Source organism: Columba livia, chromosome 7, assembly GCF_036013475.1.
Source record: "Columba livia isolate bColLiv1 breed racing homer chromosome 7, bColLiv1.pat.W.v2, whole genome shotgun sequence".
NCBI classification, from domain to species: domain Eukaryota; kingdom Metazoa; phylum Chordata; class Aves; order Columbiformes; family Columbidae; genus Columba; species Columba livia.
In genome coordinates, this window is record NC_088608.1 from 38,801,667 (window position 1) to 39,088,943 (window position 287,277).

Consider the following 287,277-nt stretch of genomic DNA (forward strand, 5'->3'; position numbering starts at 1 on the left):
GCACGCACCGAGCGGGAAGGCCCTTATGGGCCGCCCCAACCGCGTTGGGGGGAAGCTCCTCTTACCGGCTGCTCCGGCAGCTCCTTGCGCGGCGGAGGACCCGCAGGGGGCCAGGGAGGACCCGCGGTTCCCGCCCCCGGCCCGCCCTGTGGTGACAAGCGGGGAAAGGGGCGGAGCCACCATTGCTGCCCGCGCGCCCGCAAGCCCAATTATAGCCGTGCGCGGGGCTCGCGCGCCGCCGGGCCAATCAGGCGCAAGGCCGCTCCCCCTCCTCGCGCTGTCTCGTGACACTGGCCCCCGCGGGGCGATAGGCGGGGCTGGGGGCGCGGCCGCGCGGCCCGGCCGTTAGGCAGCGCGCGGCGCTGGGCGGGCGGGGCAGCCGGTGAGGAGCGGGGCCGAGATGGCGCGGAGTGGCCGGGCGCTGGGCAGGGCTCTGGCCCGGGGGCTCGCCGCCGCCGCCCCGCCGCGCACCGCCGCTGTCAGGTACGCGGGGCGAGGCGAGGCGGAGTGAGCGCGGGGATGACAGCCGGGAGGCGCGCCGCCGTGTTCCGTCCCGTCGTGGGGCCCCGCCGCCGCACCGCCTCTCAGAGCGTCGGCCGAGCGGCCCCGGGCCCGGGGGCGGGTGAGGGTGAGGCTGCCTGAGGCGCGCGGGTCCTCAGTAGGCTCCAGAGTGAACGCTGCCCGGCGGAAGCTGGTGGCTCTGGGGAAGGGAAGGAAGAAGCTGCTTCTCCGTGAGGGTGCCAGAGCCTGGAACAGGCTGCCCAGGGAGGCTGTCTCCTCTGTAGACATTCCAACCCGCCTGGACACCTTCCTGTGTAACCTCATCTGGGTGTTCCTGCTCCATGGGGGGATTGCACTGGGTGAGCTTTCCAGGTCCTTTCCAACCCCTGACATTCTGGGATGCTGTGAAGGGGAGAGGGACCCTGGGACCCCCAGCTCTGTGTGGCTTGGTGGCTGTTGGCTCCTTCCAACGCGGGGATAGAACTAAACGATTTGTAGATTATAAACTTAGCTCTTCGCTTGAGCCAGTGGTGTAACTTTGAGCAATCCATTAAAGAAGTGAAAAACCAAGTAAAGTGCTCAGATGTTTTCCACTTCAGAAAATGCAACAAGTTGCTTGTCCCCAGATCGCATGTAACAACCTGAAAAACAAAATGTGCCTTGGGAGAAGAGCTGATCTCGTAACTTTAAGAAAATGAACAGGCAGATGAGTGTAATCTGAAAATCTTCAAAGAGGAGGAAAAAAGTTCACCTGTTGCTACTGTTATGGCAGTGGTGCTCTGTTTCTTTGTTAAATTCAAAGCCTCACTATCATCCTCATAAAACCAGTGAAAAGGCAGAATAGAGGTTGGTTCAGGATGTCAAATTTCAAGCAGTGATTTGACATAACTGTTACTGTGCAGTGGTATCATCTGTCATTTCACTTGGGTCACATTTCTTTGTGGTTTAATTTTTAGGATGTGTTTGCAATAGTAAAACAAAATTTTGGTAAAACAAAATAGCTGTTTTTTAAATAGTATGTTAGAGTGCTGAACTGAGGGCAAAAATCAGTTAATGGGAAGGGTGCATGGATAAGGAAACTCATTAAGTAACTGGTTGCAACCTCAGTTTCCAGTGTAAGCTATGAGGATCTCGGCAGCTGGTTTTAGACAAGTGCAAGCTGAATGCAGACGGGTGCCGTGTGATTTGTGGCCATGAGCCGGGTGCGCTTTACCTCTTGCAGTTGTTGTCGGAGCCTTTCCTGTGCCGAGCAGCAGACTTCAAGGACTCGGGTGGTAAACTGGCCTCTTGCGCTTATTCAGACAGAGATGCTAATGAGGACACTTGTTGGCAACACTCGGTTTTGGGGATGTGAACAGGTGTCAACAAAGAATTTGAATGAGATGGGCTCATACAAGTGCCATCAGATATCACCTTATGGAAGTAGCAGCTGGAAATAACAGTAAAAACAATTGCCCTGGTCAGGAGTTGGAGGTCCCTTTTTTAAAAAATAAGTTGATCTTTAGGGTTTGAAAATTGTGTAGCTATTAAAAATAATTACTGAACATGGATCACTTATGTACGTTTGCCATTCACGGGTAAATGCTTCTTTTTGGGGTCACGGCAGTCAAGTGATAGCGCGATCGGTGTCCACATGTTCAGAGGAAGCAGCGAGTGGCAGAATTGAGCGATGCTGTACGAGCAGCAGGGGGGTGGATACAGGGGTGTTGCTGTCAGAGGCTAAACATGGGTGGGTGGCGTGTCTGAATTCTTCTGCAGCCTTGATCAGGGTCACAAAACACGTGTGACGGTCCATTGAAATCTGTTGCTTTTGTGGTTTCTTGAAGAGGTTTGCTTTCCTGAACTGGGACTGAGCCCAGTGTGTTCTCACAGCATCTGTTTTCCTTCAGATAAAATTGGGAGAGAGGTGAAGTCTCACCCTGTTTGTTAGCGTTATAACCTCTCTTAACCTTGTCTTCCTTGGCTGGCAATATAATTGTGAAAAGGACTTCAAGGACATCGTCTTAGAGCAGCTAAAAGATAATAATCTTTAATAATAACCTGCAGAGATTGTTTTTTCAGCCTTGTAGCTGAAACAAGTCTAGATAAAACTGTGTGAGACAATATACCGGCATAGCATGGCAGTAAAAAAAAACAAACCAAGAGAAGGAACCTGATAACTAGTTTGTACTACGTACCACATGTAACCCCAGATGGAGAAACTAAAGTGACTTCACACTCCGGAATGGGGTCTGGTCCAAACATTTGAACACTTTCTATGAATTTGGGTGAGGCAGCTACAATATTACTGGCACGCTTCCAGCGTGTCTGTCAAAGCAATGCTTTTCCTTAAGAGTCTTCTCCAGACTGTGTGGAAAAATACAGACTATGTCCACATCTTTGAGATACAGTTGCAAACATTTGAAGAGCTTGATCTCTTAAGACTTTTAAAGTCAACCTTTTCTTTCTTAATTTCGATACCGTACTTCTGTCCCATCTGCAGTAATTCCTTTTCAGCTGCAGTGACTATAATCTGTGTTGTCAGTCATCTTGCTTATTTATTTTTAAAGTCTGTACAGACAGCTGATGGTGATGAGTATTTTCCTCTAAACTCACTACCAGTTAATTATTTGCCTGTCCCCTGATACAGCAACCATACAAGCTGACATGGTCACTCCTGGGTTATTACTGTGTTTCTTCAGAATTCAAAGTTATGTTGCTTTTTAAAGAACATGTTACTAATAATTTCAATTGTCTGAAATTGGTAACTGTAATTTCTTAGACTACTTTGGTGGTCAGTAAAAAATGCATCTATCTGTTCAGTATGTTTAAAAAAAACCCCAAACAACCCAAACCAACCACCAAACCAGCCTGATGTTGAGTGAGGAAGGTTGCTTCAATTTTTGACTATGTGAATCCAGAAGTATTAATAACAGTCCTGATTGTTTCTTTAGAGAAAGGGCAGAAAAAGACCTTGGCTGCTCTTCAGCTTCTGTTTGTAGAATCACTGACAGCAAATAGCAGCATTTTTAGCTTCCTGGTGTCAAAATTGAAAGCTTTTGAGGTAGCATTTCGCACCTTAACTGAGTTGATCTAGGCAAAAACCAATAATTTAGCAGAACAGAGCTATTAATCACAGTATTGGTTAGATTTTAGTGTAGATGTTGACAGAGAACACTGAGGTGCAATCTTAGAATTACTAACATTTCTTAAAGGTATTTTGTTAAGTTTTAGTTTTGAAAATACTGTGTCCAAGGTTTTGCATGATATTTTCTGGAGGATATTTTGAAATCTGGGCAACCGATGCGCTTTCTGAAAGGACTTTCAAAATGAAACTGTCCTTTGAAGAGAAGGAAGGATGGCAGCAGAGGATTATAGCAGATCCAATTTGGTATCTCCAAGTGGGACCTTCTCGCTGCATATTCCAAAAGGGTAACGTATTGCACACTGTGACTTGATATTGCTGTTAAGAAAGCCTGTTCTGCAAATTAAGTGCATATGAGGCTTGTTCATGAACTCAGGCTGCTGTGAAGCAAATGTTTAACGGGGCCCTTTGTATTTTACTCTGCCAGTTACTTTTCTCGTGACTGGGGCTATTTTTAGTTTCGCCTAAGGGGAAAAAAAAAAGTCCCCCTTGTATTTTTAACACTTCGTATACTGTTACAAGCCTTTGTTTTTCCATCTGACTCTGACATTTTCTGTAACGTTATACAACAGACTCTTCAGCTCACCTGAATGTGCTGTTATTTATTTTGCTGATACAAAACACATGTAAAAGCATTTTCACTGTTGCAGGCACTTGGCTTCCTGTGGTATTCTGATGACCAGAACTTCTCCTTTGCAAGTACCTGTAATGAGCCATACCTTTTCAAGAACTTTCTTCAAGATTGCTGCACCACTAGTCAACAAAAGAAAAGAATATTCTGAAAGAAGAATTATAGGGTTTGTATAGAAGTGTGGAAAGAGACTTTATGTGCTTATCGATTTTGTGTTTGCTGTGATTAACCCAAACCACTAGATGTTCAACGACTAAGCATCCCTGAAGACACATGTCCCTGTGACTCTGCCCAACTGGAGACTACAAAGGAGTTTTGACTTTCAGAATTTGTAGTCATAAGGCTTTTCCAGTCTGAAATTCAGTATTAAAAAAATATAAGAACTCAAACTCCTTGCCCCATAGAAAGTAACAGCAGAAATAACCCTTCTATTCCATGACAAAACAAAAACAACCCTGAAAGGGAAGAATTCACATCCGGTGAAATGGTGAAACCAACAGGAGTGAAAACTGTCACTTTGTTCCCTTCTGCCCCAAATGCATGTTAATGTTTGCACTTATGTTATGTTGTGCTTCTCACTTCTTGAGATTTTCTTCCTTAAGAGAAGGAAAATAATTAGTTGTGTAATGAAGAAAATTAGGCACATAGAAAAAGATTTTGAAATCCTAGTTGCCTTAAAGCTGGTGGGACAATTCCAGGTCATTTAATGAAACTGGGAACTGCCCCCCGTCTCTGGTCCACAATAATACAAACTACTTGTTTTTACTACGCTTAACATTCCTTTATGTTAGTCTCTTCAAAAGAGCCTTTGTCCAATAGCACTCACTGTTGAGTACCATTGACCATATGCTTAATTTTTAACACAGATGGAATGAAGCATGTGCTTCAATCCTTTTCAGAGTCAGAACTAAAAATTAAAAAACATGTTACAATAGAATCAACTAAAATATTGCCACCGTATTCTTTTATATGATTTCAATATCCTGCGTGAGCAGGAGGGCTGCACAAAATGACCTCCAGAGGTCCCTTCCAACATCAGCTGTTCTGTGAGGTTTTTCCAGTGCATGCATTTTTCACTTCATTATTTTTATTTGAGCTACAATAAGGGAAATGGTGTTCCTCTATTTAAACCTTATGAAATACAGTACTTTAGTTCTGATACATCTTTTCTTAGTAGCCATGAAGTGTAGATTATTTATGTGGAATGTCGAAGCTCTACCTAAATGGAGACACAGCTATACTCCAAAACTGTTTTTCCATTTGAAATGTGTGTGTATTTACCTGATATTGTAGAAGGTAGCAGACTGCAGGTTCACTGTTCGCTAACTGTACTACTGGATTTTGTGTGGTGTTTTGCATCTTTATGCAAAGACTTTTCCCAGTTCATGTTTTTCTTTTTTCCCCCCTCTTTTTGATTTCCAGAAACAGCGGTAGTGTTTTTAGGTGACTGTATGTTCACCTTGCAAACTGCCATTTATACCATCTTTGAAACTTTTTAATACCGAATTTGAAGTTAATACCTTGTAAATAATGTTCATGTTTCTCTTCCCAGGTATTCTATGCAGGAAATGTATGAAGTTGTTGCTGTTGTGGAGAATTACAAGCTATTTGTTCCTTGGTGTAAGAAGTCAGATATCTTATCGAAGCGCTCTGGATACTGCAAAGCACAGCTAGAAATAGGATTCCCTCCTGTAGTGGAGAGGTATACGTCAGTTGTTACCCTAGTGAGACCACATTTAGTTAAGGTAACTAATTTTTTCTTAGCTCTAACTTTCTGTAACCTTTTTCTGTTGAAATTCAAATTCATTAGTGCTTCAAAACAAAATTGGTGCTGGAAGTGCTTTGTGAGGCTCACAACTTGTGTTGTGTTTGTTTAAAGACTTGAGTTAACTGGAGAGAATTTCAATGTGCTTTTAAGGCATAAGCTGCCAAATGAGGGAGGAATTACTTTTTAATTTCCCTTTTCTGCAGAAACTAGCAGTCATTAACGAAGGTTCACCATTTTAACTAGCAGCCATTAATGAAGATTCACCATTTTTGTTTGGTTTTGTTAATGTTTTGTCCAAGCCTCTCTAAATGCAGGATTAGTACCGACTTTAAAGTTAATTTTGACAACTGTAGCCTCTGGTGCCTTAGCAAAACTGCTATCAGTCATTACTTTTCTTCTGACAATTTAAACTCGCTAATATGAGGAGTCTTTAACCTAAGTGTAGGATCTGCTGAAGAGCTTGTTATTCAGTGTATTGATAGGATAGAAGGGTAGATTTGAAGTCCATTTTTTAGAATTAATTTGTTCAGAATAGAAGCAGTTGTATTTCTCCTCCTTTTGTCTTTTCAAGAGCAATAATTGAAAACATCAAGGGAGAAATTTTAGATGATGTCTGGATCTTATAAGTAGTTTGCCTTATATATTCAAATGTGTTCTGGTTAGGAACAGATTCCTTAAAGCAAAACTGCCTTTCCCTTCCTGTGGCAGACCTTGACTGGGTTTTGGAATAACTAGTGGAATTACAACAGTCAATTGCCGTTCAAGATAATTGTTTGGATATCCTGTTTCGCTATTCTTTTCTAGGCTCTCTCTTAAGAGACACTGCTCAAAACAGAAACTGGGTTTCTCAGGTTCAGGGGAGATATGAATTGGAAGGGGAGTATGCAAAGTGCCTTTATTCAAAGCACTCAGTGACTCTAGAAAGATAAAAAAAATACTTTTCTCCCTTTATTAAGAAAGTTGAACAGCTACAATGGAAAATCTGCATTTTACATGCCGGCTGCTTTCCCTTTCTACTCTTCCCTGACAAGACAAGCTTTTTTCTTTCACATAGCTGTTAGATTGGCTTACTAACTTCCCCCCCCCGCCCCTCTAATTCACTCAAAAGGATTTCTTGTCTCAGAAAAGACCATGAAAGTAGTGAGGAGAACCATTTCTTTAGATTTCCTTTTCCTTTAGTAGCCTTTTCTCTGTTGGGATTATTATTCCTAGAAGTTGATATTATGCTCATATAATGGTAGGAACATTTCTAGAGAAGCGACAGGAATAACCAGGCAAAGGCAGCTGGTGCACTGCTCCAGCACAGTGTGCTACCGCGGGCTGCAAAATGAGCAAGGTTTGCTCCTTACAGCAGGTGCTTGAGCAATGGAAAAAAATAATCAGGAGCTCTTACCGTAGAGGAAAGCACGGAGTGAGTTTGCTACTTATAAGGCTGGGAGCAAGGGGGACACGCTGGCAGTTTTCCCGTTCTTCTTGCTCTTTTGGCAGCAGCACGGAAAGCAAAGCAAGGCCAGTTCTTCGTGTTCAATCTTCTTTTCGCTCCTCCCCGTCTGTTGTAGAAGTAGCAAGAAACTGTGGCTCATTCCTGGGCAGAAAAATGTCAGTATTTTCTGTGCTGTTGGTTAGCCTTTTGAGATGACTTACCTTAACACCTGTATGTCACAGGTAGTGGTCTTGGAGCAGAGCGGCTTGTGGAACAGTAACAACTTGTAAAAAAAAAAAAAAAGGTAAAAAAACCCAACCAAACAAAAAAGGTACAGAAATTCTCTCTAGAAACTCCAGGCCAATTGAGGTTATATGTTTGGATGATTTTGAATCAAACTTTTTTCTTTTATAGCCACACAAAATTAGCTAAATGTGCTAAAAGCAAAATGAGTGAAAATCAGGACCCTCTTGTCGTGAAAACTATGAAGCCAACTATTGCAAATACTTTATTATTTTAGAGGAGGACTGTATGCGTTAGTGAAATATGGCTTGCCAGTAACTAAAAGCCAGCATTTAGGCTGATTATGAACTTGAACTTGTAGTCTTTTTGGTGGCTCTTGATCACAATAGTATCTTGTGACAGAGAATGTTTGGAGTTTGTCTTAGGTTTGTTTTGATGCTAATGATTCCTATAGCCCAAGGCTACCAGTCTATATATCAGTATATAAAATATTCTGCATGTGTAATGAAAAATAAAATAGACAAACACAGTAAATATCCATATCTTTTGCTTAAAGCAGTGTTGTTCCAAATTCTGGTAAATAGCATTAGCATTATTTTGATATTCTGTGCATCATGCTAGAGGCCTGTTTTATGAACCTCAATACATTTTTTTTTTCCCTCTCCCTTAAAAGGAGTTCAATTATTTTGTCTAAAATGACTCTGTGCAAATGGGATCTCATCCTGGCTGCACTAAAACAGTAACTATGCCGTGACTTCCACTGTCTAACAAAATGCAAATGCAAACTTTAGTAATAGCGATTTGTCACATCTGTAAAAGGCTAATTGTAGCTTGACTTTTTAAACTTTATTTTAGGCCTCTTGCACAGATGGGAAACTATTTAATCACTTGGAAACAGTGTGGCGTTTCAGCCCGGGGATCCCTGGTTATCCAAGGACATGTACATTGGATTTTTCAGTAAGTATTGTAACTAAGAGTTCCACATGTTAGGAACAGGGCATAGAAACGGTGTCCTTTAGAGACAGGAGTTTTCTGTGAGGTGTCTGCACGTCACAGAACAGTCTAAGGATTGTTATTTCTTGCTATACAATTCTGATCGTGCAGAAGTTTTTAGACAGTCAAATACAGAGGGAGAAATAACAAACATACTTTGCCATTATCTCCTTTTATTACAACTTAACTCTTGGTATCAGAAAGCAGGTACTCTCCCATCTGTTCTATTTGGCCTGCAGTTTGATCAGTTTAATTTCCTGGCTTCCAATTTTTCATGTATTTTGAGTCTTACTCCTTCCTTCTATAATAACAGATTTAATAGATTTTTGCTGTCTTATTGATGGGATATCACTGCAGCTCAAGACCACGGCTCTTTAAATGGAGTAGCTGATTTAGTCTGTTACTCCTAGACAAGTTGTTTTCCGCTCAAGTTATTGCTTTTCCATTTTGTCTATTTAGTCTGTCACCACATTTTTTCTTAAATTTTATAGTCTGTAGAGTAGGTGTTGCATTGAGCACATAACTGAGGTTCAGAACAGGCTACAAAAGTACAGAGAAATGGGTTGATCCTGCTGCCATCTACTGGGATACTCTGCCTTAAAAATTATCTTCTGTAACTGTGAAAAATAACTTTTGGATTATTAGTAAACTAGCACATTAATCTCCTTGGGTTAATAAATTTCAGCTTATTACTGTATTGCACTTCGTACAGTTCAACAGTAAAAATGAATCTATAAGCACTCAAAAAAATTACATTTCTCATGGGATTTGCCAACAATGTTTGCACGTTATTTGCATGTGGTGTTTTAATTTCTCCAGGCAAGTAAGTACAGCAGGGAACTTATCTAGGTTGGTTTCAGCTCTTAAATGGTTTTATATATAGACTGAAGCACAGCATTGTTTTTACCATCTGCAAACATCATAAATGTTTATTGTACCTCAGGCTTTTACACAGTTACTGAACAGGATGCCAAACTACATGACAAATCTGAGACTTTCCAAAGGCACGTTAATTTTCCTCGTGCTTGAGGTCAAGCAAATGTAAATGAAGCTACACCTGGCTCATAGTCCAAGTAGCTTAATTACTTGTGTGCTACTGTTTCGCAGTTAATATGCATTGCATAAGCAGCTTCAGAGAAGCTGTATTTACATAAGCAGCTTCAGAGAAGCTGTATTTGCTCCATTTGACATTTAACCTGCTGATACTTCACAAATGAAAAGAATACTTACGTCTCAATCCAAAAGACATGCTATAGCAGAAGCAGTGAATGCACAGAAGACGTGTTGCTTTTCCTACAAACAGCTTCAGTTTACCTGTAAGTCTGCTGTCTTGCCATGCAGGGTTTTCTTCAGACAGCTTTCATCCACAAGTGAATTCTGTGTACAAAGTAAATAAGTTATTTATTTGTCAGTAGTTTTTCATTATCCCAGATATTTTACTTCCATTCTGTGATGCCTCATTTATTAAGTAAATACAGTTCTGAACAAAAGGGAGTCCTCTGACCTTGGAATAAGGCTTTTCTTCACAGGCACACTCACCCATCGTTCAGTTTTAGCTGTTCTTTCTCCCACAGCTGACTTGCAAACTGGAGATCCTTTCATGGAGTCCTCTATTTGTAACAGCATTTTACCACAACAGTACCTACAGGAGAAACAATCATCTCTATTTTCTCGAACAGGTTTCTTTTGAATTTCGCTCACTTCTACACTCAAAACTCGCTACGCTCTTTTTTGATGAAGTGGTAAAGCAGATGGTGGCTGCCTTTGAAAGAAGAGCATCCAAACTGCACGGCCCAGAAACAACCATACCTCGGGAGCTAATGCTTCATGAAGTGCATCAGACGTAAAAGGGATAATTGTAACAGCCTCCATCATAAACTCATTTGTACAAGAGGTGCCACGTCCTCCTTTGGGGCATCTGTTTCATGTCTGAGCTTTGTGTGTGACTTTATACTGTACAAACTCACCTGTTCAGCCAGATGTATATAGAATGTTCAAGCTACAGTCAAGTGCAACTTAAAGTGTTACCAGTAACAGACAATTAGCTACTGTAACACAAGGTATCTCAGGCTGCTGGTTATGAACTTGCCCATCACAGCGGAAGTTTTGCCTTTTTCAAGCTTACAGCTTTTTTTTTTTTTTTTTTTTTTTTTTCAGCATTGTAACATACTAACTTAAGTTATTGGGAGCGTGAATGTAACTTAACAGCATCAACTCAAGCCAGGGAAGCTGACGCTGTCTTTAGGCAGTGCGGAACAGTTTGTGCAGCGTCCAGCAGCAGGTGCTTTTAATCCAAATGAGTGACAAGCATGAGGCTGGAGCCTCCAGCTGCTGCCTTCCGCAAGGAAAAACAACTCAGCCTGAGCACTCCTGAGTTTTCAGGAGTTAGATGTAAGGGCTACACAGCTCACCTAATGCAAATAGTTCCTGTTCCAACAAAGCTTCAAGTCAATAAATGTTACCTCTGGAGTGCTGGGGCACAGATGCACACCCATCTGTCTGTCCTCTGCTGACTGCAGCCTGAGCACACCAGGGACACTTGTCACTAAATCCAACGATACAGCTCAACTTCAGTTCTTAAGAGTTTTTTCAGTACCATACGATCATTTATTTAATTAGCCCATTACAATTGTTCCCCATCTTGATTGTCAGTAGTTCTATTCCTTACATTAACCTTCTCTTTCCAACCTCTGAAGAAATGTAAATGGAACAGATTGTAACTCCTGGCTGGTGCTCCCTTCAGTACATCTTACCAAAACCAGGTGGAGCTTCAGGGCAGGTGCTGAGGCTGGTCCTTGCTCCCAAGTGTCTGCAACCTGCATGGTTACTAAAGAACAGTGTGTTAAATTACACAGGAAGGTATGTTTCAGGTCATTTAGGTCCTTTACCAGAAAGAGCAGCTGAAATTTCACAGGTTGTAGTAGGAAGCTGGGCAAAGTGTCAGCTGGATGAAGAGGTCAGTTTTAAAGCACCGAGAAGTTTGTAAAGCGGTTTTGTTTGTGGAGACAGATTAACATACACAAGTTTGGAAAGCAGGCAGGAAAGACTTTACACATCAATAGCACCAGCTGTGTGAGGTTGAAGAACAGTAGGTGGCAAACAAAGCAGTCATTTTTAAGGTTAAAGTAGCATCTAGGGTAAAATAACTAAAAATAAATCCTGGAGCACATTACCAGAAAACTGGAAGTCTCAAGTCAAGGAGACAAGACACTACACCCAAGCAAGTATTCAAACTCCCCCCAACCCTTTGTTAGCAAAGCCGACCTGTTTGATCCCACAGCACTATGGAAGATGCACACGGAACGAGCACTACAGACCAGCAAATAAAGTCAGTGCACGTGCCTTCTTTTTGTAGCATTGTTTAATATGCCAAAGAACTGCAGTGTCAGTTCAGCTCAGAGATTCCTTAGCAAAACCTAAAAGTCACCTGTATTTCAGAGAAAGACTCTAGGCACAGGAATGTTTCCTGGAGGGAAATGACCCGTCATTTCCAGGCATGTGTCAGATTTCTAGTAAATCTTAGAAGCAAGAGGGGGTCAAGGTTCTCCTGTGACTATGGCTTTGTGTGCAGATGAATAAGGTGATACATTTTGTAACTTTTGAGCAGTTTGTTTTATTACATAAAGGTCACATAACTGTATTGTTGCCTACTTTGTACACAATTGTCTAGTCTCACGCACAGTGGCTTCCAAGTTCTTCCTAGTACTGGCAAGCACCATTGAATTCTGAAACAGAGTATCAAGTGCCTTAATTAAATCAGGACCTTGGGTAGATGGATCTTGCACCCAGTTATCAGGAATGTACAAATGTCTTTATTCAAAAAAATACAAAATAAATTATCTGTAGGCATGGACAATGACTGTAAACAATTACGTGTGTTAAATGAAATCCAGTAACTGACGGTTACAGTGATTCTTTTAAACACCAGCCTCACTTCAGTCACTATCCACCCTCTTGCACTGACAGCTGAAGGTTTTGAAGTCGGAACTGTCAGTCTCACAGCACAGCTCATGATGCGTCCCTGGCCCAGGAATTAGAACATGCCCCCTCCCATCCCTCCACCCATCCCACCCATTCCTCCCATCGCTGCCTCCTTCTCTTCCTTAGGAGTTTCGGTCACCACCGCTTCTGCTGTAGACAAGAGAGACGCAACACCCGCAGCGTCCATCAGAGCGGTTCTCACCACCTAAAAATAGCAAAGAAACAACTTAATGCCTGCTGACTATCACATGAGCTGGGAAGAAGGAAAGCTGAGAATTCAGACTATTTTAGGTTACCTTCGTGGGGTCAATGATTCCTTTTTCTACCATATTTACAAAGTCCCCAAGCATTGCATCGTAGCCAACTTCTGCTGGACTCTGCAGGATTTTTTCAACTATTAATGATCCTTCAACACCTGCATTCTTCGCAATAGTCATTGCTGGGATTTTCAGTGTTCTCTTTATTATTTCAATGCCTGTAAGAAAAGGATGTTTAGAGTTACACATTACATACGGTGTTCCTATTGCCAAGGCATGGAATCGCGCTGGAGATCAATACAAAAAGGGAAAACCCTCTGAGCAAGAACATAAGCTCTTTTTATGAGCCCCAGGGAAAAAATGTTCTCTGCTACTTGCTGTTTGTCAACAAATGAAATCATTGCAGGCCATTCACACTTTTGCAAAAGGTGGTAAGGAGCATTATTACTGTAAGAGCACAAAGCCTGCTCCCGTTTGATGTGCCACGCAATCTCAAGCATTCTTAGATGTCCTGCCTGTCTGCAATGGTTTAACAGTCAGCTCTTCCTCTCGTGGTTGGCGATTCTTCGCAGGGGGCACTGCTGCCTTACGTTTGTTGGTGCTTTCACATCCAAGCAAAAGCTCCTTCCCACTGTAAAGCAGAGACTGTCAGACCCTTGGGATACCAGGTTGTGAAGATTAAGTGGCTAAAAAACGCACTGCAGGCAATCTGTAGTTAAAAGCCTCAGGACAGAAGCAAAGTCTATTTGAGTAATTTACTCACCAATTTTCTGATCTTCATTGGCCGGAGTTAAGGCATCTAATGCTGGAATGCAGCGAAGCAAGGCGCAGCCGCCACCCGGGACGATGCCCTCCTCCACAGCAGCGCGGGTCGCGTTCAGGGCATCCGTCACTCGGTCTTTCTTCTCGTTCACTTCAACGTCACTCGTGCCGCCAACCTACAACAAATCAGACCATGGTCGAGGTCTGCACAGGGAGCCCACGCAAGTGTACTGCTGGCTGTGCAGCGCAAAATTCAACAGCAAACTCAAGGCTAACCCAAAACAGCCAGGAAGCAAAGCTGGGCTCTCTATACCAGCAGTGTTCTTTTGTACCTTTGCACTCGAGAGGCTTAAACGTGGTTTTAGTTGATTATTTCATCAAGTTCTTAATACCAAGGTGTAACACTGCAAGAAGCCAAATTCCTGATCTGAATCAGCTGCTAAGATGATAAGACAACCCCGCGGCAGTAACTCAGATTAGCGATAAAGGACTGATACCGGCCCTTTCCCAAGTTTAACTCCTCACCTTCAACACTGCTACTCCATCAGAGAGCTTGGCCAATCGCTCGTTCAGTTTCTCTTTTTCATAGTCGCTTGTGGTGACTTCGAGCTGCTCAATGATTTCTTGAATGCGTTTCTCGATCTGAGCCTTTTCGCCCTTCCCCTTCAGAAGCATGGTGTCGTCTTTGGTCACAATGACCTCTCCAACTTTGCCGAAGTCATGAGGCTGAATATCTTCCACATTCAGGCTCAAACCCTCTTCTCCAAACACCTACAACAAATCATGTGAGAAGTTGGAATTCTCAGCTTCCCCATATTTGAAGTGTGTATATGAATTTTTGTGTATATGCATTTTTGAAAGAACAAGACCCAGCGTGAACACAGAAAATGCAAGACATGGACTTAAAAACACATATTATTTTCCTTCTTTAATACCATTAGCATTTCTTAGAGCAAAAATCCAATTAAAAATCATTACTTACAACACCACCAGTAGCAATGGCCATGTCCTTAAGCTGGTTTTTCCTGTTGTCACCAAAACCTGGTGCTTTTACAGCAACAACCTGAAGACCAACCTTCAGTCTGAAGAGAAGAAACGAAGAGAGCATCATTCCATGTGTGTTCAGAGAATGAGTCTAATTGCTAAAAACCAGCTATTTCAGTACAGCTCTAACAACCAAACACAGAGACCTTCATGAACCGCACTGGTTTTACTCAAAAAGGTAGGAAACCACTGAAATTCTGTCTGAACTGATGCAACTCTATAAAAGTTGCTGTTCCTTTGGTACTGCTAAGAGGACAATACAGCAAATTCAAATACACGCTTTTGCGTGCATTCCTTTCGAAGGATGAATACACACAAACAAAAAGCAGCCGTTATTTCTTTCCAAGTATGGATTTCGAGCCTCACCTGTTCAAGACTAGAGTGCTGAGAGCTTCTCCATCAACATCTTCAGCAATGATGACCAAAGGTTTGCGGTGAGAATTGGCAATTTCAAGAGCTGGAACTATGGACTGTACACTAGAAATTTTCTTTTCGCTGATTAAAACGTAAGCGTCTTGGAATTCACATTTCTGCCCTGCAGAAACAACGCCTTATCTGAACAACCCGATTGCAACAACATATCAAGCATTCTCTTAAACCCAAGGAACTACTTTGGAGCAACTGTTACCACTTTTCAAGGGCATTAAAAAAAAAAAAGAGACACAAATTGTTTTCTCCAAGACTCCACTTTCAATTGTAGTTTGTAGTGGAGTGTGGCAGAAGCAGCTTGATGGCAGCATGGACACCAAAAAACCCACACAACCAACCCACAAACCTCAAGTTTTTCCTGAGATAAGGACCCGCCGCTCTCCTGTTGTCATCGTATGACAGACTGTGAAACCTTTGCCACAGGTACCATTATTTCTAACTTATACAAGCCAATGTGAGGTATATGACATGAGTTACTGGTAACTCACCTTTGGTTGTATTAATAAAATATGGAGAGATGTAGCCTCTGTCAAATTTCATCCCCTCAATGATTTCCAATTCATCATTTAGAGTTTTTCCATCCTGTTTAGATGCAAGAAAGTCTGCATTAAAGATCCTTGTTTCCTACCAAAAGCACAAGTACATGCTACACACAACAGAATGAAAGGCTCTGAAGCATGTTATCAGTTTTATGCACTTCCTGTCCAAAATAAGAGGATTCTAAGAGGGGACAGCGATCAATCCCTGATCAAAAGGAGCTCTGGAGGGAGGAATCACAGCACGATACTGCATGTGAGCAGCAGCATCACGAAGGCCAGTCCTGGCTGCGGAAGAGCCTCACACCTGGTCTGCGTGTTGGCCAGTTCTTACCTTCACAGTGATTACACCCTTTCGCCCAACTTTCTTCATTGCATCCGAGATTATATTCCCAATTTCTTGATCTCCGTTTGCTGATATCGTGGCAACCTGAAAGAGTGCGCCATTTAATACCATGTCATAACACAAGTGATTTGTTTCCTCACTAGGAAGAAAACCAGAATAACCCCCTCCCATCCAAAACCGCAGCCTTGCTCTTGGCAGGGCTTCACAAGCACATACATTTGTGTCTTAAGACCACATTTCCGAATGAAACTTGAAAACGAGAAGAACCATCTACTTCTGTGCTAACTTCCAGTAGTGCAGCTGAAGGCACAACACTGGGACTTTTAAATAACTTAAGATGAAGAGCATTCAATGAAACATACCCTGAATCTTGATATATACTCAGTATAAATACTCAGGTGTCATACACCTACAATACAGCTCCATTAAGCCTGACTTCCCAAGCCTTCTTCTAAAGAACAGCTATGTAAAGTTGGTTTAATTGTTTTCTAACCTGTGCAATTTCTTCTGGAGTTGTAACAGGTTTCGACAGCTTCTTCAGTTCAGCTATGATAGTATCAACTGCAAGCATCACTCCTAAAGATGAACAGAATACTTGTGAGTGATCGAAGCGAGGTAAACAGCACAGAAAATAACAACAAACCAAACCAACCAGGTTCAGCTTCAAAGCAAAGTCAACACTGCAAAAATGCATCAAGTTTGCACGTTCAAAACCAAGGTCCTGGCATATAAAGCTTTACATGGCTCTTCAAGAGAAGGCAACTTATTCAAGAAGGCTGTCAAATTTGGAGTATGAAAAGACAATAAAATTTGAACATTAAAAAGAAGGTAAAAGCAATTACCCCTCCTGATTTCAACTGGATTAGCTCCTTTGCTGATCTTCTCGAAGCCTTCCTTGGCAATAGCCCGTGCAAGCACCGTCGCCGTGGTGGTACCATCTCCCGCCTCCTCATTTGTGTTGTTGGCAACGTCTTGAACTAACTTGGCGCCGATATTTTTGTATTTGTCCTTTAAATCAATTGCCTTTGCTACTGTCACCCCATCTTTTGTCACTTTGGGACTCCCCCAGCTTTGTTCAATAATAACTGTTCTTCCCTAGGGTGACAAAGAATATTAAGTCAAAGCCACATAATCCACAGCATGTTCCTGTAAAAGTTCAACTGAAGATGAAAACCCTTTTCAGCAGCCACAGCTGAACAGAAACATCCCCCTGCACCCAGCTTGCACCTGGGACCTTACGCCAGCGCACACATCACCGACCTTGCGCAGAACTGGAAAAATGCCTCTGAGCTTTTATATTTTCTTATTATGACAGACTCAGAAGCTGGGGCGGGAGCTTCGGTTACTGATGTTGAACTTGTTGGAGAGCTTACATAATTCTAACTCCGGGCTATAAAACATTTGTGCCAAAGTAATGCATCATCTGACTTCTTACTGCTGCTTCATTTTGACCTGCGCTTCTCCCACATCTAAAAGCAGAGCAAACACTCTCTGGAAAATCCTGCTAGGTTCCTCCTGTAGCCTCTCCTTGTTTTGCCTTATTTTATTCTATATTTTAACATGGTCTGATTCCAAGTGTATGTTTGGACAGCAACACAACAAAATCTTGTTATATCTGATCACATTGAATGTCTTAAACACTTTTTGTCTGCGTTTCTGAAAACACACGTGCATTGGAAATGGGCCTATGTATCAAGAACCCAAGCACCCACATAATCTAGTCCTGACAAAGCAATCACCGCGTTGGCAGCAGCATCAGAAGATTGTGCAAGACCACAAGCCACGTTTCTTTAAATACAGAACAATGCCAGAGGGACATTCCTCACCAGAGTGGCATTTCTTCAAAAAGCTGGGAACAGAGTCAGGTGTCACAGCACAACCCCTACAATTCCACAAAGGCGTGCAGAACAGCACACCAAGTCAGAGCACTGGAACAAAGCCCCCAAGGTTACACTAAGTTGCACGAAGAACCGACCTTTAACCAGCGCATTAGAACTACGCTTAGGCATTCACAAAGTAGCCAGATCCAGGAAAAAAACCGAGAGTTAAATTAACTGACTACAGTTCAACTTTGTTCCTTTATGGAAAGCAGCCACAGCTCGCTCACATCACTTAACCTTCGTTTGCTCAGCTTATGGCACGTTTGCCTTTGACTAGGAGAGCGCAAAAATGTGCAAGAAATACATGAATTAATTTAACAGAGGCCAGGCAGCCTCGAGAAGAACTACCATACGTATGCTGTTATTGTATGGGACAGATATTCCTATGAGCGCAAAGAACAGTGTCGCTCCTTCCAAAGGAAGCTCATTTCAAGCCTTACTGCACGTTGCATGACTGTGCAGAATACACTGAGAACTTCCAGGGCATCATACACTATGTTCTGTCCTATAACCAACACTGCTGAATGGCACTGGGAACATTTACACCAGCCAACTGAAAACTCAACAGGACGCTTGCAATGTTTCTTTCACCTTGTCAATAATAAAATATAAACTGTAATTTGTTAAAAAAAAGAAAAACAACAAACATGCTAATTAACCCACCTCATAACGTAAATAGTTAAATGATGAACTAAGCCACTGTAACCCATTACACACATCCCCTTCACCTTCAAAGTGTTTAAACAAACATTCTGCATCTTTCAGTTTACACGTGCTTATTGTCATGGCTGAGATGACAGAAACAAGAACACGGCTGCTTGCAGCACTGGCCATTACAGATCCGCACACAGCAAACGTGCAGCTCAACCAGGGCAAAAATAACAGCCGGTTCCCGCTGCAAGCAATGAATGTAGTTACCTTTGGCCCCATGGTGACGGCTACAGCATCTGCCAGAAGATCCACTCCTTGCAGCATGAGAGCTCTGGCGTCTGCTCCGAACTTCACATCTTTGGCGTAGGCACGCGTGAGGTGCGGGGCGAGCGCCCTGGACACCGGCCGGACCTGGCGCAGCACTGCGGGCAAACGGAGCATGTCTGCGAGAGGGAGAGAGACACGGGGGTGAAGAGAAGCGTTATGGTCTTGCACAGCTAGCTCTGCGGTCAAAGAGCGGGGAGAGGATTCAGGAGATAAGGCAGGCGATCGGGGACTTCTGCTTCTTCGGCGGGTTGATGTAAATGAGGGAAAGCGGCGGGGCGGCGGAGCGCGGCCCCGCCAACAGCCGCAGCTCGGCTCTCCGGGCGCTGCGGGGCCTGCGGCCGCGTGTCCCCGCCGCAGGACGCGCTCAGCAAGGTCAAGGGCCGCTCGCCCCCTGCCGCCCGCCCCGCCGCGCTGCACCGGGCCCGGCCGCGCCGCCCGGACCGCGGGGCTGCGGGGCTCCCGCCACGCGGGCCGCGCTCCGCGCCGCCGGCCGTTAACCGCGCGCTCCGCACGGGCCCGGCCGCTCCCCGCGCGGGCACCCGCAGCGGTAACGGCGGCCGCGGGGGTCGGGCGGGCCGAGCCGAGCCGAGCTCACCTGCGGGGAGCGGGAGCAGCAGCGGGCGCCTCCGCCGTCCGGACTCGCGGCTGAGCGGGCAGGTCTGCGCGCAGCGGCGGGAAGGCGCTGGGCACTCACCGCCTGGGCCCCGCCCCCGCCCGCCAGCGGCCCATGTGGGGCTCCGCGCCGCCCGGCCCGGGAACCGGCATAGCCGCCCGGCCCCGCCCGCCGCGCCGGGCCGCTGGGCGCGCTGCGCGCATGCGCGGTGAGCTCCAGCATGAACCACTCAGGTTCCGGGGCCCGCCAATTCCAGAACCTTCTGGAACGCTCATGCTCGCCGGAGGTCAAAGTTGAGCCGAGCTCACTTCCGGGCGGTGCCGGGCCCCGGGGGCCGGCGGGCGCTGCGCAGCGCGGGCCGCGGTGCAGGCGGGACCCCCGCACCGCCCGGGCACGGGACGCGACCGGAGAGAAAAAAAAACGCGGCGGAATTAAAGCGGAGCGGCGCCGCGGCGGGGGGCGGGGCTCCGCCCCGGGGCGGGCCGCGCATGCGCAGCCGCTGACCTTCTTCACGTGTGGCGCGGCGGCCCGGGCACTCGGTGGCGGGAGCGAGCGGCGTCATGGTGAGTGTGCGGGGCGCGCTGAGCCCGCCCGCTGGGGGGGCCCCCGCAGGGCCCGGGCGGGCCCGCTCCTCGGCCGCGGGTGGGTTGCAGCCGGGGCCCCTCATCAGCCCGCTGGCGCGCACGGTGTGCCCGTGGGGAGGAGGGCGGGAAGGAGGGAGGGGACGGGACGGGACGGGACGGGCCCGCGGCGGCTCCGCGCTCGGCATCCCCACCGGGGTCGGGAGCGATCGCTCCGTGTCCGCAGCGGTCCGGTTCCGCCGCAAGGTCGCGCAGTCCTTGGGCGCGGGCGGCCGCGGGGGCTCCGCGTTCCGCACGCCGCGGAGCGGGCGCACAAACCGCTCGTGGTGCGGCCGTGACCGCCCGTTGTCCAGACTCTGTCACTGTGCTGCGGGGACCTCACCAGCGGCCGGCAGAGCTGCCCTTGCGCTTGCAGGGACGCTCGCGTACGGTCCTGCGGGCGTGCAGAAATAGCGATTCCTATAACTTACTCTGAAACGCCCCTCTCACAACTCTGTCCGCTTATTTCTGCTGGCCACACAACACCTCTCTAAAACATAATTTAAAAAAAGACGATCAGAGCTGTTACCTTTACAGCATCAAAATGACCGGAATTGGCAGCCGTTTCCTCTTGTTTTCCATCATTGCGGTAGTAACGTTAGTCTGGGGGACACATCTTCCTTACGCTCCGTTGCTGCTGCAGCTTTGCTTTCCCTCAGGTCTGAGTCCGTGCGTATTGGTGGGTGTCGGGAAAGGGCAGGTGGGCGCCAGGCCCGCGTTTCCAGCGGGTTCGGCGAGCGCTGGCTCCATGTGGCTTGGCAGGTGGCCATGGCTGTCCTGGGGAATCAAGGCAGTTCCTGACCTCTGCACCTTGGGATTCTGGCACACGGCAGGTAGACACGCTGCTGGTGCTGAAATGCAGCTAGGAACAGTCAGTAATTGAATTGAAAACACAAAATAAATAGAAAAAACATGCAGAAGACCCCATAACTCTTAAATAGGGTTGAATTAGAGCAGTCAGACAGAAAGGGACCTGTGGGGACTAATGGACAGGAAGCTCAACATGAGCCAACAGTGTGCCCAGGTGGCCAAGAAGGCCAATGGTGTCCTGTCCTGTATCAAAAACAGCGTGGTCAGCAGGACAGCAGTGATCCTTCCCCTGTACTCTGCATTGGGGAGGCCACACTGGAGTATTGTGTTCAGTTCTGGGCCCTCAGTTCAGGAAAGACATTGAAGTGCTGGAGCGGGTCCAGAGAAGAGCAACAAGACTGGTGAAGGGACTTGAACACAAGACATATGGGGAGAGGCTGAGGGAGCTGGGCTTGTTCAGTATGGAGAAGAGGAGGCTTAGAGGTGAGCTCAGCACTCTCTAGAACTACCTGAAGGGCAGTTCTAGCCAGGTGGGGATTGGTCTCTTCTCCCAGGCAGTCAGCAATAGGACAAGGGGGCATGGGCTTCAACTCTGCCAGGGGAAATTTAGGCTGGAGATTAGAAAGAAATTCTTTGCAGAGAGAGTGGTCAGGCATTGGAATGGCTGCCCAGGGAGGTGCTGGACTCACCGGCCCTGGAGGTTTTCCAACTGAGATTGGACATGGCACTTAGTGCCCTGATCTAGTCAATGGACTGGAGTTGGACCAGGGGTTGGACTTGATGATCTCTGAGGTCTTTTCCAACCCAGTTGATTCTGTGATTCTGTGAATTGAAGCAGTCAAGAGAAAAGTAGACCAGCCTCCTTATATTTAGGGATTTAAACCTAAAGTTTCTTATAGAGTCGCAGTCTATAGAAAGCAGCACAAGTAACGGCGTTCTTGCATCAGAGTGCCGGAGCTGCGCATCATGGTGTGAAATGCCAGGGTTCCTGGCCAGGCTGCTGCCGCTTTGCAGCAAAACACTCCACAGATAAAAACACAGCTGTCCCAAGAGGTCCTTGATCATTGCTACATCTGGTTGTGAGCTGCATAATTAAAATAACATATAATCAAAAATTATGTTCGCCGAACTATAGTAATGAAGGGATTGGGATCAGCCAGAGGAGGAGGCTGCTCTGCCTGCTGTTTTAAATCTGTAAGTGCAATCTTGTTGAAATATTCTTCTTGTTACAATGTACAACTCTTTCCACAGGCAGGAAAAGCATTCAGGAAGTTTCTTCCCCTCTTTGACCGCGTTCTGGTGGAACGCTGCGCGGCCGAGACAGTCACCAAAGGAGGCATCATGATTCCAGAGAAAGCCCAAGGGAAGGTGCTCCAGGCGACAGTAGTAGCGGTTGGATCGGGAGCCAGAGGGAAGGTGAATATCCTCAAGCGTTTTGTCTGGGTAGAATTCGTAATGGTGTGGCGGTGGCTGGAATATTTTCATCAGAAAGGGGTGTTTGCGGTGTGAATGTAGCGATAGCTCACAGAAACGGAGGACGGCGATGGCTGAAGCTGGAAGCGCAGGTTCAAAGAGGAGGTGGAAATCTCAGGTTCTCCTGCCTGGCTCTGACCTCAGATTCCGGCATTCTCTCATCATTTGTAAAGTGGAAAATACATGCCATTTAAAAATCTATATCATTTATTGATCTTTATAAGCAGCTTTAAACAGTATTGGCGTGGGGTTTTTTTGTTTGTGGTCTTGGTTGTTGTTTGTTTTTTCAGTTTTAAATACCTAAATAATGTTTGGGGGGATATCTTGTTTCATCACTTAGCCAAAATCTGGAAGGACCATCAGCTTTTTGTGTTAACACAATTACTTGCCTACATTTCTGTGACTTTCACGCCGGGTGTCATCCCAGGTGGTGTCGCTCATTGTCGTGTGCTGTGCAAAATATCATTGTCCATAAGGATTAAGCTTACGGGACAAAAGAAAATGAGGAAAACAGGTTAAATTTCAACTTGGGCATGTTGACTCAGACTTTTTCTTTACCATGAGCCCCTCCATACGTATCATGCTGGTTTGTGTCAGTATCTGCTTCTTAAAGCTTTGTGTTGTGAAATGGTGCTACTATTTGACTAACATGCTGATAATGTATTTATAATACAGAAATATAATTAAGCTTTATCAGGTATCTCTAAACTGATTGGGCAGCAAGAGCGACAATTGATCAAAGTAACCAAGATAGGAAAGTACTTCTAAGTGGCACGTGGAGAAATTAGCCGTGGTTATAGAATGTGGAAATGGAGTTTCCCTCTTCGTTTTAGTTGTATTTACACTTAAAACTAAATGAAAATCAATGATATTCAGAAAACCACTGCAGTTCTACTGCCTAATTATCGCAGGACTCTAATGCTTGAGAATTAGCTGGCGTGCTTCTCTTCCTAGTAAACCTGTATATTCTAGTTTCACTCTACAATGAAAATACAGCGCTGTTTTAAGTTCCTGAATGCTTTATGTGTAGTTTGGAGGACTTTTATTACATCTGTCTAAATTGTGAAAGACTAAGGATTGTTCTTTTTCTTTCAGAATGGTGAGATTCAGCCAGTGAGCGTAAAAGTTGGTGAAAAAGTTTTGCTACCAGAGTACGGTGGCACTAAGATTGTACTAGAAGATAAGGTAGGTTTCCCAACCTTGTGAATGCAAATTAAGCCGGTTCCCAAAATGTCACACTGCCAGTGGTAGATTCTGTAGTTATTTCATTGGGTTCTCAGCATTCAAGAAATGCAGTTGTTGGGATTCGAGTGGGAGCAGCTGCCTTGCTACTTCCACCCCTGCTCCAAAGGGAGTAAACAAGGAAATCTCTGGCCTGACCTTCGCTGGGTGGACAAAGTGGCTCCATGTGCCAAGATAGAGCCCTTGAAAGGCTTTGAAATTCCTGGGGGTACCCTGGCTGTTGACAGGGAGAGTTTGCAGAAGTGTCTTCTAGCAGCTCGTGCACCTCGTACTACTAAACATAGTAACTAGGTAGATTTCCCAAAAGGTATCTTATGAATAAAATAAAAATCAAGGCGTGAAGAAGTAGAGCTCACATTGGTTAGCTCATTTTGATCCTGTACTTTGTGACTGGTAGCCCTGACTTCAGAACAAGACCGTATTTGCAAAACAACTGATGTGACACTACTAATGTTTCTTTTCTTTGCAGGACTACTACCTGTTTAGAGATGGTGACATTCTTGGGAAATACGTGGACTAAACTTGTTGCAGTATCAGTTGTCCATTCCACTAAAATGCTGAAATTTTTCTTTCATCATGTAAATAATGTCCTTTGTTTTATAATAAGCAGGCATTGAGTCTCTGAAATAACTTGCGATCTCACTGTAATGATGGAACACAAATAAAAACATGTACAGTCAGAAATGAGTTGCTCTTGCCTGAGTTCCATTGAACAGTGACATTCAGATGACTGCCAACCAGCCTTAATTATTCCAAACAACATCATTTTATATCCTTCTCTGTACTGAGGTTGTAAAGGTCTTTACAATAAACGTCTAAAACTATTCTGCTTCAGTTTCTGCTGTCGCTCAGTGAAACCGAGTCTCAGTTGTGCCATTAACTAATCTCTGAATCACAATTGAACTGCAGTACGACATCTTCCTTAAGCTTGTATGAAGTTGGGAGATAAGTTCCAAATGTTACCGCACAGATACAGCGGTGAAAGGGACTTCAGCTCGCTCCCTTGTACGTGGAGCTTTATCTTAGGGTCACATGGGTTTCTGAACTTCTGTCTCAGCACAATCTAAGGCACAGGAACACTGCAAGGGGGTGCGCACAGCCCCCCGCCACAACCGGCTGCAAAGAGTGGGGTGCTGGCAACACCTCTGCTACAACCAAATCAGCCAGGTCAGAGATGAAGCAGGTAAGAATGATAATGCTTTTTCTTACTAAAACAAATACCTTCCCTCCAGATGTTTATCAGACAGAATTTATCTTAAAGCAAGTTTGTTTCCTCATTACTATATTATTTTACACCAGATCTCTAGCTTTCCCGAATTCAGTAGAGAGCTGATAAGTCAAATTGTATTTCCTTTATCCTTAATGCAACATTTATAAATAGCGAGGCATTTACTTAAGTAATGCTGAAGCAATCAAATTTGCATATTTCTAATACCCCCAACTTGCCTTGGAAAAGGATTCAAGGTTGTTCGTGTTCCTAATGATGCCTTCAGTTGGCATGCATACATAGATCGAGCGCATACATAGATTTATGCATACATAGATCCAGCACATACATAGATCTATGCATACATAGATCCAGTGCAGTCTAAGAATATGCACTGCCTTAAAATGTTTTGATGTAGACTGATGTGAAATAAACCAGTATATGGCTTATTACTACTGAAACTTTAATAGCAGTGATTAAGCAGTACTTCTTTCTCATTATGTTCAAGCTGTTAGGAAATCAACATTACCAGATACACTAGAGGCCTTATTCTGGGGATATTTTCCAAGGCTTGAGTAGCTGCAGGGGGGGAGGTACTTGAGCTTTGACATACTCTGAAACATATATAGCCTGTATTTTCTGCCAGGGCAGCTGTGGGTCCCTGTGCCCAACAGAAACGTCAGCACAGCGCTGAGCCAGAGCCACTTTCTTCCCTAGATGCCAATTAGCTCTTCCTGACAATCCCGTCTGTAATGGCTCCTGCTCCCCACAGCTGCTGGTTACCACCCGCCTTCTTTGCAGCTGTAGGCAAACCAGCAAAAGTTACACCCTGCAGGTGGTTAAGCTCACACTAACTATTCCTAACAGGGAAGATGCCAAATTAAAATACAGGTTTTAGTTTAGAAGGTCTGCTTCTTGAAAGCCTCCCTATGGTACTTTTACTTTAGGAACTAGGTACAGCAGTGCACTTTACAGCTGAAACTTAAGCTTGTCACAAAACAAGTATCAGAAAAGACAATCGATTGTGCAATGAAACCAACTGATTGACAAGCCTTATCTTGCAGTGGAGCAAGCACGCCTGCATCTTCGGTGATAAGGCAGGTATTGTGGGGTAGGCACATACCAAAGAGGGGAAGGTATTCAACATATTCGCAAGCTACTTAAGGAAACAAGACCACATCTCAAGGAGAAAAGCACGCAGGAGGAATCAGCTCCCAGCATTTCAGCAGTTCTTTCAATAGTATCTTTTAGAAACATTTTACACAGGATCTCCACTCACAGCAAATAATTTCTACAGTGCTCGTTTATGAGGAGCCACTACAGTCCATGGGGGTGCGACCTGAGGGCAGGTGACCCAGCAGCAGCACACACCCCATTACTCTTATACTGCCCCAGCTTGGTATCGTGCTTATTTAATAAAATACTTCCTGTGGCAATATCTACAAGTGTTTACATAACTGATTAAAACCAAAAGTCACATTTTCTTGAAAGCTTTCATGGAAATAAGTAATTTATGGATGGGGGGAAGCATTCCTGGGCACAATCAAATGGAGGACACGCTTGAGCATCTGATGGATCGGCAGACAACATTTTATTCTTGCCCCATGAGGCTATCGCTGCAAGCAAGGACAAGGTGATCCATCTGCTCTTACTGGTTTTAGTCCACAACCACATGCCAAATTCCATAACCCCTAGATGCTATAGGGGAGGACAGAATCACAAATGCTCTTTTATTCTTTCTGTGTGAAATTACTGTTGATCAGATTTTGTTTAACCCCCCTCCCCGCCCTTAAAATCCAATAAAACAAGAATAACGAGCAGCATCCAGGAATACCAAATTAATTATCAAGGGGCAACGTGGGACACCTGCAGACTTCAACATCTTCATCAAGATTTTTGCAGATTTCTGTCCTTTTTCTGCAAACCCGCAACCCAGTTGCATTATGAACTAACAGATGCGGCCTTCTCTGAGAGCCAGATTTATCTACATTTTTCAAGCAAGATGGCCATGAAATACAAGTCAGGGACAAAGGGAAATGTCAAATCCCCAGCTCCTCTGTGCTTGAGATATCAGTTAAACCTTGAAAATGACGACAGAAGAAGAACAAACAAACAAGCTGCTGAATTTTAAAGGACTTCAACAGCTAGAACTGCTTTTATTTTGAGTCTGGCTAATTATAATATCAATCTCATAAAAAATTAATGTTGGATTACAGCTGATCTAACAAAGTAATAGGGCATTAGTACCCTTTGTCTCATGCACCCGTTTCTCCTAATGTTATTAACCTTTTTCACGGTTTCTTACCTTATGCCATAAGTTATCAGTAAGTTTAGATATAAGTTAACCATAAGTTAACCATAAGTTATCACCATGTGACTGGAAGAGCCAACATCTCTGGGGCAGGAATGCTGACCAGCGGTAAAAAAGTAACTAGTGCAAAGTGAACTCAGGTGCCTAAAGTTCGGAATTCCACCTCCGCGTTACAGTGTAACATGAAGGGAGCTGCCCCTGCTGCCACTATAACCTGGTCAGAGGTGACCCCGTTACCTGCTTCTCATCGGTGGCACATTCTCCAGCTTGCAGCTCTAACCTGGCCTGCAGAACAAGGCTGGATCTTGGTCGTGGCGCTACCCAAAGCACCACAAGTATTCAAAATGCACTTTGCTTTCTGATGGGAAAACTCAGAGATTTTTTTCAATACAGAAATGTTTCACATACTCTTAAGTCTCATTGGGTGGAAGGAAGAGGTTTTAAGCACATGTTATTTAGAGCAAACGAACTGAGTGAAGGGGGAACCACACCTAAAATTTGCTGCAGTGCAGTGGAAGTAGGGCCAGCATCAGGTACCAGCGTTCTCCACCTGTCAGGAAACACCACACAACAGCAACCATTTATTTACTGATGGCATAAGGGGAGGTATCTCATCTCCACCATCATTCTTGCTCACCGACAGAAGCAATTCACCTTTCCTTACCTATCAGTACAGATACTCCTTCCTACCACCTGTTCTCTAGAAACAGAGCAGCTTCCAAATGACTTTCTTCTCATTTATCCCGCAGAAGTAACACGAGCCACTCTAGTCTTCCAAAATGGCTGTTTGTTTGTAACACAGACCCATTTTTCAGCCAACTATAGGCTAACAGTGCCTTTTTAATGTGTTCTTCTCAAATACGTGACTCAGTAAACCTTGACGCCCAGGCTAACTGTGTTTTACATTAGCACAGCAGTCTGTGACCTCTGCACACCAAACACGCAAGTTTGTCAGTCCTGCCTTTGAAGACCTAGAACGGCTTCATATTTACCTTGTTTGAAGTATTTAGACCCCCCAATATTTATTTTTTTACAATTCATTCTTCTTAGCATTAACAACTATATATCTTAAATATTGGACTTGAATTTAAATTTATGGTTAACACTGTACCAAATGGTTTACACTGTACAAAATTTCATAGACCCAGTTGTGTTGTACAGAGACTTGTTATGCAGAGCGAGTGAGCACTGACCTCGCAGGAGCGCACACACAGTCCGGTGCTGATGAAACAGGGTGAAATCTGAAGAACACATTTTCTCTACAACCAGTCAGCTCCTTAATCTCTGGAGACTTCACAAAACTGACACCTCAGCAGCTCAAGCTTCCTCAGGCAGGCACTGAGTGACCTGGACAGAGTCACGGAATTGGTTTGGTTGGAAGAGACCCTTGAGATCACCAAATCCCGGAATGTGAGGGGTTGGAAGGGACCTGGAAAGCTCATCCAGTGCAATCTCCCCATGGAGCAGGAACACCCAGATGAGGTTACACAGGAAGGTGTCCAGGCGGGGTGGAATGTCTGCACAGAAGGAGACTCCACAACCTCCCTGGGCAGCCTGGGCCAGGCTCTGCCACCCTCACCAGGAACAAGTTTCTTCTCATATTTAAGTGGAACCTCCTGTGTTCCAGTTTGTACCCATTGCCCCTTGTCCTATCACTGGTTGTCACCAGAAGAGCCTGGCTCCATCCTCCTGACACTCCCCCTTTCCATATTGATCCCCAGGAATGAGTCACCCCTCAGTCTCCTCTTGTCCAGCTCCAGAGCCCCAGCTCCCTCAGCCTTTCCTCACACGGGAGATGCTCCACTCCCTTCAGCATCTTGGTGTCCAAACCATTAACATAAATCTAGCACTGCCCCATGTCCTGAGACCCTCATCTCCGTCTGTCCAGCCCTCCAGGGATGGTGACTCCACCGCTGCCCTGGGCAGCCTGTTCCAATGCCCCACAGCCCTTTGGGGAAGAAATTGTTCCCAATTTCCAACCTCAACCTCCCCTGGCGCAACTTGAGGCTACTGAACGCAGCAGGGACCACCGCTGACACCCTCGGGAGTGTGAGGAGGAGGAGGAGGAGGAGGAGGAGGAGGAGGAGGAGGAGGAGGAGGGAGGGTCCGGCTCACCTCGCCCCTCAGGCCGCCCCCTCACGGCTCCTCTCGCGAGAATTCCCGCCCACCGGCTGTACCCGCCCGGCGCCGCGCAGCCGCCATGGCTGTTCCGCCCAGCGCCGCCCCCTCCCCCCGCCCGCGCCCGTTCCTCCGCCCCGCCCGGCGCCGCCGCATCCGGGTCCTGGCGCCGCTGTCACTATGGTCATGGCGGAGGGGACGGCAGTGCTGCGGCGGAACCGGCCGGGCACCAAGGCCCAGGTGAGGCGCCGGTACCGCGCGGCCCGCGGCCGGATCGCTGGCGGGGACGGGCAGCGCCGCCAACGAGGCGCCGGGCCCGGCTGGCGCTCAGGGCCTCGCCGCGGGGCCCGCCGGGCCTACCGGGGCCCGGAGCTGCGGGCCCGCTCCCGGGGGCGCTTTGTTTCCCGGCCGGGCTGGGCACAGGGGTCGGCGGGAGGCGAGCGGGGCGGGTGCTGCTGTTCCGACACCGAACACACCGAGTGTCTGACACTGTTGTGGGAAAACGCGTCTCTCTCCTCCTTCGTCATAACGTGCTGAGGTAAAATTGTCACACGACCCTTTAAACCAGCTCGTTCTCCACATCTCATCTCTGAAGGAAACGGAACAGAATTCTTTTAACTTTTTCAAGCTTGAGTTCAAGTGGGTTTTCAAGTCTTGGGGTTGTGTACAACTTCCCTGCTTTTTTTCCCCCCTTCCCTCTTCCTTTTTTGTGTCAAAGACTTAATGTTCTGTGATCTTTTAACCAAAGAAACAAGTTTGCACGCTGACAAGTAAAAATATGATTAAATGCACGTAAAACTGAAAGCAAGGCCTTTCGTGACACGGTGTTGTAGGAAAACGCGTCTCTTTCCTCATTCGTCATAACGTGCTGAGGTAAAATTGTGACGCGACCCCGTAAATCAGCTCTTTCATCTGATTTGTGAAGGAAACGGAACAAAATTCCCTTAACTTTTTTCAAGCAACTGGAATTGATGCTCTTCTCAAGAATTAGGGTTTTTTTTTCCCAAGGAATCTTGAATTATTGCATTAATACAAGTAGCCTTAAGGTGCTAAAGTGCCGCCAAGAAAAGCTTCCAAAAAGTAAGCTCAGCCATTGAATAGAATCAAGGCAATCTCTGACTAATACCCTGATATTACTATCCTGATATCTCTGACATGTGGCTGACATCCCACATGTAAGGTTTGGTGTTGTTTTCTGTTGTTGTTTGTTACATAACACCAAAATACGATGAGAATACACGGTAGTTTATGAAAAATATCTTTGAAAAATAATTGTAGACTTATTTCACAATTCCAGTAACGCAGCAATTGTGTCTCATCGTAACACACTGGGGAACAGGCAGTAACAGCCGTTGTGTGCCTGTTGTTCGATACATTTGGGGTATTCTCACAAACAGTAAGCTGGCCGTACACCCAGATTTCTCAAATATTCTAAAGTTCATGCAGGTTTAAGAATTTTGCGTAGAGCGATGCAACCAACATATTTTTTTTGTGGCTGCGTTTAGTTTTTTGGATGACACCACGGTATAGCTACCCAGTATGTAAATACAATTACTTAATGGTGTTTCAACACGGGATATCCACTCCTTTCTCCAGAGATGACTGTTTGCTCAGGAACAGATTGCGAAGCTTTGCAGTGGGAACATTTTCATTGAGTCACCGCGGCTGCTGGGACGGCTGTGGGAGGCTGCTGTGCTCTGGAGAAAAGAGGGAGTAGCACTAAATTTGAGCTGTGAGAAATGCAAAGTAAGGAAGTGCACACGTCTGGGCGAATTGCCGCAGAACCCTGCAGTGCAGCTTCTCAGAGGTGAAACTCCAGGAGGGTTTTACCACCAATAACCAGCACCGATAACCATCCGCTTATGCAGCATCACCCACCACACCGTGGTACCGAGTCCAACCAGCTCCGCGTTACGTTATCTCCGTTCAGAGACGATGTCCTCCGTGGTGTGTTATTACTGGAACATGTTGGGATTTTTAATTTGATAATAATTACATAACGCTGCTTTCTACAGACCTCATTTCATCCCCAGTCTTCCACAGTCCAACAAAATAGGTGTTATAGCGAGATCTTCTACTATTCATTTCAAGATGTTCTACTATTGTGACTTTAGGAGCACAAGTCGCATTTCAGCCTGTTCTGGCCAAGGCTGTGCTGCCTCTGTTAAGATGTAGCTTCCTGGAATTGTATTAACTACCCCTACATCTATTTTCCTGCATGTTCAAGCTTATGGTGGGTTGTGCGTATTTCTTCCTCCCCCTCTATTTTTGTTGAATTGATTTAAATTTGCTTTTTAACAGGATTTCTACAATTGGCCTGATGAGTCCTTTGAAGAAATGGACAGTACGTTGGCTGTTCAGCAGGTATTCTTACTTATGGGAAATGTTGTTAGATGTTCCGTTTCACAACTTGTATTTTGGTAAAAAAGCAGGGAACAGGGTATGCTATTTAATCTGCTTAGAATTATTACTGCAATGGAGTGAGTTTCATAAGTGTACATATACTAAAAAAATAGTAATTTTTAATTGTGCATGTAGAAATAACTAGAATTCCTATGTCTGGTTTAAACAAATCAGATGGCAAGCAAAAATGGTGGGGTTTCATGCAAGGTTTTGAGAAGATGTTGTAAATAAGCTGTAAAACTTACCCATTCTTTCACCTTTTCAAATGGATTAAAGGCATTTTTCAGATCTGGCATTGTTTTTAATACCAGTTTTTAACCCTGCCCATCTACTCTTTAACTTCTTAGTCCCTCAATCACTGCTGAAGTAAAAAGTCCCTCAAAGATGCGATGTCCTAAATATACTTACCGTAATTGCAACGAGATCTAGATTTCTCTTCCCCCCTGTCCTAGTATATTCAGCAAAACATAAGGGCAGACTGTTCCAACATCGACAAGATCCTCGAGCCTCCGGAAGGGCAGGATGAAGGTGTTTGGAAGTATGAACATTTAAGGTAAGAATCCAGTTTTTTGTCAGCACGGTGTCCCAGTTCTAAGTTTTGCTCATTGACAGCTGTAATGAGACATTTTCAATACGACAGATCAAAAGTAACTTAAAAGAAACTTGGTATTTCTACTGTTCAGTGTTGTTATACTTCGGTATTAATGATTTTCGGAATTCCTTGTTCTTTCTACGATGCCCTCTGATCTAGTTTTTGATGGTTTTTAAGAAGATGTTTGTAAAAAAAGTTGTACTGGCAGGTTTTGAACATTAAAATATAGTCATGAATTTCCATAGTGCTTCCTCTAAGTATCGTCAATTCATCTTGGAGCTCATTTTCTAGTTGTAGGGAAAAACACACAACTTTTTGTCCTCTCTTTGTTTCATGTGGTGTAAAAAAGACGTTCAGCCTGGGTAGTTTGTGCCTGACAGCGTTTTTCGGTTGTAGTGTAGGTTTACACCCTGTTAATACATATGTGGTAGTCCTTTTTTTCCGTGGCGTTACTTTCGTATCCTTGTGTCCTGATTTTTTTTCTTATAAGTGTGTTTTATACATGCGCGTAACTTTATCAAATTCAGGAATAAGAGCAGTTTGAAGCTACCCCTAGATTTATGTATCCTGATTTTTTGCCTCCTGTTTTCTTTTTCTCTGCCCTGGTCTGGAATAGTTCAAATAGATACAGAGAATGCTCAAAAGAGCAGAAAATGTATACGTACAATTGCAAAAGATACACTTTAAGAATCATTTAGTTGTTAAGCCTCTACTGTCAAGTAAGAATTAGAATATAATTTGTTTACTGACAGCAGCTGAAATTATTTGATGGTATTCTCTAAGTATGGTTGTTTTCATGTTCTGGTGTATTTTTCCCACTTCACAAGAACCATTTCCAAAACCCCTGCGATCCGTGAAGGTCAGAATGTATAACCTTGTTTTGCATTAGATGTTTCCACTAGGAAAACAAGTTGTTGGTTTTGATGCTGTTGTCTTCCAACTCTTCTAGACAATTCTGCCTGGAGCTCAATGGACTGGCTGTCAAGCTTCAGGTAATCCTTTCCTTGATCTTTTTATGTTGTATCAGGGAAGAGACTTTTTTGTATTGTAAAACGCAGAGTTTTGTAGAACTTCTTCTCAATGTATCCACGTAGCCTTAAGCAGTGGTTTGATGTAAGAGGTTTTTAGGGTTTTAAAGACAGGGAGGATGGGGCGAGAAAGCGATTGGAAAAGATCAGCTCATTTTGGGGTGGTTTCCATAACCAAACAATTGTTTTAACAGAGCGAATGTCACCCAGACACATGTACTCAGATGACAGCAACTGAACAATGGATTTTTCTTTGTGCAGCTCATAAAACTCCCAAAGAGGTAGGGATGGATTTTAGAAAACTGACCCCGTTGACGTGGGGTTTTATTTCACAGTTCATATGTTCACGGGGAGACGATTAATGCTGGGTTCTTAGTCAAACTGAGGGCTTCTGCAGGTTAAGAATATCACTTGAGGTTTCTTTCTTTCCCATTCTGTAGTGGTTTATAAAAGAAGGGGATGAGGTGGGATGGAGCTGCTATTTACTGCGGCATTAAGAGACTTTGCACTTTGGGTTTTTGGATAAGGTGCTAATTTAGGCTGTATAAGAATCTGGCAGCTTGACTATGTGGGAAACAACTGAAGTCTGTGAGGGAATGTTCATCCTTTCAGTGTTCTTCCAGTATGGATTTTATACAGCTTCATTTAAGGACATGAAACTCACTACTTGTGCATAATCACATTTCAGTAGTAACTTTTCTTGAAATATTTTACATCGGTTGTGAAACAGAGAAGAGAAATGGCTCAATTGAGGAAGAAATGTAGTTAGATCTTCAGAGAAGCTGTGTGAAACACATAGGAATAAAAATGACTCCTGAAGCTAAAAGCATCGGGAAACATAATTATAATGTTTGTCTTTAAACAAGTTATCTGACGATGTCACGTATGTACTCGTGCATGTCTGTTTCTGTAGTGTCCTGCTATAGACTACACCAGACACACGCTTGATGGAGCTGCCTGTCTCCTGAATAGCAATAAATATTTCCCCAGCAGGTAAAAATGTTTCCTTTTTGGAGGAGGGAGGGAGGGGGCGGCACCTGAACACTGAACAAAGCACGTGGAAATGCAGGATGCATTTTTCATGGACGACTGTGGGAAACAGCAGAAACACTGCAGCACGTGCCACTTGTTGCTACCAGCTACTTGTCACTTTTAAGCCAAGGAGGAATTCCTCCTTATTCAAATAATTTGGCATTTTCTGGAGCTGACAGTATGCACCAACACTTTGCTTTTCCTTCCAAAAAGCAGCAATTGCAGACACGTACCTGCAACACTTAAGCCTAAATTTCATACGCTGTTATATAGTATGGTTTAACAATCAAAATTCACCTCAACATGTCTCTTGGTGGTTCTTTGGGCAGAGCTGTTTTGTAACCTTTCTCCTGGTGCTTACAGGGTCAGCATAAAGGAATCCTCCGTAGCCAAATTAGGATCAGTGTGCCGAAGGATTTACAGAATATTTTCACATGCTTATTTTCATCACCGGCAGATATTCGATGAATACGAGGTAAGTAGTTTCAGATTCCATCTTGAAAGAAGGGCACTTATTGAAGTTATAGCTGTGAGGTGATTGTATTCCACATTTGCTTGTAGTCCTACCAGAAGTTCTGCCTTCAGGTAAACTATTGATTCGAGTAGATTAGTTTATGAGAAATGCTACATTATACATATGAAAAATAATTTATATAATGAGTTTACCCAGTTATGATGTCCCTGGATTTGGATAAAAGGTCAGAGTTTGTGAGCTTGTGTACAAACAACTCCAGTGCGTCTTGTTTTGAAGATTCCTGAATGTATTCAAGCAGCCGGTGTAGTTAACGCTGCTTACGTACATATGGCCCCTGTTTGTATAGGTTACGCAAGAGTTAAGGTCTAAGACTTGCAAATTTAATGAGGCAATTACATATAAACAGGGTATTTTTTTAGTATGTTCTCCTCAATTGTTTTAAATATTCCTTCTGTATATATTGTTTCCCCCCCGCCCCTCTTTTCATCTCCAGAATGAAACTTTCTTGTGTCACCGGTTCACTAAGTTTGTGATGAAGTATAATCTGATGTCCAAGGATAACCTGATTGTTCCCATTTTGGAAGAAGAGGTGCAGAATTCAGTGTCAGGGGAGAGCGAGGCATGATGGGAACAGCAGTTCTGAATAGAAACAAACATTAATTATGTACTGTATATATCATTTTAGACACTTCAATCACGTATCCTCATAGCTTTGGTTAGTATACTTTTTGTATGCTGTGTGCATTGCCTTTTAATATAGGAAATACTTTAAGTTATTCATGAGCTGTATATTCATCAACGTGGCACTCATGGTTTTTAAATAAAAGTAGTAGTATCTGTTTATAATGCCTGTTAATAAAAGAATTTACAGTTCTCTAAAGTTGCTGCTAAACAATCATTGAATCACAATCCTGAAGGTGTGTCTGATTGGGTGGGCAGATGTGAGATGAAGATTTCACAGCAGTCCATTTTGAAATGCAGTAGCGAGGTGAAATCTCAGCTCAAAGATTCTCACATTCAAGATGGAATGCTGCAGGAAGCTTCTTGCAATGTAGCTTAGTCCTAATTTAGCTTTTATTTTTTTAAGATTTACTTTTGGATGTGCATATTCCTGTATGTGTATATCCAAATACTAACAGCATCTATAGTATTACTAATACCAAAAGGATAATTTCACGATACCATTGAACATATATATTCTCACCATATATCTAACATCCTTTCTAGACTTGTATTTTGTGACCAGCAGAGGTGTGTGGAGCAGGGGACGGGTTCTGTCCTGCTGTTCTCCAGCCCACAGGAACATCAGTGGCTGATACCTGTGCATATTTATGACAACAGCTTATGGATTATACCTCACCTCAATATTCATCTTACACTACATAACGCACTCGCACAGTCTTTGTTGTATTCCTAGTAAAAATATTCTAAGTACTTGAAATTTTGGACCTGATTCATCGCAACAGTTAATCATATTTTCAACATTAGTTTTTCTTCATTCACCTGAATTATAGTCTTTGACAGAAAGATTGGGATTGATGCTTCTGTTCTGTATCAGATGTTTATTTCAGGCTGTGGGTGCAGATTTGCAATAACTGACAATTTCCATGAGTGCTGCTTAATCGTGTTGTGTCTAGAATGATAGAATTCAGTGTTTTAGAGGCGAGTATAGCAGACACACTGCTCAGTGTACGTGAACGCAGGTCTAAAAGGACGAGCAGTGTTCCCGTGTTCAGTTTTGCACAGCTGTTTAAGAAGCTGGCTGCTTGGGTCTCTCTTGAGGTCACCAGGGGCCCTCTTGTATTTCCGTAAGCAGGTCCGAATGGGCTCACTCAGCTCGTTTTTGTAACCTACACTTCATTTTTTAAGTTGGATTTAGATGGAAAGAAGGGAGTCCAGCTATTTTTAATGAGTATTTTTTTCATAATATACTAAACATGCCTTAAATGCTGTTTTTCTTTCTCTGAATCAAGCACACCTCAAAAGCAACTGTACCACCTGTATGCAAGGGGAATTCAAACAATGAGAAAATAAGAGAGTACTTCAACAGCTGTATTCTTCAGCAGCTCGTTTTGTCTCATGTTTATCATTGTATTTAATTGTCAGCAGGGTAATTGCATGAGATGTTGACTTAGTCAAAGTAGCTTTAGTTACCGTCTCTACACTGAGCTGTAACTTGCAGTGTAGAGACCAGGTAACTTGATTTTTACAGACATCTTGAAGTGTGTACTGCAGGTAGGAGGCTGGAGGTAGTACAATGTGTCTAGTTTTGTTCAGGCTGCTGGGCCCAGCTCTGCTGTGTGCTGGGGACAGGCCCGGGGACACACACGCAAACCCACGGAGCTGGTGTTGCTAAGGACGTTTCTTCTGCTAAACTGAAGAAAACGATGTGGTGCTCAGGACTGCGTTAACATTTGAAACCTCTTTTCTTCCTCTTACGCTTTAGGAGTTTCTCTTCAAAACAAAACTGGGGAAGTTTTCATCCTGTCCGTTCTCATTCACACGTGTACTGTAAAGCTGACTTGCTCTACTAAGCTGATTTTCTATAAGACCTACGTGAAAACACTGCTTGTATTTTTCCCTTGCTATTGTTTACGAGTACTGTGTACACACATGTGCCTGAATGGTACCGTCAAACTTCAGTCAGCCTAAGCAAACCATTGATTTGTCTAATAAATATTAACAGGCTTAATTTAGACTCTATATAATAGGGAAATCAAGACTGTCTTTGAATTATATTGTAAAAAAAAAAAAAAAGATATAAAATTAAACTGTTTCTTTATCCATACCGCTATATTTTGGTAAGTGATTCTCATTTTTTTTCTGCCCTCATAAAAATAAACTGAAATAGCACTAAAGGTTTGTACTACTTTTGCTTATCGCATAGTCTGTCCATTATTGCCTATCAAGTTCATCAGCATCACTGTGCACCTTTCTGTCAACGTCTTGCAGTGACTTTCTCAAGCTACTTTTTCATGGACTGGAAGTTCTCTTGCAGGGGTTGAGTGGTTCTTCATTTGCACTCCTGTGTAAACTACGAGTACATCATTATACAAGCTATGTGCTTTTGGGCTACATGTACCCTGATAAAATCCACATAGGTGAAACTATATTACAGGAGCAAGTGTCTGCCTGCAGCCCCGAGGGTTTTTTGTACACACCAAGTCTGAACGCAGCTTAAATTAACAACACTCTAGCACAAGACTTACGTTTCTCCAGGACTTCAATTTATGCAAGGAAAGTGAAAATTACATTGAAACTTAGATAGTTAAATTTTTCCCCCCAGCAATATTTACAACACCCTTAAAGAAATGCAAAACAAGCAAACACACCAAAAACCAACACACACACACACACAGTCCTCCAGCTTGTGGAAAATACTAAACATCCTCATTCCTTTCTCTCTTACACAATTCAAACTGTCGCTGTTCTGCAGCATTTGCTTTCTTGCTTGTCAAAAGCATTAACAAGTTAGCAGAGCACCCAGTCATGTAGTTATTCTATCAAAGAGAGACAGAAAAGCAAATTATTTTGCAGTAGTATTATTACTACAGTAGGATTAACACAAAGAAACAGACAAAAGTACAAAAAGGATCTGTGAAGAGTCATAGGATTATACCAACGCGTTTAAAGTAGTACGATTTAAAACCAAACCGAACGTTTGTGTGAATTATGTACATGTCCATCTGATGCAGTTACTTACTTCATCACATACACGTGACCTGAGTGACTCCATCTTCCTGGTCAAATTGTCCATCATCCAGTTCCCTTAACGCTCCGTCGCTGGTACTGAACCCTGGAAAACCCCCGTAGTGCGAGGATCCCTCCCTGATCCAACACTGTTTGGGAGCAGAGAGGTGAAACTCATCCCCCGGGGGGCCCGTTTCTCCAGGGTGAGAAGCGGCTGTGTCTGATCCGACACCTCTGCTGGACACTTGGCCTCTTTCCTCCCCAAGCACTTGTCTTAAGGATTTCTTCTGAAACACAAGAGGATGTTTACACGTTAGCTTATTTAGGAGGCGTGCATGGGTTTAATGTGAACTGCATTTTAACATAAAGCAGCATTTAACACTCCGGTTTAAACCTGAGAGACCTTGCGCAGGAAGAACTCGGTGTAAGTACAATCTGAGAGCAGCACTGGGATCTCCCGACGTGTTTCTTGCTGAAGTGACGGTTGCCAGCGTCAAAAAGAAAAGACACGGGCCCGAGGAGGAATCCGGGCTCAGCACAGGGCTGTGTTTTGCTGGTGAAGGACATGAGCGCTCTTTGCCCAAATGCAAACACTTCAAACCCCAAACGGTCCCCCACTGGTTTTGCCAGGCTCTGGCTCCCCTCGCTACATTGCTCAGTTCTTTCTCCAGCCCTTTTGAAACAGTAACAATAACAGCCCTGTGGCTAAAGGAAATGTTTGTAGGGAAGCTGCGATGGGAGAGATTGGGAAATTAGATTTAGGGGAACTAGTGTTGCCTCAGGAGAAACAGAATGAAATAAGCTTTGCCCGGATGCCACAGGAAGAGGATGGAGGAGTCTGCCTAAAAAAGAGGAAAAAACCCAAACCAAACAGAAATGAACAAACCAGAAAAACCTCATGCACTCCGTAGTTCAATCTTAGATTGTGATGCCTATTTTTTTAAACCATTTTAGATGTCTTAAGTATTCCCATGTTTCAAAACCATCCCAAGTTATGGACATGAACATTCTTTAAACAGCTTAAATGTAATTTGAACATCACTGAAAAGATACAGAATACAAATGAAAATAAGGATGTCATGCTCAACAATGCAGAATCACAGGAATCAGATGTTTTTATTGAAGTGTTTGCAAGGGTTTGATAGAATTGTTCTGCTCTGTTGCCAATGTGCAGGGGACATTTTAAATCAATGTATTTGCAAAAGGAAATGCTTTCAAATTTCAGTAACTTGTTGTGCACCTGAAATCATCAGTAATGCGAACTCAATGCAAACCTAACATGACATTCCATAGCTGTTACATATTAGTAGCAAATCACTGAATTTAATTTGTAACGAAGGTAACATGCTGTTTGGCAATTCAGACATTTTTGGTAAAAAACCTCACTGAAGTAAAGAGATTTAAAATTTAGGTGAAATAACAACATAATTGGAAAAACAGAAGGACTAGTGTTACTCTGCTGAATGTTTCAGCATCAACCTCAACTACCTATTTATCCCAGGCTAAAATGACCTCAGTGTGCTGAAATTTCCTGCTGGAGCAGTAAAACATTCAGTGGTACTGAAGCAGCATATTTAGATGCTAAGTTTGTTCAGATTTTAAACACGGCAATCCTGATGTAAACAGCTACAAATCAGCTATTTCTTGTTTACTTCCAGTATCTTGCTTAAGCCAAAGGTTTCCCATTACAAAGTGAAACAATGACCACAAACCACCGCACCCCTTTTATTTGTATAAACCAAAGCAGCGAAGCTCATTCAACTGCTGCTCATCTCCCAGCTGGGTGACAATGTAAACTGTGACCATAACGCTTCCTATTTTTAATTTAAAGCACATCTCAAAGATTCAGCAGCTTCTCAGTCGGAATGTTTTAACAGAATCCCAGAATGTGAGGGGTTGGAAGGGACCTGGAAAGCTCATCCAGTGCAATCCCCCCATGGAGCAGGAACACCCAGATGAGGTTACACAGGAAGGTGTCCAGGCGGGTTGGAATGTCTGCACAGAAGGAGACTCCACAACCTCCCTGGGCAGCCTGGGCCAGGCTCTGACACCCTCACCAGGAACAAGTTTCTACTCATATTTAAGTGGAACCTCTTGTGTTCCAGTTTGAACCCATTACTCCTTTTCCTACTGTTGGTTGTCACTGAGAAGAGCCTGGCTCCATCCTCCTGACTCTCACCCTTTATATATCTGTAAACATTAATGAGGTCACCCCTCAGTCTCCTCTTGTCCAGCTCCAGAGCCCCAGCTCCCTCAGCCTTTCCTCACACGGGAGATGCTCCACTCCCTTCAGCATCTTGGTGGCTGCGCTGGACTCTCTCCAGCAGTTCCCTGTCCTGCTGGAACTGAGGGGCCACAACTGGACACAGTATTCCAGGTGTGGTCTCCCCAGGGCAGAGCAGAGGGGCAGGAGAACCTCTCTGACCTACTGACCACCCCCTTCTAACCCACCCCAGGTACCATTGGCCTTCCTGGCCACAAGGGCCCAGTGCTGGCTCATGGTCACCCTGCTGTCCAGTCCATCATGGGATGTTGTTAAGACTTGGTAAAGAAGGGGCCACCAGTTGATCCTTGTGGCCACAGCAGGGTTCCCTATAGTGCTACACAAGTGCAATAACTGGTGTGACCGTGTCGGAGCAGAACACTGTGACTGGCTGTTACTTAATCCTCCAAGTATTTCTGTACAACCGCTACAGCGGGAGTCCCGCTCAAACGGGACAAGGAGCTGCTGAGGTCCGGCTGCAGGAGGTTTAAATCCTGTCTTTCTGCCACACATGTGTTCACGCAGCAACAGCTAAGAGCCCTTCACCCTGCTAACCTCCAGATTACAGCACGGGTGGCACTTGTGTTCTTCTACAAGCGTGGAAATGGATGTTGAGAAGGTCAAAATTAAATGTTCTCCTCTTCATGTGCAACAGGATCCAGGGTTTGAATCAGAACATTAAAGAATAACTGAAGATTTCTAAAGAAATACCTACAGCACAGCCAAGCTCATCCACCTGAGACACGGTGATTTCTTAGCATAAAGCAGGTTTTTAGCATGCCTGTGCTCTTCTCTAGGGCTTAATTTTTAAAAGTATACAGCTGAGAAAAAAATTAGTTCAGCTGCAAAAACCTTCCACAAACCTATTTCGGGTGAAATCCTCTTCCACCTCTTCATTTCACATGAATTTTGAAGTCTAGCTTGTTTCTGTACCTAACCACTATGTGAAGAACTGATCTGTTTGTATTAGTACCATGAACACATTACTCACATCTGGCGTCTGGACAGTGGAATTCCACATAACAGGTCTCTGAAGAAAAACAACCTGCTTTGTGGCCAGGTTTCCTTCACTAAAATGGAAAGAAAATGGTTTCAATATTTTAAAGGCAATAATAGTCACTGTAACATGTTCCTACCTTTCCGAGTCAACTGTAAGTTTTATGTATGTGAGTCCACGAGTGAGGACAGATTACCAAGCATTAACTGCCTTATTATTCATTCCTAAACAGTTCTATAATCACATTGAAAAAAGAAACAGAAGCATAAAGCTGGGTGAAGATAATGCATATTGAAAATTGGCATAAACCAAACATTTTTATTACACAGATAAATGTGAGATAACTGATTCATGTTTCACGCCAGGGCTAGGACTAATAGACTTGATTTATGTTTAACAATAGGGACTTGCTCGAAGAAAAATCAGGGATTACAACTGTTCCTATGAGATCAGGAAAGCTTGTTAACAGCCTGCCCCAGAGGAGCTCTTGGAAAACACCACTATTCCCAGTGTACATCTGATAATGGTCAGGGGTGATGGTTTTGTGATGGTGTTTGGCCCCTCACAATGTTCCTGAACTCAGGTCACAGCACATTTCAGCACGTCGTCCTTGGATGAGAACAGAACCACCTCAAACTCCAGTTTGGGGGAAACGAGGAGGCGGGAGAACAAACTCATTAGTTCCCTCCAGTTATCAGGGCTTCCTGCTCCGAGTGTGCCCGCCTCACTTCTCTGCTTTCATTAAAAGAAAACATGTTACAGCTTTATATCACGACAATGAAATCAGCAATCCTACAACCTTATTCTACTCGGCCAGGTACCTCTCCCTGCCTCAGCTACGTCTGGTTTGATAATATCAGCTGGGAAATCTCCCTAGCAAAGGCCTTGGCATTGGGAAGAGCCTCTGGCTTATTTTGAAACAGTGTCTGCATTCCTCCAGAGAAAAGAAAAGAACCCCAAACATTAAGATACAGCTTGTACAAATTCTACTAGAGCAGAGAAAGGACGCGATGGCGAGCAGACAAAAAGTAAATTAACAACTTTCTAAGTCTGCCCTTATTAAAATGCCACACACGAGAAAGCGGCTACGAGCTTAATTCACAAAGAACTCAATGACAGCGGGATTTCCACAGAATTTAAATGAGGAAAAAGCACTGGGAGCAAAGCGCTCTGTGGCTTCCCTCTCCTCTCCTCGTTCCGCCTGTGCCTCACGAGTCAGGGCGTTTGGAAAACTTCCGTTGAGTAGATTGCCATGATAAATTCCTAACTCCAAAAATCCATGGGTTTGCCCTGTATTTGCTTGCAGGGAGGGGAAATAAAGGTCACCACGGAGAAAAGCCGCTGAAGGCTTTTCCTGGCTCTTCTTCCAAGAGCGATGAGGAGCAACAGAGACTCTATTGTTAAAACACCAGCAATTTCCTTGTCTGTGTCCTCTTATTATACATACATAGTTAATAAGGCCCTCAAAACAACCATCGAGCTGAAAGCTTCTGCCAATGGCTCTGATGTTTACAGGAACATTTTATACACCAAGCCCTTAAAACTCAGGTTAGACCAAGTTTTCTGAAACATGAATAAAAGGAGCAGGGTAATGAATTATTTTTAACCTTTTCTTTTTTTCCTCCCTCCCCAAAATACAGTTTTGCCCTCCTTTGGAACTGCACAGCATGTAGACTTGCAGTTAGGAGACAGACAGCAGCTTCAGGTAAGTCTCCTGGCGTAAAGATTGTGTTTAATGAAATAAAAACATTCAAAATACTTATGAAATTTAGACCAAACACATATGAAATTCTACAAACTCATGATAATGAGTAACTGCAGTAGCACTGACTTACCGACCAAGTATTCTCCAAGGTATTGTTGTTTATCCCCCAATCACCAGATTTAACTCCTAAAAGCACTATTAATTTTATAGCTTCTAAACTTGGCTTCATCACTGTCAAATTCTTACCTTGTTAACATTTACCTAGTTAAGAGTTGTACATAATGCTGAAAGCTCTTTGGGTCACTAATGCTATTTGAGGGTCTTTCTTATATCCATTTTTGCTCAAAAAACATTCTATAGCGACTGCTTGACAACATTTAAATACCCAAGGTATGTATAGTATAGATACAGCAAGGCTTCCATCATAAGCACATTTTTTTCATACCCCTGGAAAAAGAGAATTGCTGACAGAAGAGGGGAACTTCTGTGGGATTTGTACTGTGCTGACCAAAAGAAAACCCCCTAAAAAACCAAAGTGAAAACAACCCCAAACCCCACAGTGACTGAAAAAGGAACATTTCAGTGCACAACAATCATGTCATAGCCCAGAACCTTTTGGTCACACTGTTCCTGTGCAGATACACCATGGGCACAACGACCGGGAACAGATCAGATGGGGCGAAGATTTGCAATAAATTAGGAGAAGAGGAAAACAGAGATTAAGCAAAATATTAAGGTGAATAAAAATGCAGAGCAGGCTGCCCTGCTAGCATCTTTTATTCTTAAATTGCATTTTCTTTACAAACTTTGTCCAAATTATTTTTTAAATAAATACGATGATAGGAACGCGACAGATCATCCTCAAGTTTTGCTCATTTTGTTTGTTCGGTGTTTCTGAAGCCTGTTAATATTCAAGGCTGGGTTTTGAGGTCAGGGTCCCCAGCCTGGGGAAAGAACAGCTGTTGAGCAGCATCGAGTGTCCTCTTTATTGAGCCATTTCACTTGCATTCCTGGGACAACCCACCACTGCGGTCATGGCATCTTTCCCATCAGACACACAGTAACCATCCAGGAATTTCTTCTCCTTAAATACCAACATTGAGGCCTAAAAATAGTATTTGTCATTCACTACTTAGCCTATCAGGATAGAAACACAGTCTTTTTTTTGACTCTTAAGGATTCTTAATTCCTAATTAGGAATTCTTGTTCATCAGCTTTAAAAAAAAATGGAATAGCTGTATATTAGATACATAACAAGCACACAAAACTTGACTCATCCTTTTTCTTCTAAAAGTATCTCATGACCCACATGAGGACAACAAGTATTAGGTAATTCATGCAGAGATCCACCCAGCCCTTCAGCCCAGGGAGCAAATGCTTTTTATCAGTCCGAATTATTCTAGAGTTGATACAAAACGAATCCTATTTTGGATCTGGCCAGGTTACAACCCTGTTTTGCGTGATTACAGCTATTAGTGGGCTGGTTGTGGCACATGCTGCTTCAGACACCCAGTGCAACTTAAATCTCTTGCTGGTATATTCCCTTCTTACTGGTTCGAGGAACAGGTCCAGTTTAATGCAACTGGTTTGGCCTCCCCAGTGCCCAGGACAGGAGATGGTCACTGTCCTGGTCCTGCTGGCCACACTTACACACTTCAACTACTTTCTCTGAAGAAATGAATTAAAGAATAACCATTTTGCTTCATGCTCAAAACTGCTTCCCTCTGGAGCACAAGCTTCACAAGTTCAGAATTTCATAACAAAGCAAAACATACAGAGATCCTTAAAAAAAAAGGCAGAACATGCCATATTGTTTTACCACAATTTCTTCTTCGTGTTCAACCACTTGGGAAAAATCAACTATTGAAAGAAACACAGCTAAAATAAACCACACCACCTATTTCCTGACTAGAAAAACCTTCTTCTCGCATGGGCGAGTTGCTTTAATTATGTCAAATCATTTGAGCAAAATTCCAGTTCCTTGGAGCAGTTCTCTCCCAACCTTTCATTCACTTCCTTGTTCATGCTGTCTTGATTTAATACAGTGAGCTCTGGATCCAAAGATTACTCAAGTTGCCCACACTCTCCCTTGTCCTTAATGAGCCCGTAGCTGCGCCTCAGTACATTTGTTTGCTTTCAAATCTTGGCAATCTAATAGGAGGAGAATCTTATTTTTCTTAAAAAAAATGGAAAAGAGGTGTGTGTATGCTTAATCCAGGGTTTCCTTTGCCTTTTTTAGAGTGAGGTCATGAAGAAAAGCACAATTAGATAAACAACAACCACTGCCCTAACCTGGAACCTTCTAGAGGATCCAGGTCTGCTATTCAGCTCTTCTTACGTATATCTAAATAAATATTGCAATAAGAGAACTGAAATCCAGTATGTTGGTGCTAGATTTGAAATGAAACATAACATCTATGTTAAAGAAGAGAAGAAACGGCCCAATAACTTGCTGGATTAGCACATTCTCCCCCCTAATTTGCAACCAACGTTGCATGACTGTCTTGTGACAACCACTCACCAAGGTCCCAAATTAGAGAAATACTTCAACACCGTGTTCAAACTTGAAGCATACGAGTAACCCACTGCCCGAGACCGGGTGCACAATAAAAAGTTTCCTAAATAACATCTTTAATGTTTAGTTCTATTTTAAATTTAGGATTATTGGTCTAGTTTGAAACTCACTGCAGCCAGCTGTCCTAAAACAGCGTGGTATGAAAAGACTCCACCATAATGCTACCTACATCTCACATTTTTACATGCAGTTAACATTATTAGCATTTTTCTTCCTTTTGCATTAAGTACACAAGTAATCACTTGATAATTCTGAGATGCAACCACCCAAAATGATGTGATGTACAGTCTGGGTACCTGTCATGTCGAACAATCGGTGTGGGCAGGACGCAGGTCAGGAGCCATCCAAACTCAGCCAGCGTGTGCAGTAAAGGTCCGTAATCTGTTTTAATTTCACACCCCTACATTAATAATTATAAAAAAGTAGTAAAGAGACTCTGCACAGATTTTATTTGCATTTCTACACAAGTTATGACGACTCTTCTCTCACTTATAATGAGAGAATCTAATCCTTTGAGACGACAAACTCTTGTTTGGTGGAGATTCACTACTGAAAACAGTTTGAGAATTCAAAACTATGCAAAACTAGGAAAGCAGGCAGAATATACTCATTTTAGGTGAGAGCCCTGATTCAGCAAGACATCCAAAGCACATCTCGCTTGTTAAACTTGTCGTGTTGCTAAATCAACGCCTACAACTTTTTAAACACCATAACAGGTGTCTCACTTGATGTCTTTAGGCTTTTATTTCACCCCTGTATTTACATGGCGTATCTCCAAAGCAAGCCCTTAGCATCCTCCAGCAATGATTATTGGTATGAATTGATGACACCTGAAAGTAATCTTATAACATTAAAAACATGAAATAATTTTATCGCTGCACCAGACTGCAGTAGTGCATGGAACTTTATTAGGAAAAATTAAGTCTTTCATATTTAGCAGTGAAATGTCGCTAAGAATATACATCTGAAAAACATACCCAATTAATGCACTATCATTTTTTTCTTGTTCTGCTTCTAGTTTTTGTTATTTTCTTCTCCTTTTTATTTAAAAATACTTCAGCACATTGTCAGCGGAGCTGCACTTGCTGAAATTGTATCTAAACACATACTTAAAAAACAAAACCAAAACACCACAAGCAAAACAACCCCAGGATAACATTTTCTTTGCTGGTTGTATTTGTTGGTATGAGTATTTTTACCAGGCCAGAATCCCTGCAGCGTATTTCTTTTTTGCACATTGCCCAATGGCCACAGGCCTGACTCCATCTTTACGATTCAAAGCTTTAGTTTAACTTGCACAGGTGGCTTCAAGAAACCATCCAAACACTGGTACCAGCATTCTGAGGAAAAACACAAAGGAAACTAAGTAGGAAATTGCATTGCTAAATAATGAGCAGTTTACCTCGATGACTGTCCATTGTTCAACAACTATTGCATCATTTCCTTTCCTGTTAGAACCTGGAACCCCAGCACCTTCTTCTTCGTAGATGAATAATCCTTCTAAAGATTTGGGCAAATAGTCCCCTGTGAACATAAAGACAAATATGAAGTTTTATGCTGATGTCTTACTGAGATGTACCCACGGGCTTGTTTTTCTCATTGAACAGTCCTTTAAAATGAACTGAGACAGCAAATACCTCAAATTCGTGGTTATGTCCACGTCTAGTTACAACTTGATGAAGCATGCAAGTCAGCTTGTTATTCAAAACCTTCTAATGGAACTTTGAGCCACCTCATTTTCTCAAAGCCATTAGCCACGTCCATGCTCAAATCTGAGTTTCAGTTTCCTGTATTCACCATATCCCTGATGGGCACAAACCCTATTTATTCAATATCGTGTGTCCGACAATAAATGCGGCTTTTGATGCGGTGGGAGAGAGCGTGAAGATGAATGAAGCATGAAGTGCAAAACCTGGCTACTGGGACTTAAATAAAGCCATAAATGGCCACAGGAAGAGCCTGAAACAGAAGTAATTGTAGGAAGATTCCTGCTGGGAAGGAAGTTTCAGAGCACAGCTCCCGATTTACTTGAAGCCCAACAGTATCCGGTTGGCCCAAACTAACGCTCTGCACCAAATATTGCTGCATTTTCTGGTCTTGCTTCTCCTGAGAGTCACTGGGAAGCCTTTTCTGCAGATGTACCACCAAGTTATGATTGTCTAGATACTTGCATATGTATCTCTTCCATGCATTTGTAGAGATGTTGGATATGTTATTATATTTTAGGTTACACATAATGTGATTGTACATGGAACTGATGATATACGTACATGAACATATGTACATATGAATATATGTACATGAACATATTAATATCTGCACAGATCCTAATAATTCATAAATACTCCATTTTATAAATTCATGGACTTCAAGGTTTTTCCAGTGTTTAGACATAATTAAAATGGGCAGTACACCTACAACATGTTAGAATATTTATTTTCCTATAATTTCTCAAACATGCTAGAATAACTCTAAATTTTAAACAGTTATTGACACAAGACACCTCCACTCAGTGGTATTTTGGGACAAACTGATAATTCATGAAGCGTACCATGTCAAAAATCATTGAAAAAGCTACATGTATGGCTAACTGGTTCATCTGCCCCAATTACAAGAGTTTATCTCTGTTAATAACAGAAATTTAAAAAAAATAAGTGCTGCATGATAGATAAAATAAATCAGACAAAGCAAAACTATTGCCACAGCACTTCTTTTAATCTTTGCTGTATCTATGACCAGAAAAGCCTCCAAGGCAGCTGCAAGTGTAGGAAGCACTATAGTGCTAAAAGAGAACCTACCTGGGTTATTTTTATGACTGTATCCTCTTTTGGCAGCGGAACACAGAAGCTGCTAATTATTAAGAATTGTCAATGATTATTTTTTTCCAATTCCCTTTATGTTAAAACTTCCTCCTGCCTTAAATTGGGTATTGCGTTTTGATCCTGGGAGCATCAGAACTGTGCTGGCTCTGCACAACATCCATACAGTCCAAACCCAAGGAGGATTTCTGCAGCTGCCCGACTTGTACCCGGTGGGTTTATATTTATTAAAACAATAGCTAAAATGTGCTCACTTTACTACAGCTGTATAAAAGGACAACTACTGCTAAAGACACCTCATGGTCTGAAAGCAAACAAACATGGGGTGAAAATGACAATTAGATGTACACGCAGACATATGGGATGTAATTCTAGTAGTGAGCCTAAATGCTCGAAGACTTTTTTTCCCCCAATAAGCAATTCAGGTTTCCCTCTGTCAGATGCCAAACTTTTACGTGGTTATAAAACTCTTCAACGCTCACCTCAAGAGCAAATGTTTTAGCTTAAGAACTCAGTAGCTAAATTAATTTCTCGCTGTGGTTACAGACACTCGATCAGCTGCAGAATTCCATCCACGTAGCAAGCTGTGCCTGCAAATAGATCCAGTTTAATTCAGCAGTGTCCCAGCCGCGGGTCTAACACACACATTCCAGTCGAGTGGGGCTGAAGCAGAAGCACCAACTGCTGCAGAACTATAGCCCGGCTATAGAAACTGGGATGGTTATTCCAACAGCTCCAGGGAATGGGAGGACTGCAAAACCAGTGCTGGACAACAGCTGCAAAGATTAATTTCAACAGCTGCCAAAAACACCCCTCAGTGAATTGTAATATAGCTCCTGAGGTATTTTCCAGCTCTAAAAAAATCTGTTCTGAAAAGTCAGAGTCTGATTTCTCACCTCTCCTCCCCTAAGGGAAACTTGGCTTTTGCACTGACTTCAACAGACAGGAATCATTTAAGAGGAAAAAAAGATGGCAAATACAAACGGTGCTGTTAGTTAACGTGCACTAAACCCGCAGTTTGAGAGGGACCGGCCGCCAAATTCCATTTGAGGTAAATACAGTGACGTTGACGTGCTTGTCTTCCTCTGGCGATCACTAAATTTACTTTACTGCAGAGCTACAGAAACACAGAGATTCACACTCAAAACTACACTACTGAGAACAACAAAAACGGAAGAGTTCTCATTATTTTTAGGGCTTGATTTTTGAAGAACCTAGATCATCTAAATTCCAATTATAGCATATGGTAAATATAAAAACTACTCAAAATCCTAGTAATCCCACCCTCCTCGTATAATTCATGTAAGTAGCAGATGTAAAATGATTTATGAGAGCCACTTAAGTAAACTATAGCACTTGACAATCAGCTTTAGTGTCACAAAAGTCATTTAAGATCTCCGAAACCTTCACAAACTTTTTACAAGACTTTTCTCCACTACAGCCCCGTGTTTTGCTCGCTTACACTGAGCTGCCACAAGCAATTCTAAAGGAACAACAACTTAATACAACAGCAAGACATGAAGGCAGGAACTTGGAAAGCTCAGTGGGATCATCTCACCAGAAGAAAAACTGAGCTTGAACTGAAACTGGCAGAATGAAGGAGAAAATCTGATAATCCTGTGGACCCGAAGCAGTGAGCAGCTGAATATGAACAGCAGGGAAACAGGGATCTGATGATATTTTTCCCCCATTATCTTTTCCTTTATTAAAACAACATAATGGAAAAAGAATAATAGTATAAAAGGTTTATTTCATTATAATGCTACATGACTTTCCTGCTTTGGAAGTCGTCGATTTGATGAAACAAAGCAGAAATTTTCATTATTCAGAGCTATGACTACCTAGAAAACAAGTTATTCCCTTTTTGGGTATCAAATTCTATACATTCACAATTATTACATATTACCCTTCACACCAAGAAGCAAAACGTGATCTACTTTTTGAAAATTATGTAGTTCTACATAATCAAGTAAAAGCTTCATGGTATTCTGGGACAGTACTCACCTTTAGAAGTTTCCCAGTGTACAAAAGAATCAATTAAGGACAATCCTTGTTTATAATAAAATGTGGTTAATTCCAGCCAGTCTGCTTCCAGTGTACTAATAACTGGCCCTTTTCTTGCCACTTTCATAGACAAAACTCCTTCCTGGTAGGTCCAGCAGGTAGAATCATCATCAAAAACATTGAAGACTGTAAACAGCTTGTCTAAGAAAAGAAAGAGGAAGAAGAATTAACCTCTGGAAGATAGTGCTCCAAATTAAGTTCCTATTTCAGTATGGTTTTCTAATTTGAAGCAACAGTTTTAAGAATTGTTTCTTGATGTGACCAACCTCGGCTTGAGCCCTAAATACACTCAGGATGAGGTGGGTATGCTGTGAAATATAAGAAAAATTTGAGCATATTATGAGTGGGTTGTTGCTGTACCTTTGAGATAGGTGGGTTTTTGCATAGGGAATATATGCTACAGCTAAGAAAAACCCTGCGGAAACAACCTGCCGACTACAAGTATTTAAAATTACTATAACTGAAGATTAAAGTCAATTTTCTAAATGTTTTATATTCTGAATGCTGTGTACAGTATTGAATTTTACCCGTTATTTTCTGAAGGTTACTTGAGCACCAGTATAATTAGTTGCCCACTGGGGTTTCCCACAAAGCAACCGCTGAGTGAGTTGAGCACGCAAAATCCGCGCGTCCTCAAACGCTTTTATAGGTAACATTCACAGATCCATAGCGTTTTAGGAAAATCACTGGTGAAGAGTTGTCCTAGACTTATAAATGTATTCTACAAACACATGTGTATGTCAGTGCTGGGAGAAATAACAAAGCAGCTGGGGACAAATGCTCTCCCGTTGGCTCACATTGCAACATCAGGTGCTGCATCAGCTGGGGCACATTTGGGACAAAATTTTGAACTCTATCAGTAAGAGGTGACTCTCCTTTCCATACAGGTTTATTTTATCACCTCCACAGTTGACTGCAGGAGCATAAATGTGTTTATGATGTCAAATCTTTCCCATATACTAAGGTGAGATCACCTTTGTATTTGTCGTTTAGGAGAAAGAAAAAAATCAAGTTTCTTGATACAACTATTCGATTCCTCATCCATATCAGAAATTTGCCTCTGCAATGGGTGTATTTGTAGCCAAAATCCAGATATTATGACCCCAAAATCTAGAACTCAGACACAGTTTTGCATCTTTGGAGGAGACCTAACTAGAAATGGCATGCTGAAGCAGCAGTACACACCTTCACCATGTAAGACTGACTTGGAAAAAATACTGATGTGAATTTTCAAAGTGCTGGTTATATACAACATTTGCAAAGAAAGGTGGTGAAGTTTTCCCAAGTTTTGCCCCAGGAACTCCCATAACTTTCCAGACTAGAGCAGAGAAGCCTGACAAATCCCCAGCCAAGCTTTTGGGAGAACTGCCCAAGAACACAGTATGTAGGGATGCACCGATTCCTGCTCACACCAGCCACACAAATGAAGCTCCTTAAAAGAACCAAGAGTTTCCAGCTTTTTACTGACACATACTGGTTCAAGCCGTAAGGAAAGAGTTAAGCTGTAACAGCTCCTGCTATAAAGGCTCAGCATGTTGTACAAGAACCGCTTTAATTCAAGTGTTAAAAATAAGAGGGACATTGATTAACTCAGTGCTCAGTCATTATCCTGACAGTCTACAAACTGGAGAGGGTGCTTAACTCTTCCCAGGAAAGCGAAGAGGTTGCTCTGGAGAGCAATTAAAACACGGCTGGCCCATCAGGGAAAAACCTATTATGTCAAACCCTGACATGAAGGTTTCACGCTGCCCGTTTTCCACACAACCCCACACTGCATTAGTTTTCATGCTTCAGTTTACTCCTTCCTTTTCACCTTTTCCTCCCAGCCAACCAGGAGGCCTTGGTGTTTCGCTATCAGGCTACACCAAGTACCTCAGATTCTTCCATAACTCAGTCTTCTGCCACAGCACCAATGCTTTTCAGCAATACTTTTCCTTCCTGCACCACCTTTTAACGCTTACTTTCCTCTGGTGTCAATTCGCTTTGTAACAATTATCCTCTTTGATTTCATGGTCAACGCATTCATTCAAGTCATCTCTTTCAAGATGCTTCTTGAAGGCACGTTAACCAGAAAGAATCCATTAGGAACGGATTTGTTTGCTGCACGTTATGTGAGTTGGCCAGAAGCACATAAAATTACAGCTCTAGCTGGAAGATCTCTTTGCTGTCAGTTCTGAAACAGGCAGAGCTGGAATCATAACATATTCTTATTAAATTACGAACATGCAATGAATTTCTATTAAGAGTAAGTGAAAACTATATGTATTTAGGAAAAGGTTTTAAAGCAACTGCATCCTTCTAAAACAAAAGGTTTTACATATTTATCATACACATATCACGCAAGAAAGCTGTTTGTTTGCACCGGAACAAAAATCAGAATTACCCTGTGGGTGATTTTTTTTCCCTTTTTCTTTAAATTACAAACTAGAATTTTGACAGTAATATTCTTTTGTAATATTCTATATGAAAACTGAAATATCATTTTAGTATATTATGACAGTTCACACATACACAAAACAGGAGGTAAATATTTCTTCCGTTTCCTCAACTGACGACTTTTTTAGAAATACGTCTGTATTTAAGGAAGTCGCATCTTCAAAAACCAGCATGTGAGACAACAGAACATGCTGCTCTGTTGTTCTATTTTAACATCTTTTTAAAACAGCGTCTCGCTGAAGTAACTTCTTTCTGCAAGGAACAAGCAGCATTTCTTACCATCTCCTTTGTGTGGTTTGCCAGGGCTGACTTCTTTTCCAAAGTGGAAATCCGCCTCCTGGAACAGCCCTTCTCCAGGCAATTCCTCCTCCACGCCGCTCTCAGATGAGTGACCGCTCAACGGCCCTTCGGTCCAGTTTTTATAGTTCTCATCAGAATTTTTTCTTCTGTGTTCTCTGTTTCTTCTGCCCAGCGTCGACTCCAGCTCCGCGCTTCCATCTGCGCTGCTTCCATTGCAGGCTTTAGGTTGAGGAAAATGCTGCATGACAAAGCCCACAAACTTCTTTCCTCTTTTAGCAGCTTCATTAACCTGTATTTACAGAAGAAAATTATCTGCAGAGTTATTTTAGAATTGCCTGTAACTTTTTTTTTCTAAAATAACAACTTCCGCACATACATTCCGTTCAACGACACCGATTTCCAAGGACATGAGGACACAACGCTGTGTTACAGAGGATGGCTCGTCTTTGTACGCTGCCCATATTTCAAAGCAAACGCAGCGTATCTTTGGACTTGGGCCAAGGAAGGTGGTCAACGCTGGTACGGACTTCAGTGTACACAAAATCCTCCATTTAGAACCAATTTGAAGTCATTTTATATTGGGTTACTATCTCAGTGTTTTTAAAACGTCAGGAACATTTAAAAAATAAAGCTATTTTCACATACTAATTCTGTTCCAGATTTGCTTGCAAGAAAATCACTGCTCATTTCAAGTGTATTTTTCGTTTAAACGTCTGCCTGGTATGCGATACAACTAACCTGGCAGTACACATATAGTATAAATGTGTAATCGAATCCCAATTTAAAATTGAAACACCTCAAAATTTCAAAACGAGCCATTTAGAAATTTTAAACAGCCCTGGGATAATTTCAAAGAGCATTAGAGATCTCCATATGCTTTTTCCTCTACTTCTTTCCTTGGCAACCAATGTAAAAGATATCACTCTAACTCTTGTAATAACAATCGTTTCCTGTTTCGCTAAGTCTTCAGTTTTGCAGAGGAAGTTAAGCACAAAAACCCTCTAGAACTCGAGCGGGCAAGTTTACTTTGCTTTGCCTATACAATGTTTTCAAAAGCCCTGCCAAGTAAATCTTTAGTGCAGTTACTATGTATTTTGTTTTTCTGTTAAAGAATAAAAAATAGAAATTAAATATGTTCGTGTTCTTTGGGAATGCTTTGCTTAACCCACAACAACATAAAACTTCAGATTTTTTTCAATATTAATTGCAGAAAAAGCTATTATACAAGCGTTTTATAAAGACTCAGAGTTTGGGCCTGATTCTGCTTTCAGTGACATAAGTGGCCCATCTCCCAACGCCTTATAGGGCTTTGTGTTAAGTCCTAAATTAGAAAAAGCAAGTAATGAAGAAAAACAACTCTCTCGCATCACAAAATGACTTTGTAGCTTCTATAAAATAAACCGCGGTTAAACCTCAAAACTAAAAGACAAACCCAAAACCAAACCAGCACCAATACTGTGTATCACTTACATGGATGGTAGAAATAAAAATCTAAGAGAAGCTTGAAAACCCCCTCAGTTACCTTTTCTAACAGCTCTTTCACCACTTCGTTTGTCAGCGTGTCACACGTTAAGGGACATTCCTCGATCACCAGCCTGGGGTGTCTTTGTGCTCTGGGTGCCGCCTGCTTCTGGCTACAACAAGAAAGAAAGTCTTTGTCAGGAGTCTGTCCTTGCGTATGGAATTCTTCTCTTTTGGAATAGTTATGAATGAAATCCTGGCTGTGCTTCTTTGTACTTTTATTTAGAAGTCAGCGTTTTTTTGGTGTTTTGTTCTGCGTGTTACACAAAGTGGCAGGTACTGTGTGATACAGCGTCAGGGTAAGAATAGGAATATTGAACAGGAATTTCAGCTGAAGATGGCTAATAGTCAGAGCTTTATTGACAAACAGCCCTGCTTTTCTAAGAAATAAACCCCCAAATTCCTGATAATGGAAATAAACCCAAATTTAAGCTGTAAATATAGCAAGGACAAGATAGATTCCATTTCCATTCCATAGGAAACACACTATGACTAGAAATGGTACTTTTCTGCTGTTACCACGCTGCTGTTCAGTTTCTGTAACTAAAGCAGCTATTGTATGAAATACAGGACTGGCAAATACTAGAAACCCAATGTAATGATTACGTCACCCAAAGTGATGTTTAAATCGCTAAGATCTGAGAATCGAACAAAAGGTTATCTTTGCATTCAAAGGAACTAACGGTAACGTTTCTTTGTACGTTTTCTTGATGAACACAGAGTGATCACAACACAGTGAAAATAGGTGTAATAAACACAGCTATGGAGCTGGAACAAACACACTCTTGACTCAACCCACTCAGTGTCAAAAGCAAACTTTTGTACACCCCCCATCACAGAATGATTATGTCCTTTTTATTAAGAAGGAAAAACCAAACTATTTCTCTCTGACAAACTAATGGCACTCTGGAGGTTATTTCCCTGAATAACACTCTTATGGAAAAAAGTAAACACAAAGAAATTCTGAAAACTGATAAGAAAAAACAGACTTAAGAGAACTCAAAGCAGCTTTTTACTCTCCCAGTGTTCTGTTTAATCTTGTACCTGCTGCAGATTCCAAGATAGTTTATTATAAAAATGTACTAAAAGGCTAACCCTAACAAGTTCTCTTCCCACAAATTATGATAAGCAAATTTGGATTTTTGTTTGGACATTTACTAAGGCAAAGTAAACGTCAGCCTATTGTGTGCTTAGCATTAATTAAAAAAACACAATTAAGTCCCTCACCTTTCTAGACAAGGAACAGTTATTTGATTCTTTAAGGTGCTTATTTCAAGCTGGTAATGTATTATGCATGTGGAGCAATCCGCTTACAAATGGCTTAAGTAATGGACTAATGTATTCAAATTACTTCACTATTACCTCAATTTCAAGCGTGACAGCACCACCCGGTACATGTGACTTGCAGAGAAGTTCCTTCTGTGGCCAACGGGCAGGATAACGGGATGAACAGCTCCCACAACATACCCCTTGCTGTAATATTCTTCCACCTTGGATGCGATATCCACCACAGAACCGATCTGGATAACTTCTGGATTTGAGGAAGCTAAAAGCATTGAAAGAAGAGAAGCACGTTATACCTGTATATCCACATACTTCTGAGCGAGTTCCTTTTATATAAACCACACAAAAATCTATCCCGAGGCATTTACTGAAAAGCTACGATTATATTTATACAAGAAAAAGCAGATTCACAGCAGATTCAACAGTATGCAACTAGCTGAAGTACGTATCTTCACGAGACGATATGATCTATTTTTAGTCTATTTGGCAATGTTTCTTTTGGATCGAGCTTTGCCAAGCTAATTTAACAGCTGCATCAACGTCTAAACACACAGCAGGCCTGACCTTAACAAAGCAACTATTTTGCCAGGCCCAAGCCTTCCCAAAGCAGCATCCTTTAACCCTATTTGAGAGGTGAATTCCCATACAACGAATTCAAGCCTAGAACAATTGGTTTGTTTTTCTTAAGCACATTTTCTGGACCCCTTAAAAGTGACCTGTGGATTGTAGGTTGAATTTTGAACGTAGTCTCAACTCCTTTTTTCTAGGGGACTTATGCGAGCCATGTGTTGTCGCTTATTTTGAAGGAGGATCCCCCTGTGTGCAGGCACTTCTGGTAAGAGAAACCAGCTGGGTACTACACAGAAACTAGGGGAAAACAGTTTGGAGAACCTTTTCTGAATGGTCTGATCCACAGGTTTTGCACAGAGAAAAGAAGATTCCTTGCTGGTGACAGATGAAGAAAACAATGTATAAATGCCATCACACACATCTCACTCGGCACTGGATCACCTGGAGTTAATTTTGCGTTCTTACATCTTCTTACCTCCTTACAGTAACTTGTAGTTGGGCAATAGCAAGGAATTTAAAGACTTATCAAAGACAGCATGTCAAAATCTACCTATCCTACTGGTTTAAAGTAGCATAAATCAGACACGCGAGTCTTTAGTTTGCCAAAATCTTCTAGTCTAATAAATTGAATCAGAATTCTGATGGTTCATGAGTGACGTGCTCTGTAAAACTTCCATCTCTATACTATTTTCCACACCATAAAATGGGGATAATACTGATATATTTACATTATGAAGGGCTTTCTTTTTTATAAACAAACACCACTAATGTCTCACAACACTCAAACTCTTTTAAAGACCAACTTTTACTCAAGGGAAAAAGGAACAGAGGCCTACTTCACCTCTTGCTGTAAGAGCCTTAACAGCTCAGAAAAACTATGAAGAAAAACCAGAATAGTGTATACTATGTGAGATGCACACTACCAACAAGCAGCACTAATGTATATACTGACAGTTTATTGCTGATAACTAGAATTTTTTTCATAGACGGATGATATTTTGCCCTATTTAATGACGCCTCCATCCCATAGTTCCACTCCCAGTAAATCCAAGAGACATTAAATCTGTATTGAAGGAGTAACTTCTCTACAGCCCACAAGCCAAAAAAGCAGGAATGCAACGGGATTGTCATTTCATTGATTTGGCAACTGCCTTCACCATTTTTTCATTAAGAAAATGTCCATCCTGATGTGCTGTCAACAGACAGCCAAAATACTGTTACAAATAAAAGCAACTACTAACTCGCTAGTTGAATAGCAAACTTTGGATGCAAAATATTAAAGGTGACACCAAACCAGCTCCTTCACACGTATTCAGACTGTTATTCAGAGTGACAAGAACTTCACGGCATATCATCTTAGTGGGCTGATGTGAAATATCCTTGCATCAATATTCCTTCTTTTCCCTACCAGGAGAGTTATGGAAAAGGCAGAAGCATTATTTAAACTATCCCTGCTTGATGGTTAATCACACCTCAAAGAATAACAGCTGGTTTTGGAACCGAGATGCACCTCAGGATTGAGGCTGTAGAATGTACAATCCTTGACAGGCATTTAACATCACACTTCAGAGGCCACCGCTCCATTTCCTTTGCGCTATTCCATCCCACCAAAATAAAAGACTGGCTGTCATTTTCTTGTTTGGGATTCTCCCGATTCAGAAGAACGTCCATGGAACTCAAAGTCGGTTTTTACAGTAGGGATGGGAGTATTTCGAGGGGCAGGAGGTGAGAAGCCAAGGTACAATACACTCCTGATAATTAGCTGAGATGCACAGGGACTCCAGCTATCCAAGTACATGAACAAGCTGATTGGGGTAGAAGAAATTAAGAAAGCCCAAGATATCCCCCCTAGTACTGTAGCCAATCCCCACAAGCAAACAGAATTCAGAAATGCCTCCAAGACAGCATATACACAGATTTTTTCTGTATTCATGATCTTACCTTAGAGACCTCAAACAGTATTTTAAGGTCAAATAGACACACAGCTAGAATGATTCAACAGAAAGATGCCTGTGTTTACAAATCCACTTGCTTACAGTCAGAAACCCCCAAAAATGTTAAGCAACTACCTAAAAATGATCTCACTGTTATTGAGCATTCACAATTCACAGTAAGTCACTGCAAATAAACACTTTTGAGTATCAGACTAAACAGGAGCAAATGAGTTTACTGCTGTAGTGACATTATTAAAATAATACAGAGACGCACCTTTTATTTGTGCGTGTTTGATGTGCTTTTTCTTAAAGGTCACAACCACCTTTACAACAAATCCTTTACACAGCACTTCTAGAAACCTGTTAGTTTAAAACGGAGCAAAACTATTCAGAACACGGGCTATTTAAGAACACTAAATGCTCTTCAGTCTCAAAAAGTTTTAGCATCCTTTCTATTGTCAGTGAATTAGCAGGCAATTCATGTATGCATCAGGCAACCTCGCTTTATTTCCAGTACATTACCACTACTACTTACTCAACACAGTTTTGTTTCTTCAAAAAGAATAAGCCTGTGAGAAACTCTTTAGATGTGTAAATAAAGAAAACGACAAATACAGCTGGATGTCAAGCGCTATAGAATGTGGCTTCTATCAGTTTTTCAATGAACAGCCTGATACTTTAAGCAAATTATTACTACAGTCCTTTAATTTAGAAGTAAAGCTAAGCAGAGACCAAGTTTTGTTTCTGAAAGAGCTCCTGGAAACACAACAAGACATGCACTTGCACTTTATCAAACCTTCCCAGCTACTGCATTTACTTCAAATCCTTGTTATTGAGAATTTCCTGTCGATTGGGTTGTTATAAAACACAAGTTCCTCCGAAGTGACTGCAAAGCTGTGCTCAGAGGGCAGCCATCTGGGCTGGCTGATGTTTGGAATGTGTGGAACAGGGAGTTGCTGTGTTAGACGGGCCAGCCCGGGGAAGGAAGCGTCCCACGGAGCGCCGGCTGCCTCCGGCCACGCATACAAACCCCCTCTCGTTCCGCTCACCATTTCAAAAGACTATTCAACAACCGCAAGGAAAGCATTTGGAAAAAAAACAGTAAGATGAAATGGTAAGACACTTACTAAAAATATCTACCGAGAGACTGGGGAGGGCAGAAGAGGGGAAACCGCTCCCGGGACACAACGAGACTCGCTTCTGCATAACGTGACAAGGACAATGACAGCCTGTTTACAGAAGCTGAGCGCATTTTTAAAGTTGTTCTACAATTAATGCTCGGGCACACTGTACTTTCTGAAGCGGCACACTGAATTCAGAGCGAGCACAGACAGCAGTGCCTGACTCACAGGAAACGAGGAAAATCTCTACTAGCAGTTTGTAGCCAGCTTCCTTAACAAGGGCAGTCGTGGAGTTTGGAGGGTTTGGTTGTTAAAAATACTTTAGTAGTTTCCATTGTAACTTTATCTATGTGGGGACTTTCGTCATGATTCGTGTTTCAAAATAAAAGTCTAACGTTTTGGCTGGCTCTGATAAAACTAAGATCTACAAAGAAGACAGAACTAAGTTCAACTCTATTCCTTGCTTTCTCACAATAGTAAAGATATAAAAAAAAATACCTTCTAAAGTAAAATCCAGCAATACATATTCATACGCAGAATCTGTCTTTGTTTCAACTTGTGGTCTCTTCAACGTAGAAAAGATTTTTCCAGGGCTGCTATCATCTGGGTCTTCCAGCTTCCTCAGTCCGCACCCCATGGCAAGATCTGCAAACGATTAAATGGCAGGAAAAGGTGTGGGGAGCAGCACGATCTGTCGCTCTCACTACAGCAAAAAAAAGTAACCGGGTAATTCCCTTTGATTTTGTTTTCTATTAGCCAGAAATCCAAACACAGCAAAAGTCCAGTTCCCAAATTAAAAAGCAAAGGTCTTTTCCATTCATTTTTTAAACAGAAACAGTAAGCCCGTGGCGATTTGAAGCTACAAACTCGGGCAGAGCAGCCCGGATTTCGCAGCGGCGTTCGAGCTGCTCCGAACTAGCCGAGATTTTCCATGCCACGTCAATTTACAGCCAGCCCCTATCAGGGCAGAGGACACCAAGAGCGCTTTGTTTGTCCTGCTGGACCGACGGGGAGAGGGGGGCACCGGAGGGGAAAAAGAACGGAAAAAGAAAGTTACAGAGAAACTGGGCTGGAATTACTTACCTCCACAACTTCTACTCAAGCGCGGGAGCCGAGCAAAGGGGAAAAAAGCAACTTAGTCAGAATGAGGGAATGAGAAAAGAGCCTCAACATGGTTGGAGACGAAAATCATTTCCAGAAAGGAAGTCAGCTTCCAGAGGAAATTGCTTCTGGCATCTCAAAGGGCAGAAAAGTACATGCAAAGCAGTTTACTCCGTATTTCAAAGTTTGGTTCCTATTTCCCTTCCGCAGGAACTTTCTTCCAAAGGAAAAAGAAAATGCATAATAATAATAACAACAACAACAATAATATTGTAATAATGTAAAAATATGCAATAAAGAAATTTCTTAACAAGAAAATACTGTGTGATTACAATAAGCATCTACATTGCTAAAATCAACTTATATAATTGGGCTTGGTAAAGACTGAAAAATGACACTGAAATATTCCTCATTTCAAATCAGAAGGCCTTTCAAAGTTATAGATTAATACAGTAACAAGACTTTGTTCCCCATTTTTCGGGGGTAATGAACAAGTGAAATCCTCCTCTGTTAGGATGACCTCACTACACTGTTTCCTACGAATATTTTAAGTCCTGAAAATTTAGTATGATTTTAAGGGCTCTCGTTACTCTTACATTAACTATCGCAAGTCACTGGTAACTGTATTACACCTGATGCAGATTCTGGTAACGCATGAGGAAAGAAAATACATTAATCTTAGAAAAAATGCCCCCATTTTCCATAATCAATCACTGCAAGGTAGGTGTTGACCACTGTGGGTTTTGTCCTGTCCTGCAAGCAAAGTGATCTAGCTTTTATTTAAGCAGCTTACCAAGAATGCTAAGTTTGCAGACTATATCCCCTTTGAAATCCACATTATAAAGTTAGTGAACTTTGGAAGAATTTAAAAATGACTGAGTGCAGACTCTATACAATAATCACAACTTCAGTCCTACAGTCTTTAAAACAAACTCCCAGGTGCTGAAAACAAGAGTAAATCCCTCAGCGTCGTCATCTTGACTAAAACCTAGGAAAACATACCAAATAAGCAAAATGCTTCAGCTCCCTGCATGTCGGCTTACACAGAAATTGCTCCCAAACAAGATGATCTTCCTTGTCTGTGCATGCACAACATCAAAATAAAAGCTAAAAATAATAAATAAAAATACAGGGAAATTGACTATAAGCATTTAATTTTTAATGGATAACGAAAGTCAAGAAAGGTCATAAGCCACTGAACTTGCGATTCAGAGAGCCAGCTATAGAAGGATCCAGAATAAGTATTTCCTTAAAGACATCTCTCTTTCTGATTAAGGGCTAGTGTGTTAAAAGCACGACTCATACTGCTTCAACATTACGTTAACTTCAAAAAGCTTCAAAAGCAGTATTTTAAATTTTAAAATCTATACAAAGGACTTCATAAGAAGGGCTATAAAATTTGATTCCCACTCACTGACGTGACTTCGAACTGGATGAAGCTTCAAGAGGAGAACATCTCATTTTGGCACAAACCCATCGCTGGCTGGACATGTGTGGGCAGGTTATTCACTCCCAACATTTTAACTGATGAGCTTACCTGGAATAATTCACTATCACAAGCTGCAGAGCCTTTAAAGATCCATTCCTGTTCTCAAGGTTAAAGAGCAGTTAGCATCAGAAATACAAATACCTTAAAATCATACCCATTACCTAAAGAACAAATTCTGGCTATTTAGAAAAATTTCAGTAGGACCAAAACTGACTCAACTAACAAGAAACAGAAGGGATAACTCTCAGTTCCTCTGACAAAGTCAAAACATAAAATAATTTGGACCAAACATGTTTCCCACTTGGGGTCATAACCACCCAGGTTTGCAGCTTACAAAGGCATAAAAGAGCACCACTAAATCATAAAAAAATCAAATCAGCTTTATGATCAGCTATAGGTCAATTATCACTGACACAGAACGTTTTTAACAGACATGGAAAGTCAGATCCAACGGGGCAAGTTACAAACAGGCTGAGTTAGTCAGACTTCTCCAGAAGCTGAGTCTATCTGAACAGCCACAGGACACAAACCCAATGCATTAAAAACCCCCTAAATACTCATCACCTCGAATTGCAACACTTTAGAATTTCACAGTTCCTCTCTGAACTTCTTCTTAGGTTTATGTTGTTTACTCAAGGCAAATATAAAGATTTTGCGTGGGACAGGATGACAAAAAAAAAAAATCCATCAGAAAAATTCTGCAATTTGGTTGCAAAATACTTTTCACATCCTCATTGTCTACAACTATTACTTAATTAAAACACTGACATGTAGTTATTTTTTTCTGTAGAATTACTTCATTTAAACTGTTTTGTCCATAGTTTAAAGATTTTATGAAAGTAGCAGTGTTCCATTCTGAAGGCTCCTTGGTTTGCCAAGTTATATTTCATTTTGCCCATTTTTTTTCTCCGTTGAAGGAATAATTTTGTGAACATAACACGAATGCAACATGTTAACTTGAGCAGAAAAAACCAGCTTTTCTGAAATAATACTAACTTCATGTTCCAAAAATAATTAACACAGAGGTGACAACAGTAGTTTAATGATTGCAAAAGCACAGTTTAATGATAAAAGTTCATCAATTCCATTTTTCTAAACCCCCATTTCAACTCCTCAATGCCACACTAAACAAAAGCTACAATCGAAACAGTAGATAAAGACCCATCTGAATTAAACTTTGAGTTACCCACACAGAACATTCCTAGAAGTTACAAACTACATAAACTTTATTATTGCTGGTTTACAGTAGTTTAAACGGAAAGAGCATCCGATTTACAAACTTGGTAGCAGTTCTCTAAAATGAGATCTGCAAATGTATTAAGCTGTTCCCTACGCACATCCACAGTATTGCGCTTATCAAGGCTGCAGGAATCTGTATCTGCGCCACAGCCTCAAAGAACACGGCCGTGTGAGCATCTAAAATCATGCGTTCTAGAATGAAACTGGATGTTCTGGCTTATCTGATTAAAACCCATTGGAAATATGATGACCAGTATTCTGTTCACTTTTCTGTAGACACTTAGGTAGGCAGCAGCTCCACCAACACAGGTACAAAGTGACCATGCGATACCCTCAAAAGTACATCAAGTCTATGAAGGCCTTACCAAAGCTACCCTTCCCTGTTACATCTCAGCTACATTATTAAATGTGGTTAAAATGAGAGCTACCTATTACTGCTCTGCTTCCTGTATTTCTATTTGGATTTTCTGCAGAACAGCTTGTAAGGCTTTGTGTACAGGACTGCACACATCTATCAAGACAACAGCACTGTATTTTGGATCCTTAAAATACTGATGTAAACTGTATTTTTTACATAAATAGGAAACATAAGAAACTTTTACACCAGGTGAACTGAAGCTACTGTAGTACCTCAACATTACAAAGACACAAACCTATTTTATCGCAGAAAACTATTTTACAACCATACCACTCCTCACATTTTAGAACTACGTTAAACGGAGAAACACAGGTCAAGAGACCCATGTGTTCCACTAGATTGTGCTCAGTTACTATTTAGTATTAGCTGTTTTGAAAGATGAGTAGCAGAACGCAAAGAATTGCCAAATCAATATGAAAATGTAAAGTTTTTCAGGGATGACGAATGGACTTGTGATGCTTAAGATTAGAAGTAGCAGGAACCAAAAATTATAGCGAACCGGAACTCTACTTAATGCAAGCAAACAGCCCTTGATCAAACACATAAAAATAAAGGAGATAACTTTAGTAACTTCTCTGCCTGTCTACAGGTTTTTAATCCTGTGTTATCTAATGGAGAATGTTAAAACTAACATTTTGCCATATAAGTATACCATTAAGTAGACAAGGGTTGCTAGAAACACTAACTGCTAGCTCTGTAGAAAATAGAAGATATCAGCAGGGTCTTTAGGTTCTAGAGGGTGGAAGATGGAAAATTAATTTAGTTTGCTAATACATGAACGGGACAAGCAGCACCAAGACAAAGATGATGATTTGCCATTCTATTCTGCTGTGTTCCCTCCTAGCACGCGTGTAAAGCCCCACAACTATCAACAGGAAATTGCAGAAGGTCAAAGAGAACACTCCCCTTCTCCAGCCCCCCAAATCAGAGAGGGATCAGGATCTTAATACCTGCAGGTAACTAAATGGCTTCTCTATAAACACACAGGAATTTGGTATTACAGACATTTAAAGTGGCATGAGAATAATGCTGTGTAGTGCAAGAGATTCAAAGTCATGAATACCAGAATGTCAAGAGAAGGCAATTTTAGGCACTACCTGAGGAAATGACATAGTTCTTTCTCAGAGCATATCATTTGTGTCTCCCTGTAACAGAGTTACAGAAGTTAATTATTGTGCTTCAGCTGTGTCTATGGAAGGATTCAAGTCCTGGAAGATAAAAGGTTCAGTTACTACTGATGGATGTTATGCCGTTGTTCTTGGCAAGCATTCTGAACAAAGATGAGCACATCAACAGTCCTTCAGTATTTCAACAGCAACCTGTGGCCCATGGAGAAAAGCCAACACTCAGAGCTTTGTCTTGGTCTCTTCTAGGTCTCTCAAATCAAAGCAAAGCTTTGTTAAGACCTGGTGATAAAGCCCTAACCAAGAGTAGCTCCAGACTGGAGTTCCAGGCAGCAGAACACCACAGGTGTACTGTGCCCAACGCTAAACATCCTGCCAGACCATCAAGTTCACATCCAAGTAAAGACAATTGTTCTTTGAAGCAAAGACCATGGGATCAGCTCATTAGCAACAATTTCACATCTGTACCAATTAATGTAAAATAAACTACATTTTGTGAGTATCTGGACTAGAGCCACAATCTGATGACACGTAAGTGGCTGCACAGTACTTGTACAGTTCCAAGCAATTCCTTCAAAATACTTCCCTTTAAACACTTTTTTTTTGTTGTTTATTATAGTACTTGCTGTAGAGTTTACTTCTTTGATCTCTAAAGCATTTGGAAAACAGGGAAGTGACATTCGGTAAATTATGAATTGCAAAAAGAAGCACTTAGGAGTAGGTGTCTTGAACCCTGGGTCAAATGTGTGTTTGTTTCATGATACAAGAAATGCGACTCTAACAGAACATACAAACTTTCTTTGGCAACTTCAGAAACATGACTTCATCTTAAAAAGTATTTACTATGTAATAATTCTTCCATGGAAATTGTTGTTACTATGTGCCAAGACTTGAGTAATACATTTATATAGATGAATTCTGAAATCTCAAAATCAAACTGAAGAACAACTGGACAGATGTTTTTAGTGACACAGACTGGTTCACAACCACAACAGTCTCCAGCAGATGTGTATTCCCCAACTCAAAAACAGGCTAAGATCCCAATGTATCCAGCAAGCTATATGTATTTTTTGATAGTTACTGGTAAAACAATCCCCCACAGCACTATGGTAACAAGTTTTTAAACACAGAAACTGTTAAATCCTATTGGTGTAGATTTTTCTACCTAGCAAAAGGTAGAAACTCGTGACCAAGGAAACTTGGAACCAAGATATAATACATGGCATGTCCTTGCAAAACAATTTCAAACCAGCATGAGAACAGAACCAGATTCCACCTCTCCTCCTGTACAACATGAAATAATGCTATTGACTGCTAGAACCAGCCTTAAATACATCTACATATTACGTATCAATTATTTATTGACTATAATGCCCACTCTAAGATCCCTGAATAACTAAACGAAAAAAACCAATCACACACACAAAAATAAAATCCCCACATTACTACAGAGCAAATAAAAAACCTGAAAAGCTGAAGGTTATTTTGCATAAATAAAGACCTCAGTGCTACATAAGCAATAACTTGCACTCCTATTAATTACAGAGGCGGCTGCATTTTAACTTTTGAGGAATCTGACATCTATAAAACATAGAGGGAATCCTATCCAAGGGGAATGCGAAGAGAAGCAAGGAAAGAAAATTGCCTTCCTGCAGTTGAGGAGAAAGTAACATTTCATCTCAGCTCCTCATACTGCCAAGGAGTTCCCAGGTTCTGCACAGACAACAGAAAAGGTCAAAGAAGTAGAAGAGTTCAATGGTCTTGTAATGGTAAGAAGTCAATTCTTGCCTTCTTCTACAGCTAAAAACTTACCATAAAACCAAGTTTATTGCAAGAAAAATGACAGCCTCTTATGAGGATAAGAAATTATTAAATTAAAACCCACATTTTAAAAAGTTATTATTCCCCCACACTAAAATGACACATAAGTAGAACACGTTATGAAAGTAGAGAATACTTATAGCAAAAAAAGGAGAAAAATTCTATTGGAATTGAAACAAAATGCATATAGATTTAAATAACCAGATTTTAAACCACAGTCAGTATGTGGAGGAAATGCCTTTTACTTTGTAATTAATGGATCTTTTAAGTTTGTGTAATCCAGAAACTGAGCATTCAATTTTCCCTCTAATAGAAGTATGCTGGTTTTCAACCCGGTAGTAACCAAAGTTATACAGTAAGCTGTGGATCAGAAACCATCATTTTGTCCTGTAACACTATGTTTTATGAGGCAAGGTAATGCAGGACAAAATAATGGTTTCTGTGCTTTTACCTGTCCAAAAGACAAAATTTCATTGTGTCTCTTTACAAAAGGGAGAGGTATTTTAACTTGAGCATTTTCAAGGAAATGTTAGATGTCAGGAAGAACACCCTCCACATGATAGGTATTGCAACAAAGCAGATAGCTAAAAATCTGTTTTACAGAATCTGTAGAAGAAGGTGCTGTAAGAATTGGATCTTCCATTCTATCATCTTTTCCAGGATGAAAATGGGGACCTCACGTATATCGATGTTTCAGACTCACAGACAAAGGTTGTGAAAAATTTCTTCTCACAGAATGTGACCTCAATTCCTAAAGAGAGGGAAAAATGCCATGATGTTTCCTCTATTTCAAAGTGCATCCCATTTACTACATTAATAATGCTTCAACCAAAAGTCACAGGCCATTTTGATATTGCACTGGCTAGTTCAAGAAGGAAAATCAGATTTCCATTTTGTACATAGGCGAAGTCAATAACGGCAAGATACATCTTCCTTCATTTACAAGAATGGAATCTTGGAATAAGCTCAGAATTAACTTCGAAAAAACCCCAAACTTTTGTTCATTGATCATACAGCCTTAGTAAAGTATGTCAAGTTATTATAGCAATTGTATTATCTTTCTAATTGGGTAGGAAAAATTGTTTTAGAATATGTCACAGTGCAAAACTAGTCAACCAGTTCTATTTTTACTTTTGCATTCTCTGTAATGTAGATTAGAGCAAAGCATTACTATGGGAACTTGTAATAATGCTTGCTTTTTTTTTTTAGCACCTAAAACTCAGATTTTAAAAGCTGGAGCTGAATAACTGACAGCTGTCTTATTTGTAAACTAACAAACAGGCAACGGACTGTGATTAAGTAACTTGTCAATGGAGGCCACTGAGCTGCTGCCAAAAGGACAGCAAGACCCAGAAAACACCATCTGAGGTGCTGCCAAGAGCAGTTTTTAGCATTCTTCTACCATTCAGTTTATTCTTCCTAAGATCCAATTCTCTTACAGCCTCCCTTTGTATCTCAGCTGCTTTGTAGCTCATTTGTGGGACTCCCACCTGTTTTATTCTCTTTATTTAGCCAATCTGAATCCTTTTTTCCCATTCCTACTATGCCATATGACAGACTCAAACTACCTTTGTTTTCTAACCGGATCTTCTCAGCTCAGGCCTTTTCATCACTCTGTTTTGTTAAACTTACTCATCTTTTTCCCTCCCTTCTGGCTCTTTAATGTTGAGATTTCAGTTGCTTTGCATCATCTGCCAGCTCCACATCACGCTGGGCATTGCTTTCCTGAATTTTTAGGTTCCGCAGCCATCTAGCGCCGGTCTCCCTCCCCACTTCGGCTTTCGTTACACCAGCCTCACAGGGCCTTAGTCCCAACATATTTCCTCTACTCTTTGTTTTAACTCCTGGCAAACTTCTAATGTGTTTTTTTTTTTAAATCTGGGTATAAATCACACAGACAAGTCACACTTTGAACTGCAAACCTCTGCAAATCCCACGGCTGTTTAAAGTCTATCAAATAAGAAATGGACACGAACTTTAACATGTGGAAAACACGTATCCTTCCCTAGCTTTGTTTTATTAAAATACTGTTTTTTTAAAGACGTGCAAACAACTAAAAGCAGCACCTTTTTCTCAATAAAAAGCATGGGGAAGCACCTGCCAGAATAAACACAAACCACTGTAAAAATCACACAAAATATGGAGAAAAGAGGAAAAAGTTGAGTTGTCAATAAAGGAATAGAAACAGTTTCAGAAACAAAAAAAATCCCTCCCTGTTGAAGGACAATAATCCAAACACACACAGAACTTTGGAAGTTGAACTAGAAAATAAATAATGATGAAATTAATATACACAGGATTATCCCAGGAATTAATGACGTGGATTGTATGAAGTTTTCTTTTACATAAGAAAATTATTAGAAAAAGTACAGACATGCAGGAAGCAGCTAAGTCCTATTGCAGACTATGCTAAATTCTATCTGAGCACATTTTGTTACCAATTTGTAAGCAGCAAGCGTTGCAATGAAACAACTGACCTCAAGTTTCCCAAGAGGTGGCTGCTGGCTGGTATGGTGAGGATGGATCGCAGTCATATGGAAAGGACTGGACAAGGAAATCAGGACAGGTAGAGTAGAGCCGCCCAAATGGCTTAATAGTGAACGTTCCATAGTGTCTGTCAAGTAAAGAGAGAGAACATACAGATCACGGAAAGCAAAAGAAAACAAAAACACAACAAAACACTGAACTGGAATGAGAACAAACTACAAGAATGGAAAATGAGATTGTAAAGGGAAGATAGAAACAACGCAAGAAAAAAGAACACGCTATCTGCGCTTTACCATGTTAATATCCAATTAACAAATATGGTTTGGGTGGAGTTGTAAAGACCTCTTTTGCAGTGTCCCTGCTACAGCTAGGGACAGGGCCTTGTTATTCACATACGATAACAACCATAAGTTTATATTCCTGTTTCTGAGTCTGACTTTAAATAAAAGGTTTATTTTCTCTCTCAATTTCTCTTCATGGATCAATCAAAAAAATACTTACCTATACTGAAAACAGGTTGTAAGGTTTGTTTTGTTCCAGACAGATTATCATACAACAGCACACAGTACTAGTATAAAATGACTGTACTTTTCCCAAAATGATGACACCAAGACTTCCCCTTATAAAACCCATAGTCTATGCATATATACATGCACTTGTGTATATACAAACATGTACACAATTTTCAAGCAGCAGATACATTTGTTCAGGTATTTTAACAAGACTACACCCTGGAGACGGTATGTTTCCGCAGCTGGGGAGCAGGTGGCAATGACACAGTCACTTGCTCTTCTTTAAAGTCATTGTTGAGTGCTCAGCCACCATGACAGACACACTATAAGCCAATAATATTCATCGCACATGGAATAGAGTTGAAACTTTAACCTGGTATGTGAAAAGGTAAGGTGAAAAGTGGAAAGCAAGAATTACATTCCAGAACTACTAGTTACTACTGAATGAAGCTAACTAATAAATAAAAACCCAAATCTGACAAAAAACTATTTGGCATCATCTTGTAATGAATAAAATTATGAGAATTCAGCAAGTCTTTGTAAGGGCTTAAGTGTACCTGTGAATCTACTAGACACCCGAACAGAGCAGTTTCAATTATGGATAACAAAAGACTTCTAAGAAAACGGGTAAGAATGAGCAAGAATTCCTGTGCAGGAACGGACAGCATTAGCGATTTCATGCTCAGTTTCATCAAGTTTAAATCTGCACTGCTAACACAAGCCTTACTTCCACCATCCTACCCCAAACTTTTTGTATAGGTGCAAGAGTTTGTGCAGTTGCTTGACAAACTGGTCTGAGGAACTAATCTAAGTTTAAGTTGGCTCTTTTGAGGTGGTGGGAGTGGGGCTTCATCTTAACTACATCAGTTCCTGAGCTCCTTTATCGTATTGCCTCCCAAAAACCTCTACCAGCCCAGGAAATGGGTGGTATGGAAAGCAGAATGACTTGCTGGGTTACACCAGCTCTGGCTGTGTGTGAAATCACTAAGGCTATGAAGAAGCCTAGAAAACAATCAGGAGATAAGACAGTCTAAATTTGCAGATTCTTTTCTATGCCACAGCAACCAAACATGTTTTTACCATGCATGCACATATTCTGCTGTAAATGAACACATCACCGCTCAGCACAAGAAGAAACAACTTGATCTCTGCTATAATGCAAAGCATGGTGCTGTGGCAATTACTGCAGAAAATGAAGAGCTTATCGTGCTCTAGATGGACCTTGTAACTTACTTCATGTCAGCCTTGGTCCTAGGAAAGATAATAAAAGTCAAGCTTCAAGGTGAAAAAGCTTGTTTCTCTCTTTGATAAGAGTAAGTATGCGCTTGGTTTTGATTCTGAGACTACTATTACCATTTTTAATCTTTTCATACACTGTCAGAAAACGGAAAATAAACTGGATATTAAGATCACTGTGTTACATCAAGTCCCTTTTAAGTATTTCTTGAATCACTCAGGATTAGTATTCTCAAATTCATGCTCAGCTTCTGTTTTTTTAAAAGGAGCCTTCACATTTTATGCGAAGATGACATTTAATGTTACAGCCCCATCTACTGGAAATATTCAGTAATCTTTTTACACAATAGTCTGGGGAAAAAAAGATCCTTAAAGGAACTGTAAAAAAGATGGAAAAAAATACATGGAAAAGAGCCAATAATGTGGCTTTGATTCATTCACATTTAGCCTGTCAGTTGTAGTTGAGTAAGCACCTTTCACAGAAGAGTAAGTGCTGTAACATCAAGTCAAACTACTGATACCTTTAGTCCTTCGTTACTAGGCAAATCCTGGCTAATTGAGTTTAGACATTATTTCATATGTTAACAACCTTATTAATTTAGGCAAAAGGACCTTAAACTGGGACCTAAAAAGCCCCAATAACTTGGTGACATGGAAGAATTGCATTTTCGAATGGCCATTCAAAACTCAGAACTGGAGAGAAAAAACCATGCAGAGGTGGCAAACCGGGACAGTTTTTCATGGTCCATGTTCCAAAACGCCACGTCCCCACAACATGAGGTGCTTGTCTAAGGCTGCAAGCAATGAATTCAACTTCAAGATCCAGAAAGACAAAGATCCGTAACCACCATTTCAAATAACTGAACAAGGTTCACTGTTTTCTCTCAAAACATATTTTACATTTGCAGTTCTCTTTGTACCTCAAGCTTTAAAATAGCTTTTTTTTTTTAGTATCTCCAAATAGTTCCAAATTAGTAATAATTATTAGCTCTGTAACAAAGCTCGAAGTGAAGAAAAATCAGTTTCTCTGCAATGTTTCTGTGTTCCTTATTTATTAATCCATTAATAGAAGCCTTTTCCATCCCCACCGCTCTTCTCTGACTGTTCCCCCTCAAGAAGGGGACATTAAGGCTCCGGCGCGTATGTGACCTCCTGGTTTCATACTCACAGGTACAGGCATAGCTATGGCATTCTGGGCATAGGGCTGATACGGGGCTTGAACACCATGATCAGAATACAGCTAGGACACAAGAAAACAAGATACAAAAAATGAGCCCAGAAGCTTGTTCCACAGTTTTATGCTTTTGCAAATCCTTCACATGTATTTAGATTAGTTAAAACTTCAAAATATGGGCTGTGTTTATCTAAACTACTTCTTTTTTAACAATCAAATGTCAATATTTAATTCTAGGTTTTCCCTACCGTACCAAAGTTTGGTAAATCAGTTTATCTAGAGCAGTGTCAAAAAGCACTTTCCTTGTCAGAATTAGCATGCTTCTCTATTACAAATCCATTTCACTCAGCTCCAATTGGAAGTGTTTAAATGTATAGATTAGTACATCAAAATGCAATTTCCAGCATTATTGCTCTTACAAGATGTTTACATACAAATAATGCACAGGCTTTACTTTGAGTTTTACATCGCCTGAATTTCCACATACTTAAGTACCTGTGAACTGAGAGCATGTTACATCCCAATATTCCTTAACTAATTTCATGTTTTTTCTTAGTGCCCACAGATTTCAGATTTCACTGTATAAACTGATATGCGATTTATGAAACAAAAAGGGTAAAAGTAACATTTATAATAAGATTTATGACTACACAATAAATACTGAGATTTATGCACTTTAAAAAAATAGAAAAAAGCATTCAACAAGCAAAGATTTGTATTATTTAGAGAAATTGTATTACTCAGCTATGTCAGGATTTCCCACTTGAGATGCCAGAAATCCAAGTTTTGGAACTTTTCTTGTAGCAATAAAATACTCAAAGAATCCCAGAATGTGAGGGATTGGAAGGGACCTGGAAAGCTCATCCAGCGCAATCCCCCCATGGAGCAGGAACACCCAGATGAGGTTACACAGGAAGGTGTCCAGGCGGGTTGGAATGTCTGCAGAGAAGGAGACTCCACAACCCCCCTGGGCAGCCTGGGCCAGGCTCTGTCACCCTCACCAGGAACAAGTTTCTTCTCATATTTAAGTGGAACCTCTCGTGTTCCAGTTTGCAGCCATTGCCCCTTGTCCTGTCACTGGTTGTGACCGAGAAGAGCCTGGCTCCATCCTCCTGACACTCACGCTTTCCATATAGATCACCATTAATGAGGTCACCCCTCAGTCTCCTCTTGTCCAGCTCCAGAGCCCCAGCTCCCTCAGCCTTTCCTCACATGGGAGATGCTCCACTCCCTTCAGCATCTTTGTTGCCCTACGCTGGACTCTCTCCAGCAGTTCCCTGTCCTGCTGGAACTGAGGGGCCACAACTGGACACAATATTCCAGGTGTGGTCTCCCCAGGGCAGAGCAGAGGGGCAGGAGAACCTCTCTGACCATTCAATTTTTCCCCACCCAACTCTCCAGCCTGTCCAGGTCTCTGGATGGCAGCACAGCCTCTGGCGTGTCAGCCACTCCTCCCAGCTTGGTGTCATCAGCAAACTTGCTGACAGTCACTCTATTCCCTTGTCCAAATCATTGATGAATATATTAAATAATACAGGCCCCAGTACTGACCCCTGAGGCACTGCACTAGATCCAGGCCTCAACTGGACTCTGCCCCATTGACCACGACTCTCTGGCTTCTTCCCTTCAGCCAGTTCACAGTCCACCTCACTACCCGGTCATCCAGACCGCACTCCCCTCAGTTTAGCTGTGAGGATGCTGTGGGAGACTGTGTCAAATGCCTTACTCAAGTCAAGGTAGATCACGTCCACTGCTCTGCCATCATCCATCCACCTCGTTATGTCCTCATAAAAGTCAATGAGGTTGGTCAAGCACAACTTCCCCTTGGTGAAGCCATGCTGGCTGCCCCTAATGACCCTCCTATCCTTGATCTGCCTTGAGACGGCGCCAAGGATAAGTCGTTCCAGCAGTTTCCCAGGGATGGAGGTGAGGCTGACCAGTCTATAGTTACCCAGGTCCTCCTTCTTGCCCTTTTTGAAGACTGCAGTGACATTTGCTTTCCTCCAGTCCTCAGGCAACTCTCCCGTTTCCCAAGACTTGGCAAAGATGATGGAGAGTGGCCCAGCAATGACCTCACTCAGCTCCCTCAGCACCCGTGGGTGCATCCCATCCAGACCCATGGATTTAGGGATGTCCAGATTGCTTAACTACTTCCTCTTCAACTTTTGTAAAAATACTTGACTACTGTTCTAATTTTGGCATTCCTGTTAATGAGGAGTGAATTATCAAAGAGGAAAAGTACCAATTAATCCTAACACATTTTCAACGTTATAGTAAGTTTTTCTGTAGCCAATTATTTACTGTGATTTTTAATATCCAATTAAGAAGAAATAGCCTCACTGTACATTCAGAATCTCTTCAGGAACATTAGAAATGCTATTGATACAGAAGCAAAAAAACATAGAGAAAAATCCATTATTTAGTTATTCAACTACTCTTAATTAATTTTGATCTTCAGAATATTTAGGAACCAGCTTCTACTCACACTGAAGGATATCTGCTTCAGGAGACTGTTATGGCTGAGGTAGACTAATCCAGCATTTGAAAGAGTCTGATTCCCATTTTATTTCAATGTTATTTTCAAACCAAACAAACTGACTAGTCTCTATACTCTAAAATATTTCAGAATCAAAGCATCCTCCTAGAAAACTGCAAGAAATACTCTAGCTTGAGGACACCTGAAACAATTTAACAGCATCAGCGTGGGTGCGGGGTTAAGTACAGGCAACAGTTGACATAAGTGCTCTGAGCTGCCTGTGCTTAAACAAAAAGATTATGTTTTTCAATTGCAGACAAACACTTCAGTTTTAAGTAAATTTTTAGGAAAATACCTCAGGAACTGCAGCTTCCACCAGGACAAGAGTAGGTATGCAGCCACTGTCCTGGGTGATCCCTACCGGCTGATAAACGACTTCAGATGGTTGCAGATACAAGAATGAAGGTGAAGAGGCAGGAGACTGAAATAAACCACATTAATGTCATAAATGGTATGATTCATGCACTATGAACACTAAAGCTTATTTTACAGTCTTTGCTACTTATAAACAAAGATAAAGCTTTAAAAGGAAGTGTCAAATTCATCTTTGATAGCCTAAAGAATCTAAGTGAGGGGGTAGTGGGTAGAAAGGTCAGGTAGAAGGATAAAACAAAAATGTCCATTTTTCAGATTTATATATGTTTTGGAGAGCATTATTAGATAAATCCTTTATGAACTTTATGAAACTGACACTCTGAAGATCACAGACACATAACACAGCTTCATTTTCTTGTGCAAGAATGTTACATTAGAAATCGCGTATTTTTGTTTTAAAACAAACCCCACGTATTTCTCTAACTCAGCAGCAGACTGACATCTCTTAATAGAGTGGACCTGACCATAACTGGACAGGGCTGGCTGCTACCAAAGCAATAAGGACACATCATAACAGTTTGAGCTTCAGGTACATTGTCTTCCTTTTAGCTTCAACCTCTTCCAGTGCCTTGAGTGACACCATTTCCATATCAAGGTCCCCTGGTACAGAATCAAACCCAATAGTTTCTACTCCAAATTACTCAGGCATTTCAAATTTTTCCTCCTATTTCAAGGGTCTGGGTCTAACTCCAATGAAACATCACAGTTGGTATCAGTTAATGAACTAGTTAACACTCATTTTAACCATCAGGCAAAACATGGCAGTTTTTACCTGTTTCTGAGAACTTCCTATCTAATTTAATACAAACTTCTTGCCAGAGGAAGAGGGGAGGGCAAGATGCTTTCTTTGCATCAGATTGGCATTTGATGTTTCAGTACATGCTGTTTTATGCCTTCTATTGTATCAGTAAGTGTTGCAAATGCATTGCTAAAATATAGAAATTAATATTTATTTCAACAGTGTTTCAAATAGCGTGAAATTTTGCTGTTAGGTAAGTGCACCATACCTTTAAACTGGATGCAAACTAATGGTAAAGTGCTGCAACTCTGAACTGTATTTACCTGGGGAACAGACCACTGCCACTGGCTTGGAAGTAACTGGGTTGATGCCTAAATTCAAACAAAAAAAGATATTACTTAAGTGATAAAGAACATATGCACACACATACCAGAATTCTCAACATACTATAATCAAAGCCATCTCAAACTGATAATCAATTCTTAATTAAAATGAAGAAATATGATTTTCATATAAAGGGATATAATTATGATTTCAAATACACATTAAAACCACAGACATACTGCAGAAATCCAGTAGTGGGCCACAAGGGAGTGGAGAACAGACACATCAGGATGCTGAGAGAATTGGGTTTGTTCATCCATGAGAAGGATAAAGGTGGGAGGTTATAATTATTGTTGGCTACGACTAAATATGGGGCATAAATATGACTGAGCCATATTCTTGTGAGAGGTGTTCCAAGCACAAGAGTCAATGGACACAGGCTGGAGCACTGAAAATTCTAACTAGTGAAAAGGAAGAAAGTCTCATACCATGAGAAGGCACAAATATGGAAGAAGCTATCCAGAAAAGTTGTGGACTCTCCATCACTGGAGATACTTAGAATTCAACTGGAAAAATTCCTGAGAAGCCTGATCTAGCCAGCCCTGCACTGAGCAGGAGTTTGGCTTAGATTATCAAAGTTAAGGATGGTACCAAGCTAGTTGCCTAGCAACATCAAAGAAAACTGTCATTTATTACATTTCCATGTAGTTACGTAGGCAGAATAAGTCGTATTCTAGTAAAAAGCAAATGTTTGATGAAATTAAAATTTGTTTTATGGTTATTTTGAAGAGTCTTTTTACTTCCTAAGAACAGACATACCTGAGACAGTGCTGCAAGTAAAACTGCATAACTGAAAGGAACATGGACAGTCTGAAGCACAAACAGATACCTGATAGTGGTATGCAGGAGACTGATAAACTGGTTGAGCTACCATCATCGGTGAACTGGAAGCAGAGCGCAACTTGAAAAGAAAAATGGTACAAGTCTTAATGCAGCAATTTCATAAATTGCCACTTCTATTAAGAACAGTTCTAAAGTATTAAAATGCTGAACCACATCCCCTCCCTTTTGAAAATGGGTTTACCAAGTTTTAATACCAATAACTCCTTAGTAAAACTTCTACTGAGGCAGTGCCCACACTGATTATGAACTACAGGGCACATCAAACCAAAAGTCACCTGCAGAAGAACAATAAACTTAAGTAATATGAAAACAAACAAACAAACAACCCCACTGACCAACCACAAAATAAACAGACTAATCTAAGGAAGCTATTTAAACATCAAACACAAGGCACAGCCATAACACTGCACTCACCCTGGTACACAGAAAAGCATGTATACAAAAATAAATTACTTACTGGCAATGACTGTGAAACAGAAGCAACCTCAGGCATATCAAAATAAGCCACTCCATTATGGTAAATGTAAGGATATCCACTTGAAGTAGTTAAGTACATTGTACCAGCTTCTGGTACTACAGCAGAACCTAGAATTAATATTTTAAAGTTTACTTACCAGTAATTTTTTTTAGATGTGTAGGTCATATAGAAAACAAAAGATAACTTTTTAATGCAGTGGACGACCAGGCACATCTTGGTTAAAGACCTACAATCATAATGTCACTTACATAACAGGTAAATGTAAATAAAAATACATACCAGAACTTCGTATATGTTGTTTTCTTATTGCTGGGCCAATATCCAATTTCTTATCCCTATAATTAAGATTTTTAGCCTAGAATGAAGGAAAAAGACATTCAGTACGTTTATTTTCTACACATATCTAGGCACCCAAGAAACAAAAATCAGAAGTAGACAAGGTGCTTGTTTTACTCCCTCCAGCTTTTTATTTACATTGCATCTCAAAACCACCGAAAGCTACACTAATTCCTTTTCTATCCTAACCAGAGCTTCCACATCCACAAAATGAATCATTAGTCATTTCAAATATTACTTATTACCCATGGAACCTCTTGACTAAGAACTGATACCTATATCTGTCAGGAGTTTTTTTTTAGTTTTACTTTTCTCATGTGTTCACTGCTTTTATACTTTGGAAGGATGGGAAGAGGGAGCATTAGTATTTATAGCACATGACCATTCATTTCATACACAAATTATTAAAGCCTATAAACTCTCAGTTAAGATGTTAGAGAAAGACCAAAATGCTACTTGATCTTAAGATGAACATGAGATAGCAGATGCAAGGATGAAAAAGAAAATAGAACTGCAGAACACATAAATTCAAGCACTTCTAGTAGACAAATAATGCACTAGTATCATTGAATGAGACACCAGTAAGACCTCACACAGAGCAGCCTTTCAGCTACACCAGAGGCAAAAATCCTAAGCCAGTTCCCCAACGGTACTCAGTACCACTGATATTCTTCCTAGTTCACAGAAATAGAACAAAAAAATTAGGGTGGAGAAAAATATTTGACTCAAGAAGTTCCTGTCTGCATGCTATTCTGGCACCACATAACCATATTTCTTGAAAATACTCTTGAATTTTAATATATTATTTTCCAACCAACTTTCAGTATTTGATCATTTTAACCAGCTTTATGTTTGGGAGTGGGCAATTTCCAAGTCTTGGGTACTATTTCCTGCGTGGGTTCTGAGTCCCGTTCCCCCCCATTTTCACATGCCTGCAAAGATTCCGACTTCTCCAATACATTCCAACCAGAACATGAAGCACATATTTAAAACCAATACAAAACCACCCAAAGAGCTAACACAGCTGAAGAGGTAACCATGTCTCAAGGGAGGCTCTACAAGAAGCATCAAGAACAGTAATTAGCTAAAAGGAGAAGCAAAAATTACATAACATAAAGCAAGCTTCATTAGTTAAGACTCCAAGTGAATCTAATATTCCCAAAAATAATTACGTCAGCTCTGACAAACATATCAGAATAAAAGACAGCAGTTATCTTTCCCAACTCGCCATAAAATCTTTTTCTAGTAAAGCAAACAAAAGCAATTGTGAAGGATAAAGACTTTAGAGCTCTACATGTACTACAGACCACATATAGACTAGGAAAGTAAAGACTGTATGTCAAAGACAAGAGCTCTACTATGATCTGGAAACTCCCCTTCCCTAGTTCCAGCAGATCTCAGTATAAATCTTATCTTAGATCTCTCTAAGCCATCTTCTTAACTGAAGAGACCAAACTTAACAGATCTTCAAGTGCAAGCTGGCAAATTGAAGAGGACCAGACGACCATGGCTACTTAGTGTCTACTACATAATGAAGTATTTCATTTAAGAGATAATCATAATGGGGACTATCACTTACCTCTTGCAAAATCTTCTGCGCATCTTCTTGGGTTTCAAAAGTAACAAAGCCATACCTAAACAAAAAGAACAGATGCTGAACTTCTGCTATCCATATTTACATGCCTTGTACATTATTACTTGATGTATAGGACAAGTGACACCAAAAGGAAAACTAATGGAAAAAAAATAATAAATTGCAGAAATAAAGACTGTAGTAACAACTAACCTTAATTTAACATCCCTGTTACAGTCTGCTTATTAATATATTTAAGCATATGGTCATGTATTACTGCTCTGTGCAGTGAATGAGTAGCCCACATAGAGAGCTGTGCAAAACTCTCTGTATCGTCCTTGTTACTCAGCACAGCTCTTTAGTTCCTTCACTGCTATTAAACAAGCATTTTGCTTTGAAGCTCTCCTTGCTCATTACAGGTGTCCAAGATAAGACACTTGGGATATTTTTATTATACTGCACAGCACAGCTCCCACATACTTCAGTGACAACTGTGAACGCTCCACGCTTCCACAAGCGCTATCCACGATATTAAATCAAATGCTCAGAAAAAGCAGCAATGCAGAGATAGTGTTTATCTGCAAATTACTCATCATTCCGGAAATTACTAGCATCAAACAAGACTTTCGTGGTGATCAAGGTTGTTCTCATACTTTGTGACACAGTATGCCCCTTTATCCACAACTCCTCTAAATACTCCAACAAATCCAACAGGCTTTCTACACAGATTTATCCCCTATGTTCTTGTTCCAATAATCTTCACACAAAATCTCTGTTATTGCCATGCACTCCAGCACAACCAAGTATATCTCTCCTCTTCTTCCATCCTTAGGCTCCTTTCCACGTTGGCTTTCAGTAGTAGAAATAAATATGTTTAATCTATCTTTTTAGGATTATTATTGTCATAAATTATCATTGACATTAAAAAACCTGAAAGGACTATTGCTTTTTCCCTAGTTGCACACAGCTTCATCTTACAATAACAGAACTAGAGAGTTTGACAGTTATACTAATTACTGAGCCATTTATATGTAGATTCAAGGGCAAGAGCAGATTCTTGTGCACATGGAATAACTGGGAACAATGACATAAAATTAATACTCCAACTCCAAAAATTATAATCAAATTTACTATAGTCAGTCAGCTTTGTTATTTTCACTACCCACAATATGCTTATTCTACTATACCAACCCTTTTGATACTCCAGCTCTGTCATTTACTATCTTCACTTCTTTCACACTGCCATACTGAGCAAAAAACTTCCTCAGATCACTTTCTTTAGTCTAGTATGGTAAATCAAGAGAGGAGACAAGAAAAATTGGTTTTCATAGTTATTCAATGAATATTTACCATAAGACTTTTAATGGATAGTTTGCTACAATCTAATTATAACCCTGGAGAGGAAGAGAGAATGAGCACGTATGAGCCTCACAGCAAGAGAATGGCATCTGTTTAATTGCTGCATTTTCATATTCAGCAATAATGCTAGAAAGCCACTAATCAACATTCAAATTCCTCTTTTAGTGGGATTTGTGTCAGACCACTGAAGCAGGTTTACTAGATTTGAATTTTAGTTTCTGTGAATTACACATTAGAGCACTGTTTGCAATATGAAACATCACTGCAATGTTTTCAGACTTCAAAATGGCAGTTTGTGGGACTTGCACAGGTCAAATATGTAAAAACCTTCCACTAAACTACAAAAACAAGAATTTTGGCCATAAGATTCCCAATAATAAACAATCCAAGACTGACATATATCTCCGATGACCACAAATTTATCAACAGTCATAGGAAATGGAATAGTAGCTCAAGTGTCTACAGAGGTTTTCTCTCTTCTATTTCCTTTCCCAACAAAATCCATCTTTTTTATACTTACAAACACAATCCCTCTGTTGTTGAAATTAAGATTCACAATTTATTTTGACCTACCAGTGACTGAACCAAAGAGTCAAGGGATGCTTCACAAAGAACAATAAGTATGACAATTAACAAGAATACTGGTATGGTATGTTATGCAGAGAAGTGTGTTAAGCTTTGAAACCACAGTGAAGAAAGAACAGCATGAGACAGGTCTTTTTACAGCCCTAGGAATTTGCTTACTACTAATGCAAAAAGCTACTGTGCCTTTTTGCTAAAGCCCAAATATTGAAGATACTGCACAACATCTCCCCAATTATGAACAGCTCCATCCAGATTATCTCAGGCGAATGAGCCAGAAGATGCTGGAATTCCTTGTATTTATTATGCAAAATAGCCTGAGTGAATTGTCCTTCTTCTTCCTCTTCATCTGAGTCAGTGCTCAAGAGGTCCTCAGCCTTGGAGGATTAAGGCAGAAGAGATACTATTGGGAACAAAAACAGCTAAGCAGACCGAGAATGCTTCATGGGAGCCAGTGACTTAACTCATCCTCTAAAGGGGTAAGACAGAAAAATTACACCAAGTGTTATACAAATGAAAAAACCTTCTACATACTTTTCTACCATAAGCTCAGCTGATTACAAAAGTCACCTTCTTAGAAAATTCTGAAGAACCAGTATGGCAAAAGCTTCTAGCAGCCAGGTGTACAAAGAGCCAAGCTTTAATCTCTACTATTGATTTGAACATTATAGTGAAGGACACTTATCACCTAACCAAATGCACACATGATTATATGGCACTGGCATTTTCTTACTGATTTTTATAGGGTTATAAGTCACCATTAGTAGCAAAATGAGGAAGAAATACCTTAAAACCAATTCCTCCTACAAAGATGCGGTTTGGAGTAATTCTTCCAACCCCTGGAACACTGATCAGATTATTTAACGGCACTGGTGACACAGCGTTTGGAGATGAAGATAAAGATTCTGTTTGCATCTGATTTGTGGTCTGCTGATCGAAAGAAAATATTGTCAATATCTTGCATGTTATAAGCTATTAAATGAAAAAAAAAAAAATTCTCAACAGAAAATACATATGGAATTTTTTGGGAGGCTCAGCAAATGCTGAACAACGGAATGTGTACCACATCTTTTTATTCAGAATGCAGTTCAAAATATTTCATCATAAGCTTAGTTTTAAGCCATCCAGTAAGTTACTGAACAGGGAATACACTACGGTCTGAAGTTTGGCTTCTATTTTAATACCTTTCTGAATCAGACATTTGGGGCCTAAGCCCCAAATCATAGTTTTTCTTTTTGGACAGCACCTTACTGCATGCATTCCAAATTATTAATTCTATTTCAGAGCTTAATTTATACCTGTTAGAAGCTCCTTAGTTTAGTCTATATAAAGTACCTTTTCAACTCAACCTGCACTCTCACGCACATCTACAAAACTCTGTGCGACAGCTTCTGCTTGAGTTTCTAAACGCTGAGCACACACCACACAAAATCAACAAGCCCATTTCTTTTAATTCAACACTCCCTTGGCCCACAAACAGAGCACACAGCGATCCTACCAGAAATTCTCTGCAAGACAACCACTAGATCGCTCCTGCCCCAGTAAAGGAGGGGAATGCAGTACAGGGGGAACATCATAGAAACTATTATTTATTATAGCGAAGTCTGCCTGATGTTTTAACTTTTACCATGCTTACACCTGTAAACTGTGAGACAATCCAGGCTTGGATCCCACTAGAAACCCTTTTCAGCCTGGGCTTTTGTGCCCTGACAGTACCACTGAGGAAAGAGCCCCAAGTGAAAGACAAACACCTGCTGCAGGTAACAAAACTAATTGTCAGCAGGGTAGTGAAAACTTTAAGTAGGAAACTCAGCCTCCAACCTTTCATTAAAAAAAAATATGTGTTTTTTCTTACCATTGCACAACCCTTACAATTTACAAGCATATTTTTAAAATAGCTCCTGTATCCGGTAGAAAGTTCTTTCACTTCCTGCGGTATCCGTATCTTCTAGCTTCTCAAAAACTAGAGCAGAAAATTAAGTGCTCTTGAACAGTCCTCCTCAAAGAATCGCCCTTTCATCTACACCATGTGTTTTACATCCTGATTTTGCCTCTCTCTTATCCACAGGATAGTATTCTGTCCACACGGACAGCATTTTCTCATATTGGCCCTTAAGCATTCCCAGGCGAAAACAAATTCCTTATCTTTGGGAGAATACATAAAAATGAAGACTGACAAAGTGCAGTGAGGAATGGAAGATCCATAATGAAGAACATGAGGAGGAAAGCTGTCTTTCTGTTTGCCCTGCAAGCCCTGTTTTGGATACCTTAAAGACAATAAATCTGGCTTAGCCCACGCCTTTTTAGTTTTAAGGAAGACAAAAACCCTCTCCAAATTTACTAAACCATACAGATTTTCGGCTGAAGAAAAACCGAAGCCTTTAACCTGACCTATTGAGGAGAAAGTGTCCATTCCTCCTCCTGGGAACACTACCCTGGAATAGCTGCTAACCTGAAAAAAACCACCAAATGCTCGCAGGCCAAAAACAATCATTATCCCTACAGTCCCATAGACTTGAGGAGGAGGAGAGTTTTCTGCCGAGAACAACTTTTGGAGGCTGATGGAACAGGTTACCTCTTCATCTCTCACAGCAAACAAAATATCCTATTCATATAATCATCTGACCATTGTGTACTGCACTGAAATACCTGAATTTAACTATAAAGTCACCACTAACAGTCGACTCCACAGCCAATATATATTTCTTACCTCAAAGATCTCAAATTTCATTTTCTCCACACAAGTTTAAAGAGTTATTTAAAAGTCTATTTAACAGTCTTATTTAAAAAAAACAAAACAACAACAAAAAACACACCCAAACCCCAACCACCCAAACCCCAAGTGGAATGAGAAACTGAACACACAACTTGTGAACTCACAACATAGTAAACCCCAATAAATTTTAAAACATTGAAATCTGTATTCTGATATCTATCTCAACATTGTTTCCCCTCTTTAATGCGTGTAGCAGTGAGAAAAAGAGTATTTACAAAAACCTCAAAGTATGTGCTAACTGCATGTCACTTGCCTAACCATTTGTGTTTCTACAGGCTTTTAAACTCACTTTTAATCATTTTTCTTTAATGAACAGTATGGATATATATATTCATCAGTATTTTTAATGTGGTATTTACCATGCTTGACAACCGCTCTTTACCACAATTGATGGTTTTTCATCTTTATGGTGAACACATCCACCGCCAACCAACCAAACACTACAAAGGCCTGAGGATTAAGCCCACCTTACAAACAACCAACTTTTTACAGTTCTGCAAGGTCAAAAATGAGTCCCCCCTGTTTCCCAGGGTGATGCGCGGCCGCAGCCCCACGCCCAAGGGAGCGCGTTACCACAGAAAATGGCCGCACCGGGGAGGGGGGCGGGGGGTGAGGCCGCAACCGCCCGCCCGGGCCGCTGCGGCGGGAAGGCCGCGCTCTCCGCGCCGCCGCTCTCCCCGCAGCGACTCCCCGGGAGGCGTCCCGGCCCCCCCCGCGTTCCTCACCGCGCCGTCGGGCTCCGTGTGTCCGTCGCAGCCGGGCTCCATCTGTCCCGTCGCCGCCACCGCCTCAACGCGGGCACGTTGCCGGCACGCGCCCCGCGGCCCCGCCTCACGGCCGGCGGGCACCGGCAACGGCCGGCGGTGCTGAGGGGAGGCGGGCGGGGGTCTGTGCCGGGGCCCGCCCCCGGGAGGCTGGCGGTTCTGCCCCTTCCTCCAACTCTGCCCTCACCGCCTTAAGAGGTAAGGTGGCGAATTCGCGCCGTGGTTTTATCCCCTCAGGCAGGGAGTTAAATCACAGAATCCCAGGATGTCAGGGGTTGGGAGGGACATGGAAAGCTCATCCAGTGCAATCTCCCCATGGAGCAGGAACACCCAGATGAGGTTACACAGGAAGGTGTCCAGGCGGGTTGGAATGTCTGCAGAGAAGGAGACTCCACAACCTCCCTGGGCAGCCTGGGCCAGGCTCTGGCACCCTCACCAAGAACAAGTTTCTTCTCAAATTTAAGTGGAACCTCCTGTGTTCCCGTTTGCACCCATTGCCCCTTGTCCTATCACTGGTTGTCACCGAGAAGAGCCTGGCTCCATCCTCCTGACACTCCCCCTTTCCATATTGATCCCCAGGAATGAGTCACCTCTCAGTCTCTTTCTCTAAATGGGTCCCTGCATGTCACCTGAGCTGTGGCCTTGGTGGGATTTCGATTAGTAAGTACTCTTTGTAGTTTCTCACTACCAACTGTGTGTTATTAGTGATTTTATGTGGAACAGGTCTTTGTCTATTTATGCTTTTATCATAATTTTAGTCAGTGCAGCACTTCAAGTCAACCTGGTACTGAAAACTAATATTCTATGATTTCTACTTCAACCTGAGGAATACTTTTACAACTTTAAGTTTTCTTATATTGATTTTACTCTCTGCTGTCTTAGCTCCACGTTTCTGGCAGTTTGACCAAGCAGATACGTCAGTCAGCATCCACGTGTGTGTCTTATTTTAAAGCCAGAAGTGAGCACTCTGATCTAATTTGTTCATTGCAAATTGAAAAAATAGTACTGATGGCCTTTTGAGCCATCCGATTCATTGGCCACGATAAATCTAAAGAGTACACAACACAGTAAATCCATTATTAATGAGGACTTGTACTAACCTTATCTTATATTTTCATAACGAGGGAAGTTGCTGTGTAACTCCAGACATGGGATAACCTCAAGCAATTAGTCCATGAGCAGAGATGACTAGAAAATATCACTCACTCTTATATGCGCTTCTTAAAATATTCCAGATTTTTTTTCAGCCCTTACTGAACTGGAGGAGATGCACTGAGAGTAACACTTGTTTCGGCTGTACTTCTCTGGTCATTTAATGAACAGCACTACAACCTGTTCCCCTGCTCTGAAAATAATCCTGCTTCAGTTTGCTTTGTGCAAATTATACTGATTCAACCTAAACCCACTTTCCATATGAATTTCACCTCTTAACTCCCCGAGCGCAGGCAGAGCCAGACCTGCTGTCCCCACAGGACCCTGCCCTGCTCTCTTAGTTTCTGGTGTTGCTTGAACATCTACCAACTTCTGCAACATTATTGTTACCACATGGAATTAAACAAACAAACTAACAAAAGACCACAACAACAACAAAACCACAAAAAAAACCCCAGCAAAACTCCCACTCCAAAACAAAAACCAACCCCCCAAACCAACAGAACCCCCCCACAAACCTCAAAGAGACTTTCTAGTAATTCTGTGCTTGTAACAATATAATGCTTAACTCTTAGTAGTGACATATTTTTAGCTGTCTGAGCAAACTGGATAAAAGTAAAGGCGATTTTAGCAGAGCTGATGAGATTTTTAGAAGTAGTTTCTCTTTTTTTGTGAGATTACAGAACTCTGCTGAAATGCATTCACTGACTTTTATGAATATTTATCAGATGACAACAAAGCTTATCCTAAGAACAGCAACACATTTTAATTATATGAAGGACAGAATAGGCCAAGCCTTTCATGCACTTCATATCTTGACGTGGGGAATTTGAAGTCAGAACAGCTGAGAGAATACAGAAACATTGAGAGACATGAAAGTATATTTTACATAGTTTTAATTGCTGGATCTTCTACATTACACCTCCTCTTCAAGTTAAAAAACCTAAATCTGGGACATTTACATTTAAAATAAGGCAGTTATGACAAAAATAGGACTGTTGCAAATAAATGAGAAAGACTGAGCTATTTTTTTATTCTGATAATTTAAAAACTGAAAACCTGAAAAGCCAACACCTCTAGAAATTTGACAAGATTACTAGCATGGCTGGGAAAAAAAATGCTGTGCATTTAGGATTTAAATGTTACAACAAAAATTGCTGTGTGTGGGGTTCATTAAGGGAAGAGTCTCCTGGTGAGGAACTGGCTCTCCTTTCCTTATAGCATCAGAGAAAGTCAGAGGTTAAGTAAGGAAAGATAAACTGGGGAAAAAAAAAAAAGGCAAGAGAGAAAAATGGGGAGAAAAAAGGGTTTGGGAGGAGAAAAGAGGAAAAGAATCCTCCAGGCACAAAAAGACAAGGATGATTTTATGAGCAATATATGGGCCTGGCAACAGACTGCTGATTGATCCCCTGACCTCGGAAAAGGCTTTTTGCTTCTATTACTTATCTGTAGATAATAATGCAGAATAGCCAAGATTCCATGCTTGGTATACTGACCACATTTCCTCCAAAGCCTGCAAAATAAGTATGAGTATGGCTACCAGTGACATTGCTAGCAGTTTTCTTCTGAGGTGGCAAAATTAGGCCGTAACAGTAGCTTTTTAATTGGGATGTTACCAGAATGCTTTCTCTCCTCAGTAAGAACAAATCCTGGTATCATGTAACACTAGTGCTGCTTCCCCACCAGATGCACAGTTCACAATAATCCAAATGTTCCCCCAAAATTGCATGTAAGTGTAAGGGAACCTTGGCACCACATATATTTCTAACACTGAATATATCCATTTATATTTCTAACACTACGCCAGTAAGGATGTGAAAAGCTATAACGTAGTACGCTGGCACGAAATTGTCCCCGTTGATAGATAATGACCAAAGAAAGGAGGAAACAGCATACACCTATTAGATCATCCTGTTCGTAGTAGTTAACGAGTAAGTTCACGTAGCCTGAAAGGCAGCAACAACTACAATTACATGTGTCACAGCCAAAGAAATACTAAAAGCACTGATCAGAAGAGTTAAAAAGAGCTCTGTGGAAAAGACAGTCATTGGTAAATGTTCTCATTAAGTGGAATTACCACCTACCTCAAACAAGAGCCATTATTATTACATTTGAATAAGAGTGGATCTTTAAGACTCCTCCAAATCCTCAAGACAATTTCTGTTATAATGCATAGCACACACCCTCTCTGCCCTCCCAACTTAAGCAACCAGTAACTAAACATTTGGAACTTGAGCAAAATTCACTAGTTGCGTGAATGAATAAACTCTATTTTGCCCAGGTTGTAGCAACACTTCTGGCATTAGCTGTCCATTAAAAACTTTATTTTCAATGATTTGTTAACTTCCCAAGCTTCAATCACTTTGGCCAAAAATTTGAAGGCGGCCAAAAATGTGAATCACAACTCATGTTGTGGTTCTTTGCTTATGTAAGGGAAATGGATTCTTGTCAAACATCTACCCTTGAAAAATCAAAATTGTTTGCAAAAACAAGGCAACACATGGCATTTTACCATCTTCCCATAGAAAAATTCTGATGCACTGGGACCACTAACGTTAATTGTGGTGTTCACTAACTTTGTAGTGATTGCCACATGCACTGATCACCACTTGGAAATCAATACATTCCACTCCAAGGGCTTGGGCGTGTGTCTAGATAGGAAGTAGTGGCTGTGAAATAGGATTAAACACGACCTAGCTGAGGTTCTGATTTTACCCTTTCTCATACTTAATTGGCATATCTATTTGGGCAAACAATGCTGCTAAAATAAAGGATTATCCCTCAGAGCAAAGAATTGGCAAAAAATCTTCCATAACTGTGGTTATTAAAACCACTGGATTAGCCTGAAAGTACTATCAGGTGGTGAAAAGAATTAATTAGTGACTTCAGCTGGAAGAAAAACATCATTAAGACTGAGTCATATCACAGGAGTACATCTTGTTAAGTTAGAGAAGACGAATTGTCCTGGTTTTGGCTGGGATAGAGTTAATTTTATTCCTAGTAGCTGGCATGATGCTGTGTTTGTGATCCAGAATGAGAATAATGTTAATAATATGCTGACATTTTAGTTGTTGCTGGGTAGTGGTCAAGGACTTCTCAGGGTGCACCAAGTGCACAAGGAGCTGGAAGGGGACACAGCCGGGATGGGTGACCCAAACTGGCCAAGGGGACATTCCATCCCATTTGACGTCGTGCTCAGTTTATATTTGGCGGGGAGAAGAAGGAAGGGAGTGATGTTCGTCTTCTCAGTCACCATTATGTGTGATGTATCCCGGCTTTCCTGGAGATGGCTGAGACTGACATGGGGAGCAGGGACTGAATCCCTTGTTGTGCTTTGCTTGTGTGCGTGGCTTTTGCTTTACCTACGAAACTGTCTTTATCTCAACCGATGAGTTTTCTCACTTTCACTCTTCTGATTCTCTCCCCCATCGCACCAGGAAGGACTGAGTGAGCAGCTGCATGGGGCTGAGTTGCCAGCTGGGGTTAAACCACAATGAACAATGATACTACGTAGAAAATAAGTTCTGTTAGTGAGGCTTTTTCAACAAAGTCGGGGGCAAGAGAAAATGAGAATTAACAAAAAAATTCGGAGGCATTGATTCAATTAGTGCAAATATTTTTAAAATCGTACAGAACTTGAAAACATATGCAGTAGGTTTGAAATTAAATATTATGACCTTTTGACTATATTTGCTTCATACTGACTGTAATTTGCCTTTCTTTTATTCTTTCCAGCTTAAAAGCTTAATAATAGTTTTACAGGCAAGATATGACTTGGGGTTGTTTTGCCAAAACCTGAGTGAAGCTTAGCAACAAGTACCGCTTTGTATAAATAAATGATATCATTAATACGCTTTTTGTTTTGTAATATCATATGCAGGATATAAAAGCAAAATGAGACACGGTAACCACTGAGACCTGAAGAATTACCTAGCAATACACTTTCTCATCAATAGCTTTGCATAAACCTCATAAATTCTAAAATGAATTATGATTTGCTATAATTGCGAATGCACACTTGAAGAAATCACAACTCGTTCCCTGTTGCTTTTTCCTGGTCTTGCAAATTAGCTGTTCCCAACACAGGAAAACATGTTGGTTTTTACACTTCATCAGGCACGGTCAGTCGGTGCAGGAGCACCACTCCCAGCACAACACTTGATTTGAAGAGCTTCCCAAAATGCCCCGTCTGGGTGGAAACTAATGGCTTATGTAAGCTATACTCCAGCACGGCTCCAAGACAACTGCATTTTCTGCTGCTTTATTATACAAAATACACCCACTCAGGAACAATTGTGTGCCTCGTGGATGGAGTAAGTTGAGTGTACAAAAAAACACATTAAAATAGACACTGCAGGCACTTGCTGACTCATGTGTTCAGGCAAACACAAATAGATTTTTTTATCTATCATCTTGCCTTTCCTTGACTGTTCTTGAAAATTTGTCTCAAGTAATTGTAGAGGACACTGTGGTGTCTTTGTACAATGGGCTGCATCAGATTGTTTCAAAACCGAATATGGAAACCTGTTAAATGCACTTATCACCAAGCAATCATGATTTTTTTTTTACTTTCTACCCAAGCACTTTTAGTGTAAAACCAGTGGTTAAACTTCATATGATCTCACACAATATATGAATACGCTTCAGTGTATTTCTACATGAAGTAATAATTCCCTCTGATAACATACTGCATGGTAATTACCTTTTCCATTGTCTTTAAACTGGTCATAAGTCAGTCTATGGGACAGTATGCGGATATGTAACCATCAGCTTTGTTTCTTCTTTATTTTTTTCCCCTATTTGTTGCAATGACCTGGTATCGTGTTCTCTCTCTTGTACAACGGGGTTGAGTCCTCCAGTCCCTTTCCAGTCTTTTCTCTCCAGTATTTTTTAAGATAAATGTTTCTTCAATGTGAATGTTTTGCATCTTTTTTAGGGTTACTTATTTTGAGGCCTTTCTCACTGAAAAACAAACAAACAAAACAACTGTTATTACAAGTATTACGACATATTTTTTACATCAAATGTAGATGCAGCCTAATAAAAAAAGTTCAGTGGTATTTAACTCTGTCCCTCAATTAGCAACTTTTTGTGTTGAATGCAATAAATGACATGGTAACCTTGACAGAAGTTTTGTTTTACATGGAATTACAAATATTATATATATTTTGGGTATATATGTGAAGGTTCACGTCTTTTAAGTGGTAAATATGTCCCGTAGCTAGGCATTTGTTAGTAGCTAATGACTGCTTGCCGTAAGATAGTTCTTTCTCACCCTTTCCTCCTTCATCACTGACTACCAAGAGGTGCCCAGCACAATATATTACTTTAGAAATGAGAAAGAAATGATGTTTTCCACTGAGTCTTACTGCCCGTCAAGCCAACAGCTGTAGTTTTTGAGGACTGACATCTCCAGCGTCTAACAGCTGCTCCAGCCTCACCCCACCTATTTTTCACCTTTCTATATAACCTCTTCATCAGCAGCCTGCTTTCTTTTGATTTTTCCCTTCTCCTGAGGTCTCCCGCCGGGGGGGCGAAGCGCGGGAACCGGCGGGAGCGAAGCGCGGGAACCGGCCCTGCCGCCCCGCGCCGCCAGGGGGCGGTGTTGGCTGCGCAGCGGGGGCCGTGCGGGGCGCGGCGGGTGCGGGACGCGCCCCGGGCCGGCGGCCGTCAGGGCAGCGAGCTGAGGGGAGATGGCGGCGAAATCGCAGCCCCGCGTGATTCGGGGGGTTTTGGGCTCATCTTCAAGCGATGCGGGATCCCAGCGTGAGCCTTTGCTGTTTTTTTTTGCGACACACCCCTCACGCCTCGCACCCGCTGAGCTCGCCCGCCCTCAGCATCTGGGGCCTGAGCACGGCGTTCCGTTCACACCGCGGCTGCCGGGGCCGCGCTCCCTCGCTGACCGCAGTCCCTGCCGCTCCTCAGCCGGTGCCTCCGCACAACCGCCGCAGCAGGGAAGGTAACCTGCATCCCCTTTCTTCACACGCGGTTTTTACCCTGACGCGGGAGCAGCCCAAACCTTCCCAAAACACACACGGGGCCGTCTCCACACGCCCCTCACGGACAGAAGAGAGCGTACGGACAGCCCGATCCGCCCCGCTTTGCCGGGTGCTGTTCCACAGCCCTACCTGCCGCCGCGGGCCGCCCAGAGCGCGTATCCAGGCGTCCCGCGAACACGCCCCCCGCCACGCCTATTGGCCGCCGCCGCAGCCCCGGGGGGCAACCGCAGCGCTGAGTGGCCCGGCGCCCTGTCCGTCAACGCCGCCAGTCAAAACACGCCCGGCTCCTGTCACAACACAGCGGTGCCGCGGCGGCACTTCCTGCGCGCTGCCCGCAGCCGCGCCCGCCGGGCGCACGGCCCCGCCGCCCCAGCACTCGGCGCCGCCGCTCTCCCCGTGCCTGCAGCACCGGGGGGCTGCGGAGCCCCGCGCGGGCACGCTCAGCAGCAGCAGCAGCGGCGGCGGTCGGGGATGGCCCCTCCGGGGAAAGTTGGCGCCCCCGCCGCCGTGCCGTGAGGGGAGCGCCGCGGGACGCCGTCCGTGTGTGTGTGTGTGCGCGCCCCGGGGAAGTTGCCACCGCTCGGCGCGGCGATGGCAGAGGCTGCCGGCGGCAGGGAGCCGGCGCCGGCGGGCCGTGCCGCTCCCAGTGCCGAGGAGGAGCCCGAGCCGGCTGCGCTGGACGCCCCGGGCAGAAGGCGGGAGCGCCGCAGCGGCGTCTCGGCCGTCGGTGCCGCCGAGCGCTTGGCCGGCAGCAGCCTGGGAGCCCCCGACCCGGACGCCTGCCTGCTGGAGGCGGCCAAGGCCACCCCGCGGAGGAGCAGCATCATCAAGGTAAGGGCGGGCTGCCCCGCCAGGGAGCTTCCCGCGGGTCCCGCCGCCGCCGGGTTGCCCGGGCTGGAGCCGTTCTCCGGTGCGGGGCGGCTGGGGATGCTCCGGGGTGGGAACCCGCCGGGGAGCGGCAGGTGAAGCAGCTGTGCCGACCAGGGGAACGGGGCTGCGGCGCTGTCCCCCCAGAGCTCCCGGGGCTGCCGAGGGCGCAGAGCGGCCGGTCGGTCCCGGGGGAGCGGGGCTGTGCGGGGATGTCCGGGTCCCCCCCGCGCTCCCGCTTGCCTCGGGGATTTCGCAACTCCCAAGGACTTGTAAAGTTTTTGTGTAGCAGCTCGTGTCTGTGCTTATTTAATATTTATGAAACACCTGGAGGCAGAATAAATAGCTTCTGCAGCGATGGGTTTCTTTGCTCTCGAGTAGCAAAATATGCAGTGTCACAAATTAACAGAAGGCGTGTTTGAAGGCTGGATGTAGTACAGATTGCTACGGAGCAAACCGTGTGTTTAACACCCTCTGTGTGACATTAACAGGTCGAGCGTGACCTTAAAAGCCTCCGTCTTTGTTATAATCTGGTAAGGGAAATAGCCTTATGATTATTTTTACATCCCCTTCTCCCCGCAGTGTAATTTTTAAGAATAAACTAAGTGTTTTCGAATGAAATGGTATCTCCTTGCAAGTGCGTAGGCTCATCGGTAGTTTCTCGGGAGATGATGAATGAAGTCTCCTGGGAAACTTAATTTAGCATATGGTCACACGTGGTCCCCGCGTAGTGATTTGCACTTGGAAGGCATCGGGAAAACGAGATTTCGCTTGTGTAAATGTGCGAAGGCAGCGCTCTGGCTCACGGCAAGGAGCAGGGAACACATGCTCAGCTCTTAGAGCTCGGCGTATCCATTCAAAGGAGGAACGCGTAAACAAGATTATTTGCTTTTTGTTTTGCATTTTAAAGCTTTAACATTCAGAGGAGACCAGTGCAAAAGAGCCTCGAGGATCCTTTGAAATTTGCACCTTGAAATATTAACCCATTAAGGCCGACGAAGCATTGAAGCGTGGTTTTAGTCTTCTAAAGGCATCCACTGGATGTGATGGGAATGCTTCCAATCTGACGTTACATAAATGCTTTACTAAATCGGGACTAAAGTTCTCTAAGTGTTCTGGTATGGAAATGGTATTTTCCCTTGGGATTGTTTGAAGGTTTCAAAAATTGTAAAGACACAATCTTGGATTTAAATTAGAGGACATATCATTGTTTTTACAGACTGTACCAGTGCTGCGTGGTAGTTACGTTTTAATGCCACAAATGGTAGATAAGTGTTGATGAGTGGGTAGCATTTTTACTACAGGTTGATGTTTAGCAATACTATGGGGAGTGATAATGACCCATCCTGAGGTGGTGTTTATCCGCAGAGAGATTTCTGATGGAGATAAGAAAGTATTGATGTTGTTATCTAAGGAACTGGTAAAGCCTCATCTGAAACCACGGGGTGAACTCAGTTTCCTGTGCTTAGGAATGCGGTGTTCAAACTGGAGTGGGTGCAAAGAAAGATAACTAGGGTGGGCTGATAAGGGCAATAGATTGAATACTGTATGAGGGAAAACTTGATTTCTGGTACAGCATCACTTTTAGAACAAATAACTCCTATGCACAGATCCAGTCTGCAAACTAGACAATTATCTCAATCACAATAAGGGTCTGGAATGGTGTTATGGTAGAAATGGAATGAAAAACATACTAAATTTAGTTATTAAGATGGTGAATTAAGTTAGATAACACGGTTGTGTCTGACAGCAAGTACATGAACTTGAGAATTTGTGCATTGTGCATCTCTCAGGCACATTGTCTGGACCCCAGACAGAATATTACATTTATTTTCCCACAAGGTTGTCTCAGTGATGTACAAAAGCGTTTTGAATTTCAGTTTTCCTTTGGCATTATACTAGTGAATGGGTAACACTTTAAACTTGGGATAGGAATTAAAAAAACTATTTGTCTGCAACCTTCAGGAATTTCTGATGTCCTAGGACATGTTCGTCAAGTGGCGAATGCAAATTTTAGATGGAATTAAGATTAAAAAAACCAACATCTTATGCTTTTTGGGGATCTGAGCTTTGCCAGAGAAGTTTCTTACAGGTATTATTCTGCGGTGCAGGCCCAGAGTCGCTCACACATGCTGCTGAGCCTTTTAACATGTACCTCGTGGCCAAGCCAGTCGATTAATAATAGCTGAAGGCTTCTTTCCATTAGATTTCTTGGAATTCTTCATGTTTAATTTAGACCTTCTGTTTCTGATGGTTGGATTTGCCACAGAATACAATAATTTCAATTCCCAGCCATCTCTGCGCTCAACTAAAAAGTTATTTAAGTTAACTTCTGCTCGAGGAGGACTTGGAGCCTTTACACTGACTTGAGTTAATACTTTCAAAAAACCCAAACCTCAACAACCTACATCCAGGGCATATTGTGAATTTGTCTGTTATGCCGACTGCTGACTCTGGAGTCATTTTCTCGTCAGTCCATTCCATATAATGTGACACACGACCGGTGATCTCATTAAACGTGTGGGTAGAGATCGACAATAGCGTTGTGTTTGTGGTGCCTTTCCATGCAGGGCCGTAATAGTCCAGATTATTTGGGTATATCTTCCACCTACAGGTGACCTTTTTCCAGCTGGAGGGACAGTATCTTTTCTGTAGGATGCCAGCGAGTCCAGGGATCTGCAACCAGGGTTCTGGCAGTTGTTTGATAGGTTTTCTAGGTAAGACGTAGGAGCTGTTTTGGTCAGGAATAAGTGATGAACTGGGTGATACTGGTTGATTTGTTTCTCAAGTATGCTATGTGCACTGTTTTGCAGAAGGACATAAATAACGATGAGAAATGATGTTGTGTTGGCGCACTGGTGCTGGTGGGCAGAGCGGCGGTGAGGAATGCTTTCTGCTGCTTTCCAGATATGTTCAGCAGCTGTTAATAAAACCCAGTTTTCCTATCCGTGCAGAGATGCAAACCCTGGTCCTTCTGATAATACGTTATACATTTTGTAGTTCCCATGAGATCAACTCCATCTGTAATAAAAATGGTTGAGTTGAGCTAATGGCATTTTGTTTTTGCGCTGTTCCCCATGGTAGGTGTGAAAATGCAGTTTCTGTAGAACCAATATTGCACCCTCTGTGGTGATGCTCGTAACCCAACCGGTACAGTTTTTGCTTTGCAGGATGCACCTGGTAGGTCTAATTTTTGGTAGTACCTCGTTGATTTTCCTAAGAAATGGGGAATGCTGATTAATATAGCTTTTCATTACACGTGTATTCTAGCTTATTTTTTTTTCTTTTACCCAATATGACTTGGAGGTTTTGACATGCAAAACAGTTTAGGAGCTATTGGGACTTGATTAAAAAGTGAAGTTCTGCAAAAGACTAAGTGACTTTACCAAAGACTAACAAGTTCTGATGACCGGTATCTTTGTACGTATTGATGTAGAAGTGTATTTACAGTCAAAACCTTGTTCTTAAATCTTTCCGTATCATAAACATTTTTGGTTTTGAAGTCTACTTATATGTACAATACTGTCTGCTGGGTGGGGTGTGTTTATGTCAGAAAGTTGCAGTTTTAGTCATTATTGAGCCCCTTTCTGAAGCATGTTTAAATTACTGAGGTTATTCTAATGATTAGTCGTGGTTCATTGTTAACACATGTATTTATTAAGTTGAAAGTCTCCAACCATTGTGTGCAGGTCTTAATTTAAGTAATTAACTGGAATCAAACAGAGATAAGTATTCTAGTTCCAGAGCCACTTACATGAAGAAAATTAACCCTGGGATTATTTTGGGCAGTATTCATCAGGTAGTGCCTATTTAAAGGAGCATCGAGGTATGCAAGGTAACTGACATCACAATATTGTTACTTTGCTACTGTACTGAGAGGACTTTAAAAAATATTCTAGCTGTAAATGTATAGAGTGGAGGTTTGATTCTCCTCCTGAGCTGTATAGTGCTTGTGGTTTGTAGTTTTATGTACCCAAAGCCTGTCAAGCTTGTGTTGAGCTGTGATCCTTCAGCGTAATTTGGATGTAGTTCTGTGTATCGTATCGTGGGTGGGCATCGCCTGGTTTGAGTTCATCAGGCAGTTTTGATGGATTGCTAATCTGGATTGATTGTAAGATGCAAAAAATGTTTATCTTATGTAGCTCTTTCAGGTACTGTTTGGGGAAAACAACAGAAAAGGAGTTGCTTGAATAAAATGCACAGGATTTCCTCCTTAGATGTTTTCAAAATATAGTATAGGCAACTCATGGTACATGTAGATGAGTTCTTGCATTAAATACCTTTACAAGCTGTACTTCTGCTTGGAAGAGCCACGGGATTCTATTTTTTGTTGTTCTTTTAAATTATTTTCATAGCCATTTTCATAAATACCCGATTAGAAGTTGCATTTTGCTCAGCTGAAGTAACTGCTGATCTCTTCAAGCCAGGGCTATCAGGAGAGAGCACCATGAATCACTGCAAGATCTCTTTGCCTTTTCCAAATGAGATTATGTAGGAGCATATCAAATTAATTTAACAAACGTAACAGTTTAATAGAAGAACTCTATTCCATTGAAGTATGACACACCTCCAGGCTACCTCATATAAATACTGCAACAAAAAATTCTGTGAGCGCTGTCTTAAAAAATAGACATTGGAGCTCATTAAATGTCTGAAAAAGGACATTGTGCGGAGGTTTTGTGTTCTGTGGTGATGGAGCCCAGACCCGAGTGTTGGTGCTGGGGTGAGGACAGATTTGTTCTGGGCGATCCGGGTGGATGGACCCTGAAGGGAGTCTCGGCTTCCAGTGTTATGTAAAATCAGTTGTGTGATTTGCAAATGCAAGTCACAGTATATATAGCCTGCAAATTTCTTTCTGCGAGTGTTATGATGCACAGTGGCACTTACTCCCTGAAGCGATGCGGATTTTGAGTGGAAACAAGAATTCTGCAGTCTCCGAAATCAGTGGCAATTTTCCCATTGCCATCGACAGAGGAAGGATTGGGTTGAGCACAAATACCTGATCACTAACCAGTTGTTAATTTAATTATGCTGATCCTACGTTGACCTAGGCGAGGTTTGTTCGTCAAAACTGTATTACGTTAAACCCGAGCAACATTACTGCTGAAGAATGACTTTTAGGGGATTATTTCCAGATAACAGTTGCTCTTATTAGAAACACACCGAAAAAAAAAGTTAAGTTGCTATTAGAGCTGAGAAAAAAGAAGAGATGGCTTAATAAACAGATGCACTTGTTGTGAGCTGCTTGCCTGGCTGTGGGGTCTGTGTGCTGAATGTCACCCATTCTGCTCGTATTCAAGGCTTTTTTGCTCTGTCTTTCTGGATGAGAGGGAGGCACAGGGCCTGACAGAGCCCGACAGGGCCCACCTTCATGTGTGGTGGTGAAATCCATGTCCCTTGGCCTACCTTTCTGAGGGCGAATGCCCCAACTTGCAGTTCAATCCAAGCTGATGTGGGGTGGATGATGCCATTTACCACTTTGTCAAGTAAAAACCCCGGAGCTTAAGAGCACATTCAGACCCTACAGCAGTGTCTTGCCTCCCAAATAGGAGAGGACTGTACGTTTTTCTTGGCTTTCTTAAGAAAACTGGCGTGTAGCTGCTGTCTGGCTTCCACTTAGCCCTCTCTGCAAAGCTGCTTATTTCCCTCAGACCGGCTTTTAACTTTGCCAAAGATGCTCAGCTCTCAGCTGGAATAAATGGAGCTATATCCTATTGCAAGGGCCCTTGGCATCGTTTTTAGAAATGTGAGGATGTGAAAGGAACAGTGTGGGCACCACGTTCCGTTCCCTGGGCAAGGAGAGGAAAGATTTGCTTTCTAACCTGAAATGATTACGGCATTTTCTATGTTCTTTTTGGGCAGTTGTGGGGCAGAAGACACGACCCCGTGCTGGGACGCACCGTTTATGTGGTGCAGGTGTGGTATAATCCAGACATTTCTTATTTCATTTGAAATGTCGTGTAATTTGTTTACCTCTCTGCACACTTACTGAGGGATCACAGAATGTCTCTGGCTTGTGCTGTGATGTATTGCAGCCAGAAGCACATATTGCACTGCTCTCCAAATATCGTTCAAGGAAAACACTGAAGTGTTCACATGTCTGGGTATCTGTGGGCTCTACAGAACATAGTTCCAGTTGCTCAGTTTATTATCTCCCCACCCATCTATCTTTGTATGTATCCTATTCTTTGCATGCTAATAGAAACTCCCAGAACACGTTAAATTGACTTTTTAGGCTAAATTTTGCATTATTACATAATTTGAGCAGCAGAAAATGGTAATGTTGTTTCCTTTAGTGAAGCCGAGAGCTAAACTGGGTAACTATTGTGAAATACAACTTTTTTCCAAAAGCAAAAGAAGACTATTTTAATTCAGCATTGCAGCAGAGATATATGTATAGGAGGAGGGTTTACACTGCCAAATAACTAGCCTATATGGCAAGAACTTTTTTTAGTTACCTCCTACTCTACAAATTTCAATGGTTTATTCAAAAGGATTTCTTTAAAAAGAAGTTGCGTATAGACAAGTCTTGATTTTTTTAAACTGAAAGTCATTGGGAGTTTTAGCTAAAATTAAAGCCGGTACTAGGTTGTCTATGTCAAGATTTGCATTAGTTTTTAATTAAAATAAACTCAAGTGAATGGTGGTTGTAAATGAATGGCATCTTTCCGAGTAGGACTGATAAATGCCGCCTATGGAAACCACTTTCAGTGTCGCGGTCACGTCCAGCCATGCCTGGCTGCCTAATTAATTGACTCGTTAGGATGACGGATTCATGTTTGGTTTTACAGATCAGTATGAGTGCCTCCTTCCCCGAGGACACCACTGGGCGTTCTGCTGGGAGGTGTGAAAAGCAAGAAGGAAGCATTAACTGCCAAGAAACTGCGCCTAGAAACATTCAAAGAGTCAGAGGAGAACATCTAGGAAATAATTCCCTTCTCTTGCTCGCTTTAAAGCCTGTCGTGCAATATCGTGCTTGCAGGGGAAGGGCTGTATGGACAGGAGAGAGAAAGCAGAGCTTGTACAGAGTTAATTGCACAATATACAAATATTCTGCTGGAGAAGGTGCTGCTGGTGTTAATTACTGCAGTGTGTGCTTGGTGCCAAAACACAGCGGGATTCAGGATGGTATCGGAGTGTCTGTTATTGCCGAAACACAGGCAGATACAAGAGGTTATTGGAGTATCTGTTAATATAAACTACAAAGTGATGGACCTACAGAATCCTGCCCTTGGACTGGGGCACGGCGAAGGGGGAAATGTGCCATAAACCCAGGTTGAATTTTTTAATAAAATTTCTCCATTTTTCTATAAGCAAGGATAATTTGTGTGTGAAAGCTTCACCCTGTGTCCATTCTGTGAAGCCAATATCTGGTGCTAAAAGTCGGGAACAGGGGAGACTGGCGTCACAGAACATGGATGTGTGGAGCAGGGGAACGGGGCAGAAAGGTGAGTGGGACTTAACAAGGCCTTGATTAAGAGTTTCTAAACTTTGCCAGAGTCTGATAGCCCCTTAAAAATAGCTGCTTTCCCTCATTTTATGCCCAAACCCGCCTATTTTTTCCATCTTATCTCGTCACTTAAAAATAGAACATTTTGTTTTATCGCAAAGCAAACGGTCATCAGTTAATGGTGAAGATCATTAATTACAATTGTCAAGTTAAAAACCCCATAATCTGCAACCTTTTGTCCACGTAGTAATGTTTTTGCCCAGTATGCTGGAAGTAAATTGGTGCTGCTGTGAACCTATGGGAGCGTGTGCTGGTTTCGGAATGGCTGGTCAAGCCACAGCGGGGTTGATCAACCTGTGAATTTCAACTCAGGCACATGGTTTTTTGATCTGTTATTTTTCAATTTATTATCCATTATAACCCTGCTCCCTGATTTTGGTCTGTGGCCTTGACTACACTGGGAAATTCTTGGGAAACGCAACATGAATTGACTAAAGACGCAAAACCAACACAGAGAAGTCCAGATGAAATCCCACTTGAAGCTGTGTTGTTTTTGTTGCCACAATAATATAGTGGTGATTCTTTAGTTCAAGTGTGTTAGGATAATTTCAGATATGAAACCCCCATGCTTTGTCTTTTTGGGAATGAACACAAGGCATTGGACACAGATGAAATGCTTTGTGTGCATTTAAGATGGATGATACGACACCCCCTAATTTAAACATTTACAAGGGTATTATGCAGCATGACAAAATTTCAGCGCTGCTTTATTTTTCTTATAAGCTTCTTCCCAAAAAACAACATTAGAAGGTTGGAGGAAGAAATGAGAAGGCACAGAAGAGACATATAAGGATGGAGATTATATAGACATTACTCTCCCAACTAACATGGAAACCTGAAGAGCCTCGGATGGTAATCCAAGTATTTGGTATTTGCGTTTTGCTGAACTGTGTCCCAAAGCTATTAAGGTTTCTTATTTTTCCAGATTGATGGAATTGCTTTTGCACCAGAATTTTCCAGTTGTTCTCCATCATCTTACTGGAAAAGTTAATATACATATATATATATATATATATATATATATATATATATATGTTTTTCCAGCCTAGGGAAGCAAAATTACCCATCGTTTCATTCTTTCCTGCTCTGTCCTTTAGAGCTGCACCAAACGTGCGTTTAGTTTTTTTCCCACATTCCCTTTGAAATTTGCTGGCGTTCCATTATTTTGGAAAGAAGCTTCCAAACCGGTTTGTCTTTTATGGGTCCTTGAAATTGTAATTTCCGACCATAAAGAAAAACGCCAGGCTGAAAATATTTTCAGATTTCAATTATCCATATTTTAATGGATGAGGAAAACAACTGAAGGATATAGGTAGCATATGCTGATCAGTTTTATAGAAAATAATGGCAAGAGCCGCAGTGATTGAACAATGTACTGAATTATTGGAAGAATAAGTAAATAATTAGTAAAAAAATTCTCAACCTGCCGTTCTTAGGAAGGGAAATAAACTTTCCCAAGGGGTTTACTTTGGAAACAAATGGAAAGGGATTTCAGAATGATCACTTCTGCAGCCAAGCAAAAATATCATTCCTTAGAGGCTACTGTTAGCAAAAGCCAGTGAGTTATTATTCCACTTAAAATCTGTGTAGTTCTCTTTTATTTTTCAAATATGTCTTGTTTTATAAGGTTACAGCCATGGGAACGGAAATGTACTGTCTATGAAATGGCTATTCCTGCTGTTTTACCAAATACTTTGACATATGGATTTCTACAGAAATAGCAGATTACTTTCTCAACACTCTCAAGACATTCAGGGTGATGAAACCTCCTTCTCCCCCAAGAGAGACCACCAAGAGAAATAACCTTAGTGTTGGGCACCAAACAGCCATTATGCTGGATATTGTATATTATGTATTGGAGAAAAATTTGTATTCTGCCAGAATTGGTAACCTGTTTTATTCTCCAAAGACTCTTTTAGCTATGAGAGGGTCTGATTTACCGTAAAACCTTTATTTTAGTGCATTGTCACATCTAAATAAGTCCAAATTCTCTGTGTTCGTCACCTTTGCAAGTTTATTTTGGGTATTGATAGCCTTCAATAGCGAGTTGTACTCTATATGTACATAGTGGGCAGCACACAGAGATGTTTAAGCTTATATGCACGTGTTCTTTTTTTCCACATAAATCAAAGCCCGGGTCTGGAGGTTAAAGTTGAGCGTGAGAATTGAAAATTCTGCAGTTGAGCCTGGTTTAATCTCTTCCTGACGCTCATTCTGAGTGTATTTTGCATGCAAAAGCTCTCATATCTTTTTTTAAAAGGTGCAGAAATACCAGCTAAAACAACCCCCTCTCTAAAGCGCCCATCCCCTTCTGTTCCAGGGATGACATGGAACTAGTGAAAATAGTTCTTTTTTTCCTTTGAAGAAGCAAATGGCGTAGGTACGAGCTTAGAGCATATTAAAAAAGCTTTAACTGCTACTTTGACAGAGCCGTAACTGTGGCACTTTTTATGAAGACAAGTTATTCATAACTGATTTCCTATTGCTTTCCTTTTGTCACCAGCACCGAGAAATCCTTAAGTCCTATCTGCAATTTCTTGATTCCTGCCCGAAGTGGCTGTTGGAACAATTTGGGTAATCGAGGGGGACGTGTTTCCTGGAGGGTTTCATTTGGGGAGCTGTGTTTTCTCACCTCTAATTACCGCACTAAGGAAAAGCGGTGCAGGGTGGATATTGCATGATCCTCCAGGCAGGGTTTGCTTGCTGGGATCTTAAGTGATCCCCCCCACTCTGATTTTCAGAGGGTGTTTATTCAAAAGCATCATTTCTTATCTTTCTCATGCTAATTTATATCGCACTGGCTTATAATGACCATCCCAGTCGCCTCAATTTTCTTCCCGCTCCAGAGCTGCTGTGTTTATGTACCGAAAAGTCCTTATGCTCCCTGTCCCTCCAGATGCTTCATTTTATGATAGCTATTTTCCCATCAACCCAGCCTTGATATAGTAGACCCTGTAAATATTTTTATTGCCTCTTTGTTAAGCAGTGTGTTGGTGCAGAACATTTCATGGCAGTCTCTCAATTCCACATAAAGGACACTAATGGCGCTTTTCCCTGGGAGCTACAGCACTTCGGGTGTCAAATGCCCTGCAAAGCGGTATCGTAAAGCAATGCGCTGCTTTCCTGGCCAGCGTGACCATTAATTTAATGCAGTGCGATTGTTTAGAACAAACACCATCCCTTGGGTTCGTTTACTGGTAATTCCTTCCCTGTCCGATAGAAACCATTGGGTCAAATTAAGTTTAGATGCCGTTAATAGTTCTCTTACACAGATATAATTTAGGTAAGGTGTATTCTAGCTTAATATTCCATATTAATACATTTTAAAAATCCAATTAACTGGAAACACAAAGGAAATGCTCTATTTCTCAGTTTATCTTGTAAATATCAATGGAAACTGGTTGCTTTTTTCTTTCTCTCTATTTTCAGAGGGGTTGGAGAGGCCAGTTTTCCTGTGCTGGCTGGGACCTTCCTCTAAACACTGTCCCAGTGACTCTTCCAAGGCCTAGAGAGGTCTCAGAGCTGATGGATGGATTATTATTTCCCTTTCCTGTCTTCATTTTGTCAATTTAGTTGTGGAAGTAGGAGGTGGAGATAACTGCAGGCTTGCTTACAAATTAAATCCTCCAGGCTTTTCATGGATTAGATGTTTGTATTAAAATAGTCCTGTTTAGCAAAACCTTGCTTTTGGGCTGTTAACCCAAGGAAGATGTTTAAATGATTAGTTGGGCCTTTTGAGAGTGATTTAACAAAATGTTTATGTATTTTGACCTAAGAGGAATTAGAGATTGAGTCTGAAGGATGGTTTCTTGTGGCATCAGTGAGGGATAACTCCTCCTGCGCTGAAGCATCCTCAGGATCGCTGGCTGCAAAAGATGCTGGATCCACTTGTTGTAATACACTTCTGATTGACTTTTAGTCTCCTCATGGCTCTCTCAACAATAATAATGATGCTAACGATTTTTAAAATGTGTCAAACAAAGCCGTATAAAGTAGCAAAGACCTCAGTGCGCTGGCCCTGCTGTAGTAGCGGTGTCTAGCCTTGGAGAGAAAGCTAAGCCTGGGGTATTAAATTGTGTTGCTATAAAAGTCAGTTTGGACTAGATAAATGTTTTTTGGGGAGGTAAATGTGTTATAAAAAGAAGGTGAAACAATTGTCCCAAATGATGCTTCTCTGCTGCAAAACGTCGATACCACGTAGATCCAGGATTTGTCCCAGCGAAGAAGCAAGCGTTGCCACTGACACACAGAGGTGTTAGTCTGCACATACAAAAATAGCTCATCAATAGTTTTATTTCTACCCAAGCAATTCCTGTAACGTAAACAGAAGCTTAGTATGTTTTGCTGAGGCGTGATGCAGTATGGACTGGAGTACTCTGAGGAATGAGAGGCTTAGCTCTTGGATTACTCATTGTAATCACGGCAATGGACTTTAAAGCACCGCTTTTGTACGTGTGTGTTTGTTCTTTGCTCTCAGCGTCAACGCACAGAATTTGATGTAAATGGCTATGAGACCAAGCCAGATCCTGCTTTCTTTTATCTCTGCGAGCTCCCGGATGGGGCAGTTATTAAAATAAAGAGTGAGACAGAGCATTGAAACCATTTGGGTGCTTAATGTCATATTTAGGTTGCTTCTATCTCAACTGTCAGTTTTACTGGTCAGTTCTAATGTTGGATTAGAAATGTCTTTGGCTCCAGGGTCACGATGGTTCATGTTAAGAGACTCTTCCCTGTGCCCCGGTGGATGATCTTAAAGGTCTTTCCCAACCTAATGATTCTGTGATTCTATTTGGACTTACCTTTGTGAAGCTCGTTTTCTCGGTTGGTCAAAAAAGTGGCTGCACGTGTACAAGTACATGCAGGAAATGCCGTGTAAAGGATGAAAATATACACGATTTCATGCAACTTTATAATCTTGATCTTGCGCACGTTTGGCAAGAAGCCTGTTTTTGTAGAGATGAAATGAACATTATGCGCTCCAGTGAAAACTGATTTGAGTTGGGTGAGTTAATACTCTCAGGATAAAAACCATCGCAGTTTTTGTGAATTTACAGCACACGTTTGGCAGTGAAGCAGTCTTAGCTATTTCCCAGTGTCAGTGATCTTAAGGGTGGAATAGGCTTGGTGAGGAAATTCAGGCCATGAAATGGCAAAGCTTTTAGGAATAAGCGGCAAGTTAGAATTTGAATGAAAGCAAAATCTGAGCTGTTGGGCTCATCTCCATACCAATTGCCGTTAAATGTCCAGTTTTCACACAAACAGCACATTCCTGAGCTGGAAAATCACCTGAAGGACTGACCGCAGTATTGATAATAAGTAATAATTCCAGGCTTTGCCTGCCCGCTTCATGCACATTTGCAAATAATTCACTTCACCAGTATTTGGATGGGCACAGAGATTGTAGGTTTTTAATATAAACACAAGGAGCTTAACAGGTTTTGCGATTATAACAGTGTTAAGTTTGCAATCCATTATTTAATATTTGTTTGCCAATTGTATCGTGTTTCCAGAGCAAAGTGACAATTAAAATTAGAGCTGACACGGTAAACCCCGCTCTGTGACAAGCTTGCAAAATTGCACTCTCCCACTCAGCTGGAGTGAGTAATGAGGTTTGATGGGTATATAATTTATCATTATGGATATTTTTCCCCCTTTTGTATCAGTGGGTTTTCCTGCCTTTCACTAAATATTGCTCTACTGTTAGTTACAATGCTTTGATTAAAGTAGTTGATACACATTGCCAAGGTAGGAGACAGTGTAGGACAGTGATTTAAAGATGCTCTTGTTCCTTTTTGGACTGTGGGAAGTGATTTTTCACCTGGCTTTTACAACACGGAGCTTTTCTTTGAGTGCTGCACGTTACAATGAAGGACACCTCCAGAATGGTCTTTTCCTTATTTCTATTGCACTTACAGGAGATACTAAAGATTAAGTAACAGCAGTAGTAGAATGTTGTTATTCCAACATAATACTGAGCTTTAATGAGGACTTAGGAGGATATTGTGATGATAGAGGCTACAACCGTGATGAAGAGCCCACAGGAAGCTCTTTGATAACATATTCAGCAGTTTGCTGACGGATTAAAGCTCGGTGCAAACTGCCGAGTGAAGCAAGAATGGAAGGGGGATTTGCCATAGAGCCATAAAAACCTTTTACCTTTTTTATTTCAGATCTAGAAGCAAATGTGTCTGCAACAGATTTTATACAAGGGCCCTTGCTGTCGCTAGGGTTTTGTGCAATATTTCCTTTTACATGCGTACGTGCAGACTGTTTTGTTGAACAGCATGGCAAGAGTTTGGGAATCAAGATTTATAGTACAAATTAAATACATTTTGGGAAGCTGACACTTGAAATGGAAATAGTGGAGGAAAATGAACATATTGAGCCACCCACTCATTGCTTACTCATTCTGTTTCTTGCCACGCTCAGCTTCTGCTGGGTTTGCTACAGCACGGGGGTTCGCAGAGCTGATTCTTCACGTCCCTGGCCCTTGCGTTGCTGTTCGTGCTTGGCGAGAACGTAATTTCATAGTGATGATCTTGGGGGGCTGGAGGGAAGGGCAGAAATTGGAGATGGACGCTCTGCTTTGCGTCGTTGGGTTGTGGGTGCATATCAAATGGGTAACATGGATAACCAGGGAGTTCTTCAGCTCTTGGCTATATGCTTAATAAATGTTTTTCCATAGAAACAGGCTCCAGAAAGAAAACACAAATGCTCCAGGCCCTGATCCTTACCAGCTTTCTACAAGCAATCGCCCCACAGTCCACTTCTATGGGAAAAGACAACTTGCAAGAACAGTAGCATGTATTTTCACATTTAAACTGCAAGTTGAGGTGAGCTTACCTGATACACGAGTTCCCATCTGATAGTACGTTACACACAGAAAGCTTTTTCAAATGCACTTTGGGAAAGGTTGCAAAGTCAGGCGCTCAAAGTGCAGGGGCTTATGTGAAATTATGTCTCTTAAACCTTCTCCTGACTGCTCTTCAAATGTTGGCAAGGCAACTTAGTTTTTTCCTAGCTTTGCTTTTGGAACTGCTGAATTATTTCTCCTTCCCCTCTTCTCCTTCCTTCTCCTTCCCCTCTTCTCCTTCCTTCTCCTTCCCCTCTTCTCCTTCCTTCTCCTTCCCCTCTTCTCCTTCCTTCTCCTTCCCCTCTTCTCCTTCCTTCTCCTTCCCCTCTTCTCCTTCCTTCTCCTTCCCCTCTTCTCCTTCCTTCTCCTTCCCCTCTTCTCCTTCCTTCTCCTTCCCCTCTTCTCCTTCCTTCTCCTTCCCCTCTTCTCCTTCCTTCTCCTTCCCCTCTTCTCCTTCCTTCTCCTTCCCCTCTTCTCCTTCCTTCTCCTTCCCCTCTTCTCCTTCCTTTTTTAAAGGCAGGCACCTGACATGGCAAATTTCAGCTGGCAAGTGTATGAGCAACTGCAAAAAGGCAAGCTCTTGAGAGCAAGTAAAATTAGCAGTAGATGGTTTCATCGTCCTGGCCTTCAATGTGCATGACTTCTTAACATAGAGTTCTAAGACAGCTAGAAACATTTCCTCAGCACTCTGTATTTAGTCAGCATTTACCTATCAGCAGTCTAATCCACACAAAAAAATCCTGATGACAGTCTCAAGAAAGCAGTTGTTTGTTTTCTCTCTGTTTGCTCACAACGTGTGTAGGTCAGGCTGATACCCTTGCATTCTCTCTTTTGTGAGCAATGTATTTGCATTAATATTATAAAGCTTTTACATGATGAAAATATGAATTAAAAAGCATCTAAACCCAACTGCAAAAAGCCACTTCATCGTCTCAGCATTAGGGAGTATTTGTGGCTCTGTTAGATCTTATTGTCCCCGCAAAATTCTGGTTTCTACTGAACAGAGTGTCACCCTGTAAATGGAGCTGTCTTCTTAAAGATACAGCTGTTTCTTTTTAATGGTTTGGGTGCAAAAATAGGACTTTTAGATAGCACCTCGTCACAGCATGCCCCAAGGGCAGCGTGTTTTCAGAAGCACGTATTGTTTAGGTGAAATAAAGTTCTTACAGAATTTTCAGAATCCGTAGCAGAGATGACTAACACGGAGACAATAAATCTTACCACTAACACTTAAGCAACACCAGCAAAGCCAAAATACAGAGAACTTTACCCTGTGCTTAAGGTCAGTAGGGAAAATATAATAGTATTTCTACTCTTGTGCTGCTCTTTAGTTTCAAACTGAGTTCTGTGCCCACTTCACCCATTTCCAGGGAGGAGATGCGGTGGCTGCAATCGTCTATTTTGTGATGTTTAAGGAATAAATGTTAATTGTTAAGTCCTGTGTGTCCATCTGCTAAAGGAGGAGAAAAGAGGTGGGTGGTGAAGTGAGCAAAACTCCCAGAAATCTGCATGAAGACAATTTGATTCTTCGTGTGTGTAAGAATCACAATTGCTGAAGAATTTAAACAAAAATGTGCTCTAGTGGGTGAAGCGCTAACAGGACATCAAGCCTGTTTTTTGGTAATGTTCTTTTTGCTGAGTTACTTGTATTGTACACATAGGCAGGAAAGTGATTTAGTCAAGTCCTTTCTGAGTGTCCTTAATGGAAGAAAACCCCAAACATTAAGAGACCTATTTACTTCTGTTATTCTTGTCCTGTCTTATTACATTATCCTTTAAAATGCTGGGATAGAAGGAAATCGGTGTATAGCAACATGTTATCCGGAGTTTCTTTCCTCCTGTCTAGGAAAAAAAAAGAGGTAAAACATCTAAGTTAATCCCTCTGATTTTTTGTGGGTTTTCTTGCAATCGCTTTCTCATTTAAAACTATTATTTTCTGCCTGCAAGCTGTGTGAAAAATCCATATAGAGCAAAGGAAATTGATTAACGCTCCTCAGGGGATTAGTTCTGGCTCTGGAAAATACCTGTTGTCAAATGTAGAATGCAAACAAATTGAAAATATCAGATTTCCACCTGCCTGATGGTTCTTTGTCAGTGAGATCAGAAGGAAAACCTGTGATAATAGCGACGAGACCTGTCCCAAAAGAGGCAGGAGTTCACAGCCAATACGCATTGTCTCCATTAGCAATGCACGAGCATCCTGTCTCTTCTTTTCTTACTTATTATAGATGGGTTGGATGCAGCAGGGCTTTGATCTGGGGATTTATCCCAGCTGCGGAGGCTGAAATATTAGTATTTTGTTTATTTGCAGCCTGGCAGAGGGAGCATGTAAACTGAGGTGTGGTGGTTTAGGACTGGCTCCAAACCTGGGTGCAATAACTATCCTTAATGTTGCTTTTGTGGCTCTGTTCAGGATATCTGAGGTAAAACTGTGGTTCAGCCCAGCAAAGGCCCATAGAAAGCATTTCCAGGTCTATGTTTGTTAAATTAGTTTTGTTCCCTTTCAGTTCTAGTTTTCCTTTTCGTCTTGGGTAAAGGAAATAGGGCTTGTAAACTTTTTGTTCGTTTCATTGAAAGCTATGAACCCCAGGTTCCAGTCTAAGTTGAGGAGTGACCTATTAGAGGGCAGCGTAGGGGAAAGGGACCTGGGGGTCCTGGGGACAGCAGGATGACCATGAGCCAGCACTGGGACCTGGTGGCCAGGAAGGCCAATGGTACCTGGGGTGGATTAGAAGGGGGTGGTCAGTAGGTCAGAGAGGTTCTCCTGCCCCTCTGCTCTGCCCTGGGAAGACCACACCTGGAATATTGTGTCCAGTTGTGGCCCCTCAGTTCCAGCAGGACAGGGAACTGCTGGAGAGAGTCCAGCGCAGCCACCAAGATGCTGAAGGGAGTGGAGCATCTCCCGTGTGAGGAAAGGCTGAGGGAGCTGGGGCTCTGGAGCTGGACAAGAGGAGACTGAGGGGGGACTCATTCATGGGGATCAATATGGAAAGGGTGAGTGTCAGGAGGATGGAGCCAGGCTCTTCTCAGTGACAACCAGTGATAGGACAAGGGGCAGTGGGTGCAAACTGGAACACGGGAGGTTCCACTTAAATATGAGAAGAAACTTGTTCCTGGTGAGGGTGGCAGAGCCTGGCCCAGGCTGCCCAGGGGGGTTGTGGAGTCTCCTTCTGTGCAGACATTCCAACCCGCCTGGACACCTTCCTGTGTAACCTCATCTGGGTGTTCCTGCTCCATGGGGGGATTGCACTGGATGAGCTTTCCAGGTCCCTTCCAACCCCTGACATTCTGGGATTCTGTGATAACAAAGAAATAGCATGGCACTGTCACCTCCATGGTCCTTGTGATTTCATCCCATACGTGCGAAGGACAATATTCAAACCTGGGTTGCTCTATAAGTTATTGTGGGGGCAGCCAGCGGTGCTGATGGAGATGAATGGGAAACTGAGAACCTTTGTGTGGCCACTTTGTTTGCTTCTCAAAATTGGAGGGGCTGTTTGAATCCTGCATGCTTCCTAATTACTTGTTTGGTCCGTGGCGTTTTGCTTGTTTGTTCTGTTTTGTTTTCCTTCCTAGGATTTAAAAATATTTAACTGGACGAAAGAGTTTGGTTTGAATTTTTCCTAAGTGGGGAAGTGCTGATTGTTGGTGAGTTCAAGTGTAAAATTGGTTGTAAGTGCTCGTGGGGGAACAGCGCAATGGAGCTGAACACTAGAAATGTGAGGGCTCTAAATCAAAACACATTTGTTATTTGATCTTCACCGCTGGTTTCCAAGAGTGCAGTTAGAAAACAGTGGATCCCAAGTCAATTCAAGTCAATCAGAAGAATCTTATTGTAATTAATTTGGGCTGGATTTTGAATGAATTCCTTCTCCCAAGGGACTTTACCTTAAATTTCTGTTATAAGGCGTGGATTATTTTTCCTTGGATGTAGGATTGTATAGCGGCTTTATATGGCTCTGGTGAATCAGATATGTATCTTAACCACCAATTACTATAAGCTGTGGGAATCTATAAATGATTTTGCTTCTCAGGAAGGAATGGGTAAACATGGATTCTTTTCTTTGCATTTACAATTGTTTAAAATAACTTTCTTTGAAGCTTTTAAAAAGAGGAATTAAAAGCAACGTTTTGGGAAAGCTAAAAGTAAAGTTAATATTGCTGCTTAGGGCTTCCTTATGCCTGGTGAGGATTACCAGATGCTCAAATTAATTTCATTTATTGCCTGAGCTTTGTCTGACCCCTCTTTCGAGGTGGGGGTTAATCCACTGCAAAAATTACTCTGTTCTGTATTGGATGCCGTTCAGTCTCGCAGAACAGGTTTGGGTTGTTGATGATATTCCATCGTTCCTGTTACGCTAATGGAAGAAAAGCTGTATTTGAGGGCTGTGGTGGAGCTGTCTGATGCTGTGCTGTGCTCCTTGGCCTTGCTTATACCCTGGATTTGTATCTTGTCAATATTTCACAGCACCTCTACCTACGAAACGGTGTTGGATGTGTATTTAGCATCTGTTTTTTGTAACTCTCTGACATTTGGTTTTTTGATCCCTTTATAAGCAGTGAATACAGAAAAAATAAGTAAATTGAAGAGACCACAGATGTCCAGAAAAAGTACAGAAGTCAAAGAAAAGAAAATCTAAAGCATAAATAACCGAGAGGAAGCCACAGGAAAGGGAGTTTTGTTTTTTCAGTACAGTATGCTATGGTCCATCCCATCTCTGAGAAGAAATACAGCGTGTTTCAAAGAGATGGACCCAAAATACCTTGTGTTGCAGGGTTGCTTTATTGCAAATGGCAGTGATCAGTGCTGGTTTTGTGCTGGGAGAGGCATCTGGTGATGATTGGAAACTCCATGTCCCACCCTCCCAGTGGTAGGAGCAGGTGGCAACTGGGCAGACTGGTGGCTTGGGCTGCAGTCTTGAAGTTGGGTCTCCTGGCAGGAGCATTTACAAGGCTTTTTTTGTCCCCAAATGATTTAAGCAGTCCTGCAGCACCTGAATAAAATAGCTTTTCTGACAGATGAAACAGTAAATTAAACATTGGATGTATTAGGTGGCCTTTGAACACCATGAATTTAGATTGGTTGTTCTGCCCCTTCCTGCATGGGTGAGCTCTGTGGTGCTGGAATTGGTGTGTGGATGAAAACTGTTATTGGGATGCAGTCAGGAGCTATTTCACGTGGTGGAAGGGCATGAATTGCCTACCTCTAGATTTCTAAGTCGGCAAAACATAATAGCGTGTTTTGGTTTGGTACTTGAGTTACGCTCCTGCGGCCACTGATCTTGATAAAAAACCAGTTGTACATTACTACTAAGTCCCCACTCCACCCACCCACCCAGTCTCAGGGTTACAGTTCCTTCGTGACCCCTGTTCAACAAAGCAGTTAAATATTAATCTTCAGGATATTGTTATTCAAGAGAAACCTTTTAATATTTTCCTGGTGTTAAACCCCACGAGAACTGGACTTTATCCCCTGTTTGAGCTTTAGCATGTCCTATTCCATTCTGAATACGGATGCTTTTTTAAATTGAAGCCTGATTGGGTGACTGTGTGGGAAAAAAAACATACTTCTTTAAGACCTCATCTGATACTTGGTTGTATAAAGGGGGGGGGGGAAAGGAACCTTTACCAACAAGGCTTTTTGTCCCCCATTTCCCAGTTTTAACTTGTTGTTACATATGATGTTGTTGATGTGCTTTGCCCTTTTAATATTCAAGTCACTGCCTGTTCTGCCTGGTTTTCTGGTTTAAATGGGAGCTCCCTGTGGATTAAGTGGAGACCCTTGGTTTCCAGTGTGGTTCAGGCTGGATTTTTTTCTATGTCCTGTGCTGGGGAGTGGGAAGGATGTTGTTCTGTTGTTACCAACTGGCTCCCAAATAACTGTGTGTTGATTAAGTGGGTTAACAGTTGGTCCCATTGCAAATGTTCTCCAGTCCTTCTAGCTCTTCTGTTTTTCTGACATAAAGATAGAATTTGCAACAATTTTCCTCTTCCCAAGTTACTGTTTATGCAGCAGAGCTGCAGCCTGTTCTGTTATTATCTTTTTTTTCCATAAGAAATAACATACCTCAAGGTTTCTTAATGTGTTGTGCACCCAATTGAGTGAACCGAAACCAAACAATTCTCTTTTCAGGGGGTGGAAAAAACGCAAGATGCATTTGGTTTATCATCTTCAGAGAAGACAGTTGTCAGTGAAGACCTTGATGATGCTCTCACTAGTGTAATAGGAAAACTTTACATTCATCACCCAGGGAATCAGTGCCTGGAGTCTACAACAAATGAGGCTTTTGCTCACTTAAGAGACTACCGAGTCTGTGACAAACTGGCAATTAATGTCATTAATGATGAATGTTTGATTGTGTTAGAAGCTGTGTTTAATGATTAGTAGCAGCATCAATGTATATTTATAAAAGAAGTTCCTGGCTGTAGAACAGCTTTCTGGCTGAGGAGAAAATTGGATGCTTCCTGTTAAATATCAAGTGAGTGCTGCTTTAGTCAGAGATGTATTTATAAATAGGCAGCATTGTTTACTTGTATAGTTAACAGAACTTTGAGAAATTGCCATAAACACATCTCACAAAATTAAAGCTGGATAAATAGAGCTGAAAGAGACCCTGAAATGTTTGTGTTGCATCTCTGAATATCTGTAAGTGAACTTAGGTTTGTCTTAATGTTTTTCTCATCATCGCTCAATGAAAATAAGCATGTAGAAGTTCAGTAAGAGGTTAAACTGCTTTTAAGTCAAACTCTCCCAACCCTGTTGCTGCTCTTTAGTGAAGACAAACTCTGATCTGTGCTTTCTCAGCCCATGCAATCGCACGTCCCTTTCTTTCAAGTAACTTAAACTGCAGATTTGCTGCTCTTAGGTTCTTTATTCACGTGCAGGTTATTCACGTGAGGATTATTCTTTGATTGTGCAATGCAAAGTGAATAAAATCATACGTGATTTTCCCCAGCTGTTACTTCAATATTGGATGGGTGTCCAGGGGATCCCAAGTTTAGTTGACATGAAAATACCTAAGGAGTGCTATTTTTCTTTCATTGCAGCCAAAGTGTTCAGCAAAATTCACCTGTATATACCTGTTGTTTTGGTTACCTCGAACTACCAGTCTGGCAAAATGAATTGAAACAAAAGCTGAAAAATATGAAGTCTGGTTCTCATCTCACAGACAAATGCCGACTGCCTTTTCTACCGGCTCTGTGTTTTATAAATGAATTCACTGGTTACATGAATTAAAAATAAGACCGTCTGCAAGCATAAAGCTTTGTGATGATATTAAAAAACCTTTTAATCTCCATTGCATTTCCTTGATTGTAGTACGAACAGCAGCAGCAGTGAACTGATTTTCATTCTTTAAGTAGCTGAGACTGAAGAGTTAGAAATATGGGGTGGGAATGACATTTATGGAGTTGGCTGTGAAATACTCATGGAAACCCACTTCTTTCATAAATATTAATTTGACACTGGCTTAACATTTAATAAGTGGGATTGCTCAAGATGATAAAGATGCTTTATTACCTCTGGATGGCCTTAGGAAATATTTCTGTCTGCCAATTAAAAAAAATCTATATGAAAAGGTTTTAAGTTATGAACAGTAAAAGAGTGTTGAACATGAAGTGAACTGGGGTTCGGAGTATATAAAGTAGGGCCAAATTCCGCTCTACATTTACATAACAGAGTCAAAGCCCATTCTGGATGAAAAGGAAATGCGACTTGATTTCTTTCTAAGTCAAGGAGTCATTACCCTGAGTAGGAAAGTGACGAAGTAAAGCCCAGGCTTTGTTTTGCTGTGGTGCACAGAAATGTTTGAGCTGCGGGCCCAGCGTGACTCACAGTGACCTTTGGAGTCCTTGGCTGCTTTCAAGGCGAGTTATTTTCTAGTTGCTTTTGGACTCTGTTGGATGCTGCAGCGCACGGTCGAAACTGCTGGTTATTTGTGTTGTTTTAACAGTTCTCATGGCTTCACCAAGGGGAAGTCGTGCTTGACCAACCTCATTGACTTTTATGAGGACATAAGAAGATGGATGGATGATGGCAGAGCAGTGGACATGATCTACCTTGACTTGACTAAGGCATTTGACACAGTCTCCCACAGCATCCTCACAGCTAAACTGAGGGAGTGCGGTCTGGATGACCGGGTAGTGAGGTGGACTGTGAACTGGCTGAAGGGAAGAAGCCAGAGAGTCGTGGTCAATGGGGCAGAGTCCAGTTGAGGCCTGTATCTAGTGCAGTGCCTCAGGGGTCAGTGCTGGGGCCTGTATTATTCAATATATTCATCAATGATTTGGACGAGGGAATAGAGTGACTGTCAGCGAGTTTGCTGATGACACCAAGCTGGGAGGAGTGGCTGACACGCCAGAGGCTGTGCTGCCATCCAGAGACCTGGACAGGCTGGAGAGTTGGGTGGGGAAAACTTAATGCTATATAACAAGGGCAAGTGTAGAGTCTGTCATCTGGGCAGGAACAACCCCAGGTTCCACTGTAAGTTGTGGAATGACCTATTAGAGAGCAGTGTAGGGGAAAGGGACCTGGGGGTCCTGGGGACAGCAGGATGACCATGAGCCAGCACTGGGCCCTTGTGGCCAGGAAGGCCAATGGTACCTGGGGTGGATGAGAAGGGGGTGGTCAGTAGGTCAGAGAGGTTCTCCTGCCCCTCTGCTCTGCCCTGGGGAGACCACATCTGGAATATTGTGTCCAGTTGTGGCCCCTCAGTTCCAGCAGGACAGGGAACTGCTGGAGAGAGTCCAGCGCAGCCACCAAGATGCTGAAGGGAGTGGAGCATCTCCCGTGTGAGGAAAGGCTGAGGGAGCTGGGGCTCTGGAGCTGGACAAGAGGAGACTGAGGGGTGACCCCATTAATGTTTACAGATATATAAAGGGCGAGTGTCATGAGGATGGAGCCAGGCTCTTCTCAGTGACAACCAGTGACAGGACAAGGGGCAATGGGTACAAACTGGAACACAGGAGGTTCCACTTAAAGATGAGAAGAAACTTGTTCCTGGTGAGGGTGGCAGAACACTGGCCCAGGCTGCCCAGGGGGGTTGTGGAGTCTCCTTCTGTGCAGACATTCCAACCCGCCTGGACACCTTCCTGTGTAACCTCATCTGGGTGTTCCTGCTCCATGGGGGGATTGCACTGGATGAGCTTTCCAGGTCCCTTCCAACCCCTGACATCCTGGGATTCTGTGATTCGGTGTGATTCATTACAAGGTAGGCCACAGAGTAAGCCATACTGTCTTGTTAGGCAGTCGCTAGCACTAATGGGCTGCCAAAAAAGGGTATTTAAGCAATGTTATGCTGAGTTCCTTGTGGGCCTTCAATCATTCTTGTGTGCAGAATAACCCCAGTACATGAGTTGTCCCAGCAGCAACGTCTTAGGCCCTGCTGAAGAGCAAAGCCTGGCCTGGGCTGAAATCCTGGGCTACACTTGGGGCCTATAAACTTCATTGAAGTCACTTCATCTTTGTTTCCTTGCAAAGTGGACCTGCAGATTTCCTGAATCGAGTTTCCCAAAAAAGGAGTATTTTCAGGCAGATTAGTACTTCCAGAATTGTTCTCTAGTCTTTGTTGTGTTTCCTTGTGTTGCTTTTTCTTGCCACATTATTTTATGGTATTCTCCAGGTCATAGGTTTGTTGCCATAGTGATGATGCTAATCTTTGTAAAATAATAAAATGATTTAATTTTTCTTGACAGCAGGAAGAGAAAGTAGATCAAGTTGTTGATAGGCAGTATCACAAGCATTCCTCTTGGCAGGAAAATTTACAGCTGAGAGGCCTCCTAACGAAAACCAGACTTTTATCTTCATGGGGAGATTTTAATCAAGTTGTAGATTAGTAAAGGTTAAGACTGTTTAAAGCTGTTGCTTGCTTGTGTATTCTAAAGCCATACCTCCTTTTTTAAGGCACAGGGTACTACATTTCCTTCTTAAAAAAACCCTCAACTAGACAAGAAAACAAACAAACAACCCCACAAAGCAACCAAAGGTTGTGCTTTAGCCGTATGGAGATTTTCTTCTTTTTCCTCTGGACTTTAAGCACTTGGGTTCAGTTTCTTCTTGCTGGGCCAATAACTCAGGCCAAGGATGCTTAAGGAAAGGTTTTATTCCAAGTCCCAACTACAATAGCTCAGTCTTGTGAGGATGCACAAGAGCGGTAACAGAGAAGGATCCACAAAAAGGATCCTTCCAGCTATCTCGGGACATTTGTTGTACGATGGGAGTGCCGGGACGGTTATTCCACAATGAGCTCCTTTGAGCTGCTGAATTTATAACCCTTTGGCTTTGAATAGTTGATTTTCTTTAACACCTTTTAACAAGGTGTCGAGGGTTTAGATTGTGGGGTGACAATCAAACCCCTGCAGATGTATTGTTAACCTCCTCTTCCTCCCACTTCTCCCTTTTGCTGCTCCCTCTCCCCGCTTCCCACTCAGGACAGGCGATCGGGAGGGACAGAAGGACAGAGAGAAGAGAGTTGGAAAAACTAAAAATGTTTTACTAATGCTACTGATAAGAATAGAGAAAATAATACAAACTATACAAAACCAATCTTGAAAGTCCCAGCAACTGCAGAGCCGGCACCCGAAGTCCTGGACTGGACTCTGCAGCCAACCGGAGCTGGATTCAGTCTGTCACTAGGCCTCAGTTCACAGGGACGACTCGCAAGGTCCTCTCCTGATGTCGGCCATAAGCAAAAGGGACGAGATCCTCATGATCTCCCACTTTTATATGAAGTATCATGTCAATGGGATGTTATACTCAGTTGGTCAGTTCCTTGGTCACCTGTTTCTCGTTGCCTCTCTCACGAGATGTCCATCCATGCTTATCAATAACTTCAGATTCCATTACTGTGTTTACCAAAACATGTATCTGGTTCTCCAGGAAAATGCAGCTGATATGAAGCTTTAGCTGACAGGCAAAAATCACTAAAAGATAAACATGTTTTTTAACAAAACCAGGACACAAGGTAAGAAACATGATAGAAACCTCACTGTGAAATCATGACTAAAGGCAAACCGTTTACATCTCCATTGAAGGCAGCTGCTCAGTTAGGCCTGAGCACTCGCCTAACTTAGTTTACCCCAAAATAAAACAAGTGTGTCTTGCCTCCACAAACATCACCTTGCAGGAGTCCTCCTCCTCCTCTCAATTTATATTGGTTTGAAGTGACTTCTCTCCTGTTTGGAAAACAAGTGAAACGGTCTAAGAGTATTTTTGGTACCATTTTCATACGAGCAATGCAGTTCATTTGTAGGTGGTGCTTCAGAGGCAGTAAACAGCGCTGGCTCTTCCTGGCGACAGCAGAACACAGCAGTTTGCCCCGAATTATAACACAGACCGCAGGACTCCATAAGAAGTCGTCGTGCGGGAGCAAGATAAAACCGCATCCTTGGGATTATTCTAAAAATACATTTCAGAAAACGCTGCTTTCATGGCATGGTTTGATTTAACCCGTCCTCAAAGACATCACACCTGTTTTGGCCTGGTGTTGGTTTATCTCGCTTCGCAGATGGCACATGGGGAAAATAAAGCACAGAGATAATGGTCGGTGTCCGACGCTTCAAGCAGCAGTTGCACACTGTGTTTATAACCCCAGGCACTGCCTGATTTTTATATTTATCCCTGCCTGTCAGACCAGGATTCCCACTGGGTATAAGGGCTTGTTTGGGCTCCTTAGGAGCAATAGAGGAAATTATGTTTGGTTTTTTATTTTGGAGCACCTTACTGGAGTTTTGCCTCTGTACCTGCATTCTAGAAATGCAAGTTGGCTCGAAGTGGAGATAATGTTATGAAAACAAACAGCGCTTCAAAATAAACATAGCTTTTGTTTTGCATTTTTTTTAAAGTTTATTAGAATATTTGCTGCTTGGAGCTTGATATATAAAAATGGGCACGAAGTAAGAAAGACTTGCCTTCTTTTCATCATAAATGAAGGTGCAGAGATTGTTGACTCTCTTGTAATCACCATTACGCTCACCCTGTGGAGTCTCGTGTATCTTAAATCTCTTCCAGGGTCTGTGTGTGTGTGAATTTGCTTATAAATGTTGATCCATAACTGAGTATCCATGTAGTCTGGGAGAGGGAGGAGAAATCAACATGTTTGGCTGTGGCTTTATATCTTTGGCACATCTTGTGTATCCAGATTACTTTGTTTTTCTTGAGAAATTAATAATCTTGTTTTTTTAAGAAGTGAATGCCCAAATTCAGCTTAGTATCTGGAATTAAATTACTCTCAGTAGACAGAAGGATTCAGTCCCCTAAATGTGGTTTGTTGTTGCAGTCAGAACCTGAAAGAAGGAGAAAAGCACCAAGAGTTTGTGTTTCTGGAGTGAGTTTGTCATGAAGAAGATGCTGCTTCTGCCTGTGCTGTTGTTGTATCGTTGTCTTTTCAGGGTTTCGTGTACCCAACACCATGAGCTGAAGAATTAGAGACACTTAATGTTTTAGGATGAAACAGTCGGTCTTCCATGAAATGGAAATTAGAGATTAGAGAGATTAGTGGGCAACAATTATCCAAAGCCTTTCTATGAGAGCCACAATGAAATAGAAACAGTCTTTTATGTAATGCTCTGCATCCACGGGGGTTATTGCTTTAAATAAGGAAATGGGGTGTTGCCATCAGCATTTGTCATACTGGTGAGATGTTGTGGATTTGGAGGAGTCCACATGGGTCCAGTCTGTGGTTTGATGTTCCACAGAACTCATGAGAATTCCATAGAACAGGTTTCTAAATGTTGTCCTAGAGCAAACAGTATGTATGAACTGGGTGGAGGTGGAAACAGACCTTTCAAACCTCTCCTTTGATCACCGAGCTGTGCTGTTCTGTTTTCCCCTGAGCAATGGTTCTGTGGCACGTGGACCACAGACATCCCAGTATTTGTGAGGGATCTGCTGAAAGGAATAGCAAGTTTCCTAGTCAAAGACACTTCAGAGCACTTTACTAGAAAAAAATATCAGAGTCTCGGTGTTAAAAAAATGTTGAATCCCTCTGTTTGTACAAAGTTGTTCTGCCCAATGCTTCCCGATCAGCATCCAAACCCCTTTTCTGCTTCAATGGGACGTGTGTCTGTGGGAGGGGAGTGGAGATGCCGTTTCTACGTGTCCCTGCTTCTTGTCATCTGGATAAATCTGTTCCCCTTGCCGAGGGGCTGGTGGGGTCTGTGCCAAGGCGCAATCAGGTTTTGCTTCACTGGAATTAAAGCTCGACCTGACTCAGCGGTTTTGTTTCTAATGATGTTCTCGCTCTCTCCATCCCCAACCCAGGCATCTGGTTTATGCTCTGAGCAATGTGTCGCGTTTAGACTTAATTTCTACGCTACTTAATTTAGCATTTAAGATGTTTTTGGACACCTGTGTCAAGCATTAGATGGTTCCACAGGCTAAGAACGACTGGATTGTGGATGTGGTTGTCGCTGCTGAACACGACAGGTCATTCAAATGCTACAGTGAATGTCAAAAAGAGATCTGAACTTGAATTCCTGGTAGATTTCCCCCTCCCATGCTCTCCACCTTTTGAGATCCCAGTTTTGGTAGAAATCATAATAATTTACAAACCACCTTTATTCACCGTGGGAAGCAGCAGGTGAACTGAGGTCAGAATGTGGCTGCAAAGGCATCTGGAGGTGATAAGCAGTTCTGTCCCTTGGATTTTTTGTTTTATAGAGAAGGATCAAAATTAATATTAATGGTTAGTCTATGGGGCAGCTTGTGGCTTTTACTTCCTACTTATTTATCCAACATCCTCACTGTTTTTCTGGGTTGGTCGTCTCGGTTTTGCAGTCTCACAATACAGTAAGCTAGAGTGAGCCTATTCAATGGTTACTTGGTTATAACAACAGTTTGTCTTTCATTCTAAAACCCCCTTTGTACCATAATATGCAACTGAGTGTCCGCAGAAGAATTAATCATGACAAAAAGGAGGAGAAAAGCAAAATCCCTGGAGTACACAATAGGCCTAATCAATCCATGGTGTGCGGTTTTTTGCTATTTCTTTTTCTATGTTTATTTCCTCTTTCCTTTATTATTTTCTGCTTGTGGTTTGAGAGAAGATGCTGGGATGGGAAGGGTATTATAATTCTGCTATATCATGAATAATGCATCTGACACAGGTTTGTCCAGAGTTGTCTATGGAAGCAATCAAAATACCACATTTCTTCTTAAGAGCTGTTATAGTCTCGTTTAAAAAACAGTACATAGTAATTTGGCATTTCACTGAATTATACGCGATCATGTAGATAAAGCTCTTTCTCTTGCGTGTATTTGCCCCAGCTCTCTGGATTTCTTTCCTTAGAAAATCTGCCTCATTGTTCATTTGCAATTGCAAATAGCTCCACCGCAATAGCACTCAGAGGTGCTTCAATAAAACCAACAGCAGCTTATTAAAAGATGACCATAAATCAGTAGGTCTCCAGAGTAGATTTAGCCGCTTGGATATTTTCCGACTGAAATTAAAATCACAGCATTGCCATTAAGTTTATTAATAAAGTAAGTTGTGGAGATGAGAAGCAAAAAATGGAATAGATAAGACGTGAGAAACTGCTGTTATTAAGACATAAATGCTTTGTATCCTACATTGGAAAGTCATTATTCTCCAAGAAAGAAGTGCCAGAGGCTTCCACGAATGCATCACAAGTACAAAACAGTGAAATTCAGCCTCGTATATAAGTAAGTGTACTGAGTAGAACTAAAGCAGATACTTAACTGGGGCAAGACACCTGCTGAGATACAATGGCAAAGGAGACTTGGGTCAAATGAGACTCTGCTTGTAGGTTACAGACCTGCTTGTAAAGCTCTGGTGCCCGCATTTAACACGCCGTTTTATTTCGGTGCTTTTTCAGTGTCAGAATGACACGGGCTAACTGCAAGGAGTTCAGATAAGACAGCAATAAATAATTAAAACGCTGGAGGGAAGTCTGAAGAAAGCAGCAAGTACAGACTGAATCCGACAAAGTGTAGACTATGGAAAGCTATAAATCTGCACCTCAGCTGCTAGGGGGTGAAACAAGAATAATTCCACTGTTTAGGAATGGCTTAGCTTGGAATTAGGCTAGAGGGAGAATGATAAGATACCAGATATTGAGAAGAATCACGTAGGATTAAAATAAAAAGTAGAAACTGGGAAATGAAGGAGGTGGGTTGTAGTTTTTACTATTCTGCATGGAGACAGTTGTAGGAATGGCCTGTGGTACCATAGGAAATATTACTTGGGGATGTTTTTATGTTGGTGTTTGGTTTTGTTTTTTTGTTTGGTTTTTTTCAAGCTGGAAAATGGACAGAGCGAGATTGAATGTGCAGAGCTGCAATTTCATTACCGAAATGAGCTGTGCTCCTGCAGACTGAATGGGCTTTTTCTTAGGAAAGTAATTAAGGAAAGAAGCAGACTCGAGAAAACAGCGCAGTGATTTAAATCTCCTTTTAAAAACTATTACGCTGCAGTAAATCTAGATTGAAATTAGCAGTTTAAGTAACCTTGACTTGAAAGCTCTTTCTGCTGTGGAGACTGCGAGTCTTGAGGCAGCACGAGAGATTTTCTGTGCTTTGCATCATTTGCCCCTAGGAAGGTTTTTACTTGTTTCCTAACAAAGCAAAGCAGGAAAGAAGTCCAACTCCAGAGAAATACTGTATGACTAACACTGCCTCACCTATAGACTCATGATATATGTGAACCTCGGAGAACTTTCCGCTCGCCTGCTGTCGAGGTGAAGACAACGAGCGGCTCCGGTGATTGAGAACCAGGTCTTATTACTTGGCTGGAACTGAGCTGGTGAGAGCGGGGCTTGAACTGGGTTTTCCTGCCACAGGCACTGACCCTGGGCTGAGCTTATGCAAGATAAGACTGACTCAAAGCCTGACCATTTTTGGAGCAAACCGCGACACCCATCCATTGGTCTGTCCCAGCCTCTGTTGGCATTGATAAAGAATAAAGGAAAGAGAAGAAAAACAAGCGTTTTGGAACAAAAAACAGAGAGAAGCGCTGTACAAATCTGAATAGCCATAGTGAGTACTCAGCTGCACGGCCTGAGATTGTGTGTTATCTGCTGTAAGATATATGTAGAAATAAGACTTCATATTGTATATTTACCAATTCAACTGAAAGTAATGCATTCCACCGCTACCCAGCCTTTTGGGCGGGGAAAAATTGAATGAAATATAACAAGGGCAAGCGTAGAGTCTGTCATCTGGGCAGGAACAACCCCAGGTTCCAGTATAAGTTGGGGAATGACCTATTAGAGAGCAGCGTAGGGGAAAGGGACCTGGGGGTCCTGGGGACAGCAGGATGACCATGAGCCAGCACTGGGCCCTTGTGGTCAGGAAGGCCAATGGTACCTGGGGTGGGTTAGAAGGGGGGTGGTCAGTAGGTCAGAGAGGTTCTCCTGCCCCTCTGCTCTGCCCTGGGGAGACCACACCTGGAATATTGTGTCCAGTTGTGGCCCCTCAGTTCCAGCAGGACAGGGAACTGCTGGAGAGAGTCCAGCGCAGCCACCAAGATGCTGAAGGGAGTGGAGCATCTCCCGTGTGAGGAAAGGCTGAGGGGGCTGGGGCTCTGGAGCTGGAGGAAACTGAGGGGTGACCCCATTAATGTTTACAGATATGTAAAGGGTGAGTGTCAAGAGGATGGAGCCAGGCTCTTCTCGGTGACAACCAATTGTAGGACAAGGGGCAATGGGTACAAACTGGAACACAGGAGGTTCCACTTAAATATGAGAAGAGACTTCTTCTCAGTGAGGGTGGCAGAGCCTGGCCCAGGCTGCCCAGGGGGGTTGTGGAGTCTCCTTCTGTGCAGACATTCCAACCCGCCTGGACACCTTCCTGTGTAACCTCATCTGGGTGTTCCTGCTCCATGGGGGGATTGCACTGGATGAGCTTTCCAGGTCCCTTCCAACCCCTGACATTCTGGGATTCTGTGATTCCTTGGGTGCTTGATTGGGTGAGTGGAAGGAGGAGCAGACAGTGGATTTGAGCATCAATCATCTGTCCCTTTGCTGCAGCTGTGCAAGTTATTCTGGTCTTGTGGGGACCTGACCCACACAAACTGAAGTAGAATTACCACTGAAAAGGTGTCCTTGAGCAAAAACATTGTCGGGATTAATCTGGGGACAGTGTGATTCTTCAAAACTGGTGGTCTGGAGAGGCTTGCACTGAATGTCACAACCCAAAATGAGGATCTGCAAGGTGTTTGGTGGGAAACCACCTCTAGGTAACCCATGGATGAGTCTGCAATGGGTACAACGAGTGACACCTTGGGGACATCAAGACACTGTAAACCTCAAGCACCTCACCGTATTTGTGGAAAGATCGGCGAAACCCGAAGAACGTGGTATTTGGTGTTGCCTTCCAGTTATTGACGAAAGGACCAGCGGTTCTGAGCGAGGCTGGATGGGGTTCTCATGGCTTACAGACAAACTGACAGTGACACAAAGTGCGGATCCCTTAGCCCACACGTTCGCTGGGGTGTTACGTGTCCTCTGTGCACACAGGAGAACTCGCTTGGCCTTTTCCCAAAGCGGTTTGTTTTCCTGACATCCAGAGCTAACGTGTCAGTTCACTTATTTTGAAATAACAGTTGCAGTTGTGATTATGCACGAAGAGATTTGACAACCAGGAGCTTGCAGAACGGCATATCGTTTATGCTGATAAATGATACGTCATTAATAGCGTGGGTTAAAGTAGTTTATGTTGCTAGTTACGGTTGTTTTTTTCCCCTCACATTTCTCAAAACCGGAGCAGTTACGTGACCTCAGGATGCTGTTTCACCCCGACAGACTCTGCGAGACTTTCCAAAATGCGTGTTGCTATTTGGCAAACTCTGACTTATTCAGTGGGTGTAAAAAGTTCAAACTGATGAAACTGCTGAGAACAACCTCAAGATCGCGAACATTTTTGTTTACTACAGCTTCCCGTGGTAGGAGCAGCTTTGTTCACTTTGGTTTGCTGCGTGTTGCCGAGCAGAAATTCAGGCATGTTGGGTTGTGTGAAATGTGTATTTGGAGGGTGCGTGTTCCAGAAGGGCGAGCAATTTATAATAGATGTGTGTATTTTAGAGCAGAAGACGATGAGCGTGCTTTTCATTTGAATACTTGCTTTGGTGGAAGCAAAATAGCAACGGAAGATAATGTTGGCAGAGACCAGAAGTGAAGAGGATTGTATCACATCGAAATTATCCCAAATCTGGATAGGCCGCCTAAACAAATATTTGCAATTAAAAAAGAAAACCAAACTTGTGCCTGTTGGAACAGATGTTTTTTGGATTTGCAAGGTGATTGAGGGAAAGGAGGAAGAAATGGTTTATGTACCCTGTTTTACAGTTTACTCTTATTGGACAGCACAGGGGAAAAAACCTCCGTCCAAAAGCTTAGGAATTTTGCCCAAAGCAAATCCCACAGAAAATATCCCATCTGTGCAGAGGCACAGGCACAGATACTCACACTTAATCCAATAAACTAAGCGTGTGCATGATCTAAAAACTGTTGAGGGGGGTTTAGGATGATTTGTAAGCTGAGGGGATCTGGGGGTTTCTGCAAACATGGAGTATTGAAGGATCCACATGGGGTGCAGCCCACCCACTGCCCTTGGTTTGTGCAGGGGGAAACACAACCCAAATCCTTCATAGGAGGGTGCAGACCCCCCAAAAAGTCTGAGGGAAAGGCTCTCTAATAGGAACAAGCGGTGTTTGCAGGATCCCAGCGTGTTGCTTGTGGGCAGGGCCGGGAATTTGTTAGTTCATATTTTTGAATTTGAATAACTCAGATAAGCCCGGCTTTGAGATAAGCCTGACTCTGTCCGGCTGGCTCCCCATTCACACGGTTAGGGAGCCCTCCCCTCCCTAATGCCCAGTTCTTTTCAGTGTGGGGATGAGGAGTCAAAAGAATAATTAGACTCCATTAATGGCTGAGAGACCTGCTGTCAGCGCGGTTGCTTGCTGGATTAAAAAGCAAGTTCATAAATACAAAAGCGAGGCTGGTGGGATCACCAGATGTATTCTACCCATTTTATCTGACAAATAGAGTCCGAAGTGTTTGTCTAGTTGTTCTTCCTAAGCAGTTATTTATGGCGTCCCGCGTGGTGCCGTAATAAAGGCCAACTCGCTCTTTGTTTCTGTGCTTTATTGGAGCGACCAGACTGCGAGAGCTCATCAGAGCTGGGGGTGTGGAGAAGCGTCTGGCTCCATTTACATGAATCCTGGAACAGAGAGGCCTGAGGAGCAGGGTCTGAGAAGTATTTTGGGGTCTCTTCCTTCCCCCATTTCTGTTTCTACTCCGTGTAACCCCCTGGTCCCCATTTCTGACTCCATTGCCCAGGCTCAGGATGTTACTCTGCTCTCCTTTGGGCGTTTATTATGTAAAACACTGGTAAAGATGCTCACCTGAGTAGGTTGCTGAACAGTGGTTAAAGTGAAATGCCCTGAAGGCAAAACGATCAAGTTTGAAGAAGAAAATCCAGGTCAGCGTATGCACTGAATGCATCACTATGGCAGATGTGGCAGTGACTCCTATGGTGGAACAGGCACTGGAAGATCAGACCATTCATCCAGTGCTGTTTCGGTATTAAAACAAAAAAACCCAATGCTATTGTAGCGCTGTAAATAACTTGGCTTTTCATACAGTCTGCTTTAAAAAAAAAATAAATGTATTCACATTGACAATAGTTAAAGGTGCACTTGAAACTGAGCCTGTTTACATTTTTGTCACACTCTGATTTGTAGTCCTTGCAGGTATTTGTGCTCCCAGTGACTTTGATTTATGCATGGCACTGCAATTAAATACTTATGGTAGCGCTCGCAGAGCTCGGCTCGGAGGAATAGTACAAATATTAGCTCCACTTTATTTGTAAAGGCTTTCAGGATCATTTCTTCTTCAAGTCTAACACGTTGAAAATGGAATGCAGCCATTGAAAAAAAGAGCAATAGTTCCTTCTAGCTGCAAAAATGAGGCATTGATTTGACTGCTTCGCCTTTACCCTACAAATTTTGCTTGTAGATTCCCTAAACAATTATTTATCCACTTGATGTATGGTATTTCATTTCAGTGACATTGTTTAAAAGTGTGAATTCTTGTTTATGGCATATTTCATTCTGACAGCAGTTTATTGAGTCTCCTCTCGATATTTGTCAGGAAATATTGACGTATATCTGTGAAATCGCTTTGGTCAGCAATTCTGTGCTCCGCTGGGTATTATGTGTTGTTCTAATTGCTCTTTGCTTACAAAATCATCATGAGGACTGTGGTGAGGGGTTAATAAGTTAATGGAAAGCTACCCAGGAATTGGGGGACCCTGTTCATTGAGATGGTTTGTGTGATCACCCATTTTCCCAGGTTGGACTCCTGGATTGTGGAACATCTGTCCCAGGGTAGCAGGCAAGTGACCCTCATGGTGGGCAAATGTCAGAATTGAACAGGTTTGCCACTTTTTTGCGGCCCCTAAAGAGAGGATCCCACCTGGTACGTGGGGAGGAGGAGACCCTCTGCTCCAGAAACAGCGCTTTCCATCCGCTGAATTTCCATTGCTCTGCAAACATTTGGCTTTCCAGGAACCACTGGGTGACTTGAGGTGAGAATAAGATGTGTGTCCTGCATTCAGGCTTCTGGAAGTCTTTATTTGTGGAGTAAAACCCTCTCAATACAATTGCTGGGTGGCAAGGTGGTGGCAAACTGTGCTTTGTTACCGTCTGGTGACTCGTTGTGCACATCATGTCATCCTGCAATCATGAGGAGCATCCTCATTTCATTGCTTTGCCTTGGGTGCTGAAATGGGTCTGAGTTCACCTCTGGTAGCCCAAAAGGTTCTCAAAATAAGGGTCCAAAATGTGTCTTTTTTGGGGTGGTGGTGGGAGCAACTCTGTAGCTCTGGATGTGTTTGATAACCGCGATGTGATGATGTGGCTGATTGGGAAAAAGAGAGGGAACAGGTATACAAATGGGGATTTCTGAATTCCACGCGGCTGTGGTTTCAGGGTTCGTGTACCCCTGAAACTGCCACTTCCTCTGATTTCTATATTTTCCAAGAGATGACATCATTTTATAATGCATCTCATTGCCAAATGAAGCAGTTGAGCCTAATGCAACGATTGCATGATGGCATTGAGAAGGTGCTGCAAAATACTCAGAAGACATGCCAGAAGATGAGCAGTCCACCGTGGCTAACTCTTGGAGCAAAATCATTGGTGATTTATAAAAAACACAACAAAACAAACCCACAACAACAACAAAACACAATGAAAAACAACCCACCAAACAACAAAACCTCCAACCCCTGGGGGTGTCAAACTCATTTTCACCAGGGCCACATCAGCCTCGCGGTTGCCTCCAAAGGGCCAAATGTAATTTTAGGACTGTATAAATATAACTCCCTGCCGTGGAACTTTCCTTTGAATTATTAAAAAATAAACACAAAAGAGTATGGAATCCAAACAACTAAAATATTAAATGGCTTTTGATAGCTGTAAAACTCAGGCGGCCTGCGGGAGCGCAGAGTAAGCGATGGTTATAGCTCTGTTTAGAACAGTATGTACAAGATTAGGCTTAAGTCTATTTAAAACCAAACACGTTTGCCATGGGACTGGTTTTGAGGTGCAGAAGCAATTGGATCTTCCTCATCTTGAAGCAGCTCAACTGCAAACACCACACTTGGCTTCTTTGGGAGCTGCTGTTTCCTACCAGAACCCGGATGCTCCTGCGAAGATGGATTTAGATCACATGTCAGCTTGTGTTTGGAAGAGCAGTGGCACCGAGTGTTTCTGGAGCACGACAGAAGGGCAGGACCCGTAAGTGAGGCATCGGTGGAGAAGATGGTTTTGCTCCGCCGCCCCGCGAGTGCTGTGGCTTTGCTTTGTGAGCAAAATTGCCTCGGGCTTGCGGTTGTCAAAGCGGGTTGTATCCTCCAGCAGAGCTGTGGGAAAGTTTAAAGGAGTTCACCGAGTGTTTAAATGGATCGGGGGAAGAGCAGATTGTTGTTAATTGGCTTCATCCGCTCTGTCTGGTAGGAGCTGGGGAGAAGCAGCTTGCAGCTTGTATTGCAGGAGGGTTCTGGCTCCCTGCTCTGGAGGAGCTGCCAGCGCTGCGGAGCCAAGGAAAGGCAAAAAGATGGACAGGTCAAAGAGGCAGAACAGGGAAGGAGTCAAGTTTGAGGAAAAAACAGAAAAAACGAAGACGAAAAAGGTTGAAAACCCTACCGACTTAAACTACTTTGCATGTGGAGTGGTGGAGTCACCATCCCTGGAGGGTTGAACAGACGGAGATGAGGCTCTCAGGACATGGGGTGGGTTGTGGTTGCACTTGATGCTCTTGAGGGTCTCTTCCCACCAAAATGATTCCGTGATTCCGTGTTGCATGCGGCCACACACTTATTTGGAGCAATGCCGATGTTGCTACAGGCACAACAATTGGATTCAAAGGGTTTTTGGCTTGATGCTGTTGTTTATCCCTTGGGGCAAAGGCGTGTGTGTTTGGTTTGGTTCTGTCCTTTCAAAAGCCTGTCGGTGAGCTTGCCTGACAAGATAAACACATAGTAGGTGGGATGAGTTTATGGATGGTTTACTAAGCATCTGAAGAGAGGAGCTAGTCATAAGATCATTAGTAATTAATTATAGCAGCTTTGCTGAAGTCATTCCTTTCCAAGTAACTGCTATCAGCAGGCATAAATTGTTAGATTGAATCTTGTGATTCAGATAAGCGTGGATTAGAAAGCATTAATATTCCAGGAAAAAGATGGCACAGCTGTCATTATATAGAAATTGCAACATTTCATGTGATCCTCTTCACTGTATAAACCGACAAATGTAGTTTTCATACGTTTTTGGAAGAAAATGGCCAGAACAGATGCTGTGAGTGAGCTCTGAGCAATGGAATGCTCAGATTCCATATGATCAATAGAGCCATGCGATAGCGGATGTTTAGGACGTGGGATTCTTTTCAACAGTGATAACACATTTCCTCGTTCTGTTTTGGTGTGATTAATCCAAGGCAATAAACACTAGCCAATAAAATACATAGCACAGCAAATGTGGGAATTTCAGCTGGAGTAAAGCCGCATAGCTCCATTGGTTTGTACTGGGGATGTGGGCAGTAATCTCAGAAACAAAACAGAGCCCCTAAAGATGACTGTTTTGTGAAGAAAATACATATTCTTCACTTATTTTGGTCTCGAAACCACTGAAAATAGCCCAGCTATTTGGTGAAATATTCCAGCTACTATAATAGTTGAATGGTCTGTCCTGACCTTGTTCATCAGGAAAAATAAAAATGTGACGTAGTGTCAAGGGTTTAGATTGCGGGGTGACAATGAAACCCTGGCAGATGTATTGTTAACACCCTCTCCCCCCGCTTTCCCCTTCAGCCCCTCCCACTCCCCTCTTCCCACTCAGGACAGGTGATTGGGAGGGACAGAAGGACAGAGAGAAGAGAGTTGGAAAAATTAAAAATATTTTACTAGTGCTACTAATGAGAATAGAGAAAATAATACAAACTATACAAAACCAATCTTGAAAGTCCCAGCAACTGCAGAGCCGGCACCCGAAGTCCTGGACTGGACTCTGCAGCCAACCGGAGCTGGATTCAGTCTGTCACTAGGCCTCAGTTCGCAGGGACGACTCGCAAGGTCCTCTCCTAATGTCGGCCATAAGGAAAAGGGACGAGATCCTTGTGATCTCCCACTTTTATATGAAGTATTCACGTGAATGGGATGTTATACACAGTTGGTCAGTTCCTTGGTCACTTGTTTCTCGTTGCCCCTCTCACGAGATGTCCATCCATGCTTATCAATAACTTCACATTCCATTGCTGTGTTTACCAAAACATGTATCTGGTTCTCCAGGAAAATGCAGCTGATATGAAGCTTTAGCTGACAGGCAAAAATCACTAAAAGAGAAACTCGTTTTTAACAAAACCAGGACACATAGATATCACACTAACCTGACACTCAAAACGAGCCACACTTAATTAACGCTCAAGCCACGTGAGTATTTTGTGGCATTACTCCTGGAACTGTCCTTTTCAGTGTTTGTAATTTTCTATTGGAAGTTTGACGAAGATCAATGAGCAATAAACAGCATCAGTTCACAGAGGACAAATTCTGCCAGGCAGGTTTGATCAGAATTTCGGATCAAGTGACGCAAGTAGGTGACAAAGTGCTCAGTGTATCTAGGAAAGGATGGCCAGGTTGCCTGTGAGACTCTGGATCACCCTGCCATAAGCCAGACGCTCTCCCAAGATTAGCAAGGAAAGATTATTTTAAAATTCGGATTTCGCATATTTCAAAATATTGTTTTAATGAGCGGGCTGTTGGTAGAAAAATTCCTCCCGGCTCTGTTTAAAAAAAAAACCAAGTTTTGTTTTGATTTGTTTCACTGACAGTGTCCAGGTTGTAGAATCAGAATGTCAGGAATGGCAGAGTCAGGTTTTGCTCTATAACTAGACTGGGGCAACTGAAAATGTTGAGGTCTTAAGGCAACTCCTTGGTGCTGTGGTTGGTGCATGGCGGTCAAACCTGAGCGTGTTTAACTGGTACATCTGAGGAGCTTTGTGGGTCAGGTCTTTAAAAATCAGATACCAATGCATTTGCGAACTATGTAAAGAGCGCTTTTGAAGTTTTCATTTTTATAATAGATCTTATTTCTCTTGGAGAAGCGTCTGGCCTACAGCTTGTTACTGTTTGAGGAGAGGGCCTCAGCTATGTTAAGTAGAGCAAAAAAGCGGATACTACTGGTTTTGCATCCAAATTGCATACTGTGTGGTTAGTGTGAAACAGGCATTTAAATGGAAGCGTGAAGTGGTTAAAAACATAACAAGAGTGAGTCTTCCAAGCTTCTAATTTGAGAGCTGTAGTGGTTCTAAGGAGCAGAGAAGAACACACCCGAAGGGCACGGCCGCAGCCCAGCTGTGATTGCGGATATTCCTTAACTCAGCAGTCACAAGTGTTGCCACTGGGAAGCAGGGAATGGATTCACCGTGCAGGGAAGGGTTATTTTAGCGAACCCAGCCCTCTAATGGACTGTGTCAGTGACTTTACTAGCCCATGTTAGGCAGCCCGTGCATGTGCATTTCCCACATTTGGGAATAGAGGGGGATAGATCATCTGCAGGTTGTTTTTTTATCCCTATTGCTTTCTCACAGGAAAGAATCCATCTCCTGCCCATGATCTGCTTTGGAAATGAAGTGGTTCAGCCCAAGCTATTAGATTTTTAGACACGACAATAAGATATTTTTTTCTTTTTGGGTGGTAAACGTGACTTGGGGAGGCAGGACAGGAAAGTCTATTATCAGTATGAACAGTAATCTCGGTTTAAAACGCCAAAGCGCCAGCTCTGCAATCCAGCAGAGTTCTGAGGAACACGTTCCAGATGCTGTTACTCTCTACTTGCTGCTGAGAAGCTATCAGTGTGATTGAAAGGCATCAATAAATAAAAACAAAGCGTTTCGGATTGGTACTTGTGGTCAAAGAAACTTAATGGTGATGGGCTTGGTGAGTGAAAGGCATTTAGATGAGGTTCTTAGGGATGTGGTTTAGTGACAGTGTTAGGTTATGGTTGGACTTGATGATCCTGAGGGTCTCTTCCAACTGAAATGATTCTGTGATTCTAAACTATATGGAAAATGTTTATAATATTGAGAGGGAGGTTGACAATCCCCATAAGCATGGGAATAATCCTACGCAAGGTAGCTGAACGACTCAAACTCCTGCTAAGGAAGGACTGTAGGAGCTCCTCAGAACATGGAGGAAATACCTCACATTATTCAGGTTTATACTTCTAATAAATAAAAGAGAAAATCCCATACTTATCCTAAAACCCCCGTCTGTGTTTTCCTCCGAACATGTATTACAAGTGATTGTCTTTTGAGGCGAATGTTTTACATCTGTCGTCTAGGGCGGACAGTCTAAATGACGTGAAATGGAAAAAGAATAATTCCCTCTATTGACTCTGAACTGCATTCTATCAGACTCATTGGAACTGAATCCACCATCTGTGCCTTTTTGTTAGAGTAATAGCTTTTCCTAAGCATTTATTTTTTAGAGGGATCTGTTTTCCCTGCAAGGTAAGTGACCTTAATACATAAACATTTCAAACAAAATTATGGGGTAGTTGCTACATTTTTTTAAAAGGCAGGTTTGCATTTTTTTTCTATGTCTGTTTTTGCAAAGTTAAAAACCAGATTTTTTGAATGAGTGACTCTAACCATCTTTTCTTTGCTTCTTTGCCATCTGAGAGAGATTATTCCCAGAGCACCTTGTGCATTGTGAGGCTTTGTTAAATCTAGTAAACCAGAAATGTCACTTGCGAGTTATATTATGGGCTAGAGACATCTTTAATTGGAGCGCCACGTCCCATGTTTGCATGAGAAATAGGATACAGCTCCCTTGTGGGGCGCTAGAAAAGACAATTCAGATTCTGCTGTGTGTGTGAACTTACCCCGCTTGAATTTGGAAGTCTTAAAAAAGGCAGCGGTTGCTTTTGGGCCCTACCAATGTACCTGTCCCCAGTGAGCGCTGGGGGTTAGGAATTAGCTCTAGATGTACTTTTTCCCTCACTACCTCCTTTTAAGCTCTTCTTACTTTAATTTCTTTGCACTTCCCCCTCCTTTTCCCAGTTTCAGGACACCGGTGCTTCTGATGGACTTCAGGAAAAGCAATCTCAGTGCTCACGTTCCTCCTCCCCAGCTCCAGCCAGCTCTGGCTGCTGCTTCTGCTCATTAGAGCAGGGATGCAAACAGCAGCAGATGCCTGTTGGTGGTAATTAGATAAAAGGAATGAGTCCCGAGGATGCTGCAGTGAGAGGGGAGGCGCTCCCCGGCCAGACTGGCCCGGGATTGTTCCCATTGTGAAGGGCTGTGTTTAGACTTCCCATAGCCCTGCTTTTCGGACTGTTTTAATTAAGGCAAATGCACCTCTTGTCCGCCACAAGCACTGGTGAGCCTCAAAATACATCCTCTTCTGCTTTATCCAAATTGACGCCTACCCCGTTGGGGCAGGCTTTAACCCCACGGTATCCCTGTCCCAGGATGAGGTGGGAACATGTTCTTTGCAGACTTTGAACATGGTGCAAACTCCTTTTGTGTTTAGAGAGTGTGCAAATTCCACTCCAGCCGGCTGGCTTTGCGTTTTGCTGTTATTTGCAGTGTGTGATTGCCGTGTCTCGTTACAGCTGTGCCAAGCTCTCCTAATAACCATTTCTGCGTGCTGTTCAATCTGGGTTTTTCTTCTTGTGCCCTTGCCGTACAGGTTGGAAATTCCCCAATTGCTGGCCTTGCCCAGAAGACTTTGACGGTAAGCAGAAATCCACTGCCACTTCGAGTGGCGAGAAGGAAATATAGATGCTTATGAAGTTTAAAGGAGGCAACACTTTTATGAAGGCAGGGATAAACAGAAATTAAAAAGGCTGCGCAGTAATCCTCTTATCTGTATGTTTGGGGTTAGCTCCACAGGCTCCTCGCAGCATGTCTTCCTGGCGGGGGCTTTTATGGGTTTTATTTCCATGCAGAAGATGATGGGGATCTGGGGAGCCTTGGCTCCCTTCTAGGCTTTCAGCTCAGCTGTGGGTCTTTTTCAGATGCAAAACCTTCCCCTGGGAATTCCTTAATCCTTACTTTGATTGGGAATATATTTCGGTGTCCCTCCCAGTAGTTAATTGGCTGCCCTTTTTCACTTTGGGAAATTCTGAAGTCATTTGGATGTGGCTGGATGAGATAACAAAGTGCCCAGATAGTTAAATTGTGTCCGTTCGGGGTTTATCCAAGCAGAAGAGCCCTTCTTAGCAAATGGGGCAGAATGACAATAACTCCTTCTTCCCAGGCTATACAGTGATCCGCTCTTGGAGATTGTTTTAGCATTATGAACCCTGCAGCCCCTATGGACACTTAACCTGCTAATGACATTTTAGGCCATTATTTGACTGGGATGAATGTGAGCAGCTTGCTTTGGGCTCTTAAAAAAAGCACAAATTGGTATATTGAAAAAGAAAAAAGCACAAATTGGTATATTGAAAAAGAAAAAAGCATCTTTGAAGGAGATTAATTTAGGAACGCTGTTGGATAATTGATCGGTCTGATGTATTTGATGTAAGGTTAAATAAAGATGGTGGGTCACGTTGCAGTGGTGGTGATAAACCGGTCCATTGGATTCTCTCTGTGGTCCTAATGTCAGACTCAGTTTGCCTCCACGTTATTTTCTGACTTTTCACAAGAAGCCACGGCGTGCTCGTTATCACAGAGGAGCCAGCCACTTCTTCCCACAAATTGGCTTAGGGGAATGTTTTAATTCCTGCGTGTGTCCTTGACTGTGCGTCCTGATGCTGCGATTGGGAAGCAGCTGACAGCTGCAGAGAAAACACGGGGGTTAATGTGTGATTCACGTGGGAACGGCAGAGGAACCCCTGAGAAATAGTCTCCCTCTTTGGGGAGAAACGTCAGCGTATGCTTTGAGTTTGTCGCTTAATGATCTTCCTTAGTCTCGCAGGTCAGACCCGATGTTAACCAAAGCGACTCAGGATAATTTTGATGGGACGGCTTAAAAGGTCATGCGTAAATTGAGTTTTGTGGTCACGGATGAGTTTCTAATGGATTACAAGCTTTATCATGAAAGCGTCGGCCACAATCAGGTTATACTTACAAGGGGCTCTGGCTAAGACTGATTAGGTGAAATTTAAAAAAGCAGGAAGCCAGGCTGAATTCCTCTTAGTGCTCATCAGGCTTAATTTCTCCTTAAACACAGAGACACCTTCAGCTTGGGGGTTATCCCAAGCCAAATAATCACATTCCATCTAGGGGCATCGGAAACTAGACCGGATGAAGTACAGGAAAAAACCCTGTCAGGAACGATGCAGCACCAGGAGTAGGAAGGACGGAATAACCTCAGATGCTGTGGAAAGGCCACGGTCACCACGGAGTCCTCTTCATTGTGGCATATCGTAATTATTGTGTTCCTGGTGTGCAGAAATACTGCAACACCTCCGACAGCTCCTGGTAATAGCTGATATTTCTGTCCCCTGGACCTCGTATTAATGTGGAGAGAAAACCTGTATTTTTACTAAGATATTCTAGCCAGTTGAACAGCTGGGGTCTTGTTTGCTTTGATCAGAAGACCAGACAATTTTTCATGTTTGAAACCCATCTTTATAGGGATATGCATGAACCTCTTCCTTCTAGTAGAATTAAGAGAAAAGAAGCATTCAGACAGGTGAATGCAGTATTTGGGTGATGTTGTTTATAGAGCCAACAATTTCTTGTCTTTCACTTTTTGGAAAAAAAGACCTAACTCGTGTTCAATTGAAAGTGATTTCCATTTGTTGTTGCAGGTCATGCTGAACAGTGTGTGACAGCATGACTCAAGCTTTTACAAATTATGTCCATATGGTTGGCTTGTTTAGAAAAGCAGTTTGAAAAATAATATGGACCAAAGCATAAGTCTCTACTGCTCCCTTCCCCTTCTTATTATACAAGGGAGAGGGCTTGTTTTTGGAGTGCCTTAAATTGATTGTTATTTAGAATCAAAAGTGCCGAAGGTGGTGTGTTGTTCATGTGCTGTAATTTTTATTTATTGATTTATTATAAATGGGAAGCAGACGTTGTTTCTGTAGAGACTGATCGTGGCTGGTGAGCCTGAATGAAGCACTTATTTGACATCAGTAATTACAGGGTAGTCAGCAAATGTTCCAGTCTTCCCATGGAGGACTTGGAGGTCTGGCTGATGGGTATTTCACAGAATCCCAGAATGTCAGTGTTTGGAAGGGACCTGGAAAGCTCATCCAGTGCAATCCCCCCATGGAGCAGGAACACCCAGATGAGGTTACACAGGAAGGTGTCCAGGCGGGTTGCAATGTCTGCACAGAAGGAGACTCCACAACCTCCCTGGGCAGCCTGGGCCAGGCTCTGCCACCCTCACCAGGAACAAGTTTCTTCTCATATTTAAGTGGAACCTTTTGTGTTCCAGTTTGTACCTGTTGCCCCTTGTCCTACCATTGGTTGTCACCGAGAAGAGCCTGGCTCCATCCTCCTGACACTCACCCTTTACATATCTGTAAACATTAATGGGGTCACCCCTCAGTCTCCTCTTGTCCAGCTCCAGAGCCCCAGCTCCCTCAGCCTTTCCTCACACGGGAGATGCTCCACTCCCTTCAGCATCTTGGTGGCTGCGCTGGACTCTCTCCAGCAGTTCCCTGTCCTGCTAGAACTGAGGGGCCACAACTGGACACAATATTCCAGGTGTGGTCTCCCCAGGGCAGAGCAGAGGGGCAGGAGAACCTCTCTGACCTACTGACCACCCCCTTCTAACCCACCCCAGGTACCATTGGCCTTCCTGGCCACAAGGGCCCAGTGCTGGCTCATGGTCATCCTGCTGTCCCCAGGACCCCCAGGTCCCTTTCCCCTACACTGCTCTCTAATAGGTCATTCCCCAACTTATACTGGAACCTGGGGTTGTTCCTGCCCAGATAGAAGACTCTACACTTGCCCTTGTTATATTTCATTAAATTTTTCCCTGTCCGAATTTTCCACTCTATTTACTTAACGAGTTTGGGATAACAAAGCGTGGTCATAGAATCATAGAACATCCTGAGCTGGAAGGGACCCACAAGGACCATTGAGTCCAGAAGTGTTGTCTGCTGAAGATGCTCCCACCGCCAAAACGCTCTTCTCTCAAATAACTGTTTTCCTTTCATGTTAGAGTATCTACTTCTATTCTTTTTCCTTCTCTAGCTGTGTGGTAGGTTGCACAGATGGCCTAGCATAAGGAAGAAGGAAAATAAGGATGATGCTTTCTGATGGATTTATTTGTATACAAGTCCCAGTGGACCTAAGTATTAAATAGCTTCATTTTTTCTTTTTTTTTTAAGAGTATACAGAAGACTGGGCACACGTCACTAAAGCTGGATTATTTGTTTTTATTCCAGTAGATAAAGTGGATTTTAGTCTTAAAGTGGATTTTCAGTAGATGTAAATGACTGAACTTGAGTTTCTGAAGAGCATAACACATTGTGGGGGGGAAAGCAAATGTTGCTCCAGTAGGAAATAATATTTTAAAAGAAATATTGACGCTGCTGTTGACAGTAGTAGATTCCTCTACCTGTTGCTTTTTACACGCGTTTGCACAGACAGTATGAAGTATGTTGGCTAGAAAACCTGCGAGCAAGTGCTGAAAGCCCATATACCAGAACCCTGGTGGTCAACACCCGCTGAAAGGCGATTTTCCGCTAATCCTCTGTTAAACGCTTTGCCCGTCCGCTGAATGTCGAGAGGGGTCGAAGAGCTCACGGTGCATCCATGTCAGTTGTTACACTGGGATTTTTCATGTCTTTTTCTGTGCCTGTTGGTGTTGACTGCTTAGTTATCGCAAGGGCAGAGGAGGTGTCTTCATCTCTGGGTGCTCACAGCTCTGTTTAAAATGCACCCGCTGTTCGTGTGCTTTCTAATGCAGAAACGTCCTGGCTGAAAACTTTGCTGAAGGTGGAATGTTTGCATGCAAAACACTGGAACCTTTCAACAGAAAGGGCTGGTCTGGTGATTTTTTTAGTTTTGCAATTTTTCTGTATCTGCCCTCACCTACCACTCGATATTCTCACAAGCTTGAGGTTGATGTGGTTTTCGGTTATTTCTGTGTGTCAAGTCGCCCCCATCCCTATTTTACTCTCTTGGTGGTACCAGAGACACCAGCAGTCTCTGCAAGAATCCCAACATTTTTTAATATCTGGAAACTGTCATTTATTAACTCATGTTTTGCAGAAATAAGCAAAAACCACAGCCTTGCTTAAAGGAAGCTTCCCAGGCCCAGGTAATTGAGAAAGTGCTTCTATTCAAGGGGAACTTTCTTGAACATGCAACCTTCGTAGCCCACTTTGTGTCCTTCGTGTATTTTTCAGTGTGAGCAATATTTACAGTTTAGATATTAGAGAGATTTTGGTCGTCTGGTTGAATTCTGGGAGAATGAAGATGCCTTTTGTGAACTATCAATTAAACCCTGCAGGCCACTGAAGGATGGAAAGCTGTTGTAAGGGATGTACTAGGCTTTCCTTAAAATATATATGCAAGAAAGTACATTCTGTTCAAGCCTGAATTTCAAGAGATGCTAATAAAAATGAATTATATATGGCAAATATTTCTACCTGTAACTGAATCTTCTTTTTATTGTGCGTGTGTTTGCACATGTGTGCCTCTCACATACCCGTAAGTATGATCTGTTTGCGTGTACGCCTTATCCTGCTTAACATCACAGCAACAATTGATTTCAAAATAAATATTGAAGATGTGATTTGCTACACAAATAACCCTTTTGTCCTGGTAACTGTGATACTGTTAACTAATATACTTGTTACCAAACATACTGTGTTACATACATATGTTACCAAACATACTGTGATACTGTTAACCTAATGAAATTTAACAAGGGAAAGTGTAGAGTCCTGCATCTGGGCAGGAACAACCCCAGGTTCCAGTATAGGTTGGGGAATGACCTATTAGAGAGCAGTGTAGGGGAAAGGGACCTGGGGGTCCTGGGGACGGCAGGATGACCATGAGCCAGCACTGTGCCCTTGTGGCCAGGAAGGCCAATGGTACCTGGGGTGTATTAGAAGGGGGGTGGCCAGTAGACCGAGAGAGGTTCTCCTGCCCCTCTACTCCGCCCTGGTGAGACCACACCTGGAATATTGTGTCCAGTTGTGGCCCCTCAGTTCCAGAAGGACAGGGAACTGCTGGAGAGAGTCCAGTGTAGGGCAACGAAGATGATTAAGGGAGTGGAGCATCTCCCTTATGAAGAAAGGCTGAGGGAGCTGGGGCTCTTTAGTATGGAGAAGAGGAGACTAAGGGGGGACCTCATTAATGTTTATAAATATATAAAGGGTGAGTGCTATGAGGATGGAGCCAGGCTCTTCTCGGTGGCAAACATTGATAGGACAAGGGGTAATGGGATCAAGAAGGAACACAAGAGGTTCTGCTTAAATTTGAGGAAAATACTTCTTCTCAGTGAGGGTGACAGAGCACTGGAACAGGCTGCCCAGGGAGGTTGTGGAGTCTCCTTCTCTGGAGACATTCAAAACCCACCTGGACATGTTCCTGTGCGACCTCACCTAGGCGTTCCTGCTCCAGCAGGGGGATTGGGCTGGATGATCTTCTGAGGTCCCTTCCAATCCCAAACATACTGTGATACTGGTAACTAAATTTTTCAAGGTGTTTTGTTTTAATAGAGCATGTCAATTCAGAATAGTTGTTTTTCACAGCTAAGGTGTATGTTCAAACCTTGGCTAGTAATGAGCTTTTCTTATTATCAGATAGGAAACTTGCCTGGGGACCCGAGGCACTAAATTGGCATCGTTGCCATGTGATATGGACATAGATATTTGGGTTTCCACAGCTTTGCCTTTCCTCTTGTTGAATATGTATTATTGATCTGTTTCCAAAGAGAGAGAAATCAGACAGTCGGGGGTTCTACAAGCAGATAATAAAAGACTCAGGTCAAAGAGCTTAAAATCTAAATACTGTTCATTTTCATTGAGTGATTACCAGGCTCATGGGGCAGGGAAAGAGGAAGAAGGAATAAGATACTGTATGGAATTGCATTTGTATTTGGTGTTTGCGGTTAAGGCTGCGGCTGCTGTTTTGCTGCGAGATGTCAAGTGGAGCCCCGGTGCAGAAGGCTGTGAAACGATTAAACTTCTCACACGGCGGTTAATATGCTTATCATTGCTATCTTGATGCGAGCTCCCTGGCTGTTAATTGCGGGGGGTTCGTCATGCTGGAGCCGCTGCCTTGGTTGGGAGCAGACGACACAACGGGAAGGGGCAGCGTCTGGAAAACGAGGGACGAGGTGACAATTAAAGAGTCAAACTCTTCATGTAGGCAGGCACAGAGTGAGATTGTAGTCCTGGAAAAAGTCAGGCAGATGTTAAGCATGGCTGTGTGCCAGGCTGTTTCTTTTCTTTGCTTCAATAACCAAGTTGGAAACAAGAGGGAGAGAAATGTTAAGACCTGTGAATAAGGTCGCGTTTTGTCAGTGCTTGTGTAGCCGGTGTTTCCCTTCAGGAATCGGAATGAACGGGTGAATGGTTATTAATATGTAATGAGATCTTATGGGAAACAATAGCGTTGCAAGCAAAGGAAAAGAGGGATTTAGAGAGGGGAATCATTCATGTGAAGGTGTGGCTTACCATGCTGGCATGGCAGTGACCACGGGACAGGCAGGTCTGAAGGCTTGTGCTTTAAAAGCTGGGAATAGCGGGGTGCTTGGCCATGAGAGCAGACACCCTCCTGACATGATGCTGTATCAATTCTGTTGTTCCATGTCCCTTCCTTTTACCACATTTCCTCATTCCACTGTCAAGTGCTTGAGGCTGGGTCGTGCATTTATGGGTCTATAAAGCGCTGCTGCTTGTGAGGGGCGTATTTGATTGGTTGCTGGAGGAACAGGAGCATCAATAACAGTGACCTGTATGCAGAGTTCTTTAAGTCTCTGCAAAGATGCCTTTTTCCCAATCTGTGCGGGAACCTGTAACCCCTGGATTTCTGAAAACGGAAGGTGTAGGCTAGATAAAGGGATTTCTTTTCCAAGTGTTTAGCACCCATGGTCTGTACCGTGATGGAACGTGACCCTGCTGTGCCACATCTGGGCCGTTTGCAGACTCTGTTAAACCTGTTTCCCAGACAACTTTCGTTCATCCATTGTGGACACAAATAGCCAACTAATATACACCTAGGAGAATACGTTAATGGCGCTCTTAATTGCCTCTCGCAGTACATTACTGCATTACTCGTGTGATATCTTTAGTTCTTCCAGCACCTTTGTGTGTGTTTGTCCCATTCCCCATCTACAAGGTGGCGTTTCCATTGCACGCCTGACCCGTGTACGTATGAGAGGGCACGGGGGGCTGAGCAGAGACAAATAGAAATGGTAGAAAACAAGTACAAATGCTCATTAAAAATCAAATCAAATCATTCTTTTAATGCAGCTCTCAGATTTCAGCTGCCCTGCCCTCCATCCATTGCTGTGTTACCTTTCAAGTTTGCACGAGCTTCTAGGGTCAATTCGGCTTCCGAGATCAAAAGGCTTTTCAGAGTTGCACAGGTGAAGCTGTGGTGGATTTCAGGTATTTCAGAAAAGCTTCATGGAGAGGAATTTCAGGAGCTGGATCACACATACAACCGAGTGAAACAGGAATAAAAGTGGTAGGCTGGCTCTTCGTGGTGTTGATGTGTCTTCCACATCCAAAGCAGCAAGAGAAACAGATTCAAGAATTAAAATGCACAATGTATACTCAGAAGCAGAGGAAATATAGATGTGTAGCTTTGTAATGGGGACTGCTGCTTGTAAAGAGTGAGGGCAGAGGTGCTAATTAGGCGTGCAGATTGAATTTGCAAGGGTTTCAGAGCAGGGGAGATATCTGAAAGCAAGCCTAGGTCTTCTAGAGGGTAGCGTGAAGGACTTGCCTTTGTTAGTTAGCAGGATGCCCCTAGGAGTTCAGATTGGGTAGCTTTTGAGGATCATGAGGGGATGCACTGGGAAGAAAGCTACAGGCTCTCAGGCCTTACTGAACAAGCAGATCTGTCCCACACACTCGCTGTTAACGAAAAAAATGAAAAGGGTTTTTTTAAATGGAAATGTAATGATCTGGTGATTGAGAATCTTCTAGCTGTCTTACCCCGGCCAGTGCTTTTCCAGACTGTTGAAGCTGTTTGCTCAGCTGTGAGTTCCACGTGGGAGGCTGCAATCGCGGGCTCTGGCCAGAGGCAGGGATGCTGACACACCTGAGCCGTGCGATAAAGATATCCCAGCATTTAGAACTCGCCGAAGGCAACCGGGAGCCTCGGCCACAGCGATCTGTCACTGTCGTCATCTCCCCGTTGGTACAGAGGAGGTTATTAATCATCCTGCCTCGGGAAATGCAGGCAGAATTACCAGACCTTCCCAACAGCCAGCACGGAGGGCTCTGACACTTGATATTTAGGTTTGAAGCAATGACAAATTCATCAAAGTCCCCCTTTTTTCCTTCCCGTGGAGAAGGCAGCAATGGGTTTCTTGCTGAATCCCCTCCAGGAATGGTGAGCGTGGCACGAGCGGTGGCTTTGGCAAGATGGAGCGCGGGGTGTTTCGGCTTGTGGGAGGTTGGACATTGGGGCAGTGGTGGTGAGGAGAGAGCAGAGGCCACTTTCTTCCCGTATCTTCAAGGAGCTGCCACTGTGCATGGAGATGGAGCTGGGGAGGAACGTGCCAGTTTATCTTCAGCAGAGCTTCTGGTGGCACCAGTGCCTTAAGGCTGGACTTAGGGTTTGGTCAGGTCACGTTTTGAAAACACAAGAGTGAGGCTTTGTGTTTCCTGCTGCGTCTTCCATGGTCTTCAGCCGTGGGATATGGGTTGAATTGGGAAGAAGAGCCATGTTACACTTTGTCAGTGAAGTCAGCCCTGATGAGCGATTTGGGCGTTTATTACATTGACATTCTTGTTAAAAGAGGATGAGCAATTGTAAAAGTAACAGGACCCAGAGCTGTGGCGTGGGCTGGTTTGACTCAGGCAAATGTGCTTTTTATCATTTTTCTTGCAGGTGATAATCACTCGATTATGTCTAACAACATACATTTTTTTGGGTACAGTTTTGGGTGAGAGGACTGTTCAGTTTTTCTCTGAGTCTGATATCTGTCTGGAGCGGGCAAGGAGATGGGTGGCAGCTGCGAATGTCACCTTTGTAAATGGATGGTGGTTGTGTTTTTTATCCCAGACAAAATTCAGAGTTGTGCTTGGGAAGACAAAGGCTTGTGGGGGGGGGATAAGCAGTTCAATATAATTTTGAACCCTACGTGGATCATATTGATAATGTGAACGCCAGTGATGTCAAACACCAACGCTGTGTGTATCATTTTGCGAAGGTATTGGTGATTTAGTTAGGAATTAGCTTCATATTTAATTAAGAGAAAAGGTGTGATAAAAGAAGCGAGGTCAAGTTTGCAATCCTGGAAAAACTGAGAAGATATAAAGTAGTATGAAACAGTAGAAACTGTAATATAAATAAAAGCTTTACAAACTGTAGATTCAAGGTCCCAGAAATGTGGGCAATTAATATTAAAGTTTAGCATATTTATGTTCCGGTCTGCTCTGAATTGTTGATCATATGGCTTGATGTCCATGAAGCTCTATGCTTCGTATAAGCTTTTGCAGTAAATTACTTTGTCATAAACAGTTTTCATTCCTGGCAAATAAGGATACATCTGAAGCTTTCATAAAAACAAATTTATTACTTATCATACTGCTGTATTAGTTTCAAGAGATTAAAAGTGAGTACATGACATGATTAACAATTTAATCGAGTGTAACAGGAAGCCTGATGCTTTCCAGTTTCCAGCCTCATTGCTGCTCGCTCTTGTGCTTTGCAAAGCTTTTTAGTTACTATTGTAAAGAACAAATCATACTTATTGTTTCAGCAATGTCCATTAATTTTGCTTTTATGAAAGCTTTAAACAGTCTTGGAGCCTGAATGAGTGTGTTGAAGTGAATTTGTTGAGGTGGCTTTTAGGCCACTACTGAGAGTTGCAGCATTTCTAGCGCGACACCTCCTCATGGCCGTGAATTTATCCCGTTAGAATTGTTAGATCAGTTTTATCCAGTCAAAATTCAGGGGGAAAACTGAACTGCAGCTGTTCCACCCCACAAACGTCTGTTGCAAAGCCTCAGATGATGGATTTTGGTTGAGTTTTCTTTGCGCCTGCTGGGCCAAACCCTCAGCTGTAGTTTAAATTTTAAAGGCGCTTGTCTAAAACCAGCACCTTTCCTTGCGCTGCCAGCTTTAACTCACTCCAAATGTGCTTCAATATACTCCAAGGTTCATTGGCATTAACGACAGCACATTTATTACCCTGCAAGAGCTATTTTAAAGCTGCTGCCTTGTGCAGGCCGGTGGGCTAGAGAGCTTCCCACTGCTCTCGCTTTTCCTCTGGTTTAATTTATTTCAAGTGCAGATCCTCTCTGGATGTGAGTCATGGTCCTTACAAACAGTTTCTTTCTGTCACGTGGAGGGGTAATTAATATGTGGAGGGATAATTAATATGTGGAGGGGTAATTAATATGTGGAGGCCTACACTGAGCGGCCTTCCAGTAAGAGCAGCCTGTGCGGCAGTGTCCCCGTTTAGAACCCACCACACAACGAGTTAATTTTAATTTTAATTTTAATTTTGCCTTTTTCCAGAGGTGTCTTCTCCCCCCAACAGTGTCACAAAGTAAAACTGACACAAACTCCTGTTGGATTTCATGGGAGAGTGTTGAGGTGACTGAAGTCCTAACGCAGCACTTGTGTCAGTAGGAGTTTCTGCTTGAAATCCAGTGTAAGCATGTTCTTAAAAAACTGCTTTAAAAACCTCCAATATTTGATGAAGAGCTGCTTCTTTCAACCAGTGAATACAGTGTCACAGAGCTGGCTGGCTTAGATTTTCTTTACACTGTTTATTAGAAGGGTTATCATGCACTTTTAAATTCTGCAGGAGTTTTCTGTTGTGGAATGGCTGCAGATTTTGATCTTCATTAAAAGGAAGCGTGTTAGTTAATGGCTTGGAACTGGTCTTGCATTTCCACCGAAATAGAAGGATCTAAATAGCAAGCAACAGAAATAAAAAGCCATGGAAGGACAAATTCAACCAACTGATTTTCCTGAACATATTTGGAAAGCAGAGGGATCTGTGCATTTTTAAATTTGAGGCAATATGAAAAGAACCTTGAACTTGCAATCAAACAGCCATGTAATTCAATTTCTCCCTGCTCCGTAATTTTCTATTGTACCCTTGTTACCTTTTTTGTCATATCTGTTTGCATCTTCACAAATCCAAAATCTCTTAATTTGAAGAAAACAAAAGCCTATTCATGCTCGTGCTATTCATGCGGTTTAATTGGTTTACAAAATACAGCTATTCTTTGGAAGAAGCTGATTTGATTTGGAGAGGCTGGTAGCTGTCCATCAGATGTGGGCCTTCTGCTCACCAAAGACAGAAGAGCAGAACTCGACATAAATGGGCTTAATTCAGCTTGTTTCTGCTCCTGTTTTGGCAGAGCTCTCGCTCTTACCCAAGCGAATACAGTCGGAAAATATTCTTGGGGTTGAAGCTAATGGCGCAGATGAAAATAGTTTTCCACATGCGAAGTTTAAATGGAGAACTGAAAATACTTTTTAAATGCTCCACTTTCCCACTCTAGGTAATGTCAGCGTGATCTTACAGACTGCAATATTCATTATGCTCTTGGAACACCTGGACAGAGTGTATTCTGGTGGTGGATATGAATGTCAGCTGGGGTTAGAATGAGCTTCCAGTTTATTTTGATATTTGCGAGATATTTAAGAGGGAGTTAGTAGCTGGGAAAAGGTAGCATGTTATTGCATTCCAAATTAATTACGTCTAATTAAATTTGAATTGAATTGCAAGGAAAAATTAGTTGATTTCTGATATTTCCTATGGAATAAGCTGTCAAGTAATGATTTGTAAAGGTGGAGCGAGTGGGAGGCCCAGCAGGGATGAAGCGCGGAGCTGCGAGACCACGGGGCAGCAAAGCCGAAGTTTCAAGTCGAAATGGCTAATGGGAACTGAGCTGGAAAATCTGGTCGGATAAAGAACTGCTTGTCCAGGTGTATGTTTCTGCTTTGGAGAATCAGGGTCTTTTGGTACATGTGGATATCATCAGTGCCAACATCTTCAGCGATGTTCTGGAAGCCAGGAGGATGTTCCCCATTGTCTGGCAGGGATTTCTGCACGAGCTTTTCTGCAGGAACAGCCGTCGGTGTCTTTCCATAACAGCTCTTCAAAGGGGCAACTGCGCTTTCTGTCCGACTCTGCTCCCAGCTGAACAGCTTCTTGGGGTGCCTGTTCCCCCCACCTTTCTTATTAAACAGTCAAGTCTCTCTAGCTGTCAATATAACTTACATTTAAGCACAGACTGAAGGGCCATTGCCGTCAAAGCAAATCAAATCACTCTTGGCAACAGGTTGCAAATACTGGAGAGAACTGAGAATGGATGGGCAATGGAGTTACGAAGCGGAGAGAAGCCTCTGAAGGGCACAGAGATCATAAAAATGGAAAATATTGGTCATGGGCAGCAGTAATCTGAACTCGTACTGTGTGACCTCAATGGGAAAGTACTCGCATGTCAGAAGCAAGTTTTGTGCACAGCCCAATGTGATGGTAATAGGGACGAAGAAAAATCTGTTAGCACTGTCAGTTGTTGCTCTGTCTTCATGAGTTCTGTGGCGACTTTAAAGAAAATATTACCACTGCAAATTAATCAGTCAAGCTAATGAATAATTAAAGTCTTTAATTTACCCAAAGCTTCTCAGTTTATGTACTTTGCTGATAGGAAAATACCAGTTTCTTGTGGCGGTCTGAAGTTTTTCAAATCAAACCCCTCAGTTTCTGTGCTGCTAAAATGCACTGGGTTGGGAATTGATGGCAATAGATTAACAACCTGCTGAATAGGCAACATTTACTGTCTAGTGCTTTTGTTGTATGAGAGATTCTTTTGCTGAACCTCATTCGAGGTGTTTATCTGTCAACTTTCACAAAAGAAAAAAGACGTAATAACCGCTATTTTTTTACTTTTTGTTCTGCTTTTATTTGCCACCTAAAGCAGCTTATTTCTCCTTTATACCAAGCAGAAATCAGCCTTGAATACTTGATCAGTATACAGAAGTATTTTCCAGGGACAGAAGTAGAGTTGCTTTATATTTACTGATGGTAGGAAGAGCTGATCGCATCGAGTCACCTGCATGGGTGTAATAAATTTGAATGTAAAAGATCTCCTCCTCACGTCTAGACCTGAAGCTCTGGTACTTTGGATGAGTGTACTTAGCAATTAATGCAATCAAATCCTTCTGTCCCTGGACCGCTTCCACGCCATCTCCTTTGCAGAACAAGGATCTTCCGAGCCAGCTGTGTGGCCAGAGGCTCATCCTGCAAAGGACGGGGACGGCTGGCACCGATGGCATGACTTATGTTTTAAATATTAATCCGGAAGGGTAAATTCTGCTTCTTGCTTTTCCTCCACCTGCTTAGCTCTAGTCCTCTGATGTTATACAGTTGCCATGGAAATAAATGACATCACGGTCTGGGGAGCATGGCTCCGTGTGAGAAATCAATAAACTGGAGCAAATGAATTGTCAGACAGCTATGTTTCCTCTCTGTCTTACTAACATGGAAAAGGGAGGTGGATGGATGAGAAGGTGAGATTTTTTTATCTTTTTTTCTCCAAGGAAATACGTGTTTTTTAAGCCCAATGTGTGTCGTTTCTTTCAGACTTCAGAAGAGTTATCAGTAATCCCCTGAAAGATATACAGGGAATTCAAGTCAGGGAGTCAGTAATTTCCCACTAGTTGCATCATGTGTTCCACTTCTTTCCGTTTCATTTTCTGCATTTGGTTGGTTGTTTGGTTGGGTTTTTTTGTGCCGGTTGGACAGTATAATACCTTTACAAGGACCTGAGAGAGACGCAGTCAACTCCACGAGATAATTGAGACTCCTGCAAATACACCATCACCTCTGCCTCTCAGCCTGTTCCCTTCTCCCCACTGCTGCCCCTGCCTTATGTGGGGAATTCCAGCTATCCTGGTGATTACCCATGTAAAGTGTCTCTTCCCAGGAATGTAAAGCCAACCCTGATCCTGGGGTGAGTATAGGTGGGATGCTGGAGATGTATGAGAGTGGATCAAATCAGCGCTGCAGTGCTAGTGCAGTCGTGCTCGGGATGAACACAGCGGAGTGAAGGTTCTGAGGCAAAGTTTGTATCCTGAACAGCTGTTTCTGGGAATAGAGTGCACTATCAGCAGGTTTGCTGATGACACCAAGCTGGGAGGAGTGGCTGGCACGCCAGAGGCTGTGCTGCCATCCAGAGACCTGGACAGGCTGGAGAGTTGGGCGGGGAAAAATTTAATGAAATATAACAAGGGCAAGTGTAGAGTCTGTCATCTGGGCAGGAAGAACCCCAGGTTCCAGTATAAGTTGGGGAATGACCTATTGGAGAGCAGTGTAGGGGAGAGGGACCTGGGGGTCCTGGTGGACAGCAGGATGACCATGAGCCAGCACTGGGCCCTTGTGGCCAGGAAGGCCAATGGTACCTGGGGTGGATTAGAAGGGGGTGGTCAGTAGGTCAGAGAGGTTCTCCTGCCCCTCTGCTCTGCCCTGGGGAGACCACACCTGGAATATTGTGTCCAGTTGTGGCCCCTCAGTTCCAGCAGGACAGGGAACTGCTGGAGAGAGTCCAGCGCAGCCACCAAGATGCTGAAGGGAGTGGAGCATCTCCCGTGTGAGGAAAGGCTGAGGGAGCTGGGGCTCTGGAGCTGGACAAGAGGAGACTGAGGGGTGACTCATTCATGGGGATCAATATGGAAAGGGGGAGTGTCAGGAGGAAGGAGCCAGGCTCTTCTGTGTGACAATCAGTGATAGGACAAGGGGCAATGGGTGCAAACTGGAACACAGGAGGTTCCACTTGAATTTGAGAAGAAACTTGTTCCTGGTGAGGGTGGCAGAGCCTGGCCCAGGCTGCCCAGGGGGGTTGTGGAGTCTCCTTCTGTGCAGACATTCCAACCCGCCTGGACACCTTCCTGTGTAACCTCATCTGGGTGTTCCTGCTCCATGGGGGGATTGCACTGGATGAGCTTTCCAGGTCCCTTCCAACCCCTGACATCCTGGGATTCTGTGATTCTGTGAGTTCATAAATTAAGGAAATTGAATTGCAAGTGCTTAACTACCAGAAAAAAACCCTCTAGAGTAAAAGCTAAATTCTGTAGTTAAAGTAAAACTGTTTAAAAACCTAGGTAAGTCCAAGTCTATTTTGTGTGTCATGTGTGTGGAGACAGCAGTTATCATCAGAAATAAAGTAAGTAACATTTTGCAGATGACAACATTTTTCATTGTAATGGCACTGGTACTTACTGGCCAACAAGTAGTGGACAGTTTTTGAAAGATTAGCAGCAAAGTGTCGAGCAGAATAGCTCCCGAAGTGTAAGTTTTTCATGAAATTTCAATTATTTATGAATTGTGGTGTCTTTTTTTTCTTCCTGTAGCATCAGGTTAGTCCAGATGAGGAGCTCTCATGCAAATATGATCAGTGAGTTCAGAGAAACTGCCTAGATAAATAAAATAGACACAGTTTTGATTATTAAATACAGCCTGTTTTTCAGCTTTACCCCAGCACCTCAGGGAGCCTGAGTGTGCTCCTTCAAGTGAGAGGAAGGAAAATAATAGATGAGGGTGGAAAGTGAGGAGTATCAGGAGGCACAGATTTAGTTAATGATAGCTGTATGTGCAGGCTGCTTTGCCTTCTTGGACATGACAAATATCCCTGTGTTTGTAGGTGAGAGCAGAGATGTAGAAAGTTTGTGCTGCAACTTTTTACATTTAATTGTATACCCCTTGCTATTCTGGAGCGTGGAAGGGAGACTGGAAGTTTTCTGGAATGAGGAAGGAGTCTGGTTGCTTACACAATGCAAAATACGGGTCTGAAATATGATAGATAATTTACTATATTTATTCCTCTGTGAAACTAACATAAGGGCATCTGTCGCCGTTCTAGCTGCCTTTAAAATTTTTTGGGGCCACAAATGACCATTAAAGGCATGAGGCAACATCATCTGTGCGCATATGCAGCAGTAGCTCGTGCAAAGGGAGGAGGCACGATGAGCTTGAAATAGTTGAGCTTAGCTGGGCAAGGTCCCCTGTCCCCTGGGGACATCAGTGTCCAGCCCTGCATGGGGTCACCTCTGCTCGCTGACACCCCAGCTCAGCGCCTGCTTGATATTATTTATATTCTGGTAATTTCCAGAAGCCCCGCTCAGGATGCAAAGTGCTTTATGCTAAATATGTTTATGAAGTCCTTCAAAGCAGGCCCTTGTTTGAGGAGCGCTGGGTTAATCTCATATGTGAGAAACCACAATTGCCTGTTGATATATTCACTCGCAGATTTACGTGCCTGCACAAGGAGGTGATGTGCCAGTGCACAAGTAGCTGCATCTGTGAGGTAGTATTTATAAAAATGACTTATTCAAAACTGTTTTGTTGTCTGTGAAGACAAGATGGAGATGGGGATTTGAAACAGGTGACTCAGTCTCGGGAGAGAACAGGCTAAATGGCACTTTCCAGAGAGCTAATTAACGCGTAAGGGGCGATGCTTGGTATAATTACAGACGCAGCAGCAGCAGAGATGCTCAGGGGTTATTTCTCTTGAGACGAAGGGCAGGATGGCTGCAGCTCTCTCTGAAATAATCACCTTCATTTTTAACAAATCTTGGGGAACTGGGGAAATTCCAAAGGCCTGTGGCACTCTCAGACCCTTCCAGTGTTTAAAATGGGCCCTAAAGTGTAACCCTGGTTAGTAGGGCAGGTTGATTTGATGGTGGCTACAGCCTAACAGGACGGTTTGTTTAGGACTCTGTATTAATTTAATACTCCAAAGTATTAAAGGCTAAAAATATAATTCCTACTTAGTATGTTTTAACCAGTGGTAGATTTGTCAGCTTGCTTTTTGTTTTGATAGGGTTATATGCTTTCATGATTAAAAACCACTGGTTATGTAATACACTCAGATTTCTCTAAATTGCTTGAACTAGTAATATGCGTCTTTTTGATTAAAAGCAAAATCCGAAAAACTCCCACTGTATTGAATTAACCTGCCAAGTGGATTTAAAACCCGAGATTTTGACGTTAATTTGCTAACATGTACTTACGAACAATGAGCCCTGTTCCTGTCTTCTCGTACGTATTGTTGGTTGAGTTTGCATATGGAAGTGCAAGCAAAGACTTTCTCCTCCTGGATGTGCGCTGTCATTAGAGCAGAACGTACTTGATTTGCTTGTGTGGGCCTACGTGCATATGGAAAATGAGATTTATGCTGAGACATAAGCATCCTGCCCTTGGGAGGAAGGAAGCATCCTTCTCTTTTGTAAGGCCTCCCACTGACTGCAGCGAGATGATAATCTTGGCTAATGAATTAAAAGCAAACTGGGCAATGCACAGATATTGGAAATTGAAGGGGGTGCATCTGAACATGTTCTTGTTTTTGCCTTGCGAGCTGGATTAGTACAAATGCTTTGGTCGATACAGGTGGCACGAAGAAAGACCCTAATTCTGGGAGGTGAGCATTTTTAGGTCATTGAAGGAAGAAAACAGCGTGACACAAGAGAAACTTGGTACGGCAGTTCCTTTTTTAATATCAACTGTTTTCTGGCTGCATAGTTTATTAGCAGGGAATATTTTCTCCCCCGTTGTGGAGCTGTGTTAGTTTTTCAACAAAAGGCACAAGGAGCCTGACAACAGACAGATAAAATCACACTGAGCTGTGCTTCCTGGAATGCGGCGCATCAAACGGGGCTTTGTTGGTGGTTAAAGAGCCTGTGTAGTTCGGATGCTATTTTCACAAAACACATTGTTTTCCGAGGCCCTGGGAATGATGCCCATGAAATGCGTTCAGCGGTTACATTTGTGAGGCTGCGGGTGTTGTCTGGGGACCTTTAAAGGCCAGACATGAAATCAGTGCTGTAATCCTCAGGCTGAATCACATCTATTTATTATTATCTAAGCCGTGTACAGTTGTACAGCACAACATAAATATTGTGGTTTTATGTATGTTGAAGGTAACGCTCCAGGCCCTTGGGCCCTTCACCCGCCTCCGCTGAAGTGAGGGCCGCAGTCCGAGTGCTGCGCAGGACTTCTCTTATTATACCTCATACTAATTCCTGAAAGATGGCAATAACGATTTCTGACAGCTTCAGGGAGGGACTGCCACATAGCAGTGTAGGGGAAAGGGACCTGGGGGTCCTGGGGAGAGCAGGATGACCATGAGCCAGCACTGGGCCCTTGTGGCCAGGAAGGCCAATGGTACCTGGGGTGGGTTAGAAGGGGGTGGTCAGTAGGTCAGAGAGGTTCTCCTGCCCCTCTGCTCTGCCCTGGGGAGACCACACCTGGAATATTGTGTCCAGTTGTGGCCCCTCAGTTCCAGCAGGACAGGGAACTGCTGGAGAGAGTCCAGCGCAGCCACCAAGATGCTGAAGGGAGTGGAGCATCTCCCGTGTGAGGAAAGGCTGAGGGAGCTGGGGCTCTGGAGCTGGACAAGAGGAGACTGAGGAGACTCATTCCTGGGGATCAATATGGAAAGGGGGAGTGTCAGGAGGATGGAGCCAGGCTCTTCTCGGTGACAACCAACGGTAGAACAAGGGGCAATGGGTGCAAACTGGAACACAGGAGGTTCCACTTAAACATGAGAAGAAACTTGTTCATGGTGAGGGTGGCAGAGCCTGGCCCAGGCTGCCCAGGGGGGTTGTGGAGTCTCCTTCTCTGCAGACATTCCAACCCGCCTGGACACCTTCCTGTGTAACCTCATCTGGGTGTTCCTGCTCCATGGGGGGATTGCACTGGATGAGCTTTCCAGGGCCCTTCCAACCCCTGACATTCTGGGATTCTGTAATCTGTTGATAAATATTGGCAATGCGTTTTTGTGAGTGTTAATAACTGGGAAGATAAGGTACCAACAGGTGAACCATTCCTGAAACTCCTAAAGAAATTCTGTTGGTTTTGTGAGCTAAAGTGTTTCCTGGACCTCAGGGTTGTTGCTGATTCTTACGTACAAGTTTGCACCATCAATAATTATATATATTTTAGCACACACTAAGCTGCCAAAGCTGAGCTTTACCGTGTTGCTATAGGGTTGGCGCTCGCCTGGGTTAGGAGTGAAATGGAAAACTGGCAGCATGTGCTGATGGATTTCTGACAACATTTGCACTCTATGTTTCCCTCATCTCTCTGCGTTTGTGCAGTCTGCCCGCCTGATTTGATTTAAATTCATGTTTTCCTCCTTATATTTCTTTTTCCAAACGAGTTGGTCGGGGTTGGAAGATGAGCGTTAGGTGCACAGGGGCTTTGGCACAGAATCACGGGATCATTGAGGCTGGAAAAAAGCTTTAAGATCATCCAGCTCAGCTGTAAAGCTAACACTGCCAAAATGGAAAGTTTCCCAACACAATTGAATTTACTGTCAGTTTGAGCTATTCCACTCCTATTTGCTGAGATACTAAAATAGTCCTGGAAAGACTTTTTGGGTTTGTTTCTTTTAAGATTAGGATTCAAAAATGCATATAGAAAAAAACCCAAACAACACATTAAAAACTCTTATTTGAAAATGTAGTAGTCTTTAAAATATTTGGACTAAAAATGACTGATTATGTCATTTTAATAATAACTTGTATTCCTTCTCTAGAAATTAATCAGGTAGCTTATAGCCATTTTGCCTCCCATGTTAAAGAAAAGCCCAAAAACAACGTGGGAACAAATGCTGCATATAACCACAGTTTGAAGATAATATGTTGTCAGAACTGTACTGTGTGAAGAAGGTAAATAAAGCAAAACACTGTTTTATTATGTTAAGAAACACAGGAGCCAGAACTGCTCCTTCGCAGTGGCAAGTTTAGACTAAAATTCAGCTAATCACATTTGTTCTCTCTTTGAACAATCAAGATCAGCAGAAATTTTCTTCACAGGAAGAAAATAAGTTCTTACCTTCATATTTACTTTATCAAAAAGTGCATTAGGTCTTGGAGCTGCCCAGAGCTTGCCGAGTATTAATATATCGAGTATTAATATGTTGACCACCGGAGCTGTATTGGGCCAAGGAGATTAAAAGTCAGGTGAATAACTTGCTTTCCGGAGGACCTCACTTGCAGAATTCTTGCTTACACAGTGTTGTTGTTTCAGCACCGTACTCAAATTTAGCGTTGCTTCACGTTAAGTGTGTAATTTTAGATCTTCTCAGCTGTTTGTCGTGTCCTTGTGGCTAATAGAAACAAAATGAATCATCTTTATCTGTGTTAGTAATGCTTTCTCTATCTTAGCTGAGGAGATTTCCGGGTAGATCATTCTTGAATTAGTTAGCGGTGTTTACAAACCACAGAGCTGGGTTGGAAACCTGAGAAGATAATGAAAGGAAAAGGGGGAAAAAACCATGTACTGACAGATAAACAGCTCAGTGTGTTTTGCAACGCACGCATAAAATGGTTTGGAAAAATGTTGGCGTTGCACAGCAAAGCGTCCTATGGATAAGGACAGCCTGTGTAAATAGAATTCACTGCCCCTGCAGTTATACATTACGGTACTGTTGTTCATCACATAATTATACTCTTTTTTTTCAGTAGGAATCTCAGTTTTTTCTACCTTATAGTTTTGTGTTGATTCCTGTCGCTTTAGTACTTTCCTGTCGCTTTAGTGCTTTCCTGTCTGCTGCGGTACTAACGATGGTACAAGAGGTGATTTGCTGACTTTAGATAAACAAATTCATTTATCTGGCTCAGCTGCTTTATCTATAAGAGAAGCTAATAATATTTCTCGGTGACGTGATGCAGTTCACTTGGAAGAGCTCCCTCCCAACAGTATCACTGTGAGCTCACTGTCACCTGTGGGTGGGACGGGGACACCTGGAGTGGCATGAGCCACCAACCTGGGCACAAACTCTACTGGGTTTGCGGAAGAGAAGCGAGGGGTGAACCACAGTCTGATCCGCTTTGCCGGAGGAACTTAAATTGCATAAGGAGATGGTGACGCCTTGTGCCTGGCTACAAGAGACTTTTAAAATTAAAAGTAGAATCTATTAGCACAGGGATGCCAGGAGAAAACAAAGTTATTTTTAAAGCTTCCCTTCACTCAGAAGCTATTTTTGAAATGCTAATGGTGGTATATTTGCCTTGTGCTGCTGTATCGTAAGCAAAATTTGCAAATGTTTAAACGCTATCCTATTTTGACACTTGGCAACTGCAGCTCAAATTCTGCTGACATGTTTTTGCAGCTTGTTACTACAGGCGTTGAAGCTCCAGCCTGGATAGACACCGAGCATCGTGAATGCACAGGCGGTGAGTAGGTGAAGTGTCTCTTTAGAACCCACTTGTCACCAGTGCAGGATGCCTGTGATCTTTTAGCAGAGAGCGTTGGACTGTGCCCTGCAGTGATTTTTCTGAGAGCAATTAAAAGGCCTGATGTTCAGTTGTAGCCTGGAAGAAGTAGTGATTGTTTTAAGAGGGTTTTTGGTCTCTATGGAGCTGAGCAAACAGGAGATTTGCCTCCCATTCGCTCTGGAAGTTGGAGGCTGTTTCTGGAGAAGCACTGATTTTTAAGAGAGCAGGCAGCCCGCTGCATTGTGAGATGCTGAGTGCACAAGTATTTTACTGAGTAACGACTTAAAGAGCCCCGACTTGGAAGCCGAGGTACATTGACTCTCTTATCTCCAGTTGCTGCACTCTGCTGATTTGGAATTTGCACAGCTGAGGCTTCCGTTTGAATGGCAAGAAAATTGCAAGAGCTTTCACCATCCTATCAGCCTCTGAACACCGGCACAGAAATGTGGCTCATCTGTTGGACTGCCCTGTGCTGGGTCCCTGGTAATTTTTATGACAGAAGCACCAGAATTTAAGCCTTTCTCACCAGAAGGGCGTACAGACAGATGTGTCATAAGGCATATCATGTTCTCCCAGCTCTCATGGCCTTCTCTTCCACTGGGGAGCTGAAGTCCTGGGAAGAGGATAAGCCGAAGTGTAGCTAAAAACAATGACCACAGCAAGTCAATCATAGAGTCGTAGAATGCTAGGGATTGGAAGGGCCCTGGAAAGCTCATCCAGTGCAATCCCCCCATGGAGCAGGAACACCCAGATGAGGTTACACAGGAAGGTGTCCAGGCGGGTTGGAATGTCTGCACAGAAGGAGACTCCACAACCCCCCTGGGCAGCCTGGGCCAGTGTTCTGTTACACTCACTGAGAAGAAGTTTCTTCTCAAATTTAAGTGGAACCTCTTGTGTTCCAGCTTAAACCCATTACCCCTTGTCCTACCATTGTTTGTCACCAAGAAGAGCCTGGCTCCATCCTCATGACACTCACCCTTTGTATATTTGTAAACATTAATATACAGTCTCTAGTTCAATTCCATTTTGCAGTTCAGAGTTACCCTAAGGAAGAATTTGGCCTAATCTAACATCAACAGGAAGCTTTTCCTGTCAAGGACCGTTATATAAAAACCTCTCAAGCCCTTGTTGAGATGGAGATGGTGTCACTCTGTGGAGAGCCACAGGTTTCTTATCTCTTCCTTGGTTAAAACATGCCGTTCCTGCAGGGAGCAGCAGAAAAAAGGAGCAAACATTTCTCTAGTGTCTGCCTGTTCTGAAAAGCTTTGCCTGCCCACATGCTCAATATAAAAATAGCTCCCTCGTCTATGGAGCACGGTAGCGTCTGCCTGCCGCAGATAGTGCCAGCGTCCAAATTATTGTCAGCGCCCGTTTGTTGGGCTGGAAGAATAGTTTAAAATGTTCTTAATGTACATAATGTAAATACGGAGGAACATCTGAGGATGATCAGGACTGCTGGGGATGACAGTTTGAAAAATGTGGCTTTGTTGGGGGGGTTTCACTGAGGTTCTGGAGCCAAGCTCTGTTTATAATACACTGCGAAGTGAAAAGCTCAGGCAAGGATGAACGTGAAGCGTTTAGCATCAGGATGCCTTGTCAGTGATTAATGGAGCTTGGCCGCTTTTGCTGCTTGGCAGCTTTACCTCTGCGCGGTGCCTGGTGCCCTGTGGACCATCCACACTCACGCTCTCTGTAGCACAAACCAGGATGGAGCAAAGAATTCTGGTGTCCCGGTGCTTGGGCAGCTTTTTAATCAAGTACATATTCGCTGTGACAAAGCAGCAGACATTTTCTGGGCTTTTTATGGCTTAAAAAGATGTCATTTTGGAGGTACAACATCCTTTTGGACTCATAGTACTCACTGTCATGATCTGGCCTTGCCAGTCATGACTGTTAAGCACGGATGATGCTTTTGCCATCGTTTCTTGACAAACTTTTCTAGGTCTTAAATCGCTCTTTTCTCAGGATTTCTGTGTCCATCTTACTTGCCTGGCAGCTACATTTTGTGTTCTCCTTATTCGACATGCATAATGACAGGGTTTAAACAGCATATCAGATAATTAGCTCTGAATGCATGATATGACTCCACTGCTGTGAGTGTGGGAAAGTGCCTTGCCCTTGCTTAATGTGATAGGTGAAAGGCAACGTGTTAAACTCAGCGTGGTGAAATAGTAATAAATGTCTTTGTCTCGGTTCGGGTTCATACGGATGTTCCTCTGCTGTCACCTGCTAGTTTGTACCAAACTGGTTATGATGGATTTTGCTACAAAGGTACAGATGGAACAGCAGATCAAAGTCCCATGGAGGGCTTGGTGGCTCCAGTTGGTGCCTGTAGCTGTCTGAATGGCAATGGATCTATCAGGATGCATCAGTTACAAAGAGCCATATGCAATATTGAATGTACCAGCACTGGTGTAGTGCCAGGAGTAGGGGCTGTGTCTGTGCCTGAGGAGCCCAAATATGGATTGGACTCAATGGCCTTTGAAGGTCCTGGATTATTTGATCATTCTGTGAAGCTCCCGACTCCACCAACAGACTGAGGAGCTGCCTGGGGATATTTTCCTCCCATTGCCCTGCTGACTCCATAGTTTCCTGTGGCATCATTTGTTTTCAGGATGAAGAGTGTTACTGTTTGTTTGGTGATGCAAGGTGGTGAGGAAATATTCCTGTGGTTTGTTTCTGATTACAAAGGTGGGGGAGAGGTTATTCCCTGCCGGTTTGGGCAGTTCCAGAACTAACCGTGGCTATTACAGAACATCGTGCTTCCCTCCTGTTTTTTCAGTGCAGATTGCTTTATTTTTGCTCCTAAAGCTCCGGACGCAATGGTTGCTCTGGACTGGTCCAGCAGCTCAGAGGCACCAGTGTTTAATTTGCGTCCCTTAAGCTGTCCCGGCCTCAGTGAGCAGAGGATCCTGTTCTTTGCAGCTTTGCACTTCGGTGGGATCAATACCCAACGCTGGGGCCCTTCCAGACCGCAGGAATCCCATCACTTTGTGAATGAACAACAGCCCGACTCTTTGATTCAAGGCCAGGGTAGCTGAAATAGCACTTACTGTATTTACAAATGAGCTCTGCTGCCTTCATCAGCCACAACAAGTTACCTTTTACTGCTCGAGGCAGCAATTTTCTCATTATGTGTTTTAATGAATACAGAAAGGTTTAAATTTATTCCTCTTTCCAGCATTCTTGCGGTAAACGCAGCTCCCAGATATACAGGAACCATGGCTTCTAGAGCAGGTTTTGGTTTTGAATGCAGGCTGCAGTAATGAGTGTAGGAATTACTATACCAGACTCATCAGTTGAACTAAAATACCATGTAGACCAAATGGAAAAGGTCTTTATTTCTAAAGCTTCTTTGACAACAACAACAACAAAATTCTGTAGCAAAGAGATATCAGGGGGATTTGTGGTTAAGGGAGTGATTACAATGTCAGAACAGACTTGGCAGCTGCTCTGTTGCTTCCCAGTGTCTGTGGGAGGCATCTTTTGGGGACGTGCTTTGGTCACAGGGAAAACCTCCTCCTATTGTTGTTTTCACTAATCAAGCACCTTTTCATCTTAATTTAAATTTAATGACGGGTTTTCCCTGTGTCTCATATTTCTTTTTTAAAATCCTTCCTTCCTTTCCATATTCAGTCTTTCCCTATCTTCCGTGTTGGAGTTGGAACCAGAGGAGGAATTTTTGTGGGGCGAATTAATGGAAATCCCATAGATGTTGAGATCTTCTGAAGGATGAATCACAGTCTTGCAGCCCCTCGGTGTTTTCCAGCTCTGCTGTGGGACAAGCTGAGTTGGGTGTTCAGCCTGGAGAAGAGAAGCTCCGGGGAGACCTTAGTGTGGCCTTTCCATACTTCAACTCTTAAAATTATATGTGCTTTTTAAACGGAAGGGAACCTTTCATTTCAAGGTGTACGCGCAGACTTTGTGTGGACAGTTAAATAATCCGAAGACACTTGGGATTCCTTTCCTAGTGACATCTCCACGTTTTAGAGGAAAATGATGTGTTGCTTGCAGGTGAACAATCTCTTTCCACTGCCATTAAATTCTTTGTGGAGGTGTGAATACATATCATTAGAGACTTGGGGACAGGCTGTGAAACAGAAAATGACAGACGAAAGACTTCTCCATTTCTGAAACCATCTCAGTGTCACCTGCTAATTACAGTGACCTTCTTGTCCGTGGGCTGTTTTGCAGCTGGGTGGCACCGCAGCAGCTCCAGGTATATATATATATATATATATATCTATATATAAAGTATAATAAGTATATTAATAACACTATAGCTCTTCCCAGAATGTGCGGCCAATGGTGAAGTGCGTGGCAGAAGACAAAGGCGTTGGGCAGAAATTAGGTTAAAACAGCCCATTTTTGTCGCAGGGCGAGGCCAAACCTATTGTGTCACACCTGTGCAGTTCCACAACAAAACTGTCTTTGTCCACAAACTGTATTACTCTTCCTTTTAAACCATCAGCAATATGCCTAACTGACTAAATATAACATGAATGGCCACTTGACAGCTGAGAAAGCCACCTCTGTTGTGGTTTTAATTGTTCACACGGATTCCCGCTGCGAGCTGATTCTTTCTCTTACGCACAATGTTGAAATAAATTGTAGTAATCTGACCTCAGGGCTCGGATGTTGTGCTTAACCGTCATGTTGTAGAAGCTTGAATCAGATGGAGAGATGAAAGTTTCTCCACAGGGAACAAGGTTCAAAATTATGATCTGTCAAGAACTTGGAGTAACTGCAAACACAGGTGTGAGTATGTGGAGGCACCACACAGGGGTATGGTGAGCAGCACTTCCAATAGAGATGCTGCAGAAGTGAGAATGTGGGTTCTTTATCTTCCTGTTTCCTTGAGACCTGTGGTACAGTTAACAGAAACCTCAGACTACAAGGAGTAGGGCAGCTAAAGGGAGTAGGGGTTCTTGGGGATTACACAGCAAATATTTTCAGTGCATTAAAGGTATTTAACCTATCAGTTGTTGAGCTTGGATAAACAAACTGAATACTATCGAAGAGAACCCTGTTATGCGCTGTTTTTCATTATTATGTTGTGTTTCCCTACAAATGCCAACCAACCCACACAAAACCTTGATTGAGTAGCTGGTTAGTCAGGGTGCTGCTGGTTTTGTCCTGCTGCGTTTCGGTACCTGGTATGAAGTACAGGACAGACGTTGGGCACGTGGATGAGGGAGCGGGTGTGTTTGTTCCTTTGCAGGTCTCCATCTTTCCAAACCGTTTGTGCAGACCCGTACCCGAGGCTTGCTCGGTGGATTTGGTAGGTGGTCAAGTGCTTTTTGTCGATTGAGATATTACTTGGGTGGTGTTCTATGAATTTCAGGGAAAATCATAGCCAACATGGACTTCATGTACAGTCAGTAATTGCATGGCTGCTGTATGATAATGTTTTGTCACTTCTTTTTTTCTCTTTTATCCATTCTAATGGAGATGTTTAAGGGACACTGAGCTTTGGGGAGCCAGCCTTGCCCTTCTTGGGGAAGACGGGAATGCTGACATGACAGATGACATCCCTGAAGCTTGGCTAGGGCATGGCTAGTGCCGTGGAAAAGATTGTTTAGTTATATGACAGCTGAATGCTTTTAAAATTCCTTTTTATGAAGCCTCTTTTATACCTGTGTTCCCAAAGAAACAGCCCGGTGCCCAGGGGGGACGCGGGGCCGTTCTGGACGTGGCTCTGCCATGTCCCCACCTGCGCACCCTGGTGTCTCCCCACCAGGGTCAATTTACAGCCCCCTCCCTTGAGCGGAGGAAGGCAGAGATTAATCGGGAGGGGAAATTGTTCTGCCTGAGTGGGCAAACAGAAGGAAACTGTCTCACTGACTGTGTTGCCTTAATCTCTTTTTATGAGCTACCTGGAGCGCACTGCTCTTTATCCGACCCGCCGTCAGGGCTGGCGGGGGCCCAGCAGGATCTCTGCTGGCTTGAGCTGAAGGATTTACTGGCTTTTGCCAGCTGCCCTCCCCTTGGCACCGCTCCCCGGCAGCAGAGCCCAGGGCAGGGTGTCTCACTGTGTGCGGCTGGACGCAGCCCCGGGAGACCCAGCAGCAGATGCTGCAGAGCGGTGGGGCCGGGCTGTGGATTCTGCCAGGCTGTGGCTTAATGAAGTATAACAAGGGCAAGTGTAGAGTCTGTCATCTGGGCAGGAACAACCCCAGGTTCCAGTATAAGTTGGGGAATGACCTATTAGAGAGCAGTGTAGGGGAAAGGGACCTGGGGGTCCTGGGGACAGTAGGATGACCATGAGCCAGCACTGGGCCCTTGTGGCCAGGAAGGCCAATGGTACCTGGGGTGGATTAGAAGGGGGTGGTCAGTAGGTCAGAGAGGTTCTCCTGCCCCTCTGCTCTGCCCTGGGGAGACCACACCTGGAATATTGTGTCCAGTTGTGGCCCCTCAGTTCCAGCAGGACAGGGAACTGCTGGAGAGAGTCCAGCGCAGCCACCAAGATGCTGAAGGGAGTGGAGCATCTCCCGTGTGAGGAAAGGCTGAGGGAGCTGGGGCTCTGGAGCTGGACAAGAGGAGACTGAGGGGTGACTCATTCATGGGGATCAGTATGGAAAGGGTGAGTGTCAGGAGGATGGAGCCAGGCTCTTCTGGGTGACAACCAGTGACAGGACAAGGGGTAATGGGTGCAAACTGGAACACAGGAGGTTCCACTTAAATGTGAGAAGAATCTTCTTCCTGGTGAGGGTGGCAGAGCCTGGCCCAGGCTGCCCAGGGAGGTTGTGGAGTCTCCTTCTCTGCAGACATTCCAACCCGCCTGGACACCTTCCTGTGTAACCTCATCTGGGTGTTCCTGCTCCATGGGGGGATTGCACTGGATGAGCTTTCCTGGTCCCTTCCAACCCCTGACATTCTGGGATTCTGTGATTCTCCTCCTGCTTCTCAAAGTACCTGTGCACCCATGGCACATGGGCAGGAGCAATGCCTGCGTTTCTCGCAGGTACCATCAGCGCAGCCTGGTGAACTCCATGTTCTGCATGGGTTGCGTTTAACCCCGTAGGGAGGGAAACGGCGTGTCCTTGTCTGCCTCTCGCCTCTCTTACCCCTCCTGCCGTCGCCCCCATGGCTGTGGAACCGCAGCCCTTGGGTCAGGACTCGCCCTGGGTCCGGCTGGGCTGTTGGTGTTGCAGCGTCACCGGCGAGCAAGATGCTGCCCCAGGTGATGGGCCTCCCGCTCCTGCCCTCGGCTCTTTGAGGCACAGAAAGGGCTTTCATAGCATCATAGAAGAGTATGGGTTGAAGCGCCCTTCCCAGCTCCCCCAGTGCCCCCCCTGCCATGAGCAGGGACATCTTCACCAGCTCAGGTTGCTCAGAGCCCCGTCCAGCCTGGCCTGGGATGTCTCCAGGGATGGTTCATCCACCACCTCTCTGGGTACCTGGGCCAGGCTCTCACCACCCTCACTGTAAAAGATCTCCTCATGTCCAGACCTGAAGCTCCGTGGAGACCTTATTGTGGTCTTTCTGTACTTAAAATGGCCCATAAGAAAGATGGGAACAGACTTTGGAGCAGGGCCTTTTGTGATAGGACAAGGGGTGGTGGTTTAAACTAAAGGAGCGGACATTCAGGCTGGACCCCTGAGGGTGGTGAGAGCCTGGCCCAGGAACCCAGAGAGGTGGGTTTTTTTTTTCCTGCTCCTCCTGTAGCTGCATGTTAGCTAATTTGCACCCGGTGTGCTCTGCAAGGTTGGTTATTTCCCCCGTCCTGTCACTCTGTGGTTAGTGTTGTGCTTCTCAAGGCACAGCTGTACATTCATTTTGAATTAGGCAGCTCTAGTAGACAAAAAACCCACATAGAAATAATGGTCCATAAAGCGATGAAGTGAAGGTGGGGTTTGCATGTGAATGTTAAACACAAATCCTGGGCTGCCACGTCTCTCTTTTTAATCCTTAATATTTTTATGGAAGAGAAGGACTTGCCAGAAATATCTTCCCTGCATAAGAGAACTTGTGCGAAACATCATGTGCTTTCAAATAAGGCATAAAATGTACTTGCCGATCAATTTTCTGTCCTCATTAAGTCTCTCAGAGGTGAGTTCAAGGGAAGAAATAAAGATGGGAAGAGCTTGGAAATGAAGTCTTTTTATTTACAGCGATAAAAAAAGAATAACTGAAAAAGGCTGAAACTCAGTGGCTTGAGTGGTGGAGGACAGACTCAGTTATCTTAATGTGCAGCTGCGCTACCACATGGATTATTTTCACTTTACTATCAGATATTTAGTGTGTGTGGGTAGCCTGTTTTTCTCCTTTTGTTCATTCTAAATAGTTCATATGTGTAATGCAGTATAAGATGTAGTTCCCGGTTGTTAGAACAGAGATTGATAGAGCAAACAAACACCCATCGGTGTTTGTACACTCTACAGATTTAATGCCAAACACAGACGAATGATAGAAAGTTTATTCCTGTAATAAAGTAAAAGGGAAGAAAACATACCTTGAATTTGAAATTACAGTTTAACAAAATCATTTGTTATCCTGTGATGTAGTCCTTGTGAGAAAGAGAAGTACATGAATCTCCAAACTGCATAGAAGAGGGAGGGTGAGGGAAAGCACTGAAATAATTCTGGTTGTCCACAAAGATGCACTGTTCGCTATTTTATTCTTCCCTAGCAATGTTAAATTTAAGGGTACAACCTTTGGAAGAACAGTTGTTAATAGCATCAGCAGTTTCTTATGTTTGCTGGTGTTTCAGAAAACATGTAAGATGATGATAATTGTTTCCCCTGGTTTATTTGTGGCGATGTTTTTTTCTTTGTCAGTCCATGTCAGGGAGGTGAGGGGCAATCGGATTGAAACTGAGGAGTTAGCAGGTTGGCCTGTGGGTTGTTTGCATGCAACTTATACATCAGGAAGCGCACACCAGGAGCCATTTGCGTTGCGAAGACAACCACAGGTTGAACACATTCATTTTTCCATATGCCACATTGTGAATATGCACAGAGTAACACTAACTGCTGCTTTTTGATTACAATAATGTCTTGATGGTTGTTGGAGCTCGAGAACTAAGTGATTTTAAACAGTGGTTAAAATTGCAGGTAGCTGAAGATATTTAATGTATGGATTGTGATCTGGCTCTCCGCAGTCTTTATCTTCTCACCCAGTTTTACCCATTGCAGTGAGGCCAATAAAGGGCTGCTGTTGTGCATTGTGTGCTTTATATCCTGGCCCCGAAGACACTGACTTCCTCCCTTCTATTTCAGGAGATCATTAGGGCTGATGAGATTAGAGGTTTATATCTTTAGGTCCAAGTCATTATTCCTAAATTTAATCAATGTATTTGAAAATGTTTCCTCTAATAAAACTGTAATGACTTTATGTGATTTGTCATGCTTATCAAAACCATGGTTTTAACGTTTTCATGTTTAGAAGCACTGAGCTTCTGGAGAGGAGTATACATTAGTACATCATTGCTGGGCCAATTTCCTGCCTCTCTGTGTCTCTGCCCAGTAAATCAGAATAACCCAGTCGGTGTAATCACGGTGACATGCAGCCAGCGAGGCACTGGAGTCAGCCCTTCGCAAACCGCTTAAAGCCCTGGGAGAGGTCCCTTGCGCCAGCAGCATCGCTTCTCTGCCGCCGCCGTCATCATTCAGCTCCCTGCTTTGCCTCCTTGGGAGACAGACTATTAGCGGGCTGATGATAAAGGAGAAAATAACCATCTGTAATGCAAGGTTTGACTGGAGCAACGGCTTCTACGTTGCAAGGGGAATATGAGATAAATAGCCCCCCACAGCGGGAAGTGAATCACTGTGGCAAGACGAGAGCAGAGCTGGGTGTTTAAATACGATAAATCCAAATGCCTGCTTTTCAGGAACGTTCCTGCAATGGGTTAGGACTACAATCTAACTCAAATTACCTAATTCAAACGAGATAGTAGCCCCATGTTTGAACACGCTGCTGTTTCACATGCTGCTCGCCTTCTGCGGAGGGAGCTTGGGATCTTGCAGGTGATGGGACTGATGCGAGGAGGGAGAATTTGGCTGTGAGCAGCGTGCAGGTGACAACACCAGGAGAGGTTGTTGTCTGCATTGTGGCAGCAGCGCGGCGGCTGGCGGTACGTCAGCATCACTGGCAAATTGCGGTAGGCAGATGGCGGGTCTCACACCGAAAGGGAGGATGTGTAAATGCCCAACGATAGGCTTTAACAGCATTTTTTCAAAGCCAGGAGTTTGTCACTGTACGAGCTCTCAGTCTAAACATCCCTGCGAGATTTCGAGCCTGAAGTCTACTAGCGGTTTATTAAATAGTTTTGGCAATTGAAGCGGATGCTGTGAATCACTGCGGGGTGTCTGGGGCACGTGCTGTCTGTTGAGCTCTAGCCCCCCAAATGTGCCTCTGATTAACGGCCCCACATGGGCAGCAGAACCGAGGTAAAAGTTTTAACCATAAACTAGGAGATCAGGGCTGATGGTTTAAACTAAAGGAGGGAGATTCAGGCTGGACATGAAGAAGAAATTGACCTCTGGTCTCTTTTTTCTGGCTGTTCTGTTTTAGCAGCAAGACTCAGTTAAGGAGAAGAGTATTTCCTGTCCAGTGCAAATTGCCATGTGCAAATATGTAATGAAATTCAGCTCTGTGGAGCTGGCACATCCTGTACAAACAGCAGCACTGGACTGCCCACTAGCAATACCATTTTCTTTTTTCGGCCTTTTGAACACTGCAGAGACATAATTTTCCCTTCCCAGCGCCTGGTAGATACGTTGATCCCTCAGCAGTGAGGGAAGGTTGATAAGTGCAGTCACTGAGAACACAGAGACAGAAAATCAGGCTGAAACCATGAGCAGCTTGAGCAGCAGACACTCATCAAACCAGCAGAAACCCAAAGCTTGCTGTTCACTCTAAGAGTACATTGCAATATGCAACGTTTTATTGTCTCTTTTGTTTAATTTGTAGGCAGTTAAGTTAAGCTATCAAATGGGCTTTATTAGTGGAGTCAGAGAAGGCGTTTGTGCAGCATCAGTAGGGCCTGGCTGCATGTGATGATGGGCTTATCCAAACCAGTGTGAACTCAGATATTCAGGCTGAAGCTGGTGGCCACGAACAAAGTTCTTAACTCTGCCTCCTTTGGACCAAACAGAGCAACCTCTGGAAGCATCTCCATCAGCTTTGGAGAAAAGAAAGAGCTGCTTTGTGCCACTGTAGATTGCACAGGCTGTTGATATAAATACCTGCGAGCTGGATGGTAATCATGGGGCTAAAAGGGCCGTACCCCAGGTGGAGCTCAAGGCTGCGGGTTTGCCCAGTTCTATCTGATGAGTGACATTGGATTTTCCCGAGTCACACATTAGTCACTCACCGCACTGATACGCTGCGCTGAGGAGCGATTTGCTTTTACATTCCCCCGCTATTTCACTTATAGACTTTAGCTGGGTAGTCCCTGATCCTGCAAGAGTGCAAGAGGTGTTTATAGAAAGAAAATACAGGTCCGGGACTTGATTTGGTGGCGCTCGGTCCCTGATGCTGGCTGAGCAGAGAATGCCTTGAAACTCTTGCTCTGAGGTGTTCCCTCTTTTTTTAATTTACATTAGTGGGGAGATAAATCTGTTCAGCAGCATCTGTGCATCACCACTGACATTTTAATTTTCAGTTAAAAGATTTTAATTAAAATCTGACATCATTCGCTGTGACAAATGAGAGCGAATTGAAATTATACACGCGGACTGAACTAGTATCAGTTTATGTATCGGTTTCAAGAAGAGCTCTATCAGTGGTAGCAATGGAAGGGGCTCCGGTTGCTCCGTTTGTATAATTCTGCCATTATTCTAGCAAAGTAATTGTGCTGGTTTTCCCAGTTTCTCTCTGCTGGAGCTCTGGATCACCCTGGCAAAACACAATTGCTCTCTAGGCTTCAAGGAGCTATTTGTGTGGGAGATATTTGCTCTTGGAATGGCCCAGAATATGTTTTTTGATAATTTTACAGGTTTCTCTTGGAAGGGAGGTGGTGAAACGGCTCACGGCCCCGTCTCGGGTGTGTGTCTAACCATGCGAATGCAGCTTTATTCTCCATTCCCTGCGTTATTCACAAACAGAGTATAAACATGTCTAGGACGTGTATTTAAAATACCTTTATTTGCCAGACATTGTCTCTCTGCACAGGCTTAAATAGGAAAACAAGGGAAGATTCTTCCAGGCCTGTAGCATAAACACCTGCATCTCATAAGAGACATTGTCCTTCTCTGAAAATTCTGGTTAAACTATGGGCAGTGTGTCATTTTCTCGGTGACGTTGTGCCTATGGATTGCTTGTGAACTTGGGTTTGCTTTTATTCTGGGCCAGCTCTGCACAAAACTCTGCCAAAATAGGCTTCTTTTCATGTCATAGCTGTTTAAAGCGTATAAAATGGAAAGATTGGAGGTAATGGGCACTTCTGTGGATCTTCTCTGGTGCTGCAGGAACAAGAACCCTCAAACACAAAAAGGAAAAGCAATAACACTGAAGCTTTTAGGTAAGAAACACATTTGGTGTTATTCCAACTGTTTATTGCATCGTGCCTAATTATTGGGGAACTCGTGGTCAAAGGGTCGTAGTTGAGGTGAAGAGGTTTCAAATCTGTTTCTCTTACCTGCCCTTTGTGGTCAGAAATGAAAAGGGTTGTGTTTTGGATATATAGTCTGCTTGTCCTGAAGGTATCCCAAGCAGTCTACTGGAAAAAAACCATTCAGGAATGGTGTGAAGAAATGTGATAAAGATTGTGGCACATCACCGTAGCAAGGCAGTGATTCTTTAAATAAATGGGATGCTTATGATGCCGCAGGTTGCTGTGAAGGCTTCTCAAAGCTCTTGTAACCTACATCGGTCACTCGTGGGTTTGATGAGTCGCGCAAACATCCAGCATCAGCACGGGGAAAAATTTGGAATACGCCTATTTATTAGATTCACATAATGTGATTTAGTGAGGGTGCCACAGCTGTGTTGAATATTTATTTCCTTTGTATTATTGAGGAAATCTGTGTTTTGCTTTTAAAGGAGCCGTTTAATTTGTTCTCCTGTCGCCAAGTAGACCATTGATATCCTTGTTTCACTTTATGTTAGTTTTAGCCCCATCAGCTCTGCTGTCGCTGTGGTGGAGTATTTAATGGTTTGATGCAGTCTGCTCTTATATCAGCAGCGTAATTTATACCTATAACCCAGCTAAGGATATTGAATATATTATATACACTTTATCAGAATTTTTAAAAAATATTCCCATTAAACCAGGCTCATTACCTTGATTTATTGATTTTCATAACCTCATTGCAAAATCTAAGGATTCGGGTTGATCTGAATCAGCATAAGTGTGATTAACGAAGAAATCATTTAAGTTGATTAAAAAGGGCTTAAAATAATGTGATTAGGCTGTGGAGATTTGGGTGGCTTATTGGATTACACGTTTTATTCCTGGAGGATTGTTGTAAGATTCAGAATGAAATTAAATTGGCCACAGTACTTTGGGCCCTGAGTGGCTGGTGATACCAGAGCCCTGATACTACAGCATCTTTTTTCCTGTGGGTTTGTTTGTTTTTTGGTTGGTTGGTTGGTTTGGTATTGTTTCAGATATTGAGAGGATGTATCCCCCGATGGTACCGATCTTTATATAATCATCTGTAATCTATGACAATGTCAGTCTACATCTTGAGTGGCTATGGTGTCCGTAAGGAAACGTAATTTAAAGGATTTTTAAAAAATACATTGATTCACTATTTAATTAAAGTACTCAACTGAAACCATTACATTCTGAATAAAAGTGCCCAGATATGCCTTTACTAGGGCATAAGAATTGTCCCTTGAAGTTATTCCATATATTAATTTGGGCTCCTGCGTTCGCTCTGACCGGACCGCGTGTGTATAGAACAGAAAGAATCCGGATTCTCTTCCTTTAGTGTGTTTTCCAAAATCTTCCTGATTCTTGTGGCTCTTGTGAACTCCCTCCAGTTTTCAAGGTGTTTTCTAAACTGAGGGTATCACTAATATAAAGATATTAAAACTTTTTGATTTTGAGTAGATATTATGCTTATACAACCCAGTATACTGTTGTGATCTTTGTGTTATATTCTGTGCTGATCATCTGTGATGACAAAGTTGGGGTTGGTTCCTCAGTCAGAGTCCTATTACTAAGGCCTGCCTTTGTGTTTCATGTCCTTTTGACTTTTGGTCACTGACCCATAGTATTGGTTATTCATCACTATTCACATCTTGGCTTTATATCATCTCCAGTCTCCATGTATATTGATCTTATGCTTTCTTCCAGGTCACTCTAAAAACGCTAAATAGCATTGGGCTGCGAACGGGTCCCAGCAGGATCCCGTTTGAAGCAGATCCACTCAATGAGCGTTTCGCATTTACTGTTGCATTCGAGACACGTGATTTATCTCGTGTTTGATCCATTTAATGTCTTCTGAGTTTGTTTTTGTTGTTGTATCATCTTCTTAATCAAAATGTAATTCAGTACCAAGTCAAACGCATTGCAGAAACCACAATATATTAGAGTCTGAGTGTATTATGTATTACAGAGTCTAAATATATTATGACTTTATTATGTGTATCAACCAAACTTTTAATCTTATAAAAGAAGGAATATCAGTTTAGTCTGGCAAGCTCTGTTTTCCATAATGTTGGAAACAGTTAATGCTAATCATCTTTTTATTCCTTCTTAATCAAATTGTTTTTTCAGCTTTCCCATTTTTTTTCCCATTTCCTGTCACAGCCCTGGCCCCTACATTGACTTTCTCTGTTCTCTCAGTTTATATAAACCTTCTCTGCTCTGGCTTACTTCATTATAGAAAAATTACACCATTATTTGTCAACTTGCCGCACGGTGCTTTAAGTGCCACAAGTGACTCACTGACTTCATTTAATGTTTAAAGATACGTTTTGGCAAAGCAGTGGATGTGGGCTATCTCGACTTCAGTAAAGCATTTCACACAGTCTCCACAGCATCCTCACAGCTAAACTGAGGGAGTGCGGCCTGGGTGATCGGGTAGTGAGGTGGACTGTGAACTGGCTGAAGGGAAGAAGCCAGAGAGTCGTGGTCAATGGGGCAGAGTCCAGTTGAGGCCTGTATCTAGTGCAGTGCCTCAGGGGTCAGTGCTGGGGCCGGTATTATTTAATATATTCATCAATGATTTGGACGAGGGAATAGAGTGACTGTCAGCAAGTTTGCTGATGACACCAAGCTGGGAGGAGCGGCTGACACGCCAGAGGCTGTGCTGCCATCCAGAGACCTGGACAGGCTGGAGAGTTGGGCGGGGAAAAATTTAATGAAATATAACAAGGGCAAGTGTAGAGTCTGTCATCTGGGCAGGAACAACCCCAGGTTCCAGTATAAGTTGGGGAATGACCTATTAGAGAGCAGCGTAGGGGAAAGGGACCTGGGGGTCCTGGGGACAGCAGGATGACCATGAGCCAGCACTGGGCCCTTGTGGCCAGGAAGGCCAATGGTACCTGGGGTGGATGAGAAGGGGGGTGGTCAGTAGGTCAGAGAGGTTCTCCTGCCCCTCTGCTCTGCCCTGGTGAGACCACACCTGGAATATTGTGTCCAGTTGTGGCCCCTCAGTTCCAGCAGGACAGGGAACTGCTGGAGAGAGTCCAGCGCAGCCACCAAGATGCTGAAGGGAGTGGAGCATCTCCCGTGTGAGGAAAGGCTGAGGGAGCTGGGGCTCTGGAGCTGGACAAGAGGAGACTGAGGGGTGACTCATTCATGGGGATCAATATGGAAAGGGTGAGTGTCAGGAGGATGGAGCCAGGCTCTTCTCGGTGACAACCAATGATAGGACAAGGGGCAATGGGTTCAAACTGGAACACGGGAGGTTCCACTTAAATATGAGAAGAAACTTCTTCCTGGTGAGGGTAACAGAACACTGGCCCACGCTGCCCAGGGAGGTTGTGGAGTCTTCTTCTCTGCAGACATTCCAACCCGCCTGGACACCTTCCTGTGTAACCTCATCTGGGTGTTCCTGCTCCATGGGGGGATTGCACTGGATGAGCTTTCCAGCTCCCTTCTGGTCCCTGATATTCTGGGATTCCGTGGAATTTTCCCACCACGAGCTTCCAGATTTTCAACGACAGGGATACCTTACCCCACAGAGCTCATTAGTTTCTCCTGGAAAAAGAAAAAAACAAACAAACCAACCAGGTAATGGTTTGGCCAATGAAGTGGCTTATGTGGAGTTTCCAGAGCAGATGGCTTTTAGGATGCACCGCTGATCGATTAGTGAGGACAGACTAAGCTGTCTGGTATTGATTTCTTAGCGCCAGGTTCATGGGAAATGGCAAAGATCAGGATAAAGCTCTTTTAGCACGGGTGAAAACGTGAATTGGTTTGTGGGGAAGCAGCTCTTAGCTCTCAGCATTGTTAGAACTTCACCTCCTTTCACAGAAACCGTGCTGCTCTTTAAGGGCTCGTGGTGTTTGGGTAGGTGATGCTTTCTGCCCTCCTCATCCTCCTTAGCAGAATCCTGGGAGAATGTCGATGCTTTAGAGGCCCTTCAGGTAACTTAATTTCAAACAAATAATAATTCACGAGCTTGACCTCTGTGTGCAGGGCTGCTCTACAGCTCTTACAACCGCCCTGCTTCTTAACTTCAGACCAGCGATTTATGTCCTAGACTTTTGACAAAGGGGGTGGGATGAGGTGGAGAGCATGTTTATTCCTATTTTTCTCTTAGTCCCATGTATTTATTTCTGTTAGCTCTTTGATTTAAACAGCAGAAGATGGAGTAGTTAAAGGTCAGGGTGGATGGGGTGGAGTTTTCCCACAGCTGCCGGTGACTTATTGGTCCCACTGTTTCCAAACTCAGTCCCTCTGATGTGTTCAACAGCAGAAATTCTCTTTTAGGAGCGTGCTGAGCCCGGACCTCCCAGTCCCTCCTTTAGAAACCTTTAGAAAACAGGCTCTTCAGGCTGAGAAAGCAGCCCTTGAGCTTCCAGGAGCACATTTGAAGCTTTTGCAATAAATACCTTCTTGGTAATTGTGAATGAAAGCTGTCTCATTACATCTAAATGGGCAGCTCTCAGCTTTGAAAGGCTGAGCGCGTTCCCGTGCCGCAGAGACCGCGAGGGGAGCAGCCGATGCACTAATAGCTCAGCTCTAATAGCAATTGCGGTTTTACGGGGTTTGTGTGTATTGCACGGCAGATTGGGGAGGTTGTTAATATCAGTTAAAATAATCCTATCAATGTCAATAATACTCAAATCTCGTTAATTTTAGGCCATCAGTCCATGAATTAGACTTGGATTTGATTCAGTTGATTGAAAGACATGGGGAAGTCTTACCCAGAGATAAAGAGCTGCTGTTGTATGTATTCTGATGGTCCCTACGCAACAGTACGAAACCAGGAGCAGCCATCTAAATAAAAGCAGGGAAAGAGGACACAGAGGATTCCCTCCAAATCCTTGAGAGATTAAGGCTTAATGTTAAAAAGCAACTTTTGTGGATTCTCCATGAGGCCAATTAGTTTTCTTTTCCACCTGAAAAAACCCTGATTAATTCCGTGGCCTATTTTCATCAAAAAGCACAGATATCTTGGTACTAAAAATAAATGGCTTTTATTTTTCTGCAGAAAAATAATCAGTAACATAACAATTCCCACCTCTCCAGACCTTTCCTCTCCTTGGGACTCCCCTTTTGCTCCACATCCAGGCACCAAAACTCCCTTCAACAGCAGAAGGCAGAGAACTGGAAAAGTGTTGCTGGTGCCCAGGGAAAAAGCAACTTTAACAAGTGTTTGACTATTAATTACAGCTTTGAATGATGTTTTAAAAATGTTTATGGTGTCTGTTGGATGGTTTATACACTAACAGAGTAGACGGAAATCATGCACAGAAAGAAATTATTTGTAGTTTATAATTATTGTGAAATGTTTTGAGTCGCTAATATGTGGGGAAGTATTTCAGTGTGGTTGCTGCACTAAAATTGCAGAAAGCTTCCCAAACAAAACTGTTTGGTGACACAACCAGGTACCAACTCGTCACAACCGTCACTGAGATCTGGAAGGCAGTTTAATAGACGCAAATGTCACTCGTGAAAACTTAGTGTCTCCAACGCTGCAACCAACCAAGGCGCTGTGTATATTTTATAGCTCAGTAAGGAACTGAATTGTGGAAAGGGATAAGATGTTGTGTTTTGAGGTTCAGAAGAACATGGATTATCTTTACATAAATGTATCTTCTCTATTATTTATGCATTTGTGGAATGGCTGAAGAAAACTTATTCATTTTTATTAATTATTCCACAGGATCCTTCAAACCAAAAGTGTGGAAGAAAGAAAACAGTGTCGTTCAGCAGCATGCCGTCAGAGAAGAAAATCAGCAGCGCCAGCGACTGTATCAGCTTCATGCAGGCTGGGTGTGAACTCAAGAAAGTTCGTCCAAATTCCCGGATTTATAACCGTTTTTTCACGCTGGATCCTGACCTGCAAGCTCTTCGTTGGGAGCCTTCCAAGAAGGACCTCGAGAAAGCCAAGCTTGATATTTCTGCTATAAAAGAAATCAGACTAGGGAAGAACACAGAAACGTTCAGGAATAATGGACTTGCAGACCAGATTTCTGAGGACTGTGCACTGTCGATAATCCACGGGGAGAACTACGAGTCGCTTGACTTGGTTGCTAATTCAGCTGATGTGGCCAATATTTGGGTATCAGGATTAAGGTACCTGGTTTCTCGTAGCAAACAGCCCTTGGATTTGATGGAAAGCAGCCATAATACCCCACGGTTTGCCTGGCTGAAAACTGTATTTGAAGCAGCAGATGTTGATGGTAACGGCATCATGTTAGAAGACACATCTGTGGAGCTAATAAAGAAACTTAACCCCACCTTAAAGGAATCAAAGATTAGACTAAAATTTAAGGAAATCCAGAAGAGCAAAGAGAAGCTGACAACGCGAGTCACAGAGGAGGAATTTTGTGAAGCGTTCTGCGAACTTTGCACAAGACCCGAAGTTTATTTCTTGCTCGTGCAGATCTCTAAAAACAAAGAGTATCTAGATGCCAATGACCTCATGCTGTTTTTAGAGGCTGAGCAAGGAGTGACCCACATAACGGAAGAAATGTGTCTAGATATTATACGTAGGTATGAGCTTTCTCAAGAAGGGCGTTTGAAAGGTTTTCTTGCGATTGACGGATTTACTCAATACTTGTTGTCCCCAGAATGTGACATTTTTGACCCGGAGCACAAAAAAATTGTCCAAGACATGACACAGCCTTTGTCACATTACTACATCAATGCGTCCCACAACACGTATCTCATAGAAGACCAGCTCAGAGGACCGGCTGATATCAATGGTTATGTCAGAGCTTTAAAGATGAGTTGTCGGAGTATTGAACTAGACGTCTGCGACGGCCCAGATAATGAACCCATTATTTGTAACCGTAACAACATGACATCGCCGCTTGCCTTTCGAAATGTTATTGAGGTAATAAATAAATTGGCTTTCTTTGCTTCAGAATACCCCCTTATTCTCTGCTTGGGGAACCACTGCTCGGTACAACAGCAGAAGGTCATGGTACAACACATGAAAAGGATCTTTGGAAACAAACTCTACACAGAGGCACCTTTATCCTCAGAAGTCTACCTCCCATCACCTGAGAAACTGAAAATGAAGATCATTGTGAAGGGGAAGAAGCTGCCCTGCGACCAGGATATATTAGAAGGAGAAGTCACAGACGAAGACGAAGAGGCTGAAATATCGCGGAGGCTCTCAGAGGACTTCTCAAGAGAACCGAAGCTGATCTGGCTCTGCAGGGAATTGTCCGACTTGGTGTCCCTGTGCAAATCTGTCCGATACAGAGACTTCAAGACGTCCACAAAAGCTCAAAATTATTGGGAAATGTGCTCCTTCAGTGAGGCGGAAGCCAGTCGGATTGCAAATGAAAACCCTGAAGATTTCGTCAACTACAACAAAAGGTTTCTGTCCAGGGTGTACCCAAGTGCTATGAGGATAGACTCCAGTAACTTAAATCCTCAAGATTTTTGGAATTGTGGTTGCCAGATAGTGGCAATGAACTACCAGACCCCGGGCCCCATGATGGACCTACACACCGGCTGGTTTCTGCAGAACGGGGGATGTGGGTATGTCCTCAGGCCTTCGGTGATGCGTGATGAAGTGTCTTACTTCAGCGCTAACACCAAGGGCATTGTTCCGGGGGTCTCTCCCCAAGTCCTACATGTCAAAATAATTAGTGGACAGAACTTCCCAAAGCCCAAAGGTGCATGTGCAAAAGGGGATGTCATAGACCCCTATGTCTGCATAGAAATACACGGGATTCCTGCAGACTGCACCGAACAAAGAACTAAAACTGTTCAGCAAAACAGTGATAACCCCATTTTTGACGAAAGCTTTGAGTTCCAGATCAATCTGCCGGAGCTGGCCATGATCCGTTTTGTGGTGTTGGATGATGACTACATTGGGGATGAGTTCATAGGGCAGTACACCATCCCACTGGAGTGCTTGCAGCCCGGATACAGGCACATACCGCTGCGGTCTTTTGTCGGCGACATCATGGAACACGTTACCCTCTTTGTTCACATCGCAATAACCAACCGGAGTGGAGGTGGGAAGGCCCAGAAGCGCAGCCTCTCGGTGCGGATAGGAAAGAAAGCACGGGAGTACACCATGCTGAGGAACACCGGCCTCAAGACCATCGATGATATCTTCAAGCTGGCAGTGCATCCGCTACGAGAGGCCACAGACCTGAGGGAAAATATGCAGGTATGTCACTTGGGTTGTGTGCGTTGGTGGAAGCAAAGGTCTTGGGTGAGTTTGGTAGGGCAAGCTTTTTGAAGCAAGTGGAAGCTGGTGAAGCTTCAGGCCCACAGCTGTTGTCAACCTTTAACCTGACTTCAGAAGGCTGATGGTTACAGATGTTAGCCAACAAGAAGAAATGTTTTAAAACTCAATATGAGGGTGGTGGGAGCCTGGCCCAGCTTGGCCAGAGAGGTGGTGGATGAACCATCTCTGGAGACATCCCAGGCCAGGCTGGACGGGGCTCTGAGCAACCTGAGCTGGTGAAGATGTCCCTGCTCATGGCAGGGGGGGCACTGGGCGGGCTGGGTAGGGCCCTTCAACAAAAACCATTCTATGATTTTTATGCTCTTTCTAAAGACGTTTTTCTGGTTGTATTTGCCTGAGAAAGCAGAAGTGAGAGTCCCCAGGCCTCAGGTCTCAAAGACTTCATTTGCCCTCTGGTCCTGGAAAACATCAGCAAGCTTTTGTTTTGCTAACCAAATAAGGCTTATACCCTTGATTTTCCCTGTCTAGGTGAGCAGAGGAACCAGTTAGTGGATGTGTCATTAAAGTCCTGTTCACCCCAGAGAAACACTGTGCACGTTTCCCAGGGCGTGTGTTGCCACTGTTTGCCCAAGGGCCGCACGTGTTCGACCTGTGCACCCAGAACCCCTTGGATTGCGGTTTTCTCCCTGCTAAATGTCAAGGCCCAGGAGCACATCGCTGTCACAGCCGCTCGGTGGTGGGCAGGAGATGAAGAACCAGAACCAGTCCACCCGGCGCAGCTCCGTCCAGAGCTCCAGGCGCTGCCTAGAAACAAAACTGAGTAGCAATAAACAACGACTTCTCTTGAATAAATAGCTGAAATCACCCATAACTATCTCCTTGGTAAAGATACGGAAACAATTCGTTTTTCTTTCTCAAAAACAAGAGAAAAACGCGTAGCACTTCATTGACCCCACTCTTCTGGACAGAGTCTAAGACAAATTAAATGTTGGCAGCTGGAAAAGTTTACAAAGTGACATAAGTTTTAAATCACTCCCAAAGGAATAGTCTAAGCATATTTTTAAGAATGGGAAACTCTTCCCAGCATTTCCTTTCCTGCTAGTTGGAACTGCTGACTCCACCTTCTGTCTAGGTCAGGCTTAAGTATTGAACTATATGAAAGAAAATAGTCCAAATTCTGACTCAGAAACAGCATCAATGTGCCTTCCAAACAGAACTTCAGCACAAGATCTTGTTCTGGGGAATGCTTTTTAAAGACAGAGTCATTAGATTTAGCTGCATGCTAATGTATTATATTGATGATGAAAACCTCTGTTAATTTGCTGGGCATTTTCTGATGGCTGTTTTTTCAGCGAGATGTTGTAGGGGAGCATTCACAAGGTATGGGTTGTTGTAATACTCGCTTACTTACATTTTGTGCATCTTGGTCATTCATTGTATGGCTAGAGAAGCTAAATGATGAAGGCATGTCAGCTGTACATCCACTGACTTGATAAATTAATAAACCCTGGCACGTTAGTTTGGTTTGACCTGTATACCCAGTATTGATTTTCTTATGTGTTACCTGTGAAGGGGAAAGAGTATTTGTGCTTCTTTATGATGTGGTAATGCAAGACTGAAAACAAAGTGGCTTTTTTTCCCTGCTTTCCTTTCCCATGGGAAATATGAGATGTGTCAAGCTTGCTCTTGCTGGAGGATGATGATGACGGGAGAATGAGACGTCAAAACAGCATCAGAAGCGGGTCAGCGCTGCCCCACGTCGCAGGGAGACGCAGGCGCTGACGTGGTCCCTGTGGGCACCGGGGGGACCGGGTGGCGAGCGGCAACGTGACGTGCTCAAAGTATTATTTCTTTTCCCGCAGAATGCCATGGTGTCTGTGAAGGAGCTGTGCGGGCTGCCGCCCATGGCCAGCCTGAAGCAGTGCATCCTCACCCTGTCCTCGCGCCTGGTGGGCAGCGACAACGCGCCCTCTGTCACCCTCTGCATGAAGGACGCCTTTCCGTATCTCGAGCCGCTGGGGACCCTGCCCGACGTGCAGAAAAAGCTCCTGGCCGCCTATGACCTGGTAGGCGCTCAGCACCGCTACCTCTGCCTTCCCACACCCTTGCGCACGCAGCCCTGATGTTTCATTTAAATGAATGAGGCTCTTCAGGTGACTTAGGCCGTGCTAAATTGTCCTTTAATCAAGGATGGACAGGGAGTTAGTTGCAGCTGAGCCCTCCCTGTGCTTTTCCGCAGCACTATAAGTGGTGCCTGTGTCCCTGCCCAGTCAGCGTTGCCATTGGGAAGGGCACTGGGAACTTTAAAATGCTTTTTTTTTTGTTTTGCATGGGGAAAGAGAAGTCAGTATGGTACAGAAACACTTGCCGAAAGGTCCAAAGAGACGAGCTGAAGTCATTCCAGGTGAATGCTGCTGCTCAGCCCGGTATGACAGATGTCACTGCCATGGGTGATGGAGCAACAGCTGCGTGTGGCTTCCAGCAGCAGAAGTTGCTGTCACTTCATGCCCCTTGGGCTACGAGTCTGCCCGTGGCTGCCCCTCCTGTTGTGCAGCAACCCATAGCAAACCCACAGTTTGCAAACCCATAGCAAACTGCACAGTTTGCAAACCCTGGCTTAACTATTACGCTATGGCAACCAGGCTGAGCCGCGATGAACCCTGGGTGCACGGCACTTGTTTCTGCAGCTTGTGTTTGGAAGCAATAAAAAGGTGAAAAAAAGGTGGCCAGGGCTCTGGGCAACCTGAGCTGGTGAAGATGTCCCTGCTCATGGCAGGGCTGGCACTGGGGAGCTTTGAAGGTCCCTTCAACACGAACTATTCTGAGATTGATTCTATGATTTGGGGGTGTGAAATTGCTTCCAGAGACCCTGAAGTGTTACAAAGAGCGATCACGTCTTCAAACAGTTAATCAGTGTGCCAAACACTTGCCTCTTCTCCTTTTTTGCTGTTTTAACACACTTTCTGTGAGAAAATCAGCTTGAGGGGAAGATGGAGGCACTGATGTTGATTAAAAGAGAAATACTAAAAATACTCTGAAATAACCTTTGAGTCCTTTCCAGAGTAATTTATATTACTTGAAGTTGATTAAGTTGCGGTAATAAAATACCAGCTGTAACAATTCCAGAATGACGATTTGTACGTCCTATTGATTGCCATATTTTAGATTGGACATTTCTGGCATAGATTTGATACGTGGTGTGATGTCTGTTGAAAGAGCAAACACATAAATAAGAGATTTTTCTGTCTTTGGGAGCCTGCTCGGTGGAGTTTTACCAAAATGAATGTGTCACCTCTTATCTTTGTAATTATATACTGAGGAGCACACATGGGGTATTTCAAGGCCTCCTCATGCTTTGAGAACAGTTTTTCAATTTTAAAAGGTGAAAGACCGCTTCCCGATGAAGACAAAACCACTTGTATAACTGTTTTAAATAATGTTTGCTCTCACATTTGTCTCTGATGGAGGAAGATGTTCCTCCAACGTCAAGAGACAGCACAAGGAGTTTAAAATCAGAGGGCTGAGAAAAGGGAATTCTTCCCTGCCTATGTAAGGGTTGATTTGAAATGTAATGAGAACATGTTATTTGAATTATTTTTACCCACTTTGGCTGGCTGGGATTGCCCCTTTGCTAAAACAATTTGCTTCTGAAAAGGCAAAAGCCAGCTTTAATAAATGTTTTTGCTGCGTTTTGGATATTTGCCTTTTGAGGCAACTCCAGCAGCAGAATATCAAGATCTGTTTAGAAGCATGAACTCTGCCCATGTGTTTAATGGGTCATGGACAGCACTGACAGTCCGGGCAAGTGGAGGTGTGAGTGCTTGGAGACCTGCCCCATGATCTGGAAAACAATTCACTGTCTGTTCCCCCGCTCACGGGCCCATAGACAAAGCCCGGCTTGTGCGGATTGTTTGGTTTTTTCTAATTAATTTCACCATTATGTTCTGCATTCAATATTTCCTTTCAAGAAAGGCCTTTATAGAATAAAATTTAGTGTGCTTTGTTGAAGGAACCGGAACGATTTTTCAAGACTCTGTTTATTTATTTTATGGTCGCACTGCAGTGGTTTAGTGGAGCTCAACTGTGGCCTTGTCTCGTGGAGCAAGAGGATTCCGTGCGATGTCCTGGGTTGTGCGGGGGTCTCTGCAGAGGAGAGCAGGGAATGGCATTTGCCAAAAACAAGAAAGTAAGGTGAACCATTGAATGATACAGTGACAGTACAGCCAAAAAGGCCACTGGCATCCTGGCTGGTAGCAGCACTGGTGTGGCCAGCAGGCCCAGGGCAGTGACCGTCCCTGTGAGGCCAAACTGCGAATCCCAGGGGAAGTTTTTGGCCCCTCACAAGAAAGGCCTGGAGGTGCTGGAGCGAGTTCAGGGAAGGAACAAGCGCCAGGAGCAGAGGAAACGGCCTCAAGTTGTACCAGGGGAGGTTGAGGTTGGATGTGGGGAACAATTTCTTCCCCAAAGGGCTGTGGGGCATTGGAACAGACTGCCCAGGGCAGTGCTGGAGTCACCATCCCTGGAGGGCTGGACAGACGGACATGAGGTTCTCAGGACATGGGGCAGTGCCAGGGGTGGGTTATGGTTGGACTCGATGGCCTTGAGGATCTCTTCCCGCCAAAATCATTCTATGATTCTATACACAGAACACGTTTGGGAAGTGTGTCAACTACCAGAAATACAGTTTAGAACGGTTTATTTCGACTTAGAGCTTTGGTCAATACCACACAGAGAGTACAATGAATGGATCTCCCTAGTGTTGTTGATTCCCACACGTACACCCCAGGATGGCATGACATGGCGCTCACAGAGCTGCTGTTTGGACATGGCCTTTCCTGGGAAGGTCTGTCCGTCTGTCCCCCTGTCCCTCTGTCCCCCTGCTCGGTGGCCGGCGCTGGGAGATGCTCGCTCAGGTGAGCAGCGCCTTGTAACCCCTCACAATGGTGTCGCTGTTCATTGATCACACCGAAAAAAAGGAGACACTCAATGTGAAGAGAAGGGATGGGGCCCAGCTGGGCCTGACAGATGGTTGAATTATTCACTGCAAACAGTTATCCTGTGAAATTAGATTTTTTTTCTGGTTTTTTTTGGTTGCGAATTGTTCAGAAACAGATTGTGGTTTTGCTGTCTGCACGATATATTAATTTGCTGTTGCAGGCATGTGTGAACCGAGGGACACTTGTACACTTTGCTTCTCGATTATTGGTTCAGCATTATTTTTCCTCCAAGATCAAATGACTGAATCATTTGCAGATCAAAAGCAATAAACAAGTGATAATAAATGTTCTTGGTTTTACCCGGGCTCTTGGCTTGTGTGCATATACGGATTTTTTTCTAGAAAAATAAAAGCAGCTCCCCAAGTATCCTTACATGTTTTGAATCATAACAGATTGGACAGAGTTGTCCCCAAAGGGACGTTTTTCACAATTGTCTGAGCGGCTGAAGACAAGAGATGTTACAGAGCGGAGCATCCTCTGCCAAGGAAGTGTCACCATGCACTGACGTCAACAGCCCAGGACACGGACATTGCCTTGAATTCCTATGTGTTTTAAAGAGTTTTCACCCCAAATCAGGCACAGACTGGGAAAGTGATTCTCCTGTTTCTTTCTCCACGTCTTATAATCCTCTCTCTTATTTACCCACCATTCTATTTTGGTCTCTGAAAGACATGTCCCTTCTAAAACAGGTCAGATTGGAGCTTTTCTTACAGAATGAAGTTCCAGTTGGGTACTTTAGATACTCTGTTTTACCATAAGCCTGTTGAAAGCTCTTAACATTAATTCCCACAAACAGTTACTAGTTGCCGAGCTTTTTCAGTGACCTTTACAATATTTACTTAGTAAATATCCCCTGAGGTGCTAGCTTGTGTGTAAGTGAAAACGTATGATAGGGGAAAACTTTAAAAAAAAAGATCAAGAGTGGGTTTTCAGATCAGTTTATACTCTTATCTGTATGAATCAGTCTCTGGTTCCTCACAGTGAACACTCAGACTTCGTCCTCGCCATAGCACGTTGCTCCTAATGCCGCGGTTAAGGATGGGAACAGGATTTCTGTCTTGAAGAGATACCGGGTCCTGCACGCTGTGTTATCACAGGTGACAAAGACACTATAGACCGGCCAAAATCATCTCTCATGTTTAGCCCAGGGTGTATTATTTATTTCTCCCTGGTCCATTATTTTCTAGAGGAGCCTGTGAGGTAGGATGCTGGCGTAGCGCTAAGGGCATCCCCTAAACCCCATCACCGAGCTGAGGAGCTCGGAATCCACTCTCAGGATCTGGCATGGGACAAAAGCTGCTGATTCTTGTCGAGATTGCTGCCACACAGGAAGACAGGAACAGGTTAAATTCTGCTCTGAGATCGGTTTTAATTATTTGTTCTTGCTGAGCTGAGAGCAGCGAGACTTTGATGTCAGCATCAAAGGAGTGAAGGGCCGCTCTACCCACTCTGCATTAAGGGAAAATTGACATCCTATTGCCACTTTTCTCTTAAAAAATGGATGTGATTCCTTCACGTCTGAGAACCCTGAAGCAGGCGTGCCAGAAACTCGTGACACTGGGGCCAGTGGTTGGATGAAGATGCGGTCAAACGTAGGTTACCAAATGGCACAGTTCTCAAGCTCGCTTTTTTGGTGCGTGGTGGGATAATTTCCCATGGCCATATATATATATGTATATATATTAAAAAAAACCCTGTCCCAAATCAAGTTCTGCCTGGGAGACCTGAGCATCAGGAGCTTTGGACATCCCATCCCATCGGCCCCTTCTGCACAAAACGACCACGTGCTGTGGTACAGAGAAGCCAGAGGATGGGGAGAAATTGTCGTTTCTTTCTTGCTGACAAGCGAAAATACTAAAGAGTCAAAAATCAACATTGTGCCTGAACAAGCAGGTAATAGGAATGAAAGGCAAAGGATGCTATCAAAAGTAATTTCAATCTCAGGCGTATCCACTGGGTATGTTCTCTTGAAAAACAACTTTGCACTGTGCAGATGTAGCAGGCCTTTTTGTTTCTGCCTGTGAAACTGGTAATGCATTTCTTTTCCTAATGCTCTTGTTTATATCAAAGCGAAGGCATAGATATTTTCGTGGAATGAAGCCTGTATGAAGAGGTGTAATTAGAAATGAAGATGGCACGAGATGCACAATCTGGATCTGAATTTCTCCAGAATTTGGAAGTTCAGGTGTGACAACCGCAAGCATCTCTTCTCCCTTGTACCTTATTAAAACAATATGATGCGCTAATTTGCAAGTGTTAGTTTAATACTGTTACATTGTCTTCCACTCAAATCATCGAAACCTGCTGGTTATGTTTTCATATTTAGTGTGATTGAAAGTAGGAAGGCTTTTAGTAGCCGTAGCATTTTGGCAAAGCCTTCAGATGGCGGCTGCTGTAAATTTGGGATGAAACATGAGGCAGGATTCGGTTCGCACCATTTTTAATTGGGATTTGGTTGGGGTTTGCCATGGACGTCCCGGGAGGGCGAGATGATTCTCAGGCACAGGTTGTTACACAGCGTGTTTCTTGCCTTCTGTAGCACGTGTCACCTTTTGCAGTTTCACAGAATGTAGCATAGGAACAATCTGTTTGCTTGCCTTGGTTCCTGAAAGGCTTTGGAAGGTTTGTTACCACCAAAGGAGATGAGCATTTGCAAGATGGGAGGTGCAGGAAATTTGTCACGGAATGACACTTCATCTGCTTGCTCTTAATGGGCTACTCTAGAAGACACATAAATACCAATATCTCTTGAAACTTGTGAGTGGGCTTGTTGACACTGCCTGTCTCTTTTGTCTTTTTTTTCATTTTATTTTATTTTTCTTTTAAACTTGGATGGGAATGTTGCAGATAAGATAGGATTTGGATCTGAATGTCCCCAAAGAAAAGCTATAGCTGTCTGATCCGCCGTGGTGCGTGAAGTTCAGCACAGGCTGAAGTGCCTCTTGAAATCAGCGCTATTCATGACTGGGTAACATTTCTGATAACCACTTATCTCAAGGACTATGCTTGTTTCTCCTTTTGTTTTAAGAAAAGTACTAATTAGAAAGGGCTCGGTTTCACACAGAGTGGATTCTGTTCGTGTGCTAACTCTGCTTTCTTGCGAGATCGTTTCTGTTTCCATCACGTTATTTGCAGTGCTGTCTCACTGATGTAAACCAGCTGTTCTTTGACTTCTGGAGCAAAACATTTTCTAAGGAACCATCACTTAGCTTGATACAGACGTGAAGGAATGATCCAGTCTTTATGGTGTTGCTTGCAGAGGTCTTTCTAATTTTGAACCTTTGTGCTTTTCTCCAGACTAGATGTTGCAGGACACTCTAGTAATGCCGCTTTTTATTTTTCCGTTTATTTTCTGACAGATGATTCAAGAGAGCAGGGTTCTCATCGAGACAGCAGACATCACTCACGACAAGATCGTTCAGTGCCAAAAAGCAGGTAATCCTTTATTGCGCGGTTCTGGGTGGGAGAAGGGAAACAATGTGCCGGAATAGATTGTGACTAATGCAGCATCTCTCACCTGGTGTTCAAGCGAGCATCCCGGTCTTGCCCTGCAGATTCCAGCCTCCTAAAGGCTCAGCCTCCAGCAGTAATGCAGGCATGGGATCAGGGAAAAATCCTCAGCTTTCACCTTAAAAGCTACTTCTCCAGCTGCTCTTCAGCTCTGAAATGTCCGATAGCATTTAAATTAGTCAAATGGACTAGAAAGGCATTCAGCTAAAAAGAGGGAGTGAGAAGGCGTGCTGCCTTTGCTGAGCTCTGTTTTCTACCACAATCATTCCCTTAAACACAGGAGGCAAAAGGCTTTAAAACCCACAGGACCGATCTCCACTGCCTGTCTTTACTTACTTATTGCTGTTTAGGTTTGCTTTACACCTTGGACGCTACACCCATATAATTCCCTTATGTCACAGTGAATCTGTGTGACTGTGCATTATGTACATCAGGTTTATGGGTGCAAACCACCGTAAGTAGGCTTAACATAGATCATATGTTGCTGTTTCCACTGATGCACAGGCATAAGCCCTGCTAGAGAGATAAGGCATTTGGTGGTGGTAATCCTCTACAACTAAATCCGTCAGCTTGTGTGTATTGGAAACCATGCTGAATAAATCCACGCAGTGTGTTTCTATTAGAGGTTTACACTGCAGAACTTAAATCTCTTTTCAGTTCATTTAGTTGTACAGCTGCACCTTTCCTAACCTGCAACAAGCCTTGAAGGTCAGTAATGCCAACACTTGCTACCGCGTTTAATTTGCGTTCTTGGGACCACAACAATCGTAAATAGTTTTGTTTCTGATAGGCGTTTTTGGGTTCGGCAAGTGACACAGTCTCCACCCATTCGCTTCTATTAAATCTAAATAATGAACGAAACGAATGTTTTGTAGCAAATGGGAGCGGAGGGCTGGAGGTGTGTGCCGAGAACACGACGCAGGACCGAGGCACCACGCAGTTCCCCTCTCCTTCCTTCCTTCCCCCAGATTGATTTCTCAAGTTTGTTCTCTTTGCTGCTGTGCCTACTTGTATTTTCATTTGTTTTGCTTTTTTAGCCTTAAAAATACCATTTCTGATTGAGAAGCAGGCTGGAGAGGGATGAAGTGCTCTTCTGAAGCCTCAGGGTTTAGATGGAGGAAAGGAGTAGGAGAGAGAGGATCCTTCACCACGCTCAATTGCCAATCAGTTTGTTGCAAGTATTACCCAGGCAAATTGTTAAATAACGTGGCGAGGTGAAGCACTTAAGAGGTACCTGGATGACTTCTCATTTTATTTCATGTGCAGCCCCGCTCAGCAGCAGCTTGGAGGACCAAAGTGCTAAATGTTTGCCTTGGTGCTCCTACCCTCAGCCTGACAAATGTTCGTGGCTCCCTCTCTCCGGGGCAGAACAGTCTCCAAGTTACAGCTGGGGGCAGCGTAATAACTAAAAGGATGCTGCATAATGTCCACATGGAGCTGAGCAGCATCAGCCTTTGTGGGTTTTTTTAAGACAAAGCCAGTAATTTGAAGGCTTTCTGTCACTTGGGGAAGTGAAATGATTTGTACGTGGCTTGGCACAAGGCGCAGCTGCAGGGGAGTCTGGCTTGGGGTGCAGTTATTCAGAGTGTTTTCCAAGGGAAGCGCTGTTATCCCAGACAGGCAAAACTTGCGAGTGGGCGAAGTTTTGCAAGCTAAACAGCAGAGGGATTTTGCATTGGGCGAGGTCGAACTGCCTCGCTGTTATCGAGCTCCTGGAGCCGGTGCAAGGCAAGAAGAAACCTATTGTTAGTGTGCCAGCCGCCCTGGGCTACCCAAGGACTCCTTCCGCAACCAGCTCAGTAGCCCTCGGCTGTTCTCTCCAGGTGTTCTCTCCATGGGCATTTCTTTGATGTGGTTTCCACGAAGCTCAAATTTACGAGTGACATTTGCCTTAAAACGTTAGGGGAGGGAGAGCTGTGAAACAACTGGAGGTGGAACTTGTTCAGCCAGGATCGGCTTCAGGCGTTTCGGAGCGATTTAGCGCCAATCTGGCCTTTGTAAGGTACAAATGAAGGCAATACAGGCAGCTCGCTCTCTGTTTTGTCTCTTAATCCACAGCAGACTCGGAGAAATGTTTGCATACACTGTGCAAATCTTGCAGAATTGGTGGGTTAAATGGAATTGCTCAGGTTTTTATTCTGCTCCCAGATTTCCTGAATTCTTGTATCTAGCAACAGATTTGCAGGCATTTGCCACAGAAACCGGCAACGAAACGTGACAATTCCCAGGTGTGTGGCTGGAAGTCTCAGTTCTCCAGGCTACAGGAACAGCAATCTTGTGCTTAGCGGTGTGCATTTCTGACATAATTTATCATTGTGCAGTACCAGGGCTTTTCTGTCTGACCCTGATTAAGATTAATGAGGAGCTGTGCGTTTGAGTCTGTATTTGCTATGCTGAACAGGTATCTTTGTCTGTCAAACTGCCTTCCAAGGTACAAAATCATCTTTTGAAGGAGCGTGACGATTTTGTCGCAATATTGCCAGCACTGCACACTGAGTAGAAGCGCTGGAGCTGGGTTTGTGGAAAGGAGAGTTGCATGTGAAGTGAAAGCAGAACCGCAAGGTTGCACGTGGCTTTTTGTTCTGGAAGGTGCTTTCCAGGATGGGGTCATAACATGGAAAGAGGGGGGGAAACACAAGAGGTTGTAGGAAGTACCAGCGGAATGCTCACTGAAGGTTTTATAGGGGAAATGCTGCACTGGGTGATACAAAAATCTGGGTTTTTTTAGGGATGGAATTCCACGAAGAGCTTCATAACCTCGGGACAAAAGAAGGTTTGAAAGGAAGAAAATTAAGCAAAGCCATTGAGAGTTTTGCGTGGAATATCACAGTGCTGAAGGTAAGCACAGAAACCGCCCCCTTGCGTCTCCCATTAGCAAACCTTTGCTCTTTTAGCTCATCTATTTGTACTGCCTTACTAATACTGAAGCAATATTTTGCTTTAGTGGGATGTATAAATTACCCTATATTATTGAGATTCGCTCAATATATCTAATTACTGCTTTGGTTTGGAAGCATAGAATGGAATTTACCTGCGGTAGGTAGAATAAATGCCTCGTGCTCAGAGTCACTCTAAACACAGGGCAACTCTAAACTTTTCCATTTTCAGACGTTTGTCAAATAGAGAAGTTCAGACCTCTGCAGGTGACCTATGATTGATAAAGGTGCAAGTAGAGTATCAGAGAAACCTTTTCCATGGAAAATAATTGCTGCCTGACATATTGTCAACATATTGAAGAGCATTTCAAACAGCTCGTCAAGGTCAAGGAATAATTGACATGTTTCATTTCTAAGCCACAGCTATGTGCAGTAAGAAATTGTTGTTGGCAAAATCATTAAATAGTCACAGAGTGCGAGATTAAAGTGTATTTTATAAAGAGCATTCTTTTGGGTATTCTTGATGTTTAAAAATGCCCTGGGGTACTTTTAGGATGTACCTAATGAGAATGAATCGAAATAATATGTCAATTTCTTCCTTAATTCATAAAAACTTAATTACATATTAGTTATACCCACTAGGAGGACAAACTGTTTGCCAGAACATGAAAACCTTAGTAAGAACAGAGACATTATAACGTGCTGACAGTCAACTTTGACATATATACGTATTTTTAAAATGTCACATCTTCCTATTTGGTCCCACATCATGTAAAATACTGTCAGGCTTGCAGTCAGTAATAGTGAGAGGCACAATGTCAATACAATAGACAGGAGAATCATGTTCTCACAGTGTAATTACAGGAAAGGTTATGATCCAAATTTAGTCTCGTTTTTATTTCCATGCACCACCGCCTCTGTGCCCATTTTCCTTTCTGTATTTAAATGCCAGTGAAATGCAAAGGTAGCAGAAGAAATGTTGCCCATTTTCGCAATGAGTAACTCACCATCCCTGGAGGGGTTTAAAAGATGCAGAGATGAGGTTCTAAAGGATGCGGTTTAGATGTGGATGTGGCAGTGCTGGGTGAATTTGATGATCTCTGAGTGTATCTACTAATTATACCGCATTCAAATTAACGCTGATTAGTTGTATAAAGAGAGAGGTTGCCGAATGCAGAACACGCACAATTATTAAATTGCTAACGCGGTTCTCTCTTTGGGGCAGAAATCCACAATTTTATGGTGTAGTCTTGATCAGCGTTTGCTCTGGTGTAAGTGGTTTTATGCAGCAAAACTGTGCACAAAACGCACTTTTGGAGGGTTGTGTTCACAAGTTCCTTTCTCCCGGTCATTTGTGTGCTGTGATCTGCAGCATCCAGACCTCTCACTGGGGTACCAGAGCCCCAGGTGTGAACTTTGAGGCTCCTCGGAGAGACAAAAGCCAGATTTCTGAAAGATGTACATACAGACAGCTGTATACTTATGTGGCCTTACCTAAACGGAACTGAATTTAGCATCACTACAAGGTATCAGTTTTCTTACAGAAGAAAAGCAATATATCAGACTGTGATTTTTATTCTGAAGCACCTTGTGCGCAATGGCACCTCATGGAGTTGCTGCTGATCCTTGGGAGGTCTAGGTCCACTCCCAGCCTTCATTTAAGGGTTATTATAGTGCACTATATGTTTTCTTTTTTTAACGGATACAGTACAGTACTTTGTACCATCTTGTAAGTAGGATTTATTTGCGTCTTTTCACATCAGTCTCTTTTCCTGTAGTTGGGCAAGAACCACGGCTTCGCTCCCTGGCATTCTACAGAGTAGACAACAGAGCGGCATGGCAGTATCTTGGGGACATTTCATGTCATTAAACACGATGGTGACACTATATCCTACCATATGTCGTATAGTTGCTGCCAAAGGATTTGCACAACAATTTACACTACCTAGATCTTCAGTGAGAGCGCGGTGAATTCATGAGCCCCTGTAAAGCTGCAGCATTCCATGTAACATATATTTCTTTCCCTGTAAGTGAAATAAATCCTGCCCCTCAGTATTCCTCATACCTACATCCCTCCTTTTCTCAGTGTCTCTCTGTGGACACAAGCACATTGATGCTCAATTTGTGAAACAGCAAAAATAGATGAAATATAAGCCATAGTGGCTTAGCAACCAATTCTTGTGATTTGCTGTCATCTTGTGACAGCGCGAGGCCAGCGAGAGCAGCAGCAGGAGCGGTTTGCGTGGCACGGAGGCTCCACGCGTTCCTCTACATGAAGGGTTCCTTGTATTATTCCATGCCTACTTGTTTCCACATCTCCCTAGATAAATGTATTTTGAATGTGGTTACCCCAAAGGCTCTTTTTCCGGAGAGGCTCGATGCTTCTCCTGCTGTCTAATCCCCATGTTTGCATTTGCTTTGCTGATGCAGTGCAGAGGGGTGTTCCTGCCTTTTAAACCTCTCCGGAATTTTTCCCCTTGCTGCTTTTGAAGGGTCTGCTGCCTTCTTCCCAGACCAGCTCAGCTGACAGATTTTACAAACCTGTGAGGAAATGCACAGCTGCTCTAATTATTCATGTAGTTACCTGATGGGTTGGTCTCTGACACGTGAACTGAAGGACAAAAAGGCAAAAAAGACCCAACACAAACCATGTGGCTTTTCTGACAGGGTGCTAAAGAGAAGGTGAAAAGGTCCAACAGGCTCAACATCCTGTAAATACCAATCTTCTTAGCTTGAAGCCGTTTATTTAGAAGCAGAGGGGAAGGTGAGGAAGGAGATGGGTTGAGGTTGTTCCTTAGCATGTGAAGGATCTGGAGGAGCTGGAGCTGTGGGACAGCAAAGCCAGTGCTCCTGGCCCTTGGGCAGTGCTCTGGGGAGCTGTTTCAACATCTTCCTGGGATAAGGGAGATTTAGAGTCCTTTACGTGATACTGAATTACTAGATAAGGAGTGTGATTCACTCGCAAAGCTGTTTGGATCAGCGTGTTTTGTAAGCAGCAGAACCAACCGGTGTAACTATGAGGTAGGTGGGTCCTTGTACCCAGCAGCGTGCTGTTCTCTGATGACTCCGTTCGCAAACTCCTCCGGCTCCCTCGGCTTTGCTTTCCTTGCCCAAGCCCGAAGGCAGGACCCAAAGCTCTATAAAAGACGTTTAATCTCGGTGGATTTTGTCAGTTGTGATGGAAACTTCTCGAGTTGCTTCAGCAGTGTGTATCAGGGTAAAAGGAGTGTGATCCCAGTCTCTTGGGGCAAATTAGAGATGTGTGAGGGCTCAGAGCCCCCAGGTGGCTTGACAAAGAGTGGGGGCTTTGCCCTGTATTAGTGTTTTGTCCAACACTGGCACAGCAGGAACGTTTCAGTGACTGGCAAGAAGCGATTGTCCAGCAGGATCAACCTGAATATTTAGCTGCTGTGAATCCAAGCCCTGCTCAAATCCTTGGCATGGTGCTTGGTGTGAGGCTGAGGTGTTCTCCATGGTGACACCCCGTGTCCGAGCTGGTGACCAGAGTCGTCTGAGCAGAAATGTGGGTCTCTGCCATTTAAATTCCTCCTTCAGCACCAGTCACCAAAGTTCATCCAGAAAACAGGTGCTGTGAGCGGCCTTCCTGTGCTCTAAACCCTTTTTTTTATGTTGTCTTGTTTGGTGTTTTTTAGGCTGCAATCCAAAGTTTGGCATTTCGGATGTAAATATTATTCCTTTGGTTCTACCAGGATGGGTTTGTGTGTGTGCAAACACATGTATGTAGATAGGAGGTGAGACCAGCCCGTCAAATATATATGCAGAACAGTAACTTTGGGACTAAAAGAGCAGATTAGAGAAATGAAAGATGGTGTGAAAAGCCACCTTGTTTAGCCCACGTTCCCTGTGTTTGACTAAAGTAAGCCAGAGGTAGATGCCAAGCAGTCCTGTGATCTGACCTGTTGTTCTGAGTGAAGAGACAAATCAGCACCTATGAGGAGGTTATTTGAAAAACGAGTGGGTGGGATTACAGGTTCCTTGAAGGGACTTGTCCTTTGAGGAAAAAGCTACTCCCGTGCGTGTGGGTGTCTGAGCAGAATTGGGCTGGGAAGCGGGTAGTAGGAAGGGCGTGAGGAGAAGATGACTGAATGGAATAACGTTTATAGATGATTCCCCCCTAAAGGAGGGTTGTTTGGGTGTAAAAACTGGGTCAGTGTCACCTCCCATCCCTTGGAGGAGGAGACAGCAAAGGCAGGAACTGCAAGTGGCGCAGGAACTTCCGCAGCTTCTGCCACCGTCCCCTCCCCTGCGACGGTGACATTTTCATCTGAGACAGGGATATCAAAGACTGCCGTACTGCGGTGGAGTTAATTAACGCAACGTGGAAGTTGGGAATCCTATTTGTGCCAGTCTGACAACATGACCTCATTCAGAGGAATTAAAAGGGCTGTGCTGAAAGGATGAGTTTCAGCAGAAATTCACACATTACTTTGCTTTTCTCTCTCAATGGCTCCACTAACAAAGACAGAAAACGAGCAGCTTTCTGTTATAACCCCAAATGAGCATCCAGTGGGACGGGGTGCTGGGGGTGCCAGAGCCTTTCGTCCCTGCACTTTCCCCACACAGGCCTTGGAGTCAGTATTTATCGTAAAACTGATGGCTTTTTCTTGGACTCAAGGGCTGAATAATGCTTAGGAAACTCCACTTACCTCTTTATACAACTTGGACAATTCCTTAAATAATATCCCTTAAATAGTATATGAGAGGAGAGATTCAATTGCATGGTTGTTATTGAAAAGATACGTTACACTTTTAAATTGTCGTATTTTAATCTCCATGATTTAGCAGATCTGCTTTACAACCTAGAACTGGCCTCTGCTGGGCTCAACTCATCCCTTCCCACTTCTGGCCCACCTGGAGATGACAGTGGTGGTTTGGTCTTCCTTGTATTTTGAACAGTTCACAGAATCACAGAATTGACTGGGTTGGAAAAGACCTCAGAGACCATCAAGTCCAACCCTTGGTCCAACTCCAGTCCATGTTCTCCAATCCAGTTCTTTCAGAAGTGGACTTTTGTGCCGCTGGGGAGCTTTTCCTTTTGGCATTTCCAGCGTGCAAGGGAGCCCGTGTGAGCAAAGGGCTCAATTTCTGGTGGTCCGTGGTGGGACAGAGCAAGAGGGAATTGCTGCCTGAAGCCTCCAGCCACATCATCTTTTCTGCATTTGTGTAGGGCTGTGGAGTACCAGGGAGAGACCGGGGTGCTGATTTGTACACGGGGAGGACATGAAGAGAGGATTGCTTGTACATTGTTTTTTCTCTGACGTTTGCTTATTGTTAAATCTGAATCATGCCATTCTCTGGGAGCTGTAAACTGGTGCTAGCCTGAAGCAGTTGCTTTTAAATGTAAGCTTTGTGCCAAGAGGTTTAACGTCTTCTAAAAATTACCTTTGTGGTGTATTTTGAGCTAGTTACAGCTACTGTCAGCAGATTGCATATGGTTTCCGAGTGCTTATAAATGATGTGAAGTTGATTGCCCCTTTTGTCATGTGGATTACGTGCCAGCATCCACAAAACCGCGCTCCCCGCAGGGGGACGGGTGTCTGATCGAAGCCAATTCCCTGCGGGAGCTCGGGAGGTGATGAAAGCTGCCGGTTGCTCCATCGAAACCTCCTCTCCGCCGTTGCTGAGGTGGTGGTTGGGTTTTCCCCGGCACTGTCAGTATCCTTGGTCAAATCCCTTATGCTTTGTTGAAGCTCAGGGCTCGTGTCTGTGTGTGAAGGCCGGGTCCTTCCCCTCTCCCTCACGTAGACAGGAATCCTTTTGGGATGTGCGTAACGGCCTCAAGTTGTGCCGGGGGACAACCCGGCACATTGGGACAACCATTGTCAACATTGTCAACATTGACATGTCATTGACAACATTGAGACATTGGGACAACCAATGTCTCAACAAGTAATACAGTCCCCGTCCTGCACCACTTTGTACTCGGTTCACTCAGTTTGTTTGGGGTCTCCATTCCCGTCCTTCACGGAGACTTCTCACTTCCAGCCATGCCCGTGTCTGACCCCGCCGAGTTTTCTCCTGCCTGCGCAGTCTCTTTGTTTTGGTGGATCTCTGCCAGCGTGCTGCTCACCGAAATAACCATCTCTGCTCCTCCTTGTCCTCAGTTTCCCTGGGGGGCGGGTGGGATTCCCCAAGGGAAACAGGCTCCATGGAGCATCCTTCATCCTTCACCTGTGGGAAGGCGAGCGGAGGAGGCGGCTCAGCTCTGCTTTTACCAGCAAACCCACCTTTGGCTGACCCGAGTGACAGGGCTGGTCCCTGGACAGGGAATGTTTTGCTCTCTAAGCTTTCAGCTTCCGCACGAAGGCGTTTGCGGTCTGTGCTGCTTGTGAACAGGTTAAACCGATGCCCACAGCACCTGGCATGGAGGGAGAGGAGCAGCCAAGGCCGGGGGGTGTCGTGTCCCATCCTGGGGAGCTGGGGACCTGCACTGCAGACGTTTGCCAGCTTGCCACTGCAGCAGGAGGATTTGCAAAGTGTAGAATTGCGAAGGAGTTAGTGTTGGTGCCAAGCGGTCACTCAGAGGGACGAGAGTGCGAGGAGCTGCACGCAGGAGCAAGCGCCGCCTGAGCGCTCCCTTACCTGCCTCGTCTTCATTAGGTTATTGTGGTTAGCTTTAAGCACAGCTGCAGGTATTATTGTTTAATTATTTTAGCTATTACCCTAAGCAGTGGTCTAAGAAAAGCAGTGAGTATTTGTGCCACGTCTCCTGTAGCACTCCCTGCCCAAGAACAACCCGAACACCAACCAAACAATGAAAAAAAGCCAAGACAGAATCAACTTAGGGATGGCCAGTAAAGCCTTTCCAGCTTCTGACGAAGTACATAGATGTTCTGCTGTCACTGTTTGCGATGAAGGACGTGATTTTGGAGTGAACTGTGTGGCTTGCAGCCTGGGCGGGTGCCAGCTCTTCCCAGACAAGGGTTTTGCTCAGGGCTTGCCTTGCACAGGTGCCAGAGCCTGGCCCAGGCTGCCCAGGGAGGTTGTGGAGTCTCCTTCTGTGCAGACATTCCAACCCGCCTGGACACCTTCCTGTGTAACCTCATCTGGGTGTTCCTGCTCCATGGGGGGATTGCACTGGATGAGCTTTCCAGGTCCCTTCCAACCCCTGACAGTCTGGGTTTATGTCTAAGGAGAGATGGGCAGGAGAACCTGGAGCCATCCGTATGGCTGGTTCATGAAGTAAGAGGAGAAAGGTGAAGTAAGGAGTAATCTGGGTTAGATTCAGCTGCAACACAGACCTTTTCCTGCGGCTGGTCCTTCTACTGAGAAGAAGTCTGCCCTCTCTGCCTTATTTCTCTTCCCCTTGTTTTGTTTTTTGCTGGACTTTACTGGAGCTACCAGCAGGTGCTGGGACATGTGGGGAATCGGGTTTAGTGACCAAAGGAGGACTAAGAAATAAATACCCGGACGTGCAGCTTTGATTTCCATCTCATGGCTGCGTATCAAAAATAAGCAATGCCTCCATTTCTTCAACGGTGCGGGGTTTTGTTAGTACTGATTGTGCACTCCTGGGCTTCCAGCCAACCCTTTGATTGGAGACTTATCACCAGAAGAAAGGCAGGCTCCTGGCGCAGAGGGGTTGACAGCAAGGATCCATACGCTCGCGTCTGTGCTTGCAAACTGTCTGCTCGATGCAGCGCCCGAGAGACACGCGAGCAGCCGAGCCGCTCAGCACATGGCTAACGTCAAATTAATGCCGTTATTCCTGAAAGCAAATTCCTGCTGCAACACGCTTAGACAGTCGATGTTCACATTCATTGCTTTTGACAGCCTGATATAAGGTAATTTAATTTAAATACCCCAGATGAGACCAAAAAAAAAAAAAAAAGGGAAATAGCTTGCTCTTTTTATACACAAAATGCCTACTTGAAGGAATAGATTAGTACAGCGTGATTGATTTGCAAGAGGCCCTGGATTTTGGTGGAGAGCTCTGCTTGCAGATCGATGTGGCTCGCTATGGCCTGAGCGCTTTTGCCACTTGGGCATTTGAGCAAGTGATTGATGTTAATTCCTTCCCATCTTTGGTGTGGGACCAGGCAGGTTTGGGAGGGCGCTTGGCTGTGTTTCAGAGAGCAAACTGGCCACCTGAATCCCTCACCTTTATTTCATTAGGTAAATCCTGTAGGAGAATTACAAATATATTCCTAAGCTGCCGTGCCTGCGCAGGGCAGTGACATACTCGCGCTGGCAAGACCAGCAGCCACAATCAGACGTTTCTCTATTTGCTTTTTTGCTAATTGCATGGCTCGTTTTAACGTTCTCCTTGTGTGGCAGAGGTGCTGTGTTCATTTGCACTTCCCAGGCTGCCTTTGAGGTCTGCGTTTGGCTGTATCGTGCGATTTCAGGAACGTACAAGAGTTGGGATGGTGGATTTGTAAGAACCGGGGAGCGTTGCCCTGTGCGGTAGCGATACGTGCTCTCCTTATCCAGCACAACTGTTTAGGTCCTAGAAAACCAGCCAGGCTGATGCTGGTCACCACTCTCGATCGCCATTGAATCATCCTCTCCAATGCAGACCCAAATGGCAGATGAAATCCGTTCAAAAGTTTTGAGGTTCTCGCAGGGCAGCCCGATGAACAACTGGCAGATTGGTCTGCGTTGGGAGTTTAAATGGGAGTAGTTATTAGATGGAACTGGTTTTCGGGTGTTCTGGGTAGTGTTCTTAGCACAGCACATTTACTTAGTGTCAGCATACCCGTCTGCAGTCACAAAACCATCGGGAAAAATTTAATTAAATATAACAAGGGCAAGTGTAGAGTCTGTCATCTAGGCAGGAACAACCCCAGGTTCCAGTATAAGCTGGGGAATGACCTATTAGAGAGCAGCGTAAGGAAAGGGACCTGGGGGTCCTGGGGACAGCAGGGTGACCATGAGCCAGCACTGGGCCCTTGTGGCCAGGAAGGCCAATGGTACCTGGGGTGGGTTAGAAGGGGATGGTCAGTAGGTCAGAGAGGTTCTCCTGCCCCTCTGCTCTGCCCTGGTGAGACCACACCTGTAATATTGTGTCCAGTTGTGGCCCCTCAGTTCCAGCAGGACAGGGAACTGCTGGAGAGAGTCCAGCGCAGCCACCAAGATGCTGAAGGGAGTGGAGCATCTCCCGTGTGAGGAAAGGCTGAGGGAGCTGGGGCTCTGGAGCTGGACAAGAGGAGACTGAGGGGGGACTCATTCATGGGGATCAATATGGAAAGGGGGAGTGTCAGGAGGATGGAGCCAGGCTCTTCTTGGTGACAACCAGTGGCAGGACAAGGGGCAATGGGTACAAACTGGAACACGGGAGGTTGTGGAGTCTCCTTCTGTGCAGACATTCCAACCCGCCTGGACACCTTCCTGTGTAACCTCATCTGGGCGTTCCTGCTCCATGGGGGGATTGCACTGGATGAGCTTTCCAGGGCCCTTCCAACCCCTGACATTCTGGGATTCTGTGTAAGGAGAGACAGGCAGGAGAACCTGGAGCCATCCGTATGGCTGGTTCATGAAGTAAGCGGAGAAAGGGTGAAGTAAGGAGTAATCTGGGTTAGATACAGAAGTATTAGGAGATTGTTCCTGTTCACTTCTTCCTCATCCTTGCTGTCCTACGTGTCCGCGCTGCTGGCTACGGTGTGTTGGGCACATCAGCCCTGGGGCTTCTGACCTTCCATGGAGCAATCTTTGATTCCATTCCAACACGCACCTTGAAAGCTCTTGTTCGCCTTGTTTTTATCACGTAACGTTGTTTCGAAGCTGCACGACCATCTATTCCACAATAGTTTCTGTTTCCTGCTCTTGCTTACAGAGATTTAACACTTTGTGTGATGGTCAGTGCTGCTCCCTGGGGGGATATTTTGTTTTTCAGACATCTCAGATCTGTTCTCCATGTGTATATGAAATTCTGCTATGCAAGGGTTTAAAATAGTTTGGCAAGTAAGGTTTGATTTTCCTGTGGGGTAACTCATTTTTGCAGCCCTTTATTTTTCGGTGTGCATGAAGTGGTTATATGCTTTGTGTGTAATCTTTGTGTACAGCAATTTTTCATGCCAACATGTGCACTATGATCCCTATCACGGAGAATAAAGCAAAGCTCTTGACAAACTGTATGCAGTCATAATGAAAAGGGCGGGTTTTAAAAGGCTGCATTGATACAGAAATCCACTGTTTGTTTTTCCAGTGCTCTGTTCTGAAATGTGGATGTATCATAATCAAATCCATATCAATCGTTCCCACACTTAACTTTGGAGGAGGCATGAAAAAATATCTGCCTTTTGTTTAACATAACAGTCCAATCACTTCATTAATGCTTTCCTCCTCGGGATTACATTTTCAAAGCCATGTGCTATCGTTTAATCGTGTGCCTCCTTATTAATATTAAACACAATTAAAGTCGCACTATGACACTTTGAAATGCCACCTCCTAACAGCGTATCCCAATATCCCAGCAGCTCTCCAGCTTTTGTGCTTTCCCAGTCCCTTGGCACAGACCTTGGTGCCGTTTCCTTCCCCGCGTTACCCCCAAAATGGGGAGTGATGTGGTGCTCCTTGTTTTATTTGGCTGCGTCTGGCTTTTTCAGCATCTGGAGATCTTACTTTGTGATGAAATAATAATATATTATACATACCCGTATATTTATGTCGAAAGATACGTGCAACAGATTAAAAAGATATATATATTTTGGAGTTGACCACAGAGTGATACCAGTTGCCTAAGCTGCCTTCTCATTGCATTTCCCCAACTTCAGCACCTGGGTTGTTGTTGGGTATAATGAACTGTCATCTTGACTCTTAAAAACTTAGGAGCTTGATTTGGAAAAAGGAACAAACACCAAATCAAACCAGCATTCAGAATTCATCCCATCTGTGGCCATTGTCATTGCCTGTCTAGAGCTCCTTACGCTTCTTAAAGACTTTCAGGGGTCGTTGCTGCAACTGAGCAATATTTAAAGTCGTGTCAGAATATCCCTGTTTTCTAAGTGGTATTAGCCCATCAAGGTAAAGACTTATCATCTTAGACTTGCTTGGCTAGCTGTGTTATTTGCACTGTAATGTCAATTTGTGCTGAGGCTCCGTGGTTAGTTGTAGTTTGGTGTGTGAAACTTGACATTTAACATTCCCTAAGTCTAAATAAAAATGGGCCCCTTGATCAGTTTTTCAAGTAGAACACTCAATGAATCTCTTCTGGCTTAATTGAGTGTCCTGTCAACTGCTGAGTTTAGCCTTTTTTACAAGTATTTATTTCCAGGAGGGCTGATGCCATCGATAGCAGGAGGGAGAGAGATGGAGAGATGCTGAGATGGGTCATCATCATCTCTTTGTGTGGAAGAGAGATGCTTTGTAAGGGCAAAGAGGATTGTTCTGCGCACAGAGATCATCACAATGGCTGATTTAGGAAGGTTGGTTCAATGCAGTCGTACTTTTAAAGTTTACTCCAGTGTAGTTTGTTAAGGTATTGCCACAATTCTGCTGACTTTTTTTTTTCAAAGTGGATTACGCTCACAGCCAGTTTTTTAAATCAAACAGATGGCTTTTCAAACAGAGCATGCCCACAGATTGTTGTGTTTGATGGTGTCTCTAGAACTATGACAGCTCTGTCAGAGGGGGCTGCTTTGTTGTTAATTTTCGTGTGACAGATGATTCAAAATCATTTTTCCTCCTTCAGCTTGCTCAAATGAACCAGCTGTTTAAAAATAAAAAATACAGCGAGACTAAGACATAAATCAACTGGTCTGTACATGAATGGAATTGCACTATTTTAATAAATCCATTTCTGGTTTTAGATCACTGTAAAATAAGAATGCCTTCAAAATATCAGAGGTGTGCTCAGGAGGAGCGTTTTTCTTCTTGGAACCCGAAGGTGTGTCTTGCATTGCCTTATGAAACCCACAATCTGGATTGCCTGTGAGATCAGAATATGTATAAGGGAGAGCATCACCATCATTACCACTTTACCTCTCTGTGGCGCTGGCTGTCCCAGGTTTTGGGCGCAGCTCTTCTTGGTGGTGCAGAGATGTCTATTTTGAGTGGTTTCTTGCGGCGAGGGGATTGTTCTGCTCTTGTGCGTGAATACGCAGCGCCGCGTTTTGTCTTAGAGAAGTTCAGGCCGCGGAGCATCATCACAGTGATTTTGTCGGCATGTTGGTGCAGCCTTTGGTGTCTTCAGCCCCGTGTGTGTGATAAGGAAAAGCTGCAGCTGGCTGTTTCATCCGGAAACCTAATCGTTTAAAACTGCGTTTGTGTCGAGAAGAACCTTCCGCCCCTTTTGATAACATTATTGTGTTGTTCATGATGCTGCTGTTGGGTGCCTTTTGCAAACGGGGAGGGGGACTGGGTGCTCCTGGCGTCTTCCTGCCACCTCTAACTGCTATGGCAATAAATCCTGGATAAATCATGCCTGTTTTTTTCAAACTATGTCTGTTTGCTGGATCCTGAGTTATTTGTGTGTGTATTCCCGTAAGCGTCACGCTGCCGAGATACAAACCTCTTCAAAAGAGCTTCGTACCAAACAGCACAGAGCCGCTCACGCACTCTTTGTTTTCCTGGCGCTGTGCTGGCTCCCCAGCATCTGGGCAGGGGTTGGCATTGTTTGGCAGGGACAGATCCGGTCACCGGGCGATGAGGCAGCCCCGTTCTGGCTGACGCGCTTCCCCACGTGGTGTTTACCAGGGAAGCGGCACTTACAAGCCATTATTGTTTCTTCGTGCAGTCGTTATTTACGGGGTCTCAGGCGGTGCGACGGTGCCAGGCGCTGGCAAAAAGGGCACCATGCCCATGGGTGTGGGATCAATCCTTCCTGGGAGCTCTGGGGAGCGGGGAGATGCTCTTTGGGGCAGGGATGCGAGCGTGACATTGCGGTCAGCAGAGGTTTTGCTTGGGAATATGTGTGTGACCCTGAGGGGGTGCTTCAGGCTGTCCTTGGGGTGACATTAGCAGAAGAGCAGCTCAGGTTCTTAGTGATACTGAATTTCAATAACGAGGTGCATCTCCTGGCTTTTATTTATGTATCCTCCAGCACCAGAATCTTGAAATATCAATACTGCATAAATATTCATTTTGGCATTTCTGAACACGAGCCCCCTGATACAAACTTAATGCAACACATTTTTCCTGATAGTTACAGACTGGATTGACAACCTGCTTGTCGCCTCACCTTTCAGTGCTCTGAGAAGCTAGATACAGAAGCAGGACTTCGCTTGTGAAGTCTCGCGTTCCCATTCTCCAAGTTCCCTCCCCAGGGGTGACCAGTGCAGAGAGGATTTGGGAGAGGGCCTGGGACCCATCCCGCAGCAGAGACACCGGAGCGGCGTTGTGTCCCAAGCGGTGCGTGCGATCCTGACTCTGTCTGTGCATCCTCAGGGCCAAGGGGATCTCCTGAAGAACGCCAAGAGCCAAGCCCTGGAGAACATGAAGCAGATCCAGCTGGCGTGCCTGTCCTGTGGGCTGAGCAAGGGCGGGCAGACGGACGCCAAGTCGAAACGGGGCCTGGAGGCGATCCAGGAGAAGGACACCGGCGACGAGAACGGGAGGCTGTGAGGGCAGGCAGAGCCCTCACGGTTGTCACAGATTCCAATAACTCCAAACTATTTTTTTAAAGCGTTTAAAAATTCACACAGGAATGCCCTCTACAGGGTGTCGATAGTATTAAAATCCTCACAACATCAGTATTTTAATGCGGTTAATTTACCTAAGTTCAACTCTGGTAGCGAGATCTCTGTCGAGGCCGAGCTGTCGGTGTGCAAGTGCGCGTGTGTGCGCACATGCAGATCCCCTAGACGCCCTTTTGTGCATTGCATTAGCCATTTGCTAATTTATTCCTTTGTCATCTCTGAATAGGCCTGTTCATTCTGAAGATCAAAACAAATAGAGAGTACTGGTATCAGTTTTGTGCTTTATTTTGCTCTCCAGCTTTTACCATTTAACTTACAGGCTACATTACGCTGCTAAAATACAACAAATGTCACTGACAGCTGTTTTTGTGAGGGCAAAACCAGCAGTTTACTGCAGATCCTGAACGTGATTTTTAATGAACAATTCAAACCAAGTAAACGTGATATTAAATGGCCAGAGTTGCTGGATAGATTATGATTAAATTTGAGGTGTACATTTCACTGAACTTTAGCAATCTGCTCTTCAGGATACATCCAGATAGCACATCCTAACGTAAGAACTAGCTGATTTATTTCATTCCGGTAAATCTTTGCTACCTGGTAGATCTGCAGGACAGCTCTAGTCTTTGCTGATAGGCATTAACTTGTGTAGTAAGGAGCACAGCGAGTCAACCCCACGGTGACGAGGAGAGCGTGAACATCCTTCGGTGATCACCAGAATCAGAAGGTTTTATAGATCTCCCCAACTCCGAGCTTTACTGCAGGAGCTGCGAGAGGTCAGGTCTTGCTTTCCACCTTCTGCTTAGATGTTGAAGTCGGCTGGATGAAGCAAGCAGGATCTGGCCTTACGTTGTGGCGAAGAATCATGCTCTGCTAGAAGTGTGAAGCGAGGCTGCGGAACTGCCACAGGTGAAAATAGCTTGGGGAAAACAACAGGGTACCAGCGTTTTTTATAGCAGTTACAAATATCCTGACGCATGGCACAGGTTTAGGGTAGTTCTGCGAGTCGGGTGCCTCTTTGTGCTGCTCTTAAGGAGACGGAGAATGTCACGATGCAATGTGGCCTCGTCCCTCCCAGTGTCCAGCTCATGTGTGCTCACAACATTCATTTCAATCGTTTAAGTACTGTGCTTGAGTGTAGTATTTGTGTTACCTTTAACAGGGCTATGTGTTTTATGGTTATAAAAAAAGACTATATTTATTTAAAGCATTGCTTTTATTTTGAAAAGCTACTTTTAAAATTAATTTGATTAACAAATATGCTAATTTTCTGAACTTAACAAAAAGTAATTGCTGAAAGTTTGACCATTGGAGAATCTTATATAGCTATTGTGTTAACTTATTTTTGACTTCTTGATAACACTATTATGTTCATGTTGCACATTACTGAGAGAGTAAAGCTATGAAACAACTTTGACCCATGTTTTTAATGTGATTTAGCACATTGGATAACCAGTGAGACTTGGATAAAGGTGGGTTAGTGCAGGTAAGTTGCTTGAGAGAAGATCCTGCTCTAATAGGAACTGTATTATTGCAAAGGTTATAACTCAGATGCCTTAAATACCATGCCAGTAAAACTTGCCGTACTTGTTCAGACCCAGGCTTAAGTCCTCTATTTATCTCTCCATCTGTTCACCCTTCACTGAGGTCTGGAGAGGGTTGGCCTCGGCGTTTCATGCGAGGCTTAAAGCCCAGATCGGTGGTGAAGTGTGCACGGTCACGTTTTGCCATCCTGATTTCATCACGGGTTGTGTTTATGTGAAAAACAGCAACTGCCCATCAGTATTTACAGTTACAGAGGATGGAAAGTGCTAACCGAGCAGTGTCGATTGTGAAGGATCAGCCTGGGGAAAGCATCTCTCTGGGAAAGGAGAGGTGCCTTCAGGACAGGTGAGTGCTTCATTTAAACCTAGAAATAGCGGGGTTTTCTCAATTTAAAAGGCTCTCTGAATGTCTGTACAGGAACTGCTGGCAAAATACCTTCTGGTCTTCCTTTCCTCTCTGATGTTATAAACAAATGACTGTAAAATTACATAGAGAAGAGCTTGCTTTCTGTGCCTGTTTGGAAAGGGGTACCGCATAGCTCTCACTCCATGTGTATTTGCAGAACCAGAAGATGATGGCTGGACTGAAATCCCATCGCATGCGTACGATCTTCAGCATTTATGCCGCGTCCTATGCCAAGGTCACGCTGCCTGGGTTTCTGTGCCAAAAGATGGAGCAGAAACCTTGGGCAGGAGAGGGCTGGCTGGCAGCAAGAGCTCAGCTTGCCAGCCCTTTGAACACACCAGGAGTGGAAGTGGATGATAAAGCAGCAGTCGGCCTCATAAAAATTAATTCAGCCTTGAAGGAGAACACGTGGAAAAATCATATCCAACATCAACAGCAAGAACACAGGGGTACAACTGCCTGGCCTTTGGGGAAGCGTTTCTTGACGTGCCTGGCTCCTTGCAGTGGCACCAGAACCTTCTCCAGGCCCTGTGCTGGGATGATTTGCCTGGTGTCCCACCTCCCTCTCCTGAGCTCAGCATGAGTTAAAGCACCATGCTGTTCTGCTGCTTTCATTTTTCATACATTTTATTCCCTGTTTTTAAAGGGATAATGTAGCTTTCCAGTGCAAACAAGGTGGGAGTTTTGCATGTTCCTCCCTCTGAGGTTCAGCTCCCAAAATAGATCACTATCAGATAACTGCATGCACGGACTGAGCTTTCCTGTATGATAATCCATCTCTTCCATCTCTCTGTTCAGACTAAAACATTAGGTCGTGGCCTCCTTGGCCTCCGTCCCGTTCCCACAGCGACGCAGAGCAGCCTTGTGAAGGGGACGAACTGGGGAAGCTTCAGAACAGACCAAGGTGAGGGGTTGTGCAGCTATCTCTTCTTGTTTCCACCGCTTGCTGCGGGGCTGAGCGTGGTGGCCACGGCTCGTGTCGCAGCAGCAGCAGCGGGTGATGTGCACACTCAATAAATCCAAGATTTACTTTGTGCAAAGTGCAGCACTTGGCGGGGGAAAGGTGATTGTGAAGGATGAAAACGTCTGGGCATAGTGAATGTGCGCTGGGGAACGGAGCAAACAACGGGCACCCCACCGCCCTCCCTTGTCAGCCCTTCTCACCTCCCTGGGAGGCATGAAAATACAAAGATTTCCATGATATGAACCTGTATGGTTGTGCTGTTTAAATCTGTTCTGGCACGGTCCCTTTGAGTTGCCTTTGCACAGGCTGGGGCTGAAGGGTCTTGCATTTGCTTTGCACAGCCAGTCCCTGAAAAAAAAAGCTTCCTTTTTAAAATAATGTTGACGAATACGTGAGTTCAGTAACCGGGATGTGAGCGACCAGGCCAGGCACGTGGTGCAAGTGCTGTCCCACCAGCTGTTCCTCTGCGTGAACATGCCCCCCATCAAACAGGTCATGTTTTACACGAGCATTTTCTACTCCCTTCCATTATTTGAAACAGTTCATGAATAAATTGTTTTTTGCAGAAAATACTCGTGGAGGAATTTCAAGAAAATGTGCGGAAAACAGAATCTGTGCAGACAGCGCATGAGGAGCGGGAGGCGGTGTTAAGTCTGACAGCTGTTTGCTGTGCACAGTCCACACACAGAATCACAGAATGTTAGGGATTGGAAGGGACCTCGACCACCCTACTCTGGAAATCAGTGATTGAAAAGGCAAGTTTGAGTTAACAGTGGTGATCTTTATTGACCCAGAACGCATCAGTCCTCAAAGTCAACCCAACTGAATGCCTACAGTCTCTGAAGCGTGCTTAATCAAGAGTTTAGAATATGGGAAGAGATTGAATATGCTGGGTGAAGCACTATTTTCAGATGGAAATGCAGCTAAATAAGATACTGAGTATACAACATGGAGATGTGATTAGAAGTAGACAAAGATCAGTATTAATCTGGCTTGTCTGGAAGCGCATATGGGGAGAACGGAGGAATACAGATGAATTATTTGTATGTGTCCTCAGATAGGATCTGGTGGACCATCTACACATAATACAATTAGAAACACGGTACAAATGATGATTCGGGCAGCAGCTGTGATTATTTATGATGCTGATGGATGGAGAAAGGTACCGGCAAAGCGCAGGGCGAGTTTTGCAGGTTTGCGTGCCATGCGTGGAGGAGAAGGCGGGAGGCACTGCTCCTCCATCCCGCACAACGCAAATGGGCCAAAGCGTCGGTCACTGCTGCGTTTCATAGTGAAGAATTAAGAAATAGAGTGTGCTGGAGAGGCAGAAACGGTATTGAAGGATGTGCCCGTTCCATAGATGATAATTTTGTTGTTGTTGTTATGGATTCTGACTTGATATTTTGTAGGAAGGTGATTGCAATAATCTGTAGCTGTGATTCAGTTGGGATCATCTCTCCCAGGTATTGAGGAGACGTGTTATGCGAAAACTGACACCGTGCTCTGTCACACCATGGTCTGTCACGCTCTCTTTGTGCACAGAGGCTGTTGCCAGGGGATTTCTTTTGTTAGTGCTTAAAGGTCATAATTAACATCAACTGAACACGAATGTCCCCAGGAAAAATGTTTCTACCAGGTGTCAAATTAAGGACAGATGGAAGTGTCTGATGTGGAGTAATTTGACAACATTAATGAAGACAGAATGGCACCAGTTTTGATTTCTGCCATTATTTATATGAATTGGAAGTGAAAATTCACTAGTTATTCAGTAACAGCGTGCATGGGAAAGAGCCTTAGGCCTGGTGAACCAGCTTGACCGGCCAAGAGAACCCCCTGTAGCAAACGCCAGACACCTCCGCCCCAAGCAGAGCGGTACTAACATTGCAACCTGGCCTGGTGGGAACATGAAGATGATCTTTAAGAGACTGAAGCAGGCACGGGGACAGTGTCATGCATTTGGAAGGTCAGCATCAGGGGTCCTAGGGTGTCGCTGCTGCTCCCACAGAACAGGTTTCAGCCCTCTCAGTGAGGCAAATTAACCTTTTTGCCGGGACTGGCTGTGCTTTTATAGCACATCATGAATCCCCCGTTTCCTCCTACACTGCAGACAGTCGCACCTTCTCCTGGGAAAGGCAAATGGATTGTAGGGAGCTCAGCGAATGAAAGCTGAGCAGGTGGCTTTCTAGATTATACACTTTTCTTGGCAAGAGCTGCTTCTCTGAGCAATGTGCCTGCCTGCAAGAGAGAAACACAGAGCCCTGTAATTCCCCAGGAACGGGAGCGGCGGCGGCGGGAGAGTGAAGGCTCCGCAGAGCGAAGCTGAAAGGATGAATCTGTTTAACTGCACATCCCATTAAAACAGGCGGCTGGACAGAGAATTGCCTCTAACGTCAGACGGGGATTTAGCGCCGTTGCCCGTGTGGTGATGTCTGCCAGAGAGCCGGGGCCGAGCCGCGGTGGAGGGTCATTATTTTAACACTGTCGCACCCTGCAGTGTTTCCGTGTCCCACATCCATCGGATGAGGCAGCGTGTTCTCACTGCGGGGACGTGGGGACAGAAAGCACAGGGGGTGGGATAATGAGGACCCGGGAAGAGAGGGAACCGAGGTTCTCCCTGGGAATGCAGCGCAGGCCGCTCCTCCCCGTCCTCCAGCAACCACCGCGTCCAAGGAAAACTTTTAACCGATGGTTAATCTGTTCTTTAAGACAGATGAGAGAGATGTGATGAGGGATAAAGTTAATTAGCGACACGGGTCTGCCTTTTGAATGTAGGTTGTTTTGTAACTGATTGAACAGAAAATTTTGAAAGCGGAGTTTAAGCAGGCACAAGATTAGCCAAGATTAGTAAGGATTTCTGCTTGGCAGCCTAAATCTAATGTCTTTCAGTTAGTAATCCTTCTTTCAGGTCAATGAATCTTTTTGTAAGAAGGAAAGTAATACAGGTTATACAAGAGAGGTTGCGGGGTTCACTTGTCATGTGAAGGGGATTTGGAACTGTTTCCAGCACCTGAACCGCTTCCATCGTGTCAGGAGCTGGTGCTGTCCTCTCGGCAGAAGCCACGGACATCTTCCCTCATGCTGTGCTGGTGCTCATATGGAGAGTCGCCCAAAATGCTTCAGTTACAGAATTTTACTTGGTTCTTCCAGCTTCTGGTTTGTATTCTCCCCTCTCCCTTTCTTCTGTTCTCCCAGCAATGAGCACGGTGCGGCTCCCTGGCAGTTGCCATAGAGATATTAGGTTGGTGCAAAAGTGATTGCGGTTTTGGACCGTGGATTTTAGATCATTACAATTACGCTCAAACGCATCTTTATTAATTAAAATAGGAACCATTACGATTAACACGTAAGTCTGTTTATTCCCGTAGTGTAACAATCCGTGCTTCGGGATCCGATGAACTCTTGGAAAGCATTTTCTGCATCCTGCTGGTCGTGGAAGCGTTTTCCCTGCCAAAAGCTGTGGAGGTGCTGGAGGAAGTGGCAGCCGGTTGGCGAGAGGTCGGGTGAATGTGGTGGCCGAGGCAAAACTGCTGGTGACTGGTTGGGAGATGAGCGGTAACTGGTTTTTCTCTCTCAGTCTAATCTCATACCCCCAGGGAGAAGAGATCATGTGGAAACTAAGCAGAGTGCTGAGAGTTACTGTACTCTGCTGACCTCATGAATATGATTATCTGAAAGGATGACCTTCGCGTGGCAGCTTCGTACGTGCTGTTCCAGAGCTATTATCTTGTGCGTTGATTCAAAGTGATCAATGTGCCTTCAAGACGCTCGTCCTAAATCCTTCTGACAAATTATTAATAGAAGTCATTTGAGCAGTCAGACTATTCAGAAAACTTAAGCTTTTTTACTCTTCAAAAGCTTGGCTGCTGAAAATGCGCTATGCAAAATAGTAAGTTTGCTTTACACTTTTCTAAGAAGAATTTCTGACAGACGAGACGCATCGCTCTTTTGAAGCGCAGTAGAAATAGCATCACAACCACTCTGAACTCAAAGACTACATCTGATCTGCAGACAGAGGTACCTGAAGAGCCAGCATTTTCCTCCAGTATTTAAAGACATTCAGGGGAAATGTTGTGTCTCTATATGGCAAAAATGAACAGAACAGCAGAGAACTTTGACAAGTTCAGTGATAAAACCTATCCTGCTTCCACCTAAGCTGGAATAAAGCAGGGAGATGGTGAACTAAGTGATGCTCCTAGGGCGCAGTAACAGTTAGTTGTTGGATGTTACAGAAGATCTTGTGTCTGTCACCTTCAGCGGGGCACAGGGGGTTTGACAGGAGGTGGAATCACAGGGTGCTGGCTGTGTCCTCCCCGCCGAGCCGCAGATGGGAGCGGCTTTGAGAGGGTGAATGGGAGGCAGGACAAAGACCCTGTGATCACAGCTGGTTCCAGTGGGCTTATTTTGATGGGGAAACTGAGCTGAGCGCAGGCTCCGCTAATGACTCAGAGTTGTGTATTGCAATAGAGGGCTTCTAGGTTTTTTTGTTTTCCGTACTGCTGAGATTTCCCGTGCCCTGCTGACACCGCTGCTAAAATGGCAGAAGATCTGAAGAGACGGAGAACAGCCCACTGGTAGTGTTTGCTTTCCCGCTGAGTGGCCACTGGCAGGGCGATTTTACTCATTGCTCAGAACCCACAGAAAATTGTGCTGCAACTTTGTAGTATCTCCCTGTGGTGTTCGAGAGAGGAAGAATTGCCTGGAGGGGAGGTGCTGACTTGGCCCTCTAAAGCCTAAAGCTCAGTTTGAGACCTTCCGAATCCTTGAGCGGCCTGGCTGGTACCTGCAGCACCAGGGCAGGGGGCGATGGCTCTGCCGCACCACATTGCCGGAGCTGAAATAAAACCGCAGAGGCTGAAGCCAGTGGCTCTGCTGGCTGCGTGGAGGGTGTTCCAGCCCTACCGGTCACTGCGTAGTTTCCAGAAATATATCTGCATCTCTTCTCCCGGGGTTGTCTGAAAAAAGCTGCAAGGGACACAGGTGGCCAGCGGCTCCGTCACAGCCCCAGTCCCAAGGGGAAAACTAGTCTAAGCGCATAAAATTCTGTCTGTGTGCATCTGTGTCTGAAGCAGACACTGAATTTTTTGCTTCTTTCTCATGCTGCTGAGCCAGAGCGCGGGGCAGCCTGAGCGCCCGCTTGCCAAGGGCTCCTTTTGGGAGCTCGCGGTGACCTTGGCTTTGCAGGCTGCCTGTGGTGTTTCCATTGCCCCTACCTTCTGCTTCTTATGGATCGGGCCCAGCACCGCTCCCTGTGGTACCATCACCCCAGTGTCGGCGAACAAGGTTCATATGTCCCCTATTAACACATCATCAGTAACCACCTGTACAAAGGAAGAAGATGGTGGCCTTGATGGAGATCATCTGGGTGAAGCCAAAAGTGCTTCTAAATTTCCACTTCTTCTTGCCAAGATATTCTTCAGAAAGAATTCTGCCTTGTTTTAAGGTTGGAGAATCCTTGGGTTTTGTTTGTTTTTTCCTTCTTGCGCTGACTTCCTGGCTGTTCCTGCTGGAAAGCTCTACTGGACAGTGACCGAATCCTCTTGTCTCGCTTGCCAAATAAAGCAGATCATCACAAGCCAAACTTGTTTAAAGGAGCAGTGGCAGATTGCAGGTAAAACCAATTTTCTTCTGTATGTTACAAACAGCTGATTATTTTAATTGAAAAGCTCTTTCTTTTGGTTTTGTTTTGCAGTCTGGTCTAAACGGCCTTGTGTGAAATCTGGCGGTATGTGTTGGATTAGAGCTTGTTCCCACTGAAACCAGTGTAAAGGCTTCACGAGCTTGTCAGCTTTCCAGGATCTAGTCAACTTTGCGAATTTTGTATCAAGCCGATTCACTTTTACAGCAAATAATTGAAGTTATTTCTCAGAAAAGGTAAAATCTGTTAAGAAACCCCATTAAATTCCCTAACAGGTAGCGCTGGCCTCCTAAACACCAAGCGTCAAGCAAAGAACAGTGCGGCGTTTGATTTCATGAATGCTAAGAAACCGGCTAACAACAACAAATATTGTCCCTGTTTGGTTTGAAATGGAGCCATGCACACGCTGGCGCTCCTGCCTTGTCTTTGCAGTTCTGCAGTGTTTTCCCACCATGCTTGCAGCCTTTGTACAGTGTGTGTGTGTATATATATATATATGTATATATTTGGAGTAGAGCTTCCCCTAGGGATTCACACTACTCACCTTCCCCCGACTCCTGATGTAAATACAGATGGGCTGTAGCTCCTTTCTAAGAAAACGTTTGGTTTTACCAGGCATTTAAAGAGTTCTGTTATGTCCAGAAAACATATAAATCTATAGCCTCATATTACTGTTCACATATTATTGCTTATTCATGTGCGCTCCACTTTCTTGCTTTCTCAGAACTTGGTGTGACAGAGCTACATTTCCATCGCTCGGCTTGCCCTCTCTTCCTCAGGCCTAATAAAAGCTCGCTATAAATCAGCTGTGTAGTGTTTTCCCAGTGCTAGGGCACACCAGAGAGGAGGTCTGATGGGCAAATGCAGTTAAATAAAAAGCCAGACTAACTGGAATGAATTCCAAGTTAAACAGTGACCCTTCAATAAATTTCCATTGGGCTCTGAAGAGCTTTAGAGCAGGATGTGTGGAGGGCAAAATCATCTCTTGGCACTCAATGGGAGCAGGAGGCCTATAAACCTTGGAGGATCATTGACATTTCTTGCTCTTTGCATCCCATTTCTGGTGTGAAAATCATCAAGGGCCCAGTCTCCTCAAAGCCTCATTGCTGCAAAAGGATTTTACCCTGACAGCCTCAGCCCCTCTAACCTCTTTGTTCTGTACCTGCCTGCCAGGATCAGCTCAATATAACAAGCCCTTACACTACCTTCATTTTTCTCTTCCATTTCAGGGTCCTCTTCTAAAGCCTTTTTTGGTTTTGCTGTAATATGAGGCTAATTCTATTATAAGTGGAAATGTTGACAGGCGTATGCTTCCCCTGGAGGTTTGGAGTTTGTGGGTGAATAGCATGTCTCTGTGCCACATTTAGCTTTGTGCTTCGCTGGAACAGACTGTTCCAACACGTCGTCTTTTTTTCTTCTAGACCTCACCTTTCTGCCCATATGAAGTGCAAGCTGCTTGCTATTTCGTATCTTGCTCCTGTATAATGAACTAATTATTTTCCTACGCTCTCTTCCTTGTACTGTCACGTCTTTTCTACATTGCATTTCCTTCAAGCAGGAAATGGTTCTCTTCAAGCTGTTCTTGATTGCAGCTGTGTATTTAGGGTAACTGTGACGCTCTGGGGTCGCTGGAGGAGACCATGGAAGGAGATGGTCATGGTTCCCAGGGAACAGAGAGACATTGGATCTACATCCCATGTTTCCATGCCAAACTGCGGTAGGAGATTCTAGACATTTCCTCATGCCTCTGTTTTCTTGTAAGCAGGAGTTGCAGTTGCCATGGATATGTGTTGTGATCTTCAATGAAAGGGGAAGCGGATGGGAAGGCACATGCCGTGGTGCAGCCCGTGCATGTAGACACCCGTAATTCCAGACCGTTAGAGCCAGTGGGACCCAGACTCAGCAAGGTGAAGTCCCGACTTGTCTGCTAAAAGGGCAGAAAGAACCTGAGTAATCAGCAAAGGATGATTTGCTGATTGATGGGATGATGCTGCTGCTGCAGCATCGCCTGGGTGCCTCAGTGTCCCCGTGTCACCCTGTCCCCTTCAGCCTTGCAAAGGCGATGTTGGGGCTGGGCTCATCCCACAGCTGCGTCAGCATCACCACCGCGTTCTAGCGGCAAGGACCTTGGTGTCCGGGAAGGCTGAGCACCCTGGCAATGGGTACGGCTAACCCATGGAGACTCCCAGGACTGAGGATTTGGGGATGCCAGGGGGACCCCAGCATCTGGGGCACCCACCAACCCACAGGAACCCAGGTGTCTAAGAAACCCATTGACATGTGGGGACTCCAGGGGCTCAGTCACCTGAGGCACCCACCCCACCCCTAGAGACCTAATTGTGCAGCTTGTTTTTAACAGTGTGTCTTTTTCTAGAAAAACTTGATGTTGCAAAGATAAAAAGGATATTAGTAAATATTGCATTGAATAATGTTTCTGTGTGATGCATACTGTATAGATTTAAATTTACTGACTGCATTCAGTAACGTGTTTTACCAGCAAATGGACAAAATTGGCTGGACTCAGTGATCCTGAGGGTCTCTTCCAACCAAAATGATTTGATGATTCTATGAAGTCTTTTGTGTGAAATAGTTCATTTCTAATAGTTAAAGATCCACCAGATGAATAGTTATGAAATTAAGTGAGGACATGTGCACTGCACTATTTATTATATAGTGAAACTCTTTTGATGGATATATGAGCTGAGATTAAGGATGCTAATTTAATCAGTGACAGCAGAGTCTCTGCGTATGGAAAATAATGCTTTTGCATTGAAGCTTTCATTGCTGCTGGTTTTTCCATGTGGTTAGTGTACCTGCAGGGATCCAGACAAGGCCATTTTCCTGGAGGCAGAACGAAAACCGCAAAAGCTTTAGAGGCCACTGGGCAAGGAGCCACGGGTCTGAATTTGATGACAGAAAAAAGTGATTTTGGAGGTGAGCGCGTTCTGTTACTTTTTATTGGAAAAATCAGTCAGGTGAAAAACTCTTGATCGGTCGTTGCCTCAACTGGTTCTGACCATCTTATTTCCTGACTCCTGGCATGGGTTTCAGGTGTGTAGGGGAGAACGGTGGTTCCTTGCTGGGAATGGGTGACTGTCGTGGTGCTGCTGGATGCTCCTCCACCCCCAGCATGGTGATGGCTTCTTAAAATTACTGCTGATTTCTCAGGAACGTACTGTATGGTTTTGCATGCGTGCTGCATCTCCTGAATGTTAAATACATTTTGTGCGTACCGGTGTCAGGAGACAGAAAGACTAAATAGTCCCTAAGCAGACAGAAGGCTATATTTAGGTCTAGGCTGAGTATGCCCTCTGCCTGCCAAATGAAAAAACAAAAAATACCCAAAAATGTAACCAAAATGCCTCTTCATTTCCTGCCGGGGAATTGTATGTAATTTTTTCTTCATTGTATTTTAAAACTTTGGAATATGGATACAGCGAAGTGTCAGGCAGCTGCACGGTCCTGCCTCCGTGGTGGCCCCAAGAGCGTGTGACTTCGCTTCCATGCTGCCATAAAAGATCCATCCACAAAAATCTGAGGCTAAAGGGAACACTAAGGACGCGTATGTTTCTTGCTTTATGATTTTTCATCAAAAGCGCCAGACTCCCCTTTAAAGAGGCATTGTGTCTTTCGGGAGTTTGCCTGAGTTGTGGTGGCGTATAGAAGTTCCTGAGCTAGTTTCAAATGAAGTGCGCTGTATATCACAGAGAAATCCAGCCGCAGGATTTGGCACAGGCTGATTTACCCTCCTTCTCTGCACAGGCTGATTTACCCTCCTTCTCCGCACTGCGGCCGTCCTCTGGTTCAGAGGTTTGATAAATGGTCTGCAGGTCTGACAGCTTCAGGCACGGCCTGGCATTAATCCCAGGTTCACATAGGAAGCGAAGAGTGCCAAGAGACACTGGAAAAAGAAAAGGAGCTGCTTGTCGCCAGCACTTAGAGAACTTTAGCCCTTCAAGAGGAGACTCTGAGCTCCTGATGAGAGCAGACTTTCATAAATTGCTTTCCAGTTTTACAATTGTACAGCCAGGCTGGATCTTTTGTTCCCAGCCCTTCTGAAGTTGCTAAAAAAGAATGCCAGTTATTGAAAGCCTATTTTTTTCTCCCCTTTTGCCAAGACTGACTCTCGTAAGTCATGCTGAGCCTGTGCACTCTGCTCTATCGAGAATGAAACCGCAGCATTTCATGAAATGGAGCACCACAGTGTGCACCTTTGTGAGGAAGACAATTGGAGAGGTAGGAGAGCAACTCTTCTTTTCCTCTAAAGCTTTTTTAGCGTAGTCTGTCATCTTAATTTCCTTCTATGTATTGCTCCCTTCCATGTGCAGGCTATGCATAGATATAAGTGGAGAACCACCAACTCCATGAGCGCAAAGTGGTTTGGAACGTGCTTCATGACCTGCCGATTCAGGAAATGATAGTTCTGTTTTAAACCTCCCAGTACATGGTTGTGACTCACAGGGTCATCTGTGTTTTGAATACAGCGGATTCTGTTGTGTGGGTACATATTTATGTGGTGTGTATATTAGTGAGAAAAAGCTCGGGTTGACTGCCTACTTCCACTTCTTATTTCTGTAAACTAGAGATCTTCATAGCTGCTTAACCTGAAGCTAGGAATGCAGTAAGTACTGGATGGTGGGATTAGGAGCTTTCTGCACAACCCATGGGAGGACTAACAGAGTTTCTGCACAAGCAAAGGCTTATTTCTGGTATCCAGCAGAATGCAAGTGTCCTGGCTGAACCTCAAATTCAAAACTGACTGTGAATGACCAAGGGAATGGTAGAATTTCTTTAGCTAGCCGGGTAAAACAGTCAAGTCTTTGATCTCAGTCTGCAGTAAAAATGTTGCTCTGATTCAGTTGTCGCTTAGATGGATATAAATCAGAAGTAGCTCATGTAATTCTTACACCTGTACTTTGCCTCCTGGTAAGTCTCATGAGCTCAGCGGTGATGTGATCTAATTTAAAGTGTCATGGAGGATTTATTCAGATTGGGTTTTACAACAGTGCTCCAGAGCAGTTCTCCATTTGAAAGCAGAAAATATGTTAGAAGAAAGATAAGTTACAAGGAAAAGTCAAGGCAAGAACGCTCAGTGTGAGGGCCTGGTTAAACACGTGGCAATTTAATCCTTACTGTTCCTAATCCTTCAGGACTCAGCTTTTCTGCTCTTGCTCCTGGATGTACTGACTGCTTAGAGGCCAGAGCAGTCCCAATCTCCTCGGTTTGTGTTGGCTTAATAGGAACAGTGTGAAGGACAAAGTGCAGCATATGTTAAAGTATATGTCTGTGGGCTGCATATGTCACGCAGCTGGAAGGCTGCTGCCCTATAAAACTGAGTAACCAGCAAGAATGAAACCAGAGCCTGCTGGTGCCCGGTCAAAAGGCTGAGAGACAAGCATGATGGGCAGCCAAGTGCATAACGCTGCCAGGAGCACCAACTACAGTGCAGCAGTGGGGAAATCCTGATCAAAGCGTCCTAAAGGGGCTGCTTGCCCCTGGCGAGTCGTTTCAGGCTTGTGCATTTTGGCTGTGTTTAGCTGAAGCTGGTTTGTTCTTCCTGGTGTATCTGCAACGCCTCCTATCATACCATCATTTCTTCTTATCGTCACTCTCCTGGGAGCCTTCAGTTCCTCAGCACAACTGCCTGGAAACCTCCCCACATGAAGAATTCAGTCAGCTTAGCAGGAAAGGCTGGAAGCCAACAGGTACAAATAAGCTAAGCTTTATTTCGGTAAAGGGAACACTAAATGCGTCTGCTGCTTCTCTGCTTTTTTTCTTCCTTTCACTTTCTTGTCTTCCTCATCCTCACTGTATGTGAAAGGTGAGGATGAAATCTGCCTCTGTCAGCCACTGGATGCTGGTAAAAATAGACACTTCTAGTAAGATATTTTGGGGTGTGTGTGATAAGGGTTTTTCAAATTATAGTTAAGAATACATTCACGTCAAATTGCTGGCAATCTGATCACAGCTATCACTTCACAATCTTTCGCTCTCCTATTTTTCTTTTTTTTTCCCATTACACGAATACATTGTTGCTCAGAAGATTTATTTCTTATTTTAAATAAACTCTTGGTATAGTAGTAGCAGCAACCTAGAAATACAGCGATTTGTTACCCAAGAGTCAACAACAAATCTATAATAGATTTCATTTCGCTGGTGTTAGAGCTTTATCACAGTAATATTTGAACATTGCAAGAAAAGCCATATCAATACTCTTTAAGATAAAATGGAAAACAGGACTTAATAATGTTGCTGTTTCTACAAAACCATGTCTGCTTCAAAACAGCCGGAGGATCTTGACTGCGTCTCGTTTAGCACATTCATGATGTGCTGATTTTGTCATGGATGCAGCCTTTTGAGGTCTCCAGTTAAGCAAAGTGTTAAATCTACATGAATTTCTTAGCCGGTGACAGCTACAAGACATTCTCCTAATCAGAACAGGCAAATTCAGGATATGGTTGTTATTGCGGCTTCTTTAAACTGCCTTATGGTAATTGTGCCAAATGGTTATTGTGCCAAATGTCACTATTTGAAGAAGGTGGAGGAGCTGGTGAAGTTAAATTCTGAGATTGCTTTGCCATCATAAAAGGGTAAAGAGGGACTGCAAATGTTCTTCATGAAAAACAAATGGAACGCCTGCTTTTCTTCTCCCCGGTTTTGCTTGAGTGAAGTAAATCCGGATACATGGTGGCAGGCATGAGGGCAGGGCAAGACCCCCAGGGAAAATGTATCCCAGCACTTAAAAACGAAATAGCTGAGAGCTGGGTCCTCCTTGCAGAGACCTAAGGCTGGAAGTTGGTGACAATTAGTGGTGAAAGCCACTTTCCCCAGGCAGCAGCACTGCCCTGCTTTACCTTTTGTCTTTACTGATATTTACCTATTTGGGTTTGTCAAGTGTCTCTTCTGGTGTCTGAATGGCACGGCAACAGATAATGCTAATATCTTCTACCCTGTGCAAAAAGCTCTTCGTCTTCCACTCCTGAGGTTTCAGAGTGGAGCTTTTCTAATCTAAGAACACAGAGTTTCAAAGAAATGTGTATATCAATACACACACAAATAGATACATACACACATATAAACACGAACTCATCTTTCATTAATGTTCATGTGTCTGTGAGTGCTGATGATACAGCGAGATGTAATACAACCTTATGAAATCGTTTTTTAGTACATGGTAAAGCACAGGCTCCCATTGCAACTCAGTTGTTACTTGCTAATTAACAAAATTAAGTTTTCCAGACACAACTGGGAATTAGTGAGGTTTAACTGTATTTTGGTTGTTTAAAAATTGCTGTGACTGATCGCTTCATTATAAGTATGAGGTGTTCTGCAAGGTCAGCTTGTGTAACACGGCACTGGGAGCACCTGAACCTGCTCATTGGAGCCCACGACTCCAGGCCCCTGCACATCTTCAGCATCTGCTGCTTTGGAGCACCAGCGGCTTTCATCAGCTAAATGGCTAAAGCCATTTGAAGTGAGAGAGAAAGTATGAATGAGGTTCACGAAAAAGGTCCTTTCTTCTTTGTAGGTCGCTGAAGGATGGAGAGCCTCAACTTGCCTGCCTGTGTGAACTTGGCTCATGATTTATAGAGCCTCAGGACCTGGGCTTCCTTGCAAGGTAAGGGCTTTGAAGCTCTTTAAGCTGTTGAACGCACATGCATGTCCATAGACAAGAGGGTAATTTTATGCCTGATGGAATAATCTCAGTGTCAAGAACTGTGGTGCATGAGAGATGAAAGATGGGAGAGAGGGAGAAGGCAGACAGGCCCATGAACAAGTAACAATGAAGTCTCTTTTGAGGAAACATCTCGGGATGATATGAGGCTCCCAATGGGAACGGTATCACTTCAACCACCGGTATCACTTCAACCACCGCCTGCCTCTTCAGGAACAGATTTCCATTTGTATCGCAGCATTTGGCTTGGCTAATGGGACCTCTTTGGACAGAATAGCTGCTAACATAGCAGGCTATGTTGTGTTGCTATCAATCTTCATACCAGGCACAACGCCTGAAGAAATGCAGTTTGTGCTAGCAAAGCAAAGAGTTAAGTTCTGGATTGCAAAGATAGTGGCACAGCTTACTAAAGAAAAACATAGAAATAGGGAAATTCAAGCTTTAAGTACATCTGGCACTTATCCCTTGGTTTAGTATAGATTTGAAGCATTTCTCAGCTTCAGAAACCTCAAGAGACCAAATCAGAACTTCTCCCAGATGGTATTTTTCAGGGGGCTTCCATCCACTTGTCACCATTATTTGGGATAGGAGCTTTAAAATCTCTCTCATTCAGAACAGTAAAAAGTAATTGAGCTCCAATGTAGAAATACTATTGGCAGCTCTGTGGCCAGCGGAGAACGTATCTGTGTTCTGCACGTTCCACAAATATTGCAGCTGAGAAGGAAGATGGACTCCCTCTTTTCTGCCCCATCTATCAGGCTGTTACCTGTCACATAAAGGTGAAGACAGCACCATTTAATATCTGGGGTTTGATGTTCTAAAAAGCCACAAGACACCAATTACAATTATTACTGGAAATCTTGTAGTTGGCACAAGAAAATATTAAGGGTTGAAGTTTATACTAAAATCACGCAAGAATTCTGCATCACCTTCTGAAGGATAACACTCTTAATTGTCTGAGAATTAAAATCTCCTGTGCTTGGTGGAAGCAGGAAGGATAAACCAGTTGTGGAGTTCTTAGAAAAACAGCTTGTTTTCCCTATACACCATTAGGTATGCCTGTATCATGTTTAAAACATAAAATACACGTATATTTTGTAGATTTTATGCATTGCTTCCACATCTTATGCTACAACTAATATGCCTTAGTCAGCTGTTTAATGTTGCGTGACCTCTTATTCTTGCGTTCCAATGTCACCAGTGTCAGACTGTTAAAGATTAACTTGACAATTATTTTGAACACCACAATCTGACTTCGTTAACCTCTTGCAAGGACACTTGCTGTTAAAATATGCCATTACCTAGTTCTAAACCTAATGTGGTGATGCACTTCATGTTTTATTGCTCTTAATGCTCTGTTAGCAGATACAGTGCACTCTTTCTTATAGTGAATGATATCCTTATATATTTATTTGAATCTTGAGTCTAAGCTCCAGGTGCTTTGATGCTTATTGTAGAGGCTAACAAAACGTTTTGCTGAGCCCTCAAATCCTAATTGCTTTCTGTTTAGCGATGTCCATTAGCCGTGACTGCTGAAAACGCTGAAATACCAACAATGCCTCCATATGGGCACTTCTCCGTGGTTCATGCTGATATTCGGGAGAGCGCTCCTCTCCCATAGAATGTTTTCCTGAATAAATGGTCTCAGCCGCGCAGTTTGGCCTCTTAATGATTTCAAGGGTTATGTGATTTAATAACAGACATGAATAAAATAAGCTTGATAGCAATTTCAGCTTGTACCGTGTACCAGTAGTGAAGGCAATTTCTTTTCTAGCAGTAATATTCTTCCTAGGCATCTTTTCTAGGGAGTGCTGTAGAGTTCATCACTGTGTTCTGAATTCCTCTTATTTGTCTAGGGACTTTGGGGTTTGAGTTGGGGTGGGTTCATTCTTTTGTTTTTCGTTTCACAGAATCACATTAAAAAAAAAGGGAAATAACAGGGGTCTTACCTCTGGAAGTGATTTTACTTTATTAATTGTTGGTGCTGATGGAATCCCAAGCGAACTCATTATTTGGCAAGTTGAGGAGAAGAAGGAAGAGCTAAAGAGGCACCAGCTGGCAGGTGGAGAACCTTTCAAAAACACTTTAGACCAAACTGAAAGGAACAGCCAACGTAGACAAGAACAGTATTTGTTAGTAGGTCCGGCTCCCGTAGTAAAGCCCTGGATGACTTTAAGCTGACACCTGAGCTGGGTTTTGCAGTGCAGTGCGCAGGTGTTTCCTCACCCTAGATCTGTCAGAAATACAAAGCAGGCATAAAACTAGAGAGGCAAGTTATCTCTGTAGAGCGCTGATGAAACTTCTGCAGAAGTTCTGTATCTTCTGGTAGGCTTGTTTTTAGCCTACCTTGAAAAATATTAGAACTCTTTTGTCACTCAGTCCTGGGGAAATATATTTGTCCACCTGCGTCAGGAATTCTTTTATGTACGGAATTCACTTACTTTCTATCTTCTTCAAAGCATCCAGCTGAAGCGTGACAAGGAACTGTGTCAAGGAGGATCTCGCTTTGAAATCATTAGGTAAATCAGATTCATACCACACTGATAATTCTGTAACACACCTGACTTTCTTCCTTTGGCCTCTTCCTCAAAGAGAAATGCCCTGAATTGCAATAAATAGCTTTTTGCTTCATCTGGAAGAGTCAAATGCAGACCTGTTTCTGTTCAGTGTAGTCGTGAGCCATATCTCAGGACTGGAATGCCACTTCCATTGCCTGTATATGCTAGAAAGTGATTGCAGCACATAAACAATAGAATTTTTATAGATGTAATTCTGTGATTATTCCTTTTATCTCCTAGTGTTCAATGATGGGAAAGCATTTTTATTCTCTCATGCATATGCTGTAATGTTTGTAGGTTGTGAAACGAAGTGAAACTTGTAGCGCATTTGTGTGCGTTTGGATTCTCCTGGGAAACACACGTTTTCTAGATGTCGGAAATCGGGGTGTTACACCTGCTCTCTTTGTTTCCCCATTTGCAAACATAGTCCTGTGTGACAGCACTGGGCAGAGTCCCCTGTGGTCCCTGTGGTGTCTGACAGCACCGGCTGTTACCAGGGAAACACACAAACCACTGATCTTGGCAGCGGGGTGTAAAGAAGCAGCACCGTGCTCTTTTAGAGGTCAAAAAGGAAAGCTGCAACAAATTCCAGAGGAGCTGTGAATGTGCATGAAGTTGGGGTAGGTTAATAGTACCCAAGCAAACAATTATAGCTGCTCAAGTGCCAGTGCGGTCCCTATTACATCACTTATAGAAAACAAACACGGGAGATCAAGTGCCAGACCTCTAAACAACTGTTACTGTTGACTTACAGCTCTGACTAGTGGATTTAGCAAGTTGCTTTTGGAGATGTGATACCCTCAGACCGATGGTTTTTTCAAAGTGCTGATAGTTGCTGCTTCTTCAGAGTTTGCTTGCGCTTCGCAGCAAAGAAAGTATGTAGTGTTGAGTTTTGATAAAATTGTGTGCAAATACCATTACTGTTGTGAGGAAATATGTGCTTTTTATAGCTTTCAAGAATGTGGGGTTTTTTTTTGTGAGAACTGATGTCTTTAGAGATGCATTTTGTGGCTTTTAAGTACTTGAGATTTTTGAAGTTATGAAAGTCACATTTTTGTCCTTTAAGTAACAGTAGCTGACAGTTTATTTTATGTTGCATGTTTAAATGAAAAAACTGCTTTTAAATTGATTTTTATTAAAGTATCGAGTAGTCGAGACCCAGCTAATGTTAGCTCTTGCACAGGCCTGTTTGATTTCATTCCCATTGCACGAGAGGTATGTATAGGTTTGGTACGTACTTGAGTTACCCACAAACACATATATCTTTGCTCCAAAGGCATTTATTTGTAGAAAAATATCCCCTTGTCGATAATCTGGTGTCAAATATATCCGTGATGGAGGTTCCTATGTGGACTTTGAGCTACGTTTCTAGCACTGTTCCATAACTGTCTTAAGCAACACATGAACATGTTTAATCTGTGTCCTCCGTATCAAAAAGCAGCCAAGACCTGCTTGCCAAGAAGTCTTCACCCTGTTTTGTTGGTGGCCTTGAATCTTGGGATTTCTCTGCCACAGGAGCAATTTGTGTAGAGCCTGCATCTTGTTATGTGGAACACGGCTCAGCGTTCCCTCTTGTGCCTTGTTCCAGTGGGATAATGACCGTGGAAACTGCTGAGCCATGGCTGGATTGCAGGGACGTGTCGTGAGGAAGCCGGCCGGAGTCATCTGCCCACGTACTGTGATGCTGGCTCACATCTCCAAAGCAAAACTGCAAACAGGGGAGATCATGAGCGCTCCAAAGAACTTAGTTATCTGTGCGAGTTCCTTTTTTTATCCTTTGTAATGAGTCACTTTGAAAGGCTCCTTTTTTGGTCCTCTCTAGTCAGACTGCTGTTTCCTCTTGCTCGCATGTCCAAGCACAGCCCTGAGACTTGTGACTGGGCCACTGGGGACATTGTCATAGTCTTTATCTCTGGAGTGGTGGAAATGTCTTTTCTTTTTTAAGGTTATGAAAGATGCTTCTGAAGAGGAAGGTATTTACTTCTTGGGACAAGTCATGTACAACCAAGACAAATCTACCACACAAACTTCCAGCCTGGAGGTATGCTCTGGAATTCCCATGGGGAGGAGAACGTTTGGATTCGTGTGGTAAATTCACAGTGTTTGCAATTCACAGTTGGCATAGTGTTTTAGAAGCAGGTGCACTCCTGTGGCCTGCCCGTCCATCCCAAATACACTCACCACATGCTGGCTCCTCTGGAGCTCCTCAGGTCCCCACTGTGGCCCTGCGCGAGGCCCAGGCAGTCCTGTAGGAAAATAAAAGAATATGACAAGCGTGCATTAATCAGACCAGTATATGGTATTTATTATTTCATCTACACCCGCACTTGCGAAGTACTACAGAGCACCTTCCCATTTGTGCTGATGCTCTTTCTATATGTGGTGAAGTGGAACAGGAGGGGCAGTTTAATAGGGCATAAAGGGACAGAAAGACAAGGAGCTGCCTTATCATCCTCTCTTGAGCATAAACGTATTGACTTCTGGACTCAGAGAAAGCAGAGTGAAGGGAATTCAGTGAAGTGTATCTTGTCTTTCTCATGTTTCCATCCTTCTTTTTCTCAGGAGGCAAATGCAAAGAATCGTCCACACCTAAACCTGAGAGTCATTCATACTACACAGGGATTTCTCAAGTTCAACTGGATGGCAACACTGTCCCCCGAAAAACACAGCTGGGAAGAGCCAGAAAATAGAACATTACATCTGGTAACTGCATTGGTGTGAGCTGGTATCATGAATGGACACAGTGCCATTCTCTGCATTCCTTCTGCATTGCACTGTGATGGGAGAGATCACAAATACAATTCCTGCTATGCAGATTGCGATTATGATAGATGAAAACCCCTTTCTTGTTCTCTCTCTTGACCTTCTGGCGTATGCTGAATCTAACCGAGTTTTTAAAGGCCCTAATTCATAAATCTAATAACAACACTAAGAGAAGCTGAGGTGTGTTCTCTTAATCATCAATGGAACTGGTATCACATTTTCTTTGTAAAAAAGCTGCAGTAGGGCTGGAAAAAAAGGATCTTGGCTGAGTTTCAGGCTCGACCGTTAGGCAGGAAACCGTCCTGCTGCCACCATAAGGAAAAAAGGGGCACTGTGAGAGAGACTTTTCAGAGCAGCATCTCATCTTCAGCCCTGTGTTGAGGGACTGGGTGACCCACGGCTCTGTATACTTAGTGCTGTCATTGAAAAAGGGGTTGCAGTGGCTATACGCTGACATGGGCCAGTTTTGAGCTGCTGTGCTCCTCAACAGAGACTTTGCCAAAAAAGGAGAAGAATTCATCACCTATTACAACATATTTTGGCTGTGGTATGCAAGCAATTTGGTAGAGTCTCTCTATGTGAGTACTGGCAGTCTTTGAAACAAAAGAAGTGGGCTTGCGTGCGCTGAAGAATTTTTGCTGTTGGCTTCACTGGAGCCATGATTCTTCACCAGATCCACATCCCAAAGGCCTAAAGTGCCCTTAAAAGGGCTGCTGCAAATTGATGATTCGTAATCACAGTCCCCAGTTGACACGACAACCAGCACCACTCCTGCAAACCTTGTAACCCTCTGTCTGTACCACACTCAGTACTCACTCGTGGGACTCTTCTGTCCCTGCCTTTTTCTGCTGGAACTTCTGTTGACAATAAAGTGCATTTTTAAGTGTTTGAAGGCAAATTATACTCCTTGGCACTTAGTGTTTCAGTGTTTGCGCTTCAAACACTCTGGAACGTGCTCATTTGTTTAATAGCTACAGTCCTTACTGGAATGTTTTTAGATTGTATAAACATTCCTACCAGTTTTATGGGTTTCTAAACTTTTTTTTTAATGTGGGTACAAATTCAAGCTGACAGTGTTCTTTCCATTAAATAGGGCCAACTTGCTATTGATAGAGGAATATCTCTGAAATAGCTTTCTGGTGGCTTGAAATGGAAGATTTTTCCTTGACGCTGAATAGAAAAAAACCCATCCCATGTATTTGATCAGTTCTTACTCTGCCCTGGTGTCTGTGAGACTCCTGCTGGTGGAAAGGGGAAGGGAAGAGAGTGAAAAAATCAGGATAACGGAGAAAGGAATATATTTTCATTGTACACTGTGTTTGCCAGTTACTGTTGTCATGCAGCCAGCAAAGATCTCAATGCTTTTAAATTTCTCACTAGTAGGTTCTAGTACGTTGGTGCTTTCCTGACATAACCACATTTTACGTGTGTCAGCACTGCTTTAAAAGATCAGTATAGGAAACTCCTGCAACTACACCATCTGCTTTCAGTTTGCCTTGATTTAGTGTCAGCCAAGCTCCAATAATCCAGATGATTAAAGGGGACAGAGCTAAACCTGCTGCATTTTGAGGATTTAAACCTACCTTTTCCCCCTGTAAATTTTGACCTTTTCAAAATGAAGCTTTTTTTCCCCAGAAAATGGAATATAAAGGGAGTGTTTGCTACTTTAATCAGTGGAGCCAAATTCCAAGCATTCTGGCTGCTTTTCACTGACAGAAAAATTATTCCAAAATAATTAGAGCTCATAAATGAGACTGTAGGTCACTGTAACAGTAACAGCTAACTTGGCCTTTTGCAAAGTATACATTTTCTCAAGAAATGTCCATCTAACAGGCAAAACGCCCATTAATGATGACCTTGGGAAAATACAGCCTGAAGAAAGTAGTGGATGCTTGACTGCTGGCTGGAGCAGTTTCCCTTTGAGGAACATTGTGCTTGGGTTTTTCTCACTTGTCCTGCATTCAGCCTGGTCCTGAAGCCTCTGAAGATGGAACTCTTCCCATCTATATTATGAAAGAAATAGCAGGATAAAAACTTATTTAAAAGTCTTTTAAAATCAAAACCTTTGAGAGCTTAATTGAACGTACTCTGACAAAAATATGTGGTTCACTTACAGCTATTGACTTGAGGTTTATACGTTATTGCCAAGTCATGGAATTAATAAAGCTTTAATGTTGAAATCAGAAACAATTGTTTTGTGTATTTTGGGGGTTGCAGCATTGAGAAAATATATGCCTAGATTCCACATAGATACTAAAAAGGAGGATTTGGATTTCAAGTAATGAAGATGACTTGTTTAAAGCTCTTAAGAGAAATTTTTCAATCAGTCCCTTGAAAATTCCAGAATTTTCCAGGATTGTGTGGGGTGGGCGTGAAGAATGCTTGTTAAATCTGCATTTTGGTTGAAATCCTGAAACACAAGAGTTGAGGTGTTGTCGTTTCAGTCTCACTGCCCTTGTGTTCTGTGGAATACACGCCCAGCCTCGCGACTGGATTCTGCGAGAGGCGGATTGGAGATGCCTTAGCAGAGCTTTGGTTCGTCATCGTGTGCACCTTGTGTCTTATTTATAACCATAGCACACCTGCTTGTCCGCTCATTTTTATCTGCGTACCCTAAAGTGCTCATTCTGAGGAGGAACCCCCCGATCCTTGCACATTGTTAGTGGCCGTTTTTCGCCGTGTTGTAAAACGTTTAGTTTTACAAAGGCACACGGTGTTACCCGCAGGAGCATCACATCTCCAGCAGATCTCCGTGGTACCTCGCAGAAGTTGGGGAGCAGCAGAACTAAGAATTGAGAACGTACAAGGTACTGCAGAGGGACATCGCTCAGAGATGCTGGTATTGCTGCTGCCATGTAGACAGAGAAGGCGTGAAATAGGCGGAAACCAGGAATATTTCAAGAAAGAACTAATGGTAAATCTCTCTGCGCTCTGGGCGGACAGCGGGGAAAAAGGCAGCAGAAGAAAGCTGAGCACTCTAGTTCTGAGATGCGACTTGGAGGACATGACACGAGCTGAAACAGAAGATGTATTATTGTGTGTAACGAGAGAGCCTGGGAAGAAAAGCTGACCCAAGACAGAAAAACATATCCGGAGAGCAGGGCAGACAGAAATCTCCAGGGAGGCCAGCACAAAGACTGACCTCATAGTGGCCTTTGCTAGAACTCAAAGCTGGGAAGATCTGGCAATTTTTTTTAACTCTGTATGGAACTCTGTATTGGTAATGTCAGAACACTTTAAACCAAAATTAATGTTAAATATTGCTTAGATTAACATTGAAAATTATTGCTACTGTGTTTCAGTTTCCCAGGTAATTATTTCTTTGTTTCAGAACACAGTTTTTGGTAACTGTTGATTGTAGGTAGTTATGCACATTCTGGCCAAGCAGTAGGTCCTTAACCCTGTCCTGTGTTAACTTTGTTATAAAGACCGCACATAGAGTCACTACATTTGTGACCTAAGCTTGTTCTTTAGGGACGCACCCATTTGTTCATCGTTAATAAAACACGATGTCTTTAATAAGCACTGAGTTTCTTAGATGCCTTGAATTTTCAACATTAATTTTTCCTATTGCAGAGCTATACCACCAACGGGAGAAAATACACAGCAGTGCTCAGCATCTGTAGCGCTAGTTCCACTTGTCATTATTTGAGAGTAACGAATGAGTAGGTATGTATTTCTGGCATGCTCCCAGCAGCACTTTCTGTGAGTAACCAAACTGGAATCAGCATATTTCTCCTTCTGAAGAAAATATAGTATCTGTCAGCAAGCGTGCCAGTAGTTTGCCCTTCCCAGTTCCTTTTTTTTCTGTGACTGTCTTGGACATCTTAAAAATTTCCAGCAATTTTAAATCTCTAGCAAAGAGATGTGGGCAGCTGTGTTGGGGACAAGCTGACCTCAGAGAGGATGTGACAGCAAGCTGAGCAGACAAGGGCGACGCGAGGAAGAGCTGATCTCTGGCCGTGGGGCCTTGCTGTGGTGAATGTCTTCCCCAAACCTGTCAGATGAAAACTCCTTGGCACATGAGAGCAGAAAGGTCTTCAGAGCTGGAGGGTTAGTGGGTGGGATTGAGGTCTGGCTAGTTAGGACCATCTAAATCTGTGCTGAGCTTAATTTTACAAGGGATACAAAAGCATCAAACAGCTTCTGGTGCCTTTAGGAACCAAGATCAGTGCCTGGGAAAAACATATTTGGTTGGTCTCTGTTGTTTGTTACTATGTACTAGGTCTTCAGCCACTTAATCTTGAAGTTAAACTATTTTAGCTGTTACATTTTCTGCTTGTTTTAAGCCTTGCAATTCATGGTTTGCTGAAGAGGACAGATGACCAGAGAATCTAAACTCCCTGGCTTTCTGTAGGGGACAAAAGAGCCTGTGCTTGCAGAAGTCCATGGGATCATTCAGGCCGTGTTATGCTGAGGCGGCTTTTGGACAAGATCTGACAAGATCTTCCTTTGTAGGCACAAAGGCGTTTGTGTTTCCTTTCTTTTGCTCATTCTCTGCTCCATACAAGAGGCTCTGGAGTCAAGCAACACTGAGCTGTCTTCTGACCTGCTGTAGTGGGGTTCTGTGCACCTCTATTAACATGCTCAGCCCCTTTCACTTCTATTGGCATCTCAGAGAGTTTCAGGTTGTCAGAAATGTTGGGGCCCCATGTCCTCATTTGCAAACAGCGTCTCAGTGTCCATCCCAGTAAGGCAACATGAACGCTGCAGCCATTTGGGTGTTTTTTTTCTGTGGAAAAATCACAGCATCCCAGAATGTGAGGGGTTGGAAGGAACCTCGAAAGCTCATGCAGTGCAATCCCCCCATGGAGCAGGAACACCCAGATGAGGTTACACAGGAAGGTGTCCAGGCGGGTTGGAATGTCTGCACAGAAGGAGACTCCACAACCCCCCTGGGCAGCCTGGGCCAGGCTCTGCCACCCTCACCAGGAAGAAGTTTCTTCTCATATTTAAGTGGAACCTCTTGTGTTCCAGTTTATATCCATTGCCCCTTGTCCTACTGTTGGTTGTCACCGAGAAGAGCCTGGCTCCATCCTCCTGACACTCCCCCTTTCCATACTGATCCCCATTAATGAGTCCCCCCTCAGTCTCCTCTTGTCCAGCTCCAGAGCCCCAGCTCCCTCAGCCTTTCCTCACACGGGAGATGCTCCACTCCCTTCAGCATCTTGGTGGCTGCGCTGGACTCTCTCCAGCAGTTCCCTGTCCTGCTGGAACTGAGGGGCCACAACTGGACACAATATTCCAGGTCTCTGGATGGCAGCACAGCCTCTGGCGTGTCAGCCACTCCTCCCGGTTTGGTGTCATCAGCAAACTTGCTGACAGTCACTCTATTCCCTTGTCCAAGTCATTGATGAATATATTGAATAATACAGGCCCCAGCACTGACCCCTGAGGCACTGCACTAGATACAGGCCTCAACTGGACTCTGCCCCATTGACCACGACTCTCTGGCTTCTTCCCTTCAGCCAGTTCACAGTCCACCTCGCTACCCGGTCATCCAGACCGCACTCCCTCAGTTTAGCTGTGAGGATGCTGTGGAGACTGTGTCAAATGCCTTACTGAAGTCAAGGGAGATCACGTCCACCGCTCTGCCATCCTCCATCCATCTTGTTATGTCCTCATGAAAGTCAATGAGGTTGGTCAAGCACAACTTGGTGAAGCCATGTTGACTGCCCCTAATGACCCTCTTATCCCTGATATGCCTTGAGACAGCACCAAGGATAAGTCGTTCCATCAGTTTCCCAGGGATGGAGGTGAAGCTGACCGGTCTATAGTTACCCGGGTCCTCCTTCTTGCCCTTTTTGAAGCCTCGAGTGACAAAAAAAAATCACGCCGGCCACATGGGCTACCCCTTACCGAGGGGATACAGGCGTGGGAAGCGGGTTTCTGCCCGCCTGGCTCGCTGGGGAGGCAGCGCAGCCTCCACGGAGCCGGTAACCAGCTCCACAGAGCGGGTAACGAACCCCACAGCACCGGTCACGGCCCCACGGAGCCGGTCACGGGAGCCCCGCAGCGCTACCGGCCGCAGCGCGGGGCCGGCAGGGGGCAGCAGAGCCCTTCGCAGCCGCCGCCGTGGGCCGAGCCCGCGCTCCCGCCCCCGGGCGCTCAGGCCCCGCTTTCTGGCTCCTGCCGTGTGCTGCCCGCCCCGGCCTCTCCGTAACGCCGGCCCGCAGGCTCAGCTGCTCCCAGCGAGTGCAGGTAGGGGAGCAAAGCCCCAGCCAGCCCCCCGGCACCCGCAGGCACGGTCTGCCTACTCCTCCGGAAAAGAGGGGCTGCTGTTTTGCTAGCAAGACCCTTATTTGAGAAAGTGTTAGTGCGTGAGCTTTTCTGGCTGGAACATCACCAAAACAGCCACTGGCATCCTGGCCGGTACCAGCACTGGTGTGGCCAGCAGGCCCAGGGCAGTGACCGTCCCTGTGCTGGGCACTGGGGAGGAAAAACCTTGAATCCTGGGGGCAGTTTTGGGCCCCTCACCTCAGGGCTCAAAATGGCGGCCAGAGGGGTGGTGGGATCACCTCATAAGAAAGACCCTGAGGTGCTGGAGCAGGTTGAGAGAAGGGAACGGAGCTGGTGAGGGGCTGGAGCACAAGTGTGATGGGAGCGGCTGAGGGACCTGGGAGTTCAGCTGGAGAACAGGAGCTGAGGGGAGACCTTCTGATCTCTGAACTGCCTGAAAGGAGCTTGGAGCCAGGGGGGGTCGGGCTCTGCTCCCCAGGAACAAGCGCCAGGAGCAGAGGAAACGGCCTCAAGTTGCGCCAGGGGAGGTTGAGGTTGGATGTGGGGAACACTTTCTTGCCCAAAGGGCTGTGGGGCACTGGAACAGGCTGCCCAGGGCAGTGATGGAGTCACCATCCCTGGAGGGTTGGACAGACGGACATGAGGTTCTCAGGACATGGGGCAGTGCCAGGGGTGGGTTATGGTTGGACTCAGAAATATAGACAGAAAAAATACAGAATGTGAGGGGTTGGAAGGGCCCTGGAAAGCTCATCCAGTGCAATCCCCCCATGGAGCAGGAACACCCAGATGAGGTTACACAGGAAGGTGTCCAGGCGGGTTGCAATGTCTGCACAGAAGGAGACTCCACAACCTCCCTGGGCAGCCTGGGCCAGGCTCTGCCACCCTCACCAGGAACAAGTTTCTTCTCATATTTAAGTGGAACCTCCTGTGTTCCAGTTTGCACCCGTTGCCCCTTGTCCTATCACTGGTTGTCACCGAGAAGAGCCTGGCTCCATCCTCCTGACACTCCCCCTTTCCATATTGATCCCCATGAATGAGTCCCCCCTCAGTCTCCTCTTGTCCAGCTCCAGAGCCCCAGCTCCCTCAGCCTTTCCTCACACGGGAGATGCTCCGGTGCTCCCCGGCGCAGTTCCCGGGGCAGCCAGCAGATGGCGGCCCTGCCCGGCACCAGGGCCCCGGTCCGCGTCCGCACCCGCTCCCGTTGCTCCGCTCCGTGTGCCGGCAGCTCCGCCGGGCTCGCACACACGCGGGTTTGCACTGCACACACGTGGGTTTGCACTGCACACACGCGGGTTTGCACTGCACACACGCAGTTTGCACTGCACACACGCGGGTTTGCACTGCACACACGCGGGTTTGCACTGCACCCAGCGCTCGTTGCATTTACCAGCGCAAGGGCTTCGCGAAGATTAAAACTCTGACGCTCATTCTGCTGAAAATCCTTCTTACTGCCGCGCAGTTTTGCACGGCTGTCACCAGTTTGTTAAATGCGCAACAACCAGCTGATATCACGCCCAGTAATTTGACATTTTTGTTTCTTGACAGCCTCCTATATCTTTTTAGTAGGTTTTGTTTTGGACAGAGGTTTTCTCTATATTCACTGTCTCATGTAAACCAAGCGCCATGTGTAATATTCAGACATATTGTGAATAAGCAGGATTTGTTATCTTGTTAAAATGAAATGATTCCTACTTAGCAAAGAGTATCCTGTACTTAGCCTTCTGACGCTCATTTATTGGTAGGCACAACTTTTTACCTTGGACACATGCTTTGGGTGCTGCAAATCAATCTCTGGGGTGAGACGCTGCATTGCTGCTGGCACGGAAACCTTGCTTTTGTAGTAGTAGTGACTAATTTACACGCCTGCCCCCGCTCTCTTTCTAGCTTTCTATTCATAAGCAGCATACCAAGGGTGGCTGAACGCCAGCAGAACAGCCTGTCTTCGGCAGAGATACGAGCTTTTTTTCACCCTTGCTTGACTCTCTACTTGTGCTGGCACAGGCAGACTGTCAGTACAACCTCCATTGTTACCTCATTTCTCCTCGTTTCCTGTCCTCCCCCTCCAGGTCCCTCCAAACCTTTACTTTCCCCCTGATAAATACACTGAGGAAGGTGCTAACAGGAGTTTGTGTGTGTTTTAGTTTGGAAGTCACTTTCTGAGATTGATTTAGAGGAAGCAAAAATCTCTTTGTAACCATCACCTGAATATTTCATACCTGATACAACTGCCTTGTGTGGGTTTTTTATTCCAAGCTGCCCTGTAGCCACTCGAGCTGCTGACTGGAATCACACCCAGCCATCCCTTTCCACGGAGGTCTGCAAGAGTTCATGTTAGTGATGACTCTAAATGCCCGTTTCCCACACATCTTCGCTAGCACAAACAACCAAAATAGTCCACTTGCAGGGAACCTGATTCAGCTTTCCTGCACTCCGCAATAACAGATGGATTGCTAGACTGTTTACTGTTGCTTCCCACAAACTTCCTGTTAGTAAACTCCTGTATTATTTATGAAACAGAAAAATTACAAAGAAGTATCTGAGCTGATTACAGCCTGCTGGTGAACCGCTGCCAGAGAAACTTCTTACACAAATAAGTGCTTGGGAGCAAAGATCATCCCCGTTGCAGTTTTTTGGTGTTATTTTTACAATTGTTTATTTCGCAGGATCCTGTTGCTCTGGCTGGACTCCTGTTGTGCTGCGCTCCTGAGCAGGTATTGCCTGCACCGAATAAGAAATGTCTAACGCCTTTTTGTTCCACAAAGGCGATGACGAATGAGACGTTACTAATGTGATATTAATCTCTGCTGACCCGGTTTAGGAAGCTGGCGATCTTGGTGCTATTGGCAGAGAACAGAGAGAACCGTGTGTGCTGTGTTGATCACCTTCTTGCTGTTTCTGAGATAAGCAGACAGTAAATGTGAAGAGACTCCTCTCAGTCTGCTTGTTAAACTCCACCAAACACGCGAGCTGAGAGGAGCTCTTTGCAGTACATACCATAGGTTAGACCGATTTCTGACTCCCAGTGGGGTGAGAGCAGGCCAGTCTGAAATCTGTTTGTACAATCACATCAACAGAGATAGCAAATTTTTAAAAATAGTCTATAATTTAAAAAAAGAGCAATATGTAATGCGGAAATATGAATCTCGTCTATTACCAAAAGTACTTTTAGTGATATTAAAAATAACACTTGACCTGGCATAGTAATTCTGTTTTTTAAATAGTTGCTATTATATTTTGCTCAGTTTCTATACTATTTATGTATTCTGTATAAACAAATTGGCTGCTCTACCTGATATTTATGATTGGAGACATGCCTTATATATGTAGAAACAGAATGAAAATTTTCCTGATCTAAGACACAGATAAGTCTTCCTTGAGATTTTTTTTATTTGATTCCCTAAACCGAAATCAAAACTCAAACCAGCACTGCAGATTGAACATTTTCCAATATTAGCCCTGCTACCACGGATCATTCATTGCGGAAAGTTTAACCGAAAAAAAGCATTGTAGGCAACGGCAGGGCGCCGATTAAATCATCGTGTACCTTTAAAAGATCTGTATGTGCAAAGAACTGATTTCAGATGAAACGGGGCATTCGCTGATCTTGGGGCAGAGCCTGTTTGTGAGTGTTTCTGTGAGGCAGCATCATGTAACCCATCACTCGTTTCAAGTGATAGCAAGAATATGTCTGAGCAAATCCTCTCTTTTCTGTGCCTCCTGAAATACCCTCACTCTGAGCTCCTGTTGACAGAAAAACAATTCAATATTATATCAAGATCAGCACAGTATCTCCTGATGCTCCAATCCACCAACAAGAATCTCGTGACAGATGTTTCCGCGCTTTATGCAAATAGGAACTTCATGGATCAGTTTTCCTTTCCTCCGTGGAATATAAGCAGCTGGAAAATAGAAATCCAGCTCCACGGCACGGAGCGAAAAAACAAAGAAATGAAACCAAAAACCATGCCACTGACCAAAGAGGCAGCCGAGGGAAAGCAAGGCATAGGTGGGACATCAAAATAATCCAGATATTGCTGTTTCACTTCTGGCATCTTAGTCAAGCAGTGTACACGATGATCTTGTGGTTTTTCTTTGTGAAGATGCTGTCGCACACAAGTTGTTTCTGAAAGGGGGGAAAAAAATACTCTGGGTTGTGTACAATGTTTCTACACTATTTTTAACCATTTTTGATATGCTGTTTTCATCTTACAGTAGTTACGGAGAGCTGTATTAGATATAATACATAAGGGTATTAAAAATAGTGAGGTTGCTTATGCACATGAAGAAAGGATTTCAGCTTATATGTTATAAATGGCTGTAGACATTTCTATAAACTATATGGGTTTAGTTATACGCTCTAGAATATATAATAATATGTTCTTTACAATAGCACAGAAAGCTGGGTATGTGAAAATGGTTGATGAAAAGAGGATTGAAAATTTTCTTCCTGTTTATTAATAGAAAAAAACAACCCCTAAACTTAGTGAATTAGTGCTGGCTTAAAGGAAATACAGTTTTACAAATTATTGCATTGTGTATAGAAGAGTATTTGCATTTAGTAATTTCTATAATATCCTGCAATAAGGACGGGTTGTGGAATCTTACCTTTTATTACCCTAGAAAATAATGAGAGGTAGTAATCCTAAATGCAATTATTTAAACAATGTTATTTTTATTATTATTGTTAAGTAAAAATAATATTGTTATTTTAGGCTGATTTGTCCTGCTTTTAATTTTATATAGTTCTTTTAAGATTTCTCTGCAAGTATTTTTTATCATCAGACATCAGAACAAGTCTCATGAATGGTTAGTCAACATACCTGTACCTTATTTGCTTAGTGAGGTTTTTGTTAATCTTACATATTTTAGGTCATTTAAAATTTATTGTGGATCACCGAAATATCTTTTCAATATTTTAATTTAGAATTTAATTCAAAATTTGTACCTGGTACTCTCTAAGCATTCAGTCAGCAACTATAATAAATGATCTTTACGTACACACGAAGCCTGGGTTTGTATCATGGTGTCGTGTAGAATCTTGTCTCCATTTCATGCCTGGTCAAATGCTGGGAAGAGATCTTTATTCACTTCAATATACTGCATAATTTTGTTCAAAAGTCCCTTTCTGCACCTCTTTTTTTCTAGTTAAATTTATAATCAACATGACTGATTTTATATGGATTTATTTTAATTGAGTTCTTTCAAAACCAAAACCAAAACCACACACCCAACATGAAGTGCCACTACGAGGAAAAGAGGAAAGAAAGGGACTCCAGGTGAAAATGACTATCGTGCTATATGGAATCTGATTTAGATGAATGGTGAATAACTGGCGATATGTTTGCACGTATTATATCACGTCTGCTCGTGCAAGTCCCTGTGCTGCTGGGGATGTTCTGCAGGTAAGGAACACCCAGCTCAGACCTGGGTCCAAAGAGTCAAATGCCATTCTAGAATCAAGTATTAATAGAATAAACTTAATTTTAGTTTTTCGTAAGTGCAGCTGCATTTTCTATTTAATTATAGGTTCCCACAGTAGTAATTTTTCCATGACCTGCTCAATCTCAAAAGTCAGAAAATTGCTTCTTTTTCAAAGCTGACAATAGCACGGTATGTTTCCAAAGGAAAAAGACAAATTACAGCAAATCATTACTTTAAGCATATTTAAATAGCCAGGAAGAAATCCTAATTGAAAAGTTTGCTAAAATGTGAAAAAGTTAGCATTGTTGGTTTGTTGGGTTTTTTTCTTTTTTAAGATTATTCACATGTTTTTTGTAGCTTTTCAAGCTGACGATGATACAATGCTTTCCCTTTCTCTGCTCACCCTCTATCTCCATTCATCTCTGATAAGCTTAGAGGAAACATTTGTAGGAAGCAAAGTTTTTAATTGGAGAGTAATTAATTTGTAGGCGTGTTTAATAATCTAAATAGATTTTTCCTTTTGAAGCTGATGCAAAGGTAATGGGAATCTTTGTATTTCTTTGCATGGGCTTCAGAGCCGTGAGCCTTTCCTTGCCAGCAGTAGCTAGTTTCCTTAGCGTTTTAAAAGAATTTTGTAACCATATAATTATTGTAATATATGTACAGGTGATATAGGAGCATATTTATGTTAAACTTTAACGTGATTCGAGTCAATAATTGACCTAGAAATGAGCAATGTTAGAGCAATCCTGAAATGAGTGTGTGTTTGATGAAGTCTCTGGGTGTGGGGGGGATCTCCCGCGTCCCCACCTGCAGCCTTAGGGGACACAGGGGGGGTTTATGACCCCTCTTTGCAGATGAGTTGGGCGGTGTTGGGTGGAACCCAGCAGGTATCATAAAATAGATGTGACAATCGCTACGTGCACCCCACTCCCCCCACTAAACCTCTGCTCTTCCCCCATCCTCTGGCTCTTTTGGGGGTGCAGGCATGGTGGGAAGACATGGGATGGCCAGCAGGAAGCACCGTTGCCATCTCCTCATGGAAGAGAGAAGAAAAATAAAGCTTTAACTGGGAGACCTTGGGCTTATAGCAAAGATGGGGACAGGGGTTGGACTGAATGGCTTTGGAAGGTCCCTTCCAACCCAAACCCTTCTGTGATTCTATGGTCCCTTCTGCTGCCACAAAATATTGGGAAAAAGAGTTGTCTGCCGAGGAAGGTAGCCATGGTAATGTGTCTTCAGCAGCTTCCCCATGGGAGGAGACAGGACAAGGAGATGCTCTCCTTTATCTGCTGAAGGGCTCAAGCTCCTCCCCATCCCTGTGTTCTCCGTTTCCCATCTCTAAATGATTGCAGGTCTTTCATTGAAGCCCAGGCCACAGTCCTGGGAGAGAAAGCTGCGATTGACATGATCCTTATTACAAAGAAGACAACCGTTAGAGGAGGAATTTGCTGTATTTTTGTCTTATTCTCCATGAACCAGCAGGTCAGGTTTACCCAGGTGGTTCTCTCTATAAGATACACAGAAAGCATTCAGGAGAAAGCATTGTTGTCTCTGCACAAATGCTGGGGGATAAGAACAGTCATAACTCTGGCAAAGCCCATTTGAGCATCTACTCCACAGTGTAATGATCTGACCCAAGCCATTTCTGCATGAGACACTCCAGATATACCTGTTAGTTTTGTGTTTGGGGTTGGTTTTTTAAATTTAATTTTGAAAGTTTAAATCCAAATTTAAACTTCAGTTGTTGTCTCTGGTTAAGCAGGGATCACCTCTCGGTGTGTTCACGTCACAGCGCTGCTCCTCTCCTGGTTTGCACATCAGGAGCTGTGTGCGCAAAAACAATGGGCATCCAAGGCTTGTTTTGGCCAGCAGTGTTTTTCATTTAAAGTCAAATGAAATATGAGCTCAAGTTTGTCATACTTCTTCATTCTGCCACTTGGTTTCTTGTGAAAAAATGGGAGTTTACATATGGCTGGGTGGATCTTTCTTGCCGTGTTGTTGTTGTTTTTCTAATTTTTCAGTCATTTATCAGGCTGTGCTGTTGTGTTTTCTGCCCCACCTGGTCCCAGACCACACTGATCTCCAGTGCTGTTTTCATGAGAGCCGGCTGATCACCAGCACATGGCCGGGACTCAATGGAGGGACCTTGACCCCCGCCAGCATCTCGCAGGGAATTCTCTTTGTTGGGCGCTTTCAGGCCGAGGCGTCCCCCAAAGACGAAGGCGATTTCTGTTTGCCCAAGCGGGGAGACAACAGGAGGAAGAATAAACACGAAAATCTTCTAAGCAGTCAGCTGAACTTGTTCAGACTGATACCAGCCCGTGTTATTCAGACGGCAGCTAAGCCAAGGTTTCCCTAACCTTGGCACAAGTGCGGGAAATAGTTGCAGGAGGATGGAGTGTTCTTGAACTGCTTCTCTGATGTATCAAGCACAAGCAGGCTTTTCTTCGATATTAAGCATGTGCCTCTCTTTTCTTCCCCTTTAAAGAAACTTTTTATTGTAGACTATAAAAGGAAAAGAAAAATCAATCTCTCTCTGTTTGCGGACCCCTGTGCTGCCTCTACACTATCCAAGGACAAAGATGCAAATCAGGACCTTCCTGGTATAATAGCATTTATAAGGCAAATTTCTTGCTAAAGTCTTACAGTAAAAGCAAAAGGTTAAAAGAAAGAGCTGTGCTCAAGTGTCATTTTAAACAAAAAGGAAAAAAAATTAACCACATTCTTAAAAACATCAGCCAGAGCTTCCCTGGAAGCATCAAGAACAGCATTCCAGATAAAAGCAGCATGATGTGAAAAGACCTGATCAGCAACAGATTGATGTCTGGGCTTGGGGACTAATGTAAGAACTTAAAGACTTGGCTAGAGAATGTATCTTGAGAAGCATAAACATATAAGAGGATGCCAAACCATGAAAGGCTTCCTTTGCACTGAGAATTCAGAATTCGGCGTGTTGACAAGCAGGGAAGCCAGTGCTGCAAGCAAAGCACATAGGGTGATGAATAAACTCAGCCTTTGAGGGTCTAGGCTGAGATCTAGAAAGGGGCCAACGTATTTACCCACATTTTTAAGTCTCTACACCCAGTGTTTAGGTGCTGTCAAGCCTCAGAGCTCCCCACCCAGCTGCCGATGCTGATAGTTCAACAAGTAGCCTGGAATATACACATGAAGCAAAACAGCTATGGAAAAGCAGTTATTAGAGAGTTAAGTAGGTCCTAACTGATGTGCAGTCTGATTTTTAATGGATAAACTCAGTTTGAAAGCTATATTCTAAGGAAAACAGACATATATGAAGAAACACAGGATGTGCGTGTTGTAGGAGAGGAAAAAAAAGAAACTCTTTACCTAAAAGAACAACTTGAGAGGGCAATCCACAAGAGAAAATGCCAATGGCTTCATCATTTGCATTTAGCAACCCCCTACCCTGTGCCCATCCAAGCTAAACCCTGCCTTTCTTCAGCTTGGAAGAGATCTTGAAAGTCCTTTAAACTTGTTGACTCTCCACTCTTGCCAGGCCTGCCTGAGCACACGGAGCCCAACGCAATCCCCATCGAGACGCACTCGTCTTGCTGTCAGGTGTCTCCAAGTGCCGCAGGCACCTCTTCTTGCAGCAGAGCCATTAACGCCGTGCAGCTGATGGCTCTCCTTTTTTGGTTGGCAGAGATGGTATCGCTAAACTCCAGCTCACTTGTCACAATGGCAATAGAGTTGGAATTCAATTATCTGCTGGAGAGAAGCCCTGACAGCTGTGGCGTAGGTTTTTCAACGTGGATGTTGCTTGGATCGCAAGAAAAACATCAAGGGCTGGTGAGAACAGCCATGTTCTAAAAGCATCTCTGCCTGGGTTAGACCACTGCCTACCAACGAGGTACGTGCGATTATCTTGAAGCTATTCATTGACAGTTGTGTCAGATTGTGCTTAAAAGTTTATCTCTGCTGAAAGTTGTCCTCAGGAGTCCTCGTACTTCATCAAAAGTAACTTTTTCCTGTTCCAGGGCGTGGGCTGCCAGCGCGGTGTTTGCTCAGCCCTCTGGCTTCTGCCTCCTGGGGAAAGGAGATGGCTCTGTGACTGGTTCCGAAAGAGGCCTGAACCTTAAAGAACATTTTAAACATAAGTACCAAGGCCTCATATTTGTTTGGAAACTGTTCGTTTTCAGGGAATACTGTTTAATTTAATTGTATTGTTCCTAAAACAGAGATGGGCTGGGATGGCCCACTACTGGGCACCACAGCCAGGGCGCTGTGTTGGTTTTGGTATTTTGTTGTTGCCTGGGTTGGTTTGGTATTTTTGGTGGTGTTTGTTTGTTTTGTGTTTTGTTTGTTTGTTTTGTGTTTTGTTTGTTTGTTTTTTAAACTTTTTTTCTTATTGGCAAATAAGTACTCATACCAGTGATGTTACTGTGATGTTACTGACACGCTCTGAGATGCTGTTGGCACGTCTATAAAGATTTCTATTACACACTTGGACAAGTAAAGGACCCATACTGTGAATTAGAAGTTCCCCCCCAGGATTTGGCATTTAGTTGCCCCATGGCCAGCCTGGAGGAGCACAGAGGGTCACGCACCCCAAACGCGGATCGAGATTCACCTCTTGCCTCACATCCCTCGACCCACTTACCCCTGTGCCAGGACAAGCCGAAAAGGGAGGATCCCTCTGGGAGAGAGTTTGGGAAGGACTTTCTTCTCCAGAAACCCTGTGTGTTGTAATCTGTTTATATTACACACTGCCAGCTCTTGCTGACTGCTATTAGGATTAGAAAAAAATCTAGAAATTCTGGAGTTAAAACTCTATAAGTTGCATGAAGATAATACTTAATAAACATGAATACATGGTAGGACTTCTTTTTTTTATTCCACCCTCTTTATATGACTTTTAGACTTATAAGCTTTTATCTTATTTTATGAGGCCATGTGAAATAAATTAAATGTAACACAAGATGCTGTTAAAAAAGATTTTATGACATCAAGAACTGGTTCTATATTAGGACCAGATCCCACATAGACTTATGGATGTGAGTGATTTTGCTCCCAGAGATAAGCTGTTGAATCAGCCATGGCCAACCATGTAACTGTTCAGAATCAGGCCCTGGTTTTGGACGCACTTCTCATTGTTAAGTCAATGTGAAAGTGAAATCTGTCTCCTCTCAAAAGGAAATTGCCAAGACTTTCTATGCTGAGATTTGGGATCTGTAGAAAATGAAGCCTTTTTATTTTTTCTTCCCTCCAATAATCTGTTCAGTGAACAAGCTGTGAAAAATAGTTCTATATTTTTTCCATGTGATGCAGCAGACGGTAAATTTCCATTTAAAAGAATGATCAGAGTAGCTGCTGGCACTGAACTCTGTTGTCTTAGTCAAATCTACTTACAAAGAGTTTACAGCAATACAATAGTTTATTATTTCACTCAACCAGAAATCAGATGAAAAAGGCAAAGGGGAAGCCTGAAGTAGGTTCATGGTCAGAATTCTTTTCTTTCTTAACATCTTGGTTTTTTAAATGCAGGAGTTGAGATCAGTAGTTTTATGTGTAAGGAGGAGGATATTTCTTTTCACCTCTACTTTTGTATGCTGTGAAATAATCAGACTTCACACTTCTATAGTGCCTTTCTTCTGGGGATCTGAAAGCACTTTACAAACATTAATTAAAGTCTCACAACATCCATGTGGAGGTAAAGCAGCATTGTTTGTGTATCTAATGCAGAACGCTTAACCTGATTTTTAAGTACTATACAAGGACTACAGTAAAATAATGGAATAGCCAAGGCAGATTAATCTAATTGAATTGCTAGGAGCGTGTGTATGTGTGTATACATATATATGTGTGCATATGTATGTATGTGTGTGTGCACGCGTGTGTCGATATATTGCTCTATGCCTTAGACTGCACTTAACCATCCTGCCCATTGTGTCGGGTGAGCGATGCTGCTCCCCCTGTGTGGTGCCTCAGCTTCTCTATTCCTCAGACAAGTCGGATGAAATCTGTATTTTTCCGAGGGGTTACAGGATGCCAGTGTTTCCTTTGTTTGGGTCAAAGCCGTGGTGAAATAGCCCGCACGACCACATGAGTTGGAAAAGCAGTTGGCTGGCTTCTGAAAGCAAAACGGGCCCCGAAGCCGCCAGCTTTCCTCAGCCCTGGTCCCATGCTCTGCTACAAATTAAAAATGCTTTTGGGTCACCAGCCTTAGATCCATTTCTTAATCTTCATCATATCTTCCTTCTGCTAACTTTGCTTTTTTTCTTTGTCTGACGTAGGCTGTAAGATCTTCAGTGCAAAGAGAGCATCTTTTATCTCTCTAAAGTGTCATGCAAACTTGGGGTGGCACGTAAATATTTAATAATAATATTAGTGATGGAGATTAGAGTCCTGGAGGAACTTGTCTCTTGCAGATGCAGAACATATAAAGGGTTTTTTGTACTGTTTGATTTCTCTGGTGAGAGTTTCTCTGCTCATCTGTTTTCCAGTTGTCCCTGTTGTCTTCTTGGTAAGGCTATTGGGACACGCTAACCTTGACTGGGAATGGCTCAATTAGAACTGGGCAAATAACTGCTTTCCCCACCCGGGGCTTTGAAAGAAACTCCTCAAAAACACAGGTTTCCCTTTCTTTCTTGTTAGAAAAATGGAAACCCGGGGAAAAGGACATACCTTCTGATATCTGTCTTAGGGTTTTAGCCATCTTTATTCTGAAAAGGAAACAAAACGCCACTAATCTCCAAAACACATTTCAGAATAGGAAACAGAAACTCTTAACTTACAAAACATCAGAAACAAACAAACAAACAAACACGTTGGCTTTTCTGAAATGCTTGGTTTTGCTTCATTTCGTTCCTACCCTTGGCTAGTTGTAGCACCTTAAAACCCCCCCAAGACGGTTCCTGACGCTGGCCCCATGGTGTCCGCAGCCTCTGGGTAAGCTGCTGCACTGGAACAGTCCTTACGTCGCACAAGAGTAGCCTAAATAATTAAAAATCCGGTTGGGCTATATAACTAGATTCATTTTATAGGAGGGGGTTTATGCCATACCTTACTGAAATCTTAAATTTTCTAATTATGGTAGCCAATAGCAATTAATTTAAAATAATTAAGACAAATATACACACCAAATTGCCAAGCACAACATTTTTCTCATTCATTTATGACTTAATAGACTTCAGTGTATATGTTCAGTCTTTACTAATTGCACAGTTGATAATTCTTTATGACTTCGAGGAGTTCAACATTTTCTATCTTTACTTTACTGGCTACATCCTCTTAGCATAATCATAGTCTTAATTTTGTTTAACTTATGCTAAAGCAAAATATGAATCTAAACCACAGGAGGCAAATAAAACACGTCATTGTACAGCTCGCTACGTTTTATAAAACCATTTTACAACATGAGCCATCCACCCGTTCTGTTCAATGGAGTAAATGGGATCTAACCATGCTTTAAGGACTGCGCTCATCTTTAAACTGATTAGTTTCTATCCTTATTACAAAACGCAGGCTTCTATACCAGGTCTAACATCTAATTTTATATACAATTAAACAGGCAAGCCCTGCTGCCTCTAGCATAATCACTTCATCGGCATTATTTACCTTGCGGCTCCCTGGGCAGGATCAGAGCCCCGTGTTGCCCATTGCGGGACAAACCTCAGCTTGGAGGGAGCCCCGATGGTCCCAAGGGGACAGTGACGCTGAGAAGGGCCAAGTTCAGGGCCCAGGGTCAGCGGGAGACCGAGGTGGTGGGGATGGGCTGGGAAGGTGGAGGGAAAGGCTGGTGTGGTGCAAGGTCTGGGATGGAAAACTGGTGATTTCATAGAATTGTAGAATCATCTTGGTTCAAAGACACCCTCAAGATCATTGAGTCCAACCGTTCCCCCACCCCTGGCACTGCCCCATGTCCTGAGAACCTCATGTCCGTCTGTCCAGCCCTCCAGGGATGGTGACTCCAGCACTGCCCTGGGCAGCCTGTTCCAATGCCCCACAGCCCTTTGGGGAAGAAACTGTTCCCCACATCCAACCTCAACCTCCCCTGGCGCAACTTGAGGCCGTTTCCTCTGCTCCTGGCGCTTGTTCCTGGGGGTCACTCTCCTGTTTTTCTAGCTGGGTGTTCGCAAACAAAGCCTTTGGTAAAGCCAATAAATGAAGCACGATGTGCAGGGATGTATGGACCCCAGAAGTGACTCCAGGACAGATGCCGTGAGGACGCAGCACCGTGGCCACAGGCAGGACCGTTCTCCCGCCCAGGGCTGGCACACAGCTCGGTAGCCACATGGCGATGGCTGGTAGCCCATTGGAGCAGCGGCGGCTGGTTAAGCCCAGGTGTGGCACGGCCAGCGAGGGGCTGCCTTGGGCACCAGGGCTGCGCGTGGCCCCCTCGTTAGGACAGGAAGGCTGTGATTTCACCAGGGCCAGGTTTCTTTCTCTCGCTTGCTTTCTCTTCCTTTATTTTTTTTTTCCCCCAGAAATCGTGTTTAACACTTGTACAATTTGGCGAAATTACAAGCCCGAGAGGACAGAGGGAGAAGCCAGTCTGTTTAAAAAATAAAAAGAGGACATGATTACTTTGCTGAAGCCGTACTTTCTATTTTCTCTTCCAAAAGAGACAAAGGGAATAAATACTTAAAACCCAGTGGTGACGACAGTGAAGCAATCATGCAGTCGCTGGATACCTTTGTCTCTGGGAGGCATGTAGTCATTTTTACATGTCTGCCACTGGGTGTCAAACCTTTCTTTTCTTCCCCTTTCCATTTTGGATGGCCAAACTGATTATCTAAAATAGAAAATTAGCACACAATGGCTTTACTCTGTGATACCCCTTATGCAACTAATGGGCAAAGCTTGTTAATTGGTTGTAAATGCCAGCAGGTTGCCAAGATAATACTTCAGAAATAAGCGGGTATTCTGATAATTACAGCAATCTTCATCTATAAAAGCTTAAGTAGATGAAGTACTGGCTGGCTTAAAACCAAGATTTATCCCGCTGCACTCACATTAAAAGAAAAAATAAGATGAAAACAATAATGTAGCAAAACAATTATATAGCAGGAAGCGTTGTAGGTTTTAGAGATTGTGAAAACTCAGAAAGTAAAACAGTGCTGTAATAACCAGTTATGGAAAAATAGGCCATTTACATTTGTGTATAATTAAATAGTAGGCTATGCAATTTCACTTTTTAAAGTAAACTGCCTTTTCCTTTTTTTATAGGGCAACGTAGCCATAATTGCTGCATTAAAGCTTTAATGAAAGAAAAAAACAGCAGATCAAGATGACATGTAACATCCACATTTGTACTGTGGCGTTCTGCTTGTTTAGTAATGGGAAGCTACTGAGGAGATTAAAATTGCAGAATTCTTCATAGGTTTTTTTCCCGAAAATTGCTATAGGAAGATCATTCAAAGTCTAAAATACATACAATTTATTTTTCTACCTTCAATCCACAAGGATTTAATGGCTTTCCTAACTCTCGGAGTCTCTGAAGAAATACTTTCTTGCAAAAGGGGGATATTATTTCAGCTCATCAAAATTATCAAAAGTAAGCGGCTCAAACTTGAAGCACGGAGGTCTCACCTCATGTTTTAGACTATTACTGCAAATGCTGAACAGTGTTTTTTAACTCAGGGCTGCTCTTCAGCTTTATGTCAGAATTATCAACAGGTTGATATATAATCGTGTTCCATGGCATTCTGCTGTTTCTTTTCACACGTTACAAACAAATTGCAAAGTGCAGTAAAGCCAGCGTTAAAGCTTTGAAATACGGCTGCAGCTTTCAAACCACATTTTTGTCTGTGATAGTAAAATATGAGAGTTGACGTCGGTTAATGACCTCAGGTGCATCTCATAGATTGCGTTTCATCATGCACCTCATCTCTGCGTCTGTCCAACCCTCCAGGGATGGGGACTCCACCACTGCCCTGGGCAGCCTGTTCCAATGCCCAAAAACCCTTTCTGGCAAGAAATTGTTCCCCAGATCCAACCTCAACCTCTCCCATGCAGTGGAAGGCTCAATTTGGTTGTGCGCAACCAAACCTTTGATGGAGACGCCTTTCCCGCATTTGGCCACGCAACATCAACCCGAAATCTTCTCTCACACGTTACCCATCAAAAAATCAACAGCGCCCGCTGGCCAAACAGAGAGAACTTGCTCTGCCAACTAACCCCTTAAATTTTGGCAAATCAAGAGGTGCATCACGCCAGGTAAAAACCCCCAGGGAAACAAGGCATGAGAGCACACGGGCTGTAATGGACTTTCCTAGTTAGTACATAATATATGGCACTTGTCCGGAGTGTGGTGCAGGAACCAGCGGAGGAAGAAATAACTTGACGGGATCCTTTAATGGATCTGTCTCCCTTGTCTTCCAGGAACAAAATAAATAGGAGACTTTTCTCAACCGGCGTGTATTTCCATTTATGCTTTAAAAATTCATGAGCATAGGTTTCATACGATGGTGTAGTTACTATGGTAATTGTTTATTAATCTGGAGGAGCTTGGTAATTACCACGGTTCAGTTTATATAACTCGAACCCGGAGATGAAGTATCATTTCTTTACGCATCCATCTTTTAGGCACTTTTTTCAACTTTTTTTTTATTTAACAGAATATGCATTTTCTCCTCACAGTTCTACTTTTATCCAAGTGCGTACATTTGTGGAAGTGTAGAGAGAGTGTAAAAATGAGAGCGAAAAGCTTGCTCGGAGTTGGCAGGCCGGGACAGCCAGGAAAAAAGTGTGCAGAGTTAAGTAGCAGGTGCATTTGGGATATGTTTTTTCTTTTTAATTTGTATTATTTATTTCACTTTTCCCTGCAGGATGGCAGCACGGGGCGAAGGAAGGCAGGCGGCAAAGTGGGGGTGTTGCAGGACCCCCCATGACGAGCCGGGCTAAGGACGAATGTCTGTCTGGCTTTGGCATTTGTGTGTTTAGGGGTTATGTGGTTTTGTTAATGGACAATCCAAGAGGGATGAGGTGCCAACAGCTACACCACGGCCCTTCAGGAAAGCTGCTAGCCTTCCCGGAGCATTTCACCTTTCCTGGGGAAACTTCATCTAAAAAATGAGTTTGTTCGTTCAACGATTAATTATCATTTGCTTTTTCAAGTAGGTACCATCAATCCTGGTTTTTTTACGCGACCACTGTAGTGACGCTCTCCAGAAACCAAAACCCAACTCGAATATTTTTCGCTGAATTTTTTTGTTTATCTAAATGCTCCTTTGTCCCAGAGACTGAAAAATTTTGCCCATGGTGAATCTTTTCCCCATGTTGATTCTAGTTTAGAGGCGACTAATTGCCATCGGTCTGTTGGTGGGCGACTCCTCCTCGCCCGTCCCCCTTTGCTCCCCGCTGGCTCGAGCCAGGGCCGCAGAAACTCCATCGCCAAGAGATTCACATTATTTATATGGAAAAAGTGCAGGATGCCATCTCCCCGCTCACTCCGCCTGCATAAATTGCGCGTGTTTATTATTCATCGTAACACAGCACATTCTCTGTTTCTGTGTCACTTGTCACTAATCACTTATGCATCTGATGTGCAGATCCAGAGCAGGTCCTTAAGCATTCTTGGCTTCGAAACATAAGATATGCATGGGTAAGAGTTTATCCCACCCCCAAAATAACAACTTTGATACATTTTCAAAAGGGAAAGTGCATATGTTACAGTACTCAGGAGCAGCAATAACCAAACTAGCTGAGAAGTGACACGGACTTGGTGTGTTGTGGTTTTTTTTTCTCTTTAGTATTTCATGAAAGTGTGTAAAAATCTTAACATTTGAATGCCACACGCTTCATTCTGCCTGCGAGATAAAGGACATTTCTCTAAAAGAAACATACGCTCCTTGTTCCTTGTTTTGATTCTCCGTACAGCTTGTCACAATGCATTTACATTTTGTCCATACATTTGGATTCGCAACCCGAGCTGTGCTTTTGAGGAAGGGATGCAAACTCTTTTCTGCAACTTTCCTGGGCACATCCCCGACCGCAGCTCCTGCTCCAGGGTCACAATGGCCATCAGGGTGGCCATCGGGGTGGCCATCGGTTGGGGAAAGGCTCTTTCCTGCCTCTTTTTGTCTTGTTCCCTTCCAAGACCAACCGATAGAAGCCACTTGCCCAACCTCAGTGGACAGCAGCTCCATGGCTACCGCAGCTTTTCCCCCGACAGTTCTTCCTCCCATCTCTTTTAGCCTCTGGGAAATGCCAGAAATCGCTCTTTCCTTGCCCAGATCTGCTCTGGGAAAACACTGGCAGTCCTGGAAACCTTGTGGTTAAGGCTTTTTTTTCTTCCTTCTCCTGGTGCTGGATGAGCAGCTGTAATGGTGTGAGGCCACAAATGGGGTCCAGGTAAAAGCAGCATGATGTGAAAACGCCCGATCAGCCACAGATTGATGTCTGGACTAACGTAAAGAACGTAAAGACTTGGCTGGAGAACGGCGGGCATAACGCCCGCATGGCAAGAGCTGCTCTCGTGGCATCCGGGTATCACTGTGAATGATGGACAAATCCCTGCTACCCAACTGAGAATATGGAAAACACTCCTATGTTCTCTGTTTTCTGTAATGCTGCAAAAACAAATAAATTACTGTGGAAATACTGAAAAGGTCACAAAAGCAGTCAAACTGTATGATTGGAATGTTTTCTCCTCGTTCCAAGTCCAGAGGACTGCTCACCAACCCCCCCCCAGCTAGAAACACGGGGGGTTCACCCAAGGAGATAATTTTAATTGTGCCTCGTTCTGCCGATATCTGACGGGAACAATCTGAAAAGCGACCTCCAATTGCAAGTCCTCCTTCTCGAGTGAAGGCAGCTTGAAATTAGGATACAGAAAACCGATGCCAAAAATATGTCAGCTTGGAAGGTCATTACGAATTATCCATTTGTGCATGTTCACATGCCAGCAGTACCTTAAGTGATTACCTTGGAGGGACAGATTTGTCTAATGAACATATGAATTAACAATATAAAATTGTGATTGATAAATCAAATAAGAGTTTATAATTTGGCAATGAATCTAAGCGGGATGGAGTTTCACTGGATGCAAATGTGAGAGGAGCTGTTGGTGTTCTTTGCTGAAAATGACTCCCGGTGGTATTTTTCCACTTCATGACACCAGTTTGTAGGGGACTGATCTGAAAACCAGGCTGCCTGTACCTCAGCCACAGACAAGTTGTTCTCAAGATCTTGGCTCACCATTTCCAGTAGTTATTTTTTAAATCTCTCCACCTACTTTTTTTTTTCCTTTAAGCTGGTCCTGGCATACAAAAGATCATTTTTTAAAACCATGTAATAGTTGGTATCATCCTGGTTAAGTATTTCGATATTCAGGCACTCAGCTAAAAGCAGCTGATGTTTAACTCTGCTTTTCTGCACTGGCATAGCTCAGGAGGGAGGTTTGATTTGAGTCTCTGAAAGATAGATTGTATTAGTAGTTTCCCAAGTTTTGGATTATATCTTCTTCAGAAACAAGTTTAAAAGTCTAGAGGAGTAAGACATTTAGGTTTAAAAAATACCTTGTACAGGTAGGCTCTTTTTTTTCCCCCCTCTTCAAATGCTCGACCCTCTGAGTGGCTGAAATCTATGTGATATGCTAATTGTTGTTGTTTTTAAACAAGCTCTTACTGGCAGATGTTCTTCATTTAACAGCTATGATGAACTCTTAGTGATTCCTTACTGCACCTTCATCTTTTTGGCTGGTGTCATTTTGGGTTTGGGACGCTCCAGGTGCACAAGTGAGCACCGCTTCTGCAAAATCCCAGCTCCTGCCAAACTGCGTATTAGAGACCCAGATAATACAAAATTACCAAAGGAGTTGTTGTATATCATTACTCTGTGTGATTAATGCCTCCCTACGTGTTAATGAACCAAAGTTAGGTCCATAATAGCTTTGAAATATAAGATTATTGAGGGTTTCTTTGACTTGATATAAAGGGGGAATGTCAGCCTGGTGGGTCTGTGGGGCACTGAGAACAGCTGCTTTCACAAATTTAAAAGCTGCCATTTAGGCGAGATGGAAATTTCAAGGGATGTTTATGTTGGATCTCGCTGTTAAAATGGGTTGGGTAGTCATGAAATGGGCAAAATCCCCTTGACTGGAACCCCCCGTGAGTTGAGATGTCCCCACAGGCTCCCAAGGGGGATGCTGGATGGAAAAGTGCCTCCTGAGTCAGAGCCCTCCCCTCGGTTTTCATCTATATCTATATGTATATCTATATCCAGCAGCTGTTGATTCAACTTCTTTGCACCCTTTTTTTCCTTTTGGTCCCCAAACCCTTGTCGCTTTCTGTGTAATTTATCGCGTGCAATTTTTAAAGTGAGATGTTGTGGATGGTACGGACAACACAGCGAAGCTGCGCCGTGCAGCGTGGGCTCCCGTGGGGATAGGATGCCCATTCCTGACGGTCCACGCGATCACGGGCTGCGACCATATTCCCACTTGTGCGAAAGGGTGAGATTTGGAACGTCCTGCGTAAGTTAAAAAGAACCCAAAGAACCCAACCGAAACCAGCAAGCCCAGGAGCACGTTGGGGCTGGCGCGTTTCACACGTGCAGCCGCCCTCGCACGAGAGGTTTGCACGGGCTGCGGCCCCCGGCGTCCCGGGGAAGCTGCGCAGCAGAGCGTGACACAAGCCTTGAAACATTTAGGGAGGGGGGCATGTTATTTTAATATCCTTTTTTGTGCTTAATAGAAAAGGGGTTTGTGGTTAATTCTTTATTATCTCCGACAGCAGTTCTCGCTTCGGCTCCTCTTTCTTTAACTGCCAAGCTAGCATTTTCCTTTTTTATTGCTCCTTTCTTCGAGGTTTGCTTTGGAATAGTGCCAGTTATCATTTCCCATTAGGGCAAATATTGCATCAAACTCATGATTAGGGATTTGAGGGCTTGGGAATATCATTCTCTAACATTTGTCTTTCATTTTCGAAGAGTCTTTTTTCTCCCTCTTTGTACACACACACATATGCACACATGCCTGTATATCTGTGCATATACATATGTGTATATATATTTATAGAGAAAGAGCCTGCTGCATGTATCTGATTACATGGGTAGCTTTACATGTACACACGTCTATTTGTATTTTAAGCTAAACCTCTTCACTTAGACAAAGGAAAAGGGAAGAGTTTTCTCCTCGTGTGAGACTTCCGAGGACTCGGAAGGTTAGTAAAGGAGGAGAATAACAGATTTGTTTGTGTGTTTTGGGTTAAATACTTCAGTTTTGCAGTGAAGGAAGGTGTTAAGAACACACACTGCAAGTGTGGAGATGAAGCCACCGCTAGTGAGCTGCCACCAGTTCCACCGACCTTCAATGCTGGGAACAATGCTGCCTGGTTTTGAGCGTGCCTTTTACCACATCTCCCTTATTACCTACCTAAAGCAGCAATAAATATCACATTTCTAGAAATTCACTATTCTGCTGTTTTAGTGTATGCTACACCACCTATATTGAAGGACTAGGTATCAATAGATACCCAGGCTCTGATCTGGGCATCCCAAATTGCTCTTAAGAAGTGCCCGTTTCTGTTGGTTGAGCAAACAGGCCTCAGTGTCCAGAGGCAGACAAGAATGTGCTGGGCATGTGTGCATCTTGGGTTTGGCTTCACCTCCCTCTTCCTTCACCTATGTCCAACATTTAGGTGCTGCTGAGACGGTAAAAAATCTCTCCAGCTGCCACCCATTTCTGATGCTGGCTCATAAAACCCAACGCTCCTTTTCAGTACCTAATGCTGGGGGGATTTTTGAAGAATATATATATTTTTTGCTGGTGAAACATCATTTATGCCAAGTCTGGCAAGGCTGCTGTTGTGAGGATGGCGACAAGGAGGTGATACGGGGTTGGTGACGATGCCGGGGGTCTGTGTTCCCCTGTGCTGCCCCCCCACCACAGAAACAGCGCTCCCAAGCGCCAGGAACCATCCTCCTTCATACCCGGCAAATCACTTAACCTCTCGGCACACTGGCTTCCGCAGCTGTTAACACAGGGAACGGTTTTATTTCGCCTCCTCTCGTAAAGAGCGTTGCGGCTCCCATCGACCGGCGTTATTTCCACTTACAGATGAGTTGGATTTTGGCAGCCGGCGGGCGGGAGGCGAGCGCATTCATCTGGGTCAAATCCCCTGGCTGGAGAAACAGCCAGCGGGGACGTTTTATAAGGCAGGCACAAAGCAATATCAGCAATATCCAGAGCAAATCTTATATCGGTTTTGTCATTTTTGCTCGGGTGGGCTGGGGATTCGGGGGGTCCGCGGGGAGACGCGGAGCTGGGCTGGTGCTGACACTCGCAGCCACCCGACACCTTCCTACAGACAGAGATTTCCAGGCAGCCAATTTGTCTGCCTCCAAAAAAATGTATTCTTCAAGGCTTGTTCCCATCTGCCAAAAGAAAACATGTCATTTAAAGAAAAGAAAAGCCCTCCCATTGACAGACAGGAGCGCGTTGTTGAGCTGCAGCCCCCTGCTTTTACCTGCGCCAGGCACTGTGTGGGGAGACAGCCCCGTCACCCGCATGCCTCATTAACAACCGGCTTTTAATCACGCTCCTCCCTGGCAAGCCGGCAAATATTTTTCTTTTGACTCACAGTTCACCGACAAATACCACGCTTACTTCATTTAAATATTTGCCAAAGCGAGCCTGGGCTAAGTGACTCTTTGTGCAGATTAAATACAATGTCACCTCTTTTCCTGCTTGTAGTACAATGGCTGTAAGTTAAAATCATTACAGTACTTTCAATAATTAATGCTGTAATTTCTACTGATAAATCTGACCGTGTGCGTCTAGCTCTGCCCTCCCTGCCTGAAAATAAAGTCATGGTCCCCACATGGGGAAGCTTCATGTCAAGGGAGGGTACAGTAAGCTCCTAGTTATTTTAGAAATCTTAAAGTGATTAAGTCAAAAGGATGGTTAATTATAATATTCTAAAAACACAGCTGCTGAAAAAAAAAAGTTTCAAGCAGCCACCAACTCGTTATTATTTTGTCATCATCTGATGACATACTTAGGACAGATGGGAAAAATAAAAGATGAAACCTCCGTCCCGACCTGCCCCCGCAGCTCTGCGGTCCTGGGGCCGGCAACACGTTCAGGGATGCGGCGGCTGCGCTGCCAGCCCTGCCCGCGCTGTCAGAGCCTGGAGAGCTGCGTCTCCGCCGGCTTTGCAAGAACATCAGCTGGGAAAACTGTGGCTAAACCGAGAGCAACCACAGTTCGCCAGGGAACAAATATCCCAGCCTTGGCCGCGCCAGCTTTTTACTGAACTCCCTCTCGTGTTCTCATTTCTCACACTCCAAGGAGATACAAACAGTGACTGCTGGTATTGCCAGTGGGGCTGGATTATGGAGCCCCATAAACATTGTCACAGCGCATGTCAGTAAAGACCGGCAGCCTTCTCCGTGTGCCTGCATTTTTGAGGCTACCTCAGAAATAAATCTGCCTCCAAGAGGAAACCACAGGATTTTTCCCAGAGGCTTTGGGTGGGGAAAAGGTCTCACGTTGCCAGGCTGTCCATGCACCGAGGCCAAAGGGAGTAAGGAGCCCCGTGGAGCATCGTCGCACCTGGGGAGCTGGGCCAGTGGTATTGTCAACACTATTGTTTATGCTGATGTGCTAAAAAAACCAACAAACACGAAAGCCCACTTTATTTTAAAACTAGTGTTCATGCAGGATGGCTTCTAAGGACCAAGATGGAGACTGCGGAGGAAACTAAAGACACTCAAATGTGCTGTAAACACTATCCAGAAGCTGTTGGTGCATCAGTGGGCACAACAATGTCTGCGGGGACTTGGTGAGCAGAGCGGACTTTTTGTCACTAAGGGCTTGTTACTACCAAGCCATAAGAGGTGAATGAATGCAAGCATTGACCTTTATGGTGCATCAGTGTACAAGTTATAGGTACTGCAAGAACAGTTCTTCCGGTTTATTTCGCCTCCTCTTGTAAAGAGCGTTGCGGCTCCCATCGACCGGTGTTATTTCCACTTACAGAAGAGTTGGATTTTGGCAGCTGGCGGGCGGGAGCGCCTGCTGTATTACCCCCATCCCGAATCTAAACACTTGCAGATATTTAGGATGTAAGGGAGTCTCGCGGGGGCGTGTAGAGCCCAGCGGTGCCTGGGGCAGCTCACACTCCTCCAAAATCCACCTGCCTGGCCTTGTTGGGTTTGCCCACCGCTTTCCGTGAAAGGCTCATCCGAATACCTAAATTATCACCATAGCTTGTCTTAACTCAGGCGGACACAGACCAGCTTAACTTTACAGTGCTGCTTTTTATAGAGGAGCATTTATTTCTTGTACCAACTCTCAAGGATGTTTTATCTGTTTTATATCCCATTGAATCCTCTGTGAAACTGCACTAGTTTACAATAATTTTATTACTTTATTAATTAAACGTTTTCCAACAAGCTAGCTATGGCATTTCTTATCATCAAGGGTTCCATTAGTTTTTAATGGTGTGAGACAAAATTACCATTTACCCACATGCAATTTAAGAAGCATCATTAACACAGAGAAAGCACCAGGTGGGATTTCTAATAGTTACTGTTTCTCATTTTTGTTTTTATTTAAAAGGAATAACTGGTTTTGAGGTTTTTGCTGCAAGGTTGCCAAATCCTCCCTTTGCTGTTTTTTATGTTCGAGATAATTTAAAAGATCGCGCTCGTCCATCTCCTGAGGCCCTCTCCACGCTGTTTCGCTGCTCGGCACATCGCTGGGTTGGTCCGCAGTGTCTCGGCGCAGCCGGGTGAGTGTGTTGTCTGCACAGTAATCACCAAGAACAAAGACTCGCTTGGGCAGCGAGCAGTGGGGGTGCGCGTGGGTGTGTGCGCACACGCGTGTGCCCCCGGCGCCGCTGGGGGTGCGTGGGGGAGCCGGGCTGAGCCCCAAACCACGCACAGGGGGCCAGGGTCCGTCCCCAGCACAAGGTGCCGGGCGATGCTCCGCGGTCACGGCATCCAGGACACAACCTGCCCTGTCCAAGTTCAGAGAAACTTTGACGCAGACCCTCTGCACAGACCTGCTTTCCCATGCGAAAGACAATGGGAAAACCCATGACCGCAGTAAATATTTACCTTAAACGAAATGGGAATAATTAAATGGCAAGTTAATTACTATATTCTATTCAATTATGCTGACTGTTGACTAATTGCTGACTCAGTCCATTTACATGTTAATAAATGTCTGTGTTTAAGGTCCTCCTTGGTTAATTTTCTAGGTTTAACAGTACGAAGCGGAGTAGCTGGGCTTATCTTATTTTTGCCTTGTGCAGTCCTTGCTTTCGCTGACCCCGGTGACAGAGTCCCCGGCGGGTCCGAGCGCGGCCGCGCCGCAGCGCCGGGTCCAGATGGTGCACGATCCCGCGAACCGCCCGGCACCAAGCGCGGGGAGGGCGTCAGGGATATTTAGTGGGATGTGTTTGACAAGGTGTTTCCTTATTTAAAGGGGAGGGGAGGAAAAGGCAGATGGTGTGGCTGTTTCTAATGACATTCCCTGGCTGGGTTTTTGAGCAGCAGACATAAGAGGGGGCACAGGCACCTGACGCGCCTGTCTGCTCAGCTGCTGGGAGGGATGGGGACGCTGACAAAACAGGTCCCACCGCCGTCCCCGCTACCTGGTCTCTGTATTTTAGCTGCCAGGGTGCCTGGTGAAGCTGCTGGAAGGCTTTGCCGGCATCCCCAGCACGGCTCTGTCCACAACAACCCTGACACCGCTTTCCCCCCACTCTGGCCTCCTCCTGGCTTATTTTCCTGCCGTTGGGACTTTACTCACCTGGGTGCCATCACCCCTGTGTCCGTCTGTCCCCGTGTCCCTGCCCCATGGCCCCCCGGGAACACCCGGGGCCATGCCCTGGGGAGGAAGGGGGTTACAGATGATGTTTTCCTCTCAGAGGTTGTTAAGCACGCTACCATCAGAAGCGGCTTGATTGTTTTTTTAGTGATTAGGAGCATCTATTAAAATAGAAACAAATTTTGCATTTCCTAAATGGGCAGATAATTGTTCTGTGACAGCGAGAGCAAACACGCGCAGGGGTGGCCTCTGCCTTAGTCACACACCGAACTGAACTTCTGGTCAGATACATTTCTAATTAATTTACTTGTGCAAGCCGTGGAACAAAAGCTTTGATTATATATAACATCAAGAGGTGCAAAAATATCTTCCTGCATGCTTCCACATTGTCCCGCTGGCTCTGGGGTGGCCGTGCTGGGGTGATGCCACTGGCACAAGCCACAGAAGCACCATGACCCCCGCAGTGTCCCCCGCACAGTGGGACAGACCCCAAGCCCGTGTGGGTTTGGCAGCGGTGCCAGGCGGGCAGCGCAGAGCTGTGGCTGGCACTTTATGCTAATGGCCAGCCATTATTTATTCCTTTGGAATTCATTACAACCGCATTATTTGGGACCGGCTCGTTCGGCGTCACAAATGCATCCGTACGAATTTATTTTATCATGACCTAATTACTAATGGATGATTCTAATTTAAAGCGCTGCCATACGCTGGGTTTTAAGGCAGACTCAAGACACTGAAGCAGTTTGGTGCCCACGCTGGCACGGCACAGCCAGCACTCCTAAGCCCAGGCATCTGCAGCTGCCCCTCCAGGTTTCTCTCTATTCAAAGTAAATTGTTTTCTTGCAATGGCAGCGCCCAGTTGACTCTTTTACCAAACCCAAAGTCCAGTGCTGACCTTGTCTAAAGCAAGAAAAAACTTCAACAATGTTCTAGGAAAATTCTGCCTCGGTTCTTGTTGATCAACAATATCTTTGGGTGCTGTAAAGCTCTGCAGGGGGAGAAAATCTTCACTGAGAGCAAGCTTGTTTTACTTAAAAAGAAATATTTTCTTTGAACATGGCATTTTCTAAAAAAAAAAAAACAAAACCTGAATAAACCCTATAATTTTTTACATTAAATTGCCCGGAATACTTTAAAAGTAATTTTATTTTGAAAGCACGGAAGGGACTTTGACTTTTTGCAGTTTTTTCCCTTTTCAGCACAAGAAACTGGGCAATGCTCAAAGGAAGAGACTCTTTTTTCCACCCAAATCTTTTGCCAAGATACACTCTGAAGCCACCAGTGCAGCCGAAAGGCATCGGCTCCATTTCACACCGCCCCCCGGCCTGGGTAAGTGGCAGCACAGCATGGAAACGGCTTCGCCTTTCCCTGCTCAGCACCTTCTCGCTAAAAACAATTCAGTTCAGCAGCAGGATGTCAGTTCACACTGCGTTTGTTCCTGGAAGGGTAGTGTGATGAAGTCCCTGTCCCTGCACACTTATCCCAGCTGAGCAGGTTGATCTGCACTGTATTTTTGAATTAATTGAAGGCCTGAGCCCTCCTTCAGTGCACAAAACGGTAAAATAAATTGTTGGGAGCATCATTGTCCTGCTGGTGCACACAGGACCTGCCTGTTCCCGCCGAGGAGACGGCGGTGACGTGAGTGATAACACTGACATCCCAGGGACGTTACAAAGCTAAACAGAAGTTCATGAGGTGCCTTCAGAGCCTCTGATGGAAACTACCGGACACTGTAAAGTGAGGGCCGCCCTTCGCTTGTCCATTTGGTTTTCCTATATAAATAAGCTACTCTGGTTGGTATATAGATCCACATAACACATTTGTTAGCTGGCAAGTCATAGAATCATCTTGGTTGGAAAAGCCCCTCAAGATCATTGAGTCCAACCATAACCCCCTCCTGGCACTGCCCCATGTCCCTGAGAACCTCATGTCCGTCTGTCCAACCCTCCAGGGACGGTGACTCCAGCACTGCCCTGGGCAGCCTGTTCCAATGTCCCACAGCCCTTTGGGGAAGAAATTGTTCCCACATCCAACCTCAACCTCCCCTGGTGCAACTTGAGGCCGTTTCCCCTGCTCCTGGCGCTTGTTCCTGGGGAGAAGAAACCAACCCCCTCCATGCTACAACCTCCTTTCAAGTAGTTGTAGCAAGCGAGAAAGTCTCCCCTCCGCCTCGGGTTCTCCAGGCTGAACCGCTGCAGCAATCCGTATTTGTTGTATATGTATATGTACACACAAACACACCTATACACACACAATTCATCCTCTTATTGGAGAGTTACATGAAGTTGGTGTTTTGTTTGCTGGCAGCAAAACCAGCACTAGACAGAGAATTGGAGACTATATTTCTCTACACGAAACCCAGCTTGATTTTAGAGCAAGCACTGCTACAGAAAGCGCTGCCGGAGCCTGCGTCGCACAACTGCAGACAGCATCTTTCATAAAACAATTCTATTTTTTCTCCACGTAGTGAAAGCCTTGAAAAAGTTTACTTGATGTCTAACCAAGCAATGCTGCATCTTCAAATTTGAAGGAGAGCTCAGAAAGTTAGTTTTTTATTATTCTTCATTTAAGTATTATTTTTTAATTGCAGCGTATTAAACATAAAATCTGGTACAATCTTTAAAAATAAATAGGACCTAACTATAAATGGGCCCTGTTGTGTTTTTATCTTTGACAAGCAAGTAATTGCTTCTCAAATTTATCAGTTTGTTTATGCAAAAACCATTTACCAAGCCTAGCTCAAAAGCATCAATTTCATCATTATCATCTTATTAATTTAGCCAAGCTATAACACAGCTGATTATTCCTGAGTAATATCCTCTGCAGCACATCATGTGTGGCAAAACCATCTGTACAGTACCTATTTAATAAATAAACCCTCGGCTAAATGTCTCTGTTTATTGAGAACTAATGTTTATAGAAAATATAATGGAACTCAATAAATAACTCAGCTTCATCAACCTGCATATGAATCAGTATGAAGAACGCTGACATCATCACCTTTCAAGTACCAGAGAAAGCAAAATTACCCAAAAGAGCTATAGAGTCAATATTAAGGCATTAAAACTGCAATGAAGGCATATTAATGCTTAAAACTTCATTGTTGGCAGTCGAATTGCCACCACGGACATATTTTATAACTCTAAGAATACTTAGGCTTTATGACTGTTTCTTTGTTGAGTGCCTTGCACTTAATGTAGTTTTCCACTTTAAATAAAAAAAACCCTCAAGATCTTTAAAAAAAAAAAAAAAGGAAGAAAGAAAAAAAAAGAAGAAAATTGCTGATTCTGAACATTCATTTTTAAAATAATGCAAACTGCTGATTCCGATTGTTGGGATGGAGGAAAAGGCAAACTTAGTTAACTCCATGCTTCCTGAGCTCCCGGCAGCCGGCGCGGGTGCGCCGAGGGGGGGACGCTGCACAAAGACACCCGAGCAGCCCAAGCGCAGCTGAAGGGCTTATCAACACAACCCCTGGGCTGAGGGGAAGGAAGATTAATTCAGCCAGCGCGGATATTGGGATACTTATTGATGGCGGGTTGTTCCTAGCACGGCAGCTCTCCCTGGTCTATTTGATGTGGCGCTTTACAGTCGCTTCTCTGCCGCGAATGGGGCGTTTAAAGCTTTATACCTCTTATACCAGCAATAAATAAGAGTAATCTCTTACAACTTCTTTCCACGCCGCCTCTGCAGTCCCACCTGTACCTGCCATGGTCATGAGTTCCTAGCAGACAGTTTTCCCTGTGGCAAACGCAAATTCCCGTGGTGTGGCATCGGTAGCGCGGCACCTCCAACTCTTGGTGGGGATCAGTGGCACAAGGTCCTTTCTTAAAAGCTTCTCACAGCACTTCCCTGCCCGCGGGTCCGTCCAGCTCCTCGGGGTCCCTGCTGGTGGGAGAAAGCGGATCAGAAGGACCACGTATGAGGCAGAGAAAACATATTTCCTAATCCACTCATTAGCGCACACGTGATGGGAAACACTTAAGGCTGTGAATATTTTTAACACTGTATGTGTTTACATAAGAAATGTGATTTACACAAATCTTCATTTTCTACGCTATATAAACTTGCTACACAGATTAAAAACAGTCCGTCACGCTTTCAAGGGAAAGACAAAAAAGGGACAGCGAGGTCCCGGCTCCCACCGGTTTCTTTGGCAGAACAAACCTGGGGTGTGGGAGTGACGTGGGGGTGGGATCCAGCCTTAGGACTGATGTCCAAAGTTTGGTTGTAGGGGCCGTTGCTCACACACAGCTTGTCGTGCTGCTTTGCCTCCAGTGTCTACAACGGTTTGAAGACAAGAAGAAAAAGAGAATGTTTGTGCTTCTCAGTTATTAAAAAAAATACACATTTCCAATACTTGAAACATTTTGACCAGCTAACTAGAGAAACACGCAGGCAATGAGCAAGAAATCCCTCAAAAATAAAAGCACGAACATTTGGCAGGGATTTTTCCAAATATTCTCCAAATGGGAGAAGATCCGTGGGAGCCCCCAGCTGTCTGTCCCTTCACCCCCGCCCCACGGGCAATGGGGACAAACTGGGGACACAGCAGGTCACCTGCGGCACTAAAATCCACCTTTCTGTAGGGATTTCAGGCTTGAAGAGGGCAGGAGCATCACTGGCCTGAGCACACCGACCTCCGCTAGCGATGGGAATGAGTTGGGAGTGTTAAACCAGCACGTCCGAGCATCTCGGGCTCTCTGCAAGTGCCTCGAGTTTTCTCCCATTCTCCTCAACTTATGTTGCACATATGCAGCTCTTGTTTGCCTTCCCGGATAAAATAGCAGATCCACAGCGCTTCGCCGCCTAATGAAACTGAACATATTTAGAACATATGTGAGCCCGCTCGTCGCGAAAAGAACCATTTGTGGTTAACGAAGAAAGTATTCATGGTTTCGCTGCTAATTGCAGGGCGATCTGCGTTTTTATTTCTGAGAAAAGGAAAAGGTAGCGCCGCAGTTGTAGGCACACAATAGAAGCATGGCGCCTTTTATTTTGCCGAGTTTCGATGCCGTTGGGTAAGCAAATCGAGACACGGAGCAGGAGGAAGATGCCATTGATAACCCTGATGTGGCCATACATCAGCTGAAAACCCGTATGCTTATTTTAGTTATTACGTTGGTGCAAAAGGAATCACAGTTTTTGCATCGTTGAAAATTGCTGTTTGATATTAACCACATTTATTTAAGAATGTATTCTATGTTACACATCATTTTAATACAATTTTCTTGCTTTCTGGGGTTTTTTTGCTACTGACTTATTACTTGCTGTTCGTTATGTATTTATTTTAGACTGTGGAAATGATGTTAGACAAAAAGCAAATTGGAGCCATTTTCTTATTTCAGTTGAAAATCGGTCATAAAGCAACATCAGCAATGCTTTTGGCCCAAGAGCTGCTAATGAACGTCCAGTGCAGTGGTGGTTTCGCAGAGGAGACAAGAGCCTTGAAGATGAGGAACGTAGTTGATAATGACCAACTTGGAGCAATCATCAAAGCTGATCCTCTTAAAGTTACATGAGAAGTTGCTGAAGAACCCAACATTGACCACTCTACGGTCGTTCAGCATTTGAAACAAATTGGAAAGATGAGAAAGCTCAAGAAGTGGGTGTCTTGGGAGCTGACTGAAAATACAAAAGCTCGTTGTTTTGAAGTGTCATCTTATTCTTTGCAACAACAATTAACCATTTCTCAGTTGGATTGTGACGTGCGATGAAAAGTGGATTTCATCCGACAACCAGTGATGCCTGGCTCAGTGGTTGGACTGAGAAGAACCTCCAAAGCGCTTCCCAACGCCAGTTCTGGTGAAACCATTACATCTGAGAAGTCTGCTCAGCAAATCGATGAGATGCACTGAAAACTGCAACACCTGCAGCCCACACTGGTCAACAGGAAGGGCCCAGTTCTTCCCCAAGACAATACCTGACCGCCCATCGTGCAACCAACGCTGCAAAACTTGAATGAATTGGGCTACGAAGTTTTGCCTCATCCACCACATTCATCCGACCTGTTGCCAACCCACCACCACTTCCTCCGGCATCTCGACAGCTTTTTGTGGGGAAAACATCTCCACAACCAGCAGGATGCAGAAAATGCTTTCCACATCCTGAGGCACGGATTTGTACGCTACAGGAATAAGCAAGCTTATTTCTCATTGGCAAAAATGCAGTGATTATAATGGTTCCTATTTTGATTAATAAAGACGTCTTTGAGCTTAGTTACAATGATTCACGGTCTAAAACTGCAATTACTTTTGCACCAACCTAGTATTACTCTCACTGCACATGAAAAGACGGGATATTTTTCTCTCTCGAAGCCGACGGGAGGTTTGCCATTGATTTTAATGGAGCGGGATCTGCCTGATGCCGCAGACCAGCAGAGCTCTGCTTCTCCTCCCGGCCTCCTGGATGCTGTTTCTTGGCCTTTAAGGTTTGCTGGGAACTCAGACTGCTCGTGAGGAATTTCACAAAGGCAAGAGATTAAGCGATTTACTGAAAATAAGAGGTATTATTTTTAATCATTTTGACCTGTGGCAGGCACCAACTCTCCGCTAATTTTGGAGTAACGTATTGGCATACATTTTTCTAGCTAATATGATTTTTTATTTTAATTAATTGAAGTGTCTTATTACAGCCTACTCTCAAAATTACCCCTGAAACCTGTCTTTTCTTCTAAATAACGTTTTCTTTCAAAAAGAGAATTAAAATGGTGACTAAGATCTCCCCTTCAGACATATAAACTGCTACATCTACACATCCTGAAATGTGAAAAAGTCCTTTGTCGCTACCTTTAACAATTTCAGAAATTGTTTATAATCCGCGCCTTGAGAATGCATTAGTAACTGAATGAGCTGTTACCAAACGAGCATAAAACTGGTAAGTCCCCAACGATCCCTAAATTAGAAGCGGGTAAACCATGAAGGCACTTGTATAGAGCAGCGGGCATTTGAGCAGAGAAAAATCAGAATCAAAATATGAGATAAATGCTGCAGGGCAGAATACACCATTTAAAAGGCTTATTCATATGTTATAACAGAGAGCCGAGCTGATGTTACGCAGTCAGTGCTAATGTCTCTGCCTGAGTGGGAGGCTGACAGTTTAATTCAGAGAAGGAATTTGGGTTTTGAATGAGTTTGCACACGCAGGGAAGGAAGGAAAGGCCAAGGAAAATGGCTTTGTTTCTAGTATATGAGTGTTTCGGAGGGCTGAAGTTTAATCGATTTGGTGTACCTGGCTGCTGGCGAGATCGGAGTCGCTGTAGAGGAGCACGCTGGGGATGGGACGGTGGCACCGCGGTGCTTGTGATGCTGGTGACGGCATTTCAGCTGCTTTGTCAGAGCCATTCGATTTACGGCAACGAACGCTTTCCCGAAGGGTGCCCGAACCGCCGAAATCCCAGTGGCCGCAGGCGAATAAGCTGCGCAGTTCATGGTCGGTGGAAAGAAGAGGGAGCGACTGAAATACGAAATGCACACAAGATATTAATTGTTGCCTCTAATATTTTATGAAGAGGAAAGATTTCCTTTACAGCTGCCTGGCTGCTTTTCAAAGGTACCCAAAAGGGATATATTTCTGATTACGCCCTTCCGCCCCACTGCTCTGAAAGTCGCGCATCGCTCCGTAGACCAAAACCAAACTAATGCAAACGCCTTCAAATAGGATGCATTTTATGTTTATAAATAGTGATTTACAGTGCACTGCCACCAAGGCTAAGAGTACGCCACGTAGCAACACCGTGACAAAAGCACAGCCAGTGTAGAAACAAATTTATGGTTTGGGATGGAGTAAAACCACCAAGAGAACACTGCTGTGGGGAAAACTGGGCTTTGCACCTCCTGCCCTCGTGTTTCGGAGGGAAATGAAATGCCAACGCGCTTGTGCTTGGTACAATAACCTTCCAGCAACTGCCAAGGAAGTTAAGGAGATCACCTGAGCAACATAATTGTAATGAGGCAAGACTAGCACAGCGTTCCTCCTGCAGCTGAAGGCCTCTGACCATCCGTGTGTCCTGCCGGGATCCTGTCCCACTGCCCCTGACCGCTGGCCGAGGCGGTGGGGAGCGCGGCGCCGCCATCGCGCCCGCGTGCCGAAATAGCCTCAGCAAGGCTATTAAGAAACTAAATTACATCCTTGACGTCCGTGGGCTTCCGGAGGGCTGGTTTTGTTTACAGGATGGGTCAGTGCCAGTGGGCTCAGCCCAGCAAGAATAGAAACCCCTCCATTACCACGCGGCCGGATGACGGAGGGAAGGTCACGGCTGGGTTTGTAACCACGGCGCAGCCAAACGGTGCCACGGCCTCTGGGGACACACAGGCTCTGCTGACAGCTCTCTCAGCGCCCCAACACGTTGGGGTTCTGGGGACACGGCTCTCCACCACCCTGCCAATGAGGGGGTGGCCCGGGGTCCCCAGGGGTGCAGGGTGCACACTGGGCTGTCGGCACCCACTGCCGCCCGCGCTACCGCAGGCAGAGACACAGGCAGGAAGGCCACAGGGTCAGGAACAGGTCCCCTGGGCTATTTCAGGTTGGTGATTTCAGGTTATGGCTTTTTATCCCCTCCGCCATTTGGCTCTGATGTGGTCTGCCGGCGGGAGCAGCCAAGGGTGAGGGAGGGCTGCGGGGCTGCGCTGGGGTCAGACTCATTCGCGGTGGCAGAGCCGCCCGTGAGTTCACCAGGAAGGTGGACGATTATCTGCCACCTCGACATCAAACTGGCTGGTGCGGCTTCTGCCAGGGCTGCCCGGAACAATATGCCCCATCCCTGGTGGCCCATGGCCACCTCCCAGTGCAGCCTTACCCAGGGCTCGGTTAATTCAGCCAGGTCTGTCAGCCCCTGCGCGCTTCCTGAGCAGTGCACTCCAGGCTAATGACGGAGGTAATTCCTGAGTGCATGACGGTTAAAGGGGCTGATAAGAAAGATGGGGACAGAATTTTCAGCAGGGCCTGTTGCAATAGGACAAGGGGTGATGGTTTAAACTAAAGGAGGGAGATTCAGGCTGGACATGAGGAAGGAATTGTTGGCCCTGAGGGTGGTGAGAGCCTGGCCCAGGTACCCAGAGAGGTGGTGGATGAACCATCCCTGGAGACATCCCAGGCCAGGCTGGACGGGGCTCTGAGCAACCTGAGCTGGTGAAGATGTCCCTGCTCATGGCAGGGGGGGCACTGGGGGAGCTGGGAAGGTCCTTCAACACAAACCATCTGTGATTCTCTTCCAGGCAGCACCCAGCCCATGGCCATCCAGCTGCCCCAGCACCATGTCCTGCTCTGTCCTCACCAGCACATTTCATCAGCAGATCACCACATACAGGTCAAGTTAAATGGTTAAAACACAGAAGCAATCTGCTCACAAGAAGGAATCTTGAGAAACTGGGCAAGTAACTACTTTATCACGCAACACATCCCCTTGAAGTGTATGAAGTTGTCATCTCTGCTCTGCTCGCTGCCCTCGCCACCCCGCAGCTCCCATACTGTTTCCCATCATCACCTGGTGAGCTCATTGTTTCCCACAGGACATTGTATGAGAGGGAACAGATAACATTGCTTTGGATAAATCATTCACTAAATAAGGGAATTAGATTAGCCTGATACCAACTGCCTTTGGTAAACCCACGCTGCATTTTATTGCACATTGCATTTACCATTTACCCCCCAGTATTATTTCTAGCAAAACCTGCTCTGTATTATTCAGGTATAGCTGTTTGCTCTCTGCTGCCCGGTGCGGGAGCTGGCAAGGCGAGGCATGCGTGCCGGTGCTGCCAGCATGGCCGCAGGTCTGTGCCTCCATGCCGTGCCAGCCATTAGCTCTCGCTCCCTGCCTCCTTCCCACCCGCGGCACCACCATCTCCTGGGAAAACCGAGGCAATTATTTTGGTGCTGCTCCAAAATTACCTTTAATCCTTGGTGCATTGTGCCCTCACTTTTTTCCCCCTTTTGTTTTCTTTCTGATAGAGAATTGTTCACAGTTTGTTTTAATTTCCTTTGCAAGGTCTACCGCAGCTGCCGCAGGAGAAGCTACTCTTGCTCTTTGCATGCTGCTTTGTAAAAGACAATAGCTCTCAAAGGCAGAGTGAGCCAAAAGAGCTTTATTTCTGCAGTGCCTCAGTTATAATGCACACACCGTCCTCTGCAAATAAGAAAATAATGTCATTGCCAGGTGAACTGTTGCTTCAGAAATGCAGAATCCCTATTCCTGGAGGCAGCTGTTCTCTGTTTGATGGAGGAGCACGCAAGTCGCCGTGGCGAACCAAATTAAAGCATCGGGCTGAGCTTGGAGGGAGCGCTCTGAGGGTGGGAGGCAGGGGCTCTGCCATCAGATCCCCCTCCCCAGAACACCAGGGCTGCCAGGGCAGGGGCTCTGCCATCAGATTCCCCTTCCCGGGGCACCGGGGATGCTGGGGCAGGGGCTCTGCCATCAGATCCCCCTTCCCGGGGCACCGGGGATGCTGGGGCAGGGGCTCTGCCATCAGATCCCCCTTCCCGGGGCACCAGGGATGCTGGGGCAGGGGCTCTGCCATCAGATCCCCCTTCCCGGGGCACCGGGGATGCTGGGGCTGCACCACAGCCCAGTGATCTGGGATGCCTCACAGCCCTGTGCATGCAGCAAGGGTGTCACAGTTCGACCCATAATTACCCTTTTGGGTTCTACCCCATTGGCAAAAGCGTACATGGAAAACAAGAGGGTCCTCCGCTTGCCAAAAGTAGAAATCATCCCTATTGAAAGGCACTTGACAGGAACGTAAATAAATAAAGATACATCGAAACAGAAACACTGGAGGAAGGTTAATTTCTGAAATCTGTAAATCAGATGTCAGATTAGATTGTGAAGTAGGGAAGAATATAAACAAGTAGATGAGAAGACTGTGATTAATGAAAATCAATTAAGTATGTAAGAGGGGCTCTGGCAATCCCAAAGCTAAAACCAGGGGAGCAGAGCTCTGCCGGGGGGCTCTCAGTGGGGCAGCGGGGGTCACCCGAGGGTGGCAGGGAGCCAGACCCCCCTCTCGCCCTTCCCTCGGGTGCAGTGCCAGGGATGTGCCAGGATCATGCCTGCCCCGGGTGCTGGGACCACCGTCTCCGGGGACACATGGCCAGCACCCGGCTGGGGGGTCCCTTCCAGCTCCCCCTGCCCCACACCAGCTGCTCACAGTGTGGCCGCTGCAATTGGGCTTCCCCCGTCCCGCGGCTATAATTAGATTTCCCAGTCTTGATACGTTGAATTAAACACCTACCTCTGGGAGGGGAGGAAAGCAGTGCGCTGTATATTTTTTTTTTCCCCTCTGCAAGTAAGCAATTTGCTGCATGCTGTAATTTGTCTGTGTGCTGCCTTTTTTTTTGGGGGACACATGTAATTTTGCTTTGATGAATGGCGCACATTAGCGATAGCCCTCCTAGCCGGGGAATGAGGCACTGACAGCCCGCGGGACGCTCAGAAAGAAACTTTGTCAGCAACCACGGGAGCAACAGGCTTTCCAAAGAAAACAAGCCGGGAGAAGGGGGTTACGGAGGGACCGCGCCGGTGGCAGGTTAAGAGTGAAGCTCCGCAGATGGGGAAGCCCAAAGGGGAGCAGAATCCCGGCATGTCCTGATTTTTATGAGATTTACCCCACAGGCCCTGTTTTCACACCCAAAATGAGGAAGGGTGGCAGGGACGTGCAGGGGGAGCAGGGTGTTGAGAGAAGCAGGTGGGGAGGGGTGTCCCCCGACACCCACCCCATCAGGGCTGCCGTACGGGTGGCAAACAAACCACTTGCCATTTCTCCTCTCATAGGGGCCAGTTCCTGGGTGGCAGGAGACAGGAGCGGCGGTTTTGCTGCCAGCAAATTCGTGACTCCCATCCAAGCAGCGGAGAAGCGACTGGCAGTGGGGGAAAGACCTTATGGCACATAACAATATTTGGAAAACATTTTTTTAAAAACCTTGGGGAAGAGAAGACTAAACATCCGGGTTTTCCATTAACAAGCTCCGTAGAATAATGAGCCTCAGGTCTCCTGACACCGGTGTGCTGCATGGGATGGACTTTCCTTGCTAAAACTAAGCCCAGGGCTTGGACACTGTAGCAGGAAGCAAAGGCAAACAGCCCTGGGTGCTGTTGGTAGAGTAATACTGTCTCCCTAGTTGTTTGAAATGCATAGAGGAAAACACATATTTGCTCTGTAATCAATGGAGTTGAAGCACAAATGATGCAGTGGTGTTGCCCGCTCACGGGTCCAGCGCACAGCAGGAATCTGGGAAAGATTCCTGTACCCACGGGAGGCTTTGTTCCCAAGTTCTCTGCAGCCAGAGCGCAATTCTGGGGCAGCCTGCCCCCCCAGGTGAAGGGAAGACGCTCTCCCTAAGCACAATGAGAGTCTGAAGTATAAGCAATTGCTTCCCAAGCAGAGCCGTCGTCCCTCCGGTGCTCAGTTTTACGCAAGGCTGTCCGTCTGTGCCTCCCCTCCCTCCCGCGCTGGCCTCGCCGCGGCTGCCGCTTGCTGAGAGCCTCTCACGCCGCGATTGTCAGCGCTGGAGTGCACTTAACCTCCGCGGAACAAAGCCAGGGCGGGCTCTTCAGCAAGGGCCGCCTGCCCCCCAGTTCACGCAGTTGCCACCGAAGCCAGCAGGTAGCACGAGTTACTACGCTGTGAACTTACCGCAGCCTTCACTTAATTAGTAAAATCAAAGATACCACGCTTCGATTGCTCTGTCACTTCGCTGTGCAAAAGCGACTTTCACAAAGGTAGAGGTAAAGAAACATTTTGTAGTTGCTCCGTGCTCAGTTATCTTACCAAGATTTCGGTATTTACTGCCAGTTTGCCTGGCTGGCCGCCTCCAAGCACGGACCCGGAGGGGTAGCAGCCCGCGGGGCATTGTGGTCGGCTTTTGTGAATGGCAAGAAGTGCTTCGAGTCAATGGAAATAAAAGCATCATGGGAGCAGTGGATGAGAAACCCAGAGAAGGCCCTACATTGTTCCCCAGTCCCTAAAACATCTCCTTGGATAACACAATTGTATTTAAGAATGAGAAATAGAGGGCAAAGATTATTTTGAAGTGTGAAATTAACAGTCTCTTCACCTTCCACCTGGGGAAAACTTTCAAGGCTTCCAAGGACAAAGAAAGGGACCCAAGGACCCGAGCCACCTGCGATCTGCTGTCACCAGAGACCTTGAAGCGAATACGTAGGGACTCAACAACACTGGTGAGGGACGGGGATGCAGAATCCTTTTGCAAAACACCGAGGCACCATTGATCACCAAAACAATGCCTGGAAAAGCTTCACGGCGGGTGGAAAATAACTGGGAGGCGCCGAGGGGTCCATCCCCTGCAGTTTGCAGGGATGGAGGAGGGTTGGGGGCTCCCCTATGGATTCAACTCTCCAGTGCATTTCTGCGGACAAGCAGAAATAGATGGAGAGCAGCTGAGAAATCAAAGGGGAAAAGGCGGCTTCAAGACTCTACAGAGCTCATCAGGCAGATGGGGTAGCTCCGATTAAATACTGCTTGTGGATCTGCATAACTTAAACCTGTAGGAAGATAGCTGGGGGGGTCACGGTTAATTCTTAGACCCTTTAAAAGGGAGAGCATAGAAGAGGTGTTGGTGAGGTAGCTTCAGGAAAAAGGTTTGTCCCAAGAGCGAGAAGGAAGGAGGTGTCAAAAAGGGATTAACAGACTTTTGAAGTTTGAAGGAAGTAGCATTCCTAAAGGCAGACAGGTATGTGCATAGGTAGTGCTAAAATAATTCAGTTTTAGGACTAGTGAGTGGGTGGTGTTGAAATATCATCCTGGTATTGACTCTTTATCCCAAGATGTTGTCTCCATCTCTGACCACGACACAGGGCGTTTCCAGCACACCTGGGCCATGGGCTCTCAAAGCTGCTCATTTGGAACAATTTCTTCCCCAAAGGGCTGTGGGGCATTGGAACAGGCTGCCCAGGGCAGCGCTGGAGTCACCATCCCTGGAGGGTTGGACAGATGGAGACAAGGTTCTCAGGGGCACGGGTTGGGGTAACCATTGGCCTAGATGATCTTGAGGGTCTCTTCCAACCAAAATGATTCTGATTTTCCCCTAAATTCATTCCTGCTGACCTCGACAGGCATTGCACTAGGCAGCATTCAGCAGTGCCAGCACAACAGCCTCAGGAATCCCACGGCTCATTGCCAAACGCTGCCAGATGTGCCTCAGGCACATCCCTCAAACCCAACCAGAGCTCCTCAGCAGGCAGCACGGGATTAACCTTTCCTTACATGAAACTGGGCCCTCATACCAAACTCTGCAAACGGCAAAAACCTCAGGGGACAAGTACATGACTGCAAAGCATGATGTTGAGCTTGTTGAGAAGTCCCGCAATGCAGTGGGGAACAACCCTGGGAGGGCATCGAGGGTCAGTAGCTACACAGCAGCTTTTCTTGTTGGGAGTGGGAGATGTAAGAGGTAAAGCTGTGGGTCAGAGGACGATGCCGAAAGCTTCGGGGATCCAAAGCCATGAAGCCAGTGGAAAGAGTCCCTCTAGTTCCAGTGGTCTATGAACCAGGCACATGTGGATTTGGCTGGAAAACTGTTCCATTTCATAGCGAGCTGCTGATGGCAATGGACCTTGGGGCTTGATGGGACAATGGCATTTCAGCTTCAGAAACAGAGTGCAAAGATCACTGCTAAGAGTGGGTTTGACAGACACCATTGCACTAAACTAATTGGAAAAAAAGCAGGAATGAGGGAGGATGGCAGCTGTCTCTTTAGATAATAGGAAACGTGTCTCTTTAAAAGTGCTGGGGTTTTTTGGTGCAGGGCTATAAACTGAGCAGCAGCGGGTTGGATTTAGGTCCAGCATGGTATAATTCCATTGCAGGGACCATCCAAGAATACTTTGGCAAGCTCAAATATATTAAAATTGCCTTGGCTAGTGGCTTGCAAAATGGCTGTGGAAAGTCAAGATAATTAGAGCATTGTGGAGAGGAGAGGCAGTAAAATAAAGGGTAGAAGACAAAAAAAGACAAGCCAATAAAAAAAGGATTACAGAGACGAAGAAAGTTTCAGACCAGAATAATTGAAGGAGAAAGGCGTACCCAACAGATTGCAGTCGTGTCATTTGTACAGGAGGGAAAGGACAGGCACCAAGTTAAAAAAGACAAGCCTCCCAACAATTTGAGATTAATAAAGGAATTCAGAATCACCGAGAAAAACACAGCTGGGAGTTACACAGGCTTTCTGAATGGATTTAAATTAGAAGTCAAAGAGGAAGCGTGAGAGAAGAAAACCACTACTTTTGAGTTGCGTTTTGAGTTGATCCTCACACATTTGGCCTGACAGGGAGCCGGAGAAGCCAGGTAATAAAAAAGTATCAGTTATATAAACTGATAAGTCTTTCATTGCAGCAGCAGCAGCACCTCAGTCAATGTTTCCAGGTCTGCGCCCCGCTCAGCCAGGGCTCCTATCTGTCCGAACGTGTGCATGGCACAGACCCAGCAACCCCTACAATTATGGGCTCGCCAGCCCTGCTTAGTACCGTGTCCCTTGTCACGGGACACCTGAGGTGACTCTACGTTGTAGAACACCCAAGCCAACTGGAATTATGCCAGCAAATCCAATGGGACAAGTTCTGCAGGTAACTATTGTATAAAAAAATAGAGGCCACACTAAAGTGGATGCAGTGGCGACACTTTCCTGGTGCTCCCGAGCTCCGGAGTTGTTTGTCCTCCTGTCTGAAAGCAAACCGTGCGTCCATGCTGTACGTGAGTCTGCTCCCCGCTCCGGTACGTGTTCACCGTTTACATTCTGGTTTCATAATCCTGATTTCTAGTTGCTATTCCTTTTGTGTTTAAATGTCCAACAAAATGTATCTGCACAAACAACCCAGGTCTACACAAACACAGTAATATAGACGTTTCTCTCCCACACTAGCAAAATTATGCTTCTACATATTACTTACACATGTATACATAATTCAGATGTATGTTTACTATAAACACATAGATGTATATATAACCGTCCTTGTGCAGTTCCGTTTTCCACAGAGGAAGCAACTTTTATGGCTAATGAGTAACATTATCATCCATGTTGTCATGAGCAATTTTCAATCAACCCCACGCGCCCCCAGCCCTGAGCAGGCCCCACTCCCCTCTGATCTGCCACTCGTACGTTCCCTTCCCTCTTCTTGTAGGTTTGGTTCTGGGTGTTTTTAAGGCTTGTGTGCCTGCTACCAACTGCCACAGCTGAACTGGGATGGAGAAGCATCACAACCGTACAGATAAACTTTGGGTCTTGGAGCCCTCATGTCTCCGGACACAAAATAGCTGCTCGTTTGCAGAGGTTTCATTTCAGACTTGGCGTTACAAAATTTCCCTCACCTTCCTCTACATCAGGTCGCTCTTGCCATGGGCTGTGAGACCAGACAGAGGAACCACGGCCACTCGGAGTCCTGCAGCCTCCCCTGCCCGGAATCACTTTAACGTGGATAAAAGGTTACCTGGAAACGCCTGGATGTGCGACTCCTGACGCAAGGAGCACCAGCCCCGCTCTTTTCATCCTCCTAGATGTGCTTCATTATTAACTTTTCATGTGACAACTGTTTGTGCATTAAAAGTGCTTCGCAAAACATAAATATTGGAAGCGAGGACTTCTACCGGCCCGTATTAGTGGGTCCAGCCTTTAAATGATGGTGGCTGGGAAACTGGAACACAAGCCAAAGAGGTCTGTTCTGGCCATCCTACCCTTGTTTTCTGTTCTTCAATTAAACTATTGCTTATAGCTATTCATTTTTATCAGTATTATATAAAACTAGGGCAGAGTAAATGAAAATTTATAATTTATAAACAATCTGGGGAAAAAAAAATCACTGAATTATTTATGGCACTTTTGAAATACATTGTTTGTTACTTGTACAAAAATTAGTTGTTAGGTCTTAATCACGGCAGTGCCACAAATATGTTGGAAATTAGGACTCGCAAACCTGCTTGTTTGGAAAGAAAAATCCCTGTAACTCTACCTACAATTGGAAAACCCAAGCCAAACTGAATGTGAATGGTCTAGTTAAACAAGTGCCAATTATTGAATAATTCTCTGACCTAAACAGAAAGTTATTGTATATGGAAAGGGCTTTTTTTTTCCCGGAGAGTGCTTTATACCAGATGCCCTTTTAAATTGTTTTGAATTCTCTGTAGGCAGTAGATAACTAAACCTACAGAATGTAGTAATGGCAAAAAGGAAGCAATCAAGTTGGCCACTTCTAGTCGAGAGTCATGGAAAAGGCATCTGTTCTATATGAATTGCAGACTATAGGAACTTTGACAGTTCATAGAGCAGACTTAATTTATTAAACTAAGTTTCTAATATAAACAGTAATTCGTTTCAGGCACTGACACTGAAGGTCTGGATTATGTGAATAAAATAAAGAGACCTCCGCTGGCCTCCTGGAAAAAAGGTAATTTAGCTGCATAGGAGGAAAAGCAGCAAGTGTGCCCCTGCAGCAGCGCCCGCGGTCACCCGGTGCAGAGCATCCCCGCCATTGGGCTGGTCCCTGTCACATACCCCAGCAAAACCACAGCTTGATGTCTTCAGAGAGACGTTCATCCTCAAACGAAACAGTGACACCCCCCGGCTGGGCAGGGACACCCCCAAGGGACCGGTGCACACGAACATACAGAAGTAATTTCTCAGAGGCAGCACAATACGAGGCCTGATGCAGATCAGCAAATATTGAAGTAGCAAAAGAAATGAAATACTCAAAGTGTGATTTACGGGAGACGCTCGGTTCGTTACCCGGCCCCAGCTTCATGCGGGGCTGGGAGAAACACAGATCGGGGGCTCGTGGCCTGACGTCAGCAAACATTTGTCTTCAAGCACTTCGGTAATTCAGGTGAACGCAGTAGGACTATTTCACTGCTTAAAATTAGGCAGGTACCTAAACAATTTCCTGGACCGAGTTTACATTCATATCAAATTTCAAGCCCTGGCTTCACTGTAGCTTTGACCAAAAGTTTGCTCATAACTCAGAAATCACACACAACTATTTCCTTATGTCATCAGCCCTCAGCAAAGACTGAGTATGGAAAACCTCAGTTACAGTTTTTGGTTATTTTTCCCCCCCCACCTAAAAAAGTTCTGGAAAAGAGTGATGAGATGGAAGTGCTGGCCAGTCCCTCGCTGCTGAGGACCAAAGCTGCTGCTCCCCAAAAGCCACAGGCGAGCTCCCCATCACCTTTTGTGCGGCACTTTGCTCAAGCTCAACCCGCCGCGTTGCCAACCCCGGCTAATTGCTCGATTCCGCATCTCATTTGCCTGAGAATGACGGAGAATGCGAGACAGCGCGGGGTCTATAAAATCATTAATTGAATTACTAGTGTGGAATAAGTAGCGCATCAATTTGAATTCAACATCCCCCCCTCCTCTCCTCCCCCGTGTTTTAGAGACCAATCCTACTGTTGATATGTGCAGAGCTTCGGAAGGAGGCTCAATAAATAGATGTGCTATTCTAGCTAAGCAAATTTATTTTTCCAGCTGTTCTATGAATTAGTAAATTGTAATGTTGACTTCAGAGTATCTTCCCCATAAAATGTATGCTGGCCTGTATATTTTACCAAGATGAGGACCCACACACCTTCTGTAGGATAAAACTGCACCCGAAGAAAACTGGTGCAAAACTTCAACAAATAAAGAACAAATAACATGCTTTTAATGTCCTGATGCGAGAGGGATCTAATACCATTTCCACATCCATTAGGCAAAGGATTTTGCGTGTTCCCTCACAAAGAGTGAGCATTTTCAGCGGCTTCACCTTAAATTAAGATGACAGGTTACCGCTGCACAGTGTTGTTAATCTTTTCCTAAAAGCTTAATGTTACTACTTAGTAGTTTACTAATAAATCAGAGAAAATATGTAATGTCATTTTGGTTTAGATATAGATGGATGACTTTTTAGTATTTGTAAAGTTGTAAAACAGGTGGTGCGATGGCATTCGGCGACAGGAGCGGCACTTGGCGCGGTAGCTGGATCCCTTTCTGCCCGAGGGCCACGGCGCGTTACACCATTCACACCATCAAAACCAATTCAATGCTCTGTCATATACACCCCGCTAGCAACCGGCTTTCAGCTGTCTTTCATGCTAGGTGTATTAAGGATGGTTGTTAATTTTCATATGCTTTCTGTTACTTTAATCCTATTTTTCATTGTTTTAACCTTTCTTTCCAGTGAAAATATTCTGGTCGTAACCTTTTAGGATTTTTTTTTAAGCATGCATCATCGCTGTGGTCATCCCGCACTTGATTTTGCTGCTGAATTCCCTCTAGTTTGTGGATTCAGGGCTTTCAATGCCATGCAAGTGTGTTTATGTTGGTAGCTGGGACATGACCACATCCTTCCCTTCTGTGAGACATCCCAAGAGGCAGCCTACGTGGAGGAGGCCTTGACTGGCTTTATCTTTACTGCCAGGTAGTTTTACTTTACTGCCCAGGAAATGGTTGACAAAAATTCGAAGCAAACAGAGCCATGGAGGGGAAGGGACCTCATCCCTGCAGCGGGACCAGCAGCTGCTGCAGCCCTGGTGAGGGGCTCACCTGAGCTCCCAGCAGCACTAATCACACCTTTACTGGTACGTCTGTCTTTGCTGACACAGCCTAAGTGTCCCTAAAAACCAGTGGTCCCCAGTAACCTACAGCACCGGGGGGCCACGAGCACAGCACCCAGTCAGTGGTGGAAGGAGCTGCTTGCTGCCATGGTGGCTCCTGTTGGTTTGGTCACTAGTTGGGGGAGCAAGGCACGAGGGAGATTCACGTGTTACTAATTTTGAAGCCGGCTCATGTTTCTGCAAACCCAGGCTCTCTGGGGATGGCCTTGGGTGTGAGTTCTCCCATGGTGTTGGTGTAAACCAGGAGTAACTTCATTCCAATGAGTAGGGTTAGTGTAAGACCAGTCTGAGCAGTAGACAAAACACCTGTGATACACCTGAATTGATCCTACAGGGAAAACCCACTTGGCCCACAGCACGCATAGAATCATAGAACCATTTCAGCTGGAAAAGACCCTCAGGATCATCAAGTCCAACCATAACCCAACTCTGGCACTAAACCATGTCCCTAAGAACCTCATCTAAATGCCTTTTAAACCCCTCCAGGGATGGTGACTCCACCACTGCCCTGGGCAGCCTGTTCCAATGCCCAACAGCCCTTTCCGTGAAGAACGTTTTCCTAATATCCAATCTAAACCTTCCCTAGCACAACTTGAGGCCATTTCCTCTTGTCCTATCACTTACTACTTGGCAGAAGAGACCAACTCACCTCACTGAAGGCACCTTTGCCCCGGTGCCATCGCTACAGTCAACCAACAGCATCTTCGAGCCCTCTGCACGAGTGGCACGACCCATTCATTCTGCAGAACCACGGTGCCTTTCTGGAGGGAGGAGATGGCCCATGAGAGCAGCAAGCAGAGGGGAAAGTCCCCAATTTACAGGGGAATTTTTACAAGAAAATTTTTACAAGATCCTGTCTATATTCTTAGGTGCTCCTGAGGCCTCTTAATTACGGCTTCCTGGTTGTTTTTACTTGTCCTTATTAACTTAATAGGTTCTCTGGTAAGCAGAAGCAACTGCAAACGCCCAGGAGCCACCACCAAACGACCCTTCTCATTTAAACCAGAACTCGCGATTTTGTGCCGGTGAACTATGCATTTTTTGCTGCACAATAGATGGCAGTAGAGAAAAAAGGCTGAGACTAGGCAATTTATAGTTCGGAATATGCAGCTGATTTCTTTTTTCCCCTCAAATCACCGTACAGTATTTGTTGCTTTCTTCTCAGCAGAGAGCTTTCCTAGAAAAGGCAGTCTGGTGCGGATGAAGCTACAGGAAATAAAAGATTCATGCATGAATAATTAACGTATTGGAGGCCTCACTTGAACTTGTTGCCTTACCCAGATGAATGAGTTAACATGTTGGAGATTATTATAAAGAGGGACTATTCTGCTCCAGGAGATCAAATCAGCTGAAAATGATGAAGTATCACTGCACATATAAATATGTGCTCAATACTTAAAAATAACCCTTCCAATAAGCATAGTCATATTGGAGGTTCAGCTATGCTGACAGTCGCAGCGACGAGAGAAAAAGATTTGGTGTGAGTCGTTCCATTTGACTTTTGCACCGAAAGGAGAAGCCAAGCCTGGGATGTCGCTGGATGCAGGGCAGCCCCCGAGCGAGAGAACCTCCAGCGCATCCCAGACCGACACCGAGCGGCATCTGTCACCGGCCCTGCAATGAGCACAGTTAACCCTTCACTGCAAATGGCCACGGTTTACCATACTCTTCTTAACTTAGCAAATACTTTCCATTACTGCCTAATCTCAAAAGGGAGTCTTCCTTGTAAATTGACATCAAACTCATGCTAACCATGGGATGGAGAGAAAACGTGATGATAAACCTGAATTCTTACTTCAGCTTTACTGATTTTTAATTGCGCCTACTAATAGTGAAAACCCAGCTGGGAAAAATGCAGGAGATAAAACTCACCTCTAAGAAAGCCCTAGATTTCCTATTCAAACGCATTGCTATGGCTTTCCTGCCTACCCACACCTCTAGACACCCCGCAGCACTGGTAGTAAATAAGGTCGGGAAGGGAGCACAAGGATCATCTGGTCCAAGCTTCCTTGGCACAAGCACGGTCTAGACAGGCTGGCCCAGCACCCTGTCCGGCTGAATCACAAAGTGCCCAACGCTGGGCCCCACGTGGGCTTCCTTTTCCAGAGCGAGTTAAAGGTGCACCGTGCCCTGACATTATCCAGGACTGCTTGAAAATAGAAATAGATTGAAAGTATTTTGGAGACGTTTCTGTCTATTATCTCTTGGCTGTACAGGGCTGTCAAGCAAAACGTCTTCTTTCTTCAATCAGAGCATAAACACAGACCAGATATAGCAGGGCACGGAATTTGTGTGCAAAAGTGCCTGATTTCTACATACAACTCAATTTTTGACAAAGTTACCGCTAGTTGTGGTCAAAACGGAGCTTTTCTTCCAGCTCCGGCGGGGAACCAGGGCCAGGCTTGGGCTGCCAAGGGCTGGCAGACCCATGGGGAGGATGAAACACCATTTCCATACGCAGGTGCCCCAGGGGCTCACACAGTCATGAGCTCACACGCTTTGTTCCCATGCACCTCCAGTAAGCTGGTGTTTCCCCAAAGCCGGGCAGCGGTGGGGCGATCCTCCCCACCACCCAAACCTGCTTCGGTAAGTAAACCTTCACCTGCTAACAATATCTTCCCACTCTAGATCTGTTCCTAAAGCTTATTTGCCACATCAAATCCCACTATAGAAAATAAGGAAATGTTAAAATTAAGAACTAATGTTCACATGAAAGAATTTTTTTTTTACTGTTTCCTTCAGCAAACCAATGAATGTTTAGCAGTTGAAATAGCTTTGAAACAGCAATAAATTATTTCATGCATACATGCCAAATATTAAAACCAGAAGGTTTCTTAATATGAAGTCACTGGTACCGAGATTCATGTTTGCCTTTGTTAATTATCTACTTGTTTATTAGCTTAGCTTCACTGAGAAGCTGCTGATATCCCCGAGTTAAGGACTTCGGAGCTGTTCACAGGATGTAATAATACAGTTTTATTGGCTGCTCATCGAGAAAGCGTTTTTAGTTGTTTGCACTTTAGCAGTAAAACTGCCATTTCACTCGGCCCGAAGCCCCTGCACAGGGCCCTGTCACCCGTGTCCCCCCATGCGACCCCCAGCACCACAGGCTGCGATTTCCTCCAGGAGTTAAAACCAGCAGCACAGACTCTAGGAGTATCTTATTATTGATTAAATCATTTTTGTCACTATCACTGAGTTATTCTCTCAAGCTTCACCTACCAGAGCTGGGGTGTTGCAGCCAACTTTAATGAAAAAAGGTTTCCAGCTGTACGAGGAAAGGTTTCAAATCTTCAGGTACATATGGGATGAGAAAACCAGTGCCTCCGAATCCTGAAAAGGGCTGTCGGGCATTGGAACAGGCTGCCTGGGGCAGTGGTGGAGTCACCATCGCTGGAGGGGTTTAAAAGGCTCGTAGACAAGGTTTGTAGTGATGCGGTTTAGTGCCAGTGCTGAGGTAACGGTTGGACCCAATGATCGTGAGGGTCTCTTCCAACCAAAATGAGTCTACGAAACCCAACTTTTTCTATAGCTGCTCAAAACCCGTGAAGTTTAACACACTGGGAGCAGCCTCATTAAAAAAAAGAAGAAATCCTGTAAAGAATTGTGAACACATCTGAGCTACTGTGGTGTTTTTCAGCAGCGTTACAGGCCCCGTGCTGCAGCCCCGCTGCAGGATGCAAGCTCCTCCAGCTTGTGATGGTATCGCAGCTGCAGGTCACTACCACTTTTCCAGAAAGAAGATAATTTTGGGGGCATGTGTGGCAGATGGGAGTGCTAACTCACAGTGCTAGGAGTTAACCTGATCGTATTATAATGTGATAGCTCCGCAGCTAATGCCCATCAGCACTGTGGGCCATTTACTTTATCATAAAATAAAATTAATTGAGTGAAAATAAATTGCAGAGGGATATAGAAGAATTCGAGAACATATACATGAAATACACAATAGCTCAAGTCTCCTGTGATACTTATCTTCATTAGGGAGGAAACAACCATTATTAATTCTCCCTTTAAAAATAAATATCCTGAAACTCGCAACAAGATTTACTGCACAGGCGCACATGCTGATATGGCTACGTGAGTGCTAACATTTCTTTTCCTTTGAAGAAGAGCTTCCAGACTCAGCAAAACACTTCAGCTGCCGGTGCCCAAATCCCAGTAAAGCCTGGGGGGGACGCGGGTGTCCCCCCGGCCAGGTGAGCAGCACAGTTGGCCGGAGTCAGCTCATGGGCTGCAATATTTCTAACGGAGAATGTTTATTCGAGCGCATGTGTGCGTTTGCCAAGTACAGCGAGGTAATGACATTGAGGCTTATTGATAATACAGGTATAATTCCACGTAATGACCAACTGAGCAAAATGATACGACCATCTCTCCTTCATCTATTATGCTCCTGTCCGCAGAGACTTCTCGGTTAAGGGCTGTTTATTTCTGCAGCAAGACATAGACCAGATATGCAGAATATAAACTGTGCTATTAGGACTTGCGAGTATACGTTTGTTTTTTTCCTCCCAAGTCATTTAGCAGCCTGTAATTTTGGGGATCAGCTTTCTGGCTGTGCGGCGAGCCAGGAGTCAGCGAGGCAGCCGTGACGCCGGCGCCGAGAGAGAGGGAACAACCTGCCCGGTCCCGGCTGCAGACACCCCCGTGCTCCCTCCAGAGCAGCTTTCGGTTGTGTTCTTACAGCTCAGCCACAAATTCCCAGGAGAGGATTTCCACCTGCGTTAGTGGCGGCATTCCACAGGTCACCATTAGTTAGTTTCCTCAAAAAACAACTGGTTTTGATGTCTGTACACCAGCAGTCCCCCAAGCCGCCCGGTGCCAGCTCAGCACCAAAGAGCAGCGTGTGGGACACACAGGCATCACGGGACATGCCAAGAACGCTGCTCCTTGACAGAGCCACCCCGGGGCGGCCCAGCCACCCTCCAGCTTTGGTGTTTTTTGCAGATCTGTGTTAAAATTCACATCTGCTCACAGTAAAGCGCACCAGCAGCTTCTGCATCTGCCCAGCAGCACATACAGGTGCGTGGGTGCGAGGTTCTGCTTGCAAAACCACCTTGCCAGGTCCACCGAATGCCACCTCCTTTGTTTAACTGGCAGCAGGCACAGATTTGTCACCCACGGGTGACATCTCCAGCCTGGCTGCTGAGAGGCTGGGCAGTAATAAACCTCCAAAGTGCTGGGTGAGCTGGAGGGACCCTTTAAACTCCCAGGCGTTTTACTTCGTTACCAAAGACTCCATGTGCCTTTACATTATGAGTTTTGTTCCCGGCTCTCAGATCTCCGTACCACTCAAGGTTAATTGGATATACTTAATAGAAATAGGCACGTTCGAAAAGAGTCACATGCATCTGCCTCCCTATTTGTAGGATGGGATAACCCTCAGCCACTCAACCAGCATGTAACGACCCTGGGTAACAAGAATGTGAAATCAGATTACATCTCCCCAACAATTTTGTAAGTGCTTAGTGCAGCGACCGGGGGCACAGTATTGGGTGGCAGCGCGAGGTGATGGTTTGGTGCAGTCTTTGAGCACCGCTCTGGACATGCGGGAAGACAGATAAGATGCAAAGGATGTGGTTTAATTAGGCCACAACTTTATTAAGTTAACTCATCTGGGATCTATCCAGCACAAGTCTTTCTGTAATCGCTCCCACATGGCAGAGGGTTGCCAGGAGCCCTCCTGCTCCCCGCAGCTGGTGACCAGTCCCGTGCTGGGACTCTGCCACCCGTCCCACGTACAAAGCTTCAGTCTTAGCTCTACAAGGCGAGAGGCACCGTTGCTGCCATGGATGCCATACCCAGCGCCATCCCGCTTTGCTCCCGCAAGGACAGCCTGTGACACAGTGCCTGTCCAAAGATGCTGCTGGCACAGGGTGACAGCATGCTGGGATAAATGACCCCTGAGATGCAAAGAAGAATTAGCATCATGTCCTGGATTATGTTTCCTTTTAAAAGTGTCTCTTTTAGCCGTGTAAGAAGAATGCAACAGCCAAGGTCTATTTTAGCAAGGGAGATCTGTTTCTGAGGGAGAAAAGAGCTCGGCTCTTTCCAGCTATTGTCCGCAGCATTGCGCAGCAGCCAACATTTTTTTAATTATTATTTTTTTCCCCTCCTGACAAAACGCAGACTACCTTTCTGCGTTAGAACATTTTGGTGACTTTAATTACCCAGTTGTGTGTGTTTGGGGCAGGGGAGAGAGAGGTGAGCCTGAATGCAGAACAGACATCACTCTGCACCAGCGCCGGTCACCGAGCTGCAGCAAGGGGATCTTCCCCATGCACGCACCCACGCTTGCACCTTGCCACCACCACTGTCACCCATGCTGTGATGCAGAGACATTGCTGGTGTGTGGGCCAGGAGAACCCCATTTTTTATCTCTCTATGGGCTAAGCGTGCCATTTTCCAAACCCAAAGTCAACACACAAAGCATCTTCCAAGCCCACGGCTGGGCTCCACGTGCTGGGCAGGACTGGGGTGGCACGACCCTGCCTTGAGGTTCCTCACTGGCGTGGTTCAGTATTTCTACAGCGTAATTTGAACTAAGAGTGTTTGTTGTGTCATGGACCCTCCTCTTTTATTTTTCCTCTACAAAACATCAGGTGTCAGAAGAAAGGGGCATCACCCGTTGCCTGACTTTGCTGTACCATGCTTGTTGCACTGGAAGCAGCAGCGTTGTGCCCAGGATCCATCGCCACGCCGCGTGCAAGGCTGTACCGCTATGTAATGGTGACCATTCCTTCTGCTACATGACCCTTGTTCTTCACTTTTCTCACACACACCATTATGACATTGTTTTTTTTTAATCTTCCAGATTATTATAAGCCTTTATTTGGCTGCTGCAACCCGAGGTCTCAATCAAACTCAAGGCTAAATTATGCTGGAAATCCCCTGAGGGAAGAGAGGCAATGCCAAGCTGCGGGCTCCCAGCCTCTGACTCAGCAGCTGTGTGGCATTGTTTATTTTAAGCTATACATGCATGTGTACATATAGAGAGGGAGAGAACTGGGAGATCAGCAGCTCTGTTCAAAGCAGGCGATGCCGAGGCTGCTGTTGCTGCAGTGGCCACGGTGTAACCGCGTTTCAGCGTTTAGGGGTTCAGCACAGTGAAAATGTCTTTCCCAGCACATCAAACGCTTGCTCGGTGTTCTCTCCATCTCCTGGGGAGCCGACTCTGGGTCCCTGCCCAAGCAGTGGGAGTCAGGAGCCTCCCAGAAAGTCTGTCCCCAAAACCAGGCCTCTGGGAAAGGAGCCATCTCCCTCCAGTCCTCTCAGACCTGGTGCTCTGAAGAACACGGAAGAAATCTCCGACCGGGGACAAGCCCCGGCAGCCACATGCTGTGCCCTTGCTCCCCAAGGCCTGGGCAGAGTTGGCCTCTCCCAACTATTTTGTGCCTTTCTGGGTTCCTTCTCACCCCCACCAAAAAGCCAAGCTGTCAAACCATGGTGCTCAGTGCCTGTATTTGCTTCATACAACTACAATAACACGGCTGTCACATTTCGTAGGTGACACAAGGCTTCCTCTGACAGAAGAACTGTACCACGTGCTTTTTGCTGACGAACTTCTGGGGAGCCCAGAGCCCCCCAGTCTCTGACAGATCCAACACTGAACCTGCTGATGGGCCAGAGGACACCTGAGCTTACCCATCCAGGCTCTCCCACCCAGGACAACTCGAGGTGACAGGCAGGGGACCTTGTACCCCCTCCACTCGGAGCAGGCTGATGCCACCAACCGGCTCCCTTGTGTTTCTTCACTTGCTAACCATGCATCCACCTTCCCAATGTCACACCAAGGCAACGTAGCTGTCACCACTCATTGACACAGCACCATGTCTATGCAAAACCAGTATCAGATATACACAAAACCAAGAAAACCCTCAAGGTCAGCGGACATCTACGTGCAGTCTGCAAGAGAGCCCATCCACCAGGCTGGATAATCCAAACATGGACCTTCATCAAGGGACAGTCCTGAACCTGCGGCACAGCCACTGTGCTTTTGACAACAGCTTTTTTCCTCACACTATAAATACACATTTAGGGACACACAGGCCAAAGAAAACAAAGAGGTTTTGCAGTCTTAATTAATTTATTAGCACCTTCTGCGACTTTGTTCACAGACGCTATTTTAAAGCAAAGGCAAATGGAGTGGTATGAAGTTGCACAGACTTCTAAAGCCCAAAACGTGCCTCGTGTTTATTTGAAAGATTTATGGCTCTATCGTGCCCTCAGACAAGTAGAGCTGAACCACAAGAAGATTCCTTTGCCCCTCTCACCCCTAAGGTCTTCTCAGGATTTGGGCACCAGAGGATCTTATAACCTCTTCCCCCTTGCTCTGCTAGCGAGTGAAAGCAAGAAATTCCATTTAATTTGAGAACAGAAGTTCTTTTCAGGATGGGCAGCAAAGACATGCTCTTACACTCCGTCTATTGGTGTTGCCATGCTCTTACAAATCAGACTATTCCACACACAGTTACCAACCCCTTGTATTTATGTTGCTTGTGTAGCTTCCTTCTATGTCCCTCACATACCAGCCTTCCCCTTCTACTGTAACGGAACATTTGCAGAGAGGAAAATCAACATTTTTCACTGAGGAACTGGAGCTGCCCAGCTCCCCCAGACCACACACATGCACCGAGCGACGACAACATGCCGGGGTCTGCAAAGGCTGTCAAAGTGACACACATTAGCTACAAGAACACTTAGAAGACTGAGACCTTGGAACATCAAAAAATCTCAACATGTCTGCTTATGACTATGCTCTTTATAATAACTGAATCACAGAATGTCAGGGGTTGGAAGGGCCCTGGAAAGCTCATCCAGTGCAATCCCCCCATGGAGCAGGAACACCCAGATGAGGTTACACAGGAAGGTGTCCAGGCGGGTTGGAATGTCTGCACAGAAGGAGACTCCACAACCCCCCTGGGCAGCCTGGGCCAGGCTCTGGCACCCTCACCAGGAACAAGTTTCTTCTCAAATTTAAGTGGAACCTCTTGTGTTCCAGTTTGAACCCACTGCCCCTTGTCCTATCACTGGTTGTCACTGAGAAGAGCCTGGCTCCATCCTCCTGACACTCCCCCTTTTCCATATTGATCCCCAGGAATGAGTCACCCCTCAGTCTCCTCTTGTCCAGCTCCAGAGCCCCAGCTCCCTCAGCCTTTCCTCACACGGGAGATGCTCCACTCCCTTCAGCATCTTGGTGGCTGCGCTGGACTCTCTCCAGCAGTTCCCTGTCCTGCTGGAACTGAGGGGCCACAACTGGACACAATATTCCAGGTGTGGTCTCACCAGGGCAGAGTAGAGGGGCAGGAGAACCTCTCTGACCTACTGACCACCCCCTTCTAACCCACCCCAGGTACCATTGGCCTTCCTGGCCACAAGGGCCCAGTGCTGGCTCATGGTCACCCTGCTGTCCCCAGGACCCCCAGGTCCCTTTTCCCTACGCTGCTCTCTAATAGGTCATTCCCCAACTTACACTGGAACCTGGGGTTGTTCCTGCCCAGATGACAGACTCTACACTTTCCCTTGTTATATTTCATTAAATCTTTCCCCGCCCAACTCTCCAGCCTGTCCAGGTCTCTGGATGGCAGCACAGCCTCTGGCGTGTCAGCCACTCCTCCCAGCTTGGTGTCGCTTTGGCCGGCGCTGGCACCCGCACCCCCTTCCACCAGCCTCCTGCAGCCACCGATGCGCACCAGCACCTTGTCATTACCGAGGGATCTAATCTCAGCTGGCTATTTCATAACCCTCGCCTTGTCCCATCTCTAAAATTAACATCTAGCATTAACATTTTTGAACGTGACTTTAAAGCTTTCAAGCGAATATAAGCAGAGAGAGACCCATATAAAATAGGTCTCCCTGGCATGCTGACAAGCCTCCCGAAAGGGCAGGCATGAAGGCTGGCTCTCTTCGTGGGGTACAGTGCATGCTTTGGAACTGTTTGATAGTTTTAAAATATTCCTGATGCAACGGGTCATAATTCTTTGCAGATGTGTACATGGAGTGCAAAAGGTAACAGCACAGACACTTCAGTGTTCTACCTCTTGCCCCCTTTCTGCCTATATTGAAGGAATGGTCCCATCTTATCTCTAGTTTACAAGTAAATACGACTCACTCGCTTCCCCCCATACTAAACTGAAAATGTTGTTAAATGTACCATAAACAAAACTTATGAACTTTTTTTTTTTATGTGATTAAAATGGTCATAACTATCTGATGTTTCTTGCTGATTGAATCTGCCACTTCCATTTACTAGGAAAATAAATAACACATGTTTGCTGTCTCTCTAAAAGGTTCCTATTTATTCTGTGGTCATTTCCCACTTATGATATTTCCAGCTTAATTTCATAAAACAGCTTTTACATGGCTAAAAAAAAGAAAAGGCTCTTATTGTACATTGTCTTCAAAATATTTTGCCTTTGAGCTGTGGGCTTTTATTTGCAGGAACAACCAACCACCCTGTTTGTGAGGCCTGTATTCCTCCAAATTAAAAAGAGAAACAGCTGTATGTCTTATAAACGTCTGCAGAGCTCCGGCGAGATATTGTTGAATTGTTTGCTTCCCTATCTTCCCACAGGACATGCCTCCTAAATCCACTGCATGAGAGAAAAAACGTAGGTAAAAGCCAACCAAATGTTCCCCCCTGGGCGCGTGCTTGTAGGCACAAGTCATCCATCCAGCTCCAGCAGAGTGGTTACAGCTACTCCTTGGGATTTACAGGATGTAAATACCAACACCGATTGTGTGATAAGAAGTGATGGACCAGCACACAGTTTGATTCGATTTTCTGAGCAAGGGCTGCGGCACCTAATTTATCAGTCACCAACACAACGTTAATTGGCATTTTATTGCAAGGCGGTTTTCCTCAAGCCCTGGGCTGCTCCATTCAAGGGATTCCTTGAACATCTCTTGTGCTCATTGACCTCTCACATTGTACAGGTGGCATGAGGGGGGATTGCTGTTAAACTACTAGGTATCAGAGCTATGAGGAACAACTTTGAGAACAGGAGGGACTGTAAACTCCAGACTTTTGACAAAAAGAAAAAAAAAAGGCTAAATTAGGAACAATTCACAGCTGGTTTAGTTGAGAATAATAATCATAAAATAAAATCGGAGCTGATTTTTGCAGCCTGCCTTCAGGTGGGTCATATTTAGTGGCTGCTAACAAACGCGCAGTGTGTGCTCAGGGCTCTGTGGGTCACTGGGGGGCCAAGGGCTGGTCCTGTCTCCCGGTGCGGGATGTGAGCTGCATCCCAGCACATCAGCCCTCGCACATGCCCACCTTGCGCAGAGCTGCCGATTTTACAAGATGGGCTGTGTTGTGCTCACACATAATGATGAGCAGATTTGAGCCCTAAATCTGGAGAGCTCAACAGCTGCCCCCAAGTCAAACAGGAACAGAGACAATGCATAACTGAAACGGCAAGTCATGGGATAATTAAATTATTTGTGACAGTAAACCAAAATAGAAAGAAACAAAAAAACCCTAAAACAAACAAACAAACCAGACACAGAGCCATATGCTCCCATGTGCTGCATGCCGCAGAGCAAAGAGAGTCATTGCAGCACAGCGTAGAGACCCCACAGCCCTGGCCGACGGCTGCGCCAAACCAGAGCTCCCACACCACACCGGGACAGAGACAAGGCAAGGCTTGGGCACAGGGAGGATGGAGCTGATGGTGGGTTCCTCCATCCCACACATGGAATCACAGAATAGTTTGGGTCAAAGGGACCTCCAAAGCTCCCCCAGTGCCCCCCCTGCCATGAGCAGGGACATCTTCACCAGCTCAGGTTGCTCAGAGCCCCGTCCAGCCTGGCCTGGGATGTCTCCAGGGATGGTTCATCCACCACCTCTCTGGGTACCTGGGCCAGGCTCTCACCATCCTCAGGGCCAACAATTCCTTCCTCATGTCCAGCCTGAATCTCCCTCCTCTAGTTTAAAACCATCACCCCTAGTCCTATCGGTTCATGGCTCTATGAGCCCCGGCACAACCCCACCAGCCGGCAGCTGCCATGTGTCCTGTTGGGCAGAGCATCGCACATCTCTGCTCCGGTCCTGCTCCAGAGAAGGTGGAGGACTCTGCGATGCATTCTTCCTGAGTAACAAGCTCTGTTTTCCTTCAAGCAATTAATTCTAGTGGATGGTACCAGCCCAAAAAAAGTCAGAAGAAAAAGTTTCTATGGTCTGTTAAGCGAGCTAGAATAAAGTTTGGGAAGATAAACCAAGCTCACAAATAAAGCCCGAATTACAAGCCAAGCTTCTGCAGACAAGCCCAAACTTGTCCATAGTTTCTGTGGATGGATCCTTGGGAAGTTTTTGGTAGGCAGCAATTAGTCCCCATTAA

General features: G+C 44.1%; 6 protein-coding genes and 1 long non-coding RNA gene across 26 annotated transcripts; 3 read left to right on the forward strand and 4 right to left on the reverse strand.

The window, feature by feature from the left end:
• The first annotated feature begins 326 nt into the window (after positions 1 to 326).
• Positions 327 to 12,539, forward strand: COQ10B (coenzyme Q10B). Of its 2 annotated transcripts, none has more exons than XM_065069973.1 (5): positions 327 to 483; positions 4,276 to 4,422; positions 5,809 to 6,001; positions 8,546 to 8,647; positions 10,363 to 12,539. In XM_065069973.1, the coding sequence occupies exons 1-5, from the start codon at positions 401 to 403 to the stop codon at positions 10,528 to 10,530; spliced, it is 693 nt and encodes a 230-aa protein (XP_064926045.1). In that variant the 5' UTR covers positions 327 to 400; the 3' UTR covers positions 10,531 to 12,539. The 2 variants fall into 2 exon arrangements, with proteins under 2 accessions (XP_064926045.1, XP_005504088.1); XM_005504031.3 differs by lacking the exon at positions 327 to 483 and adding an exon at positions 3,632 to 3,912.
• On the reverse strand, positions 12,473 to 19,721 carry HSPD1 (heat shock protein family D (Hsp60) member 1). Its single transcript, XM_065069968.1, has 12 exons — positions 19,492 to 19,721; positions 18,837 to 19,012; positions 16,881 to 17,133; positions 16,532 to 16,614; positions 16,027 to 16,122; positions 15,645 to 15,738; positions 15,094 to 15,262; positions 14,666 to 14,765; positions 14,209 to 14,454; positions 13,685 to 13,859; positions 12,961 to 13,139; positions 12,473 to 12,869 (listed from the first exon to the last, which is right to left on the reverse strand). The coding sequence occupies exons 2-12, from the start codon at positions 19,008 to 19,010 to the stop codon at positions 12,717 to 12,719; spliced, it is 1,722 nt and encodes a 573-aa protein (XP_064926040.1). The 5' UTR covers positions 19,011 to 19,012; positions 19,492 to 19,721; the 3' UTR covers positions 12,473 to 12,716.
• Positions 19,722 to 19,842: 121 nt separating this feature from the next.
• LOC102095262 (MOB-like protein phocein) lies at positions 19,843 to 37,678 on the forward strand. 3 transcript variants are annotated; one of them, XM_065069977.1, is made up of 9 exons: positions 19,843 to 20,072; positions 22,191 to 22,355; positions 31,592 to 31,654; positions 32,146 to 32,246; positions 33,235 to 33,277; positions 33,508 to 33,594; positions 34,227 to 34,306; positions 34,709 to 34,820; positions 35,314 to 37,678. In XM_065069977.1, the coding sequence occupies exons 1-9, from the start codon at positions 20,070 to 20,072 to the stop codon at positions 35,443 to 35,445; spliced, it is 786 nt and encodes a 261-aa protein (XP_064926049.1). In that variant the 5' UTR covers positions 19,843 to 20,069; the 3' UTR covers positions 35,446 to 37,678. The 3 variants fall into 3 exon arrangements, with proteins under 3 accessions (XP_064926049.1, XP_064926047.1, XP_064926048.1); XM_065069976.1 differs by lacking the exons at positions 19,843 to 20,072; positions 22,191 to 22,355 and adding an exon at positions 29,366 to 29,530; XM_065069975.1 differs by lacking the exons at positions 31,592 to 31,654; positions 32,146 to 32,246; positions 33,235 to 33,277; ... (2 more) ...; positions 34,709 to 34,820; positions 35,314 to 37,678 and adding exons at positions 23,508 to 23,597; positions 24,124 to 24,478.
• A 347-nt stretch (positions 37,679 to 38,025) lies between these two features.
• On the reverse strand, positions 38,026 to 61,395 carry RFTN2 (raftlin family member 2). Of its 2 annotated transcripts, XM_005504034.3 has the most exons (10): positions 61,183 to 61,395; positions 60,598 to 60,744; positions 56,553 to 56,736; positions 55,192 to 55,303; positions 53,649 to 53,958; positions 50,874 to 51,074; positions 47,453 to 47,574; positions 46,347 to 46,450; positions 41,765 to 41,843; positions 38,026 to 38,797 (listed from the first exon to the last, which is right to left on the reverse strand). In XM_005504034.3, exons 2-10 carry the CDS (start codon positions 60,734 to 60,736, stop codon positions 38,528 to 38,530), a joined length of 1,521 nt encoding a protein of 506 aa, XP_005504091.2. In that variant the 5' UTR covers positions 60,737 to 60,744; positions 61,183 to 61,395; the 3' UTR covers positions 38,026 to 38,527. The 2 variants fall into 2 exon arrangements, with proteins under 2 accessions (XP_005504091.2, XP_064926038.1); XM_065069966.1 differs by lacking the exons at positions 60,598 to 60,744; positions 61,183 to 61,395 and adding an exon at positions 59,796 to 59,913.
• Positions 61,396 to 66,066: 4,671 nt separating this feature from the next.
• Positions 66,067 to 85,613, reverse strand: BOLL (boule homolog, RNA binding protein). Its single transcript, XM_065069974.1, has 12 exons — positions 85,407 to 85,613; positions 82,692 to 82,832; positions 81,156 to 81,247; positions 79,971 to 80,025; positions 78,335 to 78,410; positions 78,035 to 78,162; positions 77,564 to 77,635; positions 76,674 to 76,721; positions 75,532 to 75,657; positions 72,695 to 72,766; positions 69,769 to 69,905; positions 66,067 to 68,042 (listed from the first exon to the last, which is right to left on the reverse strand). The coding sequence occupies exons 1-11, from the start codon at positions 85,446 to 85,448 to the stop codon at positions 69,882 to 69,884; spliced, it is 876 nt and encodes a 291-aa protein (XP_064926046.1). The 5' UTR covers positions 85,449 to 85,613; the 3' UTR covers positions 66,067 to 68,042; positions 69,769 to 69,881.
• A 6,705-nt stretch (positions 85,614 to 92,318) lies between these two features.
• Positions 92,319 to 226,126, forward strand: PLCL1 (phospholipase C like 1 (inactive)). Of its 16 annotated transcripts, none has more exons than XM_065069474.1 (16): positions 92,319 to 93,427; positions 107,659 to 107,806; positions 174,918 to 177,389; positions 179,273 to 179,476; positions 185,767 to 185,842; positions 188,646 to 188,755; positions 202,141 to 205,245; positions 205,872 to 206,060; positions 212,706 to 212,847; positions 213,749 to 213,874; positions 215,059 to 215,176; positions 215,269 to 216,645; positions 218,469 to 218,558; positions 221,075 to 221,134; positions 223,119 to 223,214; positions 223,736 to 226,126. In XM_065069474.1, exons 1-7 carry the CDS (start codon positions 92,349 to 92,351, stop codon positions 202,315 to 202,317), a joined length of 4,266 nt encoding a protein of 1,421 aa, XP_064925546.1. In that variant the 5' UTR covers positions 92,319 to 92,348; the 3' UTR covers positions 202,318 to 205,245; positions 205,872 to 206,060; positions 212,706 to 212,847; positions 213,749 to 213,874; positions 215,059 to 215,176; positions 215,269 to 216,645; positions 218,469 to 218,558; positions 221,075 to 221,134; positions 223,119 to 223,214; positions 223,736 to 226,126. The 16 variants fall into 16 exon arrangements, with proteins under 16 accessions (XP_064925546.1, XP_064925542.1, XP_064925543.1 ...); XM_065069470.1 differs by lacking the exon at positions 221,075 to 221,134 and having other exon boundaries at positions 215,269 to 215,437; positions 216,091 to 216,645; XM_065069471.1 differs by lacking the exon at positions 221,075 to 221,134 and having other exon boundaries at positions 202,141 to 204,790; positions 205,140 to 205,245.
• A 29,882-nt stretch (positions 226,127 to 256,008) lies between these two features.
• Positions 256,009 to 262,789, reverse strand: LOC135579974 (uncharacterized). Its single transcript, XR_010473915.1, has 3 exons — positions 262,569 to 262,789; positions 259,506 to 259,619; positions 256,009 to 259,226 (listed from the first exon to the last, which is right to left on the reverse strand). It is a non-coding gene; the product is annotated as an uncharacterized LOC135579974 (long non-coding RNA).
• Between the last annotated feature and the right edge of the window lie 24,488 nt (positions 262,790 to 287,277).

Bases quoted from the DNA above. Each gene is read 5' to 3' on its own strand.
- COQ10B (XM_065069973.1), top strand. From the start codon at position 401: ATGGCGCGGAGTGGCCGGGCGCTGGGCAGGGCTCTGGCCCGGGGGCTC. The intron at 4,423-5,808 runs GTTTGTATAGAA...TTCTCTTCCCAG, and splicing joins TCTGAAAGAAGAATTATAGG to GTATTCTATGCAGGAAATGT. The intron at 8,648-10,362 runs GTAAGTATTGTA...TTTCTCGAACAG, and splicing joins CATGTACATTGGATTTTTCA to GTTTCTTTTGAATTTCGCTC.
- HSPD1 (XM_065069968.1), bottom strand. From the start codon at position 19,010: ATGCTCCGTTTGCCCGCAGTGCTGCGCCAGGTCCGGCCGGTGTCCAGG. The intron at 15,739-16,026 runs GTAAGAACTGGC...GCATCTAAACAG, and splicing joins AGGGTGTAATCACTGTGAAG to GATGGAAAAACTCTAAATGA. The intron at 13,140-13,684 runs GTGAGTAAATTA...CTTTTCTTACAG, and splicing joins CAATGAAGATCAGAAAATTG to GCATTGAAATAATAAAGAGA.
- LOC102095262 (XM_065069977.1), top strand. The intron at 31,655-32,145 runs GTATTCTTACTT...CCCCTGTCCTAG, and splicing joins GTACGTTGGCTGTTCAGCAG to TATATTCAGCAAAACATAAG. The intron at 33,278-33,507 runs GTAATCCTTTCC...TTGTTTTAACAG, and splicing joins GACTGGCTGTCAAGCTTCAG to AGCGAATGTCACCCAGACAC.
- RFTN2 (XM_005504034.3), bottom strand. From the start codon at position 60,736: ATGGGGTGCGGACTGAGGAAGCTGGAAGACCCAGATGATAGCAGCCCT. The intron at 55,304-56,552 runs GTAATAGTGAAG...TTCTTGTTGTAG, and splicing joins CTGTCACGCTTGAAATTGAG to CCAGAAGCAGGCGGCACCCA. The intron at 46,451-47,452 runs GTAAACTGCTCA...TTATTAATGTAG, and splicing joins AACAATGGACAGTCATCGAG to GGGTGTGAAATTAAAACAGA.
- BOLL (XM_065069974.1), bottom strand. From the start codon at position 85,448: ATGGAGCCCGGCTGCGACGGACACACGGAGCCCGACGGCGCG. The intron at 78,163-78,334 runs GTATGTATTTTT...TATTAATTCTAG, and splicing joins ACAACATATACGAAGTTCTG to GTTCTGCTGTAGTACCAGAA. The intron at 72,767-75,531 runs GTATTTTCCTAA...CTTGTGTCCTAG, and splicing joins TGGAAGCTGCAGTTCCTGAG to CTGTATTCTGATCATGGTGT.
- PLCL1 (XM_065069474.1), top strand. From the start codon at position 92,349: ATGCGGGATCCCAGCGTGAGCCTTTGCTGTTTTTTTTTGCGACACACC. The intron at 177,390-179,272 runs GTATGTCACTTG...CTTTTCCCGCAG, and splicing joins ACCTGAGGGAAAATATGCAG to AATGCCATGGTGTCTGTGAA. The intron at 179,477-185,766 runs GTAGGCGCTCAG...ATTTTCTGACAG, and splicing joins TCCTGGCCGCCTATGACCTG to ATGATTCAAGAGAGCAGGGT.